General features: G+C 41.2%; 17 protein-coding genes across 30 annotated transcripts; 10 read left to right on the top strand and 7 right to left on the bottom strand.

The window, feature by feature from the left end:
- Positions 1–4226: 4226 nt before the first annotated feature.
- On the top strand, positions 4227–19471 carry tp53bp1 (tumor protein p53 binding protein, 1). 10 transcript variants are annotated; one of them, XM_026377892.1, is made up of 28 exons: positions 4227–4744; positions 5559–5646; positions 5738–5822; positions 5914–5981; positions 6104–6235; positions 6770–6812; positions 6904–7073; positions 7251–7377; positions 7474–7568; positions 7647–7834; positions 8443–9583; positions 9990–10106; positions 10209–10400; positions 10513–10579; positions 11266–11358; positions 12742–13018; positions 13330–13398; positions 13494–13646; positions 13737–13957; positions 14248–14418; positions 15075–15472; positions 15984–16175; positions 16425–16613; positions 17216–17404; positions 17527–17624; positions 18029–18225; positions 18942–19078; positions 19147–19471. In XM_026377892.1, exons 1-28 carry the CDS (start codon positions 4565–4567, stop codon positions 19335–19337), a joined length of 5268 nt encoding a protein of 1755 aa, XP_026233677.1. In that variant the 5' UTR covers positions 4227–4564; the 3' UTR covers positions 19338–19471. The 10 variants fall into 10 exon arrangements, 9 of the variants coding, with proteins under 9 accessions (XP_026233677.1, XP_026233679.1, XP_026233676.1 ...); XM_026377894.1 differs by having other exon boundaries at positions 6767–6812; positions 11269–11358; positions 17530–17624; XM_026377891.1 differs by having other exon boundaries at positions 6767–6812; positions 11269–11358.
- A 14-nt stretch (positions 19472–19485) lies between these two features.
- Positions 19486–26948, bottom strand: tubgcp4 (tubulin, gamma complex associated protein 4). Its single transcript, XM_026377899.1, has 18 exons — positions 26788–26948; positions 25725–25853; positions 25440–25562; positions 25303–25356; positions 25156–25212; positions 24789–24868; positions 23931–24132; positions 23552–23717; positions 23342–23466; positions 23164–23214; positions 22991–23096; positions 21565–21672; positions 21303–21447; positions 21034–21211; positions 20709–20843; positions 20494–20610; positions 20273–20412; positions 19486–20089 (listed from the first exon to the last, which is right to left on the bottom strand). Exons 1-18 carry the CDS (start codon positions 26863–26865, stop codon positions 20083–20085), a joined length of 2001 nt encoding a protein of 666 aa, XP_026233684.1. The 5' UTR covers positions 26866–26948; the 3' UTR covers positions 19486–20082.
- A 193-nt stretch (positions 26949–27141) lies between these two features.
- Positions 27142–30071, top strand: cdkn2aip (CDKN2A interacting protein). The gene is made up of 4 exons (XM_026377900.1): positions 27142–27297; positions 27696–27945; positions 28044–28168; positions 29144–30071. Exons 2-4 carry the CDS (start codon positions 27698–27700, stop codon positions 29731–29733), a joined length of 963 nt encoding a protein of 320 aa, XP_026233685.1. The 5' UTR covers positions 27142–27297; positions 27696–27697; the 3' UTR covers positions 29734–30071.
- A 9396-nt stretch (positions 30072–39467) lies between these two features.
- On the bottom strand, positions 39468–40794 carry LOC113174557 (cocaine- and amphetamine-regulated transcript protein). The gene is made up of 3 exons (XM_026378622.1): positions 40589–40794; positions 40056–40139; positions 39468–39965 (listed from the first exon to the last, which is right to left on the bottom strand). The coding sequence occupies exons 1-3, from the start codon at positions 40775–40777 to the stop codon at positions 39858–39860; spliced, it is 381 nt and encodes a 126-aa protein (XP_026234407.1). The 5' UTR covers positions 40778–40794; the 3' UTR covers positions 39468–39857.
- Positions 40795–62011: 21217 nt separating this feature from the next.
- Positions 62012–63569, bottom strand: cartl (cocaine- and amphetamine-regulated transcript-like). Its single transcript, XM_026378841.2, has 3 exons — positions 63403–63569; positions 62897–62974; positions 62012–62326 (listed from the first exon to the last, which is right to left on the bottom strand). Exons 1-3 carry the CDS (start codon positions 63538–63540, stop codon positions 62219–62221), a joined length of 324 nt encoding a protein of 107 aa, XP_026234626.1. The 5' UTR covers positions 63541–63569; the 3' UTR covers positions 62012–62218.
- Positions 63570–66339: 2770 nt separating this feature from the next.
- On the top strand, positions 66340–102526 carry iqgap1 (IQ motif containing GTPase activating protein 1). The gene is made up of 37 exons (XM_026377737.1): positions 66340–66595; positions 67721–67823; positions 82743–82899; positions 83427–83504; positions 84497–84573; positions 85151–85218; positions 85701–85814; positions 86385–86563; positions 86950–87037; positions 87134–87291; positions 87402–87486; positions 87693–87856; positions 88559–88719; positions 88835–88959; positions 89131–89294; positions 92715–92805; positions 92896–93063; positions 93154–93296; positions 93377–93547; positions 93638–93721; positions 94077–94148; positions 94416–94485; positions 94579–94943; positions 95129–95292; positions 95394–95618; positions 95928–96068; positions 96163–96247; positions 97133–97365; positions 97516–97648; positions 97815–97917; positions 98163–98298; positions 98381–98468; positions 98806–99015; positions 99107–99273; positions 100047–100169; positions 100708–100816; positions 100935–102526. Exons 1-37 carry the CDS (start codon positions 66550–66552, stop codon positions 101046–101048), a joined length of 4962 nt encoding a protein of 1653 aa, XP_026233522.1. The 5' UTR covers positions 66340–66549; the 3' UTR covers positions 101049–102526.
- A 1584-nt stretch (positions 102527–104110) lies between these two features.
- Positions 104111–136975, top strand: crtc3 (CREB regulated transcription coactivator 3). 4 transcript variants are annotated; one of them, XM_026377919.1, is made up of 15 exons: positions 104111–105454; positions 109089–109202; positions 111570–111698; positions 114601–114662; positions 120223–120285; positions 121746–121849; positions 126903–126941; positions 127034–127119; positions 128069–128118; positions 128993–129213; positions 130587–130822; positions 131152–131346; positions 132514–132597; positions 133041–133257; positions 134051–136975. In XM_026377919.1, exons 1-15 carry the CDS (start codon positions 105323–105325, stop codon positions 134254–134256), a joined length of 1938 nt encoding a protein of 645 aa, XP_026233704.1. In that variant the 5' UTR covers positions 104111–105322; the 3' UTR covers positions 134257–136975. The 4 variants fall into 4 exon arrangements, with proteins under 4 accessions (XP_026233704.1, XP_026233703.1, XP_026233705.1 ...); XM_026377918.1 differs by having other exon boundaries at positions 126891–126941; XM_026377920.1 differs by lacking the exon at positions 120223–120285 and having other exon boundaries at positions 104113–105454; positions 126891–126941.
- Positions 136976–147902: 10927 nt separating this feature from the next.
- adamtsl5 (ADAMTS like 5) lies at positions 147903–176960 on the top strand. Its single transcript, XM_026377907.1, has 13 exons — positions 147903–148550; positions 155600–155675; positions 160319–160491; positions 160833–160893; positions 162752–162857; positions 163342–163469; positions 165789–165912; positions 168704–168790; positions 169332–169495; positions 169954–170152; positions 172217–172336; positions 173297–173368; positions 173452–176960. The coding sequence occupies exons 1-13, from the start codon at positions 148531–148533 to the stop codon at positions 173784–173786; spliced, it is 1665 nt and encodes a 554-aa protein (XP_026233692.1). The 5' UTR covers positions 147903–148530; the 3' UTR covers positions 173787–176960.
- serinc4 (serine incorporator 4) lies at positions 174107–192079 on the bottom strand. Its single transcript, XM_026377908.1, has 11 exons — positions 191960–192079; positions 187968–188135; positions 187190–187368; positions 186109–186188; positions 185734–185827; positions 183096–183307; positions 182375–182470; positions 178276–178402; positions 177984–178096; positions 177578–177731; positions 174107–177489 (listed from the first exon to the last, which is right to left on the bottom strand). Exons 1-11 carry the CDS (start codon positions 192077–192079, stop codon positions 177282–177284), a joined length of 1551 nt encoding a protein of 516 aa, XP_026233693.1. The 3' UTR covers positions 174107–177281.
- A 6374-nt stretch (positions 192080–198453) lies between these two features.
- hypk (huntingtin interacting protein K) lies at positions 198454–201616 on the top strand. Its single transcript, XM_026378257.1, has 4 exons — positions 198454–198653; positions 200397–200452; positions 200603–200654; positions 201378–201616. Exons 1-4 carry the CDS (start codon positions 198492–198494, stop codon positions 201471–201473), a joined length of 366 nt encoding a protein of 121 aa, XP_026234042.1. The 5' UTR covers positions 198454–198491; the 3' UTR covers positions 201474–201616.
- A 56-nt stretch (positions 201617–201672) lies between these two features.
- On the bottom strand, positions 201673–205767 carry mfap1 (microfibril associated protein 1). The gene is made up of 8 exons (XM_026378255.1): positions 205586–205767; positions 204313–204529; positions 204095–204227; positions 203796–203983; positions 203249–203518; positions 203006–203165; positions 202453–202542; positions 201673–202214 (listed from the first exon to the last, which is right to left on the bottom strand). The coding sequence occupies exons 1-8, from the start codon at positions 205662–205664 to the stop codon at positions 202035–202037; spliced, it is 1317 nt and encodes a 438-aa protein (XP_026234040.1). The 5' UTR covers positions 205665–205767; the 3' UTR covers positions 201673–202034.
- A 146-nt stretch (positions 205768–205913) lies between these two features.
- hddc3 (HD domain containing 3) lies at positions 205914–208976 on the bottom strand. The gene is made up of 4 exons (XM_026378256.1): positions 208839–208976; positions 207669–207724; positions 207338–207578; positions 205914–206967 (listed from the first exon to the last, which is right to left on the bottom strand). Exons 1-4 carry the CDS (start codon positions 208948–208950, stop codon positions 206837–206839), a joined length of 540 nt encoding a protein of 179 aa, XP_026234041.1. The 5' UTR covers positions 208951–208976; the 3' UTR covers positions 205914–206836.
- Positions 208977–209378: 402 nt separating this feature from the next.
- On the top strand, positions 209379–214962 carry vps33b (VPS33B late endosome and lysosome associated). Its single transcript, XM_026378254.1, has 23 exons — positions 209379–209506; positions 210099–210179; positions 210286–210347; positions 210431–210480; positions 210640–210707; positions 210797–210842; positions 210915–211009; positions 211106–211210; positions 211317–211404; positions 211490–211567; positions 211899–211972; positions 212069–212155; positions 212254–212344; positions 212424–212498; positions 212583–212647; positions 212744–212798; positions 212884–212930; positions 213315–213447; positions 213557–213630; positions 213757–213858; positions 213963–214038; positions 214164–214283; positions 214708–214962. The coding sequence occupies exons 1-23, from the start codon at positions 209411–209413 to the stop codon at positions 214785–214787; spliced, it is 1848 nt and encodes a 615-aa protein (XP_026234039.1). The 5' UTR covers positions 209379–209410; the 3' UTR covers positions 214788–214962.
- A 303-nt stretch (positions 214963–215265) lies between these two features.
- prc1b (protein regulator of cytokinesis 1b) lies at positions 215266–222771 on the top strand. Of its 2 annotated transcripts, XM_026379177.1 has the most exons (15): positions 215266–215482; positions 215732–215864; positions 216873–216995; positions 217208–217441; positions 217903–218073; positions 218542–218691; positions 218800–218947; positions 219045–219181; positions 219615–219710; positions 219792–219938; positions 220022–220132; positions 220493–220606; positions 220834–221010; positions 221103–221137; positions 221793–222771. In XM_026379177.1, the coding sequence occupies exons 1-15, from the start codon at positions 215472–215474 to the stop codon at positions 221839–221841; spliced, it is 1836 nt and encodes a 611-aa protein (XP_026234962.1). In that variant the 5' UTR covers positions 215266–215471; the 3' UTR covers positions 221842–222771. The 2 variants fall into 2 exon arrangements, with proteins under 2 accessions (XP_026234962.1, XP_026234963.1); XM_026379178.1 differs by lacking the exon at positions 221103–221137 and having other exon boundaries at positions 215268–215482.
- Positions 222772–223657: 886 nt separating this feature from the next.
- On the top strand, positions 223658–226135 carry ptpmt1 (protein tyrosine phosphatase mitochondrial 1). Its single transcript, XM_026377703.2, has 4 exons — positions 223658–223918; positions 224140–224220; positions 224423–224614; positions 225531–226135. The coding sequence occupies exons 1-4, from the start codon at positions 223772–223774 to the stop codon at positions 225657–225659; spliced, it is 549 nt and encodes a 182-aa protein (XP_026233488.1). The 5' UTR covers positions 223658–223771; the 3' UTR covers positions 225660–226135.
- A 429-nt stretch (positions 226136–226564) lies between these two features.
- On the top strand, positions 226565–230666 carry ndufs3 (NADH:ubiquinone oxidoreductase core subunit S3). The gene is made up of 7 exons (XM_026378924.1): positions 226565–226644; positions 227249–227314; positions 227510–227607; positions 228336–228485; positions 229288–229413; positions 229696–229815; positions 230378–230666. The coding sequence occupies exons 1-7, from the start codon at positions 226590–226592 to the stop codon at positions 230546–230548; spliced, it is 786 nt and encodes a 261-aa protein (XP_026234709.1). The 5' UTR covers positions 226565–226589; the 3' UTR covers positions 230549–230666.
- A 4181-nt stretch (positions 230667–234847) lies between these two features.
- On the bottom strand, positions 234848–252086 carry c1qtnf4 (C1q and TNF related 4). The gene is made up of 3 exons (XM_026378923.1): positions 251975–252086; positions 236717–237075; positions 234848–235729 (listed from the first exon to the last, which is right to left on the bottom strand). The coding sequence occupies exons 2-3, from the start codon at positions 237068–237070 to the stop codon at positions 234938–234940; spliced, it is 1146 nt and encodes a 381-aa protein (XP_026234708.1). The 5' UTR covers positions 237071–237075; positions 251975–252086; the 3' UTR covers positions 234848–234937.
- Positions 252087–270853: the final 18767 nt, after the last annotated feature.

Here is a 270853-nt window from a genome sequence, read left to right as displayed (position 1 = left end):
GTCTGCAGTGCCCTTGAGCAAAGGCCAACTTTCTTGTGGATGCTGCTAAAGTTACATATTTTGGTCATATTTTGTGTTGGATTGAGGCAACTGACAAAAAGAGTTTGATGCTAGATAAAAAAACATCGTATGAGGCAGCTGATACTCATCATAGCTGCAGCTAATTTAAGTGTCCTGCAGTACAGATTTCAGTGCACTGTGGGCAGACGTCCAAGTATCTATCTGGAAAGTAGTCAAGTGAAAGGAACAAACAAGGTGGAGAGATTTGAAAAAATTCAAACGTTGGCTAAATTAAGTCTTAACAGCAAGTTGGTCTCAACTCTGCTGTACAGTCTGTGACAAGTTACCTTAGTGTGTGTTTGTGGTTAAACTTACATTAGGGACAGTTTTCAATATGAACCAGCTCATTATAGTGAACTGAGTGATTTCAGCATATAAAACATTCAGTTAGATTTTAAAATGCTCGTTTGAAATGACTGAAATAAAATAAAGTGACACAATCCCCTGACTTTCCATATAGTGCATGAGGTCATATGTCTAATATGTCCAATACAGCGAGCTGCCTCAACATCGACACCATGTGGTGGCGTTTCAGTCTGACCCTGGTCACACTGCTCATGCTGACCCCAGTTTACCACAACATTAAAATCACCAGGTGGATTTCATGATGAGGTTGATCAGTGTGTCTTGTTAAGTGCACCACCACCTGCAAAGCTAACTTTCACATTAGCCTCTTTGTTTATCATGATAGGATGTCAGCATGCTAACATGCAAAACGATTGTGGTGACATGATGAACAACATAATGAACCTATATAAACTTTGTGAATTGGACAGTTTGCACCTTCGACAGCCTCCTCCCTCTCAGCTAGTACAGGATTGTCTCCCTCCTTTTAGTCTTACGACATATAAATGTGATCTTATGTTTAATGACTTTCTTAAATGCCTCAAACCCTCTGTAGTTTCTGCAGCTCGTTTCTCTTAACATCTATGTTCCTGGGGCTGTGTGCCGGTGCTGTGGCTGCGGATCTTATTGACATCTCCTGCTGTGGTGATGGATCACTGTGGGATTTAATTTGGCTGCTCTTTGTGTAAATCTCTCTCCTATAGAAGATGTGTCACCAGGAGTGAGTCAGCACTCCACTGACAGAGGGAGCACTGGCCTCTGCTGGGACGAAGAGGAGCTGCAAGAGCACGTTCCTGTTCAATTTGAATTGTTTCCAGTCAAAGAACCTGATTACATGTAAATCATTTCAGTAATTTTAAACAACTTGGCTTCAAATTAAACCAAGAGAAAGAGTGGAATAGAGTTTTCGTTATGTTTTATTTGTATGAGATTATGAAAGAAGTAAACATCAGAAAATCATGACAATAAACTACCCATTATATATCTTATAATGCAGCAACATTCACTTCAAACTACTATGTTGAGCATTAATGTTTTACAGCCATTGTTCTTCATTGTGTCTTGATTTGGAATTTCTTCTTCCACAGTTTTGTTTTCATATTCAACATCTTTCTGTAAATTATGACTGAACTAATACAAGTTTATTTCTAATTTCTGCAGCTGGAACCATTAAAAAATATGTTTAGGAATAATTTAGTCTACATGTGATGTTTTTATCAGTTTGACTCGTTACAAATTCAACAACTGGATCCATTTCTATTTAACTTTGCTCTATTTTGCAGCCTTACGTTATTTTTTATTTCGATTTAACTGTAATTTTAAGTTCTGCGTTATTTGATAATGTTTCTATTTTTGCATCTTTATGCACGTTTTGCTTTTTTAAACTTACTGAAGTCCAGTTTATCATTTAGAGATAAGACGGGTTCTTCATGATTCTAATCCTCTATGTGAAGCATGGATCTCCATTCAATTCATTCCTTTGCATCTTTCAGTACGTGCCATGCGTGTGTACTCCACACCCTGACTCTCAGCAAAACAGAGGCAACGAAGGACTGAGAGATGTCGGACGCGTTATTAGCTTATTGCAACCAACGGGACAGTGAAACAAGCTGGGAAACCACTCGTATTGATTTCTAAGGTAAAGCTCTTTACGTTGCTTTATTACTGGGGGCTCTGCCGGGGCTGCAGCGTCTGCTCCGTGTGTGTGTCGGTGTCATCAGCTCCAGCAGAGGTGGCTCAGATTAGACATTTTGGGTTGTGGCTGCGCATTTCTTATTGTGGGTGTCAGCCCGACCTGCAGAAATGACGACGTAACGCTGAACTTTGCGGTGCCAGTCGGTCCGGTTGGCTGCAGGAGGCTGGAAGCTCCAGCATGCGTTCAGCTGGGCTCAAATTAGATTTACCATCTTTTATTTTCACCAATGGAGCCTTTATCAGCGGTATATCTGCCTATTGGGCAGAATCAGGTGTCCATCATTGCATTGTTCCCAGCCTAAACGTCTCCACCTTCGTGTTTCCATGTTCAAATGTAAATGTACAAGGATCTCTGCTGCTGCTTCTACTTTCCTGTAAACCACAGCTGTGACCCGGCCCATGGCTGAGGTCTGGCAGGATGCACCTTCAGCTGGGTTAAAGCACAACAGGGAAAAAGTCAGGGCATCAAACCCAGAGGTGCACAGAGAGGAGCAGGAGTGTGCCAAAGAGCAGTCAAATCAGATTTAGAGAGAACTTTCTACTGTAATATTGTTCTATGTGGAGTTGAAACGGCCTCATTCTGGACTGTGATGTTTAATCTCCTGGTGACATCACAGCAGTTTGCAGGTTATTATATGATCCTTGTATTCACAGAGCAGAGAGAGGGGACTGAAGGGCTTATTCATGGTGCTCTCAACTCTCGAGGAGGACGGTTCCTCGGTCCACCCCTGACTTGCAGCTCACTTTCCCAGCAGCCTCGGTCAGTCGAGCGATTGGTGCTTTCTACTTTCTCTGTGCTCTGCATTAGCTTCGGCTGCCTGGAACAGGAAATGTGCTGTCTCCATGGAAACTGAGCCTATCAAATGGTGATGACAAAGTAATGCTAATATTTCAGAGGCTGCCTCTTAATCTTCAGAACTGTGAGCAGACAGCACACCATCAAAAGCTCGTGAAACACGGCTACAGTAACCGAACCTGCGCTTGTTTACTCTTCAAATCACCTCAGTCAACACAGATATTCCACATTTCTACAGTGTTGTCAAACTAGTAGTGGATGTGCAAATCAGCATTTGTGTTTCATGGCTCAGCTGCTCTGAACGTGTCCGATTGATTAATGATTAAATAGCTGTGAACCTGCAGGAAGAGTGGAGGTAACAGTAAAGATGTGTGTGCAAAACATTTTAACGTGCAGACAAACTTTTAGTTGAGGACAATGATAGTGAAAAAGTGAGCCTAAAAATATCCTATTCCTGGAGTCCCTGGAAGCCCCTCAAGGACCTCTGAAGGTGTCTGAGGTCCCGCTGTGGGACACAGTGGCCTAGATTGTTCTCTCTTATATGATTTACAGTGTAAGGGTCTATATGTAACATGGAAAACCTTGGAGTATCTATCATCTAACAACAAAATACAATAAACTACTGTGGGTGTCAGCCCGACCTGCAGAAATGACGACTGAACCTTGCGGTGCCAGTTGTTTAGGTTGGCTGCAGGAGGCTGAAAGCACCAGCATGCATTCAGCTGGGCTGAAATTTGATTTTCCATTATTTATTTTCACAAATGGAGCCTTTATCAGCGGTATATCTGGCTTTTAAGCAGAATCAGGTGTCCATCATTACATTGTTCCCAGCCTGGACGTCTCCACCTTCATGTTTGCATGTTCCATTTAACAAGAAAATACAATAAAATACTGGTTCAGGTCACATCTTTATTGTCCCACAAGAGGAAACGCTTTTTTTTTTTTTTTTTTTTTTTGTTGCAAGGCAGATAAAAAAAAATAAAAACATTTACAATAAAAACACTACAAGACAACTGAAGGCATAAAAAATGCTAAATGGATTAAATACGAACGATTAAAACAAGAAAAACAACACAAAGAAGAAATGACCACAGAAAAAAGCTAAGCTGTTGAGGAACCAAGATACAAACAGTATTTCAAAAATACACATTCTGTAAAAGTATAAATAGAAAATATGTGAAGAAAACTAGAACAAAAAGCCAATAAACAATATATTAAATATCGATAAGTCCTGCAACCATAAAACTAACCAATCTCAGTGTGACATCATCGCACCCATGGACCAATGAAATCGCTTCTTGACAGTTTTGCCGCGAGGTGAGGAGCGGAAGTGGGTGTGTCTGTTTTCAGTCAACGTGAAGCGGCGTCTCAAGAATCAACAAACACGTGAATATAAAATACTTTTCTAGTCGAGCAGGGATCCTTATGTAAAACTACACACATCCAGTGGTCCGACGTGTGCTGGGGTTTCTCAGCACTCTGACTCCTCGGTTGGCAGCAACTTGCTTTGTTGTTGGGCGGAGCATTAGCTGCTAGCCTTTGCTAACATGCTAGCCCCGGCTCGTTCCGGTAACAATAACCGACCGTAGACTCACATGTTCGCCTTCGTTGTCTCCTCACCGCGCGGCCAGATAACAACAGCCCGTCTCCTGTCCGCGGCCAATCCTCATGGATCCCGGAGGAAGTGAACTGGACTCCAGCCTGCCTCAGCCCGAGAACCCGTGTTTGATCGTGGAGGACTCACAACCAGACAGCGTCGCTCTGGAAGACGACCCCGAGAGCAGCTACCGAGCCCTGCTGGCCCGCCGCCTGTCCAGTCTGCAGCCCACCGCCCGCAGCCCGGTTTTGGTAAGACACAGACTGGCCAGGAAGTAACTGACAGAACCAGTGATAGTTAATATTTACTGCTCCACTGATGATGATCCAACGTTTTCTAAGTTGACACTGTTCAGGGTGCTCGATGTGTTAAAGTCCTACAACACAAACAAACAACATGATCTGAGTGAAGTAAAGTTACCAACATGTAAAATATGTTTGATTAATGATGCATTAGTGCAGATGCTGCATTTTACTACAATAAGTAGCTGTGTCCAAACTACTTGATATGCATGTGATGGGCAGTGAGATGAACTAAGGACTGTTTAGACGTGCCAGGACACTGGACCTGCAGGTCTTTTGACTGTGGTGGAAAACTAAAGCTGAGAGAAATGCCTCTTAATTCATGCTAACACTCAGAGAATGTGCAGAGAGATCTGGCTGTCCAGCTAATCACGGCACCTTGCTCTGTTGTGACAGTGTTACTCCACATGGTCCAAACCTGCAGTTACATCTGAACCTCCTCCAGTGAGAAAACAGAAAATAAAATGTACACATCAAATTTACAGTTTGATCTAATTTTAGGTCAACATTGTGGTAATAATAGAAAATTCTTTTCACTTCTTTTGCTCATTAAATGTTCTTTGTTTAGAGTGAACATTTGTCAGTTGATATGTGGTTTTCACATCACCCCCACTGCTTACTAAGAAATCGATCTTAACGTTTTGATAAACAGGACCCATCAAGAGCAATACATGTTTTCTTTTCATCTATAAACACAGTTTTTAATATATCTTCTGTGGGACCTTTTGTTGCTCTGTGAAACTACTGAAGCTCTTTTTTTCAGGAACTGATCTCCTCACCGCTCGGAAGCAGATGTTCACAGACTGACAGCCAATCAGAGAGCTCCGAGAGTAATAACCAGGTTAAATCTGGTCAGTGCTTTTCTAACAGCATGAAAATGACATGTGCATACCACTCATCCAAATAGAAAAAATAAAAAACACAGCTATTTCCTTTATTTAGGCACCCTCACAGCGACCAATCCCAGTTCAGCATCCCAGGAGCAAAGTCAAGTTCTGCACATCTGCCTTCCTCCAAACAAGAGAAAGTATGTGTGGACCCGGGGATTTTTGCTGATTGATGAGGCTCATGTGCAGAGTGAGATGAAGTGATGTTCACTCCGATTTCTATTCTGTCAGGTGTGCAACAGACGACGCTGATATGGATTCCAGAGCTGATTCTACCACACACTGCATTCAGTCGGAAGGTAGGAGGTCTTCTCAGGTATTAAGGAAGAATAAGATCCCTGTCGAGTGTATCACATTTTTGGAATTAAATATTGTCACATGTCTTATTGAGTGTAACAACATGTGTATGTCTGTGTTTCAGAGGGAACTTCTCAGCTTGGTTTCCTCGAGCTTTCTCAGAGTCAGGATCTGCGTGGTGAAGTGGTGAACAGTCAGGTGGAGGACAACAACATTGCCATCCCTCAGCCAGACAGTGAGAGATGCGCCAAAATAGGTATTAAGAATATTTGTAGATGTGGGTGTGATTTAATTTTTTAATCCATTTATTTTAAATTTACTTTCATTATTCTGAACGTTCTTTGAACTGACAGACAATGTGTGACCCACACATCTGAAATTATTTGTAAAAGGCTGCAGTCAGCCTGGTAACCGGGGAATTTGTGTCTACAAATGCTATTCTTCTATGTCCCTCTATTAATCCCTTTAGTTACTCACTGAGGCTCTAAATGTTTTTTGGTCTGCATCCAGTGTATCATTGTTGTTCACTTGGCTTCATCAGTTCAAGATGCATAAATTAAAAATTACATTGAAAATTGAAATTGTCCCTCGACAACAAGCTTCTCATGAATATAAACATACAGTATGTGTGTGGGTTAGAGTGGAAATAAATTGTAGTTCCCACTGACTGCTGAATGTCACAGTTCATTATCTGGTACCTTGTCATAGTGTTCATACTGACATCAAGCTTTGCAGCTGGTGATAGTTTTAAGAGTTGATCTGATTTCTACCTGTTTTTCATCACCAGCAGAAAAGAACATCAGCTCAGTGAGTCAGGACAACAAATCAGTGAGGTACGCCTGCATATGTTGTTCTAACCTCTACATTCATCTGAGCTACACATGGAAGACTGGTACGAGTAGTGCTTTTCATGTTTCTGTCCAGATCGGAGGTGAGCTCCAGCAGCTCATCAGCTTCTCCAGGTCAGTCGGGGAGGCAGCTGAGTGTCCAGGTTCTGCTACATTCGCAGGGCCTTCAAGTTTCTAGTGAGCAGGACCAGCAGGACTGTGAGATCCTGTCGTCACAGGAGGACCTGTTTGATGCAGACAAGACAGGTACATTCACATACATATGATGGGTGCTACTGCTTTTCTGTGTCACATACATAAATCTGTGGGTGTGGATTTAAAGAAGAAGTAGAAAGAAGAAATCAAAGCTGTGTTGGCTCACAGTAGTTCAATCTTGGACTATGGTCTTTTTTTTCTGACTTGTGACGTATCTGCACTTCACAGGTGCTGCAGTAGACAGCACAGTGTCAGAGCCTGAGCAGCAGGGTCACCCCACCCCAACACCAGCCCACACCTTGCGACTGCTGCATCTGTCTGGACAGGGAACACTGGTGCAGGAAAGTCTATCCCAGTAAGCCGTGACTGCTCCGATCCTCTCATTATCCTAAGTTATCCCAACTACACACAGTGTGGATAAATGAGCATTATTCTGTTCCATTTCTTCTAGGAGCTCTGTTGATTACGTTGCCCCCACCCCAGACAACTTCACCCACACCCCTTTAATTGTTCCCAGCTCACCTACCGGACCAGAGAATGAACACGGTAAACAACTAGATCTACGTAAATGACTTCCTTTGTGTTAATCTGGCTAATAGAGCTAAAAGTCACTTTCTCCCTCAGGTGCAGATGAACCGATGGATACTTCACTTCCCCCAGAAGATCGAGCAGTGGAAAAGGAGGAAGAGCCAATGGAGACGGAGGCGGTCTCTAAGCCACACCCATCTGCTTCTACTCCTGTATCCCAGAATTCCCCTGGTTTTGTGTTGGAAAGGACTCTGTCTTTACCCTCACAGCCAGAATTCTCTCATGTACGTACTCCATATTTCTTTAGTTCAATCAATTCGCTTCTTCATTCATTTGTAAAACACCAGAAAAGAGAGAACATTGCTGACTGCTGTTCCCAGAGGTTGCATAACAAGTGTTCATCTTCACTTAAGAGTTTCACTGAAGTCCGACCACAAAGCAGCAGAATCTACCATTAACCAGATCCACAGTGAACTTGGACTGCTGCTCACTTAAAGCTTAAAGTCACTTATTTTTGAGTGAAACACTCTTTAGCCTGGGTTTGAACTCTGTATGTGAGTGCTTCCTGGAAGTAGTTTAGATGATTTGGGAGAGAGAGGAGGGACGTTGAACTTTTTTCTTTGGAAAAATCAATACGCTGCCCAAAGTGGTTCTCTGTCAGAACCAAACAGTCCACTGCAGCAGCACAAGTTGGTACATCCCTACACAACGTTGTCTGTCTGCTTTGGACTGTTTGACAAAATATAATTTGAAGACCTTGATTTAGGCTTTTATTAAATATTAAGAAACTGCTACAAAAACAAAAACAGTTTGATTATATACATTTATTTTAGTTGCTGTCTCAGTTTCTGAGTTAGTTTCCATATTTTCCTTTTTTTCTTTTATTTCTCAGGACGTGTTTGTCCCAACACAGAGCCAGGAGAATCCACAACAGTCCAATAAGAAGGCATCATTATCTCATGAGCCACAGTCTCAGCATCTAGAGTCAGTTTCATTCACTATGCCTTTGCAACTCTCTGAAAACACAGAGAGCAGTAGCTTAGCTCAGCAGACCTCAGAGCAGATTGAGGACAGTCAGGCCACACAGATAGAGGAACTGGAAGATCCACCCGGTGTTGACACTAGCGACTCTGTGATTTCACGCTGCAATCAGAGGTGCGAGAGCAATGGCGTCTCCTCAGAATCACAAACTGCTACCAGCTCCAAAGCTTCCGTCTCTGCTGCATCACCAAAGCATTGCAGCGAATGTGCCAAGGTCGAGCAACCCAATCTGTCGCGAAAGTCAGATTTGCACAAAAAAACTACTTTGAATCTACAAAATGTGAATGTAATAGACAGCAAGACTGACGGCAAAGATGTGAGCTCTGCTGACACGGTGTCTTGTTCTCAAACAAAGTTTGATTCCATCGACCTGACTGTTAACAGCTGTGTGCAAGAGACACCCTCAGACACTACACCCTGCAGTTTGGCTTCACAGTCTGTGATCTCTCAGACATCTGCTGTGAATGTTGTGAAGAGTTCTGTAGATGTAGGAGAAGGAACTGCGAAGGGTCAGACAGGAGAATCATTGTCACAGCGATGTGGAAATGTTGGTAACACAAAGACAGACAGAGACACGGTGCATGAGAGTGAGCAGGGTGTGGTAGAAGAGGAGGAGGAGGTGGTGATGGAGGAGGCTGAGGAGGACGTCACAGGGGGAGGTGGGGCTTCAGGAATGGCTCTGGTTCTCTCCCAGAGCCAGCTGCTGTCTCCTGAGCCCATGGAGGGAGATGAAGACCAGGAAGAGGACAGCGTCATCATGGTTACAGACAGCGAGAGAGAGTCCCAGATGCTTCAGAAAGATGTGACACCACAGTCGAAAGCCAACGATGCCGAGCCAGTCAGAAGCAAAGTGTCCCCCTCCACTAACGGCCATGAATCCCGGCCTCATGTGAAGGAGGTAAACACAGCTCCTGATAGGCTCTCCCAGGCTGAGAAGGCAGTGCCTGAACCAGCGGTGCTCAAAGACAAGAGCCTCAGTGATAGCTCAGGAGGTAAGCTGGGTGCAGATATCACTAGATGTTTGCTCAGATAGGACAATAGATTGATAACATTTAAAAATCTTAGCCCACATGTCACTGCTGTTGAAGTATTGGTTTTAGGGCCTGACAATGTAAATGTGTTGTTTTGAAACTTCACTTCCATTAATCTGATAAGTTAGATTTCTCCTTGAATACCACTCAGCTGCCTCCTGTTGACATTATATGCAAAGTTGTCAAATGTTCTGTGAAGTTAGTTGTCTGTCATTAGATGGGTCAAGTTTAGGTGAAAGTGGCTGTCAAGTGCGAGAAGAGTTGAAAAGACATCATTCTAGTTTGTGACTGGAGGATTTCTTTCTTTAACAAGCACCGTGCACTGAAACAGATCTTATCTGATCCCAGTTTTCATTTTGTGCTCCAGAGATTTCCTTCCACTTCACCCTTCCTAAAGAAGGGGAGCTGATTGGTCCTGCTGTTGGTGCCACGCCTCCTCTGATCAACCAGCTGAAGCAGACGCTCAGACACAGCACTCCCATTGGTGGGTTATTGTGCCAGACAAACTAGACCTGCACCATAAGGTTAACCCTAAGTGGTTAAAAAATGACCTCTTTGATTTCTTCGATGGTTTTTCTTTTTCCAGAGATCAGCTCCTTTTCTGAGAAGTCAGACGTGGTGGGTGATGTCTCTGCAGATGTGACCATGGCTGCCAGCGACATTGTGTCTGGGGAAAGTGGAGAGGACACAGCAGAAAGGGGAGATGGGAAGCTGAGTCTGAGGATGAAGCTGGTGACTCCTGTTGAAGAGGGCAGCTCAGAGCGCTTCAGCCTGCAGAGTAAGAACCATTTGAATACAACCTAACATGTGTATCTTCTTGGGAGTAAGACTATCTATAGAGATGCTACACGATCGCATCACCTTCTCAGTTTTATATTTTCTTTCCCCAGAACCATCTCTATCAGAAGATGATGGATCTATTGTCAAGGCTAACACAGTTTCCAAGGCTGTAAGCAGGTAACTTGTCACTCTCACTCTCCCTTTAGACACATTAACTGAATTCCTTCATAACATTTTTCACAATTTTTCATTGCATTGAAGGGTTTTATTATTTGGAATTTCTTCTTTATTTATTTATTTAGTACTTTTTTACTTACTTAAATATAATATAATATAATATAAATAATGTAATAATATAATATAAATATTGAGCTAAATAATGGGATAAATTAAATTTAGTTGTTTTAAATATATATACTGTATTCTTTCCACAACATAACAAGGAATTGCAATATGGGAAAAAGATAATGTGGTAGGAAATTGTTTCTAGTACATTAAAATTTATTTTTTATTTAAAACTCTTCATATTTCAAATGAATCTTGGACGTCACCTGTAAATACACTAGTTATTTTAGCCGTGGTATCAGCTTTGTTGCAGGGATGGTCCCTAAATCACAGCTATTAGTAATAAGCTGTTTTATTAAAGAATATAAGAGTGGCATGTGATAGGTCTGTAATTACAATAATAATAATATTACATTCACATGACCCTGACGGAGCACAGCCATCTGTCCTCTTTAAATGTTGTTTTTTTTTTATTTCTTTGCTGTTCACTTTGATTTTCCTGGAGACTTGGTGTTAAATTGTTCTGACAAAAAAAGCTATTCTACATTCAAGTCTAATGCCAATATCTGATGTCTCAGCAGCCCATCAGTATTCAGTCGAGTCAGGCAGGTGCACAGACAGCACGAGTCAGAGGAAGACAGCCAGCCTGGAGGCAACAGCGCACCTGTCAGGTAAGGACAGCCATCATCGCAGAGGAGTCCAGCTACTAATGTTCAGCCATATGTGATATAATCTAATGAAGCCACATGTACTTCTGTAGAAATGAGTTGAAATTGTGATTGTGAGGTGAAATGCTCCTTTTTTTAGTGACTTACTTTTGAATTCTGCTTTAACAAGGTGTGAAATTAGAGCAAAAGTGTCAGACTTTGTTTCTACTGTACTGGTTTTATGTGTTGCAGGTCCTGTGAGACTGTATGTAATACAGCATATGGAACACACATGAAAGCGCTGTCTTATGCTCACAGCAGATTTGTCCCACTTTATGATTTTTAATACCACCAAAAAGATAAATGCATGTAGTCTGTTGAGATTTTCACTGCTGGTCTGCTGAAACCTTACATGTTCATGTGACCTCGGTATAAATATGAATAGCTTTCCCCTGTTGTAATGTATTTTAGTAGACGGAAATAGGTCTTCTCTTGCTAACGCTGCATCTGTGTGAGTGAAAGAGAAGGAAAGATAGTGTGTGAGACCTACTTTTGAATTCTGTAGGTGGGATGAATGGTTATTTTTTGCACTGTGCATATTCTCCTGGGAGACGAGAAGCAGTGAGGTGTAGTTTTGTCTTTGGGTTTTGACAAAGTGAGGTGGGTTTTACAGCTTTTCAGCAGGTGAATTTTCTGTTTTGTTCACTTGTTTTTTTGTAGTAACAGTTTCCTAAAACACACAGACAACGTGGTAGATACAAAAAACGCAGCTAAAAGACAAGGAATAGATTTTAATATACATGAAGACAGAACGATGCCAAAGAAAAGAATGTGTGTAAGGCTGACTCAGTGTACAGTAAGGTGCGTTTGTAACTCTCCATCACCTCAGAATTGAGGTGGTGTTTAAGTTTGTCCTAGTCCTCCTGACGTTCTGAGAACGTCTCAGATGATGGAACTCACTTATCAAACTGTTCTGTCAGTCACCTGCTTTGTCCAAGGAAAAGTGTCCCAATCAGCTTGTTGAACTTAGTATCAGTTTAACTTCATCACACCTTTCCATCATGCTGAGGGCAGGTTATACTAGAAAAGACCTGAGTCAAAGGAAACTGTACTTTGTCAGTCTAAGATGTAATTATCCTGTGCTCAGCTCTATTTCGGTCTGACCCATCAATGTCCATGGCAGAACTAGTTATTGTGTAAAAAAAAAAAAACATCTACTGTTTGAAAATACTCTAAACTCACTTTTGTGTGACTGTATAATTCACCAGGGAAACAACTGAGATGAGGGGTTTATTCTGACAATTGGCTTCTTGAACTGAATTAGTTATAGGTGGTTCTCGAACTGACCTTATTTCTTGTTGACTGACAGACAGATATCCCACAGTGTCACATTTAACATGTCTGCAGGGGGGAACTGTTCTGTTCACCGCAGAGGAACTCCCAGGCGTCATCAATGGGATGCAACAGCTTCCCCAACAGCCAATCAGAGCTTTCACAACAGGAAATATCAGCAGCTCCGCAGCAGAACCCCAAGGACACCCCTGGACCTGCTGATCAGTCAAATGAGAGGCATGGACCACCTGAAGCTCCAGAGCCCCCCACCTCAAACAGATCAGATGCCAGGCTGAAGCTGGTTTCCCAGCAGACCTTTGACAACACCGTTACTTCCAGTCCGTCCAACAAGGTTTGTGTAACTTCTGGTTAACAATCGCAGCAGAGAGGATACTTTCGTCTTATTCACTCCTAAAATGTTAAGAGCTCGAAGGTCAGCGATTTCTGCTTGATCAGTAGCTCCTTATGTTTGTCAATCTGAAGTGTAGCAGGTGGTAAAAGAGTTCAGTGAGGCTGCACAGAGCAGAGTGGATTTCGAGTAAAAGTCAAAGTGGTCAAGTTTTCTTTTTTGTTAAGAAATGAGGCAGTACAAGCTCGTGGTGTCGGGGTCGAGTCTGAACACATGTCATGGTGGTGTTGATCACTCTGTCCTGTGTGTCTCAGCTCCGTCAACGGACAGTCTCCCAGCAGACCAGCTTCGATGCACCGGGGCTGCGCTCCCCAGCTGGCAGGGTACGGAGATCCAGCTGTGCACTCTGTGGAGAAGAGTATTACAGCTTACATGTGTCAATACTGTCCAGATGACACACTGTGATTTTCCCTAACAGGGTGAACCAGACTCTCCGTCCTTTAGAAGAACAGCAGGTCCCGTCCACCGCAGACATGTTCACACCATCCAGGAAGTGCGGACCACCGTCACAAGGATCATCACAGATGTCTATTACGAAGACGGAAAAGAGGTGGAGCGCAAAGTCACTGAGGTAAAACCTGGAGGTGGATCTCAGCTGTGTGATGTGCAGCTTTGGTGGTCACTTGATTAGAGTAACATCCCTGCTCTCTGATGTTACCAGGAGTGTGAGGAGCCGGTGGTGGACTACCAGGTATTAGACAGCAACATCTCTCCGTCCCGCACAGGCAACAGCTCCGTGACCTCTGGTGACCTTGGTGACATCAGCTCTCTGTCATCCAAAGCTTCCAGCCTGCAACACAGTTCAGGAGGAACCAGCAGTAGCACTGGCCTGATCCGGCCAGAGTTCATCTTGCCCCCCGGCCGAGGGCCTAAATCCATCAGGTACCACCTCCAGTCAGGTCCTGTTAGTAGAATCGCTCTTCTTTACTGCTCTGTACTAGTTGCATGCTGATTCCTGTCGCTCCTTCACTGTCTTTGACTTTCTAACACCATCGTTTCTCAGTCATTCACTGACTCCTGACCGCTTCAGGTACAAGTTGCTGCCAGGTATGAATCTGGGGGCACTAGACACCCCTCAGTCCGCCACAGGGTGGCTTTCATTTTGAGAGTAGTCCCAGTTCAGTGCCTGAGCAACTTGACTGGCTTCCTTCGTCCCCTCTGTGTGTCCGCAGTCCCAGAAGGGGAGGTGGGCATCAACAGAGGGGTCACAGGGGTCAAAGGGCAGGGTCAATGGTCACAAAGGGCAGAGGCTACGGCACCCTGGGGTCCCGTGCCTTCATCCCGCTGACCCCCAGAGGAAGGGCTAGAAGGGGTCGGCCCCCGTCTCGCTCCTCCCCGTCCAGGTGAGTCCTCCCTGAGGTTTGGCCAACACGTCAGGAGACCACGGACGATGCAGAATTAATTAAACCCGCAGTAGCTGCAGTATCTATTAACACTTTCCTTTTCTGCTTTTCACTAACATTCCTAAAACTAATCACTGACTGAGTTGTGATTTAAAACATGAGAAACAGCAGATTCCAAAGTGATGTCTTCGATTTGCTGATTTTGTCGACCAGACATTCAGCTTCCACTCAAAGCAGGAAATCATCAACTGGAATGTTATTTACATTTTTCCTTTTTAATTATTTAGGTAATAATTTGAACAAATGATCAATTATTAAATTTGATTTGTTGATTACTTTTATGTCTATTCACTAAACATTTATTATTTATTAATAAGAAACTATTATTATTATTATTATTATTATTATTATTACCAGTATAGTTAATGTACAACTGTACAATGTATTAGTTTAAACTACTAACTGTATGATGATTGGACACCATAAAATAAATAGTGAAGACAGCCCACAGAGAGCTGGTACACTCGAATTTAACAACTTATTCAACCGCTTTAATTACATAAATACATAAAAGTAAAATATCTACACAGGAGTCATAGAAATCAGAAGCTGCTGTAGCCTCCAGTCTGATAGGAGCCTCTGCTTCTCTCTCTAAGGGGAGGAGGTGCTGGCTCACTACAGAGACTTGGAGCTCATGGTCAGCCACTGTCCTCCTCAGAGGATGAGCCCTACACCCGAATGCTCCCCCCACGCCTCCCCATCAGCCCCTCACTCATCGAGCTCCCCAGCCACTCCGACTCCCTTAGGTCATCTCCGGAGGAGGCGAGCTCAGTTGGAAGCAGCTTTGTCGGCCTGCGGGTGGTGGCTAAGTGGTCGTCCAACGGCTACTTCTACTCAGGCCGCATAATCAAAGACGCAGGGGAGGGCAGATACCGCCTGCGATTTGACGACGGCTACGAGTGCGAGGTGGCGGGGAAGGATATCCTGCTGTGTGATCCCATCCCCCTGGAGACGGAGGTCACCGCCCTGCTGGAGGACGAGTACTTCAGCATAGGTGAGGGAAACGAGTAGAAGTATGTAGGATGTAGGTTTAATATATTTGTTCAAGATCTGGAAAAAAGGGTCATATAAAGGACGCCTGCTAGAAATCTTATATTGAGGTTTAGGGTTATAAACAAACTGAGCTATAGTGCAGTTAAAGATTTAAAGTGAATGTGTTTACTTTACACTGAAGTACTCGGATTACTCCAAATCAATGTAGCCGCAGTAGATGAGCAGATTTTCCTGGACATTTCCAAGAATGGCAGCATATGGAGAGAGACAAGCAGACAGAACAGGGCTCCTCTTCACAGCAGGACCTGTCTGAACTAAACAATATGCAAATTGAAACTAATGTGCTGAGATTTCTCCATTTCATGTAATTTACAGTTATAGTTCTGATTTTATTCAGACTACTCCTGCTACTTAGCGTTTTCAGTGTGGTACTCATGTACTCATGCGGCAGGTTGCACTGCTCTCAGTATGTTTCATACAGTAATTGTAACGACCTTGTGACCTGTGTGTAGGTGTTGTGAAGGGCCATAAAACCGAGGGCCAGGAGCTGTTCTACAACGTGGAGAGGGAGGGCCAGAGGCAGTGGTACAACAGGACCTCAGTCATCCTGTCACTGGAGCAGGGAAACAGGCTGAGGGAACAGCACAGCCTCGGGCCATATGAGCCCTCCACTCCCCTGACCAAGGCCTCAGACATCAGCCTTGGTAAGAAAACCACAGCTGGACACAAGATACAGAGATTATTACAAATCATGTAAGATTTTTATTTTATTTACTTAATCAAGAACTTTTCTTCAGTAAGTGATAACCAAGTCAGAATTCAAAATATTGGTGTAAACTGCTTCTCTGACCTTTAGGTCACCGCTGTGTTTTGTGATCAGAGAATGAAAGTCAGCTTCTCAAACTTCCCTCTTTACCTTTCAGCTTTTAACTTATATAACATTTTCTGTCTAGACAACCTGGTGGAGGGGAAGCGGAGACGCAGAGGAAACTCTGGGGGTCAAAACACACCAAACCGCAGCTCCTCCAGCAGCCCCAGGACCCCCAGGACCCCCGGGCCCTCCGGCAAGAGGAAGCTGCTGAACTCAGAGGATGTGCGGACGCCATCTAAGAGAGGCCGCAGGGGGGCGGGCGCCAGAGCCGGTACTGAGAACTGATCACCAAGTTATGACCACATCTGAGGGGGTGGGGGGGTTATCAATTTATCTTGAATTGACAATTCAGTCAGATTTGTCATTTGTGAGGTTGTGTGTAATTTTAGCCAGTCATACATAATGAACACTTGGTTTTTAAAATATTGAAGGTTTTAATGAGTCTTTGGTGTCTGAATGTACTTTGTACACAACAGAACGTGATTTTTAATTGTTTTAGAAAAATGATTTTAACAAATATTTTAAACATTTTTCCCATTAATTTACATATTTGAATCTTTCAGGCTAGAAAAGTGATTATTTGAGGTTGTTTTTATTCCTCTGGATTCAGTAATGTGTTACTTTTGTACTGAGTCTAAGACCTCTGACCTCTACGTGACCTGTGTCCATCATCTGCTGCTGTCTGCTGCTGCTACTGAGGCTGACTTGGTAATTTGTGACACCAGATTAACATGGAGTTGGTCCGCAGGTGGAGGGGGTGGTGGAGGTGGAAGGTGTATTTCACGGGTGCTCAAGCCAAAAGTCAATTCAGCCAAATCACTAAAAACGTGCTACTCGATGTTTCCACTTTAAAGTCTGTGTTTCTTTCCACAGCCCAGCGGATCGGTGTGTGTAACACCTCCGGCAGCGGCACAGATCTTCCTGGTCAGTCCTGTGATGTGGCAGAGAGTCATGGCCCTCTGCCCCAGAATGCGTCGCTCTTCATGGGCTTTGCCTTCATGCTAACAGCCTCGTCTGAGAGCGACCGACTGACCAACAAGCTCAGCAGCGACGATGAGGAGGGTGAGGACAGAAAACAGGCCTTACATTGTTCCAGGGCTGCAGCATGCTGACTCACCTAAAACTTCCATCCCTGCTTCCTCTAATTTGCTGAATCAGTAACTGTTACTATTTTATTTCCTCAGCAGATTATGTGCAAACAGGTCCGTACAACAAGGCGTACACAGAGTCCCAGCTGCAGGCAGGTGGAGGCTTCATCCTGCCCAACTTCAACGAAGAACAGGTGAGTAATCATAAAAACACAAATATACTATAACACCATGACAAATGTAAAGATTAACTTATTACAATATTTATACCTTAATTATTCATTTAAACTTAACCTACATAAATTAGAGAAGTTGTAACTTTAATTTCTATTGATTGATTTTTAGTATTACCCTAGAAACATTTTTAAGTATTAAAATTTAAAGTAGCTTTGGAAAATTTAGATTACTTAAAAATTTCAACTTTATTTTTTATTGAATCTTTCTTAGTCTAGTGTTTTTTCTTCTTCATATTTTATCAGAGACATTACTGCACAGTGAACTTATTCATGGTGATAAATATGCTCCTCACAGCTGAAGCTGTGCAGGTTTGTGCTCAGCTTTCGCCTCCATATATTCTTTTTTCCGTTTCTCTCTTCAGTGCAAAGCTGCCTACCAGAGCCTGCTCATTGCAGACCAGCACTGTCGTACCAGGAAGTATTTGCTGTGTTTGGCCAGTGGTGTGCCATGTGTGTCACATATATGGGTGCGAGACTGCTGCAAAGAGAACAAGCTGCTGAACTACAGGAATTACCTGCTGCCTGCTGGTGTGGGGTCAGATGATGCTATCATCGAATGGTAAGATGAAGCTGCTTTTTCTTCTTTGGGTTCCTCTGGATTGGTTTTCAGCATGTATCTACAGAAGCTTATGTGTTATTACAGTGGAGTAACAGTCATTATTATAGACATCGATAATAAACAACACTTATTTTGTTGACGCATCCTCCAAATAAAACACTGGTGTAGCACTGTAAATAAGAACTGTAAAGATTTTTTGAAGCTGGTCTTACAGTACTGACATCCTTATATCTGTCACAGTAGATCTTGTTTGCTACAGATGCCTCTTTTCTTTAAATACACCACTTCAAATTACATATTTAATGTTAATGCACTGTAAGGCCAATGACAGATGTTACAAGTAAAATTAAAAACTTCCCACTAAGCTAAATAAATAATAAATACATTAAATTGTATACAAAGTCACAAACTGAAGAAAAAAATTAGAATCTAGTTTAACTCAGTTTACAGCAACAAACTTAGACTTAACTGAAGAACTTAGTTTTAAATACAGTGTCATTCTGGAAGCCAGTGGGAGTATTGAAGTTTTTACTCTCGGTTGTACTTATTCCTGTTTGAGTGGACGCTGTACATCTAGGCCACATTTCTTACAGTGTTAGTTGCTTAACTGCATATTTAACAAAAGCCTTTAAGAGCTGCTGTAACAGATGTTAGGACGTCAGTCATCTTACACGATAAACGCGTGCAGTAACTGTATTTAATTTCCCTGTGATAAGGCACCCGCGCTGCAGTCCGTTCAAAGCCCTGCGCGTCCTCCTCGTGTTTGAGAAGCCAGTGGAGCTTTGGGCACAGCTGATCACCATGGGTGGAGGTTCGTCTGTCCGACACTTCCAGGCAGAGAAGGACGGCTCCGGTAAGGACTCCACCAAAGAATGGAAACATTGTGTAAAGCTGTAGTTACTGAGTGTGTTTTTCTTCCAGCTGCAGACATTCCTGCTGGCAAGTATGACGTGGTGGTGACAGACCACACCTGTCCTCCGTCGCTGGTGAATAATGTGACATCACAGGAAGTACCGCTGGTGTCTCCTGAGTGGCTCATTCAGAGCCTCATCTGTGGGGAGCGGCTGGGTTTCAGTAGCAAGCCTCAGTTTCACCACGACTACTCCTCGTAATCTGACTACACGTGCAAAATGCCTTCGACCATGTTAAATGTTCAGCATTAGCTCTGTTGCATGCCTCTGCTGTATATAAATTTATTCTGTCTGTTTTTAAGGAATAATAAATTGTGACCTTTGTTTTGTTTTTATGGAGATCTTTTATTTTCTCTACAGAACATGGTTCATGAGACAAGGTTTTAGTATTTACAGTTTATACAAGGAGTCACCATGGGTGCACAGTCTGTAGTGACCCGAACTCAAACACATTAATCTAGTGGCTTCAGTTTGCAGATACTGGCGGCCAGTCGTGCTCTATGTTTTGACATTTCTCTCTCTCTCACACAGTAATTTCTATGTAATATTTTTAGCATTGTCCTGACTTGTTTTTGATAAAGCAGGTTTACAGGTTTTCTACCAGGTATCACTGTTATCTGTATGAGAGGATGCTCTATCCAGACAGAGTATAGGTGGCTGGCACAGTTAGCTTCTGGTGTAAGGGTCATGTAACTGTAGTATCATGTATACTAATGAATTTGATTCTGCACATAAAACACAAATTATCTGCAAAGCTAGAAACCACCAGACATGAGGAGTTATGATTTTAAAATGTTGGTTGAACTAATCCGTAACAAGCTTTTGTAACAATTTGTTAAAGGATATGAGTGATGTAAGTTTTGTTTAATATAATCTTCTGTCCTCAGTAAGAGTTTAGCAGATATGGACACATCTTCAAATCTTAATCCTGGTAGAATTGTTCTTCTTAAACGCTGGGGGGAAAGAAAAAACATTTTTTTTACTTTATCTGTAGTTATTTAATGGGGTAAATTGGTACTAACCTTAATTTGAGTACTCTGAGTATCAGATATGTTCTATTTACTGCGCATGCAGACATGTCAATCACTGAATCCATTGTTAAACGTATTCAATGGATGGTTTTTGTTGTGTCCTACCTGCCCAGAGTGCCTCCAGCCTGTGTGTAGTACTTGTTGTAGTCCAGTCGCAGTAGCAGCTGAGCCAGATCAGAGTTTATCTGATGATTCCTCACGCTTGAAAGGATTTTGAAGAGTAAGGACGACTGCCGCCTGAAGCCCTGAAATTTGTAGAGTCTGTATTATAAAAGACATCTTTACATTTTCCAACACCAGACAAACAAAGAGCTAAGACTCTGTACCTTGACCAGAAAGTCCAGCTGAGACGTTCCCCTCTCGTCCAGAGAAGACACACTCTGACATACCAGTGAGCAGAAGTTATGACACAGCTCCAGGATCTCATTCAGACAATGGAACACCTAAAGACATTAATCAGACATTTATTTTGATTACTTAAAGAGCAGGACGTTTAGCAGCACTGTAAGTTTCAACATAATCTGGCTCAGTGATTTAGTACCGGCTTCAGGAGGATGAAGGACTGAGCGAGCAGGTTGCTGAGGAAATGGTCATGGGCCAGTCTGATGCTCTCAAAGTCTCTGGTGGAGTTGATTTGCTGCAGCAGCTGAGAGAACTGAGACTCCAGCACATCCACCTGCAGACAGACAAAATTAAGAGTTTATATATTTATAAGAATCGTTGTTAATTAACACTAATATTATTATAATTAATTATACAGCCTCTGAATATGTCTTAAGTAAGTGAGGTGAGCACAGTCTCTTTATCACTGCAGAGATAAACATTATTTACACTTCTGCTCTGTAGCTTTTTCACTCGGCTGTTACCTGCAAGTAGTACTGTAGGTTGTCAATCAAAAAGGCCATGTGGTTGCGTAGCCTCCACTTAACAGCATCTGTCTGGCTGGACTTGAGGTGTTTTCTCTGCATCTGTAGAGCCCAGCAGTGCTGCAGCTGAGACTGCACCCGCCGCACACTCAGCAGGTACCTGAACACAACATTGTACCTGAAAACACAGGAGAAGAGGGCAGTGACCAGGTGTGCTTAAAACTAATGGATAGAATGAATCGTCGAGAGAGAGTGAACAGAGTACACACTTCTCCAGGACAGCAGGAGTGAAGAGGATGTGCAGCGGCCACTGAACTTTGTAGGTGAGTCCGAGAGCTGCCCAGCCCGTGGGCGGGCTCTCACGAGGGGAGGTGTCCTGTGGAGGAGTGGCTCCATCTCTGCTGCCTGACACATCTGACAAAACATACAGAGTAACACTTAACTGCTGTTGACTTCGGAAATTAAAACGTGTCATCTGATCAGTAGTCCCAGATATTCAACGTTATTCATTTGGCTTAGACACATACACACCTTTGCTGTCTTTACCCTGGTAGTCTACAGTGAGGTGCAGCAGAGGCAGCAGGTTGTCGTCATCCAGTAGCACCTTATGGGCTGCCTGCTGAAAGGCCACATTTACATCTGTGGAAGAGACATTGTGTTGGAAAAAGTCAGACCAGTCAAAATGACCCCAAGAGCACAACAAACACTGACAGTTGAGTATTTGGAGGCATCATTGGAACTGGCTAACATCTGTGTTCATGAGTCTACAGTAGGTAAAACACTGAACAATCAGTGTGTCTATGACAAGACACCACGAAGGAAGCTGCTGCTTGCCAAGTCGGGTTACAGAAGCCTGGTGAACGGCAATCTTGTCTATGGAGAGAAGAACGACCTCATCCTCAATATAACAAGACAAAAAACATAAGACTTCAGGAAGAACCCTCCCCCTCTGCAGCCTCCGATCAAAGGGACTGAGGTAGAGAGGGCTGCAGGTGACATCTGACCTGAGCTGGTCACTGAACACAGCTGCCACAGTAAAGAAACGCAGCAGCAGCTACTGTATATTTATCAGGCTGCTTTAGGAAAACTAGGCTGAATCATCGTCTCTCACCCAGACTTGGATCATGTACAATACCACTATGTGCAATATTTGAAATTCAGCTTTTTATGTATTACTTTTTTATTATTTTATTTATTATTATTATTATTATTACCACAGTGTTACCACACATATTTTCTTTCCTTTTTATTCTTAGACTAGGTGCTTTTTTTTCTCTTATATGTCTGTTTAACACAAATCTTGAATCTTGAAAAGTGTGGAAACTTCTGTTTGATGCTTGGAACAACCTGTGGCATTGTGCCCCCTTAAAAAACAAAAGGTGTTGATGTTGGTAATATTGATCTGATTTAGGCTTTTACACTGTCCTCACTCCTATACAGTATATATCATTCGTTTTAAAGCACATGAACGTTGTTTTAGAGATGTTACACATCTAGAGGTTATCACTGTATAATATGTCATGGCATGACATACAGTTCATGGCAGATTGGTGAATGTTTCAGTTGCTTTGTTGGTAGTAGCTGCAGCACCACTTGTTTTGCATCATAGTTATGATAGTTATGTTAAGAACCAAACAGGAAAAACTGCATTTTTATTAAACTTAAAAACTTAAAAAATGATTTTATTTTACCAGAAGTAATAAATCTGCGTCCTATTAACCTGCTGCACAGTTTATAGTAGGGTTATTGGAAAACTGAAAATCAAATGTAAAACACAATAAATGTGTCTTTTAAAAAGGAAACTTCAAAATCCACAAAAAATGAGGGAACAGTAAAATACTGAACAGCCACTGGCTGAAATGAACTGTTACACACCTGTTAACTATGAAAACACCTGTTCATAGTTAAACAGCTAAACAAGTGATAACAGACCTTAAGTTAGCACATCAACATTTACCGTGCTCAGTGACAGCTGTTGGAGGCGTCTTCAGCATCTGCTGTGCAAGGTCAATAAAAACCTGGTAGAGCTCTCCACGACCCAGCAAGTAGAAATCCTTAATGATCTGGAGGAAAATAAAAACCATCAACACTGTTTGCCATGATTTATGATCAACTAATTGTAATACACACCTTGAGTTGTTCAAGCAGTTCCGACTCCTCCACCATCAACGTCCAGAGATGCTGCAAGTCAATAGGATTATAAGGATGTCATCTTGTCACACTGAGCTTTGTAACTTACAAATGTTTATAAGCCTACTTTAATGTTATTTAGCTGACGGGACAAAATAACAGCAGTATATGAGCTCACCTCTGCCACTGTGCTCCTGATGCGATCAATCAGATTTTCAAAATCCACAAGGCTGAAAAGAGGCTGCTGTTTGAGTTTGTGCAGCTCAGCAGCAAACATGTCCTCCTGGTGCTTCAGTATGGAGCCTACAATCAATAAAACAATCACCCTGTATAAATAACGCATTGATTAATAGGCCTCGCTTAGATGGTGATAGCACAGCAGACTGACCAGCTCTAGACGGGCTGTGGTTATGGTTTTCAAACATCTGGACAGATTCTCCCACAAACAGGATCTTCTCTGCAACTCGGATGGGAATGTAAGAAGGAAGCATTTCTGTGCGCAGAGAGAACTGCTGCAGAGACGGAGCCAGCATGTTCTCCTCCTCAATCAGCCTCTGGACAGCAACACAGAAGCACATGATCAAAACACAGAAGGTTAGAACTCATTAATACAATGCTATGTTCTTCCTGAAAAGTGATAATAACCAAAAACAAAAAACTAAAAGCACCAAGATGTGTGAAAGACACCATAACTATTATACTATATTCCCCAAGCTCTTGTCCAGTGCTGGATTTAAATATGGTCCTAAATGTGTGACTGTTCTCACCAAGTCCTGTAGTTCTCTGAGTTGTTTCCCACTCAACCCTCCGAGTCCGAGGTCCTCTTCTTCTTCTTCCTGATTTGCTGCAGCACCTCCTGCACTGGGCCCCTGCTTCACAAAAAACTCCTCACTTTGGTCCAGCAGCAAACCGTGCAACATCCAAGCTGCCAGCTGCTTGTACATCACACCATGGCACACCGCAAGAATTCTGCAGAGCGTTAAGACACGTTTTTAACTTAGTGTGAAACCATTAGTCATAGTAAAGTACGTGAATACAGGACGATTTTATGAAATCCACTGCAGTGTAAGACAATGCAAATTGCAGCTCAAGCATACAAATAGTACTTTTGTCATAGATCAGAATTAGGGCTTGGTTAAGTTCGACCCCTTAGGTCTCTTTACATCTCATGATCCATGTTGTGTAAATCCAGACAAGTGTCTAGTCTATTATTTGGCATTGTTATACATTACTTTTACAGGGTAGTCATCAGTAGTGTTATGTGACAACACCATGAAATTAGGAAGGGCGATGTTTCACAGAATGTTACACCCAGCTGGTATATAAGTCATTTTAACACATATTTAAATATATATCAGTGTGAATACGTAAATATAAGTGTGAAATCACATCAACAGGGAGGAAGGCCAAAGCTACAGTTGTGGTCAAACTAAATTAAATGATAAAACAACAAGAACATATTTTAAAACCTACATCCATGGATCAAATAAAATCAGACTTTGTGAAAGCCCCTGTATAATTAACACCTCACAGGAGAACCTGTTGATGGTTGATAGATGATTTATCCCACTCTAGCCAAATCAAATACAACTCTACTGTAAAACTCCCACATGTGGCTCACTTACTTTTCCAAGGCCATGCGAACAGGAGGAAGCCCTCCACAGCTGTGCTTGTACACCGTCTCCAGGATCTGACAGCCATGGATCTAAAGCAGCAGACATAAGACAGAGAGCACACACCTGTCAGTTCTGTTACCCAAGTGTCTATAGAGCAGAGCCAACCCTGATCCTGGAGGTAATCCATCCTGCTTGGTTTCCAGCTTTCCCATTAGTATAGGGTTGGCTATAGAGACAAAATAGTCTCAATAACATGGTTATAAATGCTTGTTATATAATCCACAAATAAAACAATATGCTCAATCATGTGCAACATGGACAGTGCTGTATGCCACCCTTAATTCACATTATCCTGATAAGGATCAACAATCCTTACCTTCTGTGATTTTATAGTCTCCACCACCACTATCACAGAGGGAAACAGCAGCTGGAACTGAAAGAACAATTTCAGTGTTAAACAGATATTTTAACTTTAGAAATACTTTCCACTAACAACATAAATATTATTGCTTTAATACTTTACCTGGTCAAGCTTGTAATTTACATGGGATATCGTCAGATGCGGATCTCCAAGGAACTGAAATATAGAGTTAGTAAGTTAGATGAGAATCCTCTCACATCCCTCATAATTCATTGTTATTGGCCGTATCATAATTTTACCTCTTGTTCAAGGTCCAGCAGAGCCTGCCTGTACGGCTGCAGCATGGAGTCCAATCCTGTGCAGAAAGCCCGCAGGTAAATTCCATGAAGTCCAGTCTGGCTGGGCTGGTTCGCATGATGTTCCTACAGAAAAAGCAAAGCACTTTAACATTTTATCAACAGTGAGGTTCTGTTTTAGAGCATGAGGTACTTATCTGACAAAGTCAAATACTGTGAGTGTAAAAATACAACTCATCTTATTAGCTGGACTGTGTGTAAATTCCATTATGTGCGACTGGGGCTTACTTGTTGGTGCACATGACCGGTGTGTTGTTCTATGAATTCTGTAAAGCGTATATAATCCGAGCCCAGTTTACAGAGCCGGTTGAGGACACTGGTCTCACTGGGGTGAAGGAAGGGCAGGTCTTGGGACACCTACAAAAACAATTTTAATACAGAAAATAGTATAAATGCATTAAAATGCAAATTGAACAATAACACCCAGAGGCATAATTAAAAGAAACGAAAGAAATATGGTAAATATTTTTTACCTGAATTTAGGTATTTCAGTATTTAAAACCCTAATATACATGTAGGTTTGTTTCAGCTCTGTACTACATAACAACTGAATCCTGCTTCTTATTTAGTTTGTACTCTGCGAACAGATAGCAACCCTCTACCTAATGACCTGGAAGGTCAAAAGGGTCCATATGGTAACACATGCACATCAACAGCTCAAATTTAATCCTGTAGAATAGCTGCATTATACCCATTTTTAAACACTTGTACATGCATCACTGGAGTCTCTGAAATGCTTCTGAATTAAATGGAGCATTTATAGTTTTCTAACTACATACAATAAATACTAACGTGCAAATGTGTGAGCAAATTACATCTAGAACTGGTTAATATTGGAAGTAATTCTAACCTCCAACCTTTTTCTTGTATTTTTCACTTTTGTCTCAATCAAGAAAATGTGTAATTTCCCCGTGTGATCAATATTTTACACACAGCTTTATGTTTGCCTTCTAGGTTACATTTAACATTCTTTACACTACAGTAAATGCTAACTGTGGCTCGATATATAGGATGTCTACACATGTTTTCTTCATTTTTGTGCAGCTCTAATTAATCTAATAATGAGCGGTAGATCTATATTTGAAGAAGAGACTTAAACTAAACAGAGGTCAGGTTTAATCCTTATACTGTGTTTATATATCATTAACACTAGTATTAACATATGACGTAGTAACATATAACTACTTCCAGCAGAGTTAATGATATATTTTATATACGTGACGCCTGTTAAACCATGTTTTTAAAAACACATCGACGTTAGCTAACTAGCACATCACTGAAAGGCTTTTACCTGCAAACCAGTGCGTTTGTTCCATGTGAAGATCGTCCCCGGATAGCCACTTAACGCCAGCAACAGCTCATGAATCATGTTAATTCACGTTCACTGATTAAAATTAAAATCTACATGAGCTGAGTTTCTCATTCCGGCACCCAAACAAGCCGCCGCCGCGCTGTCGCAGGTTGACTACGTTTCCACGCAAAGCATCACGGGACATGGTTACGAGTGTTGGTTGCTAACAGAAGTGAACGTTTTCTCAATTGTCACTGACTTTGATTTCAAAGAGTCCCAATAGTACGAGTGGTTATTAGTCCATTTTGTAGTGCTAAGAGACGACAGCAGTTGGTTCAGAGGTTAAATAACACTGCAATAAATTACAGTTAGCAGAAATACTTGTAGCCAGCTAATGCTAGCACTGCGATGCTGGTAATTGTAGTTCTTCACGGAAGACGGTCGCGCCTTCAGTCTCGCGTCATCATTCGGTCATGTAGCTAGCTAGCAACACATCGCAACAGAGACTTGGTATGTCAACTGTACTAACTCGGAATAGCACAGCACTAACACCATTATTGTTATTTTAAGCTTGATTATATGTCCTAATTGTTAGCGTAACTTCTGGTGGAGCTACTAACACTCGGCTAACCGTCAGTTTAACTTAACGTTAGCTAGTTGCTAAAGTCAGTTTATGAGTGATACTCTGGAAAACATTCACTAGTTAGCTTAACCAAGCGTCAGCCTGGCACGTTAGCAGCAGCACAACAGCTGTATGCGATTTAAAAACGCTTTAGTGTCATTCCACGTTTCAGCAGACTTGTTAGTAATTATCCTGATTCAAGCGAGGTGTACTGATTGAAGTGTCACACACATACATGAGGCAGTCTGGCTTTTTATGTGCTACTCACAAATGTTTGTTATTGCAGGGATGGCGGAGGAGAGGAGCGGAGAAGATATAGTTTCAGAGTACCTGGGCCAAAGCCCGGAGCTGGCCCAGTGGATCGACACCTTCAGGGGCTACTTTGAGAGCAACAAACAGTGGAGCGCACGGAGAGAGTTCCTCCTCAGAAACATGGAGGCTTTCCCCTCAGTGAAGCCAGGAGTGTCCAGCAGTAGTCTGGACAGGCTCCTCTCTCTGTCCATGGTCTGGGCCAATCACGTTTTCCTGAGCTGCAGGTAGGACACACTGACAGAGCAGAAAGAGAAACTTCAGAGAGCAGAGATGAAATCCCTCAGACGAGGAGTGACTTATTTTTGTGCTCTGCGTTTCTCAGCTATCCACAGGCTGTAATGGACAAGATCAAGGAGATGGGCGAGGGCATAGTTGTCCAAGACGCTCCAGTTCACAAAACAACAGGAAATGAAGCCATGGCCAAAGGGAAACGAAGTGCAACAGCTGGTAATTCAGTTCATGTGTTCACTAAAGCAGGGTACAGGTGATCTGACTCAAGTCTTAAGAAGTAACAAGTGTGCACAATATCAAGATAATAACAAATCCTTGTTTTTATATTGATGCCCATTGTTTGTTTGTCTGCAGTAACCAATTCTTATCATTGTTATAAATGAACTTGTTGGGATTGCAGAGTAGAAAGTATGACACTGTAGTATCATTACAGTGTTGCATTGCATGGTATTATGTTAAAAATGTTTCTAGTACAGTGTGTGGACAAAGTATTAGCAGTACCTTATAGTATAATCCAACCCAACACCACCAAAAGCTAAATCCCAGAGATTACGTTACAATGATGTCTCTCAGTTTTATGGAAGGTTTAAACAAAAGGTGAACAAGTTATAAACATACCATAAACACATCAGTGGTTATCCATAACATTGCCTATTGACATTTTTTGTTTGACTTGAAATATTTGATTTTGTTGTATCCCATTGCTGATGTTTTTGTGGTGTTAATCCCAGGTTATGTAAATTACGTATCCTTAGTGCAACTATTTAAAGCTGTAGTTTGCATGTTTATGTTATCTGTGTGGTAAAATGTTTGTCCAGTAACTACATATTCTTATTTTGTTCATAGAAATTAACTTGTTTCCCTTCAGCTGTAATGACTCTAATGAGAAGCTGTAAAACAGTTTTGCTGTTTTCTGTTTATGTTGAATAGCTGAGGAATGTGGCTGTTAAAGCTACAAATAATTTAGATGATGGGATGTGTTCTCTGCATCGCCACTAACTTTGGAAAGCTCGTTATGAACTACTGACGTATTTTATTGCTATTTTCTACTACAGCAGGGTTTCTGTGTAATTACCTACACACATTTTCTTCTTTACACACCCACACCTGAGGTTGGACTCTCAGTTTTCTCATTAAGTCGGCTTCCTGTTGCAGTCAACATTGTCCTGCATGTTGTGTCATTATTTGCAGAGGTCGATGCTGATAGCTGCGTGAAAAGAGCCAAATGTGGGTCTAATGAGGTTGACAGCCGACCTGCTGTGAGGACAACTGCGCGGTCTGTGAGTCAGAAAGCAGGACCTCCTCCACAGGCTCCAGCTGAGCACCAGCCATTCTTCAACCGCCTCTACAAAGCGGTTGCATGGAAGTTAGTGTCAGCAGGGGGCTTCGGTCCCAACTTGGACCACTTTGAAATACTTCGGAGCTGCGTAGAGTCATGTAAACAGACCCTGACCTGCGTGTTTGTGCCACTGAAGGACATCACAGGCCTCCCCGCAGGTCGCACACAGAAGGAAGGCCATGTGTGTGAAATTCGCTGTCAGACTGTCTACATAGGCACAGGATACGGACGGGATGAGGCTGCTGCCAGAGCCATGGCTTCCAAAGAAGCACTTAAGGTCTTTCAGGGCCGGAAAGTGACAGTAAAGATCTGTAGAAGGAAGTTTAAAGGAAAAGATGTGGAGGATTTGATGTTGTTGGACGAACAGCCTCGGAGTCAGGGCTTTCCTCCTGCTCTCAGCTACCCTTTTCAGGGCGAGCAGATGGAAGACGGTTCTACATAGAAAAGACATTTGCCCTGCTGTGATCCAGTTGGAGCACGGATAAGTAGTATTGACTGAATAGAGCTACTGAAGGAATTCATGACTGTATCGGGACCAGGCTGATGTGCAGCTGAACATCGTCACCACACTTGAAAATCATTCATCAACTTGGAGCATTAGCTATCATGAAGCATTTGCCACAATACTTTGGTATCATAAAACAGCTGATACATTGTTAGACAAACATCTGGGAAACATTAATCCTACACTGACTACATTTACAGCTGCTGTCAGTTTCAAAATGTTTTATAGAAAACCAAGTGTGTGCAAAGTTGGAGCCTGCGCCACCAGTTCAGCCATAATCTGGCAAAAAGCTCAACTGCTCAAAGGCAAAACTGTCACCTTAATAACAGAAGAGAACATGTTGCGTTATATGACGTGTATGTATAAATACTGTATTTTTCCCTTTGTTCGTTCTGCTGTGACAGTTCTGGGGATTGTTGATTGGCTGCTGTCACACTTCCAGTTAATTTAATTTTTTACAAACCAAGTGAGTTAAATAACCTAAATTTGTTGCATCTTGGTTTGTTTAGACTCCCAGAGAAGTGACTTGTGCAAACTAAGAACTTAAGATTTGAGTGTACAGGTTATAGTAGCAGCACACAGTAAAAACAAATACAGTGACTTTCTTTTTGTAAAAGTGATTTTGATATTTCAGCTTTAACCACAAGTGACTGTTGGAAGTCAGATATCAATCTGTTTTTTTAACGTACCCTCTAAACCTTAGATTTTAGGGTTGTTTCTTGTTCTCATCACTAACGACCCACATTTTAATTGTGTTGGAGCAGGACTGGGCTTCACTGAAGCTTTTTGTGCCACCATAATGCAGCTCTCTCTCTCTTTTTGCCATATGCAGAGATTTTTAGCTTGTGTAGTAAAAGTTCCCAAACTGAAATGAACTGCCCCACATGTTTTGGTACGATGGTGACCCAAAGTGTTTAAGAAGAGCTCCTCTGACTTCAGTTCATGATAAAAGCAGCTGGACGCAGATGTTCTGTAATCAGAGTAATGTTTCAGAGTATTTAACTATTTGAGTGTTATTTTATAGCTAATGAGCAGATTCTCAGTTTTTCTAAAATACGTGACCAACTACAGGACCCATCCTTCTGTACACAGAACTGTTAAAGGCTACTGCTTTGATTTTACTTCATGATTTAAGTTCACTGATTAAGAGACCACTGATAGCCTCAAAAGTGGTTTCAGAATTAAGAAAATTAATTTGAGCACAGTTGTTCGGTTTATGATGTGTTTGAGGGTAAAGTGCTGCTGTGACGTGTGGTTATTAGTTTTTTCTTTATTTCTGGGTTGAAGTTGGGTTGTATTAAACTGAGTATTCACACTGTTTAATGTTACTGTATGTTTCCACCCGTGGCCCCGTTTCTACATATATATATTTTTAAATAAACATAATTTAACTTTAAGTAAAATTATGTGGATTCTACCTGCAGGAAACAGAGTTCCTAACAAAATGGAGAATTTCTGACAGTTACTAAGTATAATTCTGGGAAGCCATATGTTGAATTGTGTCACATACTGCCTCATTAGTGGTAATTGGCAAGTTCAGACACAACAGAACTTGATGTTACTCAGTTCCTCATTAGAGATAGTTAAATGGATGCGAGCAGCGCCGGATCAAGTGATAATCAGCTCAGCGATTTGAGTGGCATTTGTGCTTGACTTCCCACCACTGTCGAAACGAGGCTATTGTTTATATCCACACGGTGCCTTCGGCTTCATCAGCACAGTCGACCGGGCTGCGTTCACATGGCTGCGCTGGGATTTTTCGCTTCATTAGACAATTTGCACACAAACACTGATATAATCCAGAAATTAGCTGATGCTTAAAATAAGATGTCGCCTAAACTGCGGTGGTTTCAGTGTCTTCCTGTAGAAGTTTGGTTAATGTTTATCAAACTTCTCTTAAAACCGAAGTTTCTTTAAGCAGTTTGAATGAGACAGTGAAACCATGTCCCAGCCAGGAGCGGTCTACAGTTCATTTTCTCATATACATAATATTTAACATTTAGTCATTTTTATCCAAGTGAGGTACAAAGCAAGCTAAATATCTGTATCTATGTTTTTTCTAAAGAGACAAGATGGGACATAAAATGATTAATAAGTACTCTAGTGTTGTGTAATGTTGCTCTTGGGTCTCGCCACTAGAGGGCAGAATGGTTTACATGAGGTGTTGGACTGAGTGTGTTCGTGTGTGTGTGTGTGTGTGTGTGTGTGATCAAGAGAAAAAACAACGTAGAGATTAATTTGGTTTGACCTGCTGCCTTCTGGATCAGTCTCCTACAAAGTTCCACTGAATCCCTGTTTTTGCTTATTGATGCCTTGAAGCAGCTGCAGAGGTTGGTGGGGGGGGGGGGGGGGGGGGGGTATGTAATTGTACATTACTGCAAAAGAAAGGACACATATCAGTCAACCAGGTAGTTTTAAAGTTGTGGCTTATGCACAGAGACAGAAGCCGACCCTGTCTCTGACTCACTCTCTGCTTCGCTCTCTCTTTTCTGTTTCATGCTGCTCTTCTCGCTCTTTTCCTTCTCTCGGTGGCCTCGTCCTTCCCTAACTCTCCTGGTCGTTCTCCATCTCTTCCTACTGTCCACTCATCACCGTCCTGTTTCTTAAACACAATGTTAATTTTTTTTAATGTACTACAAAATGTACAACTATGATACTATAATATTTTAGTACGGGTGCATTTTGGTTCTTTATTGTAGAACCCCACTTTCAACAAAGTCAGAACACTAACTCACTTCAATGGCAGCAACAAGTCTCAAAAATGTTGGAACAGAGGCAACAACAGCCTTAAAAAAGTGGTAGTGACGAGGAAGAGCTGGAAGAACATTTAGCGTTTAGCTGGGTTCATTACAACAGGTCAGTAACATGAAAAAGAACATCTTACAGAGTCAAAGATGGTTCATCAGTCTGTAAAAAGGTGCGTCTAGAAACAACAATTTGTAAAAAAATGTTCTTGACCAAAAAAACCCAAAGACTTTGAATAGATCATCATCTAAAGTTCATAAGATTCTGGAGAAACCTCTCTGCACAAAGGACAAAATTAAAATGCAATATTGTTATATGAACAACTTATACATCTGGAAAGGAACCGTCAATGCTGAAAGACAGCAGCATATGCCTGAATCCAGATGAGGTCTTTTTCACAGAGGGCCTTCCATATAAACCACATACTGCATCTCTATAGTCTCTATAGTTCAGACCTTTCACCAATGAAAAATATTTGGCACATCCTGAAATGGAATAAATGTCAAAGAAGACCCAGGACTGTTGAGCAGGTAGAATCCAGCATCAGACAAGAGGAGGAAACCGTCCGCCTCCTAAAATTCTCCTCAGTTCCCAGAAGAAGAGGGGATGCTGCACGGAGGTGAACACGGCCCGGTCCCAACTTTTTTATTTCAAAATTACCGTATTTTCTAAACCCTGGATATGTTTTCTATGTTCTTTTAAATGTGATTTTTCAACCCTGGAGAATACTAGCTGTTTTTGTTTTATGTAGTCAGTGTGATAGCAGCAGTAGTACAGTAGTAGTACAGTAGTAGTACTGTAGTAGTACTGTAGTAGTACAGCAGTAGTATCTATGTGTGGTGGTGATCAGTGGTATTAACAGACACGGTCATGACGTTACATGAGGTTCAACCTGTATGAACTGACACGCAGCAACAGTGAAGTAAAATCCTCTCTGTGAACATGTTCCCTTATCTTATCAATCACCTTCACTGCCTTAAGCATCGTCTGGTGTTGATGTATTGAGCAGTTTACACCCAACAATGTCATTCTCAGGGAACAATCTTTATTTCAGACTCTATCATCCGTCACCTGCTCTGAGTCTCCATCCATCCCAGTCTCAATTATCCTCTGCCTCTTTCTCTCTTTTGGTTTCTCAGCGTTTCCGTCACCATCGCTATCTGTCATTCTTTGCTTCTCTGTCAAATTATCACACACAAGCAAACATTTCTCCCACTGGCTGATTGCTGCAGGTCTGAACCGTCCTATCCACACATGCAATCTCTATTGGAGACGGAGGTAATTCTCCAGGGAATCAATAAGGAATCCTTGCTGTCTGGAGGAAGATAAACAAGATAACCAGTCTCATCGTCAGACTAATGACCATGAATGTTTCCAAAACCGCTCGACAGACACAAAATGTTTCATAAGATAAACGTGTTGGATTTTTCTCTATTTTGAATTCAAAATATGCAAAATGTTGAATGTTGCAGTTAAGTTCTAAATATCTGCAGATAAATAAAGATGAATAGTGCATTTCTTAACATTACTTTCCAGATCACATCGAACCTACAAGAGCTGTTTTTCTTTAAGATATTCTTTGGCATTTTCACCTTTATTTGATGGAGGCAGAAAGGAAACGTCCCCAGCCAGACATGAACTGGGGAAACGAAAGCATTATTTAAAAAAACAACACCTGACCTTTGAAGAAACATTTTTAGGCATTTTTCTAAAGGCAGTGTTCATTACAGGATGACATTACTGATGGCATGAACGTTTTATAAGGAGCAAACACACTGAGACCTGCTGTTCTCTAAAGTCTAGACATGTGATGGACACAGTATACATATATTTTTATTAGTTTATGTTGACATTGTTGATGTTCTGAGCTGATGTCCTCTGTTTCCAATGGGAGAGTTTAACACTTTACTTTAAAGAAACCACCGTGAAGCAGAGTCGCTGAAAGAGGCTGTCAGTGAAATATTAATGATGATAACAGCTTTTCCAGAAACCAACAGGATAGGGTGCGCCCAGCCACTCTGCGGAGGAAACTCATTTCGGCCGCTTGTATCCGCGACCTTGTCCTTTCGGTCATGACCCAAAGCTCATGACCATAGGTGAGGGTAGGGACGTAGACTGACCGGTAAATCGAGAGCTTTGCCTTTCGGCTCAGCTCCTTTTTCACCACGACGGACCGGTACACCGACCGCATTACTGCTGCCGATGCACCAATCCGTCTGTCAATCTCACGCTCCCTATTTCCCTCACTCGTGAACAAGACCCCAAGATACTTAAACTCCTCCACTTGAGGGAGGATCTCCCCCCCAACCTGGAGGGTGCAAGCCACCTTTTTCCGGTTGAGAACCATGGCCTCGGACTTGGAGGTGCTGATTCTCATCCCAGCCCCTTCACACTCGGCTGCAAACCGCCCCAGTGCCTGCTGGAGGTCCCGGTCTGATGAAGCCAACAGGACAACATCATCTGCAAAAAGCAGAGATGAAATCCTGTGATTCCCAAACCGGATTCCCTCCGACCCCTGGCTGCGCCTAGAAATCCTGTCCATAAAAGTAATGAACAGGATCGGTGACAAAGGGCAGCCCTGTCGGAGTCCAACATGCACCGGGAACAAGTCTGACTTACTACCGGCAATGCGAACCAAGCTCCTACTCCGGTCATACAAGGACCGAATGGCCCTTAACAAAGGGTCCCGAATCCCGTATTCCCGGAGTACCCCCCACAGGATGCCACGAGGGACACGGTCAAACGCCTTCTCCAAGTCTACAAAACACATGTAGACTGGATGGGCGAACTCCCATGAACCCTCGAGCACCCTAGCAAGAGTATGGAGCTGGTCCAGTGTTCCACGGCCAGGACGAAAACCGCATTGTTCCTCCTGGATCCGAGGTTCGACTAGCGGCCTAACTCTCCTCTCCAGCACTCTGGAATAGACTTTCCCAGGGAGGCTGAGGAGTGTGATCCCCCTATAGTTGGAACACACCCTCCGGTCCCCCTTTTTAAAAAGAGGAACCACCACCCCGGTCTGCCAGTCCAGAGGTACTGTCCCCGATCTCCACGCGATGCTGCAAAGGCGTGTCAACCAAGACAGCCCTACAACATCCAGAGACTTAAGGTACTCGGGGCGAATTTCATCCACCCCTGGTGCCTTGCCACCGAGGAGCTTACTGACTACCTCGGTGACTTCGACCAGGGAAATGGATGAATCAACCTCAGAGTCCCCAGCCTCTGCTTCCTCAACAGAAGGCGTGACGACGGGGTTGAGGAGATCCTCAAAGTATTCCTTCCACCGTCCTACAACGTCCCCAGTCGAAGTCAGCAACTCCCCACCTCCACTGTAAACAGTGTTGGCAGGAAACTGCTTTCCCCTTCTGAGGCGCCGGACGGTTTGCCAGAATTTCCTTGAGGCAGACCGATAGTCCTCCTCCATGGCCTCGCCGAACTTTTCCCAGGTCCGAGTTTTTGCCTCTGCGACCGCGCGGGCTGCGGCACGTTTGGCCTGCCGATACCCATCAGCTGCATCAGGAGTCCCACAGGCCAACCAGGCCTGATAAGACTCCTTCTTCAGCTTGACGGCTTCCCTTACTTCCGGTGTCCACCACCGGGTTCGGGGATTGCCGCCACGACAGGCACCAGAGACCCTACGGCCACAGCTCCGAACAGCCGCATTGACAATGGAGGTGGAAAACATGGTCCACTCGGACTCAATGTCTCCAGGCTCCCTCGGGACCTGATTGTAGCTCTCCCGGAGGTGGGAGTTGAAGACCTCTCTGACAGAGGGTTCCACCAGACGTTCCCAACAGACCCTCACAATACGTTTGGGTCTGCCAGGTCTATCCAGCTCCCTCCTCTGCCATCGGATCCAACTTACCACCAGGTGGTGATCAGTTGACAGCTCAGCCCCTCTCTTCACCCGAGTGTCCAAGACATATGGTCAGAGGTCAGATGACACAACCACAAAGTCGATCATAGACCTCCGACCTAGGGTGTCCTGGTGCCACGTGCACTGATGGACACCCTTATGCTTGAACATGGTGTTCGTTATGGACAAGCTGTGACTAGCACAGAAGTCCAATAACAAAACACCACTCGGGTTCAGATCAGGGAGGCCGTTCCTCCCAATCACGCCCCTCCAGGTATCACTGTCATTGCCCACGTGGGCGTTGAAATCCCCCAGTAGGACGACAGAGTCCCCAGTCGGAGCACCTTCCAGTACCCCTTCCAGAGACCCTATGAAAGCTGGGTACTCTACACCGCTATTTGGCCCGTAGGCACAAACAACGGTGAGAGACCTATCCCCTACCCGAAGGCGCAGGGAAACAACTCTCTCGTCCACCGGGGAAAACTCCAACACATGGCAGCTGAGCTGGGGGGCTATAAGCAAGCCCACCCCTGCCCGCCGCCTCTCACCATGGGCAACTCCAGAGTAGAAGAGAGTCCAACCTCTCTCAAGGAGTTGTGTTCCAGAGCCCAGACTGTGTGTGGAAGTGAGCCCGACTATCTCTAGCCGGTACCGCTCAACCTCCAGCACAAGTTCAGGCTCCTTTCCACCCAGTGAGGTGACATTCCATGTCCCAATTGCCAGATTCTTTGTCCAGGGATTGGGTTGTCGAGGCACCTCCACACGGCTGCCACCCAATCCACACTGCACCGACCCCTTATGCGCCTTCCTGCGGGTGGTGGGCCTACGGGAAGGCGGTCCCACGTCGCTCCTTCGGGCTGCGCCCGGCCGGGTCCCGTGGGAGAGATCCCAGCCACCAGGCGCTCGTCTACGTGCCCCAACCCCAGGCCTGGCTCCAGGGTGGGGCCCCGGTGACGCCAATCCGGGCGACGTATCCGACCTTGATTTGTCACTCGTCATGAGGGGTTTATGAACTGCTCTTAGTCTGGCCCGTCGCCTAGGACCTGTTTGCCTTGGGAGACCCTACCAGGGGCTTAAGCCCCCGGCAACATAGCTCCTAGGGTCATTCGGGCACGCAAACCCCTCCACCACAGTAAGGTGGCAGTTCAGGGAGGGGACCAACAGGATAAACAGGAAAAAGTGTCCAGTTATTTTGATCAACAGCACAAACTGTAGTCGGGCTTTTCATTTCCCAGATGGTAACAAACCTCCCACGTGTAAACACACCCAGCCGGGCAGAAATGGACAAAGTCAACATTTCGTTCTTGTCTCCAGTGCATTATTGATGACTGCTGGCAGGTAGCAGAAAGAAAAGTTAGATAATAGATAAGCACAGTGACGTGGAATAGGATTCTGCCCAGGCTCTATAAAAACAGAGAACAAGAAGAAAAACACACGAGGGAGGAAAAGAAGGAAATGAGACGACTTTATTCCAGTGTTACTTTCAGGTTGGTTAGTCACTGAACTACCGACAGTTCATAAGTGGGGGTAGTTAAGTAAAAACAGGGGGGCCTGTTCGACATCACCAAACAGGCCCCCCTGTTTTTACTTAACTACCTCCACTCTAAGTTCTATAGCTCCCAATATGACCTGACTATTCAATGGGCTGCAGGAGTCAGGGCCGGATAATTAAATACAAGGCAGCTGGTCCAGAGAAGAGGAAGGATTCAAGAACCAGCAGGAGGCCGAGACAGAAACCAAGTGTGACACACAGAACATGAGTTCAGACACAGTAACGTGTGTTTTTTATTACTGATGATCCATTACAAGTCGTGATGACTCGTATGAATCCAAAGTCACTGTTACTACTTGATGTGTGAACGTTACTAAAGAACCACTGTGGTCGAAAAACACTCCTGCAGCTTCACTTCAGTAAAAGTGTGAAATAAAAGTTCTTATTTATGTGGGAATTCACTCTGACCTGTTGTTTAGTTTAGTTTAGATTCATATTGATGCTGTTAGTAAGTATTTGATGGAGGTATGTGCAGCTTTAAATAGTTTATTTAGTTATTTGTTAGGTTTCTAAACCGCATAAAAACATTTATTTTGTTGTTTATGATGAAAGAACAAATTCACTTCAGTCATTTTTCTGTGAGTATGAACTGTATGAAAATATCTAATGTGAAAAGTAACTAGTAACTAGAGATGTAAGGAAAACGTAATCGAGTAGAAAGAAATTTAGAGAAGTATGAAGCCGCATTAAGGTAAATACTCAAGTACAGTACAGGTACATTCAGTACAGTACAAGTACATTCAGTACAGTACAAACAGGACACAGACACAGTACCACCTCCCCCACACGATGTGTTTCACTCACACTCGTGATCAGACAGTATTTAATTATTTCTGGCTGTAAATCACTACCTGTTGGTGCAGAACTGAAAATATGAACTCTCTTCTAGTCTGGTGGTTTGGGGGGGGGGGTCTTTTACCTGTCTGTACCCAGGAGCTCATTTTCTTGTTAATAGAATTCAGTGTTTATCAGGAGAACGGTTCTGTTCATTTGTGAAAAGTTATTTAAAGATCAGATCTGAAAACACTCTGAATTATTATTATTATAAAGATTTAAATTAAAATCAGCTGTGATAAAATGTTGAATCTATAAACATGGACACGTTGTTTTAATTGAAAAGCTCACTGGTCATGAACTGTTGGATATGTTTAAATGAAATCTTAGTTATTACCTGTGTCACACCTGGATGACTGGTTTCATCTGGATCTTAACAGTGAACGCAGGGATCAGGGTGTTTTAATGTGGTGACGGTGTGAGGATGTGATGTGTCACCCCCCCATAACCCCCCCCCCCATAACCCCACGTGACGTCACATGTGGCAGGCACACACACACACACACACACACACACACGTCATTGTTCAAGTCTTGAATGAGTTCTTAGAAACCATCATTTAAAAGAAAAATCGAACCGTGCGCGCTGGAGCTGCAGCGGGTGGAGCGGGTGGAGCGGGTGGAGCCTGCACGAACATGAAGAACACGCATCTACGCCACTGCTTTACAAAACAAGATGGTCCACAGTTTATTATCATCATGAATCAATACACAAAACTTTCATCTGAAACAACATAGTTCAAGTTCAGAGACAATCACTAGAATATAACATCCCATAATATTGCTGTTAAGACTTTACAGTGAGTAAGTGGTCCTCAGGTATAGTTTATTGAGTATTGTGGGTTAGATCCGGTGGTTTTACAGACACAGAGAGGTTCTGGATATTTACAGGACTTCTAGCTGTGATGTGAGCTACTGTTTTAAATAAAGGCCAACCCCGCTCCTCTCCAGGCTCGGCCGGTCTCCAGCTGCTCCTCAGCTGTCTCCGAAAAAACAGGACAGCAGCTACAACGGAATCAAGTGACAGTCCCTCCCCCTCCCCCCACCTCAATGCTACATTCACATCCGACGAGGCTCATAAGCACTTCAGCAGGAAAAAGTTGCAGAAAGCTCCACGGGGACAGTCGCACATCTTCCCGATCCGTGCGCCTTTCCTCACCGCGCACTGCTCCCCGACATCACACTGACAGAGAGAAGCAGCAGGACGCACAAGGTTAGATCAAACCGAGCTGCTGCAGAAATATTAAATGATTTCATCTGATAGGTACCATACCGTGGGGACTTGTCCAAATTTCTTCTCCCACATAGGCAGTCGCTTAGCCTGCAGCTTTTCAAGAACCTCTTGGAGAGCTCCAAGCTGTTAGGAGACAAACGACACAAGTGCCTGATCAGTGTGCCTTTGTTTAGCAGTGGCAACAAATGGAAAATATTCAGTAATGTGCCAAATGATCATTAATGAAAAGCCGAGACATTTCCTCATATACATATTATTCAAATCTGTTGGTAATGGAAATAATTAACAGATCTATGATACAGGAAAACTGCCCTGTTCCATAATAACTAGAAAAACGATAGTCAATAAAAGAAAGTGGTAAAATGTGTCCTAATCATAAATACATATCATTCTCAAATTAGTTTATTTTATTTTAAAGAAACCAAAGACTTTAGGACTTTGGCCACGTCTCATGTGTAACATGCAAAATATACAAAAAGAGAATTTCGACTTTCATAAAAGAAAAATAGCTTCAAACTTTTCTTCAATGTAAAGATTTAAAGTTGCATGATCCTGCTCATGCGGACTCTTACCAGCTGCTTCTCACTGGTCAGGTTCGGACCTTTTGGATAGAAGTCCCGCAGAGCTCTGGGGCTCAGCTCCTCCTCGGACTCACTGTCCAACACTTCGGCTCCAGCGGTGCTGGAGAGCAGCAGCAGTGCGCAGAGGAGCGTCCCGCTGAGCAGCCTGGAGCTCTGCATGGTCCCGGTGCGCGGCAGCATGTGACCCTTTCCGCGTCTCAAATAGTCGCTCCCCGCGCCAAACACCTTTTTATCTGACTCCTGCCATCTGCTCGCTCCACCTTATCCTTGGAGTTTTTTTCTTTTTGTCATGCGTAACAGCCGCCTTGGGTGAGTCATCCCGTAAAAGTTGCTGGGCAAAATATGCCTCAAAAAAGTCAACAAAAACAAGCGCGTTAAAGTAATGGATTACTCGTTACTTTATGGACTTGGTGGGGTTTGTCTGATACGCATGAAGATAGTGAGCTGATCCCACTCTCAGTTCTGTCACTACATTTCAGATTCTGGTTATAATTGTCATCACTGTCCAGCATTAAGGCACCAACACAGCTTTAAACAGCAGTAATGTGCTTCAGTAACCAAGCAACTCTGACCACATTTAATACTCCACGCAGTAACTTACAGTGTTTTACTTTCCCATTATTACCTCAGAATGACATTTGCAGTCTCTCCTGCATTTAAACTTGGTGAGTCAGTCGGTCCTTTCTGCTGCAAATGATCAAGAAAACCAAACAGCACTTCTATCAAACACCTTTGTGATTCTTTTTTCCTGCAGCACGAATACCAAACAAATATGAAAGAGAAGTGAAGAAGGACTTTTTACCTTGAATATGATGTGCAGGGGCTGAGGGCCCAAAGGAGAAATGGTTTTAAATGTAAGCTGTATTCAAGTTCTCACTGAAAGGAGATGTTTTATTTGTTGGAGACATTTATAACATCTTGTTGTTAACCGGGGTCACATCTCTACACATTTATAAAGAGCTTCTAATAATGACAGTTCCCTCCGACTCTGTCCAGACCAAAGGTTCGTGACACAGAGCATTATGCTGACTGATTGTTTGTGTCTGTGTAATAAAACTCTAACTGCATCATAACTGACCTGCAATCAGAGGATGAACCTGATCTCAGGGATGAATGATATTCCCACTGAGAACACAAACAGAACTGCAAAGCAAACAGACGCATTACCAAGTCCCAAATTTCACTATGAAAGAAAACGCTTAAGCTGCTCTGTTCAACTCAGCAAACATGTTCTGCACCCGGAAGCCGCTGTACGATATCATTTTACCTCTTATATAACCAGAGTCCAATTGTAGCACAGCAAAGGATGGAGGCATTGATCGCTTGTTTCAGAGCCGCCTGCTTCAGGTCCATCAGCAGAGACAGAGATGGAGGAGCAGGAAGCTTTGATTGTGCTCCTGGCTGCATGACTCATGTCTCTCTCTTCCCCACTTTTTAATGAATGAGAAGCCAGTTTAACATTTCATTCACAAACACAGGTTCATTAGTTGTTGTACCGTATCTCTGGCAGTCGTCTGCTTCCACGCTCTGATTTGTTTCTCTGGTGGTCGCTGGTGTAAGATTGAGGGCATATGGTGATTTGACTCAATCTGCTCTCAGATCGCGTTCTCTCAAGCATGAATATCACCAATTTACCAGGGCAAGTTATATTTAGAGCTGACTGACTCACTATAGCTTAAGACACATAGATATTTGAGTTATTGTAAAAACAGACAGAATGTGTAAAAACAGGGGTTTAAATCCAAGTCAATAACTTCTTATATTTTATATCAGGAAATATGGTTAATTTAAAATGATTCAATCCCTTCATGACAAACATCTTCAGTACTTCAGAAGAGCAGAAGCCTTTTACTGTTATGACCTGCTGTAAATGTGATGCACAGCCAGCTTCTGGCAGTGACGCCGAGATTACGGTTCCTCGCAGACTCCTGCATCTCCTAATACTTGAATAAATCCATTTTGTCTTCCACAGACTGTAGGTTCCCAGTGACAGAGGAACCAAGGCAACCCCAGAGCTCATTATCGATCTACCACCATGCTTTACTGTAAGCAGGGTCCTCAGTCATGCTTAATGCTTCCTCCTTCCTCCTTTAGATGTATTACTGATCCTTTAGGTCTGGAAAGTTCCCCAAATGTCTATGATTCAATTTAAAATGTGGACTGGATTGGAGCCGGCTTTGGGTTCTGGTATAGAACCCTTCAGCATTTATTTTGCATCTTACTGTTCTCACTAGGGAAATAGTGTGTTTGATTTCAGCAGGGGTGGTCCCTGGGTAGACGGGACACAAATGGACACTGCAGAGACCTCGTTGTCACATCACACTCGACCGTGAAATCGGAGAGGTCCTGTCCTATACTCCCGTTCACAGCTTGCTATGTAACCAGTACTTTGACTTTTCCAGCGGCTGTGGAGGCCACGGCTTAGTGGACGGCAGAGGGGACAGATTTAGAGATAAAACAACTTTGGATGACTAAAATATCAAAGATATGTTTGAAAAACAGAAACTGCAGAAATAAAATGAGTAGTTAGAAACTTGCACACAACATGTTTTGTCATTGGAACTTGTCAAAAAAAATAGACAGTTTGTTCCAATTTGAGGAAATTCAATCCAACTCTGTTTCTATTTCAAGGAAAATCATTTAATTCAAAGTATATTAATATTCAGAAACAGGGAGGAATATGTTCCCTGTGAAGAGTTTGAAATGTTCTAACAGAAAATTATAAAATATAATGTTATTACTGTAATGTTAGAACCTGGAGGCACATTTCTCATTTCCATCGAACTGGATGAGAAAAAATCTTTAATCTGTTCTGGAACAGGTGAAAAAATTTAAAGTTTGATTTAATAGAACAAGAACGGGACAAGTTGGTACAAAAACTGAACACAGCAGTCAGAGGCATCATAATTAAAACTATTACCTGCACCCTTAGTGTTTAAACATACACACAAAATAAAACACACCAAGTAGAAACTCTTGTTTGTGTATTATTGTTTCTTCCTTTATACTGAATAAAAAACGCAGACTCTCATTATCTCTGACAGGTTTTTTTCTGCTTGGTTCTTTATGACATTCCTCCTAATTTCTCCAGTATCAGTTGAAGGCCTCTTATTGCAGCCTCATATCTTCAAATGTCAACTTTTCATAATCTAAAAATAGCCCGGCTCGCTCTCGGCTTGACCGCCGAGCTTTTCTTTGCACATCCAAAACAAGGAGGGTGGTGTTTTGTAAACCCATGCACAATGATGGCATGATTTAAATAAAGGAAATGCACAATAATAGGTGATAAAGTGAGATTTTTCCACAACAGCAGTAATGTGTTCAGGTTCAAGTGATGACTGGAAGGGCTTTTCAAAGATTACAGTTCAGCCTGAGCAATTATTGCCACTTTATGTGAATAAATTCTGATTATATAATATCTCTTCCTCCACAGAAGCAATTACGCCGTTTTTGTTCCCTGAAAGCAGTTTGATTTTGTTTTGGGTTAATTAGGAGTTTTGTGTGAAGGGGGCAGAGGGTGAAGGAGTAAAAAGTAAAGACGGGGCAGAGTGACAAAGGGGGGGAAACTCCATCTGCACAGCTCAGCCCTAATTACACACAGCAGCAGGACTGCCCCTGAGCTGCCTTGTTAGCAAGACCATCTCCCTTCTGGCAAACACCTCAAAGAGAGATTTGAGAAGGAGGAAAGGAAACAAGGAAGACGAGGTGACATAAGAGGATCACGTCAAAGCTATTCTCTACTCTCATCCCTCTCTCACACATCAGTATGCCTTTCCACTGCTGGTTTTTGATTAGTCATCAGACGGCGTTCCAGCTCTTGCAGTGAAGAACCATCAGGGTTCAGAGTTAATTCTAGCTGTGACTCATCACTAATTGCTGCATCTTGATCCTCCCAAGTCATCTGTGTGGAATAAGACCATGATTAATGAGCATCATTACTGTACCGATGTCAAACAAATGTGATTTCAAGTAATGTTTTTAAACGACTGAACGCCTCTGTGGGTTTTGGCTTCAGTGGCGGCTGTCAAATCTAATTTCATGACTGAGTGATCCATCGATGTAACTGTCGCCTGTGTGGACGCTTCCGTGGGACCCTCTGTCTCAAACAACAGCTACGTTTGGTTACATTGAATTAATTAAGTTTCTTTCACCAAAAATCTGATCCCTCATGACAACTTCATAATAATTGGACATTTCAGATGCTCAGATAGACTCTGTCCTCAATATAATAACGAAGACACTTCACCAGTTCAAGGACCTAAACTTTAAAGTACCTACATCTGATTTTCTACCACTGCAGATTATTTTTGGTTCCATAGATGCTTGAAGTGATGCCCTGGGACAAAACATTAATTACACTCATCTGGACAGAGAGCTCTGATGTTCCTGGGGTTTGTTGGAGCCACTGTCCCAGCAGGAGTCACAGCCCTGAGTGCTTCTACCACCAACAGGACATCACCTTTCAAACCCTCTCCACGTGTCTCTTGCCATGTTGCTTAGCGAGTACCTGTATGTCATCTGGATCTAGTTATTCTCCACAATCTTGTGATCAGGATGGCACGATGGCGAGGAGGTTATCTAGAAGGTCAAGGGTTTGAGCCCACCGTCTCTGTTCTCTTGTACCTTTCTCACTTGTAAGTTGCTGCAGATAAAAGCGTCTTCAAAATGACTTAATGTGAACAAATGTTCGCAGCTGGTTCACACTGCTAAAGTAGCCAAAAAGTTAAATATTAAAGGTTCTTTCCGTCTAATTTAACCATCCAGGTTAATTGACATTTAACAACAGAAGAAAGCTCGTCATCACGTGATGGTCTGAGAGAGATGATGCATCTTCTGAGATTGATGGTGGGTGCAGATAAATCTGAGTTCCTATCAGTGCCTCCAAGAGTCACTCAGCAGGGTGTCCCAGCGTAAGAAGGTGTGTTTAACGCAGCAGGAAGTAGACCCTCTGTTCACAGCACGGTCACAATTATCTGAGTGACACACAGTGAAAAGCTGCTTCTCCATTTAGTTTATAAGTAACTTGAGCAATAACAACATCCTCAAAGACAAGAAAGGTCTTATATCATCCTAGTGCAAGAATTACAAGTCATCTTACAATGAAATCTTAATGTCAGGACATTTTCTCACCACTTTTCACCTCACTCTTTTCATTCGCTCTTAACCAGCTTGGCAGAACCCCTGGGGCACAATTTATGTGCTCAAGCAGCTGCTGATTGCCTCCTGTCACAATGAATCCCCTCGCTTGATGTGTCAGATATATTTTTTATTTTCGTACACCCCTTTTTAAATTCTCCTGGTTTATTTGACATAATCTGCATCATTAACAGGAACGGGCAAAAAGCATCTGTTTCAAACCTTTGTGGGTGATGATGATGATTAATGCAAAACCCTGTCAGTTCCCACCATTACTTCATGATGTGAAGCATCTTAAAGTCTACCCGACACTCTGAAGACACCAGATGTTTCAAGCGTGGGCTGCAGAAGTCCATTTTAAACTGTCTGTCATGTTGCAGAATATTTCAAGCGTGTTAAAGGGATGATGAAGCAGCTTTGATCTTCCATCACTGGAATTAATATTTTAACTTTGATGAACTGAAAGAAAAGAATATTAAAAAGCAGAATATCAGAGGAGAGAAGTAATAATGACATTGCGTTGAATAATAAACTATTCAGGAGGAAAAGTACCTTACTCCGCCCTTTCCTTTTGAGCCCTCAGGACAAAGGCGCAGCTCTGAGTTCAGTGGATCGGTAAATAACATACACTTGGACAAGTTCACTCTGTCAGCCCAGCATCCTTCAGAGGCGCTCTAGTGCGTCACAGTGAGGTAATTAAGGGTTGTGGGTTCGGGACCTTTCTGCTTCTGTCTGCCTACACGTCTTACATTTGTCCTTAAATAATACTCACTATTCTCTGTTCTGTAATTGCAGTGGAGAGAAACAGTCCAGTGACAGTTTTTGCAGCAGTGATAAGAATTTTCCTCATGTCTGCTGCTCCTCTGCATATCTGTGTTTTTTATTCCCACATGTGACGACACGTGCACAAACATCAAACACACACCTACACACAAAGAGGAGATGCATACATATAATCTATTCTTTAACAAGTTATGTTTATCTTGAGATTCTGCAGCTTTAACACGGTTCAGTGGGTTCAAGTTACATGTGAGAGTCTTAGAGCTGAAATGATTAAACCATTAATAAGTGAATAAAAGGAAAAAATGATAACTGATCAAACTATGTTACCATGAGGCCCACAGGGTCTGTAATTAACCTTTTTACTTAGTGGCCAAAGAAATAAAAACCTGGCCAAGCATATTCTTTACCAGTCAAAAGAATAAGATGCCTTTTTGTTCTACATATAGATTAGTTTTAGTATTTCATAAAGATAATTACGTTGAAAACTCAATCCACATAATATATATACAAACTGGGCTGTCCCTGAACGCCTCACGCTGACCAGGTGCCTGTTAATGATACTAAAGAAAGAAAGGAGAGGAAACATACAGTACATCAACCAGCATCCTCAGCCAACACTACAGAGACACAACCAGCCAGCGGTTTGATTTGCCAGGTGCTGGACAGTCTTCTGAGATTCACTCACAGGTGGTTGTTAATTTAGATGAACATCGTCCACACGTTACCTGCTGACATATTTCAGTAAATCAGTCGATCTGTTAGAGTTGCTGTCAGGGGTCAGCAGTCTCAACCTCTAGACCATGGATAGCTGGACAAAATGTCATAGCAATCCATCCAGTAGCTGTTGGAGCAAAGAAACGATGATTGTCATCGACAGAGCCATGATGCTTTTGTGGGTTCCAGCCCCTAAAACATAAGCAGATTTTCTCAGTTTTATAACATTTTACTACGACGACATCTGAGAACAAACGTTGACTATTTCATTAAAAATACAATTCCTCAAATAAAGAGGTCACTGAAACGTATTAGAAAAAGTCAATATCTGAAGCGGAATCAGTTTCTAGCTGCACAAACGGTCGTTAGATACGATTCAAATTTAGTGTCACGTTACATAACAAACGAGCAGATGAAACATTAAATCCAGCAGTGTCTTAAATGCACCTGGGGTCTACTGGGATCTAAATCAATTGCAATCTGAAGTTTCTGTCATTGTCAGATGTAGATACAAAGTCATTGCTTGCCACTGAAGACTGAGAGGAAGAAAATCAATAATGTCTGAACTATTCCAGGCTTTTCAAAGCCATAATGTGGCAATTTGAAGTGACAAGGGAGGTCAGATGGAAGAAGAGGACTGTACAGGCTGCAGAATGTTAAACAGACTCAATGTCTTGTTTCATTTTTATCATGTTTAACACAGAGAAGCGTAAAAATGGACCGAGTGTAAACACATTCATAGAGGAATGAAGTATTTCCCAGACAAACACTGAACTATGTTGAATTTCTCAAACTTTGCTGTAATCTTCATTTAGAAATGACATTAAACGACAAAGCAAATGTTTTAAAACCCTTTTTCTGCACGACTACGATACTCTACGATTTTAAAGTACACCACATGACGACGTTTGGTCTGACACATCTTAGGTGTGTGATAATGTTAACTGTGTGTAAGTGTAAAAACACACACACACTTTGATGAACTGCTCATCGACGTGTAAGATATTACCACGGGTCACAAACTAGATTCTGCTCATGTTATTAAAGCTGCACTCAGTTACGTGGCAGCAATGAATGAAAATACTTTGTGTGATTGGAATTTTCATTTGTCTCCTCTGAACCATTCAGTATAGTGTCTCCTGTAAGTGATGTTTCTGATGAACCTGCAAGAGCGGGAATGTTTTTGTAGCAAACGTCATGTTAGCGCCATGTCGTGATGTAATTGCTATCAGAAGTCAACAAAATGACAAAATGATTTAGTTAGTTAATTAGTTAGTTTCTCTTTGTTTACATAACCATTAAACACACATACAATAAACAGTAACACAGTTAATTACAACTAAACCTCACAGATAAATTAGAAATCGTATGTTTTTTAAGACTTCAAAGGCCCAAATGCATCATTGCTGTGATATTTGTCCTACCACAGTCCTGGTGACTAAGATGGCGTCCCTACCTGCTCTGCTCCTGCTCCAAACACCTTCTGTCTGCCCTTCCTGCTATTTTCTCTCTGGTTTTCCCTTCGTTTTCACCAGCTCCACCCTGCTCCACCTTGTCAGGAACTCCAACCAGCTACAGGTCCTTATTTCCAGGTTTTTGGCAGATTACTATCTCACACACTCTGTGCTCTCGTTCCCACCTCTGGTTTTAGTTTGGTCCATCAGTGATGGCTCCTGAACGCCGCCTACTTCCTGATTTGGAGCACATGCTCTGTCCGTCTCTGGCCTATAAATACCAGGGTTTCCCCCTCACTCTTTGACAGATTGGATTTGCTTGTATTCAGTGTTGACACCCTGATCACCTGAATTCCTGACCCTGCTCAAGCCCGGTTCCTGTGGGCACTGTAACCCACCTGTGTTCTGGTTGTGGGTTTTGGATTCAGGTGGTGATGTTTACCGACCCTTTTATTCTGAGCTGAATAATTTGAATATTTTGTTGCCATGCTGATATTAAAATATGGACATTTAATGTTGGTGAAAGTGGCCAAAAGATGAACTCCTGTTGAGGAGACACCTCACAACCAAGGCAGACAGAAGTCCTGGAATAGTGCTGAGCTGAACTTCTTTGAGAGGAGCAGGAGCTGATTTAGGGACCATTTGAAAAACGGTAACAAGGCAGATTGGAATACAAAATAAATAAAAAGCAACTGAACCGCCTACAAAAATAAATGATTAGTGTGTGTTGTGCTGAGACTTATATCTGAAACCACATGAGAGGGAAGAAAGTTCAAATTTAGGGAGATTTGTTGAATGAGAAGCAACAAACTCAGAGCCGAGTGAAATATATGTTCTACAAAGAAAGACACACATAAGCACAACTAGGAACAGGTACTGTAGAAGTCTGTCGCTCTAATGAGTTGGATTGATGTGATATGATGTGTGGAGACATGAACCTGAGTATCATACAGTCTCATAACTGTATGTTGATGTTTAGCAGCTTCAGGCGAAGCTGTTGTGGTAGAAACACTTAATAAATGACAAGAAGACGCTGCCAACAACATCATCAACAACATCCTGAATCAATGGAGGCAATCAGTGGATGCTTAATGAAGCAGCTCAGTGGTTCAAAAGACGCACTCTTCTCAACAATTAGTTTTACGGCCATAACACTGGAATTAGTTATTTTGTTTTCAGTCTGGTCAGACGACCGAACCCTGGTGGATCACCACCATTTCACAGTTATTGAAGCCGCTCTGCCCCTGGGAACACTCAGAGCTTTGGAAATGGTTTTATAGTTTTATAGTTCTTATCACACGTCCACAGAGAGTTCCCTGGACTTCATGGCTTTGTTTTTATGCTGCTAGATAGTGTGACTTGTGTGACCTCAGAAATGCGAACCCCCCTGTGTATATAATCTATGTCCAGTTGATTCAGTTTGACACAGGTGGACGGATTACAGATCGAGGAATACCGGCTGGTAGAAAGACGGAAAAGAGATGTGACAATGTCACAAATGTCATTTGTAGGTGTTTTTTCTTCATGTGGGTGAGGGCACGTTTTACTCTCCTGCATTTTTATAACTTTTCAGAGAAAGAAAATAAATAAAATAGTCTTCCATCCCTAAGTGTTGGTTAGTTCAGGCTGCTAATTTTTGCTTCCCAAAATAAAAGCACAAAATCATTTAAAATGAAGCAAACACACCACATAAAATAAACTGACGGAACTCCTCAGTCACATGTGACAGTTTAGTAGTAATAATGACTTGTTTGGGCAGCTGTCTGTACATTTAGTGTTACTACAGTAGTGTGAAATAAAATAAAATGAAAACTGTATTCGAGTAAATCTTCTCCGATTATACTGGTGGTGCTTGTTGGAGATTTGATCACATTTGTTTTTGCTCTGACATTTACATAAACACTGTTTTTGTAATTATGTTGATATTAATTAACATGGAGGAAAACAGTCAAACCACAGGTTTAACTAATCCCTTGTTTCCAGAATGATGAGCAGCAGATGTTCCCACGTAGACAATAATAACCAAAATGTCAAACGTGTCCACACAGAATCTTGCAGTCAGCTTTTTTCCTGCAGTTGTTAACAGATGAGAAATGATGCCGAGTCCCCAGAGTGAAAGTTGCATTAAACCGAAGTGAAAAACTTTTCACGTGGGCTTAGAAAAGTGCTCCTCTTCCAATTGTAATCTCTGCTGAGGAAACATACTGACAAAATGTGCTGACGGCCATTTCTGGATTCTCATAATAGACATTCTTACACAGACCTCTCAAACTGAAGCTTTTACTGTGGCTTGGACCACTGCTCAGTGGCTGTCTGACAGCTGTTTTCTACATGACGAAGTTTGTTTGCTGAGGTAAAACGTCATGAAGTTCAAGGTGGAGCAGCGTGAGGAAAGGTGGACGTCAGGAGGAACTAGTGGGGATCAATGTTTCAGCTCTTCACAGGTACTAAAATGTCTGGGTTATTATTTGCAAATAGAGCCCAGTTATTGTCACATTTCAGTGGTAAAACAGCGAGCAAAGAGGATCCCAGTGCAGATCCACGTGCCTGCTGCTTCCCCTTAATTAGCCAGCAGTATTTATACCAGTCTGCTTCCTTCATCTACTGTGTTGTGTTGCTGTAGCTTTCCAGTTACTGACTGAAGCTTAGAGTGAACAGAGCTGAAGCTACTCTCTATGTGTTTAATCTTTTTTGTTTGCTGACACCAAAAACCAAAGAAGAAGAGTCAAAGGCAAAATCATGGTTCAAACAACAGGCAGATGTTGACAACAGAGAGGCAGGTACGGCATAAAAGACACGCTGTCAAGAAGCATATGGAAAGCAGCCGGTAAATATCCTGTGGTGATGAATCATAAACAAGTGACATGTCTATGAGACACAGGGACGTGTGATTGATAAATGAGAGACTGGTGTCCAGGTAAATGACAGGTGACTGGGAGTGGATGGAAAGAGACATCTGATGGAGACCAGAAGAACAACAACAGTTAATCTGACCACACATGGAGAAGTTTAATAATCACTTTTACATTATTTTTGGTTTATTCAAAAACGAATGCATTATAATTTAGTTCTTCAGTAACTGTAGTCACGAGTGGACATTATAATAATATATCTTCAGTAGTGGCAGAAGTAAAACTGTCAGAAGTCATGGATTAGAAAATATATCCGATCCTATCAGGATCAATGTATTAAAAGTAAATGTTGTTAAAGGGAGTTTTTTCTCTTCACTGTCCCGCACATCTGTTCAAGTGGGTTGTTAGGTTATATTGGGTTATATTCTGAGGTCTTAAACTGCAGAGGACTTTTGTCAGTAGGAAAAAAAACAGAACATGATCTCTGCCATGAAACTAAACTGTTGTATTACACTGACTTAATTTTAACTAAGTTTATCTTATAAACTGCTAACTGAACATAGAAATGCAAGAAAAAGTCTCTCATTTTCAGCATTGATTGGTCAAAACCTTTCACTTTTTGCACATCACTGTGTGTCTAATGGGTTTGTTCAATACAAACATGAAATGTCGGAACTGTTTGTGTTTTATCACCTGGTATTATTGTGTTTGTTGGTATTTGTGAGTTTGGTGAAGATCGGATCACATTTAATGAACAGGACATTTCAAATAGTTTGCTCACTGCATTATTTTTCTGCATCTGTAACTATTGTGTACATCAGGTGCTGTTGCCAGCTGGTGGCAGAAATAAGCCCAGAGAGGTGATGTAATCATGTGACATATGACTAAAGATGAGAACTGACAGCTATGAAACAACAATCTGTCCTTTTAGTCACACAAGTTGTGATGTTTATTTTTCTTTTACACCAACGTAAGAAGGAGAAAAGCTTCTGTCCAACAAGCATCGGAAACTAATTAGATTTTCTAAATAATTAACCCTGGAGAGCAGCTGTTATTCGAGGTGTAGTGATGCCTCGCATTAGTCACTGAGGTAGACCAACGTACAGTAATGTCTCTGTTTGACAAGTTAGACTAATGTCTCTTATAGGGAAATGACTTCAGGCCCAAAGGTCGATAGCGACCAGTGTTAATCTTTCATGTCCAACTGTTTCTCCTGGATCACGATTTCATGGCTTCAAAAAATCTAGAAAGACAAAGAGTAGCTGCACAATCAAATGTTAATTATTTAAATTCAATGTCACAGTTTAACAGGGAAAGAAACGTTTTATCTCTCAGATGATCAACAGTGCTCTTCAAATGAAAAACGCTTTTAGAAAATGTCAAAGTGGTGTTTTGAAAAGCTGGAAGTACGTCAGTTTTCCTATTTGTGGAGACAGATTGGTCACTTTATGTTCTTAATGTCGGTTCATTAAAAAGAATCTTCACTGACATTTATTTGTCAAATCCATGGACACGTTCAGTAGCGTGACTCAGATTGTTGCTGAGAGGACATCAGCAGCACAAAGTTAATTAACTAACTGTCCTGAGGTTTTCAGTCTGGGACCTTCATCTGCAGATGGACGTTGTTTTCAATTGTCCTTTAATTTACACATCTAACATCGACGAAGAGTCATGTGGCCAAAAATGACCACAAACAGCTGAGAAATGACCAAAAAGACACAGAACAACCAACAAAACACACAATGTGACTATAATTAATCAAAGAACTGTGCTAATAATGGCTTCAAACAGTCTAAAAATGAGACAAAAGAGATCAAAGATGACAACAAGACAACAAAATAACAAACCGTTGGACATTAACTAGAAAGAGACACACACTAATCAAAATAATATAATCACAACAAACATTTAAAAAATGACCAAGAAGAGACAAAATTACCAGAAACAATTAAAAAACAAAAAGACTGACCACAAACATTTTGGATGAGATGATTTATTTTCATTTATTTTCATTATTTTCATTTAGCAGTGTTTGTATTAATATTGTAACATACAGAGATTTCAATGGTACAAACATTATACACTGATGTTACTGTCATGAAAGTCTCCACACACATTACTTTCAATAACAACAATTGTGACTTATACAAAAGACTTTAAGTCCCCTCGAGTGTCACTAACCACTGAGAAGCTGCAGATTTTATTCAAACCATCAAATCATCTGGGTTTAAAGAGACGAGGAGCTTATTAACACCTGCTGCACTGTGCGACTGGAGCCTATAACCTGCTGCCGCATGATGGTTTCAGACGCTTGGTCCAGACTCCTGCTGGTTTTCTGTCCTGTTTTAGTTTCACCTGACACAGCAGGTGTTTGTCAAACTCTGATTAGACAACTAGAGGGAAAAGCAGCAGGTCCAGAGGCAGCACGCTGCAGGAGCCCAGACTGAATATTCGTGAAGAAACACCTCCATCTGCTGGTAACAGTGGAGGACTGATGTCTGATTCTGCATCAGATGCTGCACACAGGTTTTATTTAGGTTTCTCCTCTCTGTGGATATAAGAAAGATAATGAAGGGAATGTTTAATTAGCAGTCACTTAATTTAGCAGAAGAAACAGTGTGGGGCTGTTATGGAAGACATCTCACTGTGAATTCAGCCCACAGATTGAGTCCAGTTCTTTCTTAAGCTCTCTAACACCAAATCCCCCTTTATCATCTCAAAATCTGCTTCTATGTTTTCAAAAGAGCTCAGTCGTCCGTCAGATGTTGTCACAGCTACTTCACATTAGTCAGTGACGCGGAGATGACGTGGACACAAAAGTGAGTCAGAAAAAAATCTCTTTAAAATCAGCAGTAAGACCGGATCAACTCGTGTTCAACAGTTCCTAAAAAAGGTTTGTAAAGACGTCAAGACAAACTGAGGCGCAAGGCACTGGGAGAATTAAAGGCAGCAGTAAAATAACGACCAACTATAAAGTAACAAAGCAGAACCCTGTTTTTAAAGTCAGGTCAGTTTGGACGATAACAGAAACAGTAATATTAGATCGTCCTGTACAAAATAATTATTGTCTCCAAGCAAGATGGATTTTATAAACAGAACTCAGCAGTTTGTTATTTCAGGATCAGTTAATATACTGAAAGAGATTAAATCCTCCTGAACTACAAGAGGAAGAAAGTCTGTCCAAATATATCCTCATTAAGAAAATGCTGTAGTGGCGTCCCTCTGCGGTCCATTCAGGGTACGTGAGTCTGATGAGAGCCACTGGAAACCAAATTCTTTGTATGCACAGACATATTCAGCCATTAAATGTGAACTGGATTCTGATATTCACCTAAACAAGACTGGTTTGCAAAGAAAGTGTCATAAGAATGTGTACAAGAGGATTCTGGCTGCAGTAAGTGCACCTTTAAATTACAACGGTACCAAGTATAAAACTAGAATCATTCTTATTTCAAAAATACCCTAGAAATTATTGATTGATCTGTTTTCATCATGATCATTGGACATCGTGCACAACGACTTGATTGACACCTCCCTCACTCACTCACTCCCTGCTTTTATTAGGAGGAGATTATAGGTATCATAATACTTAATCTAATCTAATCCTCTTCCTGTCTACAGAGTAAAGTGTGCTGCCACCATGTCAGTCTCACTATTTAGAATTATGGAAACATCCAGGGAACCAATAACGTTTCTGCATAGAGGAAAATCTGTACGAGGCATTTTTCAGAAACCTTTTCAAACACATGCCGACCTCTTAGAGAATAGTTCAGCTGGTTTCTGAAAAGTTGATGCCTGAATTCCAGTGAACCAGCACCGACTAATACCACTAGTGATTAGGTGGGAATGGGATACAGTAACTCTAAAGATTAACAGTGAGTCCAGACTTCTATTTCAGTTCTGTCTCATTCTGTTCAGTAATCGAGTCCAGACAGTCTCATTAACATCTGGTCCATACAGTGAAGCCGGTGGCAGACATGAGATTGGGTTTTCTGTCCCTGCAGGTTATTGGCATCCTGATAAAAATCATTTGCAATCCGAGTAGTGCACTTGGGAACTTGGAGTAATTGCGTCTCCAGCCTTGTTCACAGCTCTGACGTCGTGTGCGTCCATCCATAAACACACAACCAAAGTGTGTTAACTAAGATGGAAAAATGAAAACGAAGGTTAGGCGCCTTGAGTTATATTTGAATTACATCTCAGTCTAATGGATTTTCATTTATGACTCTGTGTTAGCTCAGTGCTTGAAACATTTATATTGAAAATACAGAAGCCAATTACATATTTTGCATGATGGATCTTTTTCATAAACTTCATAGCTCACAGAATCTGAACAGAATTGTATTTCACTGTGTCTCGGGTGTTAATTTAAGTTATAGGGTCAGAAATCTAACGTTTTAAGATTCAGTGTTTAGTGGACCTGTTTAATTCCAGTTCAGTTAATTCTGCTGAAGAAATTCCAATATAGCTGATGTTTTATACTATATTTAAAATAAAAGAAACAGTACACAGACTCAAGATGCACGCTACACGTCCCCCTCAATATCAGAAAAATTACAAAATGACATCTTACATCTGTGCTCACATTCAGTTTTAACACGTGAACCTCTCTAAACAGTTTCTGCTTAAAGTCCAGTCACCAAACGTTAAATGGCACTAAATTAAAAAAAGAAATGATTATTACACATCTTAGTAATTTGTTTAAGTATTAAAGGTGCTCACAAACATACATCTCCAGGTCTCCACCTTTTTAAAAGTCCTTTTATTTATTAATGTCTTTTATTTTGATTTACAGTCTAATTGACCAACATTTTATTTATAGTAGTTCATAGTTTATTTCCATTTGCTGTGAAGCACTTTGTAACGTCCATTTTTGTTTGTTCTTTGACAAAAAAAACATCATTTCGTTTATATTTTTTCAAATGACACAAAGAAATTTAAATATGCTCCTAAAAGTGCTAAAAATGCAAAACATCAAACATGATCAGTGCAGAAGTTTCTCCTCCTTAATACATCCCCTGTAATCCAGTTTTTTAAACTCTTATAGTATTTAGGTCCGGACTCTCTTTCTTAGTATCATCACATATTATTTGTTATCTCAAAAAAGTATTTTGATGCTTTTAAAATTAAACCAACACTCTTTCATGCAACAGAGACGTAAAACGAAAAACCTGTGTAGTCAAAGACTGACACATGACAACATGTTCTCAGGAGCCAAAATCAGCCGTAACAGTGTTTCTACACTCCCTCAGAAAACGTTTTAAAGTGACACAGTGAAAAAGAAGCTGCTGCTGTAACTAGAAAAGTTTCATCATGATCATTTTCATCCTATTTTATCTGAGTTTCTCTAAAGCTGCATCAATCTACGTCTATGTATCAACACAGTCGTCATTCATAGTGATGAAACTATGGAAAACACGTCACCTCAGCTTTGGAGCATTTTACAGTCTTCCAGCTGATTCTTTTGGTTTTATGGCCTTCGAATGTTTAGATCCACTCTCCTCATGATCCCATCAACCTAATTACCAGCACAAGCAGGTGGTTGTTTTCTGACACACATACACACACACACACACACACACACACACACACACACACACACACACACACACACACACACACACACACACACACACACACACACAAATCAAAGCTGTGATAAACCTGCAGTGCACAGCACCAGATGGCAGACAAACAAAGTTAGAGACTAGCTGGTGAACACAGTGGATCATTTAGCAGCTAAAGAGCCAGATATTTCCCCGAGGAGCTGGTGGATGCCAACACAGTATTGACTTCACATTTGTCAAGTGGCCAGAAAAACGGCTCCAAATTAATGCTGCTGTTTTCTGGGTGTGTAAACTGACATTAAACATTTTACTATCACATCCCAAAGACCCGCTGCCCCAAAGCGGAGTTAAAAGATTTATTCTCTAAGATTCTCCCCCCAGATAAAAGAACAATGAGATAAATTTAAAATTCCCAATAATAAGTAGGACAATAAGCCTCAGTTAAACACCCTCGTTATGATAAAGATTGTTCTGCTGCAGCCGTCTGTGTTTGACGCCGGATTCATAATCTCAGGAAGATGCTCTTTGCTATTTTAACAATATTTGTGCGACATTGATTTCCGTTCGTCATCAGGTTGGAGCGCTGCTGCTAACATGAATCTGCATTTCATTTCAGGATTTACCAAGTCTCTGATGGACCATAAGTGTGAACTAATACAAGGTCAAAGGGTTAAAGGTCAACAGCTGACCCTCCAAACATTACCTTTGGGTGGTCACTAAACGACTGTCTGTCTCTGCTGGTCTCATAAATGAAGCCATGTAAGATCTGTGCCAGTAATTGCTCCATACATCTCTGTGTTTCTCTTTGGGAAAGAACAAATGTGCTGTCTGCCTGTGAGGGTAACAAAGGAAATCAATACCAGCCTCAGATCAGAAAAACACCACCTGAAATTCGTTCATTTTCATTTTTGGCTTTATACAGTACATAGTCTCTTGTCCCACACCTCCACAGTCAGCTGAATGTTCTCATCTGCACAAACATGTTAATTGAAGGTTTGTTTCAAACAAATCCACCTGCTCTGATTTATGCTAATCGCTATTGTTGTGCTGGCATCTTGTTATGTAGGGAACAAGAAACATCAGCAGAGAACAGCCGGCACATGACAGCGAGAGCTAAATGAGTAAATATAATTTCCGTTGTAATGTGAAAGTGAAACAGTCCGTTAAATTCAAATGTGACATTTTATTTGAATTGACAGTGACTTTTATTGCTGTGAGACTCATCATTTGCATTTTCACATGTTTTTATTTTTCAGGTCTACAAGTTTTATTTGTTTAAATGTGACAGTCATAGTTTGAGGATGGAGTCACCGTCCTTGCAGCTATAGATCACATTTCCTGGGTGTAAACAGGAAACAGCAGCTTCTTCTCTCGACACCTGAAGAGTTCTGCAAATACAAGAGCTGTTGTTGCTCTGAGCAGTCTGCAGTCAGTAAAGAGGAGCTCAGGTGAGTCACAGTGTCTGAATGTGAAGTTAAAAGAATCGAAGATAAACAACAATGAGTTTGATAGATTTAGATACTTAAATATAAATAATAAATAAAATAAATAATGAAATGTGTGCAATAGAGGGAAAGTTCACTGAGTTTCTGTTAACAGCAAAAAGAAAAAACTAAAAAACAAGCTGAGCAGAAAATGGGGTGGAGAATTAGAGAAAGTTAGAGAAAGAAATGACGACACACTTCAATATTTTCTACATATGGACTTAAATATATGAAATCATTTGTTCCAAAAACATAAATAACTCTCACTTTCCAAACATTCCCTGAAGATGACTTGAATGTTGTTTATGTGGCTTCATGTTTAAGTATTAAAGTAGGTTGAATTAATTCAAACTGACTTAACTACATTTATTATTTCATACAGTGGAAATAAAAAGGTTCAAACAGGAGAACCAGGTAAAAGTCGAACAGATAAAAACAGGTCAGTACTACAGGCTGGGAACATGATCTACTGGGTGCAGGTAGGTGTGAACCAGTACAAATATTGGGAACTAATGGGGAAATGAGGAACAAGTGAGATGGAGGGCAACAGGACATCAGGTGACTGGAAAGGCAGGAAGGGTGTTACAGAGGTTACTGACGGACAAGTGGCATTAAAATAACATTAAAATGAGTTAGAATCATATCTAAATGGACTGTGCCTTTTGTAAGTTCAGTACATTCTGCTGATACAGCCTCGCTTGTTCTGATTGGACCAGGGGTTTGTTGTGGTTAATGTTAGCAAACCTCAGAAATTGTGAAACTGTAACTGACATTACTGAGTCAGTTTCCCTTCAGTTCCCAACACGTCTCTACTTGAGCTACTGTTACGCAATGTTTTAGCATTTATTATCCTGCATTGTCATTTAAACCTCACTTTAATGAAATGAAAGCTGCAGTAAAGGTCAAAAAACATTGATGGCTGCAGGAAAGAAATAGCTTACTACATTTAATTACAGTGTTATTTGAAAGTCTGTGACACTTAATCCTTTATTGCACAAAATGATCCAAGGTTGTGAAACTCCAGGATTATTAATACATTTGAATTCAGGCTAAATTAGAGTCAAGTGTTTCCGTCAATTGGATTGGAACAACTGGATGATTCAGGAGTGTTACCCACCCCAGAAGAGTGGACCATCAAAGATATGAGAAGATTACAGTCTGGGAGATCATCAGGGGCCCTGATAATAATAATAATGACTGATGTAAATGCTCACACCTGCAGTAAACAAAAGTAAATATATCTGCCATGTGCTTTATCTAGTATTTGTGTCCTGTGTATAATCTCTGTATTAACAGGAACTTGAAAAGTGTCATATAAGAACAATATGCTCACCAGTGCATGAAATTTGATAACCTATTAAAAATCATACTGCACTGACTTCTTTTCTGCAACAGGCAGAAACAAACAAAGCTTGAACCAAGCAGAACGAAGACACTTTCCTTTAATATTGACTTGTTTTTATTGCAGGCTAAATTGCTTCAGACATTGGATGAAGGCAGCATCGCGCTGCTGTTCGTTTCCTGTCTTTTCCCCAAAGCAAAAAGGAGCCAGAGGACCTTTAAATGAGCTCTTCAGTCTTTTATGGTTCTGCAGATAAAGACTCCCAGGACAAATGAAAAGCAAGTATCTGCTGGCTGCAGGCCACACGTGTTGGTGAGCCAGAGCTGCTCTGCTTACCAGCATTTCATTATTGTTATTACTCTGAATAAGCGTGGCTTTTGTCACAGCTGGATGCTCGGCTTTCGTTTGTCGCAGTGTGTGGTGAAATACACTAAAGACAGTGAACAAACTCCATTTGTTACAAGCTGTGGATAAATGTGTGCAGCAGTGGGGCACAGAGACACTGAAAAGAGGCAGGAGTACAACTATACGAAAGGTCAACATCTAAAAGTGTTTCGAAAATAATTAAAGCTCAAGTGAAAAACATTTTTATGCAGCGTCATCGTCTGAAAACATCAGAAAAGTTTATCTGTCAACCTCAAGTGTTTTGTTTGTGCGTAATCGGACTCAAAGCCAAGCAGTGATGACCCCGCAGGGGTTTTTTATTAAAAACAAAAAAAAAACTATACCATTGGTTTGGTTCAACAGTTTTCTGGTCTTAAGATGTGAGAATTTAAAAAGTGGTTAAATAAAATGATCTGGTGGTTTTAATGCTGTGACTGATCAGTGTATAGTCTGTAGTCCATAGTCCACCTATAAATAAATACATACATTTATTAAATGTATTAAATATAAATAAATATGACATCAAGTGCATGTTTTTGTACTTTGACTAAAGACCAGAACATATTTTTTAACAATATCAATATGTTATTTCAATTTGCCAAATGCTAATAATAATAGCAACCACTGATAATTGTGCATTATGTCTCTCTTTAAATAACACTTCAAACTCTTCTATACTCACAGATCTGTGATCTTTTTCTATGAGTCCATGCTAATCCTTTTATACTTTACTTTAATGTAATTTTGTTAATTAGAATCTCAATTTTCCAATTTGAACCTCTAAAGGTTCTGGAACCAACACAACATGCTACTGGTAGAGAGATTTCCATCTGTTATATTTGCCTCAGTTTTATTTATTTATTTTTTGATTAAAAAACTTTTTGTTCTTTTCTGAATGAAATAAAAGTAATAAAACATGCTTGTCATCTTAAATGCTCTGTTACAATGCATGAACCATGACTGTCGAGGCTGTAACTTCCACATATAATAAAATAATAACTTTAATTTCATTTGGCCGTTTCTAAACCTCTGATGTTAAATCTGTAAACACAGCAGAAGAAAACAGAAGAAGATCAAAAGCTTTTTAATATTAATTTATTGTACCACTGTGCTGAAACCACCAGCTGACTTTGTTTGAAGAACAAAAGCCATTATTGCTGCACGGCAGATGTGCCGGAGCACCAACACACTCTAGTCGTTTGCACAGATCTGTGCATCCAGCTGAGTACACTGCCTGTACTGTAATACTGTGTAGTGCAACAAACAGGAATAATGCAAACAGCCTTTGTATGACAGGTGCTGTGAAGATACACAGAGTCAAATCATACATGTCGTCTCGTTAATAATGTGCAAATATTCTTTTATTTGTACGTTGTGTATCTAATTGTTGTTATAGACTCTTCACAGCTGGAGAGTTTCTATTAGTAATCAGTGGATTGTTGTGCTTTAGTGGAAGTTTAATGTTCAATGAGTCCGCATTCAGCTAAGTTACAGTAAACCATGATTTGATCCTGTGATTAGTGAGGGATGATCCCCTGCAAAGCTCCCATATGTACAAATAGTTCTGTTAAATTTCCAGTTAACAACATGGATTTATTCGTGCAGACAGAGAGTTCCAGATTCAACACCACAGACCAAAACCTCCAACATACAATAACTATAAGTAACCTTAAGAAAGTAAAACAGCAAAAGGTTGGTTTAACTGTTTATTCAACACAAACATTTACATGCTAGAGAAGATCATCAGGACTGTCAGCAATATAAAATCAATGATTATCTTCAGGCAACAAATGGCGAAGCAACGATGCATAACGCATACAAATAAAGATAAAGTCAGCTGAAGGATGTTTGGTCCTGTAAAAGTGATGATGCGTAAAGAAAAAGGAGATAAATGTCGTCAGTGGTTCAGATGCACTTGAGCAGGTAAGAATTGCAGTTGGCTCCTCTGCCGCAGTCACAGAGCTTCCCGATGCGAGGCCCGTACTTCATGGCACAGCGGTCGCCCATCCCACACTGCAGAGCAGCACGAGGAGACAGATGTTAGCTTCAATAATTAAAACACATTGTTTTGTAGTAAGGTTATAAATATTGGAGAAATCCCAGTGATGTTTCTTTATCACTGGCAGGAGAGATGCTGAACATTTAATGGAGAGTACATTTTCTCTTAATTACTCTGATTTTTTTACACAGAAGAAGAAGAAGAAGAAGAAGAAGAAGCTAATCATTCTGGTCTTCGTCTGTGAAATAATCAAATCCTGTTCATTAACTGAAATTGTTCCTGGCTGGTTCTGCCCTATTTCTCACTGATTTATTTCCACTGAGGCAACAGGATGACTGAACTGCTTCTTGCTGCTGTTTAACTTCTCTCTTTCAGCTAATTGGAGTGGGGAAACAATCTTAATTCATTTGTAATTGCACTGAGGAGAAGACTGCTGTTGGCGTTTTCTTCCTATCTTTTAATTAGTGGGACGTATCTTTTGTCAATGAGTTTAATTAAACATTGTTGTCTTACAAACTACACTCTACTTGTCATTACTAAAGAGTTGGCCTATAGCATAAAGATGAGGAATAAAGTGAACTTACCATTGGGATGCTCGCTCTCTTCTCCGTGGATGAGAGCTGACTGTGCATCCTGCCCAGCAGAGCCCTCAGTGCCTCCACCTGCTCAGCAGAGAGTCATTCACAAAAACAAAACCATTAGGCCTGTGGTGGAGGTGTGCACGTGTCAGGAGTCCCACATCCACTTACAGTACATCTGCTCCTTTCTGTGTGATCCTTCTTGTAGCTGCACCCTCCCGACACACAACATGTCATATTCTAGATGTCTGTGCATCATTTACACATTTATCATGTTTGGAAACTTTAAACTCCTCTTTTATGATATTAACCAGTGTTGGAATGAAGGGAATGAACTTTTCTTTCTCTCTGATAAGAGAGATCTCATGATGTCATGAAACGTTAAAAACATCACTTGCTCCTAAAGTGAAAAATAAAAAGGAGCAGAACTGTCTCCTCAGAACAAACTGACCCATGATTTCTGTCATAGCCTCACTGACTGTTCTGTTCTCTGGAGCTGTTCGGATACTGACCAGTTCTCTGTCTGTGGCCGGTTCGGGATTTCCCACTCCCAACTCCTCCACGGACACTTCGTTGGACGCTTGGCCGTGACACAGAACCGACAACAGGCCGACAACCAGCAGCCCGCGGAGCATCCCGGAGCTCTCCATGGTACTGGTCCTGGAGCAGGTGGAGGAGCGCAGGGTCGCAGCAGGTCAACAGGAGACTCTCCGTCCAGCCGGACCCTCTCTGGTCTTATATGGACTCGTAAAGCCCCGCCCGAAACACCAGTGCAGGATTAACACGCAGGGGGGGTTTGAGCGGGGCCAGACAGGGATGGATGGTTGGACTCGGTTTCTAAACTGCACTTCAGATGCGGATCTCACCTCCTCCAGAAACAAACAAACAAACAAACACATGAGAAACTTGATCACAGCTGTTTGCACCAAACACAGGAGCTGCAGACAGGTGAGCTGAACACCTGGTCACATGACCCCGCCCCCCAGGTAGTCTGTAATGTCATATTAGTCTCTATGATCATTATTGACACATATCAATAAAATCACTTCAGAGGGAAAAAGAAACTATTAAGAAATTAAACTGTAGAGAATAATAATCACTTCAGTGCTCCTGAAAATCAAGTAAATATTTAAACATATGAGTTAAAAATGAGATTCACTGATACGTCACATGAGCTCTTCTGTGTTTTTGATCCAGAACAAACCTGCTTCCTCCACATGTTAATTCATTCAGCAGCTTCCTTTATCCTTTTATTTAAAGTGTAACGAAAACGCTGATCTGAAAAATATAAACCCCAAACTGGACGAACTGGGTTTTCACAGACAATAATACCATGATGGGGTACAGCCGAGAGCACATCAACACACTGAATTACCCAGCAGCACTTTATAATAACGATCACTGGAGTAATTATCTTCTGACAGATTCCATTTTAGTACTAAAAGGAATTCAACTACAGGATTTTCACTTGTAATGGAACATTTCTTCATTATTTTACACATTATGAAACTGGGGAAATTATTTTAAAAGTTTAAACGACGGCTGATTCTGTCTAACCAGCAGAAATCTGAACCTTTCTTTGTGAATTGTGTCTGAGTGGAGCTGGAAGAGTCAGTAATGTGTTGGTTTTGTTAATAAAGCTGCTGTTTGCTCCTCCCACAGGACAGAGAAGACGACATTCATCTGTTTACACACCCGACATATCGATTGACCTTACAGAGAGACAGAGAGGAGAGGGATGTGAGGAGAAACACACTGTTTATTTATTTATTTATTTGTCCTCGTTCCCGACTGAATGTGTATCGTTGCAGACTTTTAGGAAGTGTTGACAGCACGGCTGTAGTTAATCTCTGGCTGCGTCCTGCACACTTGTTACCGTTTCCGGGTGTTTGTATTATGCACACTGACTCACAGTTGGAGCTGACTTGGACACTTTCAGTCCATTATTGATGTTCTTGTGTTTATTGTGCCGAGAACAGACAAAATGAGTTCTGCAAAATATCCTCAACTCAGAGGTCGAGAAGGAAAAAACAGGACGAGGAAGACGAGACATAAAGTGTTTGATTTGTTTATTCTAATGAACCTTTATTTATCTGACAGAAGTACAAAGAAGGAGAAGCCAGCGTGTGTCTGTGGTCGGACTACAGAACATCCCCACTGTCGCTCCGTCCATCTGAAATCAGCTCGGTTCAGAGAACTCGTGGTGTTTCTGCACAGAACTGATGTGCGGCTTTAAGGCTGCATTTCTGGATGCTTTAGCATTTTGTCTCTGCCACTTTCCTGTTTTGTTGTTGTGCCATGGTGGAAGATAGTGGATCCAGTCCTGTCTGTTATTAGTACCTGGGGGTGGCACAACAACGTCTCTGACCATCATGTTATTTACTTTGTAAAAGCAGCATCTGTTTCCTGTCTGCTCATCCTGGACGCTCTTAACTGAACCGTCACAGATTCTGTTCAAAGAAATCTGATGACTGTATAAAAACCTTGGTGTTTCACTCGATGGATCTCTTTTAAAGCCACATGTTGAAAACTTTGGGAAGAAATTAAGTGACTGAAGTTACAGTTTAATTATAGACAGAAGTTTGTTTTGGTTACTGCCATGTTCATAGTTCTGGATCACACACATCAGGTCGAGGAAACTTAAGTTTACCTGGCTCTCACCTCTGCTCCTGTAGCTCTTCAAATGTTAAGCTCAACTTTAAAATGCCTGTATCCCCAGTGATGGTATCATGTTCTCACAAATTGGAGGAAATACTGCTGCTGTAAAAACTCTGCCTTTGAACCGTGCACACTAAATTGAAAATCAAATGAGTTTTATTTGCATGAGTGTGATTTGGTGCAGAAATGGTAAATCAGGTTGAACAGGTCTGAGAAAATAATTCTGAGGTTTCTGTGGTCGTTTGGGACGGTGGAGTGGACTCTGTTATTCCACAGATGTGTTTGAACGTACCAGGAAAAGCTAGTGGCCTTTAGACTAAGAGACTATTTTGATACTGTTTTTATGGTCAATAACTGACTTTCAGGTTTTAGATTATTCAAGGTTCCAGTTTCAGTATAATCAATATAAAAAACAATGGTTTGCACTTTACTGCACAAATAAAAATGATACTACTAATTACAAAATAATCCTTAAAATAAAAATATGAATGAATTAAAACGATGTCTGAGCTGTTTTGGATGTGAGCTCTGCTTCTTCTTCTTCTTCTTCTTCTTCAATGACGTTTTAACGCAGAACTTTTCAGATCATCAGCTTGTTGCACTGATCTGTGCACATTTAAACTCAACATCCACCTTCTTAAGGCCTTAAGTGGGGACAGGACCCCAGTTTGGGCCTCCGTGGTCTCCTGCCCGCAGTTAACAGCAGGGGGCGCTGCGCCTGCAGTTTGGCCGCCTGGGGGCTGCGCAGCTCCGTTTCCTGAAACGCATACTTCAGGATTAGGAAGAACACACCCAGTGACATCAGTGAGGTTTGAAGAAGAAGAAAGTCTCAACTCTAACTGTGCAGCGGAGGAAGAAGAGGGCCGAAAGGTCCTTCCCGGGTTTCTTTCGCTTTTGAGTCGCGTTTGGATCCTAAGACTTTGGAAAGTGTCCAGGCTGCGCGTAAACTTTTCTGAAGCGAGTCGTGGAGCGCAAAGAGTCGCGTTTCTCAAGAGTGGAGGATGTCAACTTCAGACGAGGCGGACGGGCTCCGGCCGAGATACGGCTGTAAGTTCCCACTTTTCTCTGCTCACCTTGAGATGCCAGGCAGGCGCCTCACCTCACCAACGCACGGAGAGAGCTCCAGGTCGCATCGTGACCATGCAAACGCCCCCAAACTTCAGGAAAGAGTCGGTTGTTGGTAGAAAGTCACAGATCGGGTTTGATTTGACAGCATGGTTCCAGCCTAATTATGACTTCCGCGTTTTATAAGAATGCATCGCGGAGTGGAGACTGAGGGAGGCCTGCGTCAGGGTGCACGGAGGTCCGACACGTTCACTGTCCGAGTTACTCTGCACTTTAGTTTACACCTAATATTAGGCTGCAGAGGCAAAACGGTGAGGTTTGTGTGGAGATGGAGATGAAATTACCCAACAACCACCGCCCATGTACTGTATGGTTTAAAGCAGGGTGGAGGAACCACTGGCCTTCATTTGGATTATACAATAAAACAATCCAGTCCTGGATCCATCATGTATGAAAAACTAGAAGTAGTTTGCTTGTCAGATGGAGCTCAGTATCTCAGCTTTGAATACATATCAGTGTTGAAGCTCCGGGTGTTGGCACAGAGGTCAGTCCTGCAGCTTTCACTGCACTCACGTTCATTAAAAGTAGGATTTACCTGTGACCTCACACAGGCTGCACTCTCAGATGTGACAGGAGGCTAAATAAGGGCCTCTTTGTATCCCGCGCCCTCATCCTGTTCCCATCCCCCCTCCATAATTTTGGGGAAAGAACAAACTTGTGTGGGTTGTGTTGGTGTGCAGGCGGAATCACTGCTCCGCTGTGTAATCTCACGGGAATCACCCCGTAACCTGCCCTGCATTGTTTTTTGTTTTCACTGCATGAATACATGTGCCATTTACAGACAAAGACATGCCCACATCATACAGTGTGACGGGCCGAGCCAGGCTGAGCTCATGTGTTACTGGCCACACAGATGACTCATGAATGAGGCCTGTTTCCTGTGTGAAACACCTCAAAATGTGGAGCTGTAGAGAAACCTGTGAGCTGATGGAAACCTTTTCTTGGTTGCTAAATACTGCTACTCCTACTAATAATACTGTGCACACAGTTGACATTGAATCACTTTTACTGCCCTCACTGCTGTTTTTGCTTTCTTTTGTGCTCCAGCGGTCCTCGATGGCGTCGAGCGGCTCACAGCAGAGGAGATGGACGAGCGGAGGCAGCAGAACATGGCCTATGAGTACTTGTGTCACCTGGAAGAGGCGAAAAGGTAAGAGGCTGGAAGTCGGTTTACCTGCAAACCAACTGAACCTCTGTGGGCTGCAACAAGGAGGAGGAGTCTTTCCAAAGAATTCCAGATGAAATCTGTGATTGATGCTGTGAACCAACCACACAACATAATAAATTCACCTTCAGAACATTAAAAGGCCCCAAAATAGTGACAAGTGATAATTAGCTCAAAGTTTTACATTTGTGCTTCTGTCCACGACTCAAAGACACTGAATGGTTCAGAAAACTGTGGAAAAAAGGGAAATGTTTCCAGTTCAGAAGCTTCTAGTTTGATACAGTTACAGTTTGACTTCATCCCCACGGACTTGATGACGATCAGGTTTTAGGTCCTGCTGATATTTTGAATAGAGCTTTTGTTCCTCAGGGGATCTGTGAAGCTCAAGAATCAAAACCAAAGTACCGAGAGCAGAATTCAAATATCTAATCACGTTTAATCTTTAATCTCTGATATTGTAGCTGCTTTTAAATTAAAAAATGTGAAATGCACCTAGTTTACTCCGAGGTTCCACTGAGCTGTTGTTTTCGATTTGAATCAGGAGAGAAGGTTGGGTTGACGCGTGAATACGAACTGAATTCTCTCTCAGTCTAAACGTTGAGTCTCTCTGCAGACGTGATTCTACTTTGTTGTTTAGTTTGATCTTTTAATCCAAACTGGTTAAATTCTGTGAGCTTCTCAACAGGACTCAAAAAGTCGAATGTCCGAACTCTCTCTGGCTAAAACGTGTCTGTAATACAGAGAAATATTATTTTAAATGTTACGGTGATTTCTTTAGGTCCATGTCTGACCTCTCTTAGTTCAGTACAAGACAACACGATAGAAACATCAACACGTGATTCATGAAAACATTTGCAGCTTCGTAATGAACCTAGATGATTCCTAAAGTGTTACAACTGATTATTAAAGTGCGAAAAAGCCACAGAACCCGCGTTCTCCAAACGTCCTGTTCGCTGTTGCGTGGAATTTGTTAAAACCAGGTGAGTCTCTGGATCCGTCTGCAGCTGCCTGAACTTGTTAACAGCCGCCTGTGTGTTTGCTTTCAGCGCCTCTGGGGTCGACCCCAGCGCGGGCTCGCTGATTCAAAAGAGGAAGGATTGTGCGAGACAGGAAGTGACTCAGTCCCTGTTGATTTATGTATCTCCCACTGTTACCACAGAAACCAGCGGGTGTCATAGCAACAGGTTCCGGTGTGAGTGCTGTAGTCCGTACGTACGTGTGTGTGCGTGTGTGTGTGCGTGCTCTGATAAAGAAGACGAGCGGTTTCATGGCTGTGGTGTGTGTCTTGTCTTTGTTGCCCCACGTCCATCGTCTGTTATCATCCATCTGTGATGTTCAGGGATTCCTGGAGTGATTCGTGTTGTGTCTGGAATGTTTCTGAGCATTTAGAATACTAGAAAGATAAAAGTGCTGATGTTGATTAATGTTAATCAGACTTTCAGAGGATGGAGACACATTCAGGAGCTGAAGATACTGTACGTTACCTTCTAGTTTGAATTTTAATTGGTGAATCCTAAAATCTCCTTTCGTTGTCAGATGATGGATGTGCTGAGTTTGACTCCAAAGAGCTGATGCTGATTTCAGCTGAAAGAGTGTGATGTTCTGGATTTAAAAGCTGATGTGTCTTAAAGAGTTAAAAGGAGCTGTTATGTGGAAGAAAGGTTGTTATCCAACCCAGGGAGCTTTTAAAGGGACGACTGGAGGTGAATGAAGATTACATGTCAGTAGTGGTGTAGAGTGTAAAGCTGCTCTTCCACTTTTCTTCTGCGTTAAACTAAAAACTGATTCTCTCCTGGGACTTCAGAGTCAGAGTGGATCACTTTCAGTAGCTTTTGAAACCCAGTTTCACCCCCGTTCTACCCGCCATCAGCGTCTCTCTCTATAAAACATGAAACTGCGCTCGCTGTTGTTATATAGGTTAAGAGTGAAAAGACTAACAGGTAGTGACTCGGCGGAACCACAAGAAGCTGGTTTGTGAGTTTGGCGTCTGATTCTTAGGGAGCAGATGTTACCTGTTCAAACAGTGTGGTGTTTCCCACCTTGCCGTGCAGGCGACTTTCCTGTGTTGCACTGTAAGATGTTGCTCTGCTGTTTATCCAGCTTTAGAAATCTGATCTATTTTTCAAATCACAGGTGTTGTGACCTCTTTGCCACAGTTCTATCGTCTCCTGTTGTAATCCGACGCCCGGTTTGACATTTCCAACAATGTGTGTGTGTTTTTTTATGTTTTAACACCTGTAGAAACTTGTGTCAAATGTAGAATGGAGAGTTATTTTAGTCCTAATATTTTTTATCACCCTGTTCTTTTCTTTCTACACTCGTACCCTGGAAACCGTGTGTGAACATTTTGTTCCTACTTTGTGTTCAAATCAGGACAGTTGCTGCCAAATGAGCAGAGCAAAGAGCAAAAACATAAAAACTTCCAGCCAGTGAAAAGTGAGACCTGAACCGTTTGTGGCTGCTTTCTGGTTCTTTTTTTGCTGCTGTCGGTTTAGTTTGTGTTTGACAGGAATTAGGAAACAGAAGGGAATTCTTCACGTCCAGGTTTTACACAGTTTAAGGTGTAATAATTAAAACTTATTGTAGTTAAAAGTGTGATTTTCAGATTGGACTTCAGTAGTTGACAAAACAATGTCATAGTATTCATGGGCTCATCTACAGACAGTTTGCTGATGTTTAGTTAATATTCAAAGTTCACTCTTGACCTTGTAAATGTGATTATTTAAATGCAGTCCCTGGTTTAATAAACAGCATCACATTCATCAGTGTCAATTCCATTTTATTATAGATAAAATATTATATATTACATTTGGTATAAGACAGAGAAGATTAGACATTAATGGTTCACACGTTGAAGTAAATTTGATGCAGGATTTGTTTTCTGCCCCCTTAGGTACTGACTAATGTCTCATGATGCTAACAGGTGTATCAGCATTTATTTGAGTCAGAGCTTTACCTTATACCTTAATGCAGAGGACTAGACTACCTGGTTAATCAATGCTCTCAGTTAAATCATCTTAATGCATCGTGGGCACACGGATCATTGTCACTACTTCAAATTAATTTCTAGTAAATTATTGCTGCGAATCCCTGAAGTGGATCCAGGATTTGTTTCCTTGGGAACTCCCAACAACACCGTTCACAGCAGATGGAGGTTGGCGTCAATAAACTAGAAATATTGAACATAGACAGTCTGTGAAGGGGAAACGTGTTACTCGGAGTGTAGCTGAAGAGTCCTGGTGTCTGCAGAGTCTCCGTTAGACTGAGCTCTATGGGAAGAAAGCTGAACAATGGGGAATGTTGGGAGTGTGAGTTGATGCAGAGAGGTATGATGGGAATGCCTCTGACAGGTGCACAGCGGGGTGTGAGAGCATGCCTGTGTGCCATGGCTGCAGGTATCCAAAGAGAGATGCCGTCACTGCGACACTCCTGCTGTCACATGTGAATGTGAGTGTAAAGGCCCCTGTGGACTTGAGTACACATTGGATCACCACTGCAGAGAAATGCAAACTATGTGTTATCTCTCTTATTTTCATGTTCCCATCAGATGCAGAATCTGAGGCTCAGGCTACATGCAGGGCTCATTATCACACCTTATTTGAATGCTCTGTGACTTGTTCATCTCTGTTGGCTTTTTAAGAAGAGGCCTCCACTCTAAAAATAGGTGTAAACTATCATTATTTTCATTATCTGTTAGTCTGTCGACTGTTTTCCCATAAATTGAACATTCATTGGAATATTAATAATAAAACAGTACAAAACTATTCCATTTAAAATGATCTGAAACATAGAAAAGCAGCATCTCCTCCCATCGGGGAGGAACTGAACCTATTTAATCTAGTGTCTTACACCGTCCGTCTTCAGATGAGGTCATGTCGTTGCTCTTACTCAGCAGGTTGTGTCTTTGTTGACTTGTTCCTCTAGATGATGTCATGTGACGTTATTCAGCTCGAAGCAGACGGATATTTTAATACAGTGGGAAAGTTGATGCCGTACCCATAACGTGTGCACAAAAACCAGACCAACCAGAAGAAAGTTGAAAATGAGCAAACTTTCCCTCTAAGCGGTCTTTTCTTTAGACTTTCACTATTTTGTGAACGTCTCTGTGGGAATGCAGTCGGACATGTTTTCTCCTGTTTAGTGAGCCGTGCATCGCATCAACTGCACATTTCCTCTTCATCACATCAGAGAACAGTAAACAGTGGATTCAGTGATTACACAGTGAAGTGACGGAGTGATGTTTGCACTCAGAACGTCACGACTACTTCTGCACCTCTGTCACATATCGTCCACATACCTCTCGTATTCTGACAACCACGTGTAGCGGCGCTGACAACCTCACCTGGATGACTGAGAGTCTTCAGACACGTGCGGTGTCATGGTTGTTTTGGGGTGCAGGCTTTTAATTCCACACATGGTTTGAAAGTGGAACAGAGGCATTTGATTTGAGGAAGGAGTGAATGTATAATTGCAGCAGTCAGTTTCTGTAGTTTGGCAGGTAGAGAAATCCAAAACGGTTTGAGTCGTGTCCTAATTCAATTCATCAAGTCTAATTCAGGGCTGGGTTTGTTTTTTTACGTGTTAAAATCTATCGAAAATAGGCGACTTTTAAAATGTAAAATTTTAAATCATTGACGAATACGTAAACAGGATCTAAATCTGCCAACATGTTGACTTCCACTTTTCAGCACGTGACAGTTTTTAATAGTTCTACACATTTAGTCAGTTTCAGGAAGGTTCTAATCTGTGTTCATTAACAGAAATCTGTGTTTCGCTTGAAAATACAGAGTCAGTGTTGGGTAATGTTGTGCCATGTGGGTTGATGAGAGACACAGAAAGATTCTAGGTTTCTTTAAACCAGTTCTTAGAAATGGTGATGTGGGTTTGAAATGGGAGTGAGTAAAATGTGTTTTTGTATTTAAGACAAACGGGTATCAGGGACAAACGATGTGAGCTAAATATAGAGTCATCAGAAACAGAGAGATTAGAACAGCTTTATTACACCTGCTTATGTTTATGTCCTGCAGCAGTAATTCTGTCATTTCTTCGGCAGTGCTGAACAATGTGAGGTACTTTTAATGTCTGTAAACCAGCTGGGTTTACCATGTGTCCTGCGTCTCTTTTTAAAAGTGATGTAAAAACAGCAGCAGGATCCTCCCTCTCGTTCCTGTTAACTTCACTCCTCAAATACACATCAGTCGTCACACGACGTCGCACATCACTGAGGAGTCTCTAGTCAGTGTGTTGACAAAAAGTACAGAGCAGAGTCTTTATTTCCAGAAAGGCTGGTTCACATTCAGCCCTATTTACAGCACACAGATCAGCTGTAGTTCTCATGATGGTTAAATAATTTAAAATGACGGAGTTCTCTTTAAAACTTTAACCTTAAAATGTCATGAACGTTTAAGGATTTTTAGAAATGAATGGATTCGACTCTTGGAACTTTGTGTAGATGAAGCATCAAAGCTCTGTTTTAAAATAAAACAGGATTTTTCCAGGATATAATAATAAAAAAGAGGCGTATTAAAATCTGCATAAACCAGTTTTAGATGCTAGTATCACTGTTCCATCTTATTTTGTATGAGGAGGGGAAAAATTAAACGCAGGAAAACCTCAACATTTTACAAATAGTTTTACCATATTTGCCTCTTTTCGAGGTGGGACTGTGTGGGTGCCGGTTCTTGGTCTGGCTCAAACACACTGAGCCTTTTCAGTGTTGTGGGCCCAGTGCAATAAAACACAGCAGTCTTTGAGAGGGTTCCCACTCACAGGTATCTGTGATGTTAGCCAGTAAAACCAGTATTTCATCAGACAGGTCTCTACGTGGTGGCTCTGGTGAAATTTGTGGAATTACAGACCACACAAAGTCAGTTCAAGAGCTGCTTTGGGGCCAGTTTTTGAGTCAGATCCAAAGAACTGGTGTAGAACCCAGAACTGCATGTAGCTCCGACTGCAGCGTATTTGCTCTTTGCTTGGTGAGGGAGGAGTTAAAAGCAGCGTTAAGACATGTGAGGTTAAGGATGAGAGAATGTGTCAGCTGTCATGAAGCCTCGTAGATTTATGACCGGCTGAATAATGACACAGACGACAGGTGAGAACATCCTTCAACATGAGGACTGAACTTCTGTATGACTCAGCCAACACAGAAACGCCCTTCAGTGATGCAACAACTGTACAAGTTCATTAGATTTTGCTGAGTCTGACTTTCACTTGAAGTGCGAGTACAGTCCAGTCCAACATAGTAGATGTTACTGTGGTGATGGCTAAATGTATCTATGGTTGGCCAGGTTTCCTCCTGATGACATGCCAGTGTTTTGTTGACTTTCAGGCGCTCACAGTGTTTTTTTGTTTTTTTGTTGTCCTGCTCTGATGTAACGTAGAATCCATTCCGCTGAGGTCATGGTAACACGGTACTGAATGGGTTTGTGTGACATATCGTATGCACGCTTGTTTTTAATGCAAGATGACAGACTGTTAATTCTAATTTATCATCTCTATTTTTGTCATTTTAAAATATAGTTTGTGCTGCTAAGTTATTTAAAAAATGACTGAATTTACCTGCAGAGCACAGGTGACATTACTGACAGAGAGGTAACTTCAGAAAATATTCAGATCCTTATTTATTTCACTGTGACGCTGTATTTTAAAAAGCATCCAGCATACGAGGTCTCACTACTGTATCCATTTAATCCTGCACAAAGGGATTTTACTCCTCCTTCTGGGAACACACCTGCCTAAACATGTTATTTCTTACATGTCAGCACTGAAATCTTTGTTTACCTTGTAATACTGTAACACCACTATCATAACAGTCTGATGTGGACGTGCTCTTATTAAATCGATTTAAACTAAATCTATTTCAACTGTAACACTTACTCGAATGTGTTAAAACCAGATGTCATGTTGAAATAGCAGAGCATCACATACTTCTGCATATACTGTGGGTTTTTTTTCTTACTGATAAAAATATTGCCACACAATCTGTCATAGTCACAAAATTTCTGTCTGAGTACTGAAGAACTAGTTTTTATATCACAACAATTTATTCCGCTCTCATAAGCTCGTACACTGACGTTACAGTGTGTTCTGAAACAGAATCTGTTTCCTTTGATCGTTGTTGTGTCATAAACTAATCCTACAGTTCATGTCTGTTATCTAACCGTGCTATAAAAAAATACAACACACAAGCTTATGTGCAGTGTTTGTATTATAAAACACTCAGGTGTCCCAGTTCTAAGCTTTAAATCACGTCTATCATATCTGAAGTCCACCCACCCAAAGGTGTGACCATAATGTGAGTTCAGATTTTATCATCACTTGTTAAATTGTGACAGGACACACCACCTTCAAATAAAGTTGTGTAACATCTCTACATTTTAATCTGCTGTTCGTTTGACAACACGACTTCAACAGAGAGAGATAATCCATCACGTTAAACAGAAAGCTAATCTTTTATCTCTAGTCCAGTATTGTTGTATCCATGCTGCCGTGCTTGCTTTATTTCCTCTAACACTCAGTAATAAAATATTCATTAACATATTTATTCCCTTCTTCATGTTGTTAGCTGGGCTGCAGGATTTTGCCTGGTGCACAACAGAGAACAGAAACTAACCTGAACAGAAACCTAATGCTTTCACCACTAAATCAGTTTTCTCATTTGAAAATAAAAGCTTGCTAAGCTGTTTTTTAAATGATGCACAGCAGCGTTTTAAGACATCATCGGTGTTTTCTCGCTCTTTCTCAGCGTCACCCTTCACTGCAACACCAGCCCAGTTCCTCCTAAAGCCGTGGCCATTTGCCAGTAATTTCCTGTTTTTGAGCAGTTTGAGCACTTTCCAAACCCTCTTGAGTGTGCAGCAATTAATATTACATAATGTCAGACCCCATCATTGTGTTACAAGAACAATGTCACAAGAGTGATGTGTTGAACCTTCTTTTTTTTATTGTCCCAGTCTGCCCTCAGGTGACTGACGGCTGTGTGGACCTCCTGCCTTCCTGTGTGCTTTTTAAAGCAAGAGGGACAAATGTTCCTACTGTGTGTGTTATCTTTGGGTTTTTGATTGTTGGTTGAACAAAATGAGACATTTGAAGAAGGGTTGAGTGTAGTGTAGTGTAAAGTGTCTTATATGATATCACAGTATTGTGCAATCTGAAAATACTACCATCCATCAAAAGGTGAGAAAGTAGCAGAGGGCTGAGCTGAGACAGCAGATTAATGAGACTGACTCAGCTCCAGCATCCTCTCCACCTGAACAACGGCTACCTGGCTGTGTGACGAGCTCCGGTGTGCTGCGTTTCTTTTATCATAGTTATGTTTGACACTGAGGAGTGATTCTGCATGTCAGATGTGACTAGTAGCTCTGTATATATTTGCATTGATGGTGGGGTTACACACACACATGAAGGTTAAACTGTCAAACTTATTTCATGAAATTTTACAAAATCCAAAAGAAAAAAAAAGGATGTAACAGTTCTGAAACTGAGACTGAAACCATGACATACATGTCCACATGGGATGTCTCATTTAGTGATGTAATTTAAACTTGATTAAGAGTGGATTAGAAGAAGAAAGACTTTGATTAGTGCTGTACCTAAAACTAAACCTCTGTTTCAGAAGAGTCAAATTATTGACATGAATCAACAAAGAAAACATCTGAGGAGATTGATGAAACTACTGAAACTGGGTTAAGAACTGTCCAATGGAAGAAGGTCATGTGGTCTGATGAGTCCAGATTTACCCTGTTCCAGAGTGATGGAGCATCAGGGGAAGAAGAGAGGAGGTGAAGTGATGCACCCATCATTACTAGTGTCTACTGTAAAGGTCTGTGGGGGCAGTGCTATGATCTGGGGCTGCTGCAGTTGGTCAGGTTCAGGTTCAGCAACGTTATGAGACCAAAGAATGAGGTCAGCTGACGACCTGAATATCCTGAATGACCAGGTTATTAATCAATGGATTCTTTCTCGGACATATTCCAAGATGATAATGTCAGGATTCATCGGGCTCAAATTATTAAAGAGTGGTTCAGGGAGCATGACTCATCATTTTAACACATGGATTGGCCACCACAGAGTCCAGACCTTAACCCCACTGAGAATCTTTGGGATGTGCTGGAGAAGACTTTGTGCAGCATCCGACTGAAATATTAGTGACTTTTTTTTGGACGGGCAGTGTATGTGTAAACATAGCACATATTATTAATAAGAATAATTAAAGCATTTTTCAGTTTCATAAATATTATAAAAACCATTAGTGTTATGTCACTAATGCAAAATTAATGTCACATTTTTTACGTCATTTTAAATAAATGACCACTTATGTACATATTTTATACGCTGGTTATATTTCAACTAAATAACTGGACTGGCTTTTTTCTTTATGATTGATTCAGATTTCTTATGAGATTTGACATTTCATTTACTTAATTCTGCAACATGTTAGCAGAAGCAAAAAAGTTGAATTAACTTTGGTCCATTTTTAAGTCCTGTCCTGGCACGGTTCCCAGCTTCCTTTGGACGAGAGGTGCAGCTCAGCCTCGAATCAGTTTTAATTGAACAATTACTGTATAAAGAAAAAAGATTAAAACCGTAGGGAGATGAAATACACAGATGATCGTTTGGCATCTTTAACTCGAAATCAGTGGTTCTCAACCTTCTGAAATCTTCATAATGTCTGTTAGTTATCACTTCTCCAGCCAAAGATCATTTTTTCTTTATGTGATTCAACACATTTTTTCAATCTCTTACAACTGGAGACCGTTCTGGGGTCAGTGGGCTCTGGACTGGATGGATACTGGATCTATTAATTAAATCATAGAGAAGTATTTACTCGCAGTCAGAGAAGCGATGGGTACTGTCTGTAGTCGAACAGTATCTATGTGGCAGGTAAAATGTGTGTGTGTGTGTGTTAATTCTGTAGTTTTCTTCACGTGTGACCGTTTTAACAGTAGTACAGCCAACTTTGAACATGCTGAGGGTTTCACACAGAGACACGATGGGCACCGTGTCAGTCCAGCTGCTGTCAGAGTGGTGAGAGGACGAGGTCAGCTGGTGCACAGATTCCAGTGTTGCAGCAAAGCATGTAATGGACAAATTGGCTCTCACGCTGATCTTTTTCTTTGTGTGTGTGTGTGTGTCTTTGTGCTTTGTCCTCTTGCAACGGGACCATCTAGACTGAGATTGTGATTCCTGTTTGAACTCTGAAAGCTCCATCTTTAATTAGACAACAGACTGTGCTGCTGCCAGATAGGACTCCAGCTTTTATTCAGTTCTTGCTTTTATTTCCTTTTCAGACACACATGAGTTGACAAATGCGTTTTTAATGTCAACACAAGCATTTTTGAGCAGTCATTTTTTTTATAAATTTATACATTTGCAAAGATAAACTTTGATACAGCTTTAAATTGTTCGTTTGTGAATCAGTCATAAACCAGAAGATGTTTAAGTTTAACCTGCAGCGTTCTTGCTTTTTATGCCAAATTCTGGATTAATTGTTTGTTGATTTACGTTGTGGATCACACAGCTTGTGTCACGTGTTATGCGCCACCTTGCATCTGGTTTGTTTCGAGTTTTCTAACTGTTAAAAACAGAAAACAGAATAAAATCAAACAGTGTGTTCGTACCCAAATAAACTGCATGACCGCGTCTAAGCCTGTAATTCCAGTTATGCTAAAGCCATCATGCACTTATTGTGATTAAGATAATGACCTGACAATTTCACTGCACCTCAGGAGCATGATTTCAGTAATTTGCAGGTTGACACTGAGATTTGGCTAAATTATGTTGAAATGTTTAGTTGAGTGTAGGTTTCACATAATCTCTGTTTTAACAGTATTTCAGGGACTGTTCTACTCAACAGTATGTTCAACTACTAATGGAAACAGAGTCATTTATATGCTGTTAGAACATGGAATCAACCAGTACTGCTTTTTTTGACCTGCACTGCACCAAAATAATTCTCTGCTCATTCTGATTATAATTAAAGTAGGATGGTGCTGGATGGTAAAATATAAGCAGTATACAGTAATATACAGTACTGCTATCCAACGTTTGAGTTAAACAATGAGTTAATGAGATCAGATCAGGCCTCTTCCTGAGAAGGACAAAGGAATTGTGCCTTGTAGCCTATTAAATGCCAAGCTGTGGTCTGTACGTATAAGCCGTACACGATCTCTCTGTTATTAACTGCAGCAAAAGCGCCGTGTCTGTGGAAGTCGAATTACTCCACGTAACTGAAGTTCTCTCCTCTCTGGGGAGTAAACACTATTAACAGACCCCCTGCAGCCAATATCCCAGTAGAGCCGACCTGCAGGGGAAGCTGCAGCAGTCAAGACAATGGCAATAAATTGTGCAGGGGAACAGAGGATGTACACCGACCGCAGCCAGAGACGGACTCCTGGCAAAGAGACGACGTGTCTTCCTGGAGAGACAGTGGTCTGTATCAGACCGTTTCCTATGAGATTGACCTCTGAGCTACAGCTTCCTGTCTGTTCTGAGAAAGGATGCGATGATCACTGCTGGTGTTTCCATGTTTGCTTGGACTACAGCGCTGTTTCATTTATGTTAATGAAGACTGTTAGATCCCATATTGATCCAGAGACGCGATGAAACAGAGGTGTCCAGCTAGAGGCTGAATGTTTGGCCTGTTAGATTAGTTTTCACCGTGCTAATAGAATCGATGCTGTTGTTTTTCACTTCACACACACATTGATGTTTGACCACATTAAGAATGGAGGTGCCTTTAATGTTGTGGCTGATTGGTGCACACGTCACCTGTTAACACTGGGTTTGATATCATTGTCTTAGGTTTCTGTTTTCTGTTCTCCTGGACTTTAATTAGTTGAGTTGATTATAATATTTCAACTGTCGCAAACAATGATACATTCATTTACAGATAATTTTCTTGTTTTTATGGATATTTATTGTTCCATCAATACAGTTTGGTGACATCCAATCAATTTACTGTTATGAGTCACAAAGGAAATGATCACGTCCTCGAGTCTTAAGCAGCAGATATTTTATGTTTGCAACAAATGGATTAAGAGTTCTTTTCTAGCGTTTGAGGTATGGACACATTCACACTTTTAAATAATCTAATTATCTTTAGCCCATATAGCCCTGTAGTGTCGTCACCTAATAAATGAGAGTTTTATAATTTTATATTTTTCATTATGTGTGACGAATGAAACCTGATGCAGTGTATAGCTCTAATTAGCTCATTTGATTAATTTAATGGTAATGTTGGATTGATTGGGTGGCTACATTGATATTAGTTATGTGCCTAAGTATAAATACATGTCCACACTTCAGTGGGTTTTGACCAAATGTGTTTTGCATCAGCCTGCACATAGCTCACATGATGCTCTTCACCTTCACCTTCAACTATTTTTTGTGTGGAGTAATTCTGCAGATTCCATGCAATGCTTTCATATTTGAGACTATTTTTAATCACACAATCTTGTTGATGACTCAGATTTTTTCTGGCTGCTCTCTGCAGCCAACATTGTCAACATGCTGTTATCCCATTCATAGCTGCTGTTCTCGCTGGTTAAGTGGAGGGTGTGTCTGTATTTGTGCTTGTCTGGAAAGGGTGTGTCGGCTTGATAAAGCAGCCATTAAATGGTCGTCTTTATGGAGCTTTTCACTGCTCCAGTGTGGGGTGAAAGGAGGGGCTTGTTTCCCAGCAAGCAGGCCCAGGCCCTGCGCCATGTATTGGTCACCTTGGCTTCAATGGCAGGCCTGTCTGGGGACCTCAAGTCACGACTTCCTGGGAGGGAAGTTGTTTCAGCTGCTCTGTGACTGAGTGTGTTTTCATGTATCTGTGTGAACACAACTGTCTTAACAAGGACTAAAAATGTTCCTACTAGAAATAAAAGACCCTTAAAACGAGGCTCTGTTTGAGGATTACGACTCTGGTGGTGCTGTACGATTAGTTCGTATGTGATTGAATAGTCAGCAGAGGTCGTCCTTTGTGTGTGGGGGGGTCTGTCTGTAGGAGGAAAGGAATCTTTTAATCTCACTCAGGATATAGTTAACCTTGTTGTTGCATGACAAAGAACTTAGTAGGGGAAGAGTGGGAGTGTTTTCTTAGCCGAGACAGACCAAAAGATCATGTTTGACATCACTCTGGAATTTCTCTTAATAACATTATACATTTACCATTTTTCATTACTGGGGTGGAAACATGTTGTACAGCTAATAATCTAATACATGTGTTAATTTGAGGAAGCATTTAGGCACAGGACATCATGTCTACATTTAATTAAAAGATATGTTTGATCTATTAAATATTATATTTTTCAGGCTATTGTGCGTAAAAGAAAAAAGTTTCCATAGTAACACAGTAATATACCATGCTGCCTCTGAAGTTTAGTAATATTATTCAAGTTTATGAAGTAACTTGTTACGCTGAGAAGCAGTACGTGGTTAGGGTTAGGGTTTTTTACATGTCCAAATAACTGACAACACATCTCCTCTTTACTCCCACTTTAGTGCAAAATTACTGATGTATGTTCGTTCCTATGTTTTTCAAGTGGAAATATTGAACCACCTGTAGCATGAGGCTCGAAATAAATCCACCCATGCCAAGAAATAGTGATGTTGTGTCAAAACTAGACGGCCATGGTCAAAGTGTCTTTTACAAGAGAAGGTCTCTGTCAGCACCTCTTCACATAAAGATGAGTTAGGCAGCTTATCTCTACTAAAAAAACATGTTGCAGTAATACATAACATTACTTCTGACAAGTGACTAACCCAGCCCTGGACATATTCACATTTTAATGGAAAACCAGTGTTTGTCCTGCAGTTACAGTGGATTCTTTGAGCACAAAATCTGATTCTTAAATATAAATTACGTCCTTTAACGTAATGCAGTTGAAAGCTATAAGATTGGATTGGTTCTGAGCAAAGGCTCCTGCTGGGTCTTTACAGATTCACAAGTATGTTTGTGTCTGCACATCTGGTGTGAACAGGTCTGTGCCTCTTTGTTTTCTAGTAATCAGCAAGTGATGTGGAAGAAGGTGTGTCTGGTTCACTGTTGAAAGAAAGTTACAGCGGCTTTTAACTGTCCTCCGACCAGACGAATATCTGACACTGACAAGAGAAGCCGGGGTGTTTTTAATCTTTCTTTTTCATGAGTAGGCTTCACTTTCTGGATACAAATGTTCTGGCTTCATCTGTACTAGTTACAACATAGTGGCGATAAGATGTGGTGGAATCTGGTCCTCCAGGGCTCAGTGTGAGGGCTCAGCATGTCTCCTCTAACACAGCAGGAATGTGACTTGACAATATGACCTAAAAGAAATGAAATGTCACATATGAGGAATTCTTGGACCTCTGTGTTCTGGAGGAGAGGTTACCACGGGTCAGGTTAGGTGTTTATTGCCTTAGAGATTTATTAACACCAAATAGTTTGAGACATTGTTGAAACATGGATCAGCACAGGAATAACAAAGCAAAAACCATGAAGGCGAGTGGTGTAACTCTGTGTTAACCCTGTACATCCGTTTTATTCTTTGTATTCTGAGGTAAACTAATGTTTATCACAAACCCAGGAGGGAATGATCAGTGACAGTTAGGTGATGAGGTGATGAACTACACTTCCTTTATTCAGCCTCAGCATCTTTACTTTTTTTCTCCACATGTAATCGATGCTTTCGGTTTCATCTTCGTGCAGCTGTCACCTTGCCGCTTTAAACTTTGGTCTGTGACCATCAACTATAAGGAGACATTTTACTGTGCTGTTCTTTCTGTTTCTAAGGGTCAGAACACTTGAAATAAACCTGCCGACTTAATTGTGTGGTGACTTTATAACATTTAAAGTTACCGTGCTGCAGAAATCCTGTAGGAAAACGACGTACATGTGTGGGACTGGAATATGTGATGAGTGCTGCTGTGTTCTCCTTACAGATGGATGGAGGCCTGTCTGGACGAGGAGCTGCCTCCCACCACAGAGCTGGAGGAGGGGCTGAGGAACGGGGTCTATTTGGCCAAACTGGGCAACTTCTTCGCCCCGCAGACCGTCTCCCTCAAGAAAATCTACGATCGCGAGCAGACACGTTACAAGGTGGAAACTTGTTTAATGCTTTTAGAAATAACAGACAGTAAATAAAGCCATACTTAATGCTTAATTACTAGATGCTGGACAAAGGATCATCCTGAAGGAACCATGAATGGCCACAGTCCGGCTCTAACAGCCTTTTTAGCTGTTTATCTTTTTAACTGGGGGTGTTAACACAGGCCTCAGTTTAAACACTGGGGTTTGCAGACGCCTGTCCTACCAACTGATCCACTGTCAGTCCAACTACAGACAGATACAGTATTCAGTAGCTGTGGTTCTTCTTCCTGACTTGATGGGTGTAGTCCCGGCTGGATAGCGTAGTGGTAACATCACTGCCTTTGTACCTTGTAAGTCACTTTGGATAAAAGCTTCTGTCAAATGACTAAATGTAAACGTCTTTGTGGTGAAACTGGCTGAAACTCTTGGTGGACTGGGGCTTTATTTTAAACTTCCTGTTGTGCGACTGAGACTGAAACTGAGTCTTTGAGATTTCAGTGAACAACATGTTCTGATGTTTGATTTCTCTCTCGCAGGCGACAGGTCTTCATTTCAGACACACAGACAATGTCATCCAGTGGCTCAACGCCATGGCAGAGAAGGGACTCCCAAAGGTTCGCCTTCATCTCATACACACATCAGTATTACCTCTCACATGCCAATGTACTGATTGTACTATTATTCAGATTAAAGTCAAACAACAGAAGTATATGTATTCTTCTTTTAGGTTAATGTTTTTGTTTATTATTTCTTCATATTTGTGAATGAATTGTGGGATTGTTTAATGTGTCCCAGCCCTCAATGACCGTACGTCCTGCTCTGTTTGTGTAACATTATAATACGTTGTAATATTATTTAAAGCATAACATTTGGTTATAGTTTTCAGTAAATCAAATGTGGCCTGAAGTTTTTAGTGCAGAGCTCGAGGCTTGAAACACTGAAGTACAATTTAAATACACCAACAAAAACAACATGGTCGAACATCATGAGTTTGGTTATTTTCATTATTAGTCATTTGCTTTTCAGCAGTTAATTGCATCATCTGGGGTATTGGTTTCCAGTAAGGAGGAGAGATTTCATTAATTCCCATTTAAAGAGATTAGAATTTTAACACAAACAATTAATATGAACAAACACTGTTTATAGTGACGGGATAGCTATCACGTGCATGTTGATTTATATACTTTGATAATTTGTCTCATCTGAAGATAAGAAATCAATTTAGGAATGAGTGTGTCTTTAAGAGAAAGGTTACTAGATTTGAGAACTATGCATGGTTTGGATGTTGAAATGTCCTTTAAAAGGACTGTTCTCCTTGATAGAAGCAAACAGTGGCTCGTTATAGTAAAACATTCTGTTGACATAAAAAACACTGAGTTTAAGCCTAAAATGTCACAGAAAAGCTCAGCAAACTTTCAAACCTTCAAATGTTTGATTTCTCCCACAGAGACAACAGCAGGGCATGTTAACACACATTTACATTGTGCAATCGCTCATTTGAGTTAATGTCCTGAGTCACTCCTGCACACATGCTGCGACACGCTGACACGCCATCGTGGACCTGCTCAAAGTGCTGCTCTGATCCTTTGTTCCTGAATGTTTTCAGATCTTCTACCCCGAAACCACAGACATCTATGACAGAAAGAACATGCCGCGCTGCATCTACTGTATACACGCACTCAGGTACTTTCTGTTTGTCTCTGACTGACCATCAGGCATCAGGCCGTTGAACACAGTGAGGCTCCTACTTACACTGACTGAAAACCATTTAGCACAAAGCTTTTATGAAGTGACCAGTGCACTTCGTTCAGTGGTGCACTCAACCAGCAGGACTGAGTTAGTGTTGGTACCGTGCTTGTACTCAGTTTACCTCCACTACTGTAAAGTGGACATGGTTTTTTTTTATTCCGTCTTGCACATAATTAACCAGATAATACTGTATCATATTTTAACGTTTCCTTTACTCTCTGAAAAACAGCTTAGCTGTATTAGTTTCACCCATAATGTACAAGTAGGTAAACAAACAAATTACAAGAAAGATTTCCACCACGTCTTTGAATTATCTGTCTGTAATTTTTAGCTTCACAACAAAGGACACGATCGGCAGCCTGACAGGATGTTTAAACATCTGTTTTCTTGCCCTGAAATGCTTTGGTGGCATCCTGGTTTTTGTTTAGTCTGATTTGTCAACGTTAGTTGAATCTTTCATCGTGGTAATAAGGTTTTACTGAAGTGGGAAAATGTCCTAATTCTCTTCCAGTCTGTACCTGTTCAAGCTGGGTCTGGCCCCTCAAATCCAGGATCTGTATGGAAAAGTAGATTTCACTGGTAAGACTGTGAGCGCCAACATGAGTCTGTGCGCCTGTTTTCCTTATTCTGTCTCTGTTAACCAAATGATGTGCTCTTAAATCCAGAGCTTTAAAAATGTCACCGTGTTGCTAAAGTTAAAGTTCAAAATGTGTTTTACATAAAGTGGTACCACAGTGTCCCAAAGTGCTGAGAGTCATAAGCAGAGAAGATTATTTTGCAGTGTGCAGCTGCAAAATACCCTTCCTTGTGCAGCTGTAGTGTACAGAAGCTGCTGGAAATGTGAAAGTCATTAGTAACTGTGAGAGCTTTTCCTGTCAGTTGAGTTCCCGCTCAGCTCCCAGAGCCAGAGTCAGAAATCTGATTAACACATATGAGCCAGGAACACTGTGTTTCCACAGTCTCCCACTTCCCTAACGCTGCCCCCGCATGCTTTTACTCCTCTGTTTTCCTTTTTTTTCCACCCCAAACCATGGATCTGTTCCTTCTGTCTTCTCTCCCAGAGGAGGAGATCAACAACATGAAGAGTGAGCTGGAGAAGTATGGAATCCAGATGCCCGCCTTCAGCAAGATTGGTGGGATCCTGGCCAATGAGCTCTCAGTGGATGAAGCTGCATGTAAGAGGGTCTCAGATGTCACAGGGGGAGGGCAGGATCTGAAAACTACACATTATATTGTTTAGCTGATTCATGCCTTCATATTCAAACTGATACAAATCTCATTCAGGTCATTGAGATTCAGCCAGATTACAACTTTTAACTGTTGAACCCCTCGGACCTGCCTCAGTTTATCAAGCACATAATCAGTGACTAGCTGGATTTGTCATTGCTTTGTGCACAGGTCCAGGTTTAACTGGTCAGTTTCCTTCTCTCTCAATTGGTCAGGTTAACAGAATAAAAACAACTAGTCTGGCTCTGCCCTGACCAGGGTGGCTTCAGTTTTTACAACGATCATACAGATTAAACAAATGGGATATGAAGACTTGGCTACTAGCAGAAGAGTGTTAATGAGCTGCTGCTCCAACTCTCAGGAAGAAAACTAATACACATATTTAAATCATGATGTCAGTATAGTAAGTATAGTATAGTAAGATAAAATACAAAATGATTGAATCACGTTGAACATCAATAAGATGATAAAACCCTGCACAACCCAAACTCTTCACTACTCTTCTCCTCCATCCTCAGTACACGCTGCTGTGATTGCCATCAATGAGGCAATCGACCAGGGCGTTCCAGAAGGTACACTGGCTGCCATGCAGAACCCCAATGCCATGCTGGTCAACCTGGGTCCAAACTCGGCCCAACAGTACCACGACACGCTGTACCAGGCTAAGGGGGAGAAGGTGGCCAACTCACGCAAACGGGTATGGAGGTTTTAGTGCAGTGAGTGCTGTGTACAGGTTTCAGATGACCCGAAGTGAATGGTAGCCTGGGGCACGTTATTCTTAAGAGACTATAAATGTTCATGGGACTGAGTGTTCAGTTTTTTGATTAGAAAACAATTGAACAAGCAGCCTGAAGCAGTAGAGGGTGTTGGCATGAGACAGTGTAAAATGCTGAGGCTACACAAACCACTGAGGGAGCAAACATTAAAATAAGACGGGAAGAGGAGGACTGTGGATGGGTGTTTACAACATCAGTCAGAATAAGATAACATACGTGACCTCTGGAAAGCAATATATTCGTCTGTAGGAGAGATATGACAATAAGTGTGATGCTGTTTGAAATTGCTGTTGTTCTGCTCCAACAGCAAATGGAGAATGCCGACGCAGAGAGAGACGTGTACGATGAGCTTCTCACACAAGCTGAAATTCAAGGCAACGTCAACAAAGTCAATGGTGAGTTACAGGAACAAACACACACTCATGTGCTGATCTGGTCTCGTGTCTTGGTTTCTATGGTACAGAAGTAAAAGGTCAACCTTTCCCCAACAGTGAGCAATGCTTTGAGTGCAGCTGAACAGGCTCTGCTGAGCAGCGATGAGGATAAATTATATGAGGCCCTCAAAGCTGTGGGCACCCAGAACCTGCAGGGCCAGAACAAAGTCTGGTATCTGAAACAGCTGCAGGCAGACCGAGAGACTAAACAGCAGGTAGGGATCAGTGTGTGCTGTACATTTACATTTGTCAGCAGTGGATCCTCTGTTCTGCCTCGTTGTCCTGTTCATTATAATAAAACCTGGATTTTTGTTTTTCTCATTAGGAGTCTCCAGGAGAGGCTTTGACCAAAGATGAGTTGCAGAGCGGCGTGGACGTGGCTAATGCGATTGCTGAAGGCTACCTGAAGAGTACATAAAAACCTATTATTATTATTAGTAGTAGTAGTAGTAGTAGTAGTAGTAGTAGTAGTAGTAGTAGTAGTAGTAGTAGTAGTAGTAGTAGCAGTAGCAGTAGCAGTAGTAGCAGTAGCAGTATCTTTCTGAGCACCATGATCTCCTTCCTGCTATCTGAGTACTTATCTACAATAATGTAGTGTGTGTGTGTGTGTTTGCAGTGTTGAAGGCAGTGGAACGCATCAACGCTGCCATCAGAGCAGGTGTGCCAGAGAAGACAGTGGAAGAGCTGCTGAACCCTGATGCTCAGCTACCTGAGGTTTACCCCAGAGCTGCAGACCTCTACCAGAGAGAACTATCCAGTCTGCAGCAGCAAAGCCCCGAGGTACCATGATGTGAACACACTCCCTAATAACAGACACGTATTCTGGACTAGAACTACACCCATGAAAACAAAGTGTATATATAATCAGTTTATATATAATCAGTTTACTTGACGAGTTGATCTAAAAAACTAAAATAGTTACTCGTCATCAGTTAGAACCACACTGACACGTTGACAGTTTATATTACCACAGGTGTGGCCCTATCTGTTGATAGCAGAGTTTATTTTGTGTTTCTCTGAGAACGCTCGGAGACACATTGAAATGAAAACAAATTCACCACCTTCGTGCATAATTTACCAAATGAGTACTTAGTTATTAAACGCTCTAATGTTTACTCTGTTGGACTTTAGTGCTGTAGTTCTGAAACATCTGATAAAGTAATCAACAGAAAGTCAATTAGAACTATATTAGAATATCAAGAGTATGAGTTGTGTAATGTTTATCTGATAATAAGACTCATTAATAGAACTAATGATTAGTTACAGATTAACAATCATCTTTATTCTTAGAAAGATTTTAAATATTTTTAGTAGTCGGAACTTGCTTCATAGTCTGTGTGTAACCTGTCCTGTTTTATCTCAACAGCCTGATTTAACTGTGGAATTACAAAGCCAGACAACATCCTCTTTTCTTTTCTAAATGCTTTAACATTTGCCTGGCAGTTTGACATATGAGGTCAATTTGTGTCTTGTGTCCTGCAGGGCACTCTGTACCACCCCGAGCTGCTTGTTGCTGTGGAGATGCTGTCTTCCGTGGTGCTGATGAACGAGGCGCTGGACGTTGGAGACCGAGGCGCCCTCTGGAAGCAGCTGTCCAGCTCTGTCACTGGACTCAGTAATGTGGCGGATGAATATGCACAGAGGTGAGGGGACACGCATACAACAAACATGAGGAGCCAGTGACACGTTGTCTCTACAATAACGTGTGTTTTCTGAATGGGTCGAGGTAGGCTGTTGATCTGAGACTGTGCTCCTCAGGTACATGGATGAGTTGATGCGCCTGAAGGCGGCAGCCAGAGCTGAGGGCAGCGACTATCTGACCTGGAACGACATTCAGGCCTGTATCGACCAGGTCAACTTGACTGTGCAGGAAGAGCATGAACGTAAGAGCCGGAGACACAGTCCTGTTGATTTACACCCAAACACTCTGTGTTAAACATGCAAACCAAACAGGACCAGAGATAAAAGTGTTTTCCTAATTCTGAAGTGAAATGATGTCTTGAATGTTCACATGGTGACAGACTTTGTCTGCATGTCTGATGGTGTATTTGCAGGTATTGCTGCCATCGGACTGATCAATGAGGCCCTGGATGAGGGGGATCCCATGAAGACCCTGGCCATGCTGCAGAATCCTTCAGCCAAGCTCACAGATGTGGACCCATCTGTGGCTCAGCATTACCACGATAAACTGCTGGAGGCCCGCAGAGAAAAGGCTCACGTAAGACACACCTTTGCACACTAAGGGTCCAGATTTGGTTCAGGTTCTGCTCCAGATCATCCAGTTAAAGGTCTTGGTGCGATTGTGTTCAGACCCGTGCAGATGAACCACACCAAGGGGGAAAATTATGAGGTATTAGGTGAAGAGGCAGTTTACTTCAGGTGTTCTCTGTCCTCGTGTCTCTCTTCTGTCATTTGCTTTTTCATGCGTGTCTGGTATTCAGGTGATCATTATGCAAACACTTCATGCAAACACCGCCTGGTTACAGTTACCTCCAGACTTCTCCCAGACTGCAGCTCATGAAGTTAAAACTTGTCAGGACAGTATGTGGCCTGCTGATACATATAAAGATTGTAGTGAATATACTGTAGGTACTCATGGTGTATTTATTGTAGCATAACTGTAAGTTTCTCGTTTCCTGCTTAAACAAGCTGTTAGGGCCAAAGATGTAATAATATTATATACTAGTTAAATTATAAACTGCTGGATAAGAGTAGAGCTGCTGTATAGATATACTATTGTGAATGTGTGGCCATAGCTCGAAGGGATCCCAGGACCAGCAGAGTTGCAGATGGCTCCATGTGACTCAGGCCTCTGAGCCACATGTGACTCAAACAGGCTGCTGATGTCATGGTGTGATCATCTCTTCTCCCACGCACTTCCTGGCACGTATATTATATTTGTCTTCTCTGCTTTCTCCACTTCTGAAGCGTTCTAAATCCCAACTCCTTTTCTGGTTTTTATAAACGGTCTTTAGTCTCATATGTCCGGAGAAAGTCTGAATTTAAACACGCCAGTCTTTCTCGAAAGCGGATCACCAGCACCGCACGCTGCCTGACTCATTTGCATGTGTTATCGTTACTTGAGTCAAGCAAACAGATGATGGCGGTTCTTGAATGTGTGTTTGTGCAGCACATTTGCAAACTAACTCACAGGCACCATATCGGGGTTGATTTTTTTGTAGGAGAGGAAAAGGCCAGCAGAGCTGCAGGTGAGGTCACACTGCACGAGCAATGCGTTGCTTTCATGCTGTGCACAAAGGTGCAGAGGAGGTTATTACTCAGGTTCCCTTCTGATTTCTTAACAACACAATGTGTTAATAGAGAAAAGTTCTCAGTGTGTCCACTTTAGTAGAGTCAGTTTTTTCCTTGTCCAAATGCAAGGAAGTCTCTCATCAACATCAGGCATCTTACTTAGCTCTTGCCCACTCAGTTTTAAATGGCAACGTCATAAATTATATCTAAACCCGTAAATACATCATGCATGAACTTGTCACACTTTCAAAACAGGAAAAAATGTGGGGGGGGGACTATGTCCCTGTGGGTTACACAGGCATAGGAAATAACAAAGCCAGGCCTCAGTCATTTGCTTCCATAAAAGGGCAAAAGCTGAAGACTTTATTAAATTGGCCGGACCCGTAGGCACAAACACACCGTCCTCTAGTTGTTGATTGCTGAATGTTCCTTATTGAGGCGATGAGCTAAAGACAGAGGAAGTGGTTAGAGCAGCGTGAGCTTCCTGTTCCTGGGCTTCAAAGGGCCGATGCCGGTTAGGTGTTCCCCAGCTTTGAGGGAAGGAGCAGAAGGCCAGTGACGGCTCTGAATGGTCCGAGTTTAAGATGTAGTCAGGCTGCAAGAGAGCTGTTTACAAGTAATATGGGAGAAAAGCAGCAACAAAGCTCGCCTGAGGTTAATTTGTCACTGGCTTCTTGGTTATGCCTCATTAACTGTGCAGTATTAGAACAGTTAGTCAGAAAGACAGTTAGGCAGAAGTTGGCTTTGACTGTGGGCTGAGGGCTGCGCCTAGATAAACAGCAGGAAGTCTGCCTAGACTCTACTGACTAACAAGCTGAGTAGAGTCCCCTCTGCTCCTTTTGATAGATATCACTTTGTAGCTGCAATAATCACAGCTGGGACTGCAAGTTTCAGTCTAGTGATTTGCTTCGTTCTGTATGTGTATTTTCAAATTTACCACCGTTGTTGTATGTTCCTAAGAACATATGAATGAGTTCCTGGTTTCTACGAATGGGGGTCCTGTGCATAAGAGAATAGAATGAAAAAATAAACCTGAACTACCCAACCCCCTCAGCTTTCACTTCCTCCATTTTTATGATGTGCTGTAACATGTGATGAAGTACACCAAACTACACCCAAATCCTCGTCCAGTCCCCTGTCTGCTCTGGCACCACACCCTGTGTAGCATGTCCCGCCTGCTGCAGTGACTCATTATCCACAAACACAGATTAGAGCAAGTGCAAACACTAATCAACAGTCGCCCAGGTACAGCTCCGTGTGTAAAGACGGAGCTTGTTTGATTCTGCTGCACATGTTGGCAGACAGCTGCCCTCCTCTTGGATAAGTCGGATATCGGCCTCACACACCCAGCCCACTCTTCTTACACATTCTCCCACACGAACACACACACACGCCTCCTCTCATCTATACTAAAGCACAGTAAGACGGGGCGGAGCACTGAGAGGTAGGCTTAAACCAAACCCTTTGACTTTCTTACTGACTTCTAGAAAGCAACAGCAGCCACTGTTAATGTGGAAACAGTGCGCCATCTGGATGTCGCCATGCATCACTGCAGTCCATACATGTAATAATACACTGTGGTGTTGATTACTGGACTCTTGTTGTGGTCTAGTTTAAAGAAAAGTGCATATTGACAGTCCACCCTGGAAGTGTGGCCACTCTGGCCTGTCAGTGGTGCAGTGCATTTTTCTGTTTCCTGATGACTGGATCCAGCTTCAGGAACAACACAGCTGCTGAAAGTGTGTTTGCGATGTGAGTCCTTCATGACCGGACAGAGAAGATTTCTCAGTCATGAATGCAGGAGTCCATCACAGAGACTCAGCAGCCACAGTAGCAGAAAAATAGACCAGAATACAATACCACATTTGTAATTTGACTACTGGGTGTGGTTGTGATCAAACTGTAGACACAAAGCCGCAGCTGAACTAACACAATTTGAACACTTTGTTCCTGACAAACTGTGATGTGTTGTATTTTTATAACATATGAGAATAGTCAGACAAACATCAGCAGAAGCCTGTGAGTTATAAAATAAGAAGTCTGCCTGCTCAAACAAAATATCTACTGTTAGTTTTTTAGGTTCAAGCTGAGAAAATCATTTATTATCTACAGAAAGTTACCATTAACCTTCGTGAAGATGGAATTTATTTCTACCAAAATGACTTTTACTCATTTACATTTAACATTGAACTTTTTTCATAACTACTTCTTTGTCACTGTGCAGGTATTTAAAATATTAATGGGACTGAAAATTTTGCAGATGATTGTAATTTTTCAAAGGTGGAATGTTGCCATGAAGTCTAGGATTTAAAAGTGCATGAATGTTTTTATTTCCCCACATTTCTCACATTATTTATTATTAAAGGCACTTTCTCTGTTCCTCCAGGAGACCAAGGACCCCTCTGCTGTGCTGTGGCTGGATGAGATCCAGGATGCTATTCTCATGGCTAACCAGGACACACAGGAGGCCCTACAGTGTAAGAATACACACACGTACGCCACACTTAACAATTTTAATGTCTCAGGTTCAGAGAGTGAATGCTGATACTTGTGTTTTGTGTCCACAGTCTCTCAGTCCATCCAGGCGATCAACGAGGCAGTGGACAGTGGTGATGCAGCTCAGACCCTGGCTGCTCTTCGTAACCCTGGGGCAGGACTGTATGGCGTCACCTCCGAGTGTGCCCAGACCTACCAGGACGACCTGGCCAAGATTAAAGATGAGAAAAAGAATAAAGGTGAAAAATTGTTCTGTTTTGTAATTGGAAATCATGAAGAGCTTTGTCTGCTGTTCTCCATTACTGATATAAAATACACTGTGTGTCCAGGTGATAATGGAAGCGCCTGGGTGAAACACTGGGTGAAGGGGGGCCACAACTACTATTATAACCTGGAGACCAAGGAGGGTGTTTGGGTGGAGCCAGAGAGCTTCCTGCAGAACAACACCCAGCTCAACAAGGAGGACATCCAGGTAGGCTGCTGCCCCAGTTGTGCTATGCACCGTCATGGCTTTTTAACGCCTCATTAAACCGGTTGTTTTGCCCCCGTCAGTCGGTGGTTTCTGGGGTAACCACAGCCTACAATCGGGAGCAGCTGTGGCTGGCCAATGAGACTCTGATTACCAAGCTGCAAGCTCGGTGCCGTGGCTACCTGGTGAGGAATGGCCTGAAGCAGAGGATGGACTTCCTGAAATCTCAGGAGCCAGCTGTTACATGCATACAGGTGAGATGGACCTGCATACAACCATCACAACATCTTCCTGCTAGAACGACCTAAGAGATTCACTGATTCTTAATGCTGCTTTTTTCACAGGCCCACTGGAAGGGCTACAAACAGAAGAAGAATTTCAATGACCGTAAGCAGTATCTGAAGGACCATGATGCAGAGGCTGTCAAGGTGAAATTGTTATGCACATATCACCATTCATTCTTTGGCTTGGATCACCATTAGCTTTTCCTACTAAGTTTCCTGGTTTCCGCACCTTCAGAATACATCAGGAAGGAATTATAGTGTACATGGTAACCAGTGGTAATACTAACAAGGACATAATCACCGAAACTGTTTCAAGGATGTTCAGTCGTGCATTTGGATTTATTTCTTGCTGGATACTCTGACAATTAATGATATTTTTAAATTATTTTTGCATTTACAAACATATTAGATTTAGAAACTGCAGTTTGTCAGGAAACAAATGTGCTGTGCATGAAAAAAATCCATGTAAGACTAAAGGATTTGTTTTTGTTTTTCTCAGATCCAGTCCATGGTTCGAATGCACCAAGCTCGTAAGAAATACAGAGATCGTCTTCAGTACTTCAAAGACCATGTGAGTATACGTAGCCTTGTTCCATAAAATTAGCTGTAAACTACATTTAGGAAAGAGAAGACTCTTGCTCGTTATTTAATGAAAGCTCTAAATCACGTAGCCTGGACATATATTTTTTCTGACACGTCCGCTGACATTTAACCCAGGTTCTGCAGGCCTTTAGGGAAACAGGTTTATCACTCTGACACGTGAGAAGTCATTTTCAGTCTGACTCAGTCTGTAATGAGAACTATTGATGACACAAGTGATTGCTCTTTTACACTGCAGATCAATGATGTGGTGAAGATTCAGGCATTCATTAGAGCCAACAAGGCCAGGGACGACTACAAGACGCTGAGTAAGACCAACCCAGACGTGATCAGACTTTCAGTTTGCTACAGTATGAGTTAGTCTCTTAACTTTCCCATTTCTTAAATCTTTCCTCGCACAGTCAGTGCTGATGATCCTCCGATGGCGGTGGTGAGAAAGTTCGTCCACCTGCTGGACCACAGCGACCAGGACTTCCAGGAGGAACTGGAACTGATGCGTCTCCGCGAGGAAGTGGTCACCAACATCCGCTCTAACCAGCAGCTGGAGAACGACCTGAACCTGATGGACATCAAGATCGGCCTGCTGGTGAAGAACAAGATCACGCTGCAGGAGGTGGTGTCCCACAGCAAGAAGCTGACCAAGAAGAACAAGACCCAGCTGTCTGACATGATGATGATGAACAAGCAGCGGGGAGGCCTGAAGGCTCTCAGCAAGGAGAAGAGGGATAAACTGGAAGCCTATCAGTACCTGTTTTACCTGTTACAGGTAACAATACAGTGCACTGTTCTTTGAATGCTTTGTGTTTGTTTATTTTAAAGCATTCATTTTCATATGATGCTGCAGAAACACTTTGCCTATAGATCCTGAAGTTAAAAATGCTCAAAGCTTCAGTTGTTTAAAAAGACAAACGCTGTCTGTTAATATCTAACTTCATTTCTTCCTACTTTCAGACCAACCCCACGTATCTCGCCAAGCTGATCTTCCAGATGCCTCAGAATAAATCCACAAAGTTCATGGACTCTGTAATCTTCACCCTGTATAACTACGCCTCCAACCAGAGAGAAGAGTACCTGCTGCTCAAGCTCTTCAAAACTGCCCTGCAGGAGGAGATCAAGTGAGAAATGCTAAGATGAATACAACAATGACTGATGACCATACATTTTACAGTAGAGTAATTCACTATGTTTTCATGCTGCATCTAACAACTGTCCACAGGTCAAAGGTAGATCAGATGAAGGAGATTGTTACAGGAAACCCTACAGTCATCAAGATGGTCGTGAGCTTCCACAGAGGTGCGCGGGGCCAGAACGCTCTGAGGCAGATCCTGGCACCGGTTGTCAAAGAGATCATGGACGACAAAACGCTAAACATCAAGACCGACCCGGTGGACATCTATAAAAGCTGGGTCAACCAGATGGAGACACAGACCGGAGAGGCCAGGTGAGCTGGATGAGGTTTTCCTCTTTTGTCTGATCACAATGCTGCCAGCTCCCTCTTACAGCTGGCTACTGCTGCAGTACGGTAGTATAATATTATTATTTTAACCTGAGTTAAAGAACTGATTCTCATGCTTATTTCAAAGTATGAGAATGAGTTTTTTAATTTAGTTTTTCTCCTTTTGAAACACAGTGAGGTGCAGGTCTCAAAGCTAGAAGTTGATAATGGTGTGGTACATTGGAGAAGTGCTGTGCAGCGTGTTTTAACATCATGTCCGTCGTGTCCGTCCTTCCTCTGTTCTGTCCTCAACAGTAAGCTGCCTTATGACGTGACACCCGAACAGGCAATGGCCCACGAGGAGGTCAGGAACAGACTGGAAGCCTCCATCAAGAACATGAAGACGATCACTGACAAATTCCTGTCTGCCATCATCGTGTCCGTGGATAAAATCCCGTGAGTTCCTCACTTACAGCGTCTCCGTCTGCACACATCACTGCCTCACCCTGCTGCTCTCACACTGCCTGTTTTGTCTGACTTTGTCTGTCAGATACGGGATGAGGTTCATCTCCAAGGTGCTCAAGGACACACTCCATGAGAAGTTCCCAGATGCAACCGAGGATGAGCTGCTCAAGGTGTGCATCTTTAATTCCACTCTGTGCCCGAAGGTCTTTAAAGGGACTGTTCACCTAATTCACATAATATATGTACATTTCCTCTACAGATTTTCAGTCCTGCTCCCCCTACCCTGAGTTTTACATGTCTTTCCTATTTTTCTTTTTCTGCTGTTGCTCTATTCTTTCCACCTTGCCAACCAGCTCCAGGCTTTCTGTCGGGGTCTCCTGCTTCTCTGTCTGCTGACGTTAAGGTGAGCCATTCTCCAGGCTCTGCCCTTCTTCTTCTACAACTCTCCCTCATTTTGCAGTTTCATCTTCTAAATCTCAAATCTGAATTCTTTAACCTCTTGTCACTCTTCGTGGTTCTACAATAGAAAGACACCAACAAATATGGGTTTCTAAGTACAGTAGCAAGAAAAAGTATGTGAACCTTTTGGAATTTTGTAGATTCCTACATTAATTTGCCATAAATGTGATCTGCACTTCATCTAAGTCAAGAGTATCAAAAAGCTAATTGGAGTCAGGTATTTGCATATCTGGAAGAAAATTAGTTTGGACGTGTGGACTAGAGCTACTTCGACTGACAAGAACCACTGTAACTTGCAGTGATTGAAGGGAGGATGAATTCCCAAGTGTATCCAAAAATTTCAAGGGTTCACATACTTTTTCCACTATAGTATTTTTTTTTTAAGAAAAAAAAGGTCTAATACTTTATTTATTTATTTAAGGCTCATTATATCTGTTAATACTCTTGACTTAGATGATGATCAGAGCAAATTTTATGGCAAATTAATGCAGAAAACCATGAAATTCCAAAAGGTTCACATACTTTTTCTTGCCACTGTATGTTTTGAATATTGTGTCGTATTCTCTGATTGTGATCATTGGATTTTGACTTGTCAGATTGTGGGGAACCTCTTGTATTACCGCTACATGAACCCAGCCATCGTGGCGCCTGATGCATTTGACATCATTGAGATGTCGGCTGGCGGACAGCTGACCACCGAACAGCGTCGAAACCTGGGTTCTGTTGCCAAGATGCTGCAGCACGCTGCTTCCAATAAGATGTTTCTGGGAGACAATGCCCATCTCAATCCCATCAATGAATATCTCAGCGCCTCATATCAGAAATTCAGGTCAGATGTTAATTTTTATAGAAACATAAAGCAGATGTAAAATACATTATTAGATGTGGAACCGAGGAACTGAAGGATGATGGTAGTCAGTTTCTTTGTCGGTTTCCTTCCTTATGTTGTCTGACTTTATCCTTCCATCTTTTTTCACAGGCGTTTCTTCCTTGCTGCGTGTGACGTCCCCTCCCTGGAAGATAAATTCAATGTGGATCAGTACTCTGACTTAGTCACTGTCACCAAACCTGTCATCTACATCTCCATTGGAGAGATTATCAATACTCACACAGTGAGTTTGAACTTTACCTTTGCTCTTTCTGTCTAAAATCACTCGCGCTGCAGGCTAAAGTACACATACTCAAATATGTTTCTTGTCAATCAGTACCTAAACTGTTCATGTACTGTTTGAGTCGTCCTATGGCAAACATGCTGACTCGCTTCTTCTGTCCTGTTAGCTGCTGCTGGATCATCAGGATGCCATCGCTCCAGAGCACAATGACCCAATTCATGAGCTGCTGGAGGACCTGGGCGAGGTTCCCACTGTAGAGTCGCTTATTGGTGAGTGCTCCCATAAACACTGTGGTTCCATTCAAAGCCCCAGTTTCAAAAATAAGGATTAAACCTCATCGCAAAATATAAAAGTAGTGTGAGAAGATTGTTTGTTTAGCTCCCTGTTGATTAATTCTAGGCAGGCTGAGTTGTTTTCATGTGTTCATCCCCAGTACCACCATCATCATCATCATCACGACTTTAAAAAGAAAAAAGTGGTGTTTAGATGTCACCCTGTTATTTTTCACGTACAGGTGAAAATCCTCTCCCCCCTGATGACCCCAGCAAAGAGCAGATGGGGAAGACTGAGGTTTCACTTACACTCGCTAATAAATTTGATGTCCCCGGTGAGGCCAATGCAGAGATGGACGCCAAGACTCTCCTGCTCAAGTAAGTTCATTCTGAGATTTAAGACTCACAAATTAATCCCATGTCATGTCTTTGATTTCATCTCCCTCAACTCTTATTCCAGCACCAAGAGACTCATTGTGGATGTGATCCGGTTCCAGCCTGGGGAAACACTCACTGAAATCCTGGACTCAACAGCCTCTCCAGAACAGGTCAGTAATTAGATAGAGTGCAGGTCACTGCTGGGATGATAACTCTAAGAATAGGGTTGAATTAAAATCTCACCAGATGGTCTTTAGTCATATCCAGACAAATGACTGTGTTGCCTTATGACACAAAACAGGAACTTCCTTATCAAACAGGAGTAAAAGAAAAGGCCTCTCTGAAAAGCTATCAGAGTTCTCATTCCACTTATGGTGGAGTATAACGGAGGAAACAGGAATATTACTATGTATTTATACATAGGACATTTTACAGTATTTTAGTGTGTCGGCTATTTGGTTGCTGGATATTTGATTAATGTGAAACTTTAATCTGTCGGGTTAACAGGAAGCAGAGTACCAGCGTGCCATGCAGAGGAGGGCTGTCAGAGATGCTAAGACTCCAGAGAAGATGAAGCAGGTCAAGCCTGTGGTGGACGACAGCCTGACGCTACAGGGGAAGAAGGACAAGATCAAGAGCAATCTGAAGAGGCTGGCAGAGCTGGGGAAGGTTCACCCAGAGAACCGCTATCAGGATCTCATCAATGACATAGCCAAGGTAAAAAATATCCACATTTACTGTGGATGGACACAGACTGTAGTGTCTGATGTGTAGTTAGAGTTGATTGTTTTGCGTTTGTGTGTTACAGGACATCAGAAATCAGAGGCGGTATCGGCAGCGTAGGAAAGCTGAGCTGGTGAAACTCCAGCAGACCAACGCAGCTTTGAATTCAAAGACCAATTTTTACAATGTGCAGATTGACTCTTACAATCAGTATATCAAGACGTGCATGGACAACCTGGCCAGCAAGGGCAAGTGAGTGGCCTTCAGTCATAAAGCATATCGCAACACATGTATTGTGTTTAGCCTTCATACTGCAGCTCCACAATTTTAATCTGTATCAGCCTGTGAGCAAAATTAAGGTGCACAAGCATATCAGACTGGACCGCAGACTAGACTGGACCGGTCCGGTCTTAAGTATGGGGGCAACATTACTTCCTTACATTTCTGAGTTGTGTCATATTTGTGCAAACGTCGGAGCTGGGTTACTCGTGACAGGCTGTGACTCACAATCTTCAGACACCTGCTGGTTTTGAATCTGGATGTCTCATCAGGATGCAATTAAATACAGCTGCAGCCTGGTCAGATAGAAAACAAATGCATTATGGTTCATGGATCCAGATCTGAGACCCCATGCCCTTTAGTGAGATGTTTAATAACACAAACTGAAATGATTTACTGGTCAAATCACCTGCATATGAAACACATTCACGTGGAGTCAACTGTGTATTGATCAAAAATAGACTGCAAACATCAACACCAAGTCAAGGTCAGAATAAATTGTTAATTTGCTAGGTGTCAGCTCAGTTCATGGAAATCTGTTTCTAAACATGTTGATGAATAAGAATCAATCTTTTCCTCCAACACGGTGAAAATAAACTTTCCACAAAAGCTACACTGAAATATTTCTAAGAATAACATGGAAAGCTGAAGATGCAGCCTAGCTGTCAGATGGCGACACACGAAGGTTGATTTATGCTAAGAGGTTGTATTTTGTATTGTACACTTGTTTTTCTCTCTATTCACAGGTTGTCAAAGAAACCAGGCGACAACAAGGCCAAGAAGAGTAAACAGGTCTCACAGAAATACACCGCCGCTCGCCTCCATGAGAAAGGCGTGCTCATTTCAATAGATGATCTGCAGCCCAACCAGTGAGTTCTGCTTCTTTTAATGCAAAAGCAAGGTTCAAAGTTTAAAGCATGTATTTTCCACAAACATCAATAGGTAAGAATATTTTTTAGGCAATAACAATGTGAAGGCCTCAGATTACTACAGTTGGGCTTTGACCTTTGAACAATGAGATGCGAGGCCCCTGAGTGGGGATTTAGAGGCTGCTTCAAGATAAGCAGCAGAACGTTCAGAGAGCAGTGTAGGGAAACCAGGACCTTGTTAAGATCCCAAACATAAATGGTCAAATATTCAAAATATTTCTAAGGGGTAGAATGTAAAAAATGAAACCAGGATTCTGCGGTGCTGAGTTACTGAGAAGGACAATGAACCAAACCAGAGGCATCAAATGAAGCTTCTTTGTAGTTGAACAAGATCACCCTGATTAGCTGATATTTAAATGTGTTTTAGTTCAGTGTAATTCAATAACCAGTGTTTCCATTCATCTGTTGTGTGCTTCGTTGTGTAGTTACTCCTTTCTCCACATTTCTGAATCTTCTGTTTACTTTTCTCTCTTCACAGATTCAAAAATGTTATTTTTGAGATTTCTCCCTCGGAGACTGTCGGAGTGTTTGATGTGAAAGCCAAGCTCATGGGCGTGCACTTGGAGACCGTACAGTTAGAATATCAGGTGCTGTTTCTTTCTCATACAGCAATAAAGTCTGTTCTTTTACAACAGTAACTGAGACGGTGACATTTGGGAGGTTTGCTGTGAGTTTAACTCACGTTTCTGTGTTTTTGTCTCTCAGGATCTCCTCCAGCTGCAGTATGAAGGCGTAGCAGTGATGAAGCTCTTCGACAGGGCCACCATCAACGTCAACCTGCTCATTTTCCTGCTCAACAAGAAATTTTATGGGAAATAAAAAAAATAATAAAGGAGAAATGCGGCTACAGACACTGATATAACCACAAAACCCATCGAGGGTTGCAGAAAGCCCTGACCTGAACCATCCTGGCTTTTCTACTCATTCCCTACTGCACTTCTCTTATGTGGCTATGCGAATTAATATGCATTATTTTTATTATGTTTATCATCATTTCTGCTTTATTCTTAATGGAACACTCCACTGTGTGACTCGGGCGAGTACACCACTGAAGCTCGCTGGAGTCTTTTTCTTTACCATCTAACTGCTGCTGCAGCTAGGTCAGAGGTTTAAGATTTGTAATTTTTGCTTTAAATGTTATGAATATCTTTGGCATGGGCTTTGATTAATTATAAAAAAATATATATGTTTTATGTAAAGAGATAATGTTTTATGTCTTTCCTAGCTGTTAGTTCATCTACATATCTGACTGAGAAAGACCTGCTAAACATCTCTTCTGCCAGAACCAATGTGCTGAAGTCCTTTTCAGCAGGGCTGTAGTACATGAGACGCCATTTTGCGAATTCTCACCATGTCTTGGACTTGTGGGCATTTTTGTGTTTGTGTTGTGATTTAGTTCTGTTGCTTGAGACTTAATTAGGAAGAAAAATTTCAACTTTATTTTTGCATATTTAAATTTCAGTATGCTTGTGTCTCTTGATTTGGAGTTGACCCACCTCAGCACCATGCTCAAACTGTAGAACTATAAATAAAAGAATCCAGTGTGTTTAACTTAAAATTGAATATGTTGCACCACTCAGATCCAGTCTATGCTGACACTAATCTGGCTACATCGTGTTTTTTGACACATCGGTATATTGGTTTGTCTTTGACCGTGACTACAGCCCTGCTGATCTGCTGTCTGAACGTGGCACTCCTGCTCTTCTAGCACACAGAGCTGCCCAGCTGTGCTTTTTCATTAGCTTTCCCAGATGACTTCATGGAAATGATATATTTTGTATATCTCTCATGGGCTGTTTGTCTTGTACTGAAACACAGATTATTGTTAACATTACAAACTCAGTTTAGTAAACATCTGTAAAACATAAGATGGGATCTGGACATGCAAGCTGGACATTGAATGCTGAGATTTTTATGTCTTGTTGAAAATAATTTGACAAAATTCCCCTTATTTATATTTTATATATACTGTAGCTGATGTTTGCAAAGCCTACGACAGATCATGTAAGTGTGCTTGATGATGTGCAGTATTACATTAACTAGACTTGTGTCCAGTAGATGTCACTCTACACCGTCTAATTTGTATGTGTTTCTCGTATTAGTTATAAGATGAGATTCCACACAGACTCATTGAAGTAGATGTGGATTATGTGTCTCGTGTATAGTTTTGCTGATCAGAAGTTGACACTGAAATGGAGGAGGCCGAGCTCTCTGGATGTTGTGGGCTCTCGTTCATTCCATCTAATGTATTTTACCTGTTTTAGAATAAAGCTTACCAGATGCAGTGTTGTCCCTTATCTGCCAGTTGTTGTGCAGCTCTGCAGGCTGTCATGGGCAGTAAACACTAACTAATTGTAATTTAGTACAGTTAATTCTCAAGTCTCGACCACCGGCAACATTAAAACTCTACCTTTGTCTTAATGCATCAGTAATGATAATCAAACAAAACACATTCTGCTTCATAAAGAATAGTTTAATGTAGATATCTAGGTCATAATACCTGCAGACTTCTACTTGCAAAGGGCTATTTGTACATTGTGGCATTGCCACCTTTTACCTGAATAAACATAAGACTATTGATTCCTGGGGGGAGATTTGCATGTTACAGCAGCATATAGGCAGGTTAAGAGGAAAGAAATTAAGGTATTTGAATAACATAACTAAAATAAAACATTACACAAGATAGAGAGCTGCCATTAAAAAGGCTATAATTAAAATATACATAATAAAATTCCTGGAAAACAGTGAGAGACTATGTAAAGATGCACCTTTTTGTGCATATTAGTTTTTTAGTAATACAATTCTAACCTGTAGATAAAGTTGAAATAAAACATGAATAGTTTAGGATTTAGAGCATGTAGAGAAATCCTTAACACAATACAAACTGTATATAAGCAACATAATGCAGTGTAAAACAGGAATGTGTGTTCTGTAAAATTCAAGTTACCATGTGCCACATTTGGTCAAAAAGCTGGTCCACAGCTTTTATTCTCACAGAAAAGTCTTTTAGTCCTGAGATCTGGAGACTGTAGAGGGTCAGTGTATATGATATGTGTGTGATTATACAGTAGTGCTCAACATCTGTCCTCTGGTCTGATGGCAGCTCGCACAAACCAGCACCTGAAGTGCTCCAGTTTACTCTTTGATGAAATGAGCTGCTGATCTGTTTCAGGTTCCAACAGACTACATGAGAGGGAGTGTACCTTCACAGTGTGTAGTAGTCACGTCTACACGTTATTGGACAGTGTCTGTACACTTTGGGACATGTTACTATTAAATGAAGCTTGTGCTCTCAGCTGATATAAATTGAACTTTAACAGTGGGTTAAAGGGATGATGTTGTGAGCACTGTCTGTGATCTGTGTTAAATCTGTGTATGAGCCAAACTGAGGTACCTGAGCAACCAGCTGACACACCTGATGCTGAGGTGACGATGAGTCCGAGCAAAAGCTGGAAAGTAAAACATACTTCTGTCCCGTTTTAAAGTAACTTTGTCTTCGCAGAGTAACTAGTAACTTAGGTTGGTAAATAAATGGAGAGCAGTACATTTTTAAACACTATTGATGCAGTAATAACATGAAAGTCAAAGTATTACTATCAAAATGGATTTAAGCTGGAAGATGTGGAGATGATTTGAACTATTTTATATTCTTACATTTTGGCAACTGTCCAACCACAATTTCCCCAGGGATCAATAAATATATATTATATATTTATATACATATATAAATATTTCATTATGTGTTATTATTAAAACAGACTGTACTATTAAATACAGCTGTATTACTGTATTACAGTACAGTAAGTAGTAACTAAAACTCAAACAAATGTATTTAGTGGAGTAACAGTAATATTTCCCTCTGAACTGCAGTACACATATATTTTAAAGTGTACTTAAGTAAATGTACTCCGTTACTTTGCTCGTCAGCTCGTAGTAAATCCCCCGGACCGTGTCCCGGTGTCGCCGCCCTCAGGACAGCCCGGGTACCGACGCTGTTTAACGAGGTAATGTTTTTGGGGATAAGGAGCCAGCGGATCAGAGCAGCAGTCAGCAGCCTGGCGGACGGTTAGTCAACTGACAACAGCAGCAGTTCCCCGGGAGGAGCTGTGTTTACCGGGGACGAAGGAGGCGAAGGATCCAGCGGCGAGTGTTTCTCTCCGGGCTGGAGTTGCTCTGAGTCCGCTCTGCTGTCCGTGGATTAACGCTCCGAAGCGCCGTGATCCCCCTGGAAGTGTGAAACTGTGGATTATGCTCCTGCATCACATGTGACTGTTTGCTGTCTTTTTGTCTTTTCCTCCGTTGTGAGTAACATTAAGTCTGATTTCGGTGAAGTCCGGACAAACCAGCGGACACTTGTTGAAACTGTTCACCGAGCAAACGGCTCGAACTGCTCCGGAGTTTTGCTAACGTTGGTAGCGAGATTTAGCTAACGAGGCCAACAACTTTCTCTACCACCACCGATAAATCCTTTAGGATATAGTTGCTTCTGATACCTGCCCGATAGTTTTTACCGAAGTCCAACGTGGACAAGTTTGTAAAATGTCCGAATTGTTGAGATGGCACTGACAGCAGTTTAGCTAACCTGGCTAGCTGCAGCTGTTGCTGAGCTCTCCGTTCACTAACGTTATGTTAGCACTGACAGCTAACGCTATGTTAACATTAGATTCAAACAAGTGGTTCGCTGGAAATATGTCAGTATGAAGTTACATCGTGTCATTAAGTTAGTTTACTGAAGCGCAGCTCGTGTTCAAACTTATTAAAACTAACTTCCAAGTCCGGAGACAGTTGCACAAGTCTTATTTATCCTGCTATCCAGGTAAAAGGAGACAACTTTTATTACAGGAGCTTTAATGTTAGCTTAGCTGCGTTAGCTGCTAGCTTCGCTTACGACAACACACTCAGCTGTCACACCGCAGACAAGCGAGTTGACTCTTTGAATTAACTTTGGACGACCAGTAGTGTCTGCTGTGCTTTAAAGACTCCAATGGGCTTCCAGCATGGCTCATTGAGAGACTTTGCAAAATAGACACCGAGCACCGTCTTCCACTTTTTTCTCCCCAAGTAGCTGAAGTTGTAAACCTGCGGCCCGCACCATGTCTGGCTCCCCGGGCACAGGTGGCTCAAACCCCAGGAAGTTCAGCGAGAAGATAGCGCTGCACAACCAGAAGCAAGCAGAGGAGACGCGGGCCTTTGAGCAGCTGATGACAGACCTCACTGTTTCAAGGGTAAATACGCTTCAATTCACACTGTTGTCATTTATCACTGGTCTGTTTTTGCACGAATGCGTTCATAGTAGTTCCGGACAGACCTCCCTCCTTCACACGCAGTCAGCTGTCTGCTGCTTCTTGCATGGACGACATCTGCTGACTGAGATTTGTGGGATTCAACCAGTACTTCTCGTTTCTCTTCATGCATTCAATCACCTGTGGCAAACCCAGTCTGCTGCAAGCGTAGCTATGGTTAGTGTAACGAAAACAACATACGGTTAAGAGCCAAATACCAAAAGCTGTTATAAATAAATAACAATATGTCACACATTCAGAGTGCAGTATTAACCAAAGGAGATGGATAACGGCACCGACACAGGAAATGGGAAAACAGCTCCTTCACATTAGCACCACCCGCCAAAAGTTCCCATGATTGTCTTGCAACTACACTGTTGTCAGCTGGGTTTACATCTTCTGATCATTGCATTTTATTATATTTGCTGTGCAATCTGCATCCTCAGCGTTGTTTAGAGCAGTCTACACAGGCAAGGGAGACAGGGACCATCTCACAAGGAGCATGCATGGAGTTCTGTTTGCAGTGCTTGTATTCAGGCTTCCACTCTTCAGAATTACAACTTAGGATATTTTATGAAATGTGTCCAGTTCAGCTGTGATGACACACTAGTCACAGTCACATGCTTTGTGTTGACATATTTTAATATTTTAAGCTGGTTGTAATAAATTCCAGTGTGTCTCACATCATTTAAGCTTTAACTGTTAATGTTTCATCAGATAAATACGTTTTTCATAGCTAATTAATCAATTTAAGATAAGATAAAACCTTTAGGTCATTTGCAGTGCTTTAAACAGACAGGTGCAGACGTCACCTTGGGCTCTTTTTAAAACTGTGTGATGTAGGGTAGAAAAAGTAATTGGCAGCTTAATTGATAATACAAATGATTAGTTCTAGCCCGAAAAAGAAGTGGGATTGAGGTTCATCTAACAACTCAGCATCAAATTTAAAAAAAGCTAAATAAAGATTTTATACAATAATGATGAGATATCGGCAAATAGTATTTTTATACTTATACTTGCAAATACACCAGAGCAGGTGGGTGTTCTATTCAGTATTTAAGTGTTATTTTCAGATATGCTCTGACCAAGAAGATTGCCTTAGATGCACCATTTACAATTTTCTTGGCTTTTAAAATGTTTTATTAAAATTTTTTTAAATAATGTTAAGTGAACTGCAGATTCAGATTTTATTTCTAAGAACTATTAGTTTAATATTAAAAAAACAAAACTTTTAAATATAATTTTCTGTATTTCCCTCCCCTTAACAAATCTCAAAATAAAAATGCTTCGGGTTATTTTATTTTTTGTAGTGTAGTATTTGGTAGGTCCCGAAAGAGTATGTAGTTTTTCTTCCACTGTTTTATTCTTTTTTTGGCCTTAGAATTATTACAGATTGTGAGCTTTGTGTCTTCTCGTCTTATACTAAAGAACTGTGCATAGCATGAACCATCATATGTGTAAATTTGACTGGCACAAAATCTGATATCTCAGGCAGATCAGGCTTAAAACCTGGCGATTCTAATCTTCTGCTGATCTAATGGTGCATCATTGCTTGTAGAAAATAAATTAATCTGCTGCCTGTATTTCACATAGATTTCAGATTAATCAGCATCCTGTTTTAGATGTGATGTTTTGTGTCTCAGTTTCATGAAAATATATACTGTACAATAATGTTACCAATTATTAAAAATACTATCTCCCGGGAGCATATAAGAGACCTTTTCATGTTCTTCTCTTACTGCTGCCTCACAATGTGCTCTTTCTATGAGAGGGAGAGTACTGAATGGCCAGTCAAAGAGGATGTGGTTTTGAGCCCATACTGAATGAAATTTGCCATAAGGTATGACCTGTCATTGACCCCTGTGAGGCAGAAAAGCCCAGTCAGCGAGGCTAAGGCTGGTCAGTACAATCACATAGCTTCATGTAGAAGTAGCTGCACTCAACATTTATACCAGTGACCAAGAGACTGACTATGACCTCGCTGAAGTGTTCTGAGGACCTGTACACTGTACCTGAATACCCAAACACAAACCAGCTTTATTTTTTTACTGCTGTGCTGCAGGGAATCTGCGTCCTTGTAAATCACAAATGTGTGAAGGCTGCATGTAGGTTGTTATGTAATGGTTGACACCAACACTGGAGTAAGAGGTTTTATGGGGATTTGTTTACATATTCATTTGTCTTTTTTCATTTCTTGGACATTGAACTTTAAATGATGCTGATAAAACTTCCAGTTTTTTATGAGTGTCTCTTTTGTCTTTATGTTTCTCTGGTTTTGACCATTGACAGTTGTTATCGTCCCAATTTCCACTGGCCACTAATTATCTTATTATGGCTTTTAAGTGTAGCGGCTGGTTAGTGTAGTGGTAACATCACTGCCTCCCATGTGGGAGACTGGGGTTCAAATCCCAGCTATGGCTACCTCCAGTAGGGGTCCTTAGGCAAGACCTCCTCACGTTGCCCTGCCTACCATGTAACTTGTAAGTCGCTTTGGATAAAAGCGTCTGCTAAATGACTGTAATGTAATGTAAAAGTGCAGAGGGTAAGGGAAAGTTCCTACTGTCAGGATGGTTTTTGCTTATTTTTTCTGTATTTTTATAGCAACTATCTTTTGTTTCTGTCTACTGGATATAGCTGCTGATGAACTGAAATTGTGGAACTAGGAAATCTTTCCACCATAGTTGGTACTACAATAATTTGACAAATGTTGCATTGAAGGAGAAGATTTTTAGTCACATTTTCCTAGCACACCCATGATGTCTTGTCGCATTCACAATCTCTGTCCGTTCTTTGTTAATATATTGATAAAATCGAATAAGGTCAGTCTTTGAGATTCAAATTTCGCCCTTTCGGCAGCCTAAAGAAATAATACCCCTGTGATTTGCCTATTCCTGATCACAGGTCACGATTGGCTCTGTTTACCTTCTCTTGGCAGAACAAGCCGCCTTCTGTTTTCTGCGAGGTAATCATTATGGCATCTCATGGTAGGATGCTGCTTTGGAAGCAAAGCTGCCCATTTCCTAGAATGTGCCCTCTTGACTTGTTTCCCTTAAATTGCAAATATCAGCACATTTTAATAGACTAATCGTTGGATTAATTTGTGTAGTCCTTCTACACTCCATTCAGTTTTTTTCTACTAAGGAAGATGGTTTGTGATGAAGCATTTAGATTCCCATGCTTTGTTGTCACATCTTGGTGTCAAGTATGAGTGTAAACATAAATAAACTCTGAAGGAGCACTTTCTTAAGGTGGCGGCAGCAGAATGTGCAGGTTATTTTGCAGCATTATTACATGACAACATTTAACCTGCATTTCAAGAGGCAAAACATGAAAAAGATGTTCACATGAGGTCATATTGTGATTTATGAGGGAAAACAAAAAAAACCCAGAAAGACAAATTATATATATATGTTGTATTAATTTTATATAAGAAATAATGACAATAGTGGGTACAGAAATTCCCAATCTGCATCAATAGTCATCCAGAGGTTTTATGTTCTTCGCACATAACAACTGCATTTCCAGGATGTATAGCCCCTGACAGTGTGTTTGATTTTGTTCCCCCTTTGACTGGCAGGTGCAGTTTCAAAAGGTCCAGCAGCTTCGTTTGTCATCTCAGTCACGGGCGCAGTACTATGGAGGCTCTCTGCCCAATGTCAATCAGATCGGCAACAACAGCACTGAATTTCAGGTGAGATATTGTTGCAGTGAAAATACAGAGTATTACCATGACCTCCAAATTGAAAATCACTTAGCACTTTCAGGATACAGTCAGCAAATTTAGAGAAATGTAATATTCAGCCCAGCCTTCAGTAAATACTCAACTCAGAATGAACTTAAATAGGGCTTTGTTCTAGTCCAGGGCTAGGCTAATTATTTGTTTGCAAAACCAAGCTTTCTGGATTTAACAGATGTGCATTACACTTATCTTGGTTATTGCACCATATTCTGTGTAATTTGTCCACCCTTCTGTTTTTTCATAGTAACATTTCTTACTAAGTGTACAATTTAGAAACACCACTGCTTTCATTCAGTGCAAGACTCCATTGGTGAGAGTTCCTTCTGGTAGCAGTATGACGATGAAATACAATTTAGGAAGGCAGTGTGTCCCCACGACCTGTATTTACTCACTCTCGTGAATGAATAGCATAAAATGAGAAAGGATTTTACAACTTTCAAAAGTTCTACTAAACACATTATCACCTGTCATGATGACCATGAAGTAAACAGTAGAAATGCACTGTTCAGGTGAAAAACTTACCAGTATTGTGTACTTTCAGCTGTGATGTGCCATTGTGATGCAGTAAAAAATGAGTCAGGTTCACTTGAACCTGCTGGTTTTTGACACAGTGCTCTGCATCGCACCCCAGCTGTGCCAAAGCAATAAATAAATATGGAGGTGGATTTTTTTTCACACAGTCTGAACACGGGCTTATATATGTCCTGGTGTTATAATAAGTGGAGTTTATTTTGTGTGGATATAATCTCATGCTTTTCTTTAAGCAAAATGATGTTGCAACTAAACATGAAGATTTCCTTTAAAACCCTGCTTACCTTGGGTTTTCTATTTACCAAATCCAAGGTCCTGTCATTTAGGGGTTTTTCAAGGCTAATTGTGTCTGACCACCAGTTCTAATGTTATCTAGTCAAACAGCAGAAACAGGAAAACGCTGTACTGGACCTTCAGAAGTGCAAACAAATTTCCCCTGAGAGTGTTAAATAATTCAGACGAAGACTGAAGGCTGGAATTTTTTTTAGAATAAAAGATCAGTGCAGCAGTTCTCAGCTCTACTTCAGTGCTGTTACAAAAGTGCTTCTCTATAGCACCCGGTCTGTATCTGTGTCAGCTCTCCAAGGAGTTTGCTATGCCAGGATACAGAGGGTCCAGGTGAAAGTGCCCTTGTTACTCGAAAGAATGGCCCTTTGAGGTAGAGTATTAATTCCAGCACTGTGACCAGGTCTCCACATGGTGGGAGAAAGCCCCCCTCACTCACCCTCTCTTCTGGGAGCAAAACGAGACAAACTAAGTGGCTTCTTAATCTTCCACTTGTTTCTGTTCACTCTGCTACCGTAAACACGGGAATTTCCCCACCGTGGGATTAATAAAAAGTCTATCTTATCTTATCGCACTTCATAATAATTATTTGTTAGTTCTAATTCAGTTGATTGAATGTAGAGTTCACAGTGTGGTTGGCTCTATGTAGCAATGCAGATTTTAAGCAGTGTCCTATTAACCATCAATCTGTTAATCATTCAATTGTTTCAACAGTTTATGAAACCCAGTATTCTTTAATAAAACCATTGACATGACCTACATATGTTCTCCACAAGATCAGACTAAATTAGTAGTTTAAAGAAGCCTTAAAATAAACACAATAATCATAAAGTAAACATCACAAAAGAATGACTTAATTTAAAACTGTGCAGCTTCCTGAATGTTGCTATTCAGTGATCATATTAAACATGGCAAACAAAACTGTAGAAGGGCGGGACTTCATTGAAAAATATATAATGGATCAGATAAAACCTGTTGTTACAAAGCGTAACAACTAAGACATCTGGGACATTTCTTACAGTTTTTAACCCAGTTTTAGTAGTTTCATCAGTCTCCTTAGATGTTTTCTTTGTTGATTCATCCCAATAATCTGACTCTTCTGAAACAGATTAACATCTTTTCCACAACCACAGGATGTGTCTTCAGACATGGTTGTTTAAGAAATGAGAATCTACTCACTGCATCAGTTAGGGTTAAATAAGTATAAGCAGCACTGAGTCAGTGAAGCAGTGTATATTGTTTCAGAAGTAATTGTGATAGAAGGTACAGATGACATTTCAAGATGGTTTTAAACCAGTGATATAATAATATAAGGGCACACTAAGGCGATTACGTACAGTAGCTTTTAGGTGTTACCATTTGTCATTTCCATATATTGCTTACAGTCATAACCTAATTAACTTCTACTGACAGAGGAGTTGCTGGATGATTGTCTTTTACCGTCTGTCCTGTCATCCTCCAGGATGTTTTTTGTTGTGACAAACCTCTTGCTTTTTTCCTCAGGGTGGCTTCCCTTCAGGGTTGGACTCAGTCAGAGGGACCCGTCACCATGGGCTGGTGGAGAGGGTCCACAGGGATCGCAATCGAATCAACTCTCCCCATCGCCGACCCATCGACAAACATGGACGGCAGATATCCTTCAAAGTCTAATCATTGACAGTAGGAGATCTCAAAATACTGTACTGTCATGGTGACGACAACATCTGCAGCTTATAAGAAAGTGGTGGATCAGCTATGTGAAAGTGGGTGTTGTGGCTTCCAGATGGATGTTATATATATATATATATATATTATATATATATATATATATATCTATAGTATATTATATATATATATATGTATATATAGATATCTATATTATATATATATATTTATCTACGTATATATATATTAATATCTATAATCCAATATCACGCATAATACAGAAGGTTGTCACTTATAACAAAAATGGTGTATGGGTGTCATTATGAATTGTATTTGTTGCGGGGTGTCATGTGACGAGCGTACAAAGCGTGGTTGAATGTGGTGATACAGTGCTAGTGACCAGAATGAATAATAACCTAAATGAAATGATTGAAAGTGCTATGTTTGATATCCATATTATATTCTAAACGATCCGCAAAAGTTGTTAAACTATATATAATTAGAGCTGTTGAGCTAATGGAAATATTAAATACATTTAGGCACACGTGTAGCACATTGTAGTGCAGTGCTTCTGCAATGTGATGTTTTAAACAGTTCTTTACAGGGTTTAGATGTAGGGGAAGTTGCAAGACATGAATTTAATTTCCCCGATCTGGTTTCACACCCGGTATGCTGTATTTATATGAAACACCACTTAGCACACTGATCCATCAGCACTCCCCCACCTCATAGCATTTTAAGAAGCAGATCTGTTTATCCCCTGCCTCGGGACTGAGATGATTCAGTGACCTGTCACATGGTGTGTGATAGCTGGAGAGAAGTTTGTCCTGTGTCTCAGCGTGTGATGTCATACCGAGCATGTATTTCTGCGAAGAACAATTTGAACAGATGCATAATCTAGTAGGATACATGCAGGAAAACAGTCCACACCAATCCACCATTTGTTTTTACTGTATTTACAATTTGACATTGCTGCTGATAGTTGTTTCTAGGGTTTAGACAGAGCATGTTTTTAATAAGTGTGCAGGACTCTTGTCTATATTAAGAGGGTACTGAAAAAAACAGAAACAAGTGACTGCTAAACTACCACAAGAGGTTTGCTTGTGAGCTTGGGTGCGACGCCTGCAGTTTTGGAACGCTAATTTTGGCTTTCTGTACATTCTCAAATGGTGGAGAAGGTTTGTTGTGTTTCCTGTCTTTGTCGGCACTGGTTGCCAGCATTTCTTGCAAGAGACGTAACTTTACTGTTTATCCAGCTTTAAAAGCCCAAACCGTTTCCAAATCACACATGTTGCATGACCTCTCTTTGCCGCAATTTCCTTGTCTTGTGCAGACTTCTTACTTTTTTCACGGTTGCTTATTTATGTCATCAACAACTTCCAACTCTTCCTTCTTTGTTTTGGCTTTTCACGTGTTGACCATGTAAGCCTGTTTCTGAAACCTAATAGAGTGATTGTGCAGAACAGATTTATTAATCAGTGTAACACTAACAGTTGAGATTGTTTCATCACCTAGCCGTGTCAGTGCTGTATAAGTCAAAACCTAAAAAGAGTTTAAAAGAGTTGCTGATTATATTTTAAATATATGTAGCCAGTGTGTACATGTAACAAAAAATTGTCTTATTTTGAACCAGATGGTATTGTAAAAAGGTGTTTTTTGTTATCATATTCATACTCTTATTGAGAAGTTCTGCCTATTGGCCTACAGAAAGAAGAAGCTTGGCAGACAGGGACCATTGGAAAAAGAAAAGGCCTTTGGCCGATCCCTTGTTGGCTCACTTCTCACATCAGGCCCTGCACCCACCGAAAATCAATTGAGCCTGGCAGCTTTAAAGTAGATCATCAACTACTATGGAGAATGGTTTAAGTGATGAAGACAGGGAGCAGAGCAGCATCTTGAAAATGAAAACGTGCAGTGCGGTTTGCGGCTATGGCTGATCCAATCATGGTGCCATATTTGAAAATGGAAATGTGGTTTGTGGCTCTGATTGTCTTAAAAAAATTTACAGGATAGTTTTTGAGGTAAATCTTAATTTTTCTATCACTGTATAATTAATAATAATAATAAAATCATGCCGTTTGCAGTTTGGGGATGATCCCACCGTTGCAGTTGTTGAAAGGTGTTAAGTAAGAGCACACAAACTTGTCAGCTCAACCAGTTTGACAGGATTGTCTGTCCCTCTGCATCTGGATAAACCACTGTGGTGTGCTTTCCATTTTGTTTGTATTTGTGTATGGTTGAAAAGGGGGCTATCCCATGTTTAGTGTGAGATGTTATGAGTGATAAAAGGGCTCCATTCTTCGTAAATCCGCCTCACTAGACACTAAATAATGTAGATGCTGTGTGAAACGTGTGAAAAGTGATGCACCCAGTGTAATTAGTTGTTGTTGTTTGGTTAACGTTTTTAACACCTCTCTACAAACAACTGCACAGAGAGCAGACTGTTTCCAGAGCACAGAGCTCAGCATTCAAACACTAAATAAGTGAATGTCGGTAAGACAAAACGCCACCCTTCTGAAGTCCCGCCCTTCTACAGACAATACCAGGAACTCTGTCGGCATTCGATGCTAAATGATAATGCTGTCATTGTTTCATCAGTATTTGAAAAAGGCAGGTCTACTGTTTACACTTGGACCATAGAATAAAATGCTTTCTATTCTTTTGAAACATTTTCTGTGTATAATTGAAGCTATGGTTACAACTCTTCCATGTTTCATTTTTAAACCTAAATATCAGGGTGAAGTAGACAAAGTATGATTTTACACAGTCAGAATGTGCAGTTATATTAGAACATGGAAGTATATACATGTTGTCTTACAAATGTATGTAATATTACAGTGGTATACTTGTGAATGCGGTTTTACCAGTAATTTCCTTAACTTACACTCACATAGAGAGCTCTCCATATGGAGCAGTGTACCTGTCACCACCGCCAGACAACAACTGGAGAAGGTGAGTAGTAACCAATGTTGAGCTGCTGAAAGAATGGTAATTGTTTTCTGTTCTTCCTCCAACTAGATTATTTTACAGCAGGAACTGCTTCCTCACTGTTGCCTGCCTGTTTCCTATATAAAGCTTCCCTGTGCCTACTTCAGGCATCTTGATCAAACACAAAAAAGTAGACTAGAGTAGCACTGAGTCAGTGAAGAACAGGAAGATCTGTTGTCCTTCATTGTTTCTGCAGAAATGCGTTAAATATCAGGATGCTGTGTTAGCATTGGAGAACACTTCATCTAACTAAAGGTGTTTGACAGATAGCCTTTGTATGTAAAGGTCATGCCTGACAGCAGTAATCCTGCTGTTTAGGGATTTTAGGTTGTCACAGCACCACTGCCCTGTGGTGCAGAATCTCCAACTTAGCAGAAATACAGTGACAGTTCCTGCTGGAAAACGATGCTAGACTAGCTGTCCCTGATGTACTGCAAGATCCCTTGTACCAGCTCTGCTTGTGCCCATGTAGAACAGTCAGTGTATTGCTAGACAGCCTTTCGTCAGTGTTTACAAGGGAGTGAATTATGGCCCTGTGATAAAAAGCTCGGCCAAGCTCCTCCTCACTCACTCTCTTTCACTCTTGCTCTGTCTCCACATTTTTTCTGTGTTGTACTCTGGCTTTTGGCCGACTGCCAATCGCCCTTCCTAGTTGTCTTCTACAGCACTGACACAGACATTTGCCAGGCTTCGTGTTGAGCGTACTATAACAGCTTGGGCTGTAGAAGTGAATCAGGCCCACGCCCTCTCGTCATTGTTGACAACACAAAACAGGTTGGCTGACAAACGTCCTCACAGAGCAGCCACACATCAGTGCTCTCAGAGTGGGTGTGTTTCTGGGAGAGCCATGTGGCATGAAGCATTGAATGCAGACTCCCACATTAAATATAAGAGGCACAGCTTTGTTTCAGACAGTTTATCAATGAAAGATTGAGCACTGTGTAAAGCCTTGTTGTATTAAAAAGACATCACAACCATTTTGATCTAATGGAACATACAGTATGTTCTTTTTGTTTGTGCATGTACAGTACCTGTACACAGTCTGATTTCCTATCATAGCCTTTAATGCATGATTGGCATCAGTTCTGTCAAGACTCTGCAGGCAAGGCCTAGCCTCCTGCTCCAAACTGCAGCAGATTGCTGTCACAGTGTGGAACAGGGATAAACTTCCCCCTCAGCAGTGGATTTTGGCTCGCGTCACTGTCACGGGCAGAGACATACAAATTAGTTCCCTACTGAAGCTTTGAACTGCCTCTTTCCAAATAGACAAGTTTTAGTTTCCTTGTTTACTATATATTTACAGTGGCAAGAAAAAGTATGTCAATCTTCTGGAATTTCATAGTTTTCTGCATTAATTTTGATCTGATCGTTGTCTAAGTAAAGAGTATTAACAAGTAAAATGTAAAACACAACCATAAAAACCTCACAATGCTAATAGCAAAAAACACTAACTTTTGGAGTTTGCTCCGCACAAGAGGAATACACTTAAGTGAACCATGCCTCGTCAAAAGGAGCTTTCAGAGAAGAATTGTTGATTTACATAAAGCTTTAAGGGGTTAAAAAGTGATGTCAAAGACTGTAGAAATTCACCAGTCTACAGTTGGCAAACAGTCTACAAATGGAGACAGTTTGGGACTGTGGCTGATCTACCAAGAAACAAACACTCATTAATGAGGTCAAGGAACAACCCAGAGTGACAGCCAAAGATTTGAAGGCATCATTGGAACTGGCTAACATCTGTGTTCATGAGTCTACAGTAGATAAATGAACTGGCAGGACACCATGAAGGAAGCTTATTATAATTAATAATTAGGGTTTACATGCTTTTTCCACTATAACTATGAGGTTGTTATGGTTGTTCTCAATAAAGATTTTTTTTTTCTTATTTTAGACACGTTATATTTGATTTAATACTCTTGACTTGGATGAAGATCAGATCAGATATATGGATTTGTGACCAGTTCACTTTTAAAACAGAGCTTGAATTTGACTTGGATCATATGTTTGCTTAATGCTCAGCCAAAACCGTGCTACTGGCTACTCATTTTAAGTAGCTCATTGTACTTGTGCTGTGTAAAAAGGCTGACTAATAGTATGGTATATTATAATATATATAATATATAAAGGTTTTTGCTAATAAAGCCTATCAGGATCTGTAATCTGATTCATTATGGTATTCCAGAGTAAATAAAGTAGTGCATAAACCAGGTGAAGTTTAAGTAGTAGGAGAGAAATTGTCTTCGTAACATGATGCATGCAAGTCAAAACCAAATATATAGTCTGTTTTAACTTTTTGATGTTTGATAGCAGCATAATTCTCAGATGTTCTGTGTAATCACTGGGTTCAAGCAGACCTTGTGTAAATATGAAATTTTAATAGATTTTTTTGGAACCTGAAACATACATGCATCATCTGACACAGTGATAATTAGGACAAACAGATCTAGTCCCACCACTGGATTCTGCCAAGTTTTGTCCGCCTCAGCATTTTTAAGCGGATGTTTTCTTGAAAACTGGTAATTTCATAAACTGTGTCATGATAAATGTCATTACAACAGCAATATTTCACAAGAGTGTCCTTGTCCTGTGAGCTTTATGTGTGCGTAAAATGAATGAACTGTACATAAGCCTGCTTTTGCGCAATCAGTGTAGTGTTAAAGCTTAAGTGAAGACATAACACACTACAGAAGGGAAATGGGAAGTCAGAATCTGGGCTGACATGTTGCCAGATTAGGAAGGCTCTTCATCCAGTCAGCTGCTGGGAAATCCCATTGATGAAAATTCTACAAGAGACTATTGTTAATGTAGTTGGATGTATTTTAAAAAACATTCTTCTCCTAATGAAAGACAAGCTCAATGGTTCAAGTTATATCCATCCATAGAAAAGGTCTCAGGCTCTTGTGTTGTTGCAGTAAGAGGCAGATTCCCTGCTTGTCTGTCTCAGGGGAGAGTGGGGCGGTAAGTGTTTACAACGCCAACCACATCTGCACTACATTACCGCCAGTCAGCTCTGGAGTAAAGCCACTGAGCTCTTTAACTGTTTCATTACTTTAACTTCCACATCATTCATCAGCTATCTGTTGTTCATCCAGCCTCTCAAGCACTGTTGATTGCCGTGGAGCAAACAACTATGGATACCAGTAAAATAGAGAGAGTTGCTAGTGATTATGCATTATTTGAAATACATAATTTATGAGAGCCTTTTTTTTTTTTTTTTAATAAAAACTTAAAGGTAGTGGGTCAGTGCTAGATATTGTGAAACAGAAATAAAGGGAAACAAAGCCGTTCGCATAGCGTTAAACTGCTCGATGACCAGCAGACTGGCCAACAGGTCTTATAATTTCTCTGGCTATGGAAAGGCTGTTTGGGGGAATTTTTTTCCTTTGGGGAATAAGTACTCATTTCCCATCCATCTGTAGGGAGTTGGAGCATGATTTCTGATATCCACCATCTGTCGACTACATTTGCTCAGAATTGAGTCGAGGTTAAAGCATATTGCTGTACACTGGTGTCTAGAAAGAGATATTAGTATAGGGATTTGGTTCCTTGGGTCCGTGAAGCATCAGACCTGAGTACAGCCCTGGAAGTGTCCCTTCGGAGACCATCTGCTTTAGGGTCAGAGCCTCAATCCAGTCCCACGCCCTCCTCTTTTTTCATTCAACCATTTTGGGCCTGCTATTCCTGTACCAGCCTCTCTTGGGATGAAATCTTGGATCAAACTCCTTGGAGATTACTCCGTATAAAGGCCTTCAAGAGGAGAGATCTTAAATGTATTTTCCCCTGCTTCGTTGCAAGATGTATCAGGATGGTTCTCGAGAGCATTTATCAACTATATAGGTAGTCTGATTGTTTTTTTTTTTTTTTTTTTTAATGTACTGGAAAGGCCATGTTTCTGCTCGTAAAGGTTCACTTATTTTCTCACTATAAAATCACATCATAAACTTGGTGCACTTATAAATCAGGCACCTGAGACTGTTGCTTAGAAAAGGCACTGGTCAGCTTCAGAAGTGCATGAACAAAGTCATAAGTTTAGGCTGGTTTGTCCCAGTCACTGTCACTTGATGTTTGATCTTTTTAAGTCACAGTGGTAATAAAGTCAACATATCAATGCGTCAGAGAGCTATTCTGTTGTTGGGTGGGTGGAGTGCCACAGCTCATCTGCATTCCATAGCCTATGTCATATATCTAAATATAAATATAGGCTGCTACACCCTTCAGTGACAGGTATAGTGGCAAAATCAAGTAATGTAAAAAAAGAGTGCTTGAGTAAATACACACCGAAGTCTAGGTGCTGGCCATGATCATGTACCACAAAAATGCAGAAAGGGCCCACTGACAGCCCACTAAGGTTCCACAGCTTGTTAATATGACAAACATTTGTAAGCTAAATAAGCTGCATCTATAGGCTGAACCTAGAAAAGTTGATTTATTCCTTGTGAATTCTATTTCTAATTAATTTCAACAAGAATGTGTTATTCGAACTTTGAACATTTAAAAGATATGTAAAGCCTGAAGGACCGTAGATCACATGGTTTGTAGCTGTGCCATTAACTGCAAATGTATGTATAGAACTTCACATTTAAGATGGGGAAAAAAATCAGTTTTTAACATCTTGTGAGATCATATTGGACCAAAAAATACATCAAAATGTAGTAAAACACTTCTTTGATTAGTCTGTTGCTTTACACAGTTATGTTTATGGGTATGCGTAGAAAGACTGTATACGTTCCTGAATACACAGAGAAAGCGAGGAAGCAGGTGTCAAAATGTGCCTTTGATTCATTTTTGCCCCAGGTCCGCCTAGCAAGTAAATCTGGCCCTGTAGTTCAACAGTAGTATCAGTAATAACATTATACACAACTCTTTAGCTGCTGTTCCTGTACAGATCTTAATATAAGTTTAAACCTTCAACATTGCCTGAACAAAAAGAAACAAAGGTAAATCTGCTGAACATTATCAAAGATTATTCTACAAAATACTGTTGAATATAAATCTAAACTAATTGAATCATCTGACTGAACTGTTGGCTTCTTTACAACACATCTTCATCAAACTGCTCGTTTCTTGCTCCGGCTTCATTCCAGAAATGATGTTCCGAGAATTCAGGAATTGCCACCAGTATGGCCAAATAGATGGTGGTCTAGTCATTAATAGAAAGTCCATTTGGGATCCTCTGGGGACCATTTATATTTTTGGAAGACTAATTCTACCAGTTAGAAGAAAAAAAAACAATGTGACTGCTGCTATATCCACCCAGTCTAAGGACGAGTCAAGACCCCTTTTTGGAAAAATCCACTGTTGGCACTTTATTCTTTCAGGTCTTTCCTTGCACTCATCTCTCTCATTAGCACTCTTGTCTCATCTGTTTTTAGTCTTCTTTCCATTTCCTCAGATATAAAATGGTATTATGCTGCTTCTGAGTATTTTCCAGGGCCTTTTCTTTTTCATTAAGGCAGGAGCCATGGGTCTCTACTTTCACCCAGTAACTTTGTCTGTCATGCTCTTCCTCTGTCTCTCTTTGAAGGGAACAGCAGCCATGGACTGAGGAAAAACGGCCTGGGTTTAGATTAATATCACAACTCAACAGGTGACCCTTGACCCCTCTCTCTCTGTCTCTCCCTTTCCCTCATTTTTTTTTCTGCTTTATCCCTCACTCACACAGAGGCCAACAATTCCGTTCTGTGTCCTTTTGCAATCTCTCTAGGCTACGTAACATCCTGGTTTCTATCTTTTGTAAATCTCAGCCTGATTTGTAACAGCTCAATAATACTCTCCTTTCTTCCTTTGCGCAGAGGTAGAAGCTCAGATAAAGTCTCTTAATGGTTGAGTTATTTTTTTCACTCCTTTGTTAGTTTTTCACCCATCTTTCTAGTTTGGTATTTCTGAAACTTTAATCAGTAATCTTCTCTGACTAACCCAGCTTTAGGATTGATGGCTCCTTCGCAGTCTAACATCACGGCTCCTTATTTACATTTTCTTACTTCCAGACTTTTTGCATCCGTCTGCAAGAGTTGTATTTGTAAATTATTGCTTTTGAACATGTGAGTTTATGTTGACAATTGACAGCATGTGGGCAGAGGTGTCGGTGCTTTGGGTCCAAATAGATAGGAGCATAGGAGGAATATATTGTCATATAACAATAATTCATCAACATAATTGTTTGAAATTTGCATACATTTGCTTTTTTGAGAATCCTGAAGTGGTAAGCAACACAAATATAAGGTGTCACTGCAATTCAAAATGTGAAGTAATTAGTGAGAAGATCAATATCTGCTCTTTGTACTCAGTACAGAGGTGGCTCTGTCATGTTCATCATAATTTCATTTTAAGAAAGAAAGCTGCTAATAATCATCCAAATGCATCCAAATATCCGCTCGGGTTTGGTCTGCAAATATGTGTGGAGATCGGATCTGAGATGCTGAATGTGGCCAGCACTGACATGCCCAGGTTAAGAAAAAAAACATGACGTGAATTAAACCAATATGTACCAAATGCATATTTGAAATACACAAAGTGTTTATTGGATGTTTTTCAATTGAAAAGTAAATAAACCCATTTCTAGACTTATTTTTCTGCAAAACCTTCCTTGCTATTTAATAAAGGAGGCTGATGATTATAATATAATATTGAATCCTGGTAAAGGATGTTTAGTCTGTTAAATACAATATTTGATGTAATTACTAGTAGAAACATTTTAAATAGTCTAGAAGCCATGTGATGATATGCTTTACAAATATTGCTGTGTTGTGTTCCCTTGGTTTTCCTGTGTCATTATAATTAGAGATACAAAGAGATGACATTGACTATCATGTTTAAGTGCTTTAAGTGGCCCGATCTCTGAGCCAAAATGTGTTTTAATCACAGGCTGATAAACATTTAGTCCTGTCAGGATGTTTAAGGTCAGCATGAGCCTGCAGATGAATGCAGCCTGTGTGGAGGCAGAGCAGGAAGCAGAATGACTCACCGACCTCACAGCCCTGAGAAATCCTCTGCCTCTATCCAAGGTGCTGGAACACTTTGCATAATTTTCCTCTTCCTCCTACACAGGACCAATTCAGACTCTGCTCTCCATACGAGTGCTATGAACCCAAACCCTCAGGACCCCTTTGGCATGAACCAGCAGATGGGTCGAGGTCTCCCCCAGCGTAATGGTGAGAGTAACACACGCACAGAGCAATGTACTAACCCTCGAATAATTTGATACCATTCGTAAAAAAAGGTGAAAAACATTTGTGCTTATAGGACTGAACTTATGTCATATCTGGGCCCTACTGTGCTTCACCAGATTCCAGTTAAGCTTTTCCTATATTGGTCTTTGTGAAAAAGGACAACCACTACAGGAAAAATTGGTAGACTCTGAAACCTTTGTGATTTTAAGAAAGTTAATTCATAATCCATGAAATAAAACTAGAGTTGCTGCAGAGCAGGTAGATAGATCATAGTAACATGCTTTTATCTAAAAACCTCTAGACTGTTCATTCCTCTTTGTCCTGATGTTATTACATGTATAGTCTGAACTCGCTGCCATCCTTCTCCTCATACCTGGAATCATTTCATCTGTCATTTTGTCCACAAAAGTTTACTTTCAAGGCTGCTGCAAACCTAAATATTAGATAAATGTTCAAAAATGTACAGTACATCAAGTACACTGCACAACATACTGTTGAAAAAGGCTTTGTGCCAAGCCTGGATTGTTATTTATTAGCAAAATTAGAAATCTAAATGAATTTGAGCAATGTTTTCTAACTTCTGGAACCTAAACCCTAATTTCCAATTAGCCTTATGTGCAGCTAGACTACATGTATAGCAGTGGAAAGGTCAAGTGACGATTGAATGCTGCAGCAGTAGGATACACTGAATAAACCATATAAATGACCTTAATCGAATAATTACTTTACATCTTTTTTATATTGTACGTCCCCATGGTAATTTTACAGTGTCTCCTATGTTCATATTTTTATAAAAAAAAAAAACAAATTAAACAAAGTAGTCCTGTTTAGATTAACTTATTAAAATTTCTGCTCTGGCTACACTGCCGCATTCGGACCTTTTGTGTAACAAACCTGTGTTTTGTTTTTTTCGTTTTCATGTGCTGTGAATGATCATGAGAGGAGGAGGAATTCATATTCATTTTAGTCTTGAGACATCACCTCCCAGCTCACATCCAGTGCATTATATGCAGCCTTGTCAAAGCTAAAGTCCAGATAAGTGCAGCACACAGATGACGTGGTTTTAAACTAGATACCCTGTCATTCAGACGCAGTGTGCAGGCTGCTCTTATACTAGGTTCATGTCATAGTAATTATGCTAGTTTATGGTGTTTGTGTTTCTGTTCCTCTGGTCATTTATTAACAGAGGACACAGTCCATCCAGCTGGCTGTTTTTTCAGGCCCGCAGTGCGACTCTGAACCCAGTCACCACAAATCACCATCAGACGTTTGTTAGTTTGAAATATTCGGTTTATACCTTTGTAATCGCTCCAGTGAAAGAGTCAAGAGAGTGAGCCATCTTCCATCCACACTTTCCATACCTTCGCTTTCTTCTCTCCTGAGCGGTTTCCATCTGAACTCCTTGTGAGTTTTTTGTCTGAGCTCAGCGCTGGTGAGTGTGGATTAGATAAAAGGACTGCTTACCCTGTAGATTAATATTTACTTTGATTAGCCAACAACATTAAACAGGATATGTCCTCAACATTTGAGCCAAGTATAATTTTTACATAAATACATACAGAGTAGATACAGCTATGAATTACAGTACAACACGGTCTGCTGTGCTTCAAATGCCTCGCATTAGACCCAGTTGGAAGTGTGTGTGTGTGTGTGTGTGTGTGTGTGTGTGTGTGTGTGTGTGTGTGTGTGTGTGTGTGTGTGTGTGTGTGTGTGTGTGTGTGTGTGTGTGTGTGTGTGTGTGTGTGGCTTAGAAAAATAGCTGTGTATGTTGTGGCTATGTGTATGATTGATGTTATTTCCATGTCACATTAAACTCTTGTGTAGGACTGCAATTTATTATTATTATTATTATTATCATCAACTGAGCTACAGACTCTTTTTCCACCATATTTTGGTGTATAAAGTGTCAGTGTAAGAGTTCCCCAACTGCATGGTGACATGTTTTTATTTCGGTTAATCAACAGTGACAGTTTAGCACGTCTCAAGTAAAATTTTCAAATTTTTAGAAAATAGTCAGATTTGAGAAGTTCACTTAAGTAGTGAATTGGATCTATTTTTCTGTCCATTGGTAAATCTATTAAATTACATTGACTGGACCTGTCAGCTCAACTTTTCACACAGCTTCATCATCATACTCTTATGCCAGATGCTTGTACTTACAAGTTACAAGGCAAAGGCAGGGTGAGTGTAAGGAGGTCTTGCCTAAGGGCCCCTACTGGAGGGAGACCAAAGCTGGGATTTGAATCTCAGTCTCCCACATGGAGGGCGGCGATCTTACCACTAGCCGCCTCATTCAGTACAGAGCTGCCAGTGAATCTAGAATCAGGCTTTTATAGTTAACACTATACGAGGACAAAAAAAGTAAGTGAACTGTTTTCAGCATTCTACATAAAATGGTCATTAAATTTGATCTGATTTCAACAAAGTCACAAATGTCACCATTTTCAAAAAGCATTTATTTGAGCTTCAGCTCACAGTCAGCTACTCTGAAATTTATTTTTCCCTTCATGATGGCAAGCTGTCCAGCTCCAGAGGCAGCAACGGGACTTCAAATTATCCAAATTATCCCTTTGGGCATATGTTTTCACGTTAGTATGTGGTCCCTTATTTATTTGTGCCATGTGTCCTTCTGGAAACAATGAAACCTAATTTTTATCAGTTTAAAAATCTTTTTACCAGTAGCATTGTGGAGTGTCCAGGTGCTCTTTGGCAAACACCAAGTGTGCTGAAATGTTTTTTTGGGAGAGAACACACACGTAAAAGGATAATCGCATACCAACATGAAAACATCATCCCATAAGTGAAGTATGGTGCACGGAGCATCTTGATTTGGTGCTACCCTGCTGCCTGAAGGTCTTGGTAGCTTGCCATCAAGGAAGGTAAAAAATATTCCCAAATTTCTCAAGGTATTGTAAATTAAAAGTAGAAGTTCAGTGATGAAGCAGGACAATGACCCTGAACATTAAAGTAAGTCCCATATAGAATAACTTGTATATTTAAGTGTACAGTGCAATGCGTTGCTGATGGGGTTACCGGCATTCACGACCAAACCCCTACAGATGATCCAAAATGCAGCAGCACGCCTCATTTTCAATCAACCAAAAAGGTCTCATGTCACACCACTCTTTAGATCTTTGCATTGGCTTCCTGTGGCTGCAAGGATCAAGTTCAAAGCTCTGTCTCTTGCCTACAGAGTGGTTAACTCCACAGCTCCATCTTATCTCAGTTCAATCATTCAGGTCTACATCCCCTCCCGTCCACTGCGCTCAAACGGTGAACGACGTCTGGTGGTACCAGCACCACACAGTCGACACCAAGGAAAACTGTTCAGCTCAGTGATCCCACGATGGTGGAATGAGCTGCCTATCTCTGCACGCTCAGCCACCTCACTTGCAATCTTTAAAAAACTGCTGAAAACAGAACTCTTCCGCATCTTCCTTTGCACTTAAAAAAACTACTCTCTTGTACTCACATCTCTTGAAACAGAAACACTTTTTTGATAGCACTTTGCTTTGATGTTTTTTCTCCTTGACTTAGATTTTGTTTGCTTGCCTTGTTCCTCACTTGTAAGTCGCTTTGGATAAAAGCGTCCGCTAAATGTAAGTGTTGAGTAACAACGTGAAAGATCGTGACTGTGTTTGATTAGCTTAGAAATATTGTGTTTGTTGTTTTTTGTGTTTTTGGTGAATGTCAGATCACATTTCAATGTCAAATTAGTTCCAGTTCACCTACTTTTTCTTGACAATGCATTTCAGCAGGTAATGATATTCTCTGAAGATGACCTGAGTTGACCGTGTTAGACTGCCTACCTGCATTGTCTGCTGAATATCGTACATGTACCTGTACAGGAGGTGTACACTTTTCCATATGAGGGGTTATGACACCAAACTGGTATATTTGAGGGAACAGTGTGTTTCCTCATCGTCTCACTGCTTCCATCATAAGAGCACAGAGTAGTGAAGACCCAGGTCCTCATTGACACCTCAAGGTTTCAGGGTTTCATGTGGTGTTAAGCTGCGGCTGATTAAAGAAGCACCTAACTGGGAATTACAGCGATGAGTCACAGTACTTAGGGTGGAAACAATTAGAGCAGAGGGCTTCAGATACAGTCTTTTTGGTGCCATTTCTTTTCTGTCACTTGTTGGCAATGGAAAAGTAGCATCATTTGTCAGTGGTGATCTAGTATTGCCTCTGGCGCTGACAGGCCTCTGATTACTTGTGTAATGTAGACGTATACTAAAGGTTTTTTTTCTCTTAATCCTGAGCATTTACAGAACCCATTATTGAGTGCACTGCACGGTCAGAATGATTCAGCCAGAGACACAAGCCAGCCATGTTCCATCCCAGTTGTCCTGTTTACAACCCAGTTGCACCAATGCAAGCAGCACCAACAAGACACCTTAGAAGGGAAAATGTAATGGTGCCAACGATCAGTTAATTGTCCCAAATGTTCCAAAGCCAAAAAGCTTTAAGAAGGACTGTGTGGTCAAAGGATCAAAGGCTAGTGAGAAGCAGAGTTTGTAACTCTGACTTTTGAGGAGGATTATAGGGAGCATCAAGAGAAGCAGAAAAACATAGTTTGCTAATAAGTGACAGAGTGTACAGGAAGTGTGTTGTTTAACATGAGTCAGATATCAAATTGACAAAAGATGAAAAAAGAGAGCATATGTATCTGACATCAGTCTAGACTGAAGTTAAACAGAAGAGGCTCTTTGTGGCACGAGTAAAACAATAGCTCTCTCTTTATGCCTCATCAGCCTATGAAACCCCTCCACCCAACCTCTTTCCTCAACTCTGACTAATAACATGATGCCAGATGCCCAGCTGTTGTGTTTATGAAACTGCACAGTAATTGCAGAGTCTATTCCAAATGCCTTTTTTCTGCAGGAGGAACTGATTGTTCCAGACATTCCAGGATCATTTAAACAGCTGGTTAATATTGAATATCCTCTAATGTTTCTCTGCTTTTGTCTTAATTTCCTCACCAATCATCCCTTCCTGTGTTTGTTTGTTTCTCGTGGAGGCTGGCATGCAGCTAGTGTAAATGAAGCAGAGGTGGACGGCTCTGGAGATGGTGAGAGTGAACTTTCCTTCAATAATCAAGAGCTTGTTGGCATTCGTTTATCTGTGCAAAATGTTTATTAAAGTGCACCTCCCTCTGTGCAGTGTTCTCCTTCTCCACCCTGCCTAACGAGGAAAGTCTAATAGGTGTCAGTAAGCCCCTTCCCAAACAGCTGTGGGAGGCCAAGAAGGTGAGACTGCTGTTCATTTTTTGCTTACATCAATACCTCATTAATACGTTCCATGACGCTTGAAATGTGGCGTTTCCGCTTGAAGCAGATTGCTGTCACTGTGTTGTTGCCATGCTGACAATAAAAACAAATACTGAACGTAATGACAAGGTCATATGGTACAATTATTTTTTTTTTTTCTCTTTAAAGAATGGTCACTGTGTCAGATTAGTTGATAGTGACGTCTTAAATTCCTGTATCTTAGCCAAGACATGGCAGACTATACTGTAGTACATGATGAACCAGTCTTTCCAGCATGACACTTAAAAAGGAGCAGGAGCATATTTCCAGCATCAGGGATGTCAACAACCATAGCAAAAATCATAGTGGAGGAAGTGCTGTCAGGATACATGGGAATCTACAAAAAGAAAAATCATCCAGATTTTTCTCTAGCACTTGAAAGTCTTTTTTTTTCTGGTAGGCAGTCAATACATTTACACTTTACTTAAATAACCTTTTCAAAGTCATGTCTCGTGAATAGAAAAACGTTTTTTGTAATTAAGAACTCTGATTTCCCCCAGTTTCTGCCATGTGTACACAGTAGTTGAGTTAAGTTGGCAAAAGGGAAGAATTAAATCCAACCTACAAGTAAAAGTCAGGGAGCTTTGACTTCTATCACTGTACAGTTAAAATCTGTGAGCTATACTTCCAAAATAAGTCAAGTGTAGAGAAGCAATCAGGCTGTACTATACACAGATTTACAATTTACTGTAACCATGTTACTTAAGTGTGTAAACACAACCAGTGTGATGAGCCTAAGCTGTCCAGGGAAAATCCTGAATCCTAATGCGGCATTAGGTTAAGAATTGTAATTTAAGGCCAAGAAGGTGAATACATGTTTAAGGTTTTTCTTATTTTGAAATTTCTATTAGTTTGTAGCATAATTGAAATATTTATTCTTTGGTTTTAGGTCCAGTCTCTGACATCAAGGGCTGACTCCCGTGAAGTGCCTGGAATCAAGTAAGTGTGAGCAGAGCAGAGTAGAGGGCTTTATTCACTAATGATAAAATCTCTCAATACCACTGTACACTCATTTTAATACTACTGTACACCATAGTGGATTTAAAATGGGACACAGGCAGGTTTCTATAGCTGGCCATCAGACACAATGAGATGCCACACATTCCCACGTTGTTAAACAGGATGTCTGTATTCCTCTTCACACCTCTAACCCTTGTAAAATAGGAGGAACAGAGTTGTTTTTACAATCACATTCCATCAGCAGTGTTTAACAACAGTTAAGTGATAAGTCTATTGTCTTCCCCCTGCAAACGGCCTGCTGTGTCGTGTCATGATGTAGATACCAGCGGATGTCTCAGTTTATACTAACAGTTCAGTGGCCTTACAGCAGCACTTTTCCTGTATCATGTTGCTAGTAGATGGTACAGATCAGGGTTGAAGTTTATTATTAATAGTAGGAGTACTCATATTTTAATATTTATTCAGATATAGAATGATAAACAAGACATAATGATCTTTCCTGCCAGCATCAAACGGCTTTCTTTCCTTCATTCTTTTTTCGGACAGAGAGACAGACACAGTTTATATGTTTGGGGAGAGCAGCATTTGTTAATTGTTTTGTGTTGTGCCAGTTTGTGTGGGGACAGACAACAGTGAGTCACAATTTCCACTCATATGCTGTTAACACAGCATATGAGTGGAAATGGAAATTAGAGAAATGATCAAGGATGTGAAGAGTGGGTAGAAAAAAAATGAAAATCAATCAAAGAAACATTCTTCATTTTGAAATGGCAGTGGAAGCATGTTTAATAACCCAGTATTTAATATGCACATTATTTACATTTGTTGATTTAGTTTTGTTTCTTCGTTGCAGCATATTCCCATCTCCAGAGCAGAACCCTGGTCTGTCTCACTACCAGGGTTCGTTAAATACCGGCGGCTCCCTGCCCGACCTCAGTAACCTGCACTTCCCCTCCCCACTGTCCACCCCGCTGGACCCTGACGACAATGGAGGGTATCCCAGCCTCAGTGGGGGCAGCAGCACTGGAAACCTGCCAGCTGCCATGATGCACCTAGGCATTGGCAACTCACAGGGTTGGTGACAATTGACTGTGTTTGAGTCCGCAGTTACAAACTTTTTCTTCTTGAGAATCCCAACACGTTTAAATGAATAAAACGATCGGCACATTGAAGGAAATTGAGAGAATTTAATTGGTGTGAGTGTTTCACACCTCCTGGTCAGGTGGAAACATTTCACCCATAAAGACACTTAAATAAGCTACAGGGTTTCTGATTACCATTTTTTGTTGTTATACAGCTGCCATAAGACACTGTCTACCTGCAGGATTTAAGCTACATTAAGAAAGGCCTTTAATTAAAACTCTTTGGACAGCAGAGCAGGTGTGGTTGTATTGTTTGAAGTCCTGTTGACACAGTGAAATATGACCCAGAATTATCCAGTTGGAGAAACTCATAAAATGCACAGTATGTTTCTGCAGCAGCTGTATCCTTTAGTGTGTGGTACAGCAGAAATATGGTGTTCACTTTGCAAAGTAACCCTCCAGGAATGAGCATGTGATTGGCCATGGCAGCACCTTGCCGGATGGCTTCATGTCATGTTGCAGAAAACCAGACCGAACTTTTTCTCTGCGTCGCTTTGCTGGAGCCCCCCGTGGTGCCACTGCCCGCTGCTGTGAACACACTTCCCCATTGAAATGAATCTAAAAGGCTGCATTATTCCACACAGGGTGAAACTGTTGCCTAGCAACAGAACTCTAATCATCTTCTTTTAGTCATTGTAATACAGTGTATTATCTGAATTCACTTTGTTCAACATGTTCCCATACTCATTGTCAAGAATAAAAAAGTGGAAGTGAGTCACCATCCTTGTTTTTGTAGGTTTGATAATCGTACAGTAGGTTTTTCTTCTGACAGACTAAAGTTGAGAAGTTGAGAACCACAGCTCCAGCGTTTTGAACAGGTTCCAGGTTTCTTCCTAAGCCAGCTGACCGTACATTATGGATAGCTCTTTGAATGATCTCTCTGTCTCCTACTTCCTCACTCCAGACTCTGCTGCCTGATCTGATCACACCCACCACTGCCCCCTCTCAGTCTTTTCTCTCTGTATTTTCTGAGTAGTGTGTGTGCTTGAGCTCTCATGTCGAACACAGTTCAGCTTGGCCGGGCACCAGAGTGACAGAGGAACTTTGACCCTGTTTTGTCTCACTACAATCAGCTCTTTTGTTTTCTCTCTGTCCTTTCATTTTCCTTTCCTCTCTCTCCAGTCACACAATAAAGTCTAGTGTTTTGTGTTGAGGGCTGTGGAGCATGCTGGAAAATCAAGTAGATGCTTCATCATATCTTCCACATGTTCTCCATGATTTCAAGCATTCAACTGCAGTATTAGTTTCAGTGCACATACAGTTAGATAGTTATTGATCTGCTCATGTCTTATTTTGTCTCTGCAGGTCTTTCCTCCTCTTTGAGCAACCCCTCAATACAGGCGTCCCTCAACAACTGCCAGCTGCAGTCATCACTCAGCAATCCCTCCATCAACTCATCCCTGCGTCTGTCCAGTAACTCCCCCCGGCGACGACCCGCTCCCATCAGCCCCCTCACCCTCTCTCCTGGTGCAGAGCAGCGCAGGGGTCTGGCGAAGCAGCTGTCTCCCACCATGTCCCCTTCGCTGTCTCCAATTACACAGGTACACACAGCTCACACTGAAGGTTTCACGTTCTCCTCAAAACAGAGTGATGGTTTAGTTTGTAGTGCACTGAAAGTCAAAAACTGAAATTCACGTAGGCTGGCTCTAAAAATCAACAGTGCAAGAAACAATAGTAGAATTGATTTAGTGGTTGTGCAGATTTGAGTGTATGTAAAAAGTAATAATGAACAATAATTTAAAAAAAACAGTCAATAGTTTTTTTCCCGTTCTCTGTTTTAGAAATGACATTATAATCAGACTAACTATACATCATCCCCCACTTTTATTAAACTCGTAATGAGCCTGCTGGCTTCATCTGTCCTGTGTAGGGAGTTGCTTTGGATACCAGCAACATGCCAAGGGAGCCGCCTCCGCCCTATCCACTTTACCAGCAATCCCAGCATGCAGTGGACCAGGGACGACAGCGCCAACAGCAACACCAGCAGCAGCCACAACAGCCGCAGCAACAGCAGCAACCTGTTTCTCCTCTTCAGAGCATCCCACTGGACTTCAACACGAGCCAAGTAAGTGTCGTGAAGGCAGGATGTGACTGCACGGACAGAAGCCTGGCAAACGCAAACATGTTTTACACATGAGAGTTTCTAGTGTTCTGTCCATGTGCATTGTTGATGTTTGTAATTTGCTTTTGTTTCCCTGCAGGGTAGAAATTAGTGTGGGAGATTAGATTGGACATGTGTAATTCCATTAACCCACACTATATTGAGCAGTTTGTAGAGTTTGTTTTTCCTGCCAAATTATCTCACACAACAGATACAAATAATCTACAGATGTTCTTCATAGCTATAATTGTAAAGTACTGTAACAGAAAGTTAGTTGATGAAGTTAATAAAGCATCACATTATACATAAAGAAAATAAAACCATTTCGATTGTACTCTGACTTGTAACAGCTGAGTGGTGTTACCCCACTTTGGAACGTTTTAGCTCTCACTAAGAGTAAGAACCAGTCCGGTATTTATTGTCAGGTCACTTGCTTGATCACTCTCTTTTTCTCATCCTTGCTTCCTCTAATATTAGGGTTAGATATTAACTTCTGAAGTGACAATTCAGATCAGAGAACCGGTGCATTAATGTTAGGGGACACTCGTCAGTCGAATCAGCTTCAGCTTATGAACGAGTGCATCTGTTCACTGTCAGTGAAAAGTACGTAAAACAAGAGTTGGTTAAATTAAGCATGGGCTCTATCCGAAACTTAAGAAGGACGTGAGTGTGAGTGATTGAGTTGCCAAGTAGGATCCTTTTACTTTGCTCCAAAATGAAAATGGCCTCTGCAGGGGAAAACCAGAACGCCAACAAACAAGGAGTGTTGTTTTAGACGAGGACGTACGGCGGGAACTGGTACTGCACAATACTTTGTCTGGTTAAGGTAGCACCCACAAGAAGCGACAACACACATCTAGTTTTAAAACAGCACCAGTGGAGAGTGGGCCAGTTTGTGTAGTGAATAATATAGAAAAAAGAAGGAAAAGTACTAAATACTAAATCACAAACGTAGTATTGCTCTTAAAGATGTGATTATACGTGTGACTGCCATCTGCGCCACCCACAGGGCTTTGATTTATTTGTTTTAAGTTATTTATAAGTTGTTTATTCACATCACATGTGATAGTTAATCTTAGAAACATGCAAACTTGCAGATCAAAGTTGATGACAATCTTTTTTCCTTAACAGCACAACAATATGGCAGCTCTCTTCAGCGACCCCTTCATGGAACCCCAGTTCTCCAATCGACAGAGCAAAACTCTCTCTTATCAGGTACAGACTGACTCACAAACAGACTCAGTACATGAATGTTCAGCACAAGTAATATTTTTAGTCAGTGTGGTCTCCACAGAGACATTTAACCTAGGGATTAGGAAAAAGACTGGTTGGTCTGTTTTTCTTTCTTTTGTAGTTCTCAGTGGAGAATTCTCTGATGTGAAGGCCAAGAATGCAGAAAATGTTTAAATATCCAATATTTGTAATGAGTAAATGATTGCTGCAAATAAACTCTGAGTGATAAAGACCCAAAGCAGAATCTACTTGTCATAAAGAAATAAATCAGGAGTTGGAACAATTTATTTTCAAGAAATCATTAGAACCGTTTTAGTTTTCATGCCATTGTTATGATGAAAATATCTTTTTGTAGTAAAAGACTAGAAAATCTATTGGACTCACAGATTCTTTGATTTTCTTTCTCTCCACCATCTGCCGTCCAGTTGGACCAGTTCAGTCTGTTGGAAAACGCGATGAGCTCTACAGCAGGAGGTTCTTGCTTTGACCCTTCCTCTTCCTCCTCCTCTTCGCTGTACTACTCCCAGGCTGCCCTCTCGGGACTGGGCAGCAGCCATGGCAGCCTGCAGGAGCCGATGCACATGAGGTCCAACATGCTGTACTCCAACTGTAGTGGAGGTCTGCCCAACATCATACTCACCGGTGAGTCCGACATGCTGGTTGGCTGATTTGGTATCAGACACAGGACACTACAGGTGATCTGTGAAGCACCTGGTGAATTTTGAGGTGTATCCTCAATTAGAGGAATCAAGTTTTTTATTTGTTCTCTATACAAGAACTGAACAAGTCAAATGTAAATGACAAAACATCAACATGGAGTTGATTACTGAAGATTACAGAAAATGAAGAGTCGACGAACTCATTATCACAGTTATTATTATTCCTTGCATTGGATTTTTGTGGTTAATGCAGCTTGATTGAAACATTTTTAAATGTATTTTTACTGTTTGTTAAATCTGATCAGTGAAGATATTTTGCTGTTCTTTGCAGTAAAGGAATAATTATCTCCCAACAGATAGAAGTTTATCCCTTGAACATTCATTGTTCACAACATGGTGTTTGACTGAATTCAAATATTAGCAGGAATGTGTTTTTATGGTGGTGAATTTTTCCTGAGGCTGAAATCAAAGCGGAATGTTTGCAGAGCAGCTTGTTTTTCAGGAATCGAGCTCAGCAGCTTGACATTTCTCACAGGAGGAAAGTTGTTGACTTGTGTCTGTGCCGCCTCAGGCTCCAGCTCTCTTTGGGCTAAAAACCAAAGTTTGTGTGAAAGTTTGAACGCAGCAGTCTTGATGAGTGGGGAACGTCAGATGTATTTTTAAAAAGAGCTGTCATGATTAACGCTGAGGGCAGTGAGGCTGTGAGCTGTAGCAACATAAAGTGATTCCAGACTGGAGAAAACATTCACCCACCATCATCTGTTTCTTTCTGTCAGATGACTCCAACCCCAGTCTGTCAAAGGACATCAGCAGTGCACTGTCTACGGTGCCTGAATGTTTTGACTCGGAGGGAGGATTCCCGTTGGAGGACGAACTGCGCATCGAGCCCCTCAGCCTGGACGGTCTAAGCATGCTCAGTGACCCCGACATGGTGCTGCCGGACCCGTCTGTAGAGGATACCTTCCGCAGTGACAGACTCTGAATGTAAAGAGTGTTGCGGGTTTCGAGAAAGAGATTACACACGTGGATTTGCAGTGTATAGAGTGTACAAATCAGAGTATGCATGCAAACGATCTGTATAGGGCCACTGTGCATGCACCCACTGCCACCGAGATTCATTCAATGTGAAACACATGGACACAGTCATGCACACATTTTAAGGAAACTTGTGAACAAACACTGTTTACACCCACTGCTTGCAAAGTTACCCTCACACATGCTTGTATTGTCCTGCCATCACTTCAGATGAGGTGAAGCGATGTGGTTTAGGGTTTCAAACCGGCACCAGGAGCAGAAGCAGGTCCAGATCTGAGACCATGCGTCTGCCCACTGAACCACAACGACTCAGACGAACACGTGAGCCGATACATCGAGGAGCCAAAGTCCTCCCGCTTCTTTCTCTCATCAGCAGCTCGCATTCCCGCAGAAGCCATGGCAACGTCATCACCATGGTTACACACCATGGCAACCCCATTGCTGTGCTGAAGAGCAGCAGAAATGCCAACACACAATTTACTTTTCTTACAGCTCTGATACATTAAATATGACTTAATGGGAGCTCAGAGCTGCACTTGCTGCTCCCAGCTGGAGCAGTGATGTGATGTTGGTAGAACATCTGGCCGCCCAGTTCCCTTCAGGTGAAATGAATGCAGCTGTGCCGTGGCTACTTCAGGCTCTCAAAAACAATCACAGTAGAAATGAAGAAATTTGAGCTTTTGTTTGAAATGTATTTCTTTACATATGGTTCCAGATTATTTTTAAAGTGTTTGCCACAGATTTATAAATATATATATATATATATTTACCTATATGAAAGCTTCAGTATCAGTCTGGTTAGATGTTTTCACACCAGAGACAAAAAGGGCAAACTGTTTACAAAGACGACATTTTAATAAGTAAATGTTACTTCAGAGTTTAGATTTTTGAATTTCTAATTAAGAAAAACAATTCTAAGATGTATTAAATAAATGTTATATTTTTCCTTGCAATTTGGACGGACCCCCTCACCCCTCCCCCTCCTCAGTCAGAGAGCTGTGATTTCCTCTAGCAGAACCTCATCTGCTCTGGGAAAACAGCAAAATCCATTTAAAAGAAAAAAAAAAGAACCTTCACACTTTTGACATGTTTATAAAAATACTTCTCTGTACATTCATTACATATGTTTTACTTTACTTTTGTACCGACTTGTTATGGCGCTTGTACTGTACTTTAAATCTCGTTGTGAATAAGGGCATGCGCTGTGCTACTGTGGATCGATTTTTGTCCTACATATGTGTTTGCCTCTGGCTTTCTGTCCCTGCGTTCCGGCGGCACAGTGAACTCCCTCTGTGGCTGAACTGTCAAAGGGACTCGGAGCAGACTGCAGCCGTGGACATCGGACATCATGTAACATTGCACTTAACTTTATTGCACTAATTGGTTGATTTTGTGTATATTGATATTTTTAGAGCTGGTAAGAATGGTGTTTTTTACCTGATAACCCAAAGATGATAGAAGCCATTATTAAGAAAAGGAGACTCAATGTGACTAAAGATGTTGCGTCAGTGCACACACACATCCCAAAACACAACAGGTGTTTGTTTTTAATGAGATGTGGGAAAACGGAAAACGTTTTATTTCCTGGTCTTTACACTGATGTTTTTGTAAAGGGCTCAGTTCTTAGTCGATTATGTAACAGCTGACCACTTCTGTCATGGAGTGCCCTCTAGTGTGTGTTGTCTTAAAGTCAAAGAGCTGTTTGTCATATTGCTTAGAAAGAGGACTCTTCTGACGCTGCTCTTGTAGCTATGCAACTGTTATGCAGCAGTTAATATTTGCAACCTGTTGAACGGGTGCAACTTGGACATTATGCAGTGTAACATGGCTTCAGGTTCATTTTGTTACATAAGGATCAAATTAGTCAGAAATCACAATATTACATGTGTCCAGTGTCCACAGTCTGTGCTCCTGCAGCATCTGCATGTGAGTGATCAACGGTCAGAGAACAAGAGTGTTTGTAGTGAATGATTTAAAGGAACTCGTGCAACGTTTTGCGCTGCAGGTAAACTGCTGCGTGGCACTGTTTCAGTTTATTTTTGTTCTTGTTTTTTTACATTACAGTCAAAAGGTGTTTTCTGCACTGTGGTCTGTGGGTTCTTTGACTGCGTGAAAGAGATTCGGTGTGATTCTTTGTCAAATGCAAAATGAAGAGGGGTGTCTGGGTTTATCGTGAGTTTCTCTTCAGTTTCAGCTATTCTACATTTTGACCTGCTCTCTTGTGAACTCTCTGAGAAAATAGGTGAGTTTGGAGCCACTTGCAATTTAATCTTTCCACGTTTATAATGTTGTTTTCCCCCTTTGGTCTGTTCCTCACCCCGTCTCAGTCCGTTTCCTGCTGCCTTCTGCTGCCTTACTTTATTGTATTTTCATATTCCAGAGCAGTAACTTGTATCAGCTTGTAATCACGTCCCTTTAGCTTTAGCGGTGTTTGGTACTAACTGCCCATGACTCGCTTCTGTCTGTCTTTTTTTTTGGTGTCTTACTTTTTTTAGTTGCTTGTTAAAATGTACAGTTGTGTTATTTAAATAATGTTTTTGTCCACTAGTGTTACTACTTTTTTTTGTAACGTCTTTTAAGTTCCCTCCGATATAAAATTCTGTTCATTTGTAACGTATCTTATAGTGCTTATCTTTCTGATATAATAAAAAGCTATACTGTCAGAATGTCCTGCTGTCACAGGATGTGGTGGATCGTTTCTTCCAGGAGATGGCAGCGGTGTGTTGTAGTTTCACATCTCACCAACAGAACAGGACAGTCGTGTGCGTCATAGGTAAAAATACTGTTTACAGAGCCTTTTACACACAAAACATTTTGGGGAAAAAATGTCTTTACAGAATCCCCTTTAACTTTCTGTTTGCTGTTTTTCACTGTGGCATTACTGACTCTAAGCCCGTCTTTATATAAATTGACTTTAGAAAGCACGCTGTCCCTTGGAATCCAGCAGTGTAGGAGGCCACCAGGAAATCCTTTTAGGTGAAAGTGATGGCAGCATTAAACTGTTTATTTGCCAAGATCCAAATTGGAGTCAGATGGTAACAATTTCACTGTGATTTTATTCAACCTACAAACCTGCAGCGTGGGATAAATGATGGGGGACAAAACCCACACTGGTCACTACCTAATTCAGACACAACAGAACTAGAACAATCACAGTAAACAAAAACTATTTTATATATGAACAAATGCACCATAAGAGTGGTTCTCATTTAGAGTTAAAACAAATCAGACATTTGGTGTCCAGCAGAAGGAACTGCACTTCACACTAACACTGTATGAATGTATGTGTGCGAGTGTGTTATTTACAGTAACTTGGAGTGTGAGGACAGTATAGGCTGGCAGATGGACAGTGGGGGCTCCTGGAAATCAGCCAAACTTCATATGTAGAGCACAATCTGGAAATAAGTGAGGGAGCTGCACAGGTAATCAGTCAGAGCTGGAGTCGGTCCAAGAGGTGAGTCTGGGACTGTCGGGATGAAAACCAAGTTTATTAACTCGAGGTTTGGAAACTAAATGGCATGAACTCTTAATTTAGTTTCTATGTCATTGTCTTCATCAGCAAATGTTTTTTATTCTGCAGTCATTTGGATGCACTTTGAACTCTTTAAATTAAAATGAAGCAGATTTTTTCATTGAACCGGATTTGAAAAAGCGAGTGAACACCGAAAATTATTTAGCAAATAATGATAGTATACACAATGTTTGTTGTACACAAGCTGCCTTCATTATCACCGTGTTGCACTTATGCTGTAGGTCGTATCTAACATTGTGCAGCAAACTAATTGAAAAATGCAGGAACATCTTACCAACAGCATCGTCCACGTATCTCTAGCATAGTTTCCACAGAACCCTGTATACCAGCAGTCCCATGACCAGTATGAAGTCGGAGTAGTGAATGAGCAACAAATCAACCATCAAACTGCTGGATAAGAATCAAAAAAATCATGTTATTATTTTATTTATCTAATTTTGGCAGCGTGGGTCCAGTTCCATTAGACTGGCTCCCAGTCTTAGACCAGTGCAGGACTCTTGTAATAGATAATATACCGTCTGTTGTGTGTCTGTTGTCTCCACAGTTCATTCCTGCACTCTCTCTCTTTTAACCAGTGTCATTTCCTCATTTTTTTGAGCAGCATCCCTGATTCTTCACTGCCTCGACCCTCGACTTTCTCCACCACATGTTCTGCTCATGTTTGAGGGCCTCTAATTCCCCCCAGACCCCTCAGAAGAAAACCATAAGCTGTGACTGTGTCTCCGCTTTGGATTCATTCAGGTGTCTGTAATAAATTGATAAAAGAGGAGAGAGAAATTTGTTTTGAACACTTTGTCCCGTTTTCATTCAAAGGTTGGGCAGATTTCAAAAAGTGCTGGCATGCAATGAAAGTCGGAGCGGCCCACGCTCTCTGATGGAGTAAATGCTTACTCTGTGCAGAAAAAGAAAAGACACAAAGGAGCTGCTTGACTCTTTTTTGTCTTTTAAAGCTCTGTCTCTTGTCCTACTGAGGCATAACTGACATTTTGTTTGTGAGGATAGTTAAATATGATAATTTTTTTGTGTATATATTTAGCGCCAAATCAAAACAGAAGTCGTCTCAGGGCACTTTACAGTGTTTAGGGTGTAAGTTCTACAAAATATAACTGCATACATTATTATATAAAAAACCCAACACCCCCACTGAGCAGCACCAGGAGACAGTGGAGAGGAAAAACTCCCTTTAGAGGAAGAAACCTCCAGAAGAACCAGGCTCAGGGTGGGCGGCCATCTGCCTCAACCGGTTGGGGTGAGTGGAAAGAGAAGAGAGAAAAGAACAGCAGGCAATAAAAACAACAAGTAGGACCAGTAACTGGACTCTGGAGATGTACAGCTCCAAGGAGGAGGATACCTGCAGAGGAGAACAGAGAGGAGGAAACACAAAGTTCAAAAATCAAATGATTTTTATATCGGCCTGTGATAGGCTGACATGTCCGGGGTGTACCCCACCTCTCATCCAATGGCAGCTGGGATTGGCTCCAGTTCTCCCACCACCCTGGAGAGGGCAAGTGGTTATGATGCTGAGTGGAGGAACAGATAGGTCATAAAGCTTGGGAGAAGGCAGGGAGAGCGGGTTGCAGTGGTCAGTACCGACCTAAAGTGGATCAAGGGTTGAAGGTGTCCAAGGCTCAGTAAAGCGAAGGGTCTAATAGACAGGAGGAGGGACGGCCAGTGGACGCTATGTGATGATCTGTGTTCTACAGTGAAACCCCAGGTCCTGGAGTCCACATGCATGTTGGTTAGACAGTAGCACTTACCTCCTCATGGTAATGCTATTCCCTGATGACAGCAGGATCATGGATGTTTGTTTGGACTTGTCATTCTGCAGAACAAATATAGAACCAATCAGACGCCTCCCTGATGCACTGATGATGGAGAAGAATTAGATTTCTGGCCTTTCGTAAACATTTACACAGAGCTGACATTAGCCTGACTACCTAACCAAGCTACAGCTGATGAAGGCTGAGGAGGAATCATGTAACAACAGAAGAACTCCTGCTACCTCAGGATCTGTAGTTTTAACAGACTGGGTCTCTGCGTGAGACTGAAATAGTCGAACCCCACACAACAGGAGCAGGATCAGAGCTGAACGGGCTCAAATAAACCTCGTTCCCAGAACAGGAGGGGAAGCAGCAGCATCTGATCTGAGCTCTGTCTCGTGGAAGGGGGTTTGGATGTGGTCGGTGCTGGTTCAGGGTTGTGTTTACATGCTTGTGTGTTATTCTCGGCCCGCAAATTCAAACCAGCGGGAACATCTGTGGGCAATGAGCGAGCCCAGGATGACTGTTTATTGTGTGTTTGTGATTGCCATTTAGTAAATGTGAGGTTTTTTTACACACATTCAGAACTTTGTTTCAGTCATTTGTTGGTAGATATAAAATATTAACGGTACGCTGGTCGCTCCTAGTGAAACGGTTCTGACTGGTTCTGAGTGATCTCTAATGATTCCTGTACATCTGAATACTGGGTGACGTGCAGTGTTCAGTCAGAGTGGCCTCATTCACTGTGTGTGATGGAGCTGTAGGGAGTGCACAGTCTGATCTAATCTGGTCCTGATCCTGAGCTCTGACACCGGACTGGATCAAACATTAACTGTAGTAATAAAGTTTATTACTAGTTATTAATATCCTGGTGTTTTCACTTGTCAGAAGCTGAACTGATGGTTTTATTACCTGTGGCACAAACATCCACGTGGACTCATTGATTAGAATATGAGTTTGGACAGAAGAACGTAATGCAGAAAGAACTTAGATAAAATACTGATAACAATAATAAAAATAATTCCACACTGAATTCCTAACAACTTCCTGTATGGGTGGAGTCTGTAAAGGAACACAGCTCACCTGTGGCAAAGCCTCTTTCAACACAGACGTCATCTGACCTCCTGTAAATCATAAATAAGTTTGCTGCCATGATGTATAAATGAAGCTTCAGCTGTGATAAACATGTTTATTTTATATCTTTTAGACAATGTTGGAAGTGAAGCTACCTCTGTTGAATTAATAATCTGTTGTGATGAGGAATTAGGATGTTTAGTTTCTTATTTTATCCTTTTTATTTAGATTTTGTGAACTGTTTCTGTATCTTTGTTCTCGGCCTATTGGACCTGATAGTTTGATACTTTTCATTTCTCATGTTACATGTTTAATTTTCCTTTCTGAAACTTGCTCCTTGAAGAACAGGTTGTTAAGATCAGTGTATAAAGATATTAAATTAAACTACTTCCTACACATACACACAAACATCCAATGGTCTGCAGCTGTGTTTTGTGGTCTGTAAGTGTTTGTACTGAGATCTTGAGCTGTGTCTCTCAGACTACTGTGCCACTGACTTAAATACTACCCAGTCTGAATTGTGTTGATCTGTGTGTGATGTGAGTGATATGTTGTACGTCGGACAGGAGGACACCTGCACTGAAGACTGGACATTTACTGGAGCGAGACCCCGAGGAAGCGTCAGCCTGGACGGAGGCAGCAGGTGTTTCCCATTCAGACGCCGTGTTTACAGCAACACTGGTGTTTTACAGGTCAGTGTGAATTTACAGGGAAAAACAACATTTACAACCTCAGTGTGTAAATATCTGTAAATATTACTCAGACCAGAGACGCTTGTGTGTGTCCAGGTTGTGAATGTGAATCAACTCAACATGACGTTTTATGCTTAATGAAGTTCAGGTTCACACGATGCAGCTTGATGCTGCTGAAAATCCTTTAACTTGACAGGTCGTCTTTATGGTGAATGTCCTCACAGAGAAGGTCTTCATAATGTCCTCACAGAGAAGGTCTTCATAATGTCCTCACAGAGAAGGTCTTCATAATGTCCTCACGGTGAAGGTCTTCATAATGTCCTCACAGTGAAGGTCTTCATAATGTCCTCACGGTGAAGGTCTTCATAATGTCCTCACGGAGAAGGTCTTCATAATGTCCTCCAGGATGAAGGTCTTCATAATGTCCTCACGGTGAAGGTCTTCATAATGTCCACTCACAGGAGAAGGTCTCATAATGTCCTCACAGGAGGAGGTCTTCATAATGTCCTCACGGTGAAGTCTTCATAATGTCCGCGGACGGTGGAAGGTCTTCATAATGTCCTCACGGTGAAGTTCTTCATAATGTCCTCACAGAGAAGGTTTTCATAATGTCCTCAATGGTGAAGGTCTTCATAATTCCTCACTGAGAAGGTCTGATAATGTCCTCAACGGAGAAGTCCTCAGAATGTCCTCACTGTGAAGGTCTTCATAATGTCCTCACGGGAAGGTCTTCATAATTCGTTCACAGAGAAGGTCTTCATAATGTCCTCAGGCGGTGAAGGTCTGTCATAATGTGCCTCCGGAGAAGTCTTCATAATGTCCTCACGGTTAAGGTCTTCCATAATGTCCCTCACTGTGAAAGGTCTTCATAATTCCCTCAAGGTGAAGGTCTTCATAATGTCCTCACGGTGAGTCTTCATAATGTCATCACACGGTGAAGGTCTTCATAATGTCCTCACGGTGAGGTCTTCATAATGTCCCACGGTGAAGGTCTTCATAAGGTCCTAAAGGTGAAGGTCTTCATAAAATGTCCTCACGGTGAAGGTCTTCATAATGTCCTCACAGAGAAGGTCTTCATAATGTCCTCACGGTGAAGGTCTTCATAATGTCCTCACGGTGAAGGTCTTCATAATGTCCTCACGGTGAAGGTCTTCATAATGTCCTCACGGAGAAGGTCTTCATAATGTCCTCACGGTGAAGGTCTTCATAATGTCCTCACGGTGAAGGTCTTCATAATGTCCTCACGGTGAAGGTCTTCATAATGTCCTCACAGTGAAGGTCTTCATAATGTCCTCACGGTGAAGGTCTTCATAATGTCCCCACGGTGTCTGTGGCTCCTCTACCAAGAAGGTCACTGCATATCGTCGTGGTGGAGGAAACATCATGAAGTTCCAAAAGGTTCACATACTTTTTCTTGCCTCTTGTTGACGTATACACTGAGGATCCTTCTGTTTCGGTATCAGATGTCCACAACTGCACATGGCACCATCTTTTTGGACATAGTGTACCGGTTTAATCATCCAGCCACTCGAGAGCAGCACAGGATTGTTTGGTTTCTCTACATAAACTTGTGCTGCAGATGTTCAGTCTGTTTTACAGAATTTAAACAGTTCAGTAAATGCAGACGATGGTATTTACTGGAGGATTGGAGTGGCTTTTTATTTTCTCCTATGGGAAAACAGTTGGTGGTTGCCTGTAATGAGTGGCTCTTATTATGATGACTCTGGACAACACATAGCTTCATGACTGACTCAGACGCTCTCTTTCAGGATGGCTGGGGATGGTCTGTCATGTCCTACCAGCACTAAATCAAACTTGTAGTTCTCTTTGTTCAACCTCTTTTATTTGATGAACTTGATGAACCCCATACATCAAACCTTCACTCCACAGTCCTGTAGCCATTAGGCCAGTGCCTCATCCAAAACACGCCATAACATCACAGCCATGTCTACGACAACGTGCTGCTCAGGTGATAGACGACAGCTTGAGATGAAAGCAGGAAGAGCCTGCAGGGTCTCCTCTCAAAATAAAAGGCCTGTCGTGTCACTCACTTGACACCTGTACCTCCGGTTTACTTCAAATACCACCCATGGTGCACGTTGGGATGCAGCCATTTTGTTGCATGTGTGGACAATTTTCTTCTTCTTTCTGTGTCTGTTTTCTTCTATGAGCCAAGAGAGATTTACATTTATTTGTCATTCAGTTAGTGGCTTTTGAGACTTCCACATACTCCTGGGATGGTTTTTATTCACAAACAACGCTGCTGCAAGCTGCTCCGTGTAGAACCTGCACGGTTTTAACCTCCTTAATAAACTCACACTGTTCATTCCTCTGCCAAGGATGCTCAAGCTGATATGTGTTGTTGTTGTGCATCTTTCTCTGCACCAGAAACAAAGCGACATAATCACAGAGGGAAAATAAAGTAATGACAAATATCAGAATCCAAATATTTATATAGTTTACAGGAACCAAAGACACGTAAATTAACCATAGACACAGATCAAAGCAGTTGCTGCTCCATCATTTCTGCACATACTGTAAACAGACTGCTTTCATCAGTGTGTACAGTATAAAATCACTTACAGTGGCAAGAAAAAGTATGTGAACCTTTGCTTATAACCTAATGCTTATATAACATTACATCTGCAGTAATATTTAGAATCTCATGTCAAACAAAAGGAGATTAAGAATATAAATAATCTTTTGCTGTACTGCTATAAATTAGTCTGCTGAGTACTTTCAGTACATAGCAGCTGACATACACATCACACAGTGGTTGATTTGATGCGGGGTCTTGTTTTGTGCTGTTTATTTAGATCGGGTTTCTCGTGCTGTGAAAAACATCTTTTTCCACTTTGCTGCGGTGTAATTACTCAAAAACATCTTTTATTTGACGTTGTGGTGTTGCCCTCGGTTTGCTGGTTCGTTTCTCTGCCTCTCACCTTAAATGTGCACAAACAAGTATGATGTGCAGCAACACTCATATCATTTCAGTTCATTATCAATGAACTAGTGCTCGAACTATATTATTATTCAAATGACGTGAACAGTAGTTATGGAGGAAACATTTCTTGATCTTTAAGTCTGAATAATCTTCTGGTTAAACTTTCAGTCATCATCGTCACCTTAAACGTTTGAGATCAGGAAATGCAAAAGATTGGCAGAAATTAAAATGTCTTTTTATATTAAAGATGGTTTTTCTAGATTATTTTATATTATTATTATTTTATTATACAAACCAGCCTTTTTCCAGCAGCAGTTACACCAGGTGTAAATGAAGAAGTTGGCACGCTGTGTAAAATCTAAAACCATGTACGAGGATTGTATTAAATTGTGAATTGTGTTTTTATGTAGAATGTGAAAAGAAGACAGACAGAAACACGTCACATGTTTAAACTGTGTTTAATATCACACTAATGAACAATCTTAATGAAGCTGAGCTGAACACAGTATTAGCAGTATTACTATTTACATGTTGTTCCTGCATATCTGAGAGACGTGATTAAGATCTAGAGTGGATGGATTAAACTGTGCAGAAAGTTTGTTACCGTGATTTTAACACGATTAATTTAAAAACCTCAGGGCGTCACCATGTGTAGCTGTGGGCCCGGTCCGTCCAGCTGGTGGATACACTTTTAAACATTTTGGCCTCAGATCTTTATTTAAAGTCAGATTTCAGTTTTCACCACACAGCAACAAAAGACGTCGTATAAACTAAAGCACGTCGAACGTTCTCACTGCAGCTGTGTCACGGCTGCATGTGATGTATTTAAGCCTTTCATCAGAGCTGCCGTGTGTGAAACCTGGTCCACCCATCAAGTTTCCCCATTCGTACTGGCTGGGTGCCAAACTCGGTAAAAACCTGGAAGCGAGGGGGGGAGGGGGTACAGCGCTCCACCTCCACCCACTCCTCACTGACATGTTTGAGGAGGCGTAAAGTGTCAGAAGCTTCTTATTACAGAGCAACACACTGTTTGACTGTCTCTCACAGAAATAGTACAAACTGGGATGTTACTGTAAACAGTGTCGATCTGTTTCCCAGTGATCACACAGCAGCAAACAGCCGAGGGTGTTCAGTCACGATGGGGAAACTCTCTCTACAAGCTGGGACAAGCACCAACACCTTGGAGCATTGAACTAATCATTATATGTACAGGTACAGAGAGATGAGCCACTCGCTGCTGCAGGTTATGAAGTGATAGTCAACATCACGCACTGCTGTTCTACATCTGACTAAATCATCCACAGTAACAACAACAACACCTTAAAGTGTCTGTTCCCCTTCACATTAATGGATTCATCTGCAGAAAAGGAGGAATTTTATGTCTCAGAGCCACAAAACATAACAAGACCAAATCCCAGAGCAACAAGAGAAGGTGTTGAACAACCAGGCTGAAACAGGACGTAAAGGTTTGATCTGATCGGAGACGAGATGAAGAAAGATGCTGTGGATAGTTTATAAAGAAGAACAATCATCAGCTCCACAGAAATGAACAGTTGAGTCATTTTAAGATTGAAAGTTAAAGGAACCTGCAGGAACTGAAAAACTCCTGTTAACAGCAGAACCAGGCTCAGGGTGGGTGGAGAGAGGAGAGAGAAAAGCTGAGTAACGATATTATTTCTAAGGTAATAACTTAACTCACACATCTGTAAAACAGTTCATGTCATAAAAAGCGAGGTTGGAGCTCCAACATCCTGCTGCACGGACATGTTGGTCCGACTGAATCAATCTGACCTATTGTTGTATTCACCTGTTTTATTCTTATGAAGCTCCCTCCTGCAGGAAGGAACTCAGTAACATTGAATATAGAGAAGCTATTACTGCAAATGCAATAAATGAAATAGTTATGTTTTAAATATGCAACTCGTTAATATCAAAATCTGAAGCCTTCAGGTCTTAACATTATTCTTTTTTTCAGTTTGGGGTTTTGGGAATGGCTCCAGTCCTCTTTGTTCTCTGGTGGTTTAATCAAACATACTGTATGTGTTAGACTCAGTAGAACCAGACTAGTGACAAACCTCCACCGCCCTCTGTGACACACAGACCGGGTGGGCGCTGAGTGCCGCTCACACAGATTTATGACCCTGCAGGCTCATGTTGTCTACAAGTTCACATTTGTATGTTTGTAAATCAATCTTCTGGCATCTGCAGCATCACATCCTGTGTCCCGGTTAGTGGTCTGACTCAGCTCCGTGACTCTGTGCTCAAAAACAAGCCAACAAGTAGTCGTGGAAACTTTAAAGTTTGCAGCTTTAAGATAAGATGCTGTAACGTCCCTCCAGGGCTCAGCTCTGCTGTTATGGCTCCAGATGATGGTTCAGTGTCGCGTGTTGAAACTAAAGCAGATGAAGTGTCTGTGTCTTGGCTGAGCTTGAAGGGACCGTGACAGGCTGAGGTGGAGACAGTGCTCTGAGTTCACAGAGAGGCCGCCTCACTGTCACTAAGTCATCCCATTTGGACTTTTGGACAGGCACTGTAGGAAAATGGAGGTGACTGCCTCGTGCATCATAAACGAGGCTCTAGCTGTGAAACAAAACCTGCTGAAAGGAGGATGTGGCACTTCACATGCTGTAAGGCTCAGTGAGAGACACAGGAGAGGCCCCGCGGATACAGTTACACATCTTTAGACGTTCCTGTCAGTAAGAAAGCTCATCTGAAGTGATTAACACAGAACGGTGTCCTGACACGCAGGGTAAAGGTGAGCTTTATCTTCCTGAAGCAGGCGTCTGGTAAAACTGACGCCACGGAGTGAAGCTGAGGAGACTGAAGCAGGGTGTGGAGGGATGAGTTGAAGCACGAGTGAACTGTGTCATAGAAGAAGGAAAAGTATTCAGTACGCTTCAGTGTTCTTATTTCACTAAACAGGCAGAAATAAGCTGCTCACAAAACCAAAAAGCAAAAAAAAAAGTTCTGCAGCTATTGTTCAATTCTCTTTATGATTCATTTATTTGGTGCCATCTTAACACTTGAATCCTTTTAACACACTGAAGTGTCTCAGTCTCATTTTACTTTGTACCTTTACTGTAAAAATCCTCTCACCTTGATGATTTGTGGAGGAAATGTTGTGTCACCTCTGACTTCACAGGAGCTGATGGGCTGTGATTGGAGGAGAGAGGAGTGTTCACCGCAGGAATGCAGCGCCGCTCAGGTGGAGGGAGAGAGAGGGAGAGAGAGGGAGAGAGAGAGAGAGAGGGAGAGAGAGAGAGGGAGAGAGAGAGGGTAGGAGAGAGAGAGAGTAGGAGAGAGGGAGAGAGAGGGAGAGAGAGAGAGAGGAGAGAGGAGAGAGAGAGAGAGTAGGAGAGAGAGAGAGAGGGAGAGGGAGAGAGAGAGGAGAGAGAGAGAGAGGAGGGAGAGGAGAGAGAGATAGCGGAGAGGAGTAGGAGTCTATGAGAGAGAGCGAGAGAGAGATGAGTAGGCAGAGAGGACGAGAGAGAGAGAGAGAGAGGAGGGAGGAGGGGAAGCGGAGAGAGAGAGAGAGAGAGAGAGAGAGAGAGAGAGGAGAGAGAGAGAGAGAGAGAGAGAGAGAGAGAGGAGAAGAGAGAGAGAGAGAGAGAGAGGGGAGACAGTCCCGACACTGCTGCACCGCGCACACCGAGCAAAGGACGGTGCTGCGCCGCCTGTGACTCCTTCTCCTCCCCGGACTTTGTGCCTCTCTGTGCGCACAGTGGAGCTGTTTGGACTCAAGGAAAAGCTGGAGCGAGCTGCTGCTGCAGGAGGTCTGAACAGAAGTGAGGATCACCTGCCTGGAGGCGTCAGTCAGACTGTTCCACACGCTTATCTGTGAAGCCCTGATGCAAAGAAACTCCTTTTGTCCACGTGTCTTTGCACCTGGATGTCCAACACAGATGCAGATTTTCACTTTGCATGTCCCGAAAGACAAAAGTGGTGTGATGCGTTAGAGGAACGGAGTGAACGCAGCTGTTTGGATGGAGTTCTGCAGCTGAGAGAGAGGAGAAAGTTTGGAAAGTGTCTCTTCAAAGTGCATCTTTAAAACAGAAGACAAAGACATCCCATCAGAGAGAAGGACATGAACGCTGCTGGGTCTGTTGTCCGTGTGTCGGAGCAGGCTGCAGCTGAGATGCACCGAGCATCAGGATACGAGAATAAAGCTGCACCTGACCACGAATGAAAAGAACCTGAACCCAGTCCACAAGGATCTACTATGTCCTCACTACTGATGAGGTAAGACCTGCTCCTGGTTTTAATTCTAGCTCACTGCCTGTGTAATGATTGTGTGGCATTTCATTGGACAGATATGTGGTGACTTGAAATATTTACCTTGCACTGAGCTGCAAAGCCTTGAACGTTTCTTGCAGCACTGTGAAGGACGGGAGGTGATAAATTCCAGGGACAGTTGAGTTTTAAAAGCTGTTTGTTCTGTGAGTCATTTCATCCCAGTGCTGCGTGTGCTGCCTTCAGGTACTTTTACTGAGTCATTCTCAGGTTCTGATGCTTCTTTGACTTCTGTGTGGAAAATCTTGACTTAAGCAGCTCCTGGGTTTAATCCTGTGTTTTCACTGAGGCCACAAGTCATATCATCTTCTGCCAGTAGGCGGTAATCCTCCTGCCATATCTGTGATACTGACTCCTGGCTCGACATTCCTCCCATCCTGCTACACTACCTTTATCTCCTAAATGTCACAGGCTATAAATACCCTGCTCATATTTGATCTAATCCCATCCCTGCAACAGAGAACACAAACACAGGACTGCAGCACAGAGGTGGAAACTCTGAGTGTATTTCATGAATAAAGTCAGTGCTCCTCACTCTCCTCTGGCTCCGGGTCCTTCTTCTCACTGACGTTCTGTAGGAACAGCATGACGAGGGAGAGAGGAGGATTTGGCTCGGTGCATACTTTCTGTCTCTCTGATAACTCTTTGGAGGAATGTTTGTGTGTGAAAGAGCCGTCAGCCCCATGAACTGATTTAATCTACTTACCATGGAACACTGAGCATATAGCTTCAAAACGAGGACTCTAATTTGGTGCTACACTCTATGATGTCACTCGCTCCTGCAGGGAGGAATTTCAATCCTTTTCCTCCCTGTAGAGAAACACGACCGAGGTTTAAACTGAAACTCCCTCGATGCTGAGAGAAGTAAATAATAAGAGACAAAACATTATCCAAACTTCTTCTTCATCTTTTTAATAACTGAGTACTTTAACTATGGTTTTGTACCAACGCACCGTCACAGGTAGATGCTGTACCTGGACCACAGGTGTTCACAGGTTCTAGTCCAGGACGTGTTGTAGAAAGTAGTGTTTGAAGGTCTGTGAACTTCTGCCAGCACATCCTGGACTGTAGGTACCTTTATAAAAACTACATCAGCACATCAAAGCAGCCTCCAGGTACCGAGGTGTCAGAATCCTGAATCAGTGCTGCTAAAAAAATCTGAAAACAGACTCAGAATCTCAAACAAAGCTCAGTTCACTGGTTAACTGATTTCTACCACGTGTTATATTTCATATTTCTCTTCTGCTGGAGTTTCCAGTGAAATCTGAATTCTTTTATCTTAGAGATGAACTCACGTAGATGATTCAACACTAGTGCTCTGTTATTTTTCAGTGCTGCACACTTGATTCATTTCATTTTAAGTTGAATTAGGTTTAATGTTGAACAGTTTTGTCAGTGCAGACTCTCAGACCGCTCTCAGGTGCAGTCCGCTCATCCCCAGCTGCTGTGACTGGGTTTCAGTGTCCACAGTGTTTGAAATCAAATAATCAGATGTGATATGCTGCCTGGTCATTACCCCCCCCCCCCCCCCCCCCCCCAAATGTGTAATTAACTCAAAGCTTCCAATTCACCAACAATATAAAAATGTTCTTAGTAGAAACTTAAACTGTGGATGAGTCACTTTGATTATTAGAAGTTAACATGAACGGGACTGTGGAGTCACCTTCATCGCCCCCGTGTGATGTCCCACTACGTGTCCTGTCCAAATACTAAATACAGTTTCCAGGCTACCTTGAACCAGGTCCTGAGCTTGAGTCTCTGATCCCTGTTTTCTCGGTAACGCCGCTGACAGACTCAGTCACGTTTCAAGGTTCAGTCCGATAACACTTTACTGCTCGGTGTTTGTGTGTCTCTGCATGAACCTGATGAAAACTTGAACTTTGCACCGTTGGAGAGCTCTTTTTTTTTTTTCTAAGGAGGATTAGAGCTGTGCTTTTATTTCTTTATCTGTCAGCTGGATGTTTTCAAACCCAGTGGAAGAGTTGCCATGAACTTTGATGGACACGTCGGCTTTGGGCCAAGGAGCAATTGATTTAGTTTATGTGGTGATCCCGATCTGGGACTCCTGCCACCGGATCATTAGTGTTTTTTAGCTGTAATTATAAAATTGAGGGAGACGGAAACCTGACTCCCAGTCCTGCGGCTACATTTGCAGCTTATTTATGTAGGTGTAATGTGTTTGGGTGTGACTCTTCTTCTGGAAGCACACGTCCTCATGTCTTCTATTGAATTATTTTCTGCTTCATATTTTCTAAATGTTTTGGTGGTTTCCTTTCATTTATTGTCACATCGCTTGCGAGCATCTGTCTGTTTCTCATGTGTTCAGACCGTGGCTGCAGGTGACCTGAGAGGTTGTGCTTCAGTCAAAGTGGCTGCGAAAAGATAATCTCATAATCCCTGAGGCGTGATGTTGTACCAAGTATGTTCTGCCTGTCCTGGAACGAGCGTGTGAAGCGTAACGAAGGGAAGGGACGAAGGGAAGTTGAGCAAGAGTCTAGACGTTTTGGCAACAACACCAACAACACAATACGACGCCTGTCTTCCATTTAGTGATTCACTAACCCTCCCTGGGTGTTTTCTTCAAACATACAATGGTATTTAATTTATTTCTCTCTGAATGTTTTACTATGTGGTCGAGTGAAGCATCTGCCGAGGCCCAAAGGTTTCCACTTGTCTTCAAAGAGACTTGTTTTGTTAATGCGTGCTGACCGAAGCCACGAGCACTCGGGTGTTCACAGTCGACACAGATCCAGGGTCAGCGCTGACCACAGAGGCTGCAGAGCGAACATCTGTTAAAGGTTGTGTCAATTCATTCAGCAGCATGCTCCATAGAACCATGAGACCCTCCACTAGGCTCTCCCAAATGCTGCTGGGGTGAAAGGTCAAGACTGGCCCCTGGTTGGGAGACGTATTGCTTTTCCAAACGCGGTGGATGTGCAGGCAGTTGTAAAAAGGACGCCTGTAGCTCACCGTACAGAAACATTCAGCCTCACTCAGGTGTCTCCAGCGATGATTCACAGTTCAGAGGACACGTTCTCACCTGCAGTGCACGTTACCCAAAGCACCGTAGTAACTTCTGTGTAGCTGCAGATAACAGAAAGCTGTTTATTTGTGCAGGGTGGGAATGTGGGTGCTACTTGTCTGTCTTGTCTGAGTGTATTTAAAGAAAGGTTTGACAGTTCGGGCACATTACAAAGGAATTACTGTAAATGAGGGTGGAGAGCGTGTTTTACCTCTGCAGGTGAAGCTCGGTGGAGGTCATGCTACCTGTCTGCAGGTGGACTGAGCCTGTCTGGTTCAAGTATCTGTTGAAGTCAGTGTATGTTAATGACGTTAGATTAATGTGATAGAATTTCTTATTTTCACTATAGAAAGTTTTAATCCGTTACATCCGCTTCTTATTGATGTGTGTTAAACATTTAGTTGAATTTAATGACATTAAAACCAATACACAGAGATATGTCATTTATTTACAATCACACACAGTTGGAACCGTTAATATTTGCACAGTGACATAATTGAAAAGATTGAATTCAGCTCCTTTTTTTCTTCTCGGTATATTCACCTACAGCTGCATTCATTAAAGTAAAGAGTTCTACAGTATCTGATTTTGTTCTTGATACAGGAACATTTAACTCAGACATGTGTTTCAGCCGTGTTCTAGATGTTCTTTGCAGTCTTGTGTTGTTTGTGTTGCGTGGCTCGGGGCGGGTCGTGAGCCGGACTAATGTCAGACAAATAAACAAAAAGTCTCGTATTGATTAAAGCCATTTCCCTCTCCCTGCCCCCGAGCTATTCTCATTATGTTCTCCTATAGTCTTAATGAGAGCTGGAGGAGCCGGGCTGACCCCTGCTCACCTCTGTTAGGGCCCCTGTAGTGAGGGGGGCCAGTCAGTCCGCGACCGGAGCAGTTGTCTCTTCATCTTCAAGAACTGAACCCACCATCAAGTGAAACTGAGAGAAGTGTCTTTATCTTTGTAGATCAGCATCGGTGTGAACAAAACATTCAGCTGGCAGCTTCTGGATTTTTAGGTGGTTCCACTTTCACTAATGAACTTGAATTGTGTGAGGAACGTGTTGGGTAAAGTGTCTGTATCCAACCAAAGATAGTTTGTGAGGAGAGATGATCCACTCTGTCCCAACAAAGTATCATCTTCACTGTAGTTGATCCCATCATGCTACTGTCCAAACGCGCTGTTCTCTCAATTACCGTATCAATAATTTAAGCTTATAAACTTAATATGTTTGAACCAGGGGCTGTTGTATTTAGATCAAGGATCTATTAAAGATAAAGATAAGTTGTTCTGTGCATATTTAGTGAAAATTTGGAATCAGGGCTGAAGGAAGTTTACTGGGACATCCCCAAAGTGTAGTAAAGAAAAGTTGTCCATCCTATTTTTTCATCCATTATCCTGTAAAGTTACTTAAGAAAACGTTTTAGCATTTGACAGAAAAGAACATTGGCATTTCTTTTAAGTTTTAAGTTTTTTGTCATCATTCACTTTTCCTTTGTCAGTTTTTAGTCTCAAAGCGTATTAGAGAAATTCTCTCTTTAGCTGCTGAATCCCCTGATGTGTGATGATGGAAGGTGTATCAGAGCTTTTTCACTTGAAGCAGCAACATCAGAGTAAAACACTATACAACATGAAGACGTGGTGAGTTTGTCAAATCTCTTTCATGTTGAGTAACTACTCAGAATATTTTATAGCACGGTCGACCATTTTGCTTTTTTCACGTGGTTCATAGTTTCCTTTAATTTTAGTACAATGAGAAATTGAATCAACATAACATGACTTGAAGCTGTTCAACACCATCAACTACAAATTACTTTCATGTTCAGCTAATTTGCATCATTCAAACATAATAGCATCCAGATTATTAATTTTGTTGTTAATTTACATATTTGGCCACTTGCACATGTGCTAATGTTGAAGTTAACACTCAGAACTAATTAAAATGACGTCTTACGTGTTTATTGCCAAAATATCTGCAGTAAAACGTCCATTTACACTGAGTTGACTAAAGCACGGTGGATGTTTTTATGGTGACGTTTAGACTCTAGAGAAACATTGTGGTCTGGTTTAATACAGTATAAAAGGGAACAAAACCACAAACTCAAGTGATTTTTTCATCACATAACAAGTGGGAATAGTTTTTAATATATAAACATCATTTCCAGAATCATGTTGATTAAGCTCAGTGAACGTTACACTATCATCAGATAATGGAGAGCAGACTTTCATGTCTTCAGGATATTAATGATGAAAAGTCACATGTCCATAATGGCTTACATGACTCACACAGATTTTAAACACATTTAAGTTTCTGGTTGATGGAACAGTACATGCAGAATATAACAATTTATACAATAATATAATTATAATAATAATAATATACATTAACAAAAGTGTGTGTGGTATGTTAAAGTAGCTTAACGTGCGATAATAAAACTAAATACAGAAAGTTCTTTAAGTCATAATGAAGTAGAGATGATGAGAGGGCGTTTACATCAATCATCATTATGTGCTCTCCGCCTGTTTCAGTCACTGTGACCTTCCTTGTTCCTCTGATATGATTCCCCCCCATGTAAGGCCGGGACAGGAGCCGAGGGCTCCGAAGGGAAGGGCTGCTCAGCCGAGTGTGAGGGAGATGTGTATCGTTTAATTGGACAGGGCAACTTCTGACCTGGGACCGAGCCAAAAGCTCTGAAAAGCTCTGGACCAGCTCTGTGTTTATGTTCCAGGGAGAGATAAGAGACGAACAGACTGAGAGAGACAGATGACAGACAGATTGGAAACTGATGGAGATGTTGGAGATGCCAGGGTGGGGCAGAGAGAAACAGAGAAGATTAAGTTGGTCTAATACTTCAAATACTGTATATATTAGTCACTCTAATGTTGCAGGATCTAAATGTTAAAGTTCTCAACCTGCATAAATGTGGTGGAGTAAAACAAACTCAACATTGTACGAAGGTACAGTTCTTAACGAGATGTGCTAAGTTACTTTCCACCACTGTGTAAACATGTGGAGAGGGGCCAGGAAGCAGTCAGAGCAGTTTTCCAAGTATCCTGTGCACTTTTGAGAAAGAAGCACTTGTTAGGTTGAGAATCCACGAGAAGGAGATGAGGCCGCTAGAAAAGCAAACACACCTGACACTCAACATGGAGCTCAGTGGAGGTGGAACAATGCCTTGGTGCTACACTTGCCTATATTCAAATCAATTCAATTTTATTATGTACAGCACCAAATCACAACAGAAGTCATCTCAAGGCACTTTACAGTGTTTAAGGTTTAGGACCGTACAGAGTAGAATTATATAAAGAATCATATAGAAACCCCAACAATCCCATGTGAGCAAACTTTAGGCAACAGTGGAGAGAAAAACTCCCTTTAGGGGAAGAAACCTCCAGCAGAACCAGGCTCAGGGCGGGCGGTCATCAAGTTTTAAGTCTAGTCTTAAATGAAGAGAGGGTGACTGGCTCCAGAAATGTCACAAATCCCAATATCAAACCGGACCCAACTATGATTCTGGGTTTAGGTTCAACCTGCACAGCTCTGGTTGTGTCTTCTTTTACACTGGACGTCTGCACATTAAATGATGACCAGCTAATCAAGTTTCCACTCAGTGACTTATTGTAAAAGAAAAGGTGAGAAGCAACATAGAAAATGTGACAACTGAGTGTTTAAGTAATAAAAAAGGAACTTTATAATATTTAGTAAAATGTAAAAGTCTTTTCAAGTCATGAACACCAAGTCAAAGTCAAGTCGCTTCTTTTATCAGTGCATGTTGTTCTGCTGTGAGGCAGCAGAGTATCCCCGACCCGTCATTATCAATGACCTCAGGACCTCTGCAGTTTGAAGTAACCGTCGTGTTATTCTCTTTCCTTTCTGATCTCAAACACCTCCTTTAACATCTCCAGCTTCACTTCTGTGTTGGTCTTAATGTGTATGTGATGAAACGAGGAGGGTGACGATGGTGTGTGTTTCTGTGTCTCCAGGAAGCTGCCTCTGTTCCAGACCCTGACCTTTGTCCTGCTGCTGTTCTCTCCCATCTGCCTGTCGTCCCCACAGAATGTAAGTTCACAGTAAGAAGCACTTGTGCTCAGTTTGATGTCTTGTCTGCTGAAGCAGCAGCAACATGTCCAGCTAAGAAGCTGAGAATGTGCAGAATTCCATCCATCCATTATCTTTATTATCTGTACTAATCCTGAAGAGGGTCTTGGAGTCAGAGTGGGGTACGCCATGGACAGGTCATAAGTCTGTCACACTTACGACCTTATGACCTCACACTCACACAGAGACTGACCGTTCATGCTCACATTCACACCTGTGGACAGTTTCACCGCTTTAACCTGCATGTCTTCTGACTGTGAGGAGAAACTGGAGCACTGTGAGCAAATGTCAGGCCATCAGCGAGCATCTGTCGGCCTAGGTTTTACTGTTTCCCACGCTGTTGTTACTAGTTAGTGACTTTTTTAGCCAATTCAATATGTTTGAATCGACAGAGGACCCTGTCGGTGAAAGACACCACTCTGATTGGCTGTTCAGCTTTGAATCATGCTGAATAAGAGAAATGAACAGTGTTAATTAGATCTTATTAGATCTAGCTATAAACTGTCTGTGATGAGCAAGAGTGGTGTGAAAAAAGTAAAAGTAGTAAAAGTAAACGCAGCTTACTGCTGCTTTTTACAGTTTCTATCTGCAGCCCTAGTCTTCTTCTTGCCTCTTTTAATGACACAGACTACCGCCACCTGTTGGTGTACAGTTATTTCCTAGTATCATTTCTTGGCCCAGATCAGGGATAGTTGTGTGTCTTTTGTGTTAATTTTCAGTAACTTCAAATCTTTCAAATTTACATGTCATCGTATGGGAAAGTTTCTTTAATACAAATTAACTGAAGTGTAATGAAAAATCCTGTAATAGAATCAGTACTGACTGATCTCAGCATGTTGCATTTACACATTTACACTTTTACACGTACCTGCCAGGGCCCCTGGCCATTTCCCACCACCCCCTCCTGCACGTCTTCTTGTTCTTTTACTTGTTAAGTTGTTGTGATTAAACTTAGATCAGCAGAGAACAACCGTGCTCTCAGGTTCCAAAGAAGAAAACCCAGCACATTTAGATGATTTACCAGTCACAGCTCTTTGACCAGTATCAGATGTGAACAGGTCTGCTGGTTGTTCAGAGCGTGCTGATTGGGTTCTTTTTCCAGCGTGTTTGTCTTGCGATGGTATTTTCTCTGAGAAATTGTTCCAGCGTCTTCTTACTCCGATTGTTCAGTCTTTCAACACCATTTATCTTTATTTTAACCCTGTCAACCCCCAACCTCCCCCTTGGCCCGGCTGGAGTCACCACACTTATTCCAACACAATTAAGGTCCATTTAATTTTTTTAGAAAAAGAAACACATTTGAACAATTAATGACGATGATAATAGAAACGACATTCTGAAGGAAACTAAACAGTGTAGACAGAAACACTTGTTTGACATTACTAGAAGAGTTTCTGCACTCAGTCATCGGTGCAGCTGCGCTGGCATCGTCTCTTTGTCAACAGGCTGAAAACAAGACGAACAGACCAAATGGATCATAGCTGGTTGTAACCGCATTCAATTATGAGAGTTTTGTGTGTACAGAGGCTACGGCCTAGTATTCAGTATCAGTACAGTCATGTTATTATCTTACTTTGCTGTTTGGACATGCTCTGTTGTTGCATCCGTTTTTTTTCTTTACCCCAAAATCACAAATTCCCTGAAAGCACTTTACAACAGACAACAGCATCTACAGCAGATTTTTAATGAGGAAAACAAACAGTACAAGTACTTCAACTAATAGCAGTAAAACTAGTGTTAACTTATTTGTTCACGCTGGGAAACGTTATACACAGTAATCACATCTGAGACGCCACAGTGGTATTTATTCTAAATCTCTCTGGGAGCTGATTCCTCAGCCAAAGGACAAACCTGTTATTTTAAAAGCAGTAGAGAAGTGGCAGACCGTAATGATTAAAATAATTCTTCTGGATGGGTAATGACCAACATGTGTCCTAAACACAGACTAAGGAACAAACCAATTGTAGATATTTGCTAATTTAGCCAATTCTCCTCTGAGTTATATTTAGACACTGGTGTTTTTCGGAAATCCATTTTTATCCTGTCGACTCTCAAACATATTGAATAAATGAGTAAAACCTCTGCAGATGAAAAGAAATCTCTCTTCAGATGTTGGTGTTTGTTACTTTTAATGTCATTAAGTTAAAAATAATAAGTGTGGCATGTTCAGAGGACTGACCAGGTTAGTACCTTACAGATACCACAGCTTCCTAATCATTTAGGGGAAGTTCTGCTCTTGGTTTAGGAAATAAAACTCTCAAGTCCTGACATGTTTCCAGGTTTCCTGCACACATAGCATGTTTAAGATCTCTCCACATATTTTCAATGATCAAGTCACGGCCACGCGTAAGGGAGACCATCCCAGATGCTTCAGCTGTTGTTTCTTGTCATAGTTGGTGGTGGATTCCTGGACTCCTGCTCTGGATCATTGTCCCGTTGTAGAAGCCAGACTCTCACTTTCCTGACAGACTGCAGGACATTTGCACCCAGACTTTTCTGATATTTAGTGAAAGACATTCTTCCCTCTTATCTGTGCGGTGTTTCTTTTATCACAGGCTGCCTTCAGCCCCAGAGCAGAATGATTCTTTCAGAATATGGAGGTGCTACTTGTTCAGTTTTGACCCACATGTTGCTTCAAACGTTGGCATTTTAGGATCACAGGTGAGGTTTCCTTCTCGATTTGTTTTTTGGGGTTCCTTACGATACAGACGTGTTAATTAGCAGCCGGTCATGTGATGATTTTAATAAAGGGAAGGCAGAGGGGGAGTTTAATACCATTCATTTTAAGCCCTGTAGGAGTGATTTTAAAGGTAATTACTCGGACTGTGGATATAAATGTCTCCCTGTCACCAGTTGTCTTCTTGTTGCCTTCAAGGTGAAAAGTTTTTCCAGGCATATCTGTCAGCTCAAGACTGTCTTTGCAGACTGGGGGAGCTGGTCTGCTGAAAGACAAGAGGCATGATGGGAAAGTCAGATTACATTACACTGAAGGAATCTGTTCACCTGCATGTTGCCTTGAAGAGTCTGGAGCCTCAGACTCCAGCTCTTTACATTCAGTCCTCAGCTTTCTCTTGTGTCTCTTACTGTATGCAGTTTGTTTTTCATGTGAAGGAGGGTGGGGGGGGGGGCTGAATTATAAAGGTCAAAGATGTTTTCATTAATCAAGAATGCCAGCCCACCCCAACTCCAACTGTTATCAACGCTAATTTGACCGCCGATTACACTAATGAGGGCAACCTCAGGTGACCTCACCATGGAAAATGATGGAGAGTTGTAGCACAGGTTGCTCGCAGCTGAGTGTGTGTGTGTGTGTGTGTGTGTGTGTGTGTGTGTATCTGACCAATTATGAGTTACAGAGTCAGAAAGTTTCTGACTCTGTCTTAGTTTTTCCATTCGTTCTTAAAATCAGCTTAGCAGGTAAAATGACAAGCAAACCAGTGAGATTTATGAAAAATACAATATCACATCAATATCATAACACTGGAGTCACAAATCTAAATCCTTTACTGCAAAATCAGACATTTTGATGTAGATTGGATATTCTGGTGGGAAAAATGTGTTGCCTGTACGTTTAATTGATATGTTAACTATCAATGTATTTGCCAATTGTCATTTATATATTTAACCTTTTTTTCATTTTACAAATAAAAAAATCAGTAGATTAGAAACATGACAACTTATCAATAAAAAAAAAATAGAGCTAGACTTTTAATGTCAGTGTAATAAATCAAAAAGACACCACGAGAGAAGGGTCTTACTAACACACACGTCCTGGCCCAAGCATTAACACTTGTACTCAGATACTCCGAATCACTTTGACCTTCAGTTGACTGTGTATGATTCAGCTCCTGTATGAGAAACCAGTGGGACTGCTGCCAGTTTTAATCCTCCTCCGGGGTAAAAACTCTGGAATGTGTTTGAGGAGCACCATTCAGATCTCTAATCACTTTTATTGTTTGGCTCTGGTGATCCTGATCCACCAGGCTCACAAGGTTTTTTTTTAATAGACCTGTCTGCCTTTGGTTTGTGGGTGTAGGTTTTGGAAGGCGTCGCACATTAACAGACAGACGTGTAGCTTACTCATAGGATATTCCGTCATTCTGCCAACACTGTGGTCTCTGTTGTCTCCTCACACACACAGAGAGACTTTGAGCTGCTGACAGTTCCCACTTCCACCTGACAGCTCTGAACGTGCAGAACAACACTGTAATCACTGATGCTGCAGAGTGATTACGGTACAGAGCAGGGAGTCAGTTGTTAGAGTTCACTGTCTCAGGTGAAAACAACACAGACATGCATGGCTCCAGAGTGGCAGTTTGTCCAAGAACAGACAATACTAACAGAAAAATCCAGCAGCAAAGAATCAAAACAGATCAGTGAAATCTGTGAAAATACCAGAGTATACTAAATATATATTATATGCTGTCGTTTAGCAAATATGTATAGTAAAAGTGAAAAGCATGGGGCCAAGCACAGAACCCTGTGGAACTCCTATCAGGCTGTATCGGGTTAAGATAGGAGGCATTGATTGATAGATGCCCATCACACAACTCCTAACCCTGTATCTTATGTACCTCTATAGTGTTTTTCTCTGTCTGTTTCAGTCCCCGTGGATCCCCACATGGGGTCCCCCTGGCGAGGCTTCATCAGGACGTCCGGCCCGTGTCCGGCGACAGCTACACTTCAGGAATGAGTGGGCGACATGGAGCGGCTGGTCTGTCTGCTCACGTAGTTGTGGGAGTGGCGCTTCAGTGCGGACACGCACCTGTATCACCAGGTAACGGCACAATAGACAAGACAGTGATTTTAACTTTTTTAGTTAAACTTTTTGAAGCACATTTCAGTCCTTAAATGCAGTTGACTCAACTAAAAATACTTTTAATATTAATACTATGTACTTACTATGTACTTATTATTTTACTATTAATATGAGAATCTGTCAGTTTATACCTGTCCTCAATGAACCCAAGATTCTAAACAGATGAAGTATCATTTGAAAGTTGTAGTCATTTTTGTTTAACCAGACCTATTATGTGATTTCTGACTGAAAGGGAAACTCTGTCCTGCTCTTTAACCTACTTAGTCTCATAAATCTTGTTTTGTGTGTGTGTGTCCCAGAAACCCAGTGGGTGGACCATGTGCAGGAGATCCCAGACAATACAAGATCTGCAACACCAAGGTTATTTCAGCATTAAGGTTTTCACCCTGTATGAAAAAGACTTTCAGTGCAAACATTTTAGAACAATGACTGATGTTTGTTCTGCAACTTGGTCATATGTGAAGGTGTGTTTCAGGGTGTGATCTGGAGTTTCACTCACTTATTAACCTTTGTCGTCACAGCATTGCTCTGCCCTGAACTTCAGTCAGGTGTCAAACTTGCTGTTATGTCAGACATGTTGGGCTGTGTGTGTGTGTGTGTCGGGGGCGGGGGGTGACTGCAGCCCATATTGATTAAAAGGGAAAACACTTGGAGGGGCTGCAGCTTGTTTTAGCACGCTTGAAGGTGTGTGCATCTGGGAGCTCAGAGCATCAAATGAATGGACTACTCTCCTTGCTGCACTTCATTATAGGAATATGAAGTGTTCTGTTTCAGAACTCATCAAATTGAATGACAATTTATTTCCAATATACAGTGTTGTGCAAAAGTATTTGCCCCCTCCCTGAACCTAAGTAAATATAAAATGCAGTTTTTAATTTATTAAGGAAAACACTTGTCCAGAACTGCTTGGCCCTATGTGAAACAGTAACTGCCCCAGTTAAATACACTGCCAGTCCAAAAATAAAGTCACCACCTGGATTTTAAGTAAATAGGTAAGAGTCTCCCATTGGATAATTACTGCATGGATGATCAGTTATTTAACTCTAACTGATGCAGTGAGCAGCTTCTCATTTTTTTTAAACAACCATGTCTGAAGACACATCCTGTGCTCGTGGAAAAGATGAAGAGAATCTGTTTCAGAAGGGTCAAATTATTGACATCAAGTAAAGAAAACATCAGAGGAGATTGATACTGAAACTACTAAAATTGGGTTAAGAACTGTCCAGTGCATTATAAAGAACTAGAAGGACAGTGGGGAACCATCATCTCTGAGGAAGAAATGTGGTCGGAAAAAAATCTTGAATGATCGTGATCAGCGATCACTTAAACATTTGGTGAAATCAAATCATAGAAAAACAGCAGAACTCACTGTGTTTAATGGTGAAAGTAAGAACATCTCCACATGCACAATGAGAAGGAAGCTCTGGGATTGGGACTAAACAGCTGTGTAGCCTTAAGAAAACCATTTGTCATTGAGGCTAATCGGAATAAAAGGTTTCAATATGCTAAAAATTGAACTCTGGAGGAATGGATGAAGGTCATGTGGTCTGATGGGTCCAGATTGACCCTGTTCCAGAGTGATGGAGCATCAGGGTAAGAAGAGAGGAGGTGAAGTGATGCACCCATCATGTCTGGTGTCTACTGCACGGATGGCTGTGGCTCAATAGGTAGAGCAGTTAACTGCCAATCACAGGATTGGTGGTTCGATTCCCGGCTGCCATGTTACATGCCGTTGGGCAAGATACTGAACCCCAAGTTGCCCCCAGTGAGTCAGGTCAGCCATCGGTGTGTGAGTGTGAGTGTAGAAAAGCGCTATATAAGTGCATTTGCAGTGCTATGATCTGGGGCTGCTGCAGTTGGTCAGGTCTAGGTTCAGCAGAATGAGGTCAGCTGACTACCTGAATATACTGAATGACCAGGTTATTAATAAATGGATAGCAATGGATAACATGGGTATATTCCAAGATGATAATGTCAGGATTCATTGGGCTCAAATTGTGAAAGAGTGGTTCAGGGAGCTTATCGAAATGGTGCCATGTGTAATGTGTGACTTCTTACAGCACTGTAAGAAGGTGTATCCAGTCATTTGGCTGGTAGGTTAAGATTTTAGACTTTATGGGTTTAAGCGTTCAAATTATAATTCTGTTGATAGATATGAAGTTGTTAAATTTAAGAATGCAAAACTATGTCCTCATAGTGTTTGTGCTTGTGTGTGCAGGAGTGTCCTCCTGGCTCAGAGGATTTCAGAGAGATGCAGTGTGCTGCCTTTAATGACAGACCATTAGTGGCTGGAAACTCCTTCAGATGGATCACGTTTCATGGAGGTTAGTGAGACAAATTTAGTTTCCACAACAGTGTTGTAGCATTTTATAACAAAGCCAGGACAAGTTGAAAAATCGAATCCTCCATATTATGTTGAATCCCACATTTTAAGTATTAAAATGTAAGTAATTTGTGTCATGTAAATCGAATCATGTGCAGATCTCGTTTTTCTTACACAGATTTGTAAAAAGTGTTTTTGTCTTCTTCGCCCCATCTGTGTATTTATGTTGGTGCCAGCTGTGGTAAAAGTCTCTGTGCTCTTGTGTCCACTGTGGGGCCCACCGGGTGTTTAATCCCACCTGTGTTATGAGCTTCCCCCATGACATCAGCAACATTTCTGCCTCCTTTCCCTCTCTGCTGTGTCCCAGTTCCTTCTGCTCACCTCCTGCCTGTTTCTCAGCCACCTCCCTCCCTCCCTGTCCCTTTGCTGTGCCTATTTTCCCATAATAAACTAATGAGTCACTGACTGAAGATATTCCCTGCCAGGCTCTAACCCCTGTGAACTGAGCTGTCTGGCCTTGGGTCACAACTTCTACTACAACTTTGGCCGTGTGCTTGATGGCACATCCTGCGACAAGGAGACGGGATCAGTGTGTGTCAACGGACGCTGCCTGGTGAGTGGAATCACTTTGTGTGTGTTTTCTTTCATTTTGTGTTCAGTAATGTTTATTAAAAATTAGCATTTCAGTTAAAGGTGCACTCATTAATTTCTGGGCCACTAGAGGGCAGAATAAATCCGCAACACGCAGGGATGACATATTAACGCAGCTGCGAAAAGCCTTTTGACGCACACGGCAGACGAAGACTGAAATGTGTCTGTGCCCTGTTTTATTAAGGCTTCTTTTATTATATGAAAAAAGCATAATAACACATATTCTAGGGTTAAGTATGAAAAATATATAATTTGCTGTGTTTTATTTTTATCTCACTATTATTGCACAAATTAACAGATAGTTTTACGTTAGGGCTTTAAAAATAATTACTTTAACTTTGTTAAATAAATCAAATATCTTCTTCTGTAGTATCTAAATATATTATGTACTGTGTGTATGTATTTATTTTCCTGATTTCAAGTGAGACTGAACTGAGCTGTGCTGTTCTCTCCTCTCTTTATTCCCACTCTGTTGTGGTGTAAATGATGTTGACCACTGTGACTGGAGCTCTCGGGAGAAGTGAGCTCCCTGCTGTGCGTTAGTGCCAGAGTGCACTCATCAGTGTGGACTGCAGACTTCAGTTAGCATTACGGCTTTCCTCAGCACACAGCGCGGGGTCGTGCTCCCACATCCAGCCTGTCCCCTGCTCACCCCTCCCACCCTTAAACAGATGGGGATGGTTGCAGGTGAACGTGTATCCCTTGAGCTGTGCAGCACATGCAGAGTTATGTTGTATGTAACACTCAGCAGACACGTCTGTCACATTATGGTAAACTCATAGTTATTTTTACGCAGCTGACAAAGGATCATTGTTTGTCTGTGTTTACATGTCTATTTTTTCAATAACTACTCAGGCTCCTTCACTTTTTCCATACTTTAATATGTTGTAGTTTTATATTTAAATAGATATAAATATAAATATAAATATATATTCTACATATTCTACAAATATATATTCACGGTTTGTTCATTTATTTAAACTATCTGATTTACAGAAGTATTCAGACCCTTATTCAGATTTTATAGAAGCTAATTTGTCAATAATTAAAGCTTTGAATATTACTAGTTTATCCAATTTTTGATCCTCTATATGCGTATGTGCTTAATGTGTGGTGTATACAAGTGGATTTATGGGCCATTCACTCGGTCTGGGCCGACGTCAGAGCAGCCGAGGGCCTGAAAACAGGAAGCAGATGCAGCCTGCAGCTGATGTGGAGAGCTGCAGGTCAGAAATTAAAATCAGACTGCAGAACATATGGTTGGTTTGGACCGAGCGTGTGTGTGTGGGATATGTAACCATGGTGGTGTTGGAGACAAAGTCAAGAGATTGCTCAAGTTATTTGTCGTCTGGAGACCGTGAACGCCTCTACACAGTTTTATAACGACTCACCAAAGTGTTGTGGAGTCAGAACCATGAATGTTTTGCATTTTCACTTTATGAACTATAGAGAAGTAGAATTGTTGCAAATTAATCTTCTTTAATCTTCACAGCTGTTGATTCAGTGTTATTCCAGTCACGCAATAAACAATACAGTAGCTTCTCAAAACCAACGAAAAGAAACCAGTTAAACCTGAATGTTGCAGCTTTAAGGAATCTGCAGCATCAAGCTCATTTCTGCACTGTAGGAGTTCTATTAACACTTGTTGGGTTGTGTGTTTGGTGGTGTTTTGCAGGACTGTGGTCGCTCCCTCACTGGGGCCTTGTGCACTTTGCTACCTTGTCACAGAGGATTCATTTCCTGTTGCCTCGAGTGTTTTTTGTATTTCAAGGGGAGTAGGACGCTCAGATTCTTGCGTGGGAACCTCCTCATTGATTGGTTTGCTCTGCAGAGTGAAAGCTGAAGGCCAAAGACGAAGTGGCCACTGTAATCCGTCTAACAGCAAGATTCTCCACACACCATAAACTATCCAGCCAGTCCTCTGTGCTCTTTACTCTGGCATTTTAACCTTTACAGAGAAAACTCACTGACCCATCCTCCACTTGTGAGGCCCTGAACTGCTGCTTTTTCCATAGTAAATGTTTCTGAGGAGGTGAAAATGACACATAAAAGAGAGAGAATGGATCGAGTCGAGTCACAAAGGAAGATTTAAGGTGACTGTGCAGCAAAGACAAAACAAAAAGAAAGGTCAGAAGTTTCTTGGGATCTCAACAGAAAATGTGTGAATGTTGCTTCTCAACACGCTGTCAGAGGAACAAGTTTCAGCAGAGACACAGATTAAACTGTTGTTTCCTAACCAGCTGTGTGTGTGTGTGTGTGTGTGTGTGTGTGTGTCATACAGAAGCCCGGCTGTGACTACATCTTGGGTTCAAAGCAGCAGGAGGACGCCTGCATGGTGTGTGGAGGACAAAACACCACCTGCCTGCACCACAAGAGTGTGTACCAGAGCAACGGCCAGGAGGCAGGTAGGATACACACACATGCACACACACACACATGCACACACACACACACACACACACACACACACACACACACACACACACACACACACACACACACACATATTATTTCCATGAGGAATCAATTCCAGCACTTTTAGATCAACGTGATCTTGGGGTTAATTCCAGGCACTGTTTCTGTTTTTCCTCCCAAGTGTTATTAGTCATTCTGTTTTAGTCAAGAGGTCATTGTTCTCTGATAAAGTGAACTTTAACCATGACAACGGCTTTGCCAAACAAAAGCATTTGGCCGCCCTCCAACAACAGGTCCTCCAAAATTACAGTTGTTAGGATTTCAGGAAAGAGGAGGAAGAACACAGAGTTCCTCGGGCTAAAGTCAAGGCTCCAAACGACACTCAGGCTTAATGCAGCCAAAACATTTCTTACCTACAATGGTACCTACAGTTCAGAGGCTAAACCTGGATCTGAGTGTGAACATCAAACATGTTGAGTCGGAGTCCAGAGGCTTTTCTGTAATTTGTTCATATTGATATTGAACTAGAAACTACACATAAATAAGTTCCATGACTTTCAGTTTGTTTGGAAATGTGCAGCCAAACCAAGTAAACACTTTCTTCATCACAGAAACTGAAGTGTTTAGTGTTGAGGCAGCAGAAAATGACACGTACAGTGTCCAACGATCCGTGTAAATGAATCTACCATGAAGAATCCACACTGTAACTAACGGTTCCAGTGCTTTGACTTTGTTTCTGCTGGTTTTAGGTCAAATTTGCAAACTGTGAAACTCTCTGCTTTGTGTGGCTGCCATCGCACGTCACTGTTAACTGGTCTCCCTCTGCCCTCCATCTGGACAAATCACACACATACATGACTTTATTTTGTGCAATGTGCAGAATGTTTCTTCTAAACTCTTTGGTGACCACAGTGAACACATAAAGTGATGTGACTGTCAAAAAGTTGCTCTTTAATTTGCTGAAATATGTGTGGAAGGTTTTGTTGCACTTCCTGAGAAGTCTTGTGTTAATATCTTTCTCTCCCCTTTTAAACAATGCTGAAAAACACAAAGTCACCAATATTAAAAAAAGCTGACGGATTCCTTAATCAATGTTTGCCAAACAGCAAGCAAGAAGTGACGAAGGAGATGTTGCATGATTTGTGCACTTACCGATTTCAACTTTCAACTAAATTAATATATAATCAGAATAATGACTTTGATGTGAAGTCACTGAATGGAAAAGAAAATGAAATTAGACTCTGGGACAATGGGACCTAACATTTGGGACGTACCCGACACCTCTGACGTGGGGCTTGGCTCAGGACTCGGCTCTGCAACAGTGTCGTCCTCACACGGCTCTGTTGTGCTGATAATGGTCGCTTTGTTTGGGCGACTCAGCAGCCTTCGGAGGTTTTCTCTCCAACTGCAGCTGCATCTCCAAACTGAGCAGGCACCAAAATGGGCAGCGGCACTTAAAAGCTCCTCACAAGGTCAGACGGAAATGACCTCGAGTACGTTACTGCTGTAAGGTCTGTACCTCACATTTCCTCATGATGACACATCTTCATAAAGCTGAAGCCCTGCACATAAACCTTGTACATAGTTTCTCAGTGAGACCAGTAAGCAGGAGCAACCGGAGTGATACTCTCTTCAGAGGCCAGAATGAATGGAGTCATCCTGCGGCTTCTTTTCTTTCCAGAACAGCAGCAGAACCATTGAGCTGTCTCTGACTCTCTTTATGAAAGAAGTGAAATATCACTGTGTGATGAATGGCTGCTCTTTCAGCTCATTCATAAGTCGGATCTCTTTGTGCCCAGAAAACGAGCTGTAAACCATTAATCATAGTTAATTATTCACAGATCTCAGATGCTGATTGTTTTTTAATGACAGGTAATCAAGACCTAATACGAACCATAACCTGCCAGTGTTTGGCAGGATCTCATTGACGGAACATAATAATCTGATCACCGCTGAGTTACAGATTAGCCACTATTACTGTAAATATATATAGAATACATATATAAAGTACATTTTACAAACAGGAGACTAGTTTGTTTAAAGTGACTGAACTTCTCTGTTACAACTGTTTAGCAACATGCTGCTGTTGTTGAATACATAGGTTTTCATTCAAACCACTTTTCCTCTTAAGTGGGTGCTGAAGCAAATCCCAGCTGTTGTTGGGCGAAAAGTGGGACAAACACTAGAAGAGGTTGACAGTTTATCTGAAGGCTGAGAGGCCCTAAGAGGTCGTGAGTTGACCTTTCATTGTAAATAGGATCATGGTTTTGTTCTGTTTTAGTCATTTTTCATTGAAGCTTCTTCCCGTTGATGTTAAACATGAACTTCAGTGCACACACTCTGTAATTAAATATAAACCATTTTTGTCATATAAGATAAGATAAGATATTCTTTATTGATCCCACATTGGGGAAATTCAATTGCTCAATCAAAGTCAGTGTAACCAAGGAAAGCTGCTCCTTTAAAGTGGAGTTTAAAAATAATGCTCAGTCTTTCTCTTGGTGGTTATTTTGTACAGAGGCTTCGGTTCCACCTGACCTCTATGCCCAGTAGCCACTTAGGAATCCATCCATGTTGTCACCACCTTTTAATGTCAGCTGTCAATTAGATAAGAAACAACTTGACTTTAAAAGCTGTTAAATATTTAGTTTGTTGTAAAGCGACTGACGTTGTGATGCTTGTCCCAGGTTATAAGAACAGACTTTTCTTGTGATCATGAGTCATTAAAAAGAGGAAACTAGATTAAAACGAAGCCTCTAACTGAGTGTCTCTGTCGGCCAGGAGGACCTTTTGGATACAACGAAGTGACCATGATACCAGCTGGAGCCACTCACATCCGAGTCACCGATAACAGCAAGAATTATCTGGGTAAGATTCAGCCTGTCTCACACACACAGGACACCTGGTCTCGCCCACATTGTGTCTCCGGTTCCATAGCTACAGTATTAAACAACCAATTTAAATCACTTCTTGGACTTGTTAGTACTTCCTCTCCCCGGAGACAGAAGGGTCTCAACTGTCCCAGCTGGTCTCTGGAGCTGATGTGTTTTCCAGGCAACAAAATCACCAAGGGCATCTATTCTCATCCATGTTTATGGGATCAGAATAAAACAGGTCTCAAAATGATACACACTGTGGTTTTGAAAGGGTCATAAAGACTTTATCTGAATACTGGGGCAAGCCGGGTGAAGGTACTTATTTCCATTACATGTCATGGAAAATCCCTGTGCCTGCACTGAGGAGAGGGAGCTGCCATAAATAGCCAGCTGGCACATTTCTGCTTCTGACAACCTGCCTTCACCTCAACATGACCCACTGATATGGAGAACTAACTGTTGGCATTTGTCATGGGAAATATTTAACTTATCAATTCCTTCCTTCTTTCCCATCACCTCCTTCCCTCACCCAGCGCTCCAGAACGGCCGCTCTCAGTTTGTCATCAATGGTAACTGGAAGATTAGCGTCCCAGGTGAGTATAATGTAGCCGGCACCAAGCTGCTGTACCGCCGTTCGGCAGACACATGGGAGAGCTTCGAGGTGCCAGGACCCACCCAGGAAGACCTCCATCTAATGGTGAGAGGCCCTGAAGACACTGGGACATACATTTCTATAGCTATCGTATTTTATATTAAACCAAACTAGGGAGTCAGTTTTATCACAATCAACCACAGTGATACCACTGAGCGAGACGGGCACCAAACCCAGGAAAAGATGAACACATGTTCCACATGATGCCACAGACTCAGAGAGTAAGATCAGGTTCTGCCTGAGCCTTCAGACCAACTATTAACTACAGAAGGATAGTTACACTGTTTTATTGGTTATTCCCTATAATGTTAGTACTTCTACAATACTACAGTTTACTTTGAATTGAATTGATGTTTACTTTGAACTTAAAATCTGGGATAACAAAATGTAATGTAATAAGTGATCTGACAGTCACTGGTTAAAATGCTGAATTCATGATGGTCAGAGATTGTTTATGAGAGACAGGTATTACTTTGGCAACATGGTCCTGTCCTCTTCTGCAGGTGCTGGCGACAGCCAGGAACCCAGGGATTGAGTACGAGTACTGGCTGCCACCGGACCAGTACGCCCTCTACCATGGGAGAAGGAGTCCACTGCGCCAGGCTCACCACACAGCCAGCTACCTCCCCTGGGGGCAACCCAGCACTACAGCCACCACCTCCACCACCTGGGCTCCCCCAGTCACCAGCCGACCCCATCGGTGTAAGACCTGCCTCTAGCTTCATTCAGTCACACTTGACTCTTTTCAAAGATTAATTTAAAGGAAGAATTGTTCCCAGATTCTAAGTTAATCACTTCATTACGTATCACCACGTAAGTTCAATTTAAAAAAAGATTGAGTTTGGTATCTGATAACTTATCAAACTCATGAATCTGTTCCTAGATTATCACACGTTTTGTCTTTTAACCAGTTCCTTCTCATTTCCTGGAAACACTGAAGCTAAAGAAACAATTCAAACACTGATTGTTGCCATTAGCGCTGTACGTGTGCACGTGTTTCTCAAACAGACTTTTCTCCAACCAGCCATTACCTGTATATAGTGGGACTATATGTTCCTCCTGACATACTGTCTGCTACGTACTGTTTTTTGTACTTGATAAATAGCAGGTGTGAATACAACAGAGCTTAAGACTTTTTCATGGAAACTGATTTATTGTTTGTGCTTTGTTCTGTTGTAAGAGACTCTCAGCGCTGGGCTTAATCTGATCTTTATAAAAGAGACAAATTATAAGACAACAAGTCCGGGAGTTAGGGGAAACCTGATCCTGAACACGTTAACATCACTTCACAACAGGGTTTGCAACATAAAATGAAGATAAATGGAATGAAAACTTGAAAAGCTCGTCATCTTTACTACTTTGCTCCTGTGGAACACATTAGGAGCCAATGAGGGAAATAGAGAATATTTAAATGTTGTGAGAGGTGCAGAGATAATGGTGCATGAGCGTGTAAAAGCTGCTTATTGTAATCTGACGCTTTTATCTGGTTTAAGAGCCATTGAAATATCAGTGTTATCAACACTGTGGCATCATAGTCTGTGTATGTTTGGCATAAACTAGATGCTGGTCTTCATATCCACATCCCTGCTCTCATGCACATGTGTTTACATTCATACTAATAAGAGTAATTCATGGGGGAAATGCCAGTTATTAAACACCGTCTGTTCACGTCCACCGAGCTCACAGAAGAGACTTAATCAGGCCCAGTAAGTGAAAACACCTGTGTGGTTAACAATGGGTTAAAAAACAATCCATCTTCAGGTCGTACTTGATTTAAAAGAGTTTATCTGCAGGCTGCTCTGGTTGCTGCTGCTGAGGAATGCAGCTGGTTTATCTCTCATGATAAGCCTGCAATACATGTGCTGAATCTCTCCTAAAATACTCACATTCACATGGAAATCTGCACACAGCCTGAGGTCGTGTACCTTCTTTCAGACTGAAATCAATCTCAGTAACGTCTCTGGAAATATTTTCCAGCTGGTGGATCTGTGCCAAGCAGAATCGGACTGGTGGTTTGTTAGGTAACAAGGTAAACGTTCAAAACAGTGGTGGTGATTTTTATCGTGTTGTGCGTGACATGATGAAGTTAGAATGAGCTCACTGTGTGGCACACCACTGCCGAGAAAACAGGACAGTCTTTGTCTGGATATATTGGAGGGTAATGAAACAACAGCCCCTCTTATAATGTTGCTGATGTTCCTCAGGGTTTTAAAGTTTATCTCTGACAAAAGGTGCTTTGAGTTGCTCATCGCTACGTGACTATTAACTGAATCCAGGAGTCTAGTACAGCAGATCTTCCAGCTTGCTGGAGCTTTTCCCATTTGAAATGAACAGCAGCAAACGAGGCCAAATTATGTGTGTTTAAATCAGTTTGTAGGTTGATATCATCCTGATTCTGATGAAATATTTGATTCAGGCTGTCTGAGAGGAACCTTTGACCATATACTGTCACTCAAAGTGAATTTTCATAACCAGGTGGCTCTTTTTGTACAGTTTATACACTGTTGTCCAACAGACTGAAAAACAAATTGTGGCTCCAAAAGCATCACGTTCACCGCTGTGCGTCTTACACTGACAAGTCATGAAACAGTAACATGGTGTTAGTGTCTGTTTTTTAAGGTCCCCCTAATGTTTGCGTGCTTCAATGCATCATAGTTGGTAAAATTGATAAAATTCTTGCACATCAATCTGCAGCACTACAATTAAAATATTAAAACCAATTCATTTTCATTTCAATTCAAGTGTCTGTGATATTGTCTCTGCTAGTTTTAAGGCCTGTGAAGCCTCCGCGCCAGTCTTCTGATCACAGCCATCACCAGCCCATCCTGCCCCGCCTGGAGCGGGAGGACAACCACAGAAACCTCCTGCCTCAGCCCTCACCTGGAAGTACGTTCATAATTTCACCTCTTTACATGTTTGTTTCCTCAGCTGACCACCTGTATGAAGCCTGATGTATCTAGTTTAGTTTAGCAGTGACCAAAAGTATGAAGCAGCTGCCCTGAACCAAAAGAGAGAAATACAACCTCTCATTCACTGTTAAAAACATAAAGGGAACAATTAAACAACGCATCCTAGATCTCGATGAATGAGATATGTTGAAAACATTTATTCATTACATAGTGGAATGTGAAGAGAACAAATAACATAAGAATGATCAATGGAAATCGAAATCATTATCCCGAGAAGGTCTGGGTTCAGAGTCATACTTAAAATAAAAGTGGGAAAGTGAGAGCGCAGCCTGATAGATAGTTTAAAATAAGACTCAGTAGTGTGCGAGGCCTCCACGTGCCTGTATGCTCCCTACAACATCTGGGCATTCTTCTGATAAGACCACAGATGTTCTCACAGACATGATGTCCCAGAGGTGTTCGATCGGATTCAGGTCTGGGGAATGGGCAAGTCAGTTCATAGCATCAATGCCTTCATCATGCAGGAACTGCTGACACACTCCAGCCACATGAGATCCACCATTGTCATGGGTCAGAAGGAGCCCAGGGCTCACTGCACCAGCATATGGTCTTACAGTGGGTCGGGGGAGCTCATCCCGGTACCTAATGGCAGTCAGGGCACCTCTGGTTAGAGTCAGACCACTCTCATGGAGTCTGTTTCTGACAGTTTGAGCAGGAGCATGCACACTATCCTGCTGGAGGTCACTTTGTAGGGCTCTGGCAGTGCTCCTCCTGTTCTTTCTTGTACAAAGGAGCAGATATCGGTCCTGCTGCTGGGTTGTTGTCCTCCATTGCATTAGGCATTCATATTTAACAGCAAATATGAAGTGTCATGCTGTGGATATTCTTCGTGTCATGTTGATACTTGAGGGTTGTTTCTGCTTGATTTATCCTTCAGGACATTGTGGGAAATGTCGGCGGGTTAAAGGGCGAAGGGAACGCCAGAGACAGTATTGTCAGAAGGACTTTGGTGAGTCTGAATCTTGAAGCTTTGTTTTTAAATTAATTGTGATAGAACATTAGCAAACGTTTTGTTTCCCTGTTTCCTTATAGTTTTCCGGGCTAAAGTCCTTGGGAAGCTGTACAGAGGTGAGGAGACGCGTTACGACGTCCTCATCATTCACACCTATCGGAACCGCTTCCGCCTGGAGCACCGGGAGTTCCTGTGGGTCCCCAACGTGTGTGACTGCCCTCAACTGGAGAAGGGGAAACAGTACATACTGATGGTGCGTCGGCACATTAACTATGAGCACACGCTAAACCGCATCCTGCTGGAAGAGGAGAGCTACGTGGTGCCGTACAAACCCAGAGAGGACAAACTGCTGCAACCGCTCGAAAGACTCTGCAGCAACAGGGGACCTGAGCACCAAGCCGGACTGAGGGCATGAGTGTAGAGATAAAGTGTGTGTGTGTGTGTGTTAGAGAATGAAGTTCACACTCACTTCTAATGTTTCATTTCTGGACTTTAAAAACATCATGAGACTCCATGAAGAGTGACGTCAGTAGAGAAAGACTAGCCACAGGTTGAGCCTCATTGAAAACGCGCCACAAACACTCCACATTTATTAAAAAGCCTGACCAGCTTAGAGCACTTTAGGTGGGCGCCCACCTTTAAACACATACCAAAGAGAGGACACTGACTGAAAAGGCCTTTTTGTTATTGCTGTTTTCTACAGCTATCATTTAATGTTCTATCATTGTATTTACGTGTGTGTGTGTGTGTGTGTGTGTGTGTGTGTGTGTGTGTGTGTGTGTGTGTGTGTGTGTGTGAGAAGGAAGAATCCACCTTAAAACAATCGAACAGCTACTTAAAATACATAAAACACCATTTTGACTTGCTTACTTCTAGGGATGCATCGTCCTGAATCATTGGAGCAGCTCTGTCGAGTCTGTGTAGCAGCAAGTTTCTGAAATCTCAATGATAAACGTTTGGTTTTGGCTTCAGTCCCATTAAAACTAACGAGGCCACATCTCTACAGAACGTAACTGTTTATCATTAAATTCTGCAAGAGGCTCTCGTGTTTATATGTTGGAAAATAATTTGAAGAAAAGTGAGTGAAGACATCTCCTGAACCAGCTGATCAGCTCATATTTTCTCAACTTCTGAGCCTCTTTTTAATCCAGAACTCTCTCTATGAACTCAAATCTGTTCTCATCCCAGTGTAAATCATTCATCCCATGCTGAGGTCCTGCAGAGTAAATAAAGAGCTCTCTACGAGCTCTCGCTGAATTCTCGTCCAGACTTGGTCTGGACTGCTCAAAGCTGCTCTTCTGACGCTCTGAGAAGAAATTATTATTCTCATTTCAGCATCATTTTAGTTCGTTTTGTCTGATTCTGATTGGTTTCCTGGATCAGGTGTGATGCTGGAAGATCCCAGCTCAGATGAGGATGGAGTAGGAGAAGATAAAGTGAACTGGTATCTAACTTCCAACGAATCTTAGAAATATAGAAAACTGTGTTTGAAAAATAAAACATACGATCACAAAATACTATCACAAGTAGATGTTCAACTGCGTGACGGGTTAAGGCGGATTTTTCTTTTTGATTTAAGTAAAGTTAACTAACAACGTACTGCTTCACGACATATTTATGTATAAAAATCATAACACGTTACTTGTGTTTTACTTGTTTTATGTCTTTGACAGTGTCTGTGTTGTGGTATAATTTTTATAGTGTGTTGATTTAAGTTTGCTTTACATGTAAAATAATATGAAATATACAGTATTTTATGGTGTGGCACTGAATAGCTACAAATCATAATTTGAGTATAATAATTTTGAGAAAACTTGCAGCTAAATATTTTCACTTGTCTTTAAACCTTGTTCTACTTGTGCCATAAGAGTTTTTTTGGTCTGGTTTATAGTTTGTAGATGATCATCATCAGCTGTTATAGGCATTTGCAAAAACACACCTACTTCATTTGGAATTAAAGCTGATAACACATATTTGAGAGAAGCAGTCGTGAGAACACAGTGTAGGAAAACAATTTATTTACAAAAAGCTTCACATCTACAACAAAGGAAACACTGATCACTTTAAAACATGACTGAGCCACATCACCGCTCATCAACTGGAAGAAAGTCGTCACAGACATTCGGCTCAGTTTCCCTTCGGGAACTTTTAAAGGATGATGGGGCTATTTTAGATTCACAACACCGTTCATTGTCTGAGTGAATGTCTTGCAGACATGACTACTTCATGTGAAGGCATGAGACAGACGTCAGGGTTTTCTGGATTTTGAGCAACAAGTGTGATTTAAACAATAATTAACTTTTTTATACGTTATTAATGAATTTAGAAGTGAATGATGTCCCATAAAGCAACATACTTTTCTTCATTGGAAGTCAGATGCTTATTATTTTTGCCCCAATTAAACAAATGTCTTGTGTTGAACTTTGAAGAACATCATACATTTCAGTTTAGCTGCCTTATAGTCGCTGTCGGATCCTCTGTGGTGAAGTGTAAGGAAACCTGTGACTGCTGTAACAGGTTTTATTGTAACACATGAACAAATCTCCCTTTGGCTTTGAGCTAAAGTTGTAGTTTAAAATCTGTAATTGCAGTTTCTGTTCTTTGTTCTAGCTACGAGGCAGCAGTTATACTGTGATGTTGTAAACTGACCCCCATCCTCTGTGGATGCAGTAATTACAGAGCTATAGGCTGTGAGTCAGCTCAGCATCGAGACCAGAAATAGGGAGTACAGCTACTGTGGCAACAAAAAGTATGTGAACTGGGTTTTCAGCATGAATTCATGATAGAATGTGATCAAATTTTTATATAAGTCCCACGTACAGACGAACACAAAGCACTTCAACAAACAGTTGCAATATTTCATGATCGCTGATCACAACCTTAAAACATTAAAGGTTCAGAAAACCTGGTAATTCCAGGGGGTTCACATATTTTCTAGCCACTGTAGCCTGATGTGGTTTTACGTGGAGTTTGTTCCTCCACAGTGTTTGTCACTAACACTGTACAGTAACTACTTGGTAGCCGAGTTGTTCGAAAAGTCATCAGAGTTTTAACTGTGTGTGTCGTATTTTAGGCAACTAGACGAAAAACTGAGATTCCAGATTTGAATTTTAAAGTTCTGGGTTGTAAAATAAGTGTAGTTCTGAAAAAGGATTTCACAGGTGGAAAAGCATGAAGTTCTGCTTCCAACAAACACACACTCACTGATTTCACAGCTCAAACCTCAAAGAGAACATCTGCAGTAATGTTGGTTACAGAGGAAACCACGTGAAGCTCGTGCTTCACACATAATTGGAGAAGATGCATAAATATTGAATTTGTTCCCATGAATTATTATGATTCAGTTGTTTATCTTAAAACTACTGAAATGAACTCGCACTTGGTTCTGTGTTTCCAGTGTTAAGAAAGATTAGTTCATGATGACAACCTTCGACTGTCAAAGGTCAGAGGACTAACAGGGTTTTCTTCAGAGCTTTTTCGTGATCTGTGCTTTTGCAGCAACGTTACAACAAATATCTAGAACTCCTTATCATTTATAATATTTAATATCTAAATATATCTGAAAATTGAAAATAAAGAGAAAATATCATCACTGTGTCCATCTTTTTCCCTTTTCCTGTAATTCTCTCTTCATACTGAGTGAAGGTCACTCCGTCTAATCCCTTTGGCAAATCAGTGTGTTTCGAAACCACAGTCATGTCCTCATTAGTGGTTTAATTCATGTCATTGACATGTTCACTTCAGGGTTGTAGCCAGTTCTTCATTTATCAACAGGGCACCAGGCCTTTGGGTTGATCCTGCTCAGCATTGAGTCTTTGACCCCTGAACCCTGTGACCTCTATTCATGTAAACCCCCATCTGCAGGGCACCGTGAGCATCAGCCTCCACGTCCCTCGCAGTTGACTCTTTGTCAGACGCTGACGGAAACATGGCGGGAGGACGCAGAGCGTCGTTTGATACGCGAGCGGCGAGGTCTGGATTCAGACTGACAGCTGCACAGAGGACCCAGCAGCAGCCAGAGGTAGAGGATCACACAGGCCCAACAGGAGGACATCTTCACCCAGAAGGTAGACCAGCAGCCGTGGGTGAAGGTGGTCTCCAACACTGCAGACTCGTAGCTGGAGGACAGAACAGTTTAACAGTTAGTTATTCACGCAGGGAAAAAAGTCAAGAGGTTAACAGTCGTGCAGCCTGTTGTCGACCAACCTGAACCAGTTGGTGAGGGTCATCATGACGTAGAGCGAAGCCAAGAAGAAGACAAAATGGAAGAAGAAGTAGCTGTAGGCCACTCTCTGGGTCTCGTTGTGAATAACCTTCTGACAGCCTTTGTTCTCATCGTCAATCACAAACTCCTCTTCAGCTGAAAAGGACAAATAGTCAGGAGGAAGCTGCTAAACTAAACTAAGTATGTTTGTGGAGTCACTATTATTGAAACTGGAGGAACAGGGATTGTTTTGGTCTTGTTCCTTGTTTGATGTCTCTGATTAATGATATAATGAACTGTAGCTTCAGTTCTACATATATATTTAAGACGTGAAGTGTTCTTGTTTTGCATCTATCTGAATATTAGTTTACGTGTGCTGTTAATAGGGTTAACAGCATCAGCACCAACCTTCCTCTTCCTCAGGGCAGCAGAAGCAGCACGTGGCTTTCTGGAACTCGTAGCGATAAACTTTGATCATCCAAAAAGGGCCGAACACCTCTGCCAGGTAGGAAGCTTCGTTACTGCAGGAAATGAGGTTTGAACAAATTAGTTTTTCTTCATAGATGGAAAAGTGAAAATATGATTAATGGCACTCGGGTCATAAAGCTACTGTTGTAATGTTTCGTGTGTAAATCTGATAGTATGATCTAATCATCTTGTACAGTGTGTGTGTGTGTGTGTGTGTGTGTCTGTGTGTTACCATGCAAAGAGGACACAGCAGTACATGATGGCAGCTCCAATGATAGCGACAGCGTTGCCTTCATTCTGGATGCCATCTTGTCCCACACTGGGGTAACAGACGGTCATGTTCATTCCCTGGTACACCACTGACACACAGAAGAACACAGAACATCAGGTTTCATCACAGTACACTGTCCTTTGATTGATCTCAAGTCTCTTACTGAAAAATCAGAGACCAACAAACAGGACTGCAGATATCTAAGACCTGCACTCTAAATAACGAATGTCTTTACAGAATTTGACAGTTGAATAAACACACAAATAAAACTGAACTTGTAAAATACCTGATGAATAATCACCTGTTGAAGAACGAATCCCAGTGTGCAGCCTAAGTTTAATTTGAGTTTATCATGTTGTGCAGTCATCTGTTACTTTATCACCTCCATAAAATATCAGTTGAGGTAGTGTCATTAAACCCTGGCTCTGGTTTTTGTGGGTCTATATAGGACTGTTTTTCAGTGCCCCTCCGCCCCAGTGTGATGGAGACTTGTATTCTGTGACTCGTTACTGTTTCTGCACCACACCGGTCGAGTAGCTGTGTGATTCTTTCTCCTTTGTTTCATTTCCTGTGAAATTCCTGTGTTTCTTGTAAAAAGGGGCCTCGGCTGCAGACTTATAGTCTCACTCTCTGGACTGAACACAGAGCACTTACAAGTATGTACTGCATGCTCACATGTGCACGTTCATGTGCACGTTCATGTGCACAAGCTCAAACTCACAAAAATATACACACTTTCAAATACACACAGAAATTCAGACCAGCCTCCGGAGGGTGGTTTCAACCGAATGTGGATTCCTGAGAGAGGTTTTGTGTTTGTGTGTTGTGGGGGGAGAGAAGAACCTGAGCTCAGTGAAAACACTGGCTAATTACAGGGCTCAGACTACACCACACACACACACACACACACACATGTTGGTCTTTTCTATTAGTTGAGACGACTCTCATTACCTTACCCAGCTCTTACCTAACCCTGTGTCGAACTTTAACCTTCAAACAGCTAATTGAGGTTCTCTCACCCTCAAGGTATAAAAGTCAAGTGGTCTTCATGAAGGTAGTCATTCAAACACACACACACACTGTGTGTATAAGGGTAAAGGTCAGTATAAGGGTTGGGGTCACTGACATGTAGTTGTGATGGTTAAGATTAGGGGTAAGAGATGTTCATGCCTCTTATCCAGGATGATGCTTTCAGGTTGTTGAGGGTCAAAAGTGAACGGATTAGTTCTTAGTGGTCGATGATACAATGATGAGCAGAAAATGAATGTAAGTAAGACAACGTCCTCTGAAGTGATGGAAACGGGACTCGGTGAGGTCATGGAGCAGAACAGACTAAGAAAACAAAGACAGTAAGGAGGATGGATCTGTTAGTCGAACACACACACACACACACACACACACACACACACACACACACACCTCCTGAGACGTGAGCCTCATTAAAACAGCTGACAAAGGAAACTCAGCAACAGTAGGTGGAAATTAAATTTAACAGAGCTGTGTGTGTGTGTGTGTGTGTGTGTGTGTGTGTGTGTGTGTGTGTGTGGTGTGTGTGTGTGTGTGTGTGTGTGTGTGTGTGTGTGTCTGTTTTAAAAGGTGTTTTTTTTTTTTTTATAACAGACTCGGTGCATATTTTCTCAACAAGTTGCTACAGTGTCCTACGCTGCCCCAGGACTCTCACACACACACCCACTGCACACACACACACAACCTGTGACACCTGTATTACCTTTCCACAAGCTTGTTAGGAGAACATGCTTACACGTCTAACGTGGTTCTTCATCTTTGGGAAACAAAGCTCCACATTTTGATTTGTTTAAGGTTCATGCAGGTTACACAGTAAATTAATAAATAAAACAAAAAGATTATTTTTAAATCCAAAATGCTGCAGCCAGAGTTCTGACTGGAATTAGAAAGAGAGATCATATTTCTCCTACGTTAGCTTCTCTCCATTGGCTCCCTGTAAAATCCAGAATTGAATTTAAAATTCTTCTCCTCACTTATAAATCCCTTAATAATCAGGCTCCACCTTATCTTAAAGAACTCATAGTTCCATATCTTCCAAGCAGAACTCTCCGTTCTCAGACTGCAGGTTTACTTGTGGTTCCTAGAGTTTCCAAATGTACAATGGGAGGCAGAGCCTTTAGCTACCAAGCTCCTCTCCTGTGGAACCAGCTCCCAGTTCAGGTTCGGGAGGCAGACACCGTCTCTACATTTAAGACTAGACTTAAAACTTTCCTTCTTTATAAAGCTTATAGTTAGAGATGGATCAGGAGACTCTGACTGAGACTGCTGCAGGACTCTGTAGATACACTGAGCTCTTCTTTCTCCAGTTAGATAGTTTCTGCAGTTCTCTGCAGTTTGTATGTTGCATGTTTTAGGTTTTCCCATATTTTACCTGTTTATTTTTGGTACAGGCAGCAATAAGTAGCTGTGTAGTGTTGCACACTAGTTGCAAACAGCAACAAGACAATCAGCTGTTTTGGCCTTTTGTGAAAAATAAAGTCTTTGGAACAAAACAAGAATGTCGTCAGACTTGAAAATTGGATTATGCTGCTGATGCATTAATTACTGTTGCTATATGATGTCTTCAGCCTTCAGCTGTGAGATAAACAGACCAACAGAGCATTTATGGGAGGCACCTTAAACAGCTACACCTGAATTAATTCATCAAGTGTCTGTCTGATCTTCCAGTGTTGCATAAACACATTGTTGGAGCTGAACAAAGTATTACACTTAATCTGTTTAACAGGACGAGATGTGTATGAACATATGTAATGAAGCTGCCCGGCTGTATTCCTGTGTTATTACGTTGTCAATGGATCCATGAGGAATGCGAAACAAATATCCTTCAGCCTGCCTTCACCACAGGCCACCAGCCCAGCAGGCAGCATGTCAGAGCACATCTCATCCCAGATTATCTGTGTGTGTTTGTGTGTGTGTGTGCTGACATTTACATGTGTGTCATTTAGATGTAAACCCCAGATAAGACCGGGGCCTCTGACAAGCTGCTGCACTAATTCTTCAGCCATGTGGAGGTTCTTTGTCTTACCTGGAGCCAATAGGTGAGTCACTATGAAAAGTAAAGGTAAAAGGAGGATGTTACTGTGTGTGTGTGTGTGTGTGTGTGTGTGTGTGTGTGTGTGTGTGTGTGTGTGTGTGTGTGTGTGTGTGTGTGTGTGTGTGTGTGTGTGTGTGTGTGTGTGAGTATTAGATCTAAGTAAGATGAGATGATGAGGTTCAGGCAAACAAATTTTGATAAATTTCAGGATAAGAGGATTTAATCTAATAATAAAGATAAATTATATCCAGAAGGGAAGAATTTACTGTATTAAAGTTGTTCTGTGGAACTAAATCTCAAACTGCTGTTTGTAGAAGAACTAGAAAAACATAAAAGAAAATGAAAAAGCTTTGTTTTAAAACTAGAAATCAGAAAATGTATTTCAAAATAAGTGTCCAGGAGAGAAGCTGATATTAATTAGTTCATTCAGCTTTGTTTAGTCACTGGGAGGTGCATCGTTTTTACAGCATGAAGATGGTGGCAGCTCTACAGAGATCACATATCATCACTTTGATAAACCTTAAGTTGACTCATCCACCGCACACAGAAGTATTAACATTCATTTAGTGGCGCTTGTGGCCGATATTCACTGAGTTTTAGTCTGTTTTTGGTCTCCACCAGCTCCTGAGGGAAATATCTGCTCTTTAACTGCTAAATGCTCCACTGTTAACCAGCTGGTCTCGAACTGGGTCTGTCGGATGTTTGATGCCAAACAGTCAGAGATCAACGTCTGTGTTGGAGCGATTTTGCTGAGAAGTGCCTGGTTGTCATTATGAACAACCGCTGTTCACATTCTAATCATTTGACCCATAGTTCATTTAAGAATATTGACTCCTGGCCTGCACACATGGAACGTCTTCCTGTATGCTTTAGTCCACATACTGTATACAGAAGAGTGAATGTGTTTTACTCATGCTAAACGTTTCACTGTTAACACAGGACAGACGCACAGGGTTCAGTGTGTGTCACCGTGCTTCTGCTCTGTGTTCGGTTAATTACCTTTTTCTGGTGGGCGGCTGGACAGAGCAGAGAAAGTGAGGTACATGACGTAACAGCTGATGATGGAGGCCTGAAGGAGCCCCGATCGAGGCTGCTCTGCAGAGACAGAGTCAGGGTCAGTGTGCAAACTGTTGGAACCCCAAAACACACACATACACATGTTTGGGGGGAAGATGAAATACAAGAAAACACTTGTAGATTACTATGTTTAATTTACTTTTAAAGTATTAGTCATAAAACAGAAGTGATCCTGATCTTGTTGTCTGAACATTCACAGATATTTTCTATTCTATACAGAGGAGGAACCTGAACTAAGAATATTTTCCTGTACTCAGATCGAGGCTGAGGCTCCTCTGCACATTAAATATAATGTTTTAAAACCACTGATGAAGATCAAATATGATCAGAAGCTACTTGACAATGTCAAGAATGAACTCATATGTTTCAAATGAATTTTGCATCATAACGTTTCTTCTTCCTTCTTCTGTCTGTCGGCTATGTTTCAGTCATAAAACCCAGACATGTGCAGACAAAGCAGGTCTGCAGTCACCTTTAGTTTTTTAGAGGGGGAACCAGGTAATATTAGACCACATTTAATTATTATTATCTACAGCAACACTGGTTTCAGCAGGGGGGTAGTTTTCACAGCTGGAGATGCACTAAGTGTTATTTCACTTCTGAGGATCGATGACAGACACTGAAACGTGTTTCATCAACTCACTCTGCTTCACGCACGGTGTGACAGCAATGAAGGACATGAGGCCGCAGAGTCCCAGGTTGATCCACAGCAGGGCCTTGTTGAAGTGGCAGGCGATGGGGTGCGTGTAGTACTTGTACATGAAGGTGAAGGCCATGGTGGCGATGGTGTAGAAGAAGAGGGTTGCGCACATGACAGCCAGGTACCAGCGCTTGTTTTCTGCTGCTCCCGTCAACCTGAGAGCGCAGACGACAAAGTGACGGTTGCAGCTTCATTCAGTTCTGGAGCTGTGAGCAGCTCCAGATTCAGATGATGATTCTCTGTTGGTTTGTTACTATGAGTTTTTTTACCTTTCATATACAACAGTTAAGTGATGTCATCAGTGTTTAGTGTTTGAATTATCACTGCTTTGCAATGTGGAAAATACTGGAGTCATTATTCTGGGGCATGAGTCCAGTACGTTCCTCATTGTCAGTGATGTCAAAAGTAAAAACTAGAGTGCACAGTTACAGGAGATAATGAGGCACATATTGGACTTTTAGTGAGATGGGTAACGCAGAAGCTGACTCTGGCTCTTCCGTCCTCTGACCTCCAGACCCAGTGGCAGTCTGGGTGCTGGGAGGGGCTGCATGAAAACCTCACACCACTAAAAAGGGAATAAGAGGATTTTTAGTTGTGTGTGTTTGCCTTAGCTCCTGAATGAATAAATCCTCTTAGCTGTCGTAACTACAACTCTGCCATGTCACAGCAGAGTTCAGAGGTCGACGAGAGAGAGAGAGAGAGACTGGTAAATAACATGTGGGACAAGCTGGCTGTCAGGGACGAGTCTGGATGAATGAAAGACGACATGACGGGGAAGAGAGAGGAAAAGCACACGAGAAGCGGGTGGAGTGAATGGAGCGGATAAGGGACCAACGTGGAACATTTCTTAACACAGAATTCCCTCTGTTATAAATTTTCTTCCACTTCAACAGGAAAACACAAAGAACACCGCTGGGTATGAAACAGTAAAACTGCTGCGATGTTTGTTGTTGAACTCAATCATTACACAGATTTAAACATCTCTCCTGCACACGAGATCAATCTGTCATCGACGTTGTAAAAGAGACGCTGTTCTCCAGATGTGAGCCACACCGGAGTCTGTGTGTGTGTGTGTGTGTGTGTGTGTGTGTGTGTGTGTGTGTGTGTGTGTGGTGTGTGTGTGTGTGTGTGTGTGTGTGTGTGTGTGTGTGCGTGCGTGCGTGTGTGTGTGTGTGTGTGTGTGTTAAGAAATTGTGAGATACTTCAAATACCACGTTGTTGCTGTCCTGTAATAACTGTGCATCTTCAAACTGCCAGGTTTATTTTAGGAGGATAGTTGTTAAACCTGTAAAGTAGTAGAGGTTGTGAAGAATCCAATAATCTCCTGTTTTCCCTTTATGTTATCTGCATGAAAACCTTTATCTCTCTCTCCTTCTCTCCCTCTCTCCTCTCTCTCTCTCTCTCTCCTTCTATCTCTCTCTCTCCCTCTACTCTCTCCTTCTCTCCCTGTCTCCTATCTCTCTCTCTCCTTCCTCTCTATCTCTTCGTTTCTTCCCTCTCTCTCTCTGCCTTATCTTCTCCCTGTCTCCTATCTTCTCTCTCTCTTCTCCTCTCTCCTCTCTCTCTCGCTTCCTCTCTCTCTCTTCCCTCTCATCTCTCCTCTCTGCTCCATCTCTTTCTCTCCTCCTACTCTTCTTCTCCTTCCTATCTCTCTCTCTCTCTCTCCTTCTCTCTCTCTCCCTCTCGCTCTCCTATCTCCTGCTCTCCTCCGCTCTCTCCCTCTTTCCCTTCTTCTCTCCTCCCTCCTCCTTCTCCCTCTCTCTCTCCTTCTCTCCCTCTCTCTCCTCTCTCTCTCCTTCTCTCTCTCTCTCCTTCTCTCCCTCTGTCTCCTTCTCTCCCTCTCTCTCTCTCTCTCTCTCCCTCTCTCTCTCCTTCTCTCTCTCTCTCTCCCTCTCTCCTTCTCTCTCCTTCTATCTCTCTCTCTCCCTCTCTCTCCTTCTCTCCCTGTCTCCTTCTATCTCTCTCTCTCCCTCTCTCTATCTTTGTTGGCTCTGAATAAAGCTCCTTCTGATCCATCATTGGGATTTTCTAAAACAATGACTTCACATGTTTTGATGCAGTAACATTCTCTCACATTGTCTCTGTTATAATTATGTAATTTTCAGGGTGTTTGCAACAGAAACTATAATTGACGAGTGTTTGATCGTCGTATTTTGAACACCCTGAGTAAATCAGGTTTGGCCTGGAAAACACTGGTCCCAGCTTAGTGCAAACAAAGAATGTAAACAGATGATGTTGCATTGACACACACACAAACTCCTACATCTGTGTGCAGCATCTCGCAGCTTAGCCAGTTTTCAGGAACTCAGCTTAATGCAACAAACACAACCTGCACAAATGTGTCCTGACAAAATGATTTCAGTGATTAATCAATTACCAAGTGGATTTATTTTGTTATTTATTGGATAAAGTCAGACATAAACACTAAAAATGAAGATGTTGCAGAGGACAACTGAGTGCTGCTGTATTTTACTGCTAAATCACAGCATATATGTATATATAGCATGTGATTTGTCGAGTTAATCACTTTGTCTACATCCATTTTTACACAGTTGATCTGCGGTTTGATCGTCTTACTCACCAGTTCTTGTTCCAGGTGTGTGCAAACGCTGTGATGAGGATGAGTTGGATGAGGATGAAGGCAAATCCTCCCACCACACCAACATAATGCCAAGCTGTGAGAGGTAAAGGAGAAAACGTTAATCATTGGCTGATGTATGTCTGGGAAGTGAGGGAGAGGCAGACAGAGAGAAACTAGAAATCATTCATCAGCTCTGATCTCAGGTTTGTTTCACTGTCAGACTCTTTGTTCCCACACAAAGTCAAATTAAGTTTTGGAGATTTACGATGCAATAACTCCCAGCAGAGAGTCGACCTGCAGAGAGTGTGGAGGAGCAGGTCTCTGCTGCCCTCCAGCAGGATTCAGAGAGAGGTGCACATAAACTCAGTTCCTCACCATGCAGGAAGGACTCGGTGGGGATGAAGAAGGCAGCGGTGCACATCCCGAGCAGGGTGATGAACTTCAGGAACCAGAAGCTGGAAGATAAAACAGAGCAGCAGGTTAATGTCAAAGCTCCAACAGGGTTTTTCCATCTTTTAGTCAGAATCACTTTTATTTTACAACCAGTTATCAAATCATGTTGCACAGTGTGGGAGGTTCAGATGCATTCTTCACTGTTCACACTGGTTTCCAGATGAGGTTCTGCTCTTTGAGTTATGTGATTCATCACAGTGAACGTGGCAGTCGTATTAAATATCATCAGTGTGGCTTACACTACGTCTGGGAAGTCGTTCTGCATCTAAACTAAAACGTTAATCAACACTTAGAAACACACTATTAGTGAACAGTTATTAAAGTGATTCTGATTCTCAGAGTGACTTCATTTTAAATACACTCAGACTTAAAATGCTCATCAGGTCCTTTAACTTCATTAAGTTAAACTAATTACTCAAATCATTAACTATTTTTAACCTACTTTACAAACTGGGTTAAATAATTACACACAGAGTTACACAGATTACACATGATGGCAGCTCTAGTGTAAAAGTACGTTTTATCTCAAATCTCCCTGCAGACGGTTTCTGTGTCCATCTGCATGCTTGTGTCTCTCTGTCTGGACTCACTAGGATCCAGCAGGGCACTGGGTCACTCCCTGACCTCCCCTACAGACCACTGAGAGCTGTGACCTTTGCCGAAGACCCTGAAGCCTTTCACCGTGCCACTGATAAGACTCTTGGGAGCAGATTTATAGCAGACTGTCAAATCCTAATCCGAGCTACGTCACCACTCTAAGAGACTGTGCTGCAATGGAAAGTGTGACAACAAAGAGCTTTAAATAGACCAGGCTCAGGTGAGCAGAAGGAGAAAACATCCCTCCTTACAGACGGTAGTGAAGTATTTAAAGGTGTGTACTTCAGGAGCGGTGCTGGAATATTTCTATCTAGTGTTGTCTGTTTGAAACGTGTGTAACTTTGTCCACAGTCAACATGATTTTATCAGTTTCCCGAACGTGAAAAGCATCTGAATAAATACTGACCCGTTGTGTATGAGTGCTCTGAAGTCCTGACTGGACTTCACGTCTATCAGGAAAATCGCCATCATCAGGTAGAAACAGGAAGTGCCAAAGCAGACTCTGTAGACCGCTGAGTAGCCCACCAGCATCTCACAGTGGCCTCCGCCATGAGCCTGGTCACACACCACGTTGAAGAAAGGCACCTGAACCACACACACACACAGCATTCCTATCATCCACTTTGTACAGGTTTGTCTTTTTCAGACGATGCCGAGGTTTTCTGCTCCTAATTCACGAGCATCGAGACAGCGTGCCTCTCATCTCCATCTCAGTGCTGTTCTTTATGGTGGAGGGGAGGTTGTGTGGTCCAGGTCCTGTCTGCTGATGGTATCATAACATCCTGCCTGATCAGATTCTCCATATAATTTAAGGAAATGTGTCTTGTTCCTTATCAGTCTTAGCCTTACATAGACTGTAAAACCCACTGAGGCATCTTTGTGATTTTGGAATTGGGCTTTTTACTTTACAGATTTCTATTTGAAATTAAAAACATATGATGACGATGCACCGACTGTATTTAAAGTGCTTCAAACTAACTCCATCTTTACCTAAACAACATGCTCCTTACAATTGATGTATCAGTGTCTAATTATGGCTTCATGTGAACCCGTTCTGTACTCTTACTTTTGGTACTTTAAGTACATTTTGTAAAAAACATTTTAGGCACAATTGGCACTTTTATTAGTGATGGAAATGTTTATATTGCAGTGTTGCTACTTTTTCCACACAGAGAAACACTCACATTTTCCCTGACGAGCTCAGAGACGGTACGGGACAGCATGAGGCAGGAGACAGCGCAGCTCATGATGTGGAACAGGGTGTACATGACCCGCGTGCTGGTGGAAGATTTGACTGGAGGACAGAAGGCACAGCAGAGCGAGCAGGGTGCCGGTCCACAGCAGCAGCATATCTGAGAAGGAAAAGACAAATCATTAGCATAAAGATAAAAAAAAAAAACGTGAATCTCCAGGAGGTTGTGTCTGTAAATAAATACAGACGATGTAGTTTTGTTTTTTCTAGAAGTGGTCGACCAGCCACGTGTCTCCAAAAGTACAACACAGAATAGTAAAGAAAAATAAAAAGACACAAACATGCTGCAAATGATGGACGCTGTGTTGCTCATTTATTAGAAGGTTAGCTGAAGTTTTTCACATCTGTGTCCAGGTCGATCTTTAACTGTCCATAAACAGGATCTAGTGTGAAACTGAGACACAGCTACACGTTGTGCTGCTCACTTTTTAGAAAATGCAGTTGATCTTGTTTTTTTAGGCTGAACTTTATTGTGAAATAATAAAATATAAATGCAAAGCAACAGAGCCTGTTTTAACCTGTGGGACGTCTGGGGTCCTGTGTAGAAGAGGGTTTGTCATGTCTGTGTCCATAGAACTCTCTAAATGCTTCTTATGTGCAGATTCATCAAGAACTGACATGAAGAGGAAATTCAAGTGAAGCAGTCTGAAGATGTTTGGTCACAGTTTGAAACAACCTACACTGCCTGAGCTGTTGTCAGGCTGAGGCTGGTGGCAGATTAATCTAAAGAGTTCAGCAGCATCTGGCTGATTCTGATTGAGATAAATCTGGGTCATGAACTGACCCTGGAGTCAGTCTAAGGATGCAAAACCTACACAGACACATCTGTCTGAAACTCAGCAAACTCAGCAGATTACAGTCTGGAGGTCTGTCGGTTTCAGGGCCACAGTGATGCTCTTTAAAAGCCTCAGTGATTTTCAATATCTGGGAATTACTTATAGGAAATATGATGCACCATAAATCAACCGTGACCAGCAGGTGCATTCACTGATTGATGAATTCTGAAATACAAATGATTATAATCTTTTCATTTCTTTTTCTCATTGAATTCTAAATAAAAATAGAGTCGTAATCATGCAGAGTAGCTCAAAAATGATTTGATCCTCTAAAACAAATGCTGCAGTTGTATCTAGACTGCAGTATTTTGCAGCTGACTGCTCGTCGTGCTGCACTGCATCAGATCCTTTAACATCTCCTCTGGTCTTTTTTCTAATAAACGTCTGTTTTGTAACCCTCTGACTTTTACTACATCTTCATCTTTGATATTTGCCATTGAATATATGAGATGTTAGAGGTCAATAAGAAGATTTTCTATTTTGGTAACTTCATATTTATTTGCAGACTCAACAAACCTGCACCTGTGCTGAATACCGATGTTTGAGTTTACTGCAATGAAACAAATAAAGAGAACATGTCAAAAACCAACTCTTTTTGAAACAGCCACAAGTTGTACGACCGCTCTAACCTCTGCACCTGTCTGTCGTCCGGCCTAGTTTTAGGTTCATCACAGAGGATTATTGGGGAAGTTGTTGCAGTAAGTGAGGCAGCTCAAATCTGGTTTAAATGCAGAATAATCTCTTTGGTTCAAAAATGCTCACTGAGTCTAAATACTAGAGTGTATCCAGTGTAACCAGGCTGAACGGTAGTGTTAGGGCTGATGGAGTGAAGTGTTGGGGAATTAGTAATGAGCAGAGCATCCTTCAGGTGTGAGGGTTTGGATACTCACACCAGACTTTTAAAATGAGAACAGTAAAGAACACAGACACAGACTCTGGACAGGTGTTTGTTTGTGGATGATTACACTGTTAGATCTGAACAGGTATTCAGGAAGCTAATCTGAGAGCTAATCTGCATGAATCACAACCTTAATGCACCAGTGATCCCAGTGGACCTTTTGTCACATACAGCAGTGCAGATACAGTTATTTTATATGTTTATTTAAAGGTTTTCCACTTACAGTCAATATTGTTTGACTGTAGTCAAAGAGCCCACTGAGGGTTGTGTACACTGGAACCTTTTGAATGTCATCAGATGATAAATACTAAACACGTTGGTTGCTCTGTGGACGCTGTCTCGAGCTTCACCTGACGGTTCCTTTACACACTGTGCAACTTTTACACAGCAGCATCCACTGTGGCCTTCATTTCCCATGATTCCATGTTTTAAAGACATCATCATTAAGTGACTAGAGTGTGAGAGGATGTGACCAGGGGTTCATCCCAACACCTTTAACTGCATCTATGTCTTTTCCTTGAGTTTGACAGCTATGATCGGATGCAAGAAAAGGACAAAAGGAGAGAGGAACTGGGGAAATGTGGTCAGAGACATGAGATCAGCTGTGAGTCGGACTGATAGACAGGACAGATTATATTTGTCCAAATTATAATAGAAAAGGTTCTTTAATAAAACTGTCTTCAGTGTCCCATTAATTTAGATTGTTATACATGATGGCGCACCATCAGCTCATGATGAACCGGTTATTTATTATTTGCATTATATTTGTTGGTTTTCTGTTGTTAAAATTTATTTAAACAAAGCTAAATAAATGCAGGTATATTTTATACCCATGTTCCCTCTCTCCTGTGTCAGTGAAAGTGTTAATTTGTTAATTTGGTAATTAGTTTGTTTCTGGTTAATAGGAATTAAGATGTACTCCATGTGAGGATTTAAAGTGTCTATTGCTGTTTTACTTTTGGAAAATGACAGTTGAAATATTTGATCAGTGATTTACTGAGATGTAGTGTAACAACAGCACAAACACAAGTTAATGTTAAAGTTATATTAATTCATTTTAACAAGTTTCTGCATTTTCTTTTATTGCAAATAAATCAAGTGAAAACATAAAGTGGGAAAAAGTATTATTTATGTATCCAGAGCCTCACTGTCCTAAACTAGAAACCCTGACCGGTCACACTGTCGTACCGTAAGACAGCTTCATTCATTACTTTACACGTTCTGTTTTCACAAATACTCACTAGAGCTGAAAATGTGGATCACAGTTTGACTTGTGCTTAAACTGCAGCGACCACCTGTTTCAGGAAATGACTGAGACTTGAAAAATGAGTTTTCAGATATAAAATTATAACATTTAGACTATAATAAGGTTTCAATGCACCTTGACAATCACATACAGTAAGTTTATTGCAGGGACTAAACACTTTGCTATGATGTGAACAGAAAAACATTAAATGAGAGCAGCAGCACAACATCAGCTCATTGCATCCACCTTCACCTTAGTCACAACAAATAAAGCAAATGCATCAGCACAGGAGAAGTCTCACACACACAAACCTTTTTGTTCATACATCACCTTTGAATTTTGCAGCAGGCTGTTTTCTATTGCTAAAGCTCCAAATTGGCCATTGGTGGATAATCGACTTACATTGAAGACAACTCAAAGTGTAAAATACTTCATGAGTGCTCCAATCAGTTTTAATCACTTTTAAACAGTCACTGTAAAATCACATCAACTCCACTGGAGACTGAAGCAAACAGGTAGCAGAGCTGAACATTGTTGTTCATCCCAGATCACATTTTCTTCTTTGTGTAGTTGATATTTTCAATTTTATTTAAACTTTCTATGTTTTATTTCACATTAGTAGATACTGGTAAATACAGACTGAGTCTCCCTCAGTAGTGTGAGGTCAAGAAGTCAAATCAAAAGATAGTTTGACAACTAAACTTTTCACATGATCAGTTGCTGCAGTGGATTATATTACATAGTGGTTACTTAAATAAGTGAAGAAGGTTCTCACAATATATCTGTTGCATTTTGAATAATCATTGTCATCTACCAATAAAATTAACCCCAGAGTTCAGTACAGAAAAAGAGAATTTGCTTTCATCTTTACCGTCACTACTAATCTGACACTGAACCCTAAAAAGTTCAGACTCCAGCTGCGGTTGCTGCTCGTCAGCTCTCACCTGATAGGCCACCATGTTGAGGAAGTAGTTGTAGACGCCACTGCGGTTCATCCCCTGAGAGGCCGACATTGTGCCTCTAAACTGCTTTTCTTCGGCCACCAGGCCTCTACATTTGGCCATGAACTTCCAGCTCAAACCGAGCCTTTCTCAGAGTGCCTGCAAACATGGCATCCTCATATTCTCAAAGAGGCCAGAGCCCAACTTCTCAAACAGGCCTGTCAAAAAATGAAAAAGTGAAAACCACTAAGTCCAGCAGGTTGTCCCCACAAGCTCCTTGCTGCTGGATTAAATCGAGTCCTGCTGGGCCTCCTGCATCCGAGAGCCTCAGCATGAGCACCGGTTCAGCTGCTCTCACTTCAGCCTCACTGGGGAATAAGTTGTTTTTTTGCCCATATCCTGCGTGCTTTGGCTCAACGGCTGTGTTGGGTGCTGCCAGGAAAGAGCGAGAGGTGCTGGCAAATGCCCGGCGTCCTCCCCCTGTCCTACCCGCTCAGATTAGGAGGGAGTCTGTGAGGGGAGGAGGGAATGGGAATGAGGAGGGAGGGGGAGGAGGTCGGCAGGGACCATGTGTGTCAGTCCCATCTGTCCCTCCAGTCCCTTCCCCCAGTGTCGCACAAACCCAGCAGTAAAACCGGATTGGGTAATACTTGTCTTTAATCCAGATTTACAAAATTAAACAATTACCCTGTGTCATTTCTGGATACGGACGCCTGACACGTCTCCAGCTCCACTACTGAACCACCAGACCCGATCCAAGTCGGAGTCTGTGTGTCACCCACAGAAAGAGGCCACATCCATAATCCCAACAAGTTATCATGTCTGCATCACGACCCAGAAACAGTGAAGTGGGACGGACTGGCATGGAATCAACAAAGGCACGGTGCATTAGTGCACACAGCTTAATAATAAACAACCCAGGAGACTTTGGGGACTCTAATGGAGGGCCAGAAGGCACCAGGAAAAAGACTCAAACCTAGTGACGCTTGAGTACGAGCTAAAAGGACGTATTTGAAATGAATTACCTAAAATCTTTAGCAACTGTAATAATCTAAATTTTAGCAATATCATTTCATAATCAGTTGGTGCTTGGCACCAAAGAGGAAGAGAGACTCTGTCATTTCTGTTGTGACACAGGCAAATCCAGGCATTTGGCTGTATACTGGTGATCACAGCTCCGCAGAGCTGCAGGTAGTTTGGCCTCATGTTCTTAGTCAATGTCTGAATAAGAGTTTTTAAGGCCTCCTTAGACTCCTTGGCATATGAAGGACTCTGGCTTTGATGTTTTGTTTGATTTCAATAATCCCATCTAAATATGGTTAAAGCAGGTTTGATATAACAGGAACTACTGTGCATGTAAATACACTGACTGACAGATTCTACTGCTACAATCCAGAGGCTGAGTCATTTGAAATAACAAAGTATTTTTCTAAATATTCTAATAAAGAGAGTCTTGGGAGCACACGAGCAAGTCCTGCCTAAATGTTCAGAGTTGTTTGCAGTGTGTGTTTTGCAGTTACTGTCAGCTCCATAATGATAAATACACTCAGTGCAGAGTTGGATTGAATTATGAAAACAACACAACTTTCTCTGACACATGCTGAGAATCAATGTAAAATTTTTGTGGTTGAATATTGTACGTGTTACATGACTCAGGTCTGTCAGTGTAGAAATATTGAGGTCATTTTCTGAATTGCACAGCAGCAGTGAAATGAATCGATGTGTGTGTTAGCTGTTAAAAAGCGCTGAGTACATGAGATTAGATCTGGGTTAGTGTGCAGGGCGGAGCGCTGGGATAATCCAGTCGTTGTTCAGCCATTCTCTCAGTCAGGATGACCTTCACCAGCCCAGACAGTACATCAGCTGCAGCCCGAACGGCCAATCAAACTGCACTGATTTGTCTCCGCACCGCATTTTGCCCAGTAACACACATTAACCTGCATAAATCTAAACATTGCACGGTTTCCATCAGGACCAGTGTCACTTGTATCACAGCATCTTTTTTCAAGGTTGAATTTCACTTCAGCAAACAGCAGGTGATCCAACCAACCCAGTTACAGTAACTTTATCCCACCAAAGCCACAGTTCCTAATCATTTCTTGTTTCCAGACTGAACTTTGTAATCACCATCGATTTCTATCCAGTTGCTGCATTTGTTTCCAAAACCGACATGCAAAACCATCAACTTTATTCAGTGGCAAGAAAAAGGATGTGAACCCTTTGATATGACCTGGTTCACTGCCTACACATTACCCATAAGTCTGCAGGGAATCTCAACATGAGCAGAATTAGAGGATGTGTTTATATTGGTCAGTGCAAATTAACATTTAGTAGAGGCGACAGTATGGTGATGTATCAGGTCACTGTGGAGATTGTTCAGTAGTTTATGTCAGAATAAGTATTTTTTTAGCCACAAACAGTGTAGAAATACTGAAATAGATGTTTTCCACTGAAAGTTTAAGTTAGAGTGGGTGTTTGTGTAAATCCTCTTTAAATGCATGTTGGAAAAAATCAGTTGGTGCCAAAATGCTGTCCTGTAATTCCTCATGATAGCTGCAGTCTGTCTTTCTAGGAAGAGGTGAAGAAAGAGGGAACGTCAGAGGTTAGCCTGGTTCAGACACAGCTAAGAAGCTTCGGCTTACACTGAATGAAAACTCTCTCGGAACGGTTGTAGGATTATTAGACTGGAGGAACCTCTCCACTCCTACATAACTACTGAACAACAACATGGTCACATATTCATTAAAGTTTATTTGACTTTAGCTATATCTCCAAATAGGTCCTGAGAAATGTTTAAAAAGGTGTAGGCGATCCAATTTATTTTCCTTACACAAACCGTGAAACATGAAATAAAAGTAATGGGATTTTAGACACATGATGAATAATGGACACTGCATTTAGATATGGATTTGTAATCTTATAACACCTGCACAGCAGTTAGCTTTTCATCAGGAACTGAACTGAACTGTGGAGAGACATCATCTGCTCCTGTCCAGACACAAAGATGTGTCCCAACAGCTACACACTGTAATTCAGAATATTAAGTGACAAATTCAACAGATGGAAACATCTTAATCATTTATTCTAAAAATGAAGTCTACTAGTACCTGAAGCAAAATACGCATTTTGATTTATTTTAACGATGCATTTTTAGCATGTCACTATTTGCTAACTAGAAATGAAAACCTGTGTTTGTAGCATGTTCATTTCTTGTTTTGCAGCTGCGCCAACAAAAATAGTGTAAAAAGGACAGAAACTGTTAATACTACCAGACATATATTTTAGACCAAGAATGTCTCCACAAGAGTCATTGTTCAACATTACTTACATAATATTCTGGATATCACTTTTCTTTTTCTCTGTATTCTGCCATTTATGGTTGTTAGGGTCATAATGAGGCCCAACAACAAGTCTTTGTCCTGACTCTTATAATAACCAGTTAATAATTGCATAAATTCCAATGTTAAAAACCAATAAAAACATCAGCCACCAAACTTCAGCCCTTTATTTATCTATTTAAGAATGTGGTATGGATTCAATTCTGGACTCGTTTAATAGTCTGTTCCCGATCAGATTCCTCAGAATATGAGCAGCTCGTTCACTCTGTCCTGCCACAGTCATGAATGGACACATTGTGTTTCTGGATCATTCTTATTGGCTGACGTATGTGAATCATTTACACCTGCTCCCTTTTTTACATCCAAAACACATTTAAAAAACAGTACTGGCCAAAAAACAGTATCTGAAAGGTTTTGCTGAGGAAGAGTTTTAAATGAATAATGAACGGATCATTTTCTTTTTCTTTTTTGTAAACAGGTTTTGGATTTCAGCCAACTGTTATTGCGCAAGCCTATTGGAACCATAGATTGAGCGCTTTCACTCAAGAGGTGATTTGCATCCGCTAATTTGTTTTTGTTTGTTCTCTTTGGCACTTCCTTCTCCTCTCCCACAAGGCAGCAGCAATTATGTGAGAGTGAACGGGGCCCCCAGGAATGCTGGACCATGGCTGCTTGGAACGCTCGGAGCAACACGTGTTTATCATGGACACTAACTGGAATAATTCAAAGTCAGATTAAGGATTTTGAAAACTTTGCAACAGCAACATTATTAAAATGTCTGTAAAAGGAAAAGTTCAGAATTTAATTTTTATTTTAATTAAGAAGAACACAAAAGTAATATTATCAAAGTACTGTATACTAAAAGTACAACAACTTTTGAACTCATTATGCCAAAAAGCAGATTTCACATTAATCTATATATACGTTAATATTTGAAACTAATAATTTGAGAGGTAGTTTGAATTACTTTGTATACCGCATCGATCATAGATAATTACACATTAATTTCTATTGTTAATCTGAGTCTGAAAAGCAACTGTTAACTAAATTTATTAAACATGAGTTTAGTTTTGTGACTCGGTCAATTGATTAGTTGGCCTAGAGAAAAATAACATTTTTTAAAACTGTAACTAAGGGTTTCAGTCCTTTTAATCTGTTGCTCTGTGGGGAGGTACACAGCTTGTACATCATTTATTATGGGGGATCTACAGAAATCCCTCTTGGCCATGTTCTGACCAACTTACTACTTAAAAAGTGTAAGGAATTAGCTTCCCTCAAGATGTTGTTATGGTCACCACGTATTCATTCATCTCCAAAGACTACAGGTTCCTGTTTGTCGATTCAGAGGTTTCAGCTGAGAAAAACATTAAAATCAAAACTGACAAAAATGATTTCACCCTAAAAGTAGTGTTTACATACAAAATGTATTCAGTTGGAAAAATCAGAGACATGGTTTCAGGTGCAGACTTTCTTCAGTCATTATAAACATACACAGAAGCTTTTGTTTACGTGTTGATTCTGTTTACATATATATAAAGGTGTTGGGGGGCACTAAGCCTGTTTGGTGTACACAAGGACAGACCACTAGTTGTCCTTTATTTTACCTTTACCTGTTAAATACAAGAATTTTGTGGAGGACTCTGCTTTTTTTCAAGATCTCTTTTTCCATATTGTCTTTTGTAGGCAAAGACATTCACATGTTCCCATGAACACAAGCTTGTGTTATCTGCTTATTTTGTTCCACTATGCTCCCCAAGCACACATCCAGGGGCCCAAAAGGTCAGGGAGCCCTGAACCAGAGCATCTGTATAAAGTGACAACAAAACAACACAAAACAAACGTGATTCACACAAAAGGCTAAAAACAAACTCGACAACAAAACCTGAGCAAACCCAGACTGATTTACCTGAGACATTAGATAAAATTACCACAAAGAGATAAAAAAAAACAACAACCAGGAAGTGATGCTAAACAACCAAAACAAGAATCAAGTTGACCACATAGATACGTAAACCTACCACAAAGACTCTCTTTTTCCTTTTTCTGAGGAGCTTTTATGTCTTGGGTGGGTGGGAACCTTTTAAATGTCACGCTTTGCATCTCTGCATCTTTTACATTGCATCCTCTCACCTGAGACTGAAGGCAGTTTCCTGACATGACGTCCCCGAGGCCTGAGGGCGATGAAAGCAGAACCACTCAGTCAGAATACCATCAGTCATAGAGCAGGATGAAGGGGTTGGTGTGACAACAACGACAATGCCTCTCTGGACCAGGGGCCATTCCTCCGGCCGCTCGCAGCCACACACATCTCCTGGAAGATGAAAAACCACAGAGTACTGATGGTTTTCAGTCCTGGTCGGGGTTGAAGACAGGTTTCTCTTTCCTTTAATCTGATTATGGAGTGTGGATCGACAAAGCTCAAGCACACGAAAGGGCAAAAAAAGTCTGGAGTCACAGGAGTTCTGTTGAGGATAGTTGAAGGGCTATGTGTACAAGTAAACCTCTTACAACAGACAGGAATAGAATGAGGAGGAGCACAGAGTGATTTAGTGATTTAGTAATCTGTAGTACAGATAATGGTCCACATAATCTAGTTATTGTCTTATTCTCATTCTCCAAGAGATGGTAACAAGATAGCAGACAAATCCGAGCTGTGAGCAGTGGTGGCGAAAGCATTCACATCCTTTAATTCAGTAAATGTACTAATAACACACTGTGATAATACTCCATTACCAGTAAGACAAATCTACAGTATTGAAAATACTAATAAAAGAGTTATTACTTTTATAAGAGATTATTTGCTTATAATTTTCTTGGTGAATCGATTAGTTGTTCACTTTGTTAAAACAAACAACAAAAAACAACATAAAATAGAATAATCCAAATCCAAACTGCATCCATACATTTCTGATCCTATCTGATCCTGATATCTGAACCAATGATTAGAACATAACTTTAAAACTTGTGAAATGCAAAATTGAGTTACTTCATTTAAGTACAAGTACCTCAAATTTGTACTTTATTTACTCTATAGATTTTAGATTATAGATTATAGATTATAGATTAGAGATTAGAGATTAGAGATTTATTCTACTGATGTTTCCCCTTTAAATCAGCCTTTACATCCGTTCCTATCCCGTTTTCCCTCCGACCCTTTGCGGAACCTTTCTCTTCGTTCCGACCTTACTGGAGCAAACATGGCGGCAGAGGGAGACGTCGATTTGGACCTGGAAGCCGAGGAAAACTGCACTGGAAAACCGGCAGAAAAGCCTCGAAAACATGACAGCGGGGCGGCAGACTTGGAGAGAGTCACGGATTACGCGGAGGAGAAGGAAATCTCCAGCTCCGATTTAGAAACGGTGAGAGCTGCGGGCTAATGTTAACGTAGCTTAAGCTAATGTTAGCCATGCGGCCACGGCTGCCTTCACTGTCGGCACATTCTCACTAACTCCAAACAGTCCTAAGGCCTAATTTACCTCTTGTGTAACTTTATCTTATATTTGTATATATATTGTTATTGGTCTTGAGTTTCAGTTGATTACCAGACACTGTTAGCGTTCGATTTTAAACGTCAAATATTTGGACGATATAAAAACAGTTAATGGGGCGGCTAGCTAGCTGGTTCACAGCTAACGTTAGCCACTAACATTGTTTAAATCTATGCAGTTTTCTCATGTGTTTTACAAAGACAACATTTTACCAGCTTGTGTAAATCACTGTCTTTAGGGTCTATGTAATTATTGACAGATTTATATTATTATTATAATAATAGAAAGATGGATGTCCCAAAGTAGAAGTCAGTGCACATATAGAAATCTGAAATGTATACATAGAAGACAAGCAGAAAAACGAGAGTGCATATATTTGCCTAAAACAGTAGTCCACTACAAGCCAAAGTATAACTGCAAGTATCAAGTGCATGCTTTAAAGTAAAGTACTCTACTAAGCAAACAAGAAAATGTAAACCCTATTACATCTGATGTCTATTCTAGTAAGTAAGTAGTTCAAGGTCTAGTAATGGATAAAATTGAGGGTAAATATTTCAGATACTGCTGGTGTTGATTTTCACCTCTTTGTGTACTGACAGCTGCCTTCCTCACATTAACATTCAGCATCTATTGGTTCATGTTATTGTCATAAAGAATCTGTATCTGCAAAGTAACTTAAAACTATCAAATACATGTAGTGAGAGTGAAAAGGTACAACATTTATCTCTGAAGTGTAGTAAAGGTAATATAAAATTGTATTACTTTTATTTTATTTATGCTCTCAGCTCTGCTTGTTCCTTTTTTGTTTTATTTTTCACATTTTCATTTTGGGATTGTGGAGATTGTGCATAACTGTAATGATTCCTGCAAATCTAACTCTTATTATGTGGGAAATTCCCGCACACATTTAAAGCTATTCTAAATAATAAAAACAGACTTGGCACTCTCTGTACCCTGTCTCTACAAGACTATGAGTCTATACAAATAATAGACCGCTGACTAACACTTAAATGTACATGAACCAAAGTTGAAGTAACCCATAAAAAAACACCGGAACCCAAAAGAAGTAGTGGAAACAAAAGTGCAAGTGTTCTCAGCATTAACGTTACTCCTCAGGATCCTCAGACAGGTATGGTTATGTTTTAAAATGAAGTCCAAAGACAAGTTTCAGACTAACTGGCTCTAATTTAGTAACGCTGAAATTAGCTGCTCAATTTTTCAGATGTTCAATTTGGTGCTGCACCTTTTACCAGCTGATCTTAGTAAACATGCAGAAAGTCGCCACTCAGACCACCACACAGCAGCCATACAACCCATACAGCAGCAGTGAAAAGAAAGCATGAGGCAGATTCTGCAAAGAACATGATGATGATTACTGAAGGAGAAAGCGTCAACAATAACAGCAGTGTATATAGTTCAGAGAATCCCTGAGATATTCACTGAGTAATAGAAACATCACCAAACTAATGCCTTTTTCAGAGCTAGGCCTTCATTAAGATCAGTTTGAAATGTTTTGGGTGAAGTATCCTCTGTGGGAATCAGAATTTCTCTGTACTAACATTATCATTGTATGTAGTATCCTTTGTTTCAAACTGACGAGGTTTGTTCTTTCAGGCTATGTCAGTGATTGGAGACAGAAGATCACGAGAACAGAAAGCCAAACAGGAGAGGTAAGATCTCTGTTGATCCTCTGAGACATTGACTTTTGTGTTTAAAATCCATTTTCTCCTGATTTTACATCTTTTACCTTCCCGATAGGCCAAAATGATGTAGAGACGACATGACTAAAACATTTGTTGTTTTGTTCTTTGTGCTTACAGAGAAAAAGAATTGGCCAAAGTCACCATCAAGAAAGAGGATGTAGAACTAATTGTAAGTGTTTCACACAGTAATTCTGGGATATTTTTTATGTCTGGTGATGGTATGGTCATCACAAAACCATGAACTGTAAACTTATACAATAATCCAAAAATAGATATTCTTTGATGCCATTTTATGGGCTTGTCTTCTGGTTTAATCAAGTGGAAACCGGAAAGTGTTTTACCCAAACTGTTAACAGAGTTGGAAGAAGACTGTCTTCTAAAATGTCCTAGAGACACAGCCACAAACCCAAAGTAAAACGCTCTGTGTGTCTGTATACTTCAGCCATGTAGCTACTGTATTATGCTGTTGTTTTAAATGAGGGTTGACTGCATTTGTTTACCACATATAATTTGTCAAATGTACATTAGGATCTAAAAAGCTGAAGCCATTTACTTGAATGAGCTACTGATGAGTCGGATCAAATCCACCTGATTATCTGAACACGTGCTTCACTGGATGAAATTCAGATCTGAGCTTTTCAGTGGGCAGTGCCACATATTTGCTTAAATTTGTATCCTTAGAGTGAAGTCTTCATTTTATGTCCTTCCCATTTCTGATCATTTCTGTTTACAAGAAATTATAACAGATATAATATACAACATTGTTTTGGTGTTTTCAACCCCTCTGACTTTTATATTACTTTACTGGATGTAAAGTAAAGTAGTGTAAGCTTTATTTGCACTGTTAAACTGTACATTTGGTTCATGCTGTGATGTCTGTGTTGCTGTGCAGATGTCAGAGATGGAAATCTCGAGGGTCGTTGCAGAGCGCAGTCTGAGGGAACACATGGGCAACGTGGTGGAGGCTCTGGTGGCTTTGACCAACTGAACAAACAGCTTTTACTCAACAGACTGCTTCACTTTGTTTTTGTACCAGAGCTCATCAAGTCAGACTGAACTCTTCAACTGTTGAAGTGTAATATTTAACACATCACAATTTTTTTTTTTTTTTAAATAAAAGTTAACAGTTGACCTGTCTCATTGTCTGATTAAACATCAAGTAAGATTATTACTTAAGTATGGAGACATTTTAAAAATGAGATTTTTATTCACAAACAAGTCATAATACCTGTAACACCTGAAATCAAAACAGGAATCGGCACTAGTCTAATAGTTTCCCTCTACATCTCATCAAATATAAGAAAAAAAAAAAAAAAGAATTTAAGCTATATTTTTACAGCCAAACGTCCACATTAAAGTGATATTCTGCAGATGTGGAATTAAGATTTTTAAGGTTTGCTGCTCCTTCAGGTAGATCAACAGCTCATCCAAGTTGTGGAATCAGTCTTTGTTGTTTCCTCCCACAAATTAAATTGCAGAGATCAGCTGGGTGCAGCTCAGTTACCAAACAGTCAGTGAAGCTGCAGCGTTGATTTTCTCAGTTTGCACCTCAGGTTTTCCTCTTCTTCACGGTGGGACGGTCAAACACGTCCCTCACGCCTGCTGCCTTCTGCTTGAAGAACTTGCTGTTCTGAGCACTTTCCTGGGCCCAGGCGGAGTCAAACGACGTGGTGTCCTGGTCCACCAGGTGGGTGTACTTGGTGCGTCCAGACCGACCAAAGTTTTTGACCTGAGAAGGAAAACAAACCCCAGAGAGGTCAAATCAGAACTGAACTGAATCATCAACAATTCAATTATTTTAAACTAAATAGAACAAAAATAATTATCTTGTATAAAATAATTTTAAATAAGTAGCTCAGCTTCAACACATTTAAATAAGCAGTTAGAAAACATTCAGCAGGGAGCTGCAGGGAAAAAAGTGATTGCCATATAACCTGCTGTACCAGATATGAGTAAAAGCAGCTGACCTGCATGACTTTGGGTAAGATGGTTTTGTTGAAGTGATCCTCCAGAGTAGGTTGGCTAAAATCTCTCTTATACAGGTCATCCTCCGCATCCTGTAGCAGAAACCACATCATTAGTTACACAGAGATTTTTGTCTTAAGCTAAATGTATGATGCAATATGAAATATTTGTAAATGGTAGTTTTTGTATACAAAATGTAATCAGCACTTATTTAAATTTTTTATTTAAATATACTTTGTCCTAAAAAAAAGTAAACTGAACGTTTTAGGTTTCTATTGTTGGCCAAATAAAACCAGCTAGAAATGATCTTCCCTTTGATACCATCAATAACCAAGTGACACCAGTCATCATAGAGAAGCTCATTTATGAACTGTGAAGTTATCAGTAGCAGCAGTGGTAAACACTGGTCCTTCTCTTATCTCAGGAGTTTTCTCAAAAGGTCAAAAGAAGAATAACTTTACCACCATCCAGGAAGATTCCTGATGGTAACAGAAGTGAATACGCCCTTTGGTATATCTGACACAGGTAAGATAGATGTTGTCTGCAGTCACTTACCATGAAGAAAGCTCCTCTGTGGTAGTACTTCTGGAGGAACTTGTATTTGCCTTTGCTGGCTTTGTTGGTGACAAGTTTGCCGTTGTTGCGGAGCTCGGCCCTGCGCTCCTCTTCCGTCATGTTGTGGAATCTATCAATTTCAGACTTCTCCTTCTCCAGGCTGAGGATGAACACCATTCATTAACTGGAGGCTACTGCATATGTGAAGTTTATTTCTAGTAGTTACATGTAAAGTTTACTCACACTTCTCTGGCCTCTCTGTCCCTCTTGATGCGTTTCAGCTCTCTGACTTTCCAGGCTTCATATTCTTCCTCTTCATTCTCTCCATCAGTGTCTAGAGCATCCAGAGCAGCCAGTGTGCGCCGATTCTCCTCAAACTCCTTCTTAGCCTCCTCCTCCACAATCTTGAGGGTATAGCGTCGGCGCTCCTCTGCCTGCCTCTTTGCCTCCACTTCCAGCTCTTTTTGCTTCTGCTCCTCTGCTTCACGCTCTGCCACTGTGACTCTGTCCTTTCTGTTGTACAAACAGACAGAAGAGAAACTGAGCATGCTGCTCCATGTTCTTATGTCTCTTTTCAAGTATATAATCCATAATTCTGATAAATCTCATGTCTATATGAACTCAACAGCCAGACTAATTGCCTGTTCTTTCAGTATCTTCTCCAGTCTGTTGATGGGTTTCTATCTACCTCTTCTTAGACATAAGAACTAAAGAACAAATATTTTATCCGTTAGCTGAGGTGAGAAAGTTCATCAATTAAAGAAACATTTTGTGTCGTTTCAGTTCCTACTTGCGGATGAAGACAGGTTTGAGTCGCGGCTCTGCTTCATCTTCACTGTCGGTGTATTCTTCATACTCAGACTCAGACTCCGACTCCTCCCCTGACCTCCCTTCCTCCTCCACTTCCATGACCTCCATCTCCTCATTCTTGCGTTCCAGGGCTCGCTGCCTCATCATTGCTCGTCTCCTCTCAATTTCCTACACAGAATCAGACAGTCCATCTTTAAAACTTTCCTAATTCTATTACCTAAAACAACAAAATAACTGCAACCAGAAATGCTTAAGTAACAGGGACAAACTCATAGCAACCTCATCATCAACTTCTTCCTCTTCTTCATCCTCACTGCTCTCCTCACGTTCTGGGTGCCATGTGCCTTCGTCAGAGTCCTCACTGCTCTCAACCACAACTTCAGGCTCTGCGATCTGCCTGTGTCTTGCAAGCCTAAGGACAAAAACAGTAGGCAGATGTTGAATTTTGGCAACAGGAAACAGAGCGAGCAAATCAAATTTAAAAGGCACTGCAATACCTCTCCTCCACGTCCTCAGAGACACGGTTGAGCAAACGTTTGAGACGCGGATCAGAGACGTCGTCCTCCTCCACTTCCACCTCTGGCTCGACTTCCTTTCCCTTCCTCACAAGTGGTAACTCCTCTTCTTCTTCATCTGAAGACTCCATTGGCGCGTAGTCAGGACGTTTACCTGACACATACCTCTTCACCTTCACCTTCTCCATTGAGAGCTCACCTGGGAAAAGAACAGACACGAAGAACAAACTTGGTCATTACAGTAAACATTTAAATGTTTCTCAGAATGTTTACTACCACTTCAACAATTCTGAAAAATAATAAACATAATAAAAAACATTTTAATAATCAGATCATTATTTACAAGTTGCCCAAAAATTAGCAGATTCCAGTTCACAAATGTGAGGTTTGTAAACTGAATTATCTCTGGATTTTTGAAAAATATATAAAGTTATAAAAATAGCACATGAATCAAGAATGAATTAAATCTCTTTTTTTTAGCCTTAACAGTTAATTTTTTTTCTTTCCACAAAGCTCACACTACACATCTCAGTCTAATCACACATAACAACTAAGTAAATTAACTTTGGTATTATGCAACATTTTGCAAATGTTTTGATGCCTTGCATCTTACTAACATTACTAAATAGTAAATTATCTGAAGAACAAGAAAACTCCAGTAGATAATGATCACTGGATTAAAATCACTGGAACATGGGTAAATTATGTAGTTTGTTGTTGGTGGTCTACCATTTAACTGTGTATAGGTTTTATTATGTATTATGGACATTTTAAGATGCTTGTGTTGGGAAAGAATCAACATGTTTTCATCCCATTGTGAAATCTTCGAACTGCAATTTCAGGGTGTTTACAGAAAAGGCTGCAACATGCTGGGATTTCGTTTTACAGCAGTTTTACAGTTCCATCATTTAGTCAACCAACACTTTCAACTAAATTGTACTGCATTGTGTTTACATTCCACATTACTTGACTTTTATGCAACATAATGACGGACTGCACATGTGATGAGTTGATGGATTTATTAAATGGGACCAGATGTTTATTCCATGTCTCTGTGAGTTATTGGTTAGACAAAACAACTTAAACTTCACCATGGACTCCCAGAATTTGTGAAAGCTTGTATTTCATAGTGTTCATTGTTTATGGACAGAATGATTAAGATGTCATGAAAACAGTCGTTGGTTGCAGCTCTACTAGCTAAGCTAGCTAACTTAGCACGCCGCTAGCCGCCTGTTAACAAACTGCTAGGTCTCACCTTTCTCATTCCGAACCGGTACGGCTCCGGCCGTGGACTGGATCGGTGGGAGCTTCATGTTTGTGTCGCCACTAGACATGGCTGCCTGTTCAACGATATCAGCTGTAGAGAAATAATAATGAGTATTTCACTTGAACAAAACGAGCTCGACGTCGTTTCTTACAAACGGAAGTTCAACAAAATGCGTGAACGGACAGGAAGTGGATTTGTTCCGACAGACAGTTCCGCCCAATAAAAGTTCACGAAAACACAGTGAACTTTACTTTTTTGTGTGTGTGTGTGTGTGTGTGTGTGTATAGTGGCTACACACTACAGTTTATTTCCAAAATACAAATCTTTTTAAATCGACTAAATGTGAGGTGAAGTAGTATCGTGTACAACCGTAAAATACCGCCGTCTAGTGACCGATATCACAGTCCATGGGAAAGTGTTCCGATCCTTTCACTTCAGTTTGCCATTAGTTTGCCATTTTCCAATCAACTATTAGTAACCAAAATTGGAAAAAAAGCTTGAGCTTGATTAGAGTTAACCTGTGCCAAAATGAAGTGACATAGTTTAGAAAGACACACACCTGTGTGTACAGTATGTACTGTATTTCCCATACAGACGCATCCAAGCACCTTTATTTCTTAAAAATATCAATCCAAATTACACAGAGCAAATCTTATGTGCATCTTTACATAAGTTGATTTTACATAAAGAAAAACTCACCTGAACACCTTCTGTGTTCATTTTGTATGCATAAGCCCTTTGACGATTACAGATTCAAATTAGAACTTTCTGAATTTGGAATAAGTAGTCTGTGAGAAATATGGTGCACAGTGTATACACAGACATCACAGAGGTTACATACTGAATGTATTTAATGAAAATGTATAGTGCATGCTCCTAATGAGGTGACAGATGGTGTCCTGGTATCTCCTCCCAGATCTGGACCAGCACATTACTGAGCTGCCTGACAGTCTGAGGTTCAACCTAGTGCGTTGGATGGACTGAATCATAATGTCCCAGAGGTCTATTGGATTTAGGTCAGGCGAGTGTGGGGTCAGTCAATGGTATCAATTACCTCATCCTCCAGGAACTGCCTGCATACTCGCAACAAATGAGGCCGGGCCCCAGGAGGAACCCGGAACCCACTACACTAAGCTCCAAGGTGCCAGGCAGTGAGCACAGCTCAAGTGTTCATTAAATTTCTTTTCAGCAGTATATTTTATTGTAATATAAAAAGTTTTTCTCCTATGGGGTGTGTTATCAGAGCCGGACTCCTCTCTGTCTGAACAGCTCTTCCAGCTTCTCCTCCAGTGCAGCGTTCGTTCCTTTTAGGCCTTTTACCACCTCAGAGGCCCACACAAAATACTCCTGCACCCGCTCAGCTGTCCAACCTGCCCAACACACAGAAAAAAAACGGTGATGTACAGGCTGAACTTTAAATTCTTGCATTTTTAGGAATTTACAAAAACCTTGACTGGGAAAAATTACAGTGCACCACTATATTTATCTGTTGACTAGTTATACGCTATTAAAGCACTACTACATCACTCCAATTAGGTTTACATGGATATAATTCAACTATGAGAAAGGAACTATTTTTGCATTTTTAAATTTTTGTTTCTAGGACACACTTTATTGACAAATTGATAATGTTCCTCTAATTAATTGTTGACAAAATCACCAAAACCAACAATGAATTCATCCTACTAACAAGTATGGACTGTTAAACTAAGGGGTGTGAATTGAAAGAGAGGTGCTGACCAACAGGTGTGCAGCGGTTCAGGTCCCTCAAGTTGTACAGTTTATCGGCCAGTTTGACCAGTTTGGCTTCACGGCTGCAATGAGGCGCATGTTCCACCTGCAGAAGTTTCCTCTCCTGTTTGGGCAGGCTTTTGTCATCTGTCACCTCCTGAACAATACGAGCCACAGTGGCTCCAAATTTAGCTTCAAGCTCTGCAGGGGTGGTGTCCGTGTCCTCCACTGTGTCATGAAGCAGGGCAGCCTGCAGGGAAACCCAATGCATAAGCTCAGTAACAGAAGATATGCATACTTTACAGTGTTTCTTCACAGTAACTTACTGATAACAACTTACTTGCAAAACCTCAATGTCTGTGATGCCTCCTTCCTGACTAAGGATTCTTGCTACTCCTTAAAAGTACACATACAGAGTTGTGAGCATCAGTATATAGAACCACTCAGTAGTATCAAACACAGTGGCAAAAAAAAAGGATGTGAACCTTATAAATTACTGAAGAAAACCTTATGGTTTTCTTCAGTAATTTGTCATAAAATGTGATCTGATCTTCACCTAAGTCAAGAGTATTAACAAATTTAATGTGCCTAAAGTAATAACAAAAACTTTTATAAGTACTGAAGTTTAGACTTATTCACTTTGTCCTGCCAATGGTTCTAGTATCATTACCAAAAATAAACTGAATCATGAATAGTTGCTATCAACAGTAAAAATTGTCATAAAAAATATTGTTTTAAAGAAACAGATCAGATCAAATATGCTTTATGTAACTTTATGTCTCTTTAGGATAAGTTATTGAAGTAATCTACCCCTGTCACAGTCTGAAGGGCAGACGCTTCATCTTCGCAGAATGTACAAAGGTTAAGGATGACATGGGCTGCCATCTATCTCCCTGAGCACTGCACGGGGAGCTATAACCAGCTGATAGTAACAATTGTTCTTCTCAGCTGATATCTTGAGTACATGCAAACAGATCTGTAACTTAGTCTTTAGCTGGTCTGTACACACCACTGTGTCCATATCTCATCACATTCAGTAAAGTTTTTAATTTATCAAATGGAAAAAAACAGATGCATACCAGATTTATCTAATAAGTCATTTGTGTCTGTTCCTGGGTTGGAAGACAATAAATAATCAACTAAATTACATGATCAAATTACATTTACACTCTCCAAAAGTATTGGAATAGTGAGGCAGTTCCTTTATTTTTGCAATAGAAAATGAAAACATTTGGGTTTGACATCAAAAGATGAATATGAGACAGGGGACAGCTCCAGTAACTAACACTAATATCCATCAGAGTTCAGTCTCCCTCCATCAAATGTCACATCAAGGGTCAATATTAAACAACGCTATTTTTAAAAACAGTAACTTTGTTCGGAAAGTGAAGTTATTGTTATTTATAAATAATAAATGATCCTCTTCTCACCACCTGAGTTTACCGTTGTCAGGGTAAACAGATTTACGAGCAGCATTTGAAGGTGTCATAATAAAATGTCCTGTTCTTACCAATCGGGTGATTAATATACGGCGTTCCGTCCACATCTTTGCGCCGCTGGTTGCGGTGTTTTTCTGCGGCGAAATTAACAGTTTCTAACAACAATGCCGCGTCTGAATTCATTTTTAAGAGTAAGTGAAAGTAAAACGCCGCCGGATAATTTCTCGTCTGAACGTCGGTCCTTTTCTAAACGTACAGCGGTCCGTTCCAATCCAGGGTCCGGGGGAAACAACTGAAAACGGGATCAGTTCCGCTTATTTAGCTACGGAAGCGGGAAGCTGTCAACTCAGCTAAACGCCTTTTTTATATTGTTGTCATAGATATTCACCGTCACATTTGTATTTCTTTTTTATTTGTTGTGAAACTAATTATATTATCGGTTTCAGCATTTCGACCCAACCGCTAGTCTCGAAAATCCGTGTGATGTGCAGGATGTGTTTTTAGCCAACAAGCTAACGTAGCCAGTAGATCCACACAGCACAGATTGTCGTCTCCTCTGTGCGCTTCTTCGTGTTGCAGCCTTTCTGTCATTGTATTTTCAGTTTCTGGAGTGCTGCTGTTCTGTCTCCCGGTTCAGCCCAGTATGGCTCACAGTGCCAGGAAAGACTCCCCGGAGCTCCCTGACTTCTCTATGCTCAAGAGGCTGGCCAAAGACCAGCTCATCTACCTGCTGGAACAGGTAAAGTCACGATATGTCGCTGCTTTGTTTGGCTCGGCTGACTTCCGCCTGCCTCCTACTGTTGACATACCACCTAGAAAATACCTGTCAGTATTATTAATTCAATTAGTTGATGAGTGTTGAATGAGTGACAACAGATGGCGACAGCTCAACAATAGGAGCCTATGTCATTTCTAGGGGACACAACAAACATAATAACTTATAATTTTTGTTTTGCACGACTTACTTCATACACCTCATTACCTTATTGGAGTACATACTCCATTCTAATCTCATGTCATCAGCTTACCATATCTTCAAATGTAAATACATAGTACTTATGTACGATAAACTTCAACTCTTTAACTTAAATGTTTTCAAATTCATCACAACAACCTGGGACTGGATGTTAAAGCCAGGTGGAGAAGATCGAAATCACTGAGAAGGTGTTCCTACACACATTGATGTATTTTTTTTATCTTTACAGCGTGGTTGTTAAATATTTCATGTTAACACACAGAATTCAGTCTGTCGTCATCCGTAGAAAATATATTGTGTGTTTACAGTTGAGATTTTTGCCTTCAATCTTCATCTTTCTCTCGTTGTCACACAGCTGCCAGGGAAGAAGGACCTCTTTATTGAGGCAGACTTGATGAGCCCGTTGGATCGGATCGCTAATGTGTCAACACTAAGGGTGAACTCTTCAAATACTCCTTTGATTTGATTTGCTTGACTTTTAATATTGAGAAGCTCTGGAGAAGTCTCTTTCTTAAACATTCTGTCTCTTTTTCTTTTTGTAGCAACATGAAGTCGACAAACTCTACAAAGTGGAATACAAACCTGTTATCAGCAACTCAGATCAGTGAGGCCCTGCACTGTTCACACTCTGTACATTTCACACATACCTGATGGGACTACTTGACAGTGTGGCCTTGTCTCTTGTAGGCTCTGTTTTCTGATCCGGCCAAGAATCCAAACAGTGAAGTGGATCTGTGGTAAGTAAAAGAAGCTTTATACAATTAATAATAACCCTTTTGACAAAATTAAATTTAACTGAATAAAAGGTAGAGGATGTATACAATCTCCTCACAGAAATAATCCAACATACCTTCAAACTGTATGTGTATTTCATTATGTATTCCTTCTTTATCCAGATGTTGTCAACGCAGACAAGGCTGCAGGAAAAGCTAGAAGTTACAAAATAATCTTTACCTCTCAGAAGGTATTTCCTGCTCTGCTGTTGTGTTCAAACTCTGCTTTAATTAGTTTGAGACAATCATATTAATCTGCTGACCATCTTGTGCCATTCAGTTCTACGCATGTGATGCAGTGCTGGAGGAACAGGGGATCTTTGGTGGTTAGTATCTTCACATTTTGTTTAGCTGAACTGAATGGTGTTTTTGAAGTGTTAAACCAGTTCTTCCCACAGATGTGACCACTGATGAATGGCCCTTCTATCTTCTTCCACTCGATGAAGATATCATCAGTCTGGAACTGCCAGAATTCTTTAGAGACAACTTCCTGGTAAATACGGAGTCTAAGAAAGAGCTAACCTGGTTAGTCTTGATTTGGATTTGGATTTGACCTTCTATTTAACCATAAATCAAATGATTTTGACAGGCAGGTGACCAGCGGTGGGTGAGGACGGCAAGCAACGCACTGCACCTGCTTCACTCCCTTTATGGCCCATTTTCTAAGGTCTACGGGATTGGACGATGTTCCAAGGTGCAGTATAATCAGTCCATTAAGATAATGTTTCTGCTGATGTTGTTTCAGATTTGCACATTGAAGATTGAACTGCCAGTGATTCTCTGTTTCTGTATTGTATCAGATGGTATACGAGTCGTGGAGGCAGATAAAAGAAGGGGAACAAAAAACTGATAAGGTTGACATAGGAAAGGTTTTTCTTATCGACAGAGGTAAAAAGCCATGTATCCTTTCCTCAGTGGACAACATGCTGTGTTGTGCTTTCTGTCCTCCTCAACATTGTCACTGTCTCTACAGATGTGGACTATGTCACTCCTCTGTGTTCCCAAGTTGTCTATGAAGGACTCGTGGATGATATATTTAGAATCAAATGTGGTGGGTACCAAAGCAGCAGGTGGAGAGTTTACTGCCTTCAGGATGAATATCTGTATCTGACAACACAGTTTCACTTTTGATACTTAAAGTGTTTTAACCCAGGTAAAATTCAGAATGCAGTACTAAAGAGTATTTCTGTAGTGAGGTGTTGGGAGTTTTACTTAAAGCTACAATTTACAAATTAAACGAGTGCTAGCAAGAGACAAAAAATCAGTCCACCCTGCTCCTCCCAGCTCACCCTCTCCCTGCTCCACTATCCTCTTCTACAGTTGGCTATACTCTGCCAGACTCTGTTTGCTATACATTTTGTCTATTTTCTTTTTTTCTGCAGGATGTGTGGAGTTAGGTCCTGATGTTACCTCCTCTGACAAAAGCATTAAAGTCATGCTGAACTCCCAGGATAAGGTAAGTATGACAGCCAAGGTGAACCATCTACTGCAGATCTTTAAGCATCGCCATTTTCAGTTAAACGTCCTTCTGAACTCACGTCTCGTACTTAAGGTCTTCAATGAAATCAGAAATGAGCACTTCTCCAACGTGTTTGGCTTCCTCAGTCAGAAAGCCAGGAATCTCCAGACAGCATATGATGTGAGTGAATGTTTACTACATTTACAAGTCACGATAACTACTAAACTAAAGGCAACTGTAAAGTGACTGACTTAAACCTGTGTTTTGGTCTTTCACAGAAGCGTCGAGGGATGGACATACAGCAGATGAAGACGTTTGTGTCAGAGGAACTAAAAGGGTTAAAACAGGAGCATCGACTGCTCAGCCTACGTGAGTGTATACTGTCAGCAGTATACTGCATACCAGAGTGAATGTTGTGTTTCAACGCGTGCTGATGATTCACTTGCAGACATCGGTGCTAGTGAGTCGATAATGAAGAAGAAAACAAAGCAGGATTTCCAGGAGCTGCTGAAGACAGAACACTGTAAGATGATTGATTCAGGTTTAGCTGAATGATAATTAATGCTGTTTCAACTTCACAGGATATTTTTGTTTGTGTTAATTCCAGCTTTGCTCGAGGGATTTGAAATCCGTGAATGCATTTCTTTCATAGAGGAGCACATCAACAGACAGGTGCTTCAACTCAGTCGGTCTAATTAGAAAATGGTTCAAATAATAAAAAAATACTACTAACATGCTGAAAACTTACTTTTTTTTTCATTTTTCAAGATCTCCATGATAGAAAGTCTGAGGCTGCTGTGTCTTCTCTCAATCACAGAAAATGGTGAGTTGTCTTCTTAGATTATTTCAAATACAGAATCTGATTATTATTGTGCAGTAATAAAGTATGTAATGGTGTTTTTCTGCAGGGCTCCTACCAAAAGATTACCGGTCATTAAAAGCACAGTATCTAAAGGTGAGGCTTAACAAGTGTCTAAGTAAGTTTAGCTTATAGAAAATATTCAACTGCAGTGAGAAATTTGTGAACACATGCCTCATAAATCAGGTTTCTGCAGAAATCTATTATGTTCAGGTCCTGTTAGGTTTAGATTCAAGGAGATTCATTAATATTAAGTTTTATTATTAATGTCTTCTGAATTCATAAATTCAGTCTTATTTGGCAGCAGTGAAAGTAAATGTTGGAGCTACACAGCAAACAAAGCTAGATTTTAAATGTTTTAATTAAACAAAGAAAATAATCACTAAATTGACAAATGCTACCTTTAAATTTGACCTAATTTAATGAGGTAAAACCAGTTAACGAACTACTGGTTTAATTGGTCAATCCTGTCCCCATCAGAGCTATGGTATCAATCACCTACTCACCTTTGCCAACCTGAGGCAGTTGGGGCTGCTGGTGGAGCAGCAGCCCGGGGAAACCCTGACTGCCATGGAGAGCAAAGTGGGCAAACTGGTCAATGACAAAACTGCAGGTAAAACTCGCTTCTCACTCCTTATTCTCCGTCATTTATAAGAAATGGCTGAATGATTAAACTCTCTTTATCCTCTTTTTTATTGGTTTTAAATTGCATTTTCCTCCAGGAAAGCTGACCGATGCCTTCTCTTCTCTGGCAAAGAAAAGCAACTTCAGAGCTTTGAGCAGAAAGCTCAACCTGGTAAATTATCATCTTGTTTACCATTCTGGTCCATTCATCCATCCATCTCATAAATCGTGTTAAAAAATCACAATAGTATTTTGCCTTTATCTCAGTGTAAGTGTCATGTACATGCTTTGTGTAAAGGTGCCAAAGTCAGATGAGGAGTATGACCTGCGCGTCCCACGAGACATGGCGTACATCTTCAGTGGTGCCTACGTTCCTCTGAGCTGCAAACTCATTGAACAGGTGAGTGAAACCAGCAGGATTCCTTTATTCTACATGACGTGTTTTGTTTCTCAGTAAGAGATTGTTAATGCTTCTTTCTGTGATTCCTGGCGTGTGCTGTGTAGGTGTTGGAGCGAGATGGTTGGACAGGGCTTGAAGAAGTGACCAGGCTGCTAAATGCACATGAGTTTGCTGGTCCAGGTTAGATCAGAAGGACATATCATTATAATGCTGACTGTGAAATAAACAAGTGGAGGTTGCTCAGTGAGACTCAAACCTTTTCAATGAATAAGAACTAAGGGTTTTTATATCTCTGTTTTTATCAGGCAGCAACGGAGCTGATTTAGCTGCAAAGAACGACGCTCAGCGCACCATCTTGGTCATGTTCCTCGGTGGCTGCACCTACTCTGAGATTTCTGCCCTGCGTTTCCTCGGCAGAGAGAGAGGTGAATATTTGACATTACAGGAGAAGACCTGTGGTTCTCTCAAGTGTGTGTCCCTGTCACCTTCATCCATCAGATTTTGTATTTTAGAAGCTTTTGTTGATGTGTGTTTTGGTATAAGGATAAACAATGAAGTAGCTGTCCCAGGATCAATGTAGATTGCAACCCTGGTATAGTTAATAGTAATTATTGGCTCAGAATGCTCTCACATCAGGGGTGACCTACTCTCTGTGCTGTTCCTGAATGTCTCCAACATACAAACATGACCCAGTAGCATCTGCTTAATAACACAATTCCAGTTTTGTGCTTTCTTATCTGCATGTGGTATCTGTTATGATGATGATGATGAAATACCTTTTGTTTTTTTCAACATCAGGTATTTTTTCTCAGGAAAGTGAACCCTAGCGTTTGTGTTTTCTTGTTTCAGGTTTTAAATTCATTGTGGTAACAACAGCAATTACAAACAGTTCAAGACTCATAGAGGCTTTGCTGGACAACCATGTATGAGTGAGTGTGAGGACGCAGCCTGTAGGCACTTTGTGATGGACAAAACACCTGCCACATTCCTGACTCTTCATGCATTCCCTCCAGCAATGGCGTCGTTACGTTGCATGGTCACTTTTCTTCTGATGACGAATAAACTGTAAAGTTGTATAAAGTGAATAAATGTTTTAACACATTTGATGCAGTATTGATATTGATACTGATTTACAGTGGTGGGATTAAGTACTAGTACTAGTATTACTATCTTCGGTTTCTGCACTTTACTGCTGATATTTGTACTTGCAGCCCTTGCAGTAGTACTTTTCTAATCGTTTAATTGTTTTGTTGAGTGGTTCCTCTGGGTGAATTCTTCATTCATCATTGTTGCAGGTCTCAGTCCTGCTGCTGTTTCACCACGCCCTCTACGAAACTGGTGTGTTTGATTATTCCTACGAGTTATCCGGCGGTAGGCGGTTCCCGCTCTTGATCAATCGCAGAAACCACCGGCGGTTGAAGTTGGTTTGGCACATTACGCGCTCCCCGAGAGGGAGCCAATGGGAGCGCAGAACGCTGCTGGACGCGTATTTTGAACTGCGGGACAAACGGTGGAGAGAGGTCAGGCGGAGACGGGGCGCTGCGCAGCTCTCTGTGTTTTTGACAAGCTGTGGTCGTTTTAGACAGTTTGTCCACGGAATCTGGGATTTAACAATGAGGAAGAGGTGAGGTCAAAACGTTTGTCCGTAGTTTGTAAAAATAGCGTCATACGATAATACCTAAACGGTTAGCTAGCTAGCTGTTAGCTTAACTAACGCCAACGTCTGTTAGCTCGATCAGAGCGTTGAGTTCTGGGTTTAGTTTAGCATCAAATGCTAAAGCTGCGATTTAGCTCGTTATTGGTACAAGCGACGCTATTTACTAAAACAATTACCAACCACGTCTCCCACCACTGTCTGTCTGTCTGTCTGTAGCGAGGTGCTCGCAGCTGAGGCTGTGTCGTGCCTGAATAAAGCGCTGTGCCACCTGAAGGACATCTGGGAGGAGATCGGGATCCCTGAAGACCAGAGACTGCAGAGAACGAATGTTGTCAAGAACCACATCAAGGTGACATTATTGTAATGTTTTAGTCAATATACACTTTCAGACTGAGAAAGCAGATTGGTGTAAATAACAAAGTTCGGTTCATTAAAGTTTTTTTATACCACAGTCTAACTTGTAGAAATGTAAAATGCTCAGATCACACATCGGAACATGTCTACAGAGACAATTTCTCTGCTAGACTCGTGAAGAGTTTAAAACACAACTTCAGATTTGCAAAACCTGTGATTCAGAACCTCAGTTTATTCAGTTTATTCAGTTTGATCAGTGTTTCTGGATTTGTAGAAGAGTGGCGTCATCACCTGGACTGGAAACCGGTTTCAGCAGTGGTTTAAACTTTACACAAAGTTAGTCATGTGTGAATCTGAGTGAGACAAAGATAAAAATGGTGGGTGGGGGCTTGTACAAGTACACAACAATAATTTTGAGTGAAACTAGGCCACTGGAAACTATTCGAATCCCCAGTGTCGTGAAGCCACGGTACTGTGAGGCAGCTGGTTTGACAGAAGAGACTTTAGTTTCAGGGTGCAGCGATTTATCTGATCTGATCTGTTATATTTTCTCCAAAAGACTTTGAAATGTATTCATTTCAACACACTACTTCTGTCTAAATTCTTTTAAGTGTTGGCTAAACTGTCTATGCATTTCTAAAACCTTTTGTGGTGAGAATAGGTGGAGTTTCTCCCTAATTGTTGAACATTAACAAAAACCTGTTTCACTTGTACAAATGACAGTTACTGTTTTATAACAACTCTTCCAATATAAGTAGTGGAAGAGGAGAAACTGCCAAAAAGTGTGTACCAGGATTAATGTTTAATTTCATCTACAGATGAGTACCCTTTAGTACAGATTCCAGCCACAATGTGCATTAATAAACTTGGAAGCATTAATAAAGTAGCATTTTTAGGTTTCTGTACTCATCATCTGTACTGTGTGTGTGATGGGATTGCAGAGATACAATTTCAATACCTACGTGTTGTTCATGTCCATATGCTGATTTAATCAATCTTTCAGAACCTACTAGAGATGATGATCAAAGAAGAAGAATCTCTGAGAAAGAGACTCGTAAACAGCATCCAGACATGCAGGACAGAAATGGAGAAGCTCTGCCTGGAACTTCAGCTTCCCGTGTTTGAGGTAATTACTTTTTAGTGTTAAATTGTGCACTAGCAACAGTTTCAGCTTTATTTATAGTAGCAGTGGTATATTAATGCAGATATTTCTGTACTGTCTGTTGTGGTCTTCCATTGCAGCCATCCGCTGGTTTATAGTTTTTAATGATAGTTCTGTGATTAAGAAAATAGCATGAGAAACATAATGTAAATTTAATTCATCTTCTGTGTGTTCAGGAGGAGGATGGTATCAGCATGCTCCAGCAAGAGAAGAACATCCGCACACAGGTGGAGGCTCTGATGAAGGAGAGGACTAAGCGGATGCAGCAGCTGAAGGCTCTGCTGGAGCAGGACCAGGACCTGTGCGACATCCTGTGCTCCATGCCATATGGCATCTCTCCAGACTCAGTTCCTTCACTGGAACAACTGGAGAACTTCCAGCAGCACATCTCCAACCAGAAGGAAGAGAAGGTGAGCGATGCATTTCCTACAGTGTCTGCTATAGGTGGTGGTTGATGGGCACAAGGCCGTATTGGAAAAATGTGTGTGAAAATATGTTTGTGCAACATAATAATCTTTTATCTAATCTAATCTAATAATCTGTGTTTCACTGTAAAAAGAACAGATTTGGGGGAATTTTCATGTGATGACTTAAAGAGAAATTATACACTTCATTAGATCATTATAACAAACTTTCTTTTTGTGCATGAACCTTTTATCAGTTAAATCCAAAACAAATGCTCCAATAGAAGAAGAGGAGACTGGTAGTTTAAAGTTAATATTGTTGATGTTGATTGTTTATTTATTTATTTATTTATTTTTTTTACAAAATATAAAAACACATTTACCATTAGAAATTCAGGTTTCTTTAACGGCTCAAACACAGTGTAAAATTAGCTTTAACAGATTGTTTACTGCTCTCATGTCTTCAGGAGAAGCGGTACGTTGAGTTCACAGACATCAAAAAGCAGATCATCCTGTACATGGAAGAGCTGGACCACATCCCTGAGACCAGTTTCGAAAAGGACGTTGTGTGTGAGGACGAGGACTCTTTTTGCCTTTCCAGAGACAATATTACGTCACTTAAACTGCTTCTTTGTCAGGTGAGATGGTTTTATTCCAGAGGCCATCTACAGGTCTGGAAAGGTTTATAAAAGGCCCAGGTGTTACTGTATTTTTATTATTAACAAGGACAACTGAGGAACATATGATAGCAAATGCATAAACTCATGCTATTCAAGCGTGGTAAATATTTTTAGGTATTAGATAGTTTAGCAGTATGATCACTGTGATAAGATCCCTCCATGTGGGGAAACTGGGATTCGAATTCCAGCTGTGGCCTTCCTCCAGTAAGGGGTCCTTAGGCAAGACCTCCTTATGCTAACTCTGCCTTGTACCTTGTAAGTCGCTTTGGATAAAAGCGTCTGCCAAATGACTAAATGTAAATGTACTGGTTTCAGTCTTTCACATTTTTATTTGGTCTAAATGTAACCATAGTAATCCACCTCTGTAACCACGTTCTTTGAAGACATCACTCAGAATCATCCACTAACTGATGCCCATTTTTTCAGCTGGAGGAGCGTAAGGCAGAGAACGAGGCGTTGTGTGAGAGTCACCGAGAGAAGATCCAGCAGCTGTGGGACAGACTTCAGGTTCCTCAGGAAGAGAGAGAAGTTTTCAATGAGCACATGGTCACTTCCAAGAAGAGGAATCTGGATGCGGTGAGAATAGAGTTGCACTGACTTTGTCTCTGTTATTCAGATTTCTGCACAGCTGCCAGTTTTGAGCTGCTGCCTTTCCGCTCAGTTTAAACTTATTATTTTTTCCAGTTGCAAGCAGAAGTTAAGCGTTTAGAGGAGCTCAAACTGCTAAACATCCGAAACGTCACAGACGCAATCCGTTCTGAGATCGCTGTGTTTTGGGAAAAGTGTTTCTTCAGCACTGACCAGCGGCAGGCTTTTGCTCCATATTTTAGCGGTGAGTTAATGTGTTTTAGTTGCTATAGACAGACATAAACATAAACACGGCTTTTTTCTTTAAGTGATAAGACTCAAGCTGTGATTTACTATTTTAGAGGACTTTACCGAAGACCTGTTGAGTCTGCATGATGCAGAGATTCAGCGCTTAAAGCAGCATCATGAGGATCACAAAGAGCTTTTTGATGGAGTTCACCAATGGGAAGAAAGCTGGAGACTCTACCAAGAGCTAGAGGTGAGCACATACAGTAAGAACAGCAACCAGAGGGAAACCAGACGAAAAATAAAACCTTCCTGTTCAGCTCTGCACTTGAAACTGAACTGTAGTGGTGGGAACAAACCAGAGCCTATTAGGTTCCACAGATAACAACTGCCAATTTGTTCAATGAAATGTTTGAAATTGAAAATGCTGATCAAAACCACGATCAACATAAAGGATCTTTAGAATTGTTCTTTGTTCCTGTTGAAAGAAAGCATTTTTGAGAGAAATATGATGAAAACTTTTTATTTTTTCTATCAGAGGATAAAGTGTTTGAAGTCTCTTTGAGACAAGCCCTAAGATGCTGCTGCACTGCACATCTTTTTAAATAACCTGTCTATATTATTACACACCTACTACATGTGGGAAATCACTGTCACATTAAGCATATACTTTAACCTATTCACAGAAAAAAGCCTCAGATCCAGCACGATTCACTAACAGAGGAGGGAATCTTCTTAAAGAGGAGAAACAGAGGTCAGACCTGCAGAAAAGTCTGCCCAAGGTAAGACATAGAGACTACCTATTCTCTAAACAGTTCTTAGGCATTTTACAGTAAATTAACATTGTGTGTCTTTTTTTCCAGCTTGAAAAGAAATTAAAAGCTCAGATTGATGCATGGGAAAGTGAACAGGGTCGGGAGTTTCAAGTTAATGGCCAGAAGTTTCTGCAGTATGTGGAGGAACAGTGGGAACTGCACCGCACAGAAAAAGAAAAGGAGAAATTAGAGAGGGTAAACAAGTCGTGCTGTTGAAGACCTGGTGTGTATGTTTTGTAAGAAATGTCTTGACTTTTCTCTTTACGTGTTCTCAACAGCACCTGAAAAAGAGCAAGCAGACCGAGGAGGATATGCTGTATGGGACAACTGTACGAACCCCAACCAAACGCAGATTCCTCGGCACTACTACGCCAAATAAATCAAGAAAGGTGGTCAACTCTGTTTGTGTTGTACATATAGTATAAACTGGGAGTGTTTCGTTCCACCTGTGAGGTAGTTTAGGTGTGTTTGGTCTGTATCAGACTCGATCATCACACAACCTTAACAAATTGAGTTTTCTCGTATCAGTGCAACAGCCATGTTTCATTTTGTAGCAGGTTAGCACGCACAACAGAACTGTTGCTCTTCACATCTTCAGCTTATTTGTGTACTACAGACTTGCTTCAGACTTGGGGCCATTGTTTAAAGCTGTAATACAAACAAAAGACTACAGACCCTCTCTACAGTACTCTCTCCATGGCTCAACTACATAACTCACAGCTAACTACTCTTTGTCTTTCTCTTACCAGTTCAATGCAACGTCCAGCATTTCCAGTGCCACTTCTAACAGCACCATGCGTTCAGCCTTTGGTGGAACGGTGTGTCGCTCACCTGTGCCACGTCCACCTCTCTCAGCAAACAAGGTCAGTTCAAATTTTGAAGATTAAAGAAAAGCAAGTGCACACTCCCACCAGGTATTCTACATACAGTATGATAGTCTGATTATTAACTGACATCATGGTCTCAGTTAATTAGTTAAAAGACAGTTAATTAACATTCACAATGTTCTGTCATTGCATTGATCCGTTAGTTCTACTTATCCTGTAAAGGGTCTTGGGGTGCTGTTCTGATTCTTCTGTGCATCCTCCAGATTCCACCTCGGACACCATGTGGTGGTAAACCCCCCCACCCACGACTACAGAGCTGTAACAAGGAGAATGTGGCCCAGCTGAAGGGGACGCCTCCGAGCGGTGCGTTGCTGACCCCCGCTAACCCACAGCGTAACTTCAGCATAGCCTCTGTTGCCAGCACATATTCAGAGTTTGTGGTAATTTGCTCTTATTTCTTCATTTCTGTGATGTAACATGTTTGTAGGTCTGATGATGTTCAGAATCCTAATGATGTAAATTTATATTTTAGAGGGACTTGGTCAACACTGAATCTGTTCAGTCAAGGTGTGTTCAGAGCTCTGAAACCTCGCGATTCTTACTAATGACTTTAAGAGTGATCGCATGCCTTTAATCAAAGACGGTTCTTAACAAGCAGCTTAACTCATTTTGGCTTCAACAATCACAGCTATGACAGAGCGTTTTAAGTTGCTCACTTTCTATTAGAACCCATATGCTTCAGTCATCCAGCCACTTTACCAGGCTTCACGTTTTCCAAGTGTTATCTGTGATTGCTCAGACGAAGCTGAATTTAACAGTATTTGCTTTATGTTGTACACAATGCATGACAACTGTACTTGAGTCCAATGTGTTTTTTTCTCCAATATATGTGGAAGTGTCTCCCAGGGAAAAAAAAAACTATAATATGATAATAAATTGTCAACACAGCTTCACATCCTAAGCTGCCTGTGGTGTTATCCACAGGCAATGAAGTGAAATAGATAGTTAAGATGCTCTACATTCAGTGCACCTAATAAATACACATCAATAATAACAAAGGTGGATTTCTGCAGTGAATCCGATTGGTGACTGGTGATTGTTTTTCCACTAATTCACATTAACAGACTTCACTGTTACTTCATAATGATTAAAAATGTTAAGTGTAACATCTTCCTTGTTTTGTGGTTTTACAAACCTGACGGCTGCTCTTCTGTTTTCACAGCGAGACCTGTCCAAGGCCTCCAACGCCGAGATCCAGCACAACATCCTGAACTCTACCACCACCAACCTTTGACCTCGCCACCCTCATGGTGACTCCATCGGCTGTAATATCACAGTCCCTCCAATGAAATGCTCACATCCCACAAGATGGATCACTACTTTGTACCGCTCTCTGCTTTAATATGTAAATGAAGGTAAAATATATCAAGTGTTACGTCAGTGATAAACAGGGAACAAGGAATCTGTTGTCATTTTCTGAATCTTCGTCCACCTGTCACTGTAAGAGGAAAATGTTCTTGTACCATAAGTTAAACGAACACTACTTTGGCTTTCTGAAGTGTTGTCTACATGTTTGTACTGCACAAAAGAAAGGTAAGCTTTCTGAAGTTATGCAATCTGGGGTTACCGGCCAAATGTATTATGAATTCTTTGCACTTTTTATAGGATATATATTGTAAAACACTGTGTAACTTTACACATACTAACACTGTTCTTTCTACATCTGTTTTATATGCTTATGTATTTGTGTACATATTTCTGTATTGGCTGTTCTTGTCATAGAAACTCCACTGTTTGGTGACAGTGTTCAGCAGAATATGAAGACTGTTCAAGTGTCAACGGTGTAAAATCACATGTATTTAATACACTATCATGGCTGATTTGGAAAAGAGTGTCAAACTATAATAAATGACTTTTCTCCTGAAAAACGCAGTACGACATGAAAAAGCTTGTGTTGCCAAACAAAATGCCCAGATTCACATGTTCTTATAATTTATGATTCTATGACAAAACAATAGTAAATACAGTGTGATGTTAGGATTTGTACATAATGCAGTCTTTGAAAGTTTATACTCGAGCTTGTTGTTCAGCATTAAGACCAGTTCAGAGTCAGTCAAACTTTAGATGATGATGATGATTATTGTCTGTTGTGAATGAATCTGATTTCTGTTGGTGAAGTGTAGATAAGAGTTACAATAAAACATGGCTTCTCAATGTTTTATCTGCTCTGTTTTCTTATTAAACCAAACTTTTTTTTTAGTAGTTTTAGTTGTTGGCAGTGATACAACAAAGTGGATTAACTCGAGTACTGTATGTGAGTACAGTTTTGTGGTTCTTGTACTTTTGTATTGTACTGTATTTTCAATTGATTCAACTATATATTTTTACTACATTACATTTCAGGGACAATAATGTGTTTTTTATTCCATTACACAGTAAATATAAAGCTTTAGTTGCAAGTTAATTAGCAGATGAATTAATAATTAATTAATTAATAAAGAATATATTAATTAATATAGAAACATATTAATATTTACACATTAATATAAAATGTTTTATTGTATGCAGGTAAATATTTTGAAATGGATATCTTTAGTACTTTAAGTACTTTTTGCTGCTCACGCCTTTGTACTTGTACTCAAATACATTTTTGAATGCACGACTTACTGTGTAACAGAGTATTCCCACACTGTTGTGTTGGTACTTTTTACTCCAGTAAAACATCTGAGTACTGCCTCTATGTCTCCTGAGGAGAAGATGACCTCTAGAAAAGCACCGTGTGGCAGGAATTCATTGAATCTTCCAGAGATATTGAAAAGTTAGAAGGTTTGATCAGCTTCTTACTGTGTAAAGGTCTATCCTGACAGTAAACCATGGGTGAGCAATGAACAGAAAGCGCTGCTTAATGCTCTACAAGCAGGAACAGTTTACACTCACTGCAGCAGTACTGAGTCTGTGTACTTGTACAAGCACCACTCTGCTGTCTGAACTCGACAGGACCCCGCTGCAATATGGCGGCCGCAGACACGTCTCCCACTCGCCGGATGTAGCGTCTGTGTGTGAGGACATGCTACCGGAGGAGGAACCTAAAACATCCATGGAGGGGCACACGCTGGTCGGCTGACAGGTCACACACACACTCACATACTCGGTGATGACCGGTTGAGTTTTTAGAGTCGTTTCTAAGTAAATAGCTCAGTCATGTCCGGAGCGTTAGCGAGGCTGCTCTTCTACCCGACGTTAGCCTACAATGTTGTGATGGAGAAGGTGTCGTCGAGGCGGTGGTTTGACCGGGTGGACGACACCGTGATCCTCGGAGCTCTGCCGTTCAGGTCCATGACCAAACAGGTGAGCACCTGCAGAGGGCCTGCAGAGGGGCATGTAAGGATTTACACAGACCCACAGTAACTAACTTTACATCACAGTGTAATCTATTACTGCATAGTGTAGCAGCATTAGTTACACTACATCGTTTCATGGAGGCCACAGTGGAAGAGCTTTGCAGAATTCAGCTCTTTTCAGGGTTCTCCTGCTTTTACAAGTGATGCTTGTCATTTCTTGTTTTGCAGCTGGTTGAAATTGAAAATGTCAGAGGTGTCATCACCATGAATGAGAAGTATGAGACCAAATATTTCTGCAACTCAGCTGAGGTGAGTTCACTAAAACATGTTATTCTTCCTATTTCTAATATGTCCATGTCAGCTGGTGTTATTCAGATGAACTGTTGTTTCATCTAGATGATTTCCTGGTTTTATTTGTCATATATAACATGAAACTGAATATTGCTCCTTTACATTCATGTTCTGTAATAAATGACTGATGATGGTTTGGGGTGTTTGACACTGGATGCAGGAGTGGTCTGCTGCAGGGGTGGAACAGCTGAGGCTGAGCACCGTGGACCTCACAGGAGTCCCGAGCCTGGAGAACCTGCACCGGGGTGTGCAGTTTGCCCTGCAGCACAGAGAGCAGGGAACCAGCGTGTATGTCCACTGCAAAGCCGGACGCTCTCGCAGCGCCACACTGGCTGCTGCATACCTCATCCGGGTCAGTACAGAACAGTGCAGAAGTCTTAATGTGATGTCAGCACCTGCTGTTTAAATTCCTACATCAGTATTAAACAGCTGATCACCTGTGAACAATGTGAATAGCAGTGTAAATAGCAGTTTCCTGCAGTAAATACTATCTTTACATAAGGGGTGATTTCACATTTCTAAAAGACTGACACTTGTACAGTGCTGGTTGCTCTAATTGTTCCTCCTCTGTGAAGAAGTCATAAGGGACAATATCCACATTCCTCGTTGTGTGCAACAGTTCAACTTGCTGTGTCGTACCATGATCCACGCCACAAGCAGTCATTCTGCACTGGCGTGGTGTCAGCATTTTTTCTGCTCAGCCAGGAAAAGTTGTAACTTCTATAACAGTTGTAAAAATAAAAAAACTGCAGCTCAGCACACTGTGGCTGTTTTTGATATTGCTCCCTGCAGTACTAAGTGGCTGGATAGCATAGTGGTAACATTGCCACCATGCACGGGAAATGGACTTGTCAGGAGATCAACATGATAAGTGATCGTTTTGTTCCTAAAACAAGGTGTGAGTGTGTTTTCTCGGGAATCTACCTAGTGATGTCATGAAGACATCGAAAGTGCTGGAAACAAAAGACTTTATATTTTTAGTTTGTGGCACAGCTTTGACAGCACAGCCTATTTTTCTTTTTTTGGTAACTGGACTCACACAGGTCATTACTCATGTTTCCAGCAAGTCAAGGTACCTCTAATTAGTAAAAATCTCCGTACTTAATGTATGATGTATTTTCTGTGGTTCATAATGTTAACTCGATATTGATTTAACCACTGAAATAACATTTTGAGATGTAGCTGTTATGTAGCTCAAGTCATGATTCGTGATTCTACATTCAGACAGTGAATGTACTGGTTTCAACATTGTGCTTTTATGCTGACAGCTGCACTGCTTGACTCCTGAGGAAGCCTGTCAGAAACTGGCGTCTGTCCGACCCCACATCCTGGTGCGATCAGCTCAACTGGAGATGCTGAAGAAATACTACCAGGAGGTTTGTGGACAGTCCAGCTGAGAGTGCAGGGCGGCGGTTTAAACCTCATTTTGTCTGTACAGCACCTGGAAGACTGCACTGGGCTTGTGAAGCCACAAAGACACGAAATGCCGCTGCTGTCTTATGAATCAAATATCCACATCATAATGTACACACAGTGAAAATAAATGCCACAAATTGTACACACTGCATGTTTTTTTTAAGTAAAATTAAAATAACTTTTTGATATTTGTGACAAATCTTTAAGAAGACAGGACAATTTCTGCAATGAATGCTGTCACCATCCTGTTGTCATTAAATAAAAGCTACCACTTTATGCTACATGAGTAAAACCACCTAGTTTTTATACCATGAAGTAAAATCTGTTGATATAATATCTAAAATCTATGATGCTCAGATTTGTTAAAAGAAATGTGAACACTCCAAAGTTCATAGAAAAACAATACTGCAAATCGTATTTATTTATGACTTTGATATTAAAAACACTTATTAATAGATTTGTTGTGCACTTGTTTGATTTTTATTGCAGCAATAGAATAATAGTGCTACAGCTTCTAAAATACACGAACACATTGTGATGATTAAAAAAAAGCAGTTGACTTTTACCTTTTTTTACTTTTGGTAATTTTGCATCTCATCTTGTTGATCTGATGTCTGTTCTTAGTTTTGCACATCTTGGACGGTCTTTGATTGTCTTGTGTCCTTTCTGTGAACAGGAATGAGCCAGTGCTCGGCGGACCTGTTCAGTAATACATGCATGTATAAAACTCAGAATTAAGACAGAAGGTTTAGTAGAGTGCACTGTTTTTGAACTAGATATATCTAAAAACTGTGATGTGCAGTTTGTACTTCGTTCTTTGAAGTACACGGCTGCTCCTCCGGCCGGAAGGGGGCGACACGCCGCTCACAGTCTTTTCTCTGCCCGAAGAAGAACGAAGGCTCAGATCAAACATGGCGGCGTCGCTGGTGCGGTTCGTCCGCGGAGGTCTCGGACGGGGTTTTAACAGTAAGTGGACTAAAAACTCATTTGTGTTTCCACAGGCTGTTCGCTGCACTGATGTATTTTTAGACGTGATTCTTTTACAGGGTGCTGGAAACGACAGCGTTTAATTTTTAACGTCAAATGTCTCAGGTTTGACCTTCGAGCTAGCTAATGCTAACGTTGGCCTGAATGACAGGCAGGAGGAAGAGTTCAGAGCTCAGTTTTAAGACATCTGAGTTTATTTAGGACACTAACAATCGTGCATAAGTGTTGTTGGAGGATGAAGGACAAGCATTGGTTTTATTTAATTCATATCTTTATTGCATAATGAACAAGCGACCAATTCACTAACGTAAACAGGAGATTTAGAAAAGCTTTGTGCATTTGTTAAAGTATCACAGGTGCAAATTATTCTAAAAGGTAGATAAGTGTGGTCGCCAAGATAAATAAAATAAATGCTTTAAGTCAATAATACGCAATGATTTTGCTTTTGTGATGCGGTGCAGAACTAGTTATATTACCCGTTAAGAGTAATACATGTTTGCAAGTCACTCGCATCACCCAGTCACCTCTGCAGCTCTGCAGAGTCATTAATTCATTTCATATTTATTTTAACTTTTTCTCTCAGTTGCAAGGAGTTCGTGTCTCCTCCAGCAGCAGACCAGGCTGCAGAGTTCCACTACTGAGGCTAGTGGTGAGTACACATGAAGTGATGCTGCAGGAGACTGCTAGTATGTGTAGTTGTGTAGAGACTGCCTCACTTCTGCAAACAGCGCAAATCATCTGAACATAGAAAAAACAGACTGGCAAAAAATTTACAACTTTATAAGTATTTGTATATTGTTTTAACAACATAATATATTTTGAGAAAACACTGTCTTTCATGCAGCCACCATCAGGCCAAAGGATGCCGTCACTCACAACCAACTGGCAGCGTTTGGGGAGTATGTGGCTGAGATCATGCCCAAATATATCCAGCAGGTCCAGGTCAGTTCATGTGCTGCTAATATTTGAATAATTTAAGGTGACTTCAGATGATACTACAATTTGACAACATGCACCGAAGCACTATTTTGTAAAGACGGCTAAATATCTTCTTCTTTCAAATAAACGGGACTGATGAGTAATTGTGAGAAAATGGGATTCACATGGGCAGCTTGTAAAATGGTGTCAGCTGATTACACTTAGTGGCAGGTGAAGTAGAGAAGGTAGCTGAGATACATAAAGCAAAACGAGTTTGTGTGAGGTAGTCATAAACCAGTTTTGTTATATGTAGCTGTTTTAGCTTTTAAAATTCAGTTCTTAGGATCAGTAAGAGTTATGACATCTTTATTTTTGGTTGTATTATTGAATCTGAATCAAGTTGGTAAATCTAAATCTAAAAAGTGTTTTAATCTCCTTCAGTGCAATAACAAAACAGCCTTTCAAATTGGGAATAATTTAAACTGAGATTTGGGTCCAGAAACTAGAAACACTAACAGAAACATTTGATATGGACAGTAACACATGTTCTTACCTAAATATGTAGGACAGTGAGTAATAATTTGAAAAAGGATGTGTTTTTATTTCTAATGTTTCAGGTGTCGGAGAGTGAGAGTTGAAAAATGTTTTGTTAATTATTGTTAATTGGTCTTGAAGGTGTCAGAACTCACCTGAATTAAATCCAGTTTTCAGAAAGATCTTCAAAGTGTTTGTGTGCATGTGTCTGTGTGTAGGTAACGTGTTACAATGAGCTGGAAGTGATGATCCATCCTGATGGAGTAATCCCGGTGCTGACTTTCCTGAGGGACCACACCAATGCCCAGTTCAGGAACATGATAGACCAGACGGCTGTTGACATCCCGACACGACAGAACCGCTTTGAGGTAGCCCTCCTTAGACGATACATTTAATTATTATTATTATTTAATCTTTGTTTCTGAGAAATCCTATTTTGTCAGTCAGTAGTGAATTGTGAATGCTATAGCTGAGAACAGTAGTTGCTAAATTCATCTCTTCAAACACCAGAACCTAAAAGGTTAATGATTTAAGATGCTAATTGTTTCAGTTTCCACATGTTGTCAGCAGCATGTATGTAATTTAATAAATAACCATGCTCACTTCAGGTTGGATGAAGGTTAGTCCCTGTCGAATAATGACCAACACACCAGTCTAGTGTTGTAGCAGCAGAGATGAGTAGTAAGTATAAGTAAAGTAGAAGTATTGATTCCATTGAAGTATAAAGTACATGCTATAAAATGTACTTAAAGTACAAAAGTACTAGTGTTCCACTAATAAACAGTGTATTTCAAACAATATTGAAGTTGATGTTGTTGTTAATATAAATGTAATTTTAATAAAATCTCTAGTAATTATTAAAAAACAAAGTGTTACTGTAGAGAACAAGAATGGCACAGCTGGTCGTGGCTGGTTAAAAGTAAAGATCTAAAATAAATGTAGTGGAGTAAAAGTACAGTATATCCCTCTGAATTTTAGTAAATGTACTTAGTTACTTCCCACCTCAGAGTAGCAGAGCAGATAAAAGCTACATCACCACATTACCGCTAATCTACGTAAACACCATGGAACAAGTTTTCAAAAAATCTAGTAGTATATACTATATCTAGAGTGGTTTTGTGTGTGTGTGTGTGTGTGTGTGTGTGTGTGTGTGTGTGTGTGTGTTTACAGATTGTGTACAACCTGCTGTCACTGCGCTACAACTCTCGTATTCGCGTCAAGACGTACACAGACGAGTTAACACCTGTGGACTCTGCGGTCCCCGTCCACAAGGCTGCCAACTGGTACGAAAGGGAGGTGAGTCACAACTTGCAGGTCCAGTGTGAATATTTATGACAGATGACGCTGTCAGTGACAGAAAATCTGATGGATCTACAGAGCAAAACAGATGTTACAAATAAAAAGATCAATCTAATCAAGAAAAGCGAGGCAATATGTTCTTGGGGAGTTTTTTTAAGTATTGTATGTGTAGGAGCAAAGACAACAGATGGATGTATTCTATTGTTTTGAAGCTGGAAACCAAACACGTCACCATGTCAGGGATTTCATACAATGACATGAACGCGTGTGTCTGTGCAGATATGGGACATGTTTGGCGTGTTCTTCGCCAACCACCCAGACCTGAGGCGTATTCTGACGGACTATGGTTTTGAGGGTCACCCCTTCAGGAAGGACTTTCCTCTGTCGGGATATGTTGAGGTGAGTTCTGCCAAAATCGCGTCCACTCAGTACAGCTGCCAGCTTTTGTGTGATTCATTTTGTTCTTCCAAAAGATAAATGCAGCAGTATTGGCAGGATGTCGCAGAGACAGACGTGATGGAAACTGTGCTGAGACACTTTGAGTTGTCAAACTCTGCTGGATCCTGTGATATTTATTTCTTTGTGTTTTTTAGTTTTAAGCTCATTATAATTAATCCAGGTTTCCCACAAGCTTTAAAAATCTGTCATAGTCTGTTTTTTCTGAATTGATAATTTAGTAAATACTGTGTGAAACTGAACCCATGGACTTATTCTTCACTTCAACACAACTTAAAACTCCTGTGGATGGACACTTCATTAAAAAGATGCAAAATAAACATGCATCATTTGATTACAATATCTTGACAGGAAAGGTTTCTGTTGGTTTTCTCCACTAAGACAGTTTTTGTCCGTTAGTTGAAACTACACGCTTCACTGAAAGATGGCAGTCATTATGTGCAGAGAAGTGAGGCAATAAACACTAAAGTTACTTCAAGATAAAATAGTAGTTTTCCCCCTGCAGGTGCGTTATGATGATGAGGTGAAGCGAGTGGTGGCTGAGCCAGTGGAGCTGTCGCAGGAGTTCAGGAAGTTTGACCTAAACACACCGTGGGAGGTGTTCCCTGCCCACCGAGAGCCTAAAGACGCTGCTCCCAAACTGGAGGCTGGAGACAAGGCCCCTGAGAAGAAGTGACATCCCTCTTTGTAGTGTCCACACCATCACCAAGCTCTGTCAGTTTGTGTCATTCTGGGAGTCAAACCTTCAATATTTATGTAAATAAAAATGGTAATAAAACTGTCGTTGAAAGATTTCTGGAAAGCAGTGGTTTTTAGAATAACTTCATTTAATGGAGTCGTTCAGCAGATGGAGCTGCAGCACAGAGTTAAAGAATCAGGGAAGATGCTGCTGCTTTCACTTTTCAGTTTGAGCTCACATTATGCAGAATAAGAGTCCAGCTTATACAGTTGTTGTTTATTTTGTCAAACAGTTTGAATTGAAGCATTCATTTTACATGTAAGAAATACTCAAAACATTTTAGAGTCAACATGAGCCAGACTATTGAAATCAAGACGTGGGTCAAAATGTTTTTGTGTTTTTTATCATTGTTGGGTTTGTAATGGGGAACTCAACGTACAACTTTGTCAAAACAACCAATAACTAGGGAGCACTTTATTAGATCTTGTTAAAAAACACATTTTGACCCATGTCCTCAAGACGCAGCTTATAATACACACAATCAACAATCAGTCTTTCGTCAGGATTATCAGAAAGAAAGAAGCACAGACCAGAAACATCCAACATCTTGTCAATCACTGTACAGATAATTCACTTTTCAATAAAAACACAGTTAACAGGCGTCGACTGGGCCTGCGAAGCTGAGAGAAAGTATCTTTTTTTAAATTCACTGTATTTTCAGTTATATGCATGCATCACACGAGTGGTTCGAGTGTGTCATAAGCTCATGTCACTTCACACACTGAGTTTTGTGCAGAATTATAGTCGATTTTTTAACAGTTGTCACTGTTGCTGACTGATCATGGTTTAATGAACTGAGTCGGGTGTGTGTTAAAGTAAAACTGAGGAAATCTTAGGTTCACCCCTGTGCACTGCTCACTCACTAAGGCTGAAACAGAGAGACTGTCAAAGGTTAGGCTGTGACAAAATACATTTTATGTGGATGAAGAATACTCAGTACAGTTCCTTAATGTGAAAGAACAGCATTTCATCAGCCAGGATCAGTTTCTTAGAAGCAACTGCAGCTGTAAAGAAAAGAAAATTGTTAAGTGTAGTAACAGTGTGGAGAAAGAGATCTGGAGAGAGGATGAAGCCCAAGACTTGTACAGCACTTGACCAGTGTCTGTGAAGTCAAAGGTGTGCTCACATGTTGTGGTTCGTCTCGATGGTATTTATTCTGACCTTTTTAAGTTTTGATATTTCATTAATGTTTCACAATGAAACACCAAAAACCGATTTGGAAAGTTATTTTTTCATGAAACACAAAGATTTAGATTGAAGGTGAGATTTTGATATCTCCTACTGTGCACTCAGCTAGAATACCTTAGCATCCTGAACACTATCAGAGTACCAACTGCTCTGATACTAAGTACTGCTGTACTTGTCTACAGTTACATTAGACCACAAGCAGTTTAGCAGATTATCACTGAAAGTCTGGGTGTTTGCCATATTTCAACTATCATGTGCAGCCTGTGTTTGCTTACCTGAGCATTTTTTAGTTTATTCAATTAGAATAACTACAGTTAACTAATACATAGTTTTTTTTCATGATATAATACATTTAATTGGCAGTAAACTATGACACAAAGGAGGCTCAACTTGACTGCATGTGCCATTTTGACATTATTTCCAGCAAGAGAAACAACACAAACTTTCTTGCAACGCAACAACCCACCAGGCTTCATGATCTAATAAACAGACCTTATAACATCATGCATAATTACATAGAGAAAAAATAAGCTCAAACACCTCAGTATCCTTCTAAAATGCAAACACTCAGTTTATCCACGTTAACGTCCAACAGACCGTATTTTTATGTGTTTTTTGGTAAATTAGTTTTTTGGTAAATTGTGCGCGCCTGTACGCACAGCGGATACGGCTTTACGCACAACTTCACGCTCTTTACGCACGCTGAAACGCCAGGTGACGTACACCTGACGCCGGGCAGCACATGGAGTCGACACAATGACGTTCATCGACCCCTGAACAGCGTGTTGTGCTGTGCGACAGAGGTAGGTGCTATGTTTGTGGAGCAGTTTCTGAATTGTGCGTATTGACTGTATTATGGTGACATTATGATAATTTGCGAACTGCCAGTTAAATATTGTAATCAACACCATTGCGTCAGTTAAGATCCATTTATTTACAAGTAAGTTTGTTGATTTTTAATTTAAATGGAAACTGTTAAACTTGCACACACTTCTGTGGCTTCACTGTTTTCCAGGGTCTGTTTCTGGTCTGTTAAGTAGCCAGTGCTCCAAGCCTTGCCTGTTTGTGGCCTTTTGTCTTTTTGCACAATGAGCAGTAAAACCAAAGGTTGATCTTTCTATCTCATATTGTCTGTATGTTAATAGTTAGTAGAGGCCTTAAAAGGTAAAATCTCTGTGTTACATTTGCTTTCTTTGTTTCTCTTTCTTTGTAATCTCCCTGTGGCCTCCTTGGATTCGTCTCACACCTGCTTTGAGGTGTCAAACCACAAATTGGAATCCACTGTTGTAATTAGAGACTTTAAATTTGGTTTGTTATTTTTAAATATATAATAAAAACAGTAATTATAAGAAGACTCTAAACTTGGATGTAGTTTTGGTATTCTGTACACAGGTTTTGGGATATGTATTCTCAGATTTCTGCCGTCCAGATACAATAGAGTAGAATTAACAACGGTGAACTAGCACAATATGAGACTTGTACAGATATATTTTTGAAGGATGCAATATATTATATAACATAATCCTAGAAAGTTTTGAGATATAACTTTATTTGCCAGTACGGCACACTAGCTCTAAATGAATAATGATCATGTTGGCCTGTAAATGCTGGTAATACATAAATAAGCAACTGTTTGCAGACTCGCCGGTTCTATCCACTCAAAGGGTGACAAGGGGAAGAAGTAGGTCATTCTCCTTTCAGTGCACAGATGTGTTTAGATCATGGTCTAAAATTTTCACAAATTTGCATCCAGCTAAATAATAAATTAAAATGTAAATGTTCAATCAAAGTTTAACTTCACATGGTGCCTCTCCAGCAGAGAAGGCGATTTTATAAAGTCAGGGTTCATCACAATTTCTGCCGCATCATCTTTCTCCTGGCGGTGTGAAATTAAACACACATGCATATTACAGTGGCCTGGGAGAAGCAATTCAATTTTCCCCACAGTGGTCGCCATCTGAAGAAATGAATTAAACGCTGCTAGAATTAGAAACCAAATTATGGCCTAGATCCCCGCAGGCCTGAAGGTCGCATGTGGTCAATAGTTGGAGGGGAAAGCAGTCTGAGCTTTTCTAGAACGAAGTCAGGTTTGTCCTTTTGTCTTCTGCTCCTGCTGTGGCTGAGTATCAGGACAAGAAACACCCAACTGAAGGAAAGGAGCTTATTGTAACACAGAACACACTGTTCATATTATTTTCACATACCTCTAAAGACATAAATAAAGTGCCTTTTTTTTAAACAAGCAGAAAATCTTTGAAGGATAACAAATGGATGGAATTAATATTTCACATGGAAAAACAAAATTCTGAGATTATCTCCTCAACTTCACTCAGAGAGCACTGCCTACAACTCAAATAAGTGCCCAAAATGGGTATTAATTATTATTATCACATTAATAGTGATACTTTGATTCACTTTAATCAGATGTGAGCTGCAATTCAGGAACCTGGAGTTTCTTTTTCTTCTAGGACAATTTCACAGGACGTACGTGGATCCACAGCAATAAAAATATATTTTTAAGTTGCTTGTTTGTCTGAACAACAGTAAAATCTCAAGAAGATTTCATCCTTTTTCTTAACCGCTCGTCCACTCGAGGGTCATGGGAGTACTGGAGGCAATCCCAGCTGTCATTAGGTGAGAGGCGGGGTAACTGGTAGCTGTTATTAAAATAGTTTTTTTTTTTACTGATCATTCCGTCTCTAATTGTATCTGTGACTTGGTGTCATTTTATAAGCTCCTCAAATATTTGTTGAAAATTCTTAATGAGCAAAGTAACAACTGATTAGAGTATAGCCGTCAAATAAACACTGCAGTACAGTATGAATTCACATTAAATTGTCATAATCTAACAATTATATTGATGTAAGTGGGGGTTTGGCTGTTAGATAATGACAGCATTTTCATTACAGAGTGAAATATTCAATTAGAGATCACATTTCTGTCATTCAAGGCTCCAGATTTGTTGGATGAAGTCACATCATGGGCCATTAGCTGGAAATTGAAGAGAATTTCATTTAAGCCACAAAGCAGCATTCATTACCAGCATTCTTCACACAACTGTCCTTCAACCTTCTGTGGACTTCAAACATCTTGCATGACTTCCTCCACAATGTTCAGTCCCTGGTCCATGCTGTGCAGCTAGGGTTTCTTGTCTGCATATGCTTGACTGGTGCTGCTGGTGGCGGGGAAATCTGGGTAAACTAGGAAGCCAGTGAAGGTGATGTACTTCGCGTGGTTGCTATAGGCCCCGAATCCATCTCTCTGGTGGGAGTAGAGCCAGACAGTGTCTCCTGGTTTCAGCGACAGCATCAAGCTCTGACTCTGCAGAGCTTTCTCACCCTGGCTGTCATCGTAGATCATCGCCTGCACCTCCAGACGGTTCTTCATCAGCTTGACGGACAGCGTCTTCTGTGGCAGCTTACCCACGTTAAAGGAGAAGTAGTATGCACCGGGTATGCGACAGATGAACACCCCCTCTGTCACGTTGAAGTCTTCTCCGATGTTGACAAATGCCGTGTCGAAGCTGACTGGCTGGTGCTGAGGCATACCCACCTGGTTGACTCCCACGATGCTTTGGGTGCGCCCTACTGAGAAGGCAGATCTCTGGTCGTCCTCCTCATCGCTGTCATCATCTTCCTCTTCTTCTCTATGTTGCAGCTGCTTGTCCTCCATCGTGTCTTTTGTCCTCGTGTTCTCTGTGGCCTGGTTGCTATTTATTAGTGGTGTGTCGTCAAGCTGGGGCTGCTGGGAGTTGTATTCGGTATGGTGTTGGTGCGTCTGGTAGCCGTAGGTGTCCGGGTAGATGAGGTACCCATTGAAGGTGGTGTAGTGTCCGGTGTTACTGTAGAGCGCATAACGAGGATCACCATGGAGACGCAGCCAAACGGTGTCACCGAACTCCAGCTGCAGCATCACGCTCTGGCTCTGAACCTGAGGATAGAAGCAGACTTATTATCACAACTATGGATCTGGGTCCGTTTTAGATCAAGGCACTGATACCAAACAAAAGCCAATGATCTACCTCACGCAGCTCTTCGTTCCAGGGAGTGTGGAATCCCCTCTTTTGTGCTTTTTATTGCTTTTCATACATATCCTGTGTGATAACAACCCTGCTGCTTTTACCTTAAAAACAAAGCTCTGGTATTATTAGTAGGCCTACCTACTTATTAGCTGTTTTTTGCTGGTGGATGTGATTTTGAGCTAAATAATATACTGTACTGACATATCATCATTTTAGTTGATTTTACTGTACAAGTTCAAGGAGAACAGTTGTTCTTTGACACTTTGGTGACTAAAAAGTCTTTTCCACTAAAGGTGTTTATTCAAAGTGTTTATAAGTGTTGTTTTTAGTCGAGCTCTGTCTCCACAGACAGCTGTTAAATCTGTGTGAAAGCTGTTTGAAACTCTTTAGCAGTATCTGTAACCATTGATGAGCCTCCTTGTGTCACTGTGTCAGCTTTTTACAACCACTGCAGCAGACAGAAATTAATAAAAGAAGACCTAAAAATACACGTCACTCTTTCTCATTTCTACTTCTCATTCATTGCTGGTTAACATCTCTGTTCATGAGTCAACCATATGCAAAACATTGAACAGACATGTTGTCCATGGCAGAACATCATGGAGGAAAAAAGCATTGCATCATGCTTGAAGTTTGCCAAAGACCACCGTGAGGCAGTACTGGGACAACTGATATGTGTGGTAAGAAAACATAGTTAAAAAGAGAACCATCAACAAACATGAAAACATCCCCACAGTAAAGTGCGGTGGAGGGAGTGTCATGATTTGGAGATGTTTCCTGCCCCTGGACCTGGACCTCCACGCCAGAGGGTTTATTCATAATGTCAGGGTGATGCAGCAGGATGAAGATGCTAAAGATCAAAGTTGAACTGTTTCTTCAGTGGGGGGGTAACCTACCTTCCTCTCCTCTCCAGCGTTCTCCTCATACACGATGGCCTGCACCTCGTTTCTGTTCTTCATCAGCATCACAGACAGGTCTTTATGTGGAAACTTTCCCACTGTGAAGGAGAAGTAGTAGGCCCCGGGGATACGACAGCGAAACAAACCAGCCTTTGGGTCAAAATCCCCTCCGATGTTGACATAAACCGCGTCAAAGGTCACCGTCATCTTTGGTCCACCTTCCATACTGTTGGTGCGTGCGACCGAGAAAGCTGAACGTAGCTCCACGTCATCCAGCAGACGAGCGAAGCCCCACGCCCCGCCTGCATGGCTCAGGCATAGCACACCAATTAGAGTCGCTGGGAGCAGCATCGTTTCTGCAGGAACATTGAGAAATGAGAAAGGGGGTTTATTACATGTGCAGTTTTAGCTACAAGAAAATCCAACCCTCAATCGCCCATTTCTATGTGAGTGAAGCACGTTAGCTTCTAAAATCAAGTCAGAGAGATCTTTGTACTTTGTACTGCAAATATTTTAAAGACAATTTCTAGTATTATCGCTTTGGGAATAGTTGGGTGGAGGGCCACCGTGCTGAAGAACCCCTTCCTTCTTTGATTATCCTATCAAACAGCTTTGTCATTTGACTGGATTCAACAGTTGACTGGTATGTGCCTCAAACCACTAGATGCCGAAGTTATTAAATGTTTCATATAAAACACACAAATAACCATGGATTTTTTTTAAATTGGCAATTTCTTTGTTTCAATTCAGAACTATTGGATTACAGACTTTTGTCTTTTGATGCCAGGTTTTAGTCATCTGGTGAATAAACACCAACATCTAGGTGCTGGGAAGGACAATAAACTGCGTAATAACTAGTGAAATGGTCACATACGCTTCTGTAATTTAGGAATATACATTTCAAACACCATGTCTTTTCTTTATGGTTCAAGTTCAGAACTAGTGTTGAACAGTCAAACACATGATTCATCTTATTCAAGGGGAAACATGTTAGAATAATATGAATAATATGAAAACAGTTTAATAAATTGTCATTTCCATGGAAGAATGTGAGACTGAACTGAATGTACTCAGCTGTTGTGTACACATGGTGTCTCACTGACACCATGTGCACAAAACAACACGTGAAAACAGCTCGTGAACCACGACGTCACAAAACTCTCTGCACGTCACAAAGTATTGACTGCAGATAAAATCAGATGTGTTGACGGTTACTCTCCAACTTACGGATCAGTTATGATTAGGAATCTATTTCTGTAAAACTCAGTTTTTTCATTCCTTATTATATTTAAATTAGACCTGGCCACGATTAAACACAGATATTTCACTAATGTACAGTCCTTAAATACAGTTGGGGGGAAAAATGCTCCCTATAAATATATAACATAGCCAACAATGAACAACAATTCTAAGTACAATTCAAATACACACACACACACACACACACACACCATCCCTCTGCTCTGTTTAAGCCATTCAAGCAGATCGCTCTCAGTAGAGGAGGTTTTAATGTGTCTCTTATTAGCAGAGACAAGCGCTCTCATTGTCTTATTGTCCTCCTCTAATGAACGAGCAGACACACACAGGTGGAGCTGACAGCTTTCTCAAAGCGCCCTGAAAACAAAAGGACGCAGCTACAGAGGACTCTGAGGAGCTGCCTCCGTGTTCAGGAAGCTTTCAACAGTAAACTAGGAACGGTGTTTAAATATCATTGAAGAGAATAGAATAAAACTATATGAGATTATCTTTATTATCTCAGAGTCATCATAGCTGTAAATTAGACTCTATCACACTGCTGGTGTGTTGGCCTGACACAGATTCATGTTACTAAGACATATCTCTCAGTTCATCTGACTGATCCTGATCAGCACGTTGGCCACTCAGACTATATTTACTTTATTCGGTGTAAATCACTTCTTCACCTCTGAATGAGCACGTCGTCACTGCAGCTTGTGATGATACTCGGTCTAATTCATGCGTATTGGTTTTGTTTATTTTGCACTACATTCATTTTCACTGCCGAGGCCTTGAAGCTATTTACCGTTGTAACTAAATGCTCTTCTGGTATGTTTACACCAATTCGACCTCTTTAAATGGAAACTAATTATAGACTCGAATCGTACTTAAGGCACCGAGGCACAACTAATCATTTTTGTCTGATTACTCGTCCCGCTGCAGCAGGGGAGAAATCCTTTCTGCAAGAGTGAAATCTGCTGCAGTACCAGCTCGCTGCAGATGTTATGATTTGTCTTTATGAATCAGAGCACCTCTTTTATTTTGTTTTTAAACCATAGTCCAAAAAAAGCTAAATTGGCATCCTGCACTATTAAAACTGCGTTTATTTGTCTATGTAATGGCAGCTGTTTTAGCAAGTCACGTTGATTGACTATGCTCCTTAGAGAGCGTGATGCTTCTGGTTCAAACAGCAATGAAAGAACAGATCAAACAAAGCTCTTCCGTAATGAGCGCCCATGGGAGATGAGCACAGGGAGGAGCAACAGAACAGAAAAGAGTAAAACAGAACTAGTTCCTGCTGGTGTAAAAAAAGCAATTCCTTTTTTTTAGTTTAGTTTGTTTGTGCCCTTCAGTCTTTTAGGGTAAACTAATATCTGTGCACTCTGCTATTAACAGTTGTTGGTAACAGTATTTACTGTTTGTATGCAGCATGTGGGAGGAGGGTTGCAGTAATCTGAACACTAACATTAGTATTTAGTAAATCACATGCATATATTTGTTGCAAGAAAAGTAAGTGACCAGTTTGCAGAAATTGGTGTTGTCATAGTATTTCTAAGCTGTTCAGGATCAGTTTTAGCAGAAAACATAGCATAGCATTCACTTACTTTTTCTTACCAGTCTACACTGTACTTTGCTGAGTCTGTAAACATCCTGGAAATGTTCATTTACAGCAGTGATCTCAAATTGATGAAAAGGTTTTTCTGCAGCCATGTGACCTGGTCCGTAGGTGCAGTCCACAGGTTGGCAGCACAGATCATGGTCCCTGCTACAGACTATAGACGGGTATATAACTGCAGCATGCTACAATAAAACTGATGTTTGTAAAGTTTTCAGCTGATAGTTACTGAAAAGCAACAGGCTGCAGAACAGCGATGTAACACTGCTGTGTTCTGTTTTTTCCCGTCTTCAGGAACTGGAAACTGTAGAGAAAGTATCAGTACTGTGTTCAACTGTTGGAGCTTCTATGTGAATCTCTACAGTCTCTATAATCTCTAAATCTCTAGTTTGTACTTTGTTTTACTGTTTACTGGTCGTGCAGTATGTTGGTGTGAAAAACTTCCACACCCACTCAGGGAGATAACCCAAACAGTTTAGACAAAGTTTAATAGCATCCATGTAGTTGTTGAGATACAGTCTGTTTTAGACTGGAGCAGAGAGGCCGTGATGCTGGGAGTAATAATAAAAACCAGGAACTCTCCTACTACTGCAGTTTTCACTCAGACACTGGCGCTGATTCAGTTTGTGATTGGTCTGTGTTGTTTTATTCTTACCAGAAACTGTACACAACATCATCTGTAAACGATAAACACAGCTAATGCTGATCGAATGACTTCTCGTTGTTCCAGAGTGAGGTTAATATCTCCTGAGCACTCGTCATTCTCCCAGCTTCACTGGAACCTGCACACGTAAATGACTTTGATGAAAGCTGTTGTTGATACTTGTCTGAAGTGGAGAGGATATTATAGATTCATCGTTTCCTCTCCATGGTTCTACTTCCCACTCATTTGGAAAATGTCATGTGACCACCAGCACATGTAGCATTATGAGGTGAATACAGGGCTTTAACCTAGAGACTGGAAGAATCTGTTTTTGAAATGATCTCTCCTCTCTGTAATTCATCTCAATGATCCCATGGATTATATTCATTTCAGTTGTTTTCTGTAATTACAAATCACCAAATGACGATTCATCCATCCACTTTCTCACTGTTTATCGTTATACAGTTATCAAGCAAGCACAAACTCAGGATCGGAACCCTTTTGTCTCCAAAAGGTCAGCCTATCAAGGATTTCAAAGACAGCCTTATTTTTAGACTGACCTTCATGCAGTTTTAAAATTATACAACAGATTGTGAAAGTGTTGAGACTCGAGGATCGAGGCCTGAAGCTGCACCTGAAGCTGCACCTACCTCAGCACCTCAGTTACATTGTGCCTCCATCTCTCACTCAGGTTGTAGCTTCTCCCTGAGATTTTTTCTGTGTCTAAAAATAGCAGAAGGAGCTGATTTCTCCTGGTTGGAAGCAGATCAATAACTGGTGATTGAGACAGAGATGAAATGGAAGACGGGAGGAGGGAGAGGAAATGAAATGAACGAAAGAGTAGATGAACAAATGAGTCGGTTTAAAAACAAAACTTGTAGGTGTAGGAAGCTGTTGCTTGTGTTTGTATGTGGGTGAGTGGATGTATTGTAAATGTGTGTGTGGCCTAGAAAACTTTGTTTGGGTGCTTCTGCGTAGGTTGCTGTTGGTGTGTGTTTGAGGAAGTGTGTGTTTTGGGCATTTAGCTATGCATGTGTAGGTGTTTACATCTATGTAGTTGAGTGTGTGTGTGTGTGTGTGTGTGTGTGTGTGCGCACAGTAAGGTTATGAGCAGAGTGCATGCACACATAGAGATATTTAGCCGTGTGTCGGGTGAATACATACATTAAATGTTTGACAATACTTTTGCGGTTGTGTGTGTGTGAATTTTCCCTCCATGCTGGGCCGTCTGCTAAAGGTGATAACAAACACATTAGCCCTCAGACTGAAGCGAAACAACCACTTTGAGTCTCACCAGCTGCCCGAGAATTACTAGTTGATATTACCTTTAAGTCTGCTCTGAGAGCCTGTTAATGTTTTCATATTTCCTCCTGCTGAAGTGTCATCATTTAAATGTCACAGGAGTTCTTTTAACCCTCATCGAAGCACCTCTCAATGTGTCTAAGTGAAGTGAAACACGTGCATATGTGTCCTGCTAAACATTGTTTAACATCATATATGTGACGTTTACCTTCATCAGGTGAGACGCAGGCTGGAGTCTTATATTAAAAATTAAATGTAGTTTTATTATTTTTAAATTTACATCACAGATTGGATAAAAGTGATGCGTCTGTGATCTGGGCTGTTTCTGTTGAAAGTGTAATCAACAGTTTAGCTGAGCTGCTGGTGTCAGTAAGAGACTATGTCAGTGTTGGCTGCAGTCTTATTTCAGGTTTTTTCAAGTGATATGCTCAGAGTTATTTAAAATAACATGCAGGACTCTGCCAGCTAATTTAACAACCCTACAGCTTTGTGTAATCACCAGTTTTATTTATGTATCAGTGCATTGTCTGGCAAATCGTGTTTTGTCCACATGGCCGCGGTGCTGCATCAGTTAGAGGTGCTGTTTAATGAGTCCTGTTTACAGGAGGCTTCAACAGCATGAAAACGCTTTCTCTGTGCAGTTTGATAAGTTTAGGAAATGTTTCTAGTAACAATATTAGAAAAGGGTTAGACTGTGTCTTTAAATGTGGAGATTCTCATTCAAGTCGTGGTCATCAGCTGAAAGGCTTCTTTGGTATTTGTACACAAGCTTCTAACTTTGAGTTCTCATCAAAGGACCAGCTGTTATGAATTACAGATAATAATAATGCAGATAAATCCAAAGTTTTCAGTTTTTGAGAGTGAGGTCATAGATAACTCCGTCGTGCAGAACGCTGCCTGTTCTACCTGAGATCAATTACAGTTTATAAAGCTTTTATACAATATCCAGAGCTGTAATTAGTGTAATAAGAAGCCCATAAAGGTAATTTGCTCTAAAATTAGAATCACTCTTCAGATCCACACAGTTCAGTTTCTATTCTAAGCTCTTTTTCGTTCTCGCTGAAATCAAATCGTTTCTTGGAGTAGCTGTTTCAGTCGCAGCATGATCCAAGTGTAAATCTATCTCTCTTCTCTGCTTCCCTGAACAACCGCGCTTTCTCACTCATTGTCTCCAACCCCCCATCTCTCGCTTTCTGTCTCTCTCATTAGATCAAAGCCACATAGAGAGAACTATTGTTCTGTTGTGTAGCTGAGCACGACCGCCTGGCTGCACTGAAGCCGAAATAACAAAGAAACACTCATCACACATACACATGGTGCAGTAGGTAGTGAAAATAAATATATAAGCTGACATCGATATCGTCCCACAAAACAGAACTGTTTTAATTTGAATGTCAAGTCAATGTTTAGATCTGCACAGAAAGGTAATTAAATTAAGATGTTGGATAATGACCGGATATAATGTCGCCTGTAGTTTTCAACTCCACTGGAAATTCAATGTCAGTATTGTTGTTGTCTAAGACTTCAACCTACAGAATATACTGTACTGTAGGTACTTGTAATTTCCACCTAAATACCAGCTCAGCGTTTTCATAAAATTATGAGCAAAGTGTCAAAGATAGAAATGGAAATTCTCTATTTTAAAAGGCCGTTTTGGTTTAAATCCCCCCCGTCTGCATTTTCATGTTCAGAAACGGCATCTCCATTTTTGTCCTTGTTTACCCACTCTCAAAGGATGAAACAGCTTTTGCTTTATGAGTTTGGACAAACATCCATTGTGAAGCTCGAGCTGAAGGCCAACAGCCGCCCCCCCCTCTTCTCAGAACAAAAGGAGAAGCAGTGGTGGAGGCGGCTGCTTCCTCTCCCACTGCCATTTGAGCAAAAGCGCCTTTGAAAATGACTTTTGTTAAAATTGCAGCATGGAGCCTGGAAAGCCCCACAGAAATGAAATCTGTGAGTCCAATCCTCGTGTGGTGAGAGCAGAGGAGCTCGATCCTGATGAGAAAATAATTACAGCCTATGACACTTTGTCTAAAGCAGCGTGGATGCTCATCAAACTATGGGAATAAGCAGCAGGACACCCTGTAGACCACGGAAGCTGAACTCTTGTGCTTATTCATAAAAATTTTCCATCTCTCTTTGTGTTTATTGGCATCAACACGGATATTACTGCAGATAAAAGAGAAAGCCGTCCTGTTTCGAGATTGTCAAACACTGACTTCAGGGAGGTAGTGATGAAGTATCCACATTTGTGTCAAAGTATTGTAGCAGTGGTGAGGTTGAAATACTGACTTACAACAGTTTGTATTAGAGAGGTGTCAGCTGTAGACATGGAACCACAAACACTTGAATTCCTATTCCAGATCAACATTAATGGGCAAATTTAGGGATTGGGTTTCATAGTTTTCACCTCCTCTTGTGCCAGTGTTACTGTTTGGGTTCACAACTGCTGCTGTTTTCAGAGGAGATGCTCTGAGAAGCCACCGTCCATTACCTGCTCAGCAGCAGGCACACACCCTTAGAGACAAACTGGTGAACACAGTGGAGCATCTCTCTGCTAGAGAGCACATATTTCCCTCAGGAGCTGGTAGAGACCAAGTCTGTACTGGGGTTATTGCATTTTCATTGATGAGAGGAACACAAATACTTTTCTAATTGAATGATTGTGTTGCTGGAACAACTGGATGTGGAGAAGTGGTCACAGGACGACCGTGGTGCTATTCACAGCTTGGATCCACAAGAATCAGGTATCACTGGTTTGAGAGACATCAAGTTTTGATTTGGATTAAACCTGCTGTTTAAAATGCTGAAAGTTTGCACGTCAACCTTACACTTTAATTTCAGATTCAATTTTCTGCAGATCAGCACCAAACAAAAAAAAGCTGCACACCGTGTTTTCTCTCAACCTTGTTCCTGCTCTCAACCACCTACCTCTACAGGGCTTTGTGCAAATGTACTTTTTCTGGAATGCATTTCAGCAATTTCTCATCTGACCTTAGCCCATATTACACAGTTAAATTGAAACTGTTGTGATAGCAGCAGTAACAAAAGAGGGAGGTTACAGCCACCGTGGGCGATGTAGAGAAAACCATCCTGTCTGCGTCTGCTGCAACAGATTCATCTGACTGATTATTAAACACTGTTGATGATAATAACATAAATAATAATGTTTAATCCTGAACATGCACATGCATGTGCTGCGTACAGAACAACTTCATCATACACTTTCTCAGACAATTAGGGATCATAATTCTTGAATGATATAATGAATCATCAGCTGTGATAATTTTTTATCATATTAAAGCAAAGATTTAGTGACGACTGTGTTAATCTGCTGTTCAGTCCATCACTCTGGACCAGGGTGAAATATCGTGGGATACTATACGTTCAAACATCTTTTGATGTAAAGCTAATTGTTCTTTACCTGTATAAAATATTAAAGTGTAATCCTCATATTCAACTCACAAATTAATTCTGAAGCTTTCACCAGTCTGTTACTTTCCACCCCTCTGGCTAAAGTGGAAAGAGTCTGTAGTTAGTGTATTAAAGTTTAAATTTAAAACTGGATTTCAGACCATTTGCCTGCCTTGTCCTATAATAGAGGACAAAGTAGTGATTCAAAGATCAAGTCACATCTACCTGTATAATCTATCTGGAAGTTTGATCAAGGTACTGTATAGAATTCACCAAATGTGCAGCAGTGGATAAAGACTTCAGGCTTTGGTTAGATTCAAGTTTTTACTAATCTGCTCAGATTCTGAATCTATGAAGTAGAACCGGAAAAAAGAATCCAAGAATAAATGGATCCAAAAAAGAAAATAGACCAGGTCAGTAGATTAAAACACAACTGTAAACTACAAGTGAACACAAACGTCACACAGTCTGAAACTTAATGATTATGATGTTTTAATAAATCCCACTTTAACGTGTGTGTAGAAAAGTTGATCGTTCATTTTACAAAAGCTTTTCTACCACAACAAATGCTTCGACCAAACAGCTGCCACCATCATCTTTAACTAGTATGGCTCGGTGCACTGTTGGACACACAATAAATACACAACCCTTTGCAATTCAGTGACCTTTCATACTTGTTGAGCGCAGTGATAAAAAAAAAAAAAAGACGAATAAAAATCGATGTGTTTTACCTGGTGCTTTCACGGCAGCTGAATGAATCCAAATCTAAAACCTCCCAGGACTTGTTAGAAAGGAGACAAATCCAGTTCTTTCTCTCACTTCCTCCAATGGGTTTAATGCAAAACATCTGCATGTGCTCACTTTAATGTACAGAAAACTCCCAGCACACGTAGGTTTCCGTGATGATCAATACTGATGTTCTGTTTCCTGTGAAGGCTGAAGGGTGTGACTGATGTTCTGAAGCCGCCTCAGTTGGCATCCTACCTGCTGCGAGAGCAAAATCAAAGCGCTGGCTTCTGAGGGAGCCTGGGTATGAAAGTTCACACCTCTGACTAGAAGTAATATCAAAATGTGCACTTCAACTGAGGCTGGACATCAAAGTGCTCAGTCGAGTGTTATGATTATGTCCATTATGAGGACGTGAAATAGAAATGTGGATGACTGAAGTCACAGGACGATCCTGAAAGATTATGCTCTTTAGTCTTGATGGGAATGATATAGTGTATAATATTGTAGAGACAGAGAGTACACCCCACCGACTTTGTGTTGCACAGTTCCTGTAATCAGCCATGTGTGCAGACGAGAGCCCAGAGGCCTCTGAGGTTTCTGGGCAGCAGAACTGACAGAAAGCACCTGGAGTCTGGCTTTGACTTCACACTGCCTTGGTTTTTGAATCTACCAACAGAGAACTTTGGAATAAAAACAGCTCTTGGAATATTTTATCTGGCACAAATGGGAAAAGGAGGATTAAAACTTTATTAAAACTCGTCATTCTTAAAGCAATATTGAAGAGACGAGTGTGATTTCATTCAGGGAGGCAGGTTTTGCATTAAATCACTGGAGGTTCAGGGTTTTTTTCACACGGTAACCATAATGGAAGCTGGCAAATTAATCTGATAAACACCGGGTTAAATTACGGAGTCATTAAATTACGGAGTCAACATGGCCTAAACAACTTTATATGTTCTTTGTCCCTACACTCCTATATAACTGATACGTGTTTGTGGAGCAACACCCCATTTGCAGACGGTACATTGTGTCACTTTAAATATATATAAATGTATAATATAAAACCTCTGCGCAGAAAGTAAATGAGCGTCTCAACCACCGGCGACGGTACAGAGAAATGGTTTGATCATGAGTCTGTTGGTCTGAGCTTGGTGATGAGCATCTGCCAAACACCAGTCATACAACAGTACTCTGTGTATCGTGTGGAGAGTGTTGTATTATGTGTATCTGCAATCAGTAATTTTATTCTCTTTTCTCGTTATTAAATTCTCTTTACATTATGCTTATGGATGTATGAACTGCCTATAGGGGGAGACGGCTATTGAGCACCCCTACCCCCACCTCACAGTACAAGCTGACGATGGAGCAAATGGTCACTTGGGACGGATATCAAAGAGAGTTGGGGGGTGCCTTTATCTAGAGGTGCAGTGACAGACCCCTGCTGCTGCTGCTGTCCCTCTCATTAGTCCCTCTCCTCCCGCATCCCTCCCTCCGTTGCTTCTCATCCTCCCATCCTCAACACTTGTCACTGCGCTGTCAGCTGCCTGCTCAACTGTAGATACATGGACCTGCCTGGGGACTGGATGGATGGCAGGGATGGGAAGAGAGACAAAAAGAAAGAAAGGAGGAATACAAAGGAAAGATTTCAAGGTGTAAGCCAGACTTGTCAACTGAGGCAAACAACAGAGAAGATCCATTTCTGTGAACTCTAATCCCTCCTGTAAATGTCTTCTTCCTCCTGCCACAGTCTGACTACAAAGAAAAGCTGGAGCAGAAAGAGTGCTCCCTCAAACATGTCACTGCAACAGCAGAGAGACAGAACGAGAGAAAATGAGAGGACGAAAGAGTAACAGCTATGGCAGCAACCTGGTGTCCTGCCAGGAAACACGGCAGGGTTCGATCCACCGGTGACAGACGAGACACGAGCGAGGCAGCAGACTGGGCCGGCTGCCTCTGTTAATTATGTGTGTGATTACGAGGACCAAGTACACAAATGTCAGTCATGTACAAAGCAGGGCTGGGTTTGAAATGTGAATGTAAGATTGCAGCAAAAAGCTCCTGCAAGTTTTAATCGGCAAGAAACATCTTGATCAGTTGACCTGTTCTGAATTTGTCTTGTTCTGGTCAATGAACAAAATAAAAAGTATGCAAGTAGTGTGCACAAGAGGAGAAGAGCTAACTGGCAGTAAAGTTAGTGAAGGCAACCTGGGCTCCTAAAAGTAAACTACCAATGCATTTACATTAGACTTCAGAGTTCCTTGGGTCCCTGGCTTTAAGCCATAAACTGCAGCAGTGAGGATGCCACAGATACCGTTGCCCAGGCAACTTTTGGAGTCTGCTATACTCAAAATGTGAACTTTAAAGAAGCCAAACGATGTTGTTCATTGTCACCCACTCCCTCTGCCTGCTACCTGCAGTACCACTGGACGCTCCACATGCATTGTTTTATGAATAATGTAACAGGAGTGCGTCGCGAGGAAATGTTTAAACTAAAACTGCTGCAGCTTGTGCGTCATGACACGGTGTAAAAAAAACGGTATTAATATTTGGTAACTCAATTTCTCAAAAGCAAATTAAAGTGAACATGTCGTTCCAGCTCCTGTACCTCTGCTGTGGCCTTGGCTGAAAACCTTGAGTTTCAGTCTCCAACTGTTGATAGGATTAGTCTATCACCGGTGGTGTGCCGAGCTCTGGCCACCTGCCCCCTTCCCCCCTGTAAGCCACTACAGAGAGTTAAGGGAGTTCTGCAGAGATCTTACTCTGGGTTTGATTTGTGCAGAGCAGTAGCTGAGATGAGAGACGACGAGTGACTACATAAGGAGTCGGGTAGAGAAACGTAACTCAATACTCAGGCAAAGCAAAATATATTGGGGCATGCAACACAATCTTTGTAAATCATTAAATTGTTTCAAATGCTCCGAGTTTGTCCAAACATAAACTCAAATGAAGTCAGTGGTTTGTATCTCAGAGAACTTGTTAACTGATCCTACACGCTGCCTAATTATCTGCATGTCACAACATCACACAGTCATGAACTGTGGTGCCGTTTCCTGCCTTAAAAATAAATGTTACACTGATCTCGGCAACAAATCAAAAAATGATTTAATTCATAATTTACCTGTGTAATTAACTGTCTCACTAAATGAGTTCAGGCGGAGGTTCACTCTCTCCTCCATGCTTCCATCATTGAGCATTGATTATATATTATATCATATAATATATTACAGATTGCTTATTCTGCCGGAAATAATTCGGGGAACGTAGGAAACAGAAACACACAAACTAATCAGCATTCAACTCTAAATAGTAGAGTTAATGAAGTCCACAGGGTTTTTCTGTTAGAGGATGGAACGAGGTTTGATACATAAAGAAAAGGAATTTAGATCCATGAACTTAAATCAACAGAGATGTTCAGGAGACAGATTAGTGCAGCAACAGCAGGATTATCAGATGATGACACTCCGTGTCCTTCAAAGACATCTTCTGCTGCAGTACTGTCATCTTCTCTGCTCAGAGCTTATTTTAGGAGCTGTTTATAACACTCGCAGTAATCCGAACCTCGAGGTGTGAAGTTAATGCGTAAAAATAATCAGAGTGCATTTCTCTTTCTCTTGTAGTTCTCACATCATACTTCTGTGATTCTCACACATCTGTGCTCACTGCTTCACAACTCGCTCACCTGCAATTGTTCAGTAATCTTATGATTGGTTGCTTTCTGTCCCGTGTGGGATGCATGTTGTGTTTTTTTTTTCCACTGGCAAGCTCAGAATGAATAGACTTCCATCTGCTTTGAGTATTCTGGTTGTTCCTTGCAGAGGTGTATTCGGCAGCAGCTACACTGCCGTTGTAAATGACGCACATTCAGTTTTATTCGGAGCATGCTGCCAGTCTTACTGCTACAGCACCAGCTTGATTCAATGGAGTCTTATCAATATTGCTGTAGAGATGACCTCCTCTGAGTGACACTATTCATAAAAAAGAGCCTCAAGGACTTGATGTATGGTCAGGAGAGGCCTATAATTTATCATGCATTTCATCCTCATGCTTCAAAAGTAACACAAAGAGTCTTCATTGTGTCTTTAGTTTAGCTACCGTATCCTTTAATACCAGTTGCAGATCAATTATTTCTGCAGCTTGTTAGAATTTCAAAGCTCAAACCACCGCTTCTCCAGCAAATACACCAGAATTGTATATTTATTGTAGTAATAATATGGAGTGTAATCATGTTAATTCATATTTATAACATACAGAAGTCATTGTACGAGATAATGTCTCTCTTTACATGTTTTATAGTTTGACTTTAAATGCACCAAATTTAATTGCACTGGAAGCAGCACTGCACTGTGTCATGTTCAGGACCTCTTTACAAGCAGAGCTCTGCTAAGATCCATCGTTGGTAAAGTGGTCAACACATTTGATGATGCCTGCACTGTTATGCAGTTGTTAAAGCCTTTACCTGTTTTACACAGTCTAATCTGTAATTTAATACTCTGTGAGATGCAGAGAGAACGTGTGGTTCGTAATGGTGTGGGAGGTTGTAAGAAAAAAAAAAAAAGTATTTGCACTGTTCACATTTAAACCAGATCTAAAAATAACTTGCATGAAATAAGTGTGTGGCTGATTAGTTAATGTGTTAGATGAAAAGAAGTTGTAATTATTGTTAACTTAGCTTAAACTGACTCAGCCTGGGAAATTCACCACATAGCACCACAGTGAACAGCAGACTGATCAATTCCTAAATTAAAACTATTGGAAAAACTACAGCAAGACACAGGGGACTGACTGACGGCATCAAGGCTGCAACTTGGATGAAATGTAAACAGCTGAGGGTGTTCACTCTTCAAGGCGAGTTATGGTGCTGAATATTAGAGTAGGGTCACTGCCCTGTGTCTTGTTTTTCTGTGGGCAGTGTGAGCTTTTTTTTCTTCACGCTCTGTCCAAGCTTGTCTCTTGAAAACATCACTGCAACTGCATGGTAAGCTACTGCAAATGGTAAAATGTTAAGTCAACATAATAATATGTCGATAATTAACACACATTAACATAAATGGCAATACCTATTGTTGAGAGTCGTGCGCTTTGTATCCACCTCAGCCACTTACTTAATGTCCCAACAGAATTGTAATGATAACAGATCCAAATGTAAACAGCTAAATTAACTAGTGACAAATAAAGTCTTTGTATTTAGACACAAATGTTCTTTTTACTGTGACATTAATTCACTCTCTGCTGTGACCACAGCTGCAATCTTCCTTTTAGCAGCAAAATCCAAAACTTATAAGAACCATCTTTCAAGCATGCAGAGATTCAGTTTTGTGTCATTGTATTCCGTGTGTACAATATTGTCTTATCAAGATTTATGACACCAGAAGATGCCGTCAGCCTTAAATAAAAACTAGCAGCTGGATGCAGGCAGAAAAACACACACACAGATGCTGTAAATAACACAAGTGTATGCCCCTTACAGATGTGTAATGTGCACACACACTGAGTCAGATGGTGAATCTGTAGCCTGTGGGAGCCGTGTGTTACACTGATGTGGATTAAGATACTGTATCTGCAGACAAAAGGAGCCAGCGTGCTCTCTGTGGAAACCCATCTGAAGACAAGAGAGATCTCATCACCTGAGCTTGATTCACAGCCTTGTGCTTCCACGGGGTTCTGCACCACAGATAATGACAGATAAATAAACCATAGGTTTTCCATGCATACTGTTTCTGTAACCTACAAACAAGACAAAGCAAGCACAGCTGAGCATATAAAACATGCAGGTTGCCTCTCTCCCTCTGCCCCCTTTCATACAGTGTATTATATCAGTGCAGCTATCATATATTAACACAGTGTGGAGAGATTGCAGGATATATTTCTCCCTCTGCCCCTGAAGAGGTATCGCCGTTTCTGGAGATCAGTGTAGATTAATAATGCATGCTGCCAAGACGCGGCTTGACTGCTGAATGCAAACACAGTAACACAGTATAGCTCTTTTCCACCAGCATTCACACAGAATGCAACACTTAAAGAAAGCGTCCATTAACGTAACAACAACACTTATTCTCCCCATTAGAGGATGACTGGGCTGGAAAAGCCTCATTCTGGACTCTTTCTCTTTCTTGTTTATGTTGACATTCACCCCTCAGGACTCGACTCCCACCCTTCACCCCCCCACCGATGCACCGGTGTTTACCCTACATGCCTGCACACTCTCAACTTGGACTGCACCAAGTTGAACGCCTGCACCCAGCGTTTACCTTCACACCTAAATGTCAGCATCGCATCACACCAGACACATGATAGAGGTGATGGAGAGTTGTCTCACCTGTTTGTATGTGTGTGCTGTCCTCTCTGTGTGTGAAGTGCAGAGCGGAAAGTTCTGTTTCACCAGTGCTGTTGGATAAACCTCCTCTGCCTCTTTACACACTCGCTCTGCCGTCCCACCTCCCCTCTCTCTCTCTCGCTCTCTCTCTCTGCTCTCTCCCACCCTCCCCACTCGCCGTCCTTGCTCTTTTTTCCCCATCACTTGCTGTTTTTTCACCATCTGCCTCTTTCTCCCTCCCTGAGTGTCCTCCCTTTACCCATGCTGCATTAACCCTCACCATCAACACCTACACACAACCATACACTATATATACAGTCAGTACTGTATTTGCCAAGGGGGGAGTTCTAGTCTGATGAGGTGGTTTTGGAGGTGCAATGCGTACCGCTGCAGTAAAAGGATAGTGAGATGCATTCAGATATGATGCTCTGTTAATCTGTGTGTGTGTGTGTGTGTGTGTGTGTGTACATGTGTGTTTGCTGGAGTGTGTGTATGTGTTTGTGTTCACAGATAAATAGAAGGGGAGGAGCAGTTGTGCCATAATAGCCGTTGGGTTTCACTATGTGGCGAGAACACTGCCAACTTCCTCTCTCTTGCTCATTGTTGGGGCTCATTATCTCACCTCTGGGAGGATGGGAGAGAAGGGGTGAAGAGACAGCGAGAGAATATGTGTAATGCTCTCAAATTGAAATTCATCCCACCCCGTCTTCCTTTATAATCTCATTCAAATTCCACAGTCTGTTGCTCGCTCATATTTAAATGAGCACTTGACTAAATCCCTCCTGTGCTTTTGCTTTTCTTGGCCAGTGTTTGGCAGCCTGCCGTGCTCTGTTGCATCTGAGCATCCCGATCGCTTCTCAGCAAACTGGTGCGCTCTTTATGTTTTGGCCAACATGCAGAAATAGACTGAAAAGAGTGGGAAGCTCGGCCACGCAATGAGGCTAAACAGGTCTAATGGCAGGCTGGCAACAAGCGGAAAAAGGTAATGGTGTGTGAGGAGCCGCTGAAGCTCAGGACACACTGACAGAAGGTTCTGTTTACACTTTTCAGATATTCATGTGAGAGTTTGCTGTTCTTACAGATCCACAAAAACACCAGAAAGCTGACTGCAAACATCTCAATGAAAAGCTTTTGGTGTAGAGACGGTTGTACTCGCCAGGATCCCACCAAAATAAACTGGTCTTGTAATTAAAATACCATCTAACGTTTTTATCCCCCGTGTTTCAGTCACGCTGTCGTTCGGCTTTTCTGAGTTTTAAAATTAAATTGCAGGATTTGATTGTTTTTCAAAATGTCTGTAACGTAAAACAGATAAGTTTGTAACTAGAGGCAGATTGTCCTCCTGCCAGTAGGGGGTGTCAAACTACAGACAAATGGCCATGGGTGCATTTTTTATGCTGTTATCTTGTACTAACAGGTTCAATTAACTTGTTTTCTGTTTTTCTGTTTCTGGGCCGGGTTCTTTGTGGCGTTGCCCAGACTCAGCTCTTGGAGAAAGAAAAGCTTGATATGTCGTTCTGGTGTGCTCCGGCAGAACCTCCTATAGACAAATTTGAAACGGATTGATTGAAGTTATTCGTGTTCAAGTGGAAATTCCCTCCATCAGTGGAGGAGCAGGTCTCAGATGTAATCTGTCTCTAATTTATTATGCTGCCCCCGAAAATTAAGACCACTTCTTACCTCCACCCTGGAGGCCACACTGAAGTGTTGGGAGAGTGGTGACTAGATCCTAAGTGACTTGCATCTGCTTACACCGTTTCTGATGTCCTTTGTCCACCTAATGAACCTATTTAGTCCAAAAGAAAAGCCACTAACCAGCTTTCTTCAGACTACAGAAGCTACTTGGATGAGTAGTGCAATGTTTCATAACGAGAAGGAAGTCCAGTCTCACCTGAATGATGGAAAATCTTCACTGACATACAACTATCACAGCAACACATCCCCTGAGAGGATGGCACTGGTGCACTGGTACAGCAAAGAAGTAATAAACGACCTAACACAACAGAGGTCCAGTGGGCGTGGATCCACATCCTGATAACTTCACCTGGATGACTCTTCTTAGACTGATTGGGTGGACGTGTTCCAGGAGTTGAGAATAGGAAAACAGATGATGCTGCTCTGTCAGCCTGTGGACAACTGCACAGAGGGAGGGAGAGACTAATAACCACTATTGTAACATCACCTCCATTATGCAGAAAAATCAAAGTTATTCACTGATGCATCATAGTAAAAACGCATTTTGATCAGGTGTGATCAAAACAAGGCAAAGACCTCCTTATGCTTACCCTGCACCCTGTCGTTTTGGATAAAATTGTCTTAAATGACTAAATTTAAATTTAAATTGAATGAACTAGACACTAATTTGGATTTTGACAAATTATCTTATGAGAAAATGAGTTTATTATTCCTGAGATAGTAAGAAAAAAAAAAGTCATCTTTCACAAGATAACAGCATAAAAATAATTCCATCTTGTCCACTCTGGTCCACCGTCAGCTTTATGAGACGAACTTTATGATAAACATTATGTTGGATGGACAGACTGTCACTCGTGTTCTGCCTAAATTAGAGCAGCATTTTCTCTTTTTATTTTTTGTGATTTTGCTGTTTTCTTTCTCAACTCCAGAAACTACACACATCCTAATGAGCAGCACCGTCACTGGTGGCAATCATAGGAGTTTTGAATCTTTTTAAAAGAAGCTTACATCAAAGTCATGTGTTGAGTTGAGAGTTGTTTGGATAAAAATGAGGCAATCATGCTAGAAAACGACGGCAGTCTCTCTGCACAAAAAATATTGAAATTAAAATGAGTTGTTTATGATTGAGGGAGAATTTTAAAGAAGAAAAAAATGACATTGACGAACAAAATGACGTTTCAGTCTATTTATTGGACTCATCTTCGATGGAAAACGCCAATGAAATGCTGATGTATCACAGTTATTACTTCTCTATTAATTATGTGGTGCTGTCATGTTTGCTTTGGTACATTTGCATAAAAGTAACTGATGGAAATCTGCAGTGATTCAGTTTTTAGCTAAAAATTCAAATGAATCGTTTGCAACGTGCAAAACAATTTAATGGAAATAACTCATTTAGCTCAGTGTCCTGTGAAAGATGTGTAGCGAGGAGCACTACTGTGTGTAACAGGGTCATGCTTGATTACCACTACGAGTAGACAGATTTCAAATGCTTTGACGCTAATGTTAGGTTTTTTAAATGCTGTAATTATGTGTGTTTTGGCACATTTTACTCTGTGTAGTTATAACTGTCCAACAATCAACAGTCATTACATGAGTGAGGTGGGCTAACACATGTAGAAACATGTGAAACCTGCCAGCACAGTGAATTTTAAGCATCTATTCAATATGTGCATGAACAATCAGAATAGAAATGCAGGAAAAACAGTCGAGGTGAAAAAGTTGGCATATTGACAAAAGCAACATGATGTAATGGAGTGGAAACAGACTAAATCATGACATGTGTGATGCATGAAGTGATGAAAACATCGGATCTGTGTGGAAATATGTGTAAAATGAACATGGGAAGCGAGCATCAATGCCACATCATCGTGTGCATCTGCTGCAGTTTAATGGGCCGACTGAAGAATTAGCATCCAGAAGTGCTTAAATCTCGATGAACTAAACCTCTCGTGCTCATACAACAGTAATTAATGAAAGTAATTCTGGAAATGTGATTAAATGGATTTAGATGGACAGTTTAAGGACTAAAACTGACTCATATTTAATTAACTACCACATGTGTTACTTTGGGCATTTTCCCATTTTTAATTGAATATTTACAGTATGAAATAGGGCAGGAGTTGAAGCGTCTACCATTTCCCTCATGGCTGTCTATTTCTGGGTTCTTTATTCTGCCATCTGCCACCTTCAGCAGGTGTTCCTCATCCTGCACCATGAGAACAGTGTACAGGACAGATTCAGCTAATGACCCGTCCCAGCTACCGGTTAATGACGGGAGAAGATGGCAAATTGGTCTCAACGTTCCTCTCATTTTCTCTCCATCTCCACATGGCTGTCATTCTTTTACTCGCTCCATCTTGGCCTGTGCGTGGTCATCAATCCCTCCATCCACTTCGGATCAGCCAATTAACTTATAGCGGGTGTAAGTGTGCCAAGCGGAGAGATGAACAGCGCTCACTGTATTGCTCTAGTGTGAGGACGGCGGAGCTTGTGTTTCTGTTGCTCGCGGTGAGCGAATGTCAGAGTTGTCTTCTCTGGCATTCATTAGTGAGAAAAGCATCTGCTGCAAATGCAACTGCTAGTCCAAAAACCTTTGAAATGCCATGGTTTAAAATAAGACATTTAAGAGTAGAGCATGTGGGAAAAACAACATGAGGCAGATATGGGAGTATTTCACCATGAACACAGACAGCAGAGTTGATTTTTATTTTCCCCGGTGTTAAAATTAAAACTTGTCTTCAGAGGCAAGGTGACACGGTGCGTGGGCAGCTCCAGGCAACCTTGTTAATAACAAAGCACCGTCTCATCTGTGGAAATGAAGATACGGCGATAAGCCTGCACCATGACATCTTCATCCTCCCTGACATTATGTTTTATTACTGCTCCATGCCACACAAAGAGACGGGTGGATGTAGGCAGAGACAGATGGATGCATTTATGAGAGGAAGATTATCAGATATGGGGGGAGGTAGATTGGTAAGCAATGAGTCGTATTAGAAAGCCAGTGCTTTACTCCATCAGTCATACTTTAGGTAACCTTCTCTAATTAAGCCGAGGCTACGTGACTGTGAACTACAGATCTTAGTTGATGAATTAAATCTGACCTGAACCTGAATTGTTTTCACTTTTCGGTTCTAGACCGTTTTTGGTTTGATGCATTTCAGTAACGTGTATTTTCACTGTGGCTCAGTGCGTCTTTGAACTCTTGGTGAAGCAGCTGAAATTATTTATGTTCTGAGCGGTCCTTGAGCCTGTCATGGCTGATTTCTCTGGTGCACATTGGTTAGTAATATACAGTAACAGTATTAGTAGTGGCTGCTATGACCTGGAAGGATGGAAAAAAACAAACAGCAAGTAAAAAAATCTCATTCAAGGCTGTGAAGAATATCCTAGAGGTCAACCTTACACTGTAAAGTGCCTTGAGATAACTTCTGTTGTAAATTGGCGCTATACAAATAAAATTGAATTGAATTGAATCCAGAAAATGACTGACTTCAGAAGACTTCATCAGTCCATACATTCTGTTGAACTCATTTGATGCTAAGCTAAGCACTGGTTTTTAAGTTAATTAGTACTCTTACATTGAGAAAGTTGTGTATCGCTTCTTAACCCTGTAACCAGAAAAGTACGGCTTGTTTGGAGCCAATTCTCTCTGTACTAATTGGCAAACCATGCATGGACTGTTGCTAATTAGCTGTCAACCTCACTAACTTCGCTAAGAGACCGTGTGGGGGATAAAAAAGTTTCTGGGTGAGTATGGCCACAGTCTGCAAAGATTCTTCAAATGGACATTTGTTGTGGAAAAACAGGAGAACTCTTTTGAAATTTTGTCTAAATAAGTCAAAAGAAACATTTCTATCCTAAGATCTGTTCAACTGACTGTTAAACCATCCAAACAAAGCACATAGTCCTGGGAAATGTAGGAAACCTCATTATGGCACAAATGTTACTAGATGTTACTTTTACATGTTATTTACATTATAGACATGGCGCCGTGTTCATCCTACATCCTGCTGTAAAACGTCTTGAAAGTTCTGATCCAGTCCAGTTAGGTTTGCACGGCTCATTAGGGAAAACACTGCAGACAAACTGGCAGCAGAAAAGAGACGTGATTACACTTCACGTGTTGCATTTATTACTCACAGCTCTTTGCTGCCTGGCTGTGCTGGGTGAAGCTGTGGACGAGGTGTTGATGTAGGTAGTATTTCACCATTATAAAAGTGTCACAGCCAGAACCCTGACAACAATGAAGTTCTACAGACAGTTTGGATCTTCCAGTCTGGAGAGTTCTGGTCTTTTCAGGAAGGTTTACACCTGTTCTACAAAAGTGGCTCAGGATAGCTGCTGGACTTTGAAAACCAACATGTTGTCAACCACATCTAGTGCCATTATTTTGTTCACCTGTTTTGTTGTTGACAAAGTGTTGAAACATTTTGATTCACATCTATATTTCTGACAAAGCCGGGGAGCCACTAGTGAGGGGCTAACGAGCCACAAGGGGCTCAGGAGCTGCAGGTTACCGACCCCTGACCCCTGCACTAGACTTTTTTTAGGGAAGTCATTCAGTCTGAGCCCTGTTCAAAACCTACATTTCTTTTTTTATTCTTTCTAAGTTACAGATGCCGACAGAGGAGATATACACACGAGCTGATTTCTTAGCAACAGTGAATAGAAATTTTATGTTTGCTTTAAATCCGTCATGGTGAACTGCTGTTGTGCCGGTTGACGGATGCAGTGTAGCCGGTTTGTGTTCATGCCCAACATACAGCCTTCAGACCTGCAGCCTGGACTTTGTGGAAACGTGTGAATATGAGAATCCCTCCATGGCAGTGATGTAGCAGGCTGCTTTCATTAAAGAGATCCTGATTTCCCTCTGGTTAATTATTCATCACAGCGATCTATGAGCATCTTTAGACTCCAGCTCAACCTCTGTGGAGGGAAGTGGCGCCTTCTACGTTCCTGAATATTTCAAATATTTAAATATGTTAAAGTTAGATGGAGTTTGGATTGCTGTGGTGATTTGTTATAATGAATTTTTGATGTTTATCTATAGGATTTTTAATATCTTAAATAGCTGTTTTTAATCTTAGATTCATATCTCATGCTTCTTTCCTTAGCTTTCCAAACACAGATGGTAGCCAGGGATGCATCACGTTCACAGACTCTTTGTATTTGCATACTAATTAGCTGCCTTTCCGCAGCTATAAATAATCAATGTTTCATCTTAAAACTTGATTCCTCAAGATCAGATCCTTGGATCAACCTGCAGCTTAGTAACATCCTGTAGAAAAGCGATTCAGATGTTCAGTTTACTTCCACAGCAGAATATGTTGTTGGAAAATGAATTTTGCAGTTTTTGGAGTTATTATTAACATCAAGGGCTTCAGAGAGCGTTGCTTCAGGTTGCAAGGGGCTCTGTCACTGTGGGCTGCCCTAGTTTCATCATTAGGTCTGTTTTTTTTTTTTTTTTTTAAGGAGCAAGCTGGAAAACTAAATATAGCTGCTCAGTGGGCTCAGTCATACAGCAGAAAGAACAAAACCAGTGCGTGTTGTTGGTGGTGGTGATGATAAATGCTGATGATGCTGTGATATGGATGAGTCAGGATCAGCAACGACGCTTTCCTCAACTCCAGGTTACTGTTTACAATTCATACTCATATGTATTGTTGACTCAATGGGTGAATGAAAGTCCTGACACTACCAATATGTAATATGTTTAGAGTAATATTAATTAATGAAACAAAACTGCATGTATCACATGTTGGATCACATCCTAAGCATATCTACACTCATCACATTCACATTCACCATTCACACACTTCTCAAATTCACAAAGAGCATTTATGCAGAAAAAAAAAACTCCCAAAGACAACAGGGGAAAAAAAATGGAAGAAGCCTCAGGAAGAACAGCAGATGATCTATCTGCATCTATCTGTCTTCCAAGAACAGAGAGACAGAGAGATGCCTTATGTACAAAGCAGACGTCAGAGCAGACAGGAGTCTAACAGCATGCTTTGTGTGGTGATCAATGGTCATCTCTCCTGCACAGACTCTGCTAATCTCAGCCCACTGTGCCTAATGTGTGAATGAGCTTGTTAAGGATAACACCTGACATTCCTCGCCACTCAGTCGCAACTGGAGACGCCTCTGTATCTCTTCTAGAGGGGAGAAATATCAGCAGAGGCTGTAGAAAGTCGATGACGCAGTGCTCGGAGACGTCTCCGTTAGGTCTTTCCAGTGAGCTTATGTTTGCCACCTCATGTCACACCTCCCTTCCTGCAGGGACACATGCTCGTTTTCTTTTTTACCTTCCTCTAAGTTCATTGATCTCTTCATCCTCTCTGACTAGACTATCCGACCAGAGTAACATGCAACCTGTCGTTTCCATTGTCCCCTGTAAAGTGTTTATGATAAAACGTGAAGTACTGTGTCGATATCAGCAGCTGGGATACAGAAACCAGGTGGTGCAGCAGAGAGATGACTTGAGCCATGATGCATTAAACATGTCGTTCCTAAACACATGAGCTCTAAATTATTATTATTATTATTATTATTATTATTATTATTATTATTATTATTATTATTATTATTATTATTATTATTATTATTATTATTATCATGTACAATGTGTAAGGAAGTGAGAAAACGCTTTCTGTTGTTCCATTACTTGCAGCAGCCTTGAGTATTTCTGTCTATATTAGGCTTTGCTGAACAATCAATAGCCTCTATCCAATTTTCCTCCTCAAACTGATCGATAGCAGAGAAAAGGAAGAATAAAACACACACAGCTTGTTTTTTCATTTCTACCAATGAAAACTTTCCTGGTTGAAAATAAGACATAAAAGCAGAGGTCTTGGCAATGTTTCAAATCACTCTGTCCAGTTTCTCTCACTCAAGAGTTGAATGACCACAGTCCATCCTCATCGTCTCACAGAATGAATATTTAATTAGTGCAGGAAGCCTGGGGTACACGTCCATGGGACATGAACATGCTGCAGTGAAAAGCAACTGCTTAGATCTGCAGCACAGGTGAAATGTGCCACAAGTGGCTGTTTGTCATACCTCCAATTAAAACCTCATGTAATTAGGAGCTGATCACACTGTTTCTGATAGACGGTGGATGTGAGGCAGAGATTTCTTCAATGTGACCTTAACTTCCTGTTTTTTCATCTGTTAGATTCAGAGCTGTGAGTCTCACACAGATGTATTGGCTCTATTTTCCCACTAGCTCCGATAATCCTGTTAGTACATGTCGCTCGCGCTTCAGCTGGAAATCCAAGACAATTTCATGTACCTGTCCTTCACACCTCTGCAGTCTCCTGTTTATCCCTGCCCTACTTCTGTTATAAAGTGTGTGTGTGTGTGTGTGAGAGTGTGTTCACACCAAATGGGCGGAGCTGCTCTCCGAGGGTGAAGAACCGTCGGCGAGGATTGAACACAGTGACAGGATGCAATCATCACATCACACTCACACACTCATCTTTGTACTTTACACATACTTTGTGAGGTCATTGACTGTGTTTATATGCAATAAGTAACCAGCTTATAGTCGGTCACCTGATTTCTTACAGCCACCTAAAGGAGAAGCCTGGTTTTGTAAACAGGATGAGGAGGGCTTAGAGAGACTGGATTCCAGGTAGATTTCTCCTGTAGAATTCAGGTTTGTGCACATTCAGGTTTCTAATTAGCTTCTTACAAGTGGAGAGCAGCAGACAGAAGCAGCTGGATGGAAGTGATCATCACGTGGAGCGATGCCTGTTGTATTTAAAAGAATAATTTTATACAGTGTTTCTGAAAAGGAGCTCTCGTCTTTCCGTCAGTTCTCATTCCCAGTATTTCTTTAATCTCTCCATTTAACTAAAAACTATATTTTCTGTTCCCAACCCGACTCTTTGTACCTAAACTCAGGTGTAACTGAACATGTGTGTCATCATTCCTGTGATGTGACAGTGACACCAACCGTATACCGATAACTTTGGTTTGAGATGCCCGAGGACTTACAGAGTGTCACAGTTTGATGATTTTCCTACTCTGTGGGATCAGAACGTGTCTGTCTTTGTCTCAGTGAGTCAGTCTGCAGCACCAGGACTCTGAACAGTATGTGAGTGAGTCTCAAAATAAATACAGGTGGATTTACTGTAAGGTTGCTAACACATGTCCGCGCGTTCCTTCACCTGTGTAATCTGATTACTCTAAGTAATCAGATTACATAAGGGCACGTTAAGACAGTGATTGACATAATGTATTTCCTAGCCCTTTATCCTAACCTCAGCCATCAGTACTGAATTCCTAACCCGTGTTAACCCTTAGACGGCCCTTTGAAGTGAGGAAGCTACAAAACATAAACTGGTCCTCACAAAGATAGCCATCCAGGTACACCAACACATGCTGGCAGTAATCTCCCGGTGCTGACATGACCGTCTCAATCTGTCTGTCTGCCCTCGGGCCTCCATTGCAGAGCTGATTCAATTTGCCTCCATCAAAATGCAATTTCTCTGCTTCACCATCACCACTCACCTCTCGTCCTTCAGCATCCTCCACTTCTCCTTCCCTCGCTCCCTCCTTTCTTTTCCTACTCGAACCTCCTTTTCATCTTATCTCACACCTTTTCCCTTTCTCGCTCTTCTCTTGCTGTCATTTACCTCCTGCCTCATCTCATCTTCCTCTTCCTCTCTCTTTCCATTTTGTTCATAACAGGTTGGATCCTGATATTTCCCTGGGGTTCCCTGGCAGCCTGTCTGGTGTTGTTTCTTCCTGAATGATCGGGTTGTGATGGGGGAGATGAGAGGCAGCAGTAACTTTCTCTATTGGCCCTCTGAGGCAGACAAGTCCTCGTATTGCAGAGGTTAGTGATGATTGGGTGTACAAAAAGAGGTGTGAGGGTTTCAGTGCCCGGAGCCTGTCTTAAACACTCTGCACCAGCCCGTGCACAGGTTCATAAAGGATGATGATGTGCGTGTAACCTGCTTTAAAGTGGGGCACAGAGCCGGATATGTGATATGTCAAAATCCCTGCCACCAGAGAAACAGAAATGGATTTCTATGAGTACAATGGGATTAAAAAAACAATGCTTTTAGTATTTATTGCTTCTTAACTCACCTGTCAACACATGAACTCAGGTCAGTAAGCATCACATAATTAACAAGCAATTAAATTTGTAAAGGAAAGAAACAGGAAAATGCTGTATGAGGTGGTGAATACAGAGGTCAACAGTCCAGAGTAAACCCTAGTAGCCATGACATTCAGGTGTTAACTGTAAGTTTGTAACTGACCCGAAGTTAACATCATACAAAATGATTCATTTGCACATTAACAACATTTTACGTGAAACACAACTGTTAAATTATTAATTAAAGCAGTTTGACAATCAGAATATCTGCTGAGAGAAAAATGTAGGCAGCATTGCTGTAATTTTCTTTTTAATACTTTAGTTAACAGCCTGTGAGTGAATTTACAGAATATACAAATAAATACTTAAAGTTACATGGTAAGAAGATGCAAATTGGGATAATAAGAGGGTAAAACTGAATGCCTCAAAATAGACTGTAATCTGATTACAGTTACAATCTAAAGAGTTTTAATGCCCAGTTTCATTGATGACTTGATATTGAACTGAATAATGCAGCATCGTGTTGTTGTTGCTACAGACACAGCGGACAACTGACATCATTTAGTATGACACTCTCTGCATCGACTGCTCCCTCTGGAGCAAGAAATAGCTGCAGTGTGACCGAAGACAGAAGGGAATTAAAAGCTATTAATACCTGCTGTGAGAAATGAGCCACCTCAGTACATTATTTTAGTACTTTTTCCACACTACTGCATTTTGACAAAAACAGGTACCATCGCTGGACAGAAGCTGCTGAAATACAACATATAACAAAGGTTCCTGCTACAAAACATCATCACTCTGAGTTTCACTGTAGGTTCTGAATGATTAAAACGGAGTTAACGACATTAAGGTAAACTGCTTTTTAACTCGCTGAAATCACTGCTGTTTATTTCCACGCTGTGTAGAGTTTGGGTTTGATTAAAACACATTTTGTTTTCGTGTGCGCCTCAGAGAGCGACAGAGAAAACACTCTGAAACCACACAGTGACTGAAATAGACACAGTCAGACGTATAGCGAATGGATGGATGAACCTCCGAGTAAAAATAGATCAGTGTATCACACTCTGTCACGTTTCAGTTTGTTGCCTCTATAATTCCTCTGTATCACTACTGAGTGCTGTTTCCAGATAATGTTGATCCTTTGGTTTGTGATGTTTGCACTTCTTTACCTCTTTTTCAAATAACTATTTTTCTGTCTGCTTTACTAATGGTTGGATGAAGATAAACTGCTGCCGACACAAATGCTGTTAATCTAGTAAATTAGTACTTTACAGCACTCTAATTACATAATTAACCAGTATTACCCGTAGTTGTCCCACGATTAAAATGAAACTGTAAGCATTTAGTGTGAAACAAGTTGAGGATGGAAACTTTGCACTATTAAAATTGACCTTTCATGTTGTTCAGACTTTATCTCAGCGCCATGAACTGTTGAAATAGCTTTTGTCTCTTTATGATGGAGCAGTAAATGTCGTATTTATAACATTAACATAACATTATTATAAAAAAAGCCTGACCGGGGGCTGGATTTGGCTCAGAGGCTGCTGAGCCCTTGGATAGAGTATCACTCCTGAGAAATCCAAACCTGCCACGTCTGGTTACAGACAGTCACTGTTTGGGAAGGAGATTTAGCAAATGCTCACTAGAATATAAACTTAAGTGCCAAATTTCTGAATGTTCTGCTTTTCTATTTTGGTACCTTTTTAGTGATCTCCAAAATAGACTCCCACAGAGAGAGTGTCGGGACCCTCAGGCCGTTTTAAATGAAAGCAAATCAGTGGAAAAATTAAATCTCTTGGATGTCTTTTACTCTGCATGAAAATGTGCATCAAATCACACGGAGACATGAAGTGAAAGGAGAGGAGGAGAAGAATTCACACTTTTTTTCAAGGTCAGTGGAGTGTGCACGTCTCTGCTGTTAGTGAGTAAAGGCAGAGCTCCCACGCTGTTCTTGGGGGCTCTTTGATGGGCTGGCTCACTGCCAACATGTTACCAAGTGAATTAATGCTAACAAAGACAGATGGTGCATCTGAGTGCTGCTTTACTTTGCTAGAACGGTACAAGAACGACACTGCAGAGACACTAAGAGACACTAAATACGTCTGTTGATATTCTTGGATAAACTCTGTTTGACATGAATAGATTTTTTTCACGAGGTTGATTTGGACCAATTAGCTAAATCTGTGAAAAAGTGTTCACTGATTAATTTGCGTGAAAGGTGCAGTGTGTTCGATTTACAGGGCTCTATTAGGAGTCATTGGACATAGCTTTTACAAATGTTGTTGTAATTAATATGTAGTCACCTCTAAATACCAACAGTTGTTTTCTTCTGCTTAGAATGAGCCATTTTATATCTACACGTGGAGGATTGGCTCCTTTCAGGCCAATGATGTTGCTCCTCCATGTTTCTACAGTAGCTCAGAGGTCTCTCTCTTTACCAAATATTAAACTTCAGTGAGTTACTATAATACTTTTTGGCCACTTCATGAAGAGGACGGGACATGTGAGCTCCTTTTGGCTCCAGATCCAGTGGATAAACAAACAGTAACAGCAGTAACAGGAGTCTTGACACATATTAACACGTGTTGAACTAGTGTCCTCCTGCTTCCATTCTTAGTGTTGAGCCAATCTAAACACCCAGAGATGAAAGTGATCTTCTCTCCTGACTACACGAGAAAACAAACAAGTACACAGTGGTGGAAATTAACTAAGTACACTGAAAGTACATGGAGGTTCAGAATATTATATCATTTTGGAATGAAGAAACATGTACAACCAGTGAAACATAGTTTTTAGACAATAGAGGTCCACGGTATTGATTAATACGCTAATCTACATTGGGGGAGAGGTCTTTCATGGCTGTATTGGAAATGTTAAAACTGATTCATTTAGGAAATTACCAAAGTTATAGTAGTAATCCCACAGTGTTTCAGGAAAAGATGATTTTATTACTTTACTGCTGAGCACCAAAACTCACTGTACCTACTAACTACAGCAGTTGGATAAATGTAGTGAAGTAAACAGTAATGTATAACAAAATGGAACTACTAAAAGTTAAGTACCTCAAAATTACCCTTCAGTACTGTACTTGAGTAAATGTACTTCATATCTTTGACTGCTGTGTACTTGTTTGTTTTCGCTGTAGTAGTTTAGAGAGAAGATCATTCAGTTTCCTCTGGGTATTTAGTTTGGCTCAGCAGTAAGAAGGAAAGCAGGAGGAAACTGGTACCAGGCTCCATCAAATGTCTTTTCTTACAAAGTATAAACTGTTTTTACGTGTGGAGCTAATCTGTGTCAAGAAAATAGTTGCTTAACAAGCAGTTTGTTTACACACTGGATCTGGATGCAAAAGCATCTCACATGTTCTGTCCTCTTCACGAAGCTGCTGACTTTAGACGTTTTCAACTCTGAACAGCTCCAACATGTTGGTGTTCATAAAAGCAGGATGCAGTAAAGTGCAAAGGAAACAGACCTAAGAAATCCTGGAGTGAGCATCTTAACTGAATCCTGTTTGTTTTCCACTCTTTAAAATTCATTGTCTCACTGTAACCTCCATGGAGGTCACACTGTTCAGTTTTGGAGATTCCAGTGTCTCAGAGTCTGAAGATAGGTTTATGGTTTTCAGGACTCAGTGGAATTTATTCAGTGAGGACATAACCGACCTGGTCCACTTCACAGTTTTGGTCCCGGGCACATTGCGGTTTTATTACTACTGTACATTATCTCATTGTGTCCTCATTGCATGCATTGGCCTGACGGTGACTGAAGGGAGAGTTGGTCCATGGGTTGTTTATCTCGATGAACTAAAAGAAAATGCACATTCATGGCTTCCAGGAGAACTGGACTTTGGATCCTGTCTTTGAATAGTGACAGTGAGTTAGCTTTTGTTATGCTTTTAAAACCTTACCTGACCCGTACCTGAAAACACGCCCTAAACCCAAACTGTTGGGATGAATTCCTCTCATTTCAGATTCAAGAAAGAGCTTAAAGAAACTCATACTGGGAGAAATCCGACCTCCTGCTCAATCAAGTGACAACCTTTCTTTTTTACATTTAAGCCTTCAGAGGGAAATATGACTGAAGTAACACTGACCTTACAGCCTGTATTGCTGTAGACTTTTAGCCCTGATCACTTTTCATAAAATTGAGGAAACACAAAGGGTTGAACCTGTCGCAGAGCAAAACTTCAGCTGATACTATGTGACTCTCTCCAGAACCAGAGTTAAGAGGATTTCCTTAGAGACCAGCAATATATTCTTAAGTTCAGACTTGCAAAGACAGATATTGGTTTTTCTGATCCTGCAGTAGTGCTTGTGGCACATCGCTGCCCTGTTCGCCTGCGTTCCGCTCCATCACCCTGATCAGAGCTGACAGGAGCATCTAAAGCTGCTGAGCCTCAGCTCCTGGAACCAGCATCTATCGACTGGCTGGTCATCAAGACTCGCAGGCACCTAAATTGATCTTCACGCATGCATGCGCAGACACAAAACCCACAGGCTTTAAAGTGGAATCCTCATTAAAAAAGTAAATCACCTCAGGGCAGAAGAATCATTGCTGGGTTACTTACCTGGCCACACCACAAAACAGGAATGTTACAGCAGGTGTTTCCAGTTGACTTTCAAACACCAGCAGGTAACGCAACTCCAGCACTGGAAATCATCAGTAGTCCAGTGATATTTACTGCTTCTAGCTCCTTGACACATTAGATTCAGTAAATTCCTGTCATCAGGTAGTTTATTATCCAAACACAGTGTGAACACGGATTCAGCTGTGACCTACTCAGACATCACTGTAGGTCCTTGTATTTTATCGATGGTGGCCTCCAGCAACTCCTGAGAAAAATACTTGTCCCTTCAGCGTCTTAGTGCTCCACTTACTTCACCAGCTTGTTGCTAACTTCGTCTTTCTGCTGTTCGGCGCTCAGCAGGTGCGTCCTGGAGACATTATGAGGTAACAGGCCCCTGGGCACTGAGAGGAAAGCAGCTCCAACCCATCTTCCATAAGAGCTCAGTCATTTGTAGTCGATGTGCATCTCTTGGTGGTCGTTCAATGTCTGGTTGTTGATCTCATTTATACATAAACCTGCACAGAGTTTTAAAACATAACTGGTGGATCATGTGCTTTTGCTACTTTTGCACAATTAATACTTGATTTGGACTCAAACATAACTGATGTGTGTCGAGAACAACGTGAGCTTAAAGGATGAGTCACAATAAAACGTCAAAAAAAAAAAAAAAGGTTCACACCCCTTCTCCACAACACCTGGCACCACCTGGCACCACCTCAGGTCTTTTACACAGATGCTGGAGTGAAACCAGAGGCCTAAAGGCGTCAACGCAGACCCCCCAGTGTAAAAGGGGCTTAATGTTTCTTTGCAGTGGTTGTCTCTCTCTTTATAGACTTGTAGGTGTTTTTTTGTGTATTTCTATAACAGGATCTGAATAAAAATATTATTATAATTAACAGTCAAATGTAAACATTATGAATTTATGAATTTATTATATAGTTAATCCAGGAGGTGAAGTAGATTTCAAAAATGTAGTGCAGGCTAAAATCTAGTGACGTGTGCTTTCCACGTCCTTTGTGCATTTGATCTTTGGCCAATTAAGCTCAATAAAATAAAACACTAAACAAATGCTAAATACTCGACCAGTGGAGATTTTTACTTTGGAGAGCTGATACGTTTGTGGGTTTAATCCTGTGTTTCTTCTTGCTTTAGGGACCATGTACTGGCACTTTATGTTGGGTCAATTCATATGAGTACATCTTTAAATCTACACTGTGTAAATCTCCTCTAACACACTAGTCCCAGGGTGAACCTCATATTTGCGGAGCCCATCGGCCCCTGATCCCTCCAGGTTTTAAAGAGCTTTGTAGAGTAGAAACTCTCTTCTCATTACCTCCATCTGAGACTGTGCTAATGACAGCTCCGCAGCCTGCCCACCTCAGACACATAATGAGCTCAAATGAATTGTGCTCTCTTCTATGGCAACACTTTGCATCTTAGAACAAAGCGTGAATACTGAGCTACTCAACCACACAACACACAGACGACTGCCACCGTTACACACAAACAAATTAATGGACAAAACAACCACATGAGTGGAATTTGAAGTGAAAAAGCGGATGGAGAGTGAGCAGCTCAGGCATCAAACACCTGCTGTGTTTTGGTTTGTGCAGCTTTCACTGTATGAATCCACTCAAACATTAAAATCACGTCAGATGAATTAAACAAGGACGCAGTGTTTAATTTGTTCATAATATATCAGGTGTGTCAACTAGAATTGGTAATTAGAACCTTTTGCTTTAGAAATACAATACTCATAGTTTTGGTTGCTGAATAAAACAGCAAGCACGTAATCGCCACTCGTCTCACTTTAGTTATTTAAATTCATTTTCTCTGTGAAAACTGTGACACAGTCATCATAGGAGAAAATCTGAATTGGTAAAAACGTTTCATTCTTCAGTTTTGATTTGGCGCTCAGAGCAATAAGCTTAATAAGCAGCAGCTAATGGTGCAGAGAGTTGTTGTTGGTGCCCTGAGTTTTGTCTCTTAGATTACTGAAAGTCTTCCAAACCCTACAGTAGGAGGCTGTTTGGGCTGTAATCGGTGGATGTGTACCTGTCAACACTGCCCAGGGCTGAGAAAATGGTATCCCATTCCCACCAGCATTTTTAAATTAAATCTACATTTTTATTTGCAGTTAATATTCTCCTTAATAGATGGACGGGGCACAGTGAGCAGGGCTGGCAACTACTTTCTCACCTTGTGTCTGAAGTCACTGAATACCTTTGGTGTATTAATATAGACCCTGAGTATAAGGATGTAACCCCCTGTGAATATCACCACTGCATCACTATAATCATCAAATATCAATGTTTTGCTATTTTACAGCCTGTTCCAACCTCCATGTGCAACAAAAGCTACATAATGAACAAACATATGTGGTACGATAAAATATCAGGTCAACATTTAAGTGTTATCTTGTCCTTATGTTTGACAGTTTAAACTACTGTATATAGAACAGAAATCTGTGTATTTAATCCCAATCAGTCTGTGATAATTGAGTTGTTGCCTTTTGAGTGTTTGTTCCTGCAGAGTGAAACGTTGTTTTATATAAAAACAGCTGGAAGTTGATTTGTGTCAAGACGTCCCATGTTGCCTCTAACATGAAAGTCGGCCCTGATGCTTAGTTACGTTACCTGTCGTTCTATTCTCCTGTTATTCTCCTTTGCCGGTGCATGAAGTGCAGGTCTACAAGAGCCAAATATGAGATAGGAATGTTACGATGGCAAGATATGCCGTACATCAGCATAATTCGGATGCTGCAGGCACGTATTCTCCCTCCTCTGAGCCCAATTATAGAGTGTGTTGTGTGAGCAGACAGGCTGTGTTGCAGATCGAGCCCCAGATCCATGCAGCACCAGCCACCTCCTCTCATCCTCACTCTAACACACACAAACTCACATACACCCAGCTATGGAAACGCATGAGCACACATACTGGCGCTAGATGATTGGTTCATATTTAACAAGGCGTGCTGTGCTACTGCATTGTTGTTTATCCTCTCACGTTCTCCCTCATATACTTAACAAGGCAGGAAATTCTCCACTCCTACGATCCGTTTGATGCCTTGATGACTTTTATTGCTGTGAAACATCAACAAAATGTGTTTGCCTACCATTAATTTTATTTGCCTGTTGCTTCATGGATTTTGTAACTGCAACAGCCTTTAAGTCGATGAATTCCCCAGATTAAATAAATGTATGAACATTTTCTAATCCCACATCCCATCACTGCAGGATTGATGATTTAGTTGAGAAAAGACCTATGATGGTTCAAAAAACAACATGTTGTCTAGTGGCTACAGGCCACATTACATGGTGACCTATTTAAACCTTTAAACTGTTGGCCGGAGGAGGTTGTGGTGGTTGGATGAGTCAACAAAGTGTAGGACTGTCGCTGTTAAGGTTGGAGGACTTGACTAAAGTCTGGAACCCAAAGACATCGCCTGATGCTCTGCCTCTGCCTAGAACTGCTTTGAAAATCAAACTTCTTCAAATTTCTCAGT

The sequence above is a fragment of the Anabas testudineus genome, chromosome 3 (assembly GCF_900324465.2).
Source record: "Anabas testudineus chromosome 3, fAnaTes1.2, whole genome shotgun sequence".
In the NCBI taxonomy this organism is placed as follows: Eukaryota; Metazoa; Chordata; class Actinopteri; order Anabantiformes; family Anabantidae; genus Anabas; species Anabas testudineus.
The sequence above is the reverse complement of the archived record's forward strand: the minus strand, read 5'-3'. Positions and strand labels throughout refer to the sequence as shown.

Excerpts from the sequence above, each read along its gene's own strand:
- cdkn2aip (XM_026377900.1), top strand. The coding sequence starts at position 27,698 with ATGGCGGAGGAGAGGAGCGGAGAAGATATAGTTTCAGAGTACCTGGGC. Across the intron at positions 27,946-28,043 it reads CACGTTTTCCTGAGCTGCAG|CTATCCACAGGCTGTAATGG; the intron begins GTAGGACACACT and ends TGCGTTTCTCAG. Across the intron at positions 28,169-29,143 it reads GAAACGAAGTGCAACAGCTG|AGGTCGATGCTGATAGCTGC; the intron begins GTAATTCAGTTC and ends CATTATTTGCAG.
- cartl (XM_026378841.2), bottom strand. The coding sequence starts at position 63,540 with ATGGAGAGCTCCGGGATGCTCCGCGGGCTGCTGGTTGTCGGCCTGTTG. Across the intron at positions 62,975-63,402 it reads CGGCCACAGACAGAGAACTG|GTGGAGGCACTGAGGGCTCT; the intron begins GTCAGTATCCGA and ends TCTGCTGAGCAG. Across the intron at positions 62,327-62,896 it reads AGAGAGCGAGCATCCCAATG|TGTGGGATGGGCGACCGCTG; the intron begins GTAAGTTCACTT and ends GCTGCTCTGCAG.
- hddc3 (XM_026378256.1), bottom strand. The coding sequence starts at position 208,950 with ATGAATTCAGACGCGGCATTGTTGTTAGAAACTGTTAATTTCGCCGCA. Across the intron at positions 207,725-208,838 it reads GTATATTAATCACCCGATTG|GAGTAGCAAGAATCCTTAGT; the intron begins GTAAGAACAGGA and ends TGTACTTTTAAG. Across the intron at positions 207,579-207,668 it reads CAGACATTGAGGTTTTGCAA|GCTGCCCTGCTTCATGACAC; the intron begins GTAAGTTGTTAT and ends GTTTCCCTGCAG.
- c1qtnf4 (XM_026378923.1), bottom strand. The coding sequence starts at position 237,070 with ATGCTGCTCCCAGCGACTCTAATTGGTGTGCTATGCCTGAGCCATGCA. Across the intron at positions 235,730-236,716 it reads ACGCTGGAGAGGAGAGGAAG|GTTCAGAGCCAGAGCGTGAT; the intron begins GTAGGTTACCCC and ends TTCTATCCTCAG.
- vps33b (XM_026378254.1), top strand. The coding sequence starts at position 209,411 with ATGGCTCACAGTGCCAGGAAAGACTCCCCGGAGCTCCCTGACTTCTCT. Across the intron at positions 212,156-212,253 it reads ATCTCCAGACAGCATATGAT|AAGCGTCGAGGGATGGACAT; the intron begins GTGAGTGAATGT and ends GGTCTTTCACAG. Across the intron at positions 213,448-213,556 it reads GGTCAATGACAAAACTGCAG|GAAAGCTGACCGATGCCTTC; the intron begins GTAAAACTCGCT and ends ATTTTCCTCCAG.
- tubgcp4 (XM_026377899.1), bottom strand. The coding sequence starts at position 26,865 with ATGATTCATGAGCTGTTGCTGGCGTTAAGTGGCTATCCGGGGACGATC. Across the intron at positions 23,718-23,930 it reads TCAGAGAACTACAGGACTTG|AGGCTGATTGAGGAGGAGAA; the intron begins GTGAGAACAGTC and ends GTTGCTGTCCAG. Across the intron at positions 21,212-21,302 it reads ACTCCTGCTGTCCTGGAGAA|GTACAATGTTGTGTTCAGGT; the intron begins GTGTGTACTCTG and ends CTGTGTTTTCAG.
- LOC113174557 (XM_026378622.1), bottom strand. The coding sequence starts at position 40,777 with ATGCTGCCGCGCACCGGGACCATGCAGAGCTCCAGGCTGCTCAGCGGG. Across the intron at positions 40,140-40,588 it reads TGACCAGTGAGAAGCAGCTG|CTTGGAGCTCTCCAAGAGGT; the intron begins GTAAGAGTCCGC and ends GTCTCCTAACAG. Across the intron at positions 39,966-40,055 it reads AATTTGGACAAGTCCCCACG|TGTGATGTCGGGGAGCAGTG; the intron begins GTATGGTACCTA and ends TCTCTCTGTCAG.
- adamtsl5 (XM_026377907.1), top strand. The coding sequence starts at position 148,531 with ATGTCCTCACTACTGATGAG. Across the intron at positions 148,551-155,599 it reads ATGTCCTCACTACTGATGAG|GAAGCTGCCTCTGTTCCAGA; the intron begins GTAAGACCTGCT and ends CTGTGTCTCCAG. Across the intron at positions 162,858-163,341 it reads ATGGATCACGTTTCATGGAG|GCTCTAACCCCTGTGAACTG; the intron begins GTTAGTGAGACA and ends ATTCCCTGCCAG.
- hypk (XM_026378257.1), top strand. The coding sequence starts at position 198,492 with ATGGCGGCAGAGGGAGACGTCGATTTGGACCTGGAAGCCGAGGAAAAC. Across the intron at positions 198,654-200,396 it reads CCAGCTCCGATTTAGAAACG|GCTATGTCAGTGATTGGAGA; the intron begins GTGAGAGCTGCG and ends TTGTTCTTTCAG. Across the intron at positions 200,655-201,377 it reads AAGAGGATGTAGAACTAATT|ATGTCAGAGATGGAAATCTC; the intron begins GTAAGTGTTTCA and ends GTTGCTGTGCAG.
- prc1b (XM_026379177.1), top strand. Across the intron at positions 219,182-219,614 it reads GACTCTACCAAGAGCTAGAG|AAAAAAGCCTCAGATCCAGC; the intron begins GTGAGCACATAC and ends ACCTATTCACAG. Across the intron at positions 219,939-220,021 it reads AAAAGGAGAAATTAGAGAGG|CACCTGAAAAAGAGCAAGCA; the intron begins GTAAACAAGTCG and ends TGTTCTCAACAG.
- iqgap1 (XM_026377737.1), top strand. The coding sequence starts at position 66,550 with ATGTCAACTTCAGACGAGGCGGACGGGCTCCGGCCGAGATACGGCT. Across the intron at positions 84,574-85,150 it reads TACTGTATACACGCACTCAG|TCTGTACCTGTTCAAGCTGG; the intron begins GTACTTTCTGTT and ends ATTCTCTTCCAG. Across the intron at positions 87,038-87,133 it reads CAACGTCAACAAAGTCAATG|TGAGCAATGCTTTGAGTGCA; the intron begins GTGAGTTACAGG and ends TTTCCCCAACAG.
- crtc3 (XM_026377918.1), top strand. The coding sequence starts at position 105,323 with ATGTCTGGCTCCCCGGGCACAGGTGGCTCAAACCCCAGGAAGTTCAGC. Across the intron at positions 105,455-109,088 it reads CAGACCTCACTGTTTCAAGG|GTGCAGTTTCAAAAGGTCCA; the intron begins GTAAATACGCTT and ends TTTGACTGGCAG. Across the intron at positions 120,286-121,745 it reads TTAATATCACAACTCAACAG|GACCAATTCAGACTCTGCTC; the intron begins GTGACCCTTGAC and ends CCTCCTACACAG.
- ptpmt1 (XM_026377703.2), top strand. The coding sequence starts at position 223,772 with ATGTCCGGAGCGTTAGCGAGGCTGCTCTTCTACCCGACGTTAGCCTAC. Across the intron at positions 223,919-224,139 it reads TCAGGTCCATGACCAAACAG|CTGGTTGAAATTGAAAATGT; the intron begins GTGAGCACCTGC and ends CTTGTTTTGCAG. Across the intron at positions 224,615-225,530 it reads CTGCTGCATACCTCATCCGG|CTGCACTGCTTGACTCCTGA; the intron begins GTCAGTACAGAA and ends TTATGCTGACAG.
- serinc4 (XM_026377908.1), bottom strand. The coding sequence starts at position 192,079 with ATGGCCAAATGTAGAGGCCTGGTGGCCGAAGAAAAGCAGTTTAGAGGC. Across the intron at positions 183,308-185,733 it reads CACACCTGGAACAAGAACTG|GTTGACGGGAGCAGCAGAAA; the intron begins GTGAGTAAGACG and ends CTGCGCTCTCAG. Across the intron at positions 177,732-177,983 it reads CTGCCCTGAGGAAGAGGAAG|CTGAAGAGGAGTTTGTGATT; the intron begins GTTGGTGCTGAT and ends TGTCCTTTTCAG.
- mfap1 (XM_026378255.1), bottom strand. The coding sequence starts at position 205,664 with ATGTCTAGTGGCGACACAAACATGAAGCTCCCACCGATCCAGTCCACG. Across the intron at positions 203,984-204,094 it reads AGGAAGAAGTTGATGATGAG|GAAATTGAGAGGAGACGAGC; the intron begins GTTGCTATGAGT and ends GATTCTGTGTAG. Across the intron at positions 202,215-202,452 it reads TCTTACCCAAAGTCATGCAG|GTCAAAAACTTTGGTCGGTC; the intron begins GTCAGCTGCTTT and ends TTTCCTTCTCAG.
- tp53bp1 (XM_026377889.1), top strand. The coding sequence starts at position 4,565 with ATGGATCCCGGAGGAAGTGAACTGGACTCCAGCCTGCCTCAGCCCGAG. Across the intron at positions 9,584-9,989 it reads CCTCAGTGATAGCTCAGGAG|AGATTTCCTTCCACTTCACC; the intron begins GTAAGCTGGGTG and ends TTTGTGCTCCAG. Across the intron at positions 14,419-15,074 it reads TCTCGCTCCTCCCCGTCCAG|GGGAGGAGGTGCTGGCTCAC; the intron begins GTGAGTCCTCCC and ends TCTCTCTCTAAG.
- ndufs3 (XM_026378924.1), top strand. The coding sequence starts at position 226,590 with ATGGCGGCGTCGCTGGTGCGGTTCGTCCGCGGAGGTCTCGGACGGGGT. Across the intron at positions 227,608-228,335 it reads AATATATCCAGCAGGTCCAG|GTAACGTGTTACAATGAGCT; the intron begins GTCAGTTCATGT and ends GTCTGTGTGTAG. Across the intron at positions 228,486-229,287 it reads CACGACAGAACCGCTTTGAG|ATTGTGTACAACCTGCTGTC; the intron begins GTAGCCCTCCTT and ends GTGTGTTTACAG.